Raw genomic sequence first — 288,358 nt, 5'->3', positions numbered from 1 at the left:
TCACAGTTTCTGGGGATGTGAACTGAGATTCTATTTTTTTTTAAGGGTTTATTTATTTATTTATTTATTTATTATTTTTTTGGCAGACAGAGAAAGAGAGATCACAAGTAGGAGGAGAGGCAGGCAGGTAGAGAGGAGGAAGCAGGCTCCCTGCTGAGCAGAGAGCCTGATGGAGGTCTTGATCTCAGGACCCTGAGATCATGACCTGAACTGAAGGCAGAGGCTTAACCCACTGAGCCACCAGGCACCCCGTGAACTGAGTTTCTTAATTTGAGGCATCTGTCCGGGTGATCCGTGTGCACATTACAGTTTGAGATAAATACAGGGGAGGCAAACATTATCTGGTCCAGGCATTTCCTGTGAGATCATTGCATCTTTTCTGATAAAGGGAAGTCTCTATTCTACAGCAAGATGGAGATACCACTTCTGTTGCCTGGAGAAGTCAAACAAATTTGTGGGTTCAGTTTTTTTTTTTTTTTTAATATTTATTTATTTATTTGATAGACAGAGATCACAAGTAGGCAGAGAGGCAGTCAGAGAGAGAGAGGGGAAAACAGGATCCCCGCTGAGCAGAGAGCCCAATGTGGGGCTCGATCCCAGGACCCTGGGATCATGACCTGAGCCGAAGGCAGAGGCTTTAACCTACTGAGCCACCCACGTGCCCCGTGGGTTCAGTTTTCTGAAAAGCTCCCTCCCTGTTGTCTGTGCCTCGTGTCTCAGGGTCTCATCTCTTTCTATCAGAATGAACACTTTCGAGTAAAATATTCCCCAGGGCTAAAAATTGATCAACTTTTATAAGTGGCTAACTTCTAAAAGGGCATTCTCTTAAAAATAGGATATCAGGATTCTCTGACTTGATAGTTGGCCTACATGAGCCTGGTTTTTGTTGTTGTTGTTTTCTGTTAAGGTTTTGATTTTAGTTAGGATCATCCCATTACACCATTACTGTTTATAATTACTTATAATTATCATTTTCCACAATTTCTCAACTTCTAGAGTGTTTATACAGCCAAGTAGAAACACTTCTACCTATACTCCATCCGAATTCCCAATATCGGAAAGCCTTAGTATCTCAGACGCTTATAGGACTGAATTCTTACTCCCTAACTATATTACCACCAATGACCAGAGATGACCCTTTCTAAGAATCACAGAAGAAACTGTTGGCTGGAGATCCACCGCTAGTACCCACTATTTCACTCTTCTTGTTTAGGTTTTTCCAAAATCAACCCTGAGACAGCAATTTGAGTATAATTAGTTTATTGGGAGACAATTTAAGAAATCATAATAGTTGGGGTACCAGGGTGGCTCAGTTGGTTCAGTGTTTCAACTCTTGGTTTCCACTCAGGTCATGATTTCAGAGTCCTGGGATCGACCCAGTGTCAGGCTCCATGCTCAGTGCAGACCCTGCTTGTCCCTCTCCCTCTGTTTCTCCCCACACTCTGTCTACCTCTCTCTTTCTCAATCTCATGAATAAATAAAAAATCTTTTAAAAAATCATAATAGTCATGTGGGAAAATTGGACTACCAACATATTCAAATACCTACATCACAGCAATTGAATTTTGATTATCTATTTATTATTTATTTATTTATTTAAGATTTTATTTATTTATTTGACAGAGAGAGAGAGAGAGAGGGAAGACAAGCTGGGGGAGTGGGAGAGGGAGAAGCAGGATTCCCACAGAGCAGGGAGCCTGATGCGGGGCTCAATCCCAGCATCCTTGGATCATTACCTGAGCCAAAGGCTGATGCTTAATGACTGAGCCATGCAGGCACCCCGGGTTATCTATTTAATTACTTATTTTACTTTATATCAGGAATCAGAAACATTTTCAAAAAAGGGCCAGTGAATAGTTTAGGCTTTGCAAGCCAAATTATCTCTGTCACCAACTCCCGACTTGTCACTACAGGACAAAAGCAGTTATAGATAATGTGTTGAATGAGCACAGATGTGTTCCAAGAATATATTATTTACGAAAACAGATGATGGATTGGAGTTGATGCAGAGACCATACTTTACCAACTTCTATTCTATGTCATGACCTACTTGAGGACAAAGAACATGGCTTTTTATTAATATAGCCTAAGTATCTGGCCAATGCTGTACACATGGGTATTTACAGAGTAAATTAATAAAGTCTTAATGTATTTATAGATAAGGATGATTATCTTGAGTTGATCTTTCCCCTTACCCAGTTCGATGAACCAGAAAATCAGGTTGCTTTTTAAAATTTAAGCTTGAAACTAAAACCCAAGTTTGAATCATGCATAGTTTTCTTTAGAGAGAGTAGCAATACATCACCCAAACATGCTGGGCAGTAACCTAATTTCATCTATCGGTGCTTTTTTTTTCCCCCTTTTTCTTTTTATGGCTTTTTTATGGCTTTCTTTTACTCTGTTGACTTTGATAAAAAAAAAAAATTCCATAGTAGGTCAATTGTAAAGATATTAAAAAAAAAATAGATGAAGTAGAGAGAGAGAGAGATTTGACTGATCAGCACAACTCTATCCAAAGTAGAAGTTGGGGCTTCAAGGATTTAACCTCATTGCCACTGTGACAAGCAGAACACTCTTGCCATTTGATCACATTTATTAGATATTTTATCTAATTCCTCCTTGCTTTTATTGTCCTACCTACTTTTGATTGAAAAAATACACACACACACATATATATATATACACACACACACACATACATATATATAATGTATTATGACCCATTCATAAAGTTCAACTACATGTAAAACTAAGCATTGTACTAATAAAGATACAGCCTGGGACAGTACATTTATAATGAAAAGCAATGGTAAATTCTACATGCAGTGGGTAAGAGAATGGTTGGAAGGAGGCTTCAAGGGACAGCACACTCAATTATTAAACAGGATGCTATGTGCTCAGGTTTTCCTTGCATTGCATTAGACCTGATACTTCTATTACAAATGTTGCTTTGCATACAGTTCCTATATAATGAGAAAATTATTTCCCTGAAGGTTTGTCTATCTTTCTGCTTGGAAGTCTTTTTGAGCAATGTGGAATTCCATTCATAACTCATCAAAACAATGCTGAGAGTCAGGATGAAGCATTTCCATGCATGCACTACCATCAGTCTTAAATGTTGGATATATGAAGAGAATTGAATTTTTTTTTGACTCAAAATATGTAGGATATCAGTTCTAGATCAAGATTTTAGCTCTTTCTTCAACAAGAGTATGATGCATTATTCCCTTTCCTTTCTGATGGAGGTAACAATTTTAATAATATTATCACATGTAAATCCCAAATTGGCACCTGATCCTAGCATCATATATAGGAAAGGAAATGCAGAAAATGCAATTAAAAGCACACACGTTTTAAGTTTACAACATCTTGATTTATTTAATATTACAAATTATTTTTGTTACCCAGTTCATTATATAAGTAATATAAAACATCAGCCTCTTATTGGTGAAATGTTCTTTCCAGCAATTTAAAAAATAACTGCATACAATCCTGTGCTATACGTATTCTCTTTTGCAATAAAAAATGGCATTCAGCATAATTACAAGAATTAATGACCTTGCATTAGTGTAGCCTTAAATCAAACAAAGCCTGTAAATTATTTTAATTGCTGCATCCAGTTAAAATATTTTGGTCAATGAGCCTTTACAAATTGTATTAAAATGTGCAAAAATAATTTTGCTGTGATATATATCATGCTAATACACATTTATGATGACCAGTTTTAAAATACAATCTTCCTTTAATCTTTTCTTCTAGAATTATGCATTTATTTCTCAACTTGAAATTTAAGAAGGCAGCTTCACCTCAGACCCTCTTAGTCCTGAAAAAGTAACAACATTGTAAACTTTTCTTCCTCATAAACTCTTCAGTTACTGCTTCTCTGCCTCTATAAGTTTGCTATTGTTCAGTAAGAGATTGGCACATTTTAACTGCTTTAAAAAGCACACCTTTATTATCTCACAGTTGCCATGGATTAGGAGTCTCCCACAATTTAGGTAATTCTCCATTCAGTGCCTTATAATGTTAAAATCAAGATGTCAACTGGGTCATCTTTATTTCTAAAGCTTGGGGACTTCTTCTAGGCTCATAATGTTGTTGGTAGAATTCAGTTCCCTCAGGGCATCTGGGTGCCTTGGGCTCAGGTCATGATCTCAGGGTCTTGAGATGGAGCCCTGCATCAGGCTCTCTGCTCAGCAGGAAGCCTGCTCCCCCCTGCCCCTGCCCCACCACACAGACACCCGCCTCTCTGCCTAGTGATCTCTCTCTCTCTCTCTCTCTCTCAAATAAATAAAATCTTAAAAAAAAAAAAAAATTCAGTTCCCTCTGGCTATAGGACCAAGGTCCTCATTTATTGGTTCTGTCTTCTGGGGAATGCTCTTAGCTCCTAGAGGCCACCCATAGTCCCTTGCTATATGGCTCAGAACCCATAGTCCCTTGCTATATAGCTCAGAACATGGAAGCTTACTTCTACAAAGCCAGCAGAAAAATCTCTCTGTGTCCGGTCAGCTAAGATGGTATCTTATATAACATACCATAATCAAAGGAGTAACCATCTCCTATTTACCGGTCCATCTCACACTTAAGGGTAGGCCCTGCACTGGGGGCAGGAATCCTGTGGGCTATCTCAGAATTCTGCCTGCTATACCATCCCATTCTCATATTTCAACCACGAGCAGAAAATGCTCTCTCCTGGTTCTGAGAAAATAACCTTTTGTCATAGTCTGTAACCACCAAACTGGAAAATGGTTAGCATTTACTCTTGAATGAAATTAAGATTATCACTGCAAAAAGGGACAAGGGGTTTGAATAATGTGAGAATTTTCTGCTTGTGAAACAGTTTCTGATCTCTCATACTCTTGAATATTAATCATGGAGCATCTCCTGATACCTGATACCATGTTCTCTCACAAAGAGGCATGCATAATATGAAGACCTGTACACAGTCCCCTCTTATGAATTAGTAAACATGTAACCATGGTGCAAAGTAGGTTCTAACAGTTAAAATGATCTTACAGAAACAAAATTATTAACTATGTTTCACTTCATCTCTCAATGCCAAAGTCTCCTTTACACAGTCACCCCAAAGTTGATAAATGTTTGATAATCTTGGAAAATGTAAGAACTATATTAAAAATTTTTACAATGCAAAACTTATCCCCAAAACAAAAGAGATAGTACAGTAGACCCACAAAATGACAACCAGGACAGCTGATAGCCAAGGTCAAAAGCAGAGAAATAACCCCTTCAACCTGTTTTTTTACATTAATATGGAGTTCATTGGATGATGTTACAAATGTAACTAGATCTAGCCAAGGACATTTTTATCAGGTGTGATAAATTGCGTTTGACCTGCTGGTACCACCCACTGAATACCTAACTTCATGTATTTCAATAACTTTTCTGATAATCAACCACCTGGGCAACATTTGCAGTCTTTCAAGCTGTCACTTTGGGACATGAATTAGTGTTAGCATACACATAAATCATTGCAGCAAGTCAAGAGGAACTGAAGCAGAGAGCTGCTGGCTTCAAAATAGTCACATCGCCAAGTAGATTGAGGAGACGCATTAATTTAGTCAAAATAAATAGATTCTACTTCTAACCTATTTATTAATTTTGAATATTTGAAAAAAATTCTATCAAAATTGCTGTTCCTAAAATTAAACCATTGCTGTCAAAAGTAAAAGATTACCATCAGAAGCAAACCAGGCTTGTGATAATGAAACTAAAGAACACTCGATAATGAAGAAGTAGCATCTTGAAATACCAAATTATTGAAAAGTAAGAATGATTATAATTATAGGTTGATGCTGTTATATCATTCTTTATGGGATCCTTTGAACCAACAGTCTCAGAGGTGTAAGAAGCAGTAAGGAAAGGGATGGAAGAGCATCTTATTTATTTCAAGTCATTTCAAAAACTTGTCAAAGTGATTTTGAAACTCTGTGTCCTTTGGGGAGAATTTTTTTGAAATAAGAAATCTGCATAACACCTCTAACTAACAACCTGTACTAGCTTCCTTGGAGAAGATTAGGCATAATACAAACATGATCCTTGGATTATTTATCTTCATAGTCCAATTTTTTTGTAATCTATACCTCCATTCAAAAAAATCGGCTTTCAATTTCAGTTTTCATCTAGTGAAAATCAAAAATATTCACCAGTACGTGAAAAGGAGTGAAATAAATCAGCTTTCACTTAATTTTTAAATTTTGTTTAAAAGTATGTAATTGTATCTAAAATAGTTTTCTGTCTTTTAATAGGGTATATCTAATTTCAGGTGACTTTTTATGAATATTTGTTTTTAAAAATTTTTACTACTGTTTCTGCAAAGCATTATATCTAGTTTAATAAAACTGGATAATCAAGAATGTCTTTAACATGAGTTTTGATGAAGTTGGAAGTGAGGAGCCTCCATAAATAAAAAATATTTTAAAATTTTGTATAGGTAAGATGTTATAAATAAGAAACCAGATATTAACAATGATATCTAGCTTTCAGATATGCTAGACTTCTTAGAGATGAGATAAATAATAGCAAAAACACAATTGTGGTTAGATTAAAGTTAGGTAGGTTGTGCTATATTCCAAGATTTATTTCTTCTCCCACTTGAGACTTCATAAAAGCAAATGTGGGTACAGGTTCATGCAAATAAGAAAAGAGAGGGGAGGTCTGGAGATGAAAAGGCAGAAAACAGAAAAATAACTAACCTAACAGACATCTCTGCTCTACATTTGAAATGTGCAGATATCAAAGCAGAAGAGAAGGAAAAAGAATGGGTCACTTGTACCTGGAAAGGCTGATAATGCTGAGGAACCAGACAGAGTCACAAGCAGGAATGAGATGTATAGCATATAAGCGTTGAACCTGAGTCAAGAACACTAGCTTCATACTCATAGACAAAGACCTGTAAAAAAATGACTGGTGAGATTGATGGTTATCAAGGAACATGTTGGTTGATATCAAAGAACCAATATGATATCTAGAAACAGCCACATCCCAATCCCAGCTTCCGTCATAATACTACTGACATTTGAGGGTCCTCTTCCCCAATTTGTGTTGCACGAAGTCATCAAAGTGATAAGCTCCACCTATATATAAAGTGCTTCCATTGAACAATGTTAGTGCTTCTTCCCAATTTACTCTTTCATTCATTCATTCATTCATTCAATGAATAAATGAGTGCTCATCAAGGTCCAGTGACTATTCTAGGTGATCAAAGTATCTTAGTAAATATGAGTGAAAAAAATCCCTTCTCTTATGTAACTTACATTCTAATTGCTGGAGGTTGACAATAATCATTAGATGTACAAGTGCAAAAGTTACCTAAAAGTAAATGTTATGAACAAAGAAAAAATAGAACAGCTTTAGAAGGGTTGGAGTACTGGGGAAAATAATTTGCTATGATATTAATTAGGATGTCCAAGGAAGGTGTCATTGAGAAGATGAGAATCAAGTGATGGTTTTAATGAGGTAAGGGAATTGCCATGTGGGTATCGCAGGGAAAAGAATCTCAGATAGAGAGAATAGGCAGTATAAAGACACAAGGATGAGTATACTTACTATTTTTAAAAAAGAAGCAAGGAAGCCACCTGTGGCTAGAGGAAAGTTAGGAAGGAAGTAATTGGATATCATAGAGAAAATGGGAGCTATATCTTGTAGAATGCTATCAAGAATTAAGATATGAATAGTACCAAGGAACAGGGTATAGAAGGAAAGCACACCAAATGAAAAAGAAAAAAAATTAAAAACACATGCAAGAGGAAATAAAGATCATGAAAGTAGCAGGAGAAATGTCACAAACCAAATCAATACCAATCAATTTTCAAACTTAGGAAAATAACTTATAGCCCTAAAATAGGAAGAGGATGCCCTTAGAGAATAAGGAGATTAAGATAAAAAGGATTTAAAGTGAAATGTAATGTTAAAAAAAAAGCTTTAGTTGAAAGTTTGGAAGATAACTTTGAGGAAGTTAAACAGAAAGCAAACCTAAAGTCAAAATTCTAAAAAAAAAAAAAAAAAAAAAAAAGGCTTGGAGGAACAAGCCACTGAATCCCACATAAAATATCTATATCAATGCTTATTTTCATGTTTCAACACACTAAGGAAAATCCCAACAGAGTTGAGAGGGTAAAAAGCATTTTTCATGTGGAGGTGTGAAAATGAAATTGGAGCTGAATTTTTCTGCCTCATTGTATTGCTGAATGACAGAAGACTGGACAGAACTTTCACAAGGCTTAGAGAAAATGATGTTTGATAGAGTATCATTCCCAGCCACATTACAAATCTAGATAAAAGACAAAAAATGTAATAGGGAAAGAAAAAAGACTGAAAAGAATTATTTCCATCTGACTCTTTTCTTCCAGAGCCAAAGGAAAGCTTAACAACAACAACAAAGACTCAGAAACAGTGACTCCAACCCAGCATCAGTCCCCAAATACAACTGTATGCATTGGTCCCAGATAACAACCCATCTAGCATGGAGTGAGATAATAGAGGTACAAGGTGAAGGCACAATGGGGGAGGGGGAAATGATACAACAGACCAGGTAATACTGTAATGGAAATATGATAGTATAAGAAACAAATCAATATTTACATAGAAAAAATGTGCAGATGAATAAATAACACAGTTAATAACTCAAAGAACATCTGTAAAACAAGAAAAAAGTATGATCATATTTGACTTTTATAGAGTAATATTTACATTGACATATCAAGTAAATCCTGAATATTTAAGTCACATACACATTTTCCTGTAATTAGGGAATAGGAGAGGGCTAGTAATAAAGTATAAAAGAATTAAATCCATAGGTGTTGTATTAGTTTCCTATTGTGACCATACAGTTGACCCTAGTGACGACAAAACCAAACCAAAGCAAACCAAAATCCCACATAAGATAACAAAAAGACCACTTACTTTTTTTTTTTTTTAATAGTTCTATAGGTCAGAAGTCCTAATGGCCCCAGCTGGCCCTCTATCTATTTTAAATTTTACAAGACTGAAACAATGTGTTGGCAGTCATTCGTAACTTTCTGGAGGCTTTGGGGAAGAACTAGCTTCCACATTTATTCAAGCTGTTGGCCAAATGCAATTCTTTGTGGTTGTAAGACCTAGGGATCTGTTTTCTTGCTGGCTCTTAGCTGGGAGAGGGATGTTCTTAGCTCCCAGTGGACTCTCTCCAGTGGCATGTGGTAGTCCTACCACCATTCCTTTTGCCAGCTTGCAGAGTCTGTTCTTAAACTGCCTACATTTGTATCCTACTCTGGTGGTGACAAAAACTACAAATTTAGTGGCTTGAAACAAACCCTACTAATTTATAATTTGATGTTTCTATAGGTTAGAAGCACGGATGTCACTGTGCTAAAATCAAGATGTCAGCTAGGATGTAGTTCCTTAGAGAAGCTTTAGAATGAAATCTAGGTCCCAAGTCATGTACGTGATAACTCAGTTTTCCAGGCTAATGAAGGTTTATGATATTGTAACCACACATTCTGGAGCACATGGTTTCTCCAGTTAGCAGGAGAAGAGAAAGCAGGAGGATTTCAAGTGTCCATGAAATGCTTCAGCCCAGATCTGACACATGTCACTTGTGCTCACAATCCATTGGCTAGAAGTAAGCAACCCCTGATACTGGTAGCAAGAGTAGAAACTTTTCCTCTTCCCAGATTCATGCAAAAAGAGGAAAACTGGAGAATGGAGAATGTTCCACAGTACTCATCCTCAAAGCCATGTGTGACTTTGCCTTAGGAAACAATCACCACCGATAACTTCTGAGACCTGATTTGGGCTTGAAACATTCATTCTTAAACATTCATCTCTCTTACTAAATCTAGTATTGTTATCAAATTATCTTCTTGTAAGTTATCTCCCACTGACAGAGCAGTCCTAATATCACAGGTGCTAGCTGTGTGTCAGCTTTACCTCTGTAGCCTCATTGTGCTAAACACTGAGGTGACAGAGTGGAGAATTCTCTTATGGTTATGATACAAGTTTTCATTCAGTCCAACATCTATTCGTAGGTTAACCACACACCATTGCACTGTGTAAAAATGCCCTACAAATACTCATTTTGCTGAGTAAGAATGTCCTACATTTCCACGCCCTAATGCAGACCCCAGTTACTACCTATGAAATCTTGAAATGCCTCCATATACATGAAAACAGAAACCTTTATTTTTCCATTTCATTATATATTCAAGCATTTATTTTGAGACCCCATTTTAATATTTCAGGAAGCTGTGTTAGTTATCATTGATTGTGTGAGGCTTATGGCAAGCCCATTCAACCAAAAAAATTCTGAAAATTTGTTTATATATTTTCTCTGAAAACTTCTCTGTCTCTATTTTTATCTTTTTTTTTTTTAGTTTCTCATGTTCCCTCTTTTCTTTAGTAAACTAATATACTCATATATTTTAAATATCTATTATATAATATTTTAATTTCCATTTTTTAAAAATTTTCACCTGGATATTTCTATTTTCTAATATCTTTGCCTTATTTCTGAGATGAAATTCATTTTCCATAACTGTATAATTATTATTTGTAGTTTTTTTTTCTTCCATTAAGAATTTGGTATCTCTCAATAACTTATTTTGCGTTTCTTAGGTTTAATCTCTGACTTTTTTCAGAGGATTTTTTTAAATACTTTGTTTTGCTTGGCAGCAAATTAGTAATACAAGGAGAAACACAAAATAATTGATTCAAAGGTCTATGTTTCAGATGAGCTTATTGAATAGTGGATCTCATCATAAAATGATAACTCTATTACCTGGCTTTCACTAGATCGCCTCCAATTACTTTTAATTTAGTTTTTTAAAAATTTATCTGATTTTACCATCTGCCTCATCTCTCTTGCTCCTACCAAAAACATTCTCTGCTTTTAAGAATTCATAAGATTAGAGTCTGTCCATTCATAATAATCCCCCCAACTCATCTTAACATGCATACATTAATTTAATCTGCATAATTTCTTTTGCATTGTCTGTAACATGTTTGTAAGTTCTAAAGATCCAGGTCAAGGCATCTTAGGAGGGCCACTATTCTACCTATCATTGGATTATTCAGTTTCTCCAGAAAGTTTACTTCTTATCTCCACTCTGTGTTGTATAAGCTTGGCTCCCAATATTGGTGATTTAGTGAGAAAAGAGCTTCAGAATTTTAATTAATCTCCTTACTCTTCAGTTGAACATCTAAGCCACATTCAACTTTGCCTGTATCTCTGAATTTACACAATGTCTTAACGAATTTTTCTGACTTGTAGCTTTCCATGTTTCTGTAAGAGAGGCACAGCTATCTGGCCAGTCAGTCAGTATTGGACTACAGATTCCAATGAGTAGCTGCTTCATAGATAAACTTTCAAAAAAAAGTCACCTGTTGTCAGCCACCTTGGCATCCTTCCTTCACCATATTGGTACCTTTAATCCTTGAGACTTTTCAAGATTTGATGAGCTTTACACACGCACACACACACACACACTCTCTCTCTCTCTCTCTGAACTACCCTTGCTCTGACAAATCATTTAAACTTCTTTATCTTCTACCCAGTTTCTAAAATATCATTGTGATCTTCTCCTACATACCTGTCCTTACCAGTTAATCCAGTTTTATTTTATATACTTTCCTTTGAGGAGAGTTAGGAGAAAATAATTGTAACTAAATGTGTTCAGAGTTTAATTGAACATGCTCATTTGATTTTAAATTTTCTCGATTTATTTCCATCCAGTGGTATAACTGGTCTCACAAATTTGAATTTAGTTATGGCTCTAATTTTTTAGTTCCTTTTTTTTTTTTTTAGATTTTATTTATTTATTTGACAGACAGAGATTACAAGTAGGCAGAGAGACAGACAGAGAGAGAGAGGAGGAAGCAAGCTCCCTGCTGAGCAGAGAGCCCAATGCGGGGCTTGATCCCAGAACCCTGGAATCATGACCCGAGCCAAAGGCAGAGGTTTTAGCCCACTGGGCCACCCAAGTGCCCCCCTTTTTTTAACTAAATGATTGTTTATAAGTATTTTCACTTGTATTCCCCTGAAAATGAAAGGGCTGTGAGTATATTTATGTATGTGTGTGTTTGCTCTGTTTTTTCTAATGTTATTATGTGCAGATGGATGAACAAAGGCTGTAGCTTACTCCTTCCTTGAATTGAATTGAGGTCTCCTTTGTAACTTTGCATTTTTTACTATATGTTTGAAAGTTGTATTATTATTATTATTATTATCATTATTATTATTTCATGTATTGATTTCAAAATATAGACTCCTTAGTTCCTATCACCCCTCTTGTTTTCCTGTGTCAATTTCACCATGATGCATCATGTGTGGTTTAGTTCTGGATTGCCAGGAATATGTTTTCTCACTCGTGTTTTACTCTTTTGCTGTTGGTATTGTTGCTTACACACTCTAACATAACATATTTCATCGCTTTCTCCAAATATCAGTAGATATTATTATAAAACTGCAAATGTAGTTCAACATTAGGAATTCATTAGCACAATTCATCAAACTCATAAAGAGAAAAAGCATATCCTCTCCACAGAAAGACAGTGGATATTCCATTACAGGATAAAATACTATTTCTTTTTTTTTTTTTTTTAAGATTTTATTTATTTATTTGACAGACAGAGATCACAAGTAGACAGAGAGGCAGGCAGAGAGAGAGAGGGAAGCAGGCTCCCTGCTGAGCAGAGAGCCCGATGTGGGACTCGATCCCAGGACCCTGAGATCATGACCTGAGCCGAAGGCAGCGGCTTAACCCACTGAGCCACCCAGGCGCCCTAAAATACTATTTCAACACTAAAATCCTAATTCTACTCAAAGTAGATTTTGATAGATAATTTTCTGAACACCTGCATGTATGCATTTATTCTTAATTCACCCTTGTGGTTAAAAGTAATATTCTATTTATGAAGTTCTCTTGTTCAATAATTTTTAACACTTTAAATGACTTCCTACATCCAACCTTACTGTTATAATGTTGGATATGCAATTAACTTCTGTTCTTTTGTGGATGATCAGTTCTTCTTCTTGGATGCTTTTTAAATTTATTTTGTCAATGATATTTGTAATCTCGGTAATATGCCTAGATTTGTGCATTATTTTTCTATCATATGCAACCAAACTACTTATCATTCATTTTGGCTTATGATAATATATTTCTTAAAGTCTATGAAATGTACAGTTATTATTCTAGTATCTTTATTTTTCTTTCATCTGAGACTTTTTATATGAATATTTCTACCTGTGTCCTTACCATCACTTATTCTTTGTATTAATCTTTTTATCTTTACTCATTTATTGTACTTATTTTTTTACTCATTAGTACTTATTATCATATAATATACTGTGCGTTTTACTCATTTCATGCTTCATTCTTCCAAATAGACTATAGGATTCATGAGGACAGGGTGTTTGTTTTTCACTATTTTATCCCTAGCCCTTAGATCATTGCTCAGCACATAGTAGGCACTCAAGAAAAGTGTGCTGATTCCAATTCTTACATAAATGAGTTTACTAAATATAAGCAAATTAACCACTTAATTTTATAGGATAGCATTATAATGAATTTCAAGAATATTTACTGCATAATGTTTAAGGCAACTCATGGTCAGGACTTCAGCATTCTTATTACGTTGTCTGACATATGTTTCCTTTCCTTAAATGAAAAGGGACGCTTTGACTTAGATCAATAGAAGTAATTTTTACATGCCAAAAGCAATACATGAGAATATGTTTTAAAAAATCATATATTCGCACTAAAAATTTATCTTTCAAATCCCACCCTCCACATTTTTATAATAAATTTCTTTCTTATCATTGCCAGAAACAGTTAAATTAGACAATGAATCCACACTCCTACGTAATTATCCCCATCCCAACCATTCCTTTACATTTCTGGGACTTTTCCCTGGAATCTTCTTTTGTTTGTTTACTTTTTCAACATATGGCAGAAATTTTATCATGGAATTGCGTGAAGCAGAAAAACCCTAAAATGGACATCATGGTAGCTTGATATAAATACTAATAAAACATTAAATAGTTTAAATTTATGGCTTTCATATTTCTCCAGCATATTCTGATATATTTAATTCATCTGAGAAGACATTAAAATGAATAAAAATGACATATGTATGCTCACAATATATTTGAATATTGATGCTGTTTAGGACTTCTTGAACTTATATATATCATTTAGCTTTTTTTATTATAGAGAAATATTTTCAACATACAGAAATATGCATTCTTAAAATAATATCACAAACATCTACTCCAACTATTTAACAAATGTTAAAAATGTATCAGATTTACTTCATTATGTTACTTTTAGAAATGAATCATGATGGATAGTGTCAAAGCTTTTTGTGTCCCTCTACTACTCCTCTCCCTCAGAGAGAGAGAGAGAGCATAGGTGGGATGAGGGGCACAGGGTGAGGGAGAAGCAGGCTCTCTGCTGAGTAGAGAGCCAGATTCCAGGACCTTAGGATCATGACCTGAGCCAAAGGCAGACGCTTAACCGACTGAGCCACCCAGGGACCCCATCCGTTCCCTCAGAGACAAGCAATACTTGGAAGTTAGCACAATTTCTAAATGCCTAATGTTTTAAAATACAACTTATGTAAAGAAGTTTTTTTGTGTTTCAAAAACTGTACTTAGGGCATCATATGCATTGTTGTGGAGAAAAATGATTTTTACCCCTTAACACAGGTTATGAGATGTTAGTAAGTTCTGGAGTAAACCGGGATGTCTTTCTCTATTTGTAGTATGCTTTGTGACGCAACAAGAGGTGCCTGGAGTTAACCCTGGGATTCCCGGTATCAGTGGATATTTTCCCCTAACAGGCAGGAAGTCCCTAAGGTCCAGTTGTTCTTAAGCCTCTAGATAATGGACAGTGGGGATTCATAAGCAATTCATATAAACAGTGTCCCAAATCTGGACTGTCCTGTCCATAAGCAGTTTGTTGCTTCCTTCATAAAAAGATGCCTCTTGTGCTAAAGAGAGTGAAAAGTAGAAGGGGTTTCCTTCCCAGAACAAAGTTCCCCAGCCTCCATAAGTTACCTTGTAGATGAAAGAAAGATGGAGAAACCACAATTTCTCTTCTTTTGTTGACCCTAGACTTGTGTTTATTTCCCCTATAAAGCCTATTCTTTAATTTATGCCATGTGTGATTATATGAAATTCATTCCTCGTGATATTGTAGAACAGCTTATAATTTTTTCAAAAAAGTAATTTTCCCAGCATGATTGCTAGGTGGAGAAAATTCATTTCTAGCATTCTACTTTTGGAAATGGTAGAAGGGATTGATAAGGACACCAGAGGTGGGAGACACTCCCCATGGGAGAAAAGATAACCTCCTAAAAAAAAATTGATGATTAGGGTCAACTGGGGATAAAATGAAAAGAGGCAGCAAGGAATGTGGGCAGATACGTGGGAGAGCTAGCGACTGGGAAGTCGTGATGTTAGTCAGACAGCACAGGCTCCCTGAGAAGGTGATTTGTTCAACTCTAGGAGCAGCTACTACAGCGGTGGCTGTACCACAGGTTTCTCCAAGCAGCACCTTGTTGCTGTTGCTGGCAAATACCAAATTCTTCCCTGCCCATTGGCTACTGAATTCATTCTTCTCCTAGCCTGTTCCATGGTATACTTATTCTCAAAGATTATATTTCATCTCAAATGTCAGAGAAGCTTTCTCTGACCATCTGGTCTACAATGGCCTTTCTCATTGACTGACCAGTTGATCCTATTTGTCTCTTTCAAATAACTCATCAAAATCTATGATTATTTGAATTATCTATGATTAATGAGTTTCATTCATTTCTTCATTCATTTATTTATTCATTCATTCATTTATGTTTTATGTTCCCACTGGACTTTCATTCAATGTTTGTTGTTATTATTATTACAATCAATGACTGCTCAGCGAGCTCTCAATCCTACTCCAGTCTACAATACTTTTTTTTTTTTTGCAGAAAATACTGAGAAATCTCCGTTAATTATCTTAATATAACATAATGGATGACATAATTTATGCACACCTTAAAAAATTCAATGTGATATAAATATTACAAAAAAGAAAAAGGTAAATAATTAACAATAAGTTGTGTATTATAATGTGATAATACATTCCGTTTCTCACAATAAATGACAACAGACGTTAGCGTATTATATAATAAGGAGATTTTTGCATCTAGTGACAAGTCACCAGGATTGTGACAGCCAAAAGCTGATCCAAGTATATTGTATTGAAGGCACAAATATTATGGTAACACTATGGTAAATAATACTTGGTTAGACACTGAACAAATCAGAGAACAATTAGTCCTCAATTTCTTAGGTAAGTACAGTTCTAAGAAAATCTCTACAAAATCAAAGGATGTTTATTATTGTTTCTTTTTTCTAATTTTTAAATTGACATATAAGTAACAAAAGTATAAGGGACATAGCTTACTGTAAATCGATAAGAGTTTTTCCTGTGTGTACTTTCTATAATCTTCCCTCAGGAGAATATATAAATCATTTCAAGTACCCTGGAAGGCTCCTTCATGACTCCCTGAAGTTCATACCACTCCAAATATAATCACTCTTTCAATTCTTAGCACCACAGATTAGTCGTGCCTGTAACCTTTTTTATACAGCCCATTTGTTCAACATAATGTGATTTATTTATGTTGTTTTGAGTAGTTGCGGGTTTTCTTTTTTATTGCTATAGCATATTCCACAGAATGAATTTATCACAATACATTCATTCATTGATGGATGTTTTGAATCGCTTCCAGTTTTTGGCTCTTAAACATATGCTGATATGAATGCTTTTGTATGTCTTTTGGTAGACATTGACACTCATCTATCTTATTTGAATAAAAATTTCTGGTTCCTAGAGCATAAATATTTAACTTTAGAAGATACTGCCAAAATGTTTTCCAAAATGCCTCTGCCAATTTATATTTCCAAGCAAGTAACAAATTCTGTTTGATCAACATTCTGGCTAATATTGGATATTGTTAGATTTTTGAGTGCAGACTCTCTGGTGGAGTGTACTAGCATCTTACTGGATTTTAATTTACTTTGAAATACTGTCTTTCAGCCTGAAGCTTTTTTTTTCACTTAATATTATCACTTGATGAATAAAAGTACTTAATATGAATAAAATCTGATTTATAGATATTTTTAAATTTTAATAGTTTGTTCCTTTTCTTAAAAAATTTTAGAATGATTTGTCCATACTAAAGTCATGAAGATACTTGCATATATTTTCATGTAGGAACATTACTATTTTATATTTTACATTTACATTTCTATTCCTTAATCATTCTATGATTAGAACTTAATAGAACTTAATCATTCTATGCTGTGAGGTATAGGGGCCAAGTTTCACTTTGTATGTGAGTACATCAATATTCATATAAACTATTTGTCCTAAATTTATTTATTAGGGGTACCTGGGTGGCTCAGTGGGTTAAGCCTCTGCCTTTGGCTCAGGTCATGATCTCAGGGTCCTGGAATCGAGCCCTACTTTGGGCTCTCTGCTCAGTGGGGAGCCTACTTCCCCCTCTTTCTCTTCTGGCCTCTCTGCCTACTTGTGATCTCTCTCTTTCTTTGTATAAATAAATGAAGTCTTTTAAAAAATAAATAAATTTATTTATTTTAGAGAGGGAGAGCATGAGTGGGGACAGGGGCAGAAGAAGAGAGAGAGAGAAAGAATTCCTCAAGCAGAATCCCCTCTGAGCATGGAGCCCAACATGGTATTTGATTTCAGGACCCTGAGATCATGCCCTGAGATGAAATCAAGAGCCAGCTGCTTGCTTAACAGAGTAAGACACCCAGTTACCGCTAACTCAAACTCTTTAATGTAAAGGCTTCTTTCCTTAAACAATGGACTATCTATCCTATTGTTGGTCTATCCTTGAGCCAATACTATCCTCTCAACTGGATACCTTTTAAAAATACAGAACAGGGATGCCTGGGTGGCTCAGTCAGTTGAGCAATGGACTCTTGGTTTTAGCTCAAGTCATGATCTCATAGGTCATGGATCAAGCCCTTCCTTGGGGTCCACACTAAGCAGGAAGTCTAGCTTGAAGATTCTCTCCCTCTGCTTCTACTCACCGCCCCCCCAACTCATGCTGTCTTTCCTTCTCTCTAAAATAAATAAATAAATCTTTGAAAAATAGAGGAAAGACATAACTAACATACCAATAATTCAGAAAAGAATTATAAAAATTACATTAATCAAATGAATACAGAAAAAGATGAAAAATGACTGTTACAAATGGCATAAACAGAAAACAAATGCAAGGCAATAGATTTAAATTCAACCACATTAATAATTACAGTAAGTTTAAAGGCAGAGATTTTCAGATTGGATGAAAAGAACAATTCAACTATAGACTGCCTATAAGAAACTCATTTTAAATATTGATGATTTAGGTTAAAAGCTAATGCACTATGCAAATGTCAGTTGAACGCTAGCTGGAATGTTTTAATTTATTTCAGACAAAGTACAGGACTAGGAAGTTATTTCATAATGATAAAGTCATAAATAAGATGGAAATCTGGACCATCAAGAGGACACCAACCAACAAAGCTTCAAAATATCATCAAATGGAGAGTGGCTCAGAAAGACAATTAACAAGAGTTTTCACTTTTACAGCATTCATAAAATGTAGACAGTACATTATTCTATTACAGTTTTAATTTACCCATTATGAACAGTTTAGCTCATGTTTGGAAAATGTTTATATAGATCATGGTACCAACTATAAACTTAAAGCATGGTTATATTCGGAAAATTTGTTTTCAAAATGGACTAATTACGAAGGTGTAGGTGCTTTGTAGAGGAACAAAAAGAAATGCGGCAGGTATATGAGGTAGAAGCTGTTAATGCTCTTGGCTAGAAGAGATGAGGAAGGGAGCACTTTACTGGGAAACAGAGAGTCATGAGCAGGTTTCAGAGAGAGAGCAGCAGCATTTGGTTGATGAGTTTAATAAGCTCAACATGACAACCCAGAAAGGTTGCCAGGGGAACTTCCCTCCTTTCCACGCTTCTTCAGTTTCCTTCCAGGGTCTTCCATTCACCAAAACCTACAGGACACCAGAGCACCCAAGAACCTAGATCAGTGTCCTGGGCAGAGGTCAGGGTGAAGAATGAACATAGCCTTTCTTGGGATAAATGGGAGAGATATAGCCCAGTGGTCATAGAGAAAAAGGAGACTAGGTTTACAGATTGATTCAAAACCTTGTGTTATGGGTTAAATTAGCTCCCCAAATTTAATAGTTGAAGCCCTAACCCCACAAATATCTCAGGATGTGACCTTATTTGTAAAAGGGACCATTGCAGACATAATTAGTTAAGATGTCGTCATAGAGGAGTAAAGTGGGCTAATAACCCATTCAGAGCAATGTCCTTCAGTAAAAGGACATTTGGGTACAGGCACACAAGCAGGGAGAATGCCATGTAAAGATTGGAGTAATGTGGCTAGAAGGCAAGGCACTACCATAGCTAGTGGACTTGGAACTGATTCTTCCCTAGCACAGAAGGAGCACAGCCCTCTGGCACCTCGAACTCGGAGGAGCATTTATAAATTTAACATCTGTCCTTCCACCAATTGTGTATGTGGTATAGCCTAGAAACCTGTGATAACGGGGACACATACTATTGTCCCATTGCATTTTAGAGAATCTATTTACCAAGTCTGAGCTGGAGGGATCTTTAAACACCTGGATGCTGGGAAGTTGTGTGATCAGTTTGTGTGTTGACGTGACTAGACTACAGCACTGTTGTTTAATCAAACACTAAGCGTTGTTGCAAAGATATTTCACAGATGTGGTTAACTGTTACAATCAATTGATTTCAGGTAAAGAATTTTCATTCAGTAATGTGGGGTCAGGGGACTCATGCAATCATCTGAAAGGGTTAGGAGCAAATACTGAGATTTCCTAGTGAGGAAGATTTTATCCAAACTGCACTATCAATCTGCACTGACTTTCAGCTGCTGCTTTGCCCTGCAGAATTTGGACTTGCCACACCCCACCCCATCTCACCCCACTCCCATCAATTGAGCCAATTCCAGCATATAAACAGATAGATACTTAGACAGATGCAGAGACAGATATAGATACATATATATATATATTTTTTTTCCTATTTCTCTGAAAATCATGACTCATATAGATGCTTCTTACTCCTTTTGGGAACACAGACTCATCTCTACACTATTATCTCAAAGTTGATTTATTTTCATTATGAATAAGCTGCTATGACAGATTTCTGATTTCATATTTAATTTCTTATAATATCAGTCTCTTTCTCTTTTTCTTTTATAATCTTAGCAATCTACTTTTTAAATTATTTTTATAACCATAGGAATCTCAATCTCTTCTCTGTCCCTGTCTTTGTCTCTGCCTCTCTCTGTCAAATACACACACACACACACACACACACACACACACACACAGACACAAACACACTCAGCAATTAAAAGAGCTCACAATCATTCTGGTCTTCCTCATTTTCCCCTTACTTCTCTGCACCAGCTTTTAACAGCAGGGGTGTGAGAAGAGGAACTAAATGACTTCTGCTGTGTTCTGTAACACATTCCATTAAAAAGGGTAGGACAAGGACTCAGAAGTTATGAAAAGATAATTTCTAATTTTTAGGAAGAACATAGAATTGGGTCACAGTAGTTCCCTTAGCTTCTCCTAAAAGTAATTTTATATAAAATTCAAGATTATCTTACAAATATGCAGTGCCCAATGGTGGAATCAGAAACTAATTTGGGGATTGTGGGTGGGCAATCATGGAAAGGCACTGTGTGGGGGTGGCATGGTCAGCTAACCACCAGACTCTTGATTTGGTCAAGGTCATGATCTCAAGGTCCAGGGATCAAGCCCCCCATCAGCTCCATGCTCAGGGGAGTCTGCTTGAGATTCTCTCCCTCTGCTTCTTCCCCACTCATGCTTTCTGCTCTCCCACTCTCTCTCTCAAATAAATAAATAAGTGAAATCTTAAAAAAATAAAATAAAAAAGACACTGTGGAGTGATGCCATTTTAACTAAAGTAGGACAGTAGTATGAGAAAGTCTTAATCCTTATAAAAATGGTAAAATTCTTACCATATGAAAGAGGTAATATTGGCAATAAACTTAAGTACTCTGGTCTTTCCTGCTCACCAGAAGCCCGGATCTCTGACAACAAATTTAAAGACATCTGGACATAAACTCTTTCTTGAAACAATCCTTGATTTCTTTCTATGTAATATATAAAATGTTTATTTTCAATAAATATTTTACTATTGATATTTTATTTACTTAATAAATGTTTAACTAAATTGAGTATAAAAATTTTACTACACTCCAAATTCAAGTATAAATATCTCCATATATCTATTTAACTATTGTTTTGAAGTATTCCAGATCCTTAGAAAGTAAAATAATCAAAAAGTAGAAAAATTGATGTAAAAAAAATCCTAATTAAAAGTAGAATTTTATTCTTCAGCTCTAACTCCCTACTTCCTTTTCCAATCCAAGAATTATGAAAAAAAAATGGTTTGACAACTGTGGCTCAAATTTCTTGTAAGCAATTTTATGTATCTCTCAATTTCCATTATCCTTTGTAGTTAAAAAATGGCCCTCAAATTTAAGTGATTCTAACTTGTGGGCAGAAAAAGCCTTCTGAGGTCCATAAATCTCCTAGTGACCCCAATTTCATTTATTTACTGGGTTTCTTATTTCCTTCATATTTCCTTTATGTTAAAATTGTTACATTTGTTGAACATGTCCCGTGAGTTTCTGGTAGGATAAGCATTCATCATGATGGATAATCTTAGCCCACAAACTTTAAGTACAAAGTGACAGAAATTTATGGCTTCTTCCAAAATTAGTTCAACAGCCTACTCACTTCTTCCCCCTAAAAATCTACTCATGGTGTAAGTGTCAGTTACAGGCAGGTGTATATGTCCACCACGCTCTCTCCACATGTTTGCTGTTGTTGTTGTTTTTTAAAGATTTTATTTATTTATTTGACAGAGACACAGCGAGAGAGGAAAACACAAGTGGTGGGAGTGGGAGAGGGAGAAGCAGGCTTCCTCCTGAGCAGGGAGCCCGATGTAGGGCTCAATCCTTGGACCCTGGGATCATGACCTGAGCCGAAGCCAGACGCCTAACAACTGAACCACGCAGACGCCCCATACCATTCACATGTTTTATCACCAATGTCTGTGGCTTTAAAATGTTGGCAAGGATATTTCTACTTTTAATTATATTCCTTTTTTTTTTTTTCTTTCTCAATAAAGTACTTAAAATTATAATTCATGGGGTGCCTGGGTGGATCAGTGGGTTGTCTCTGCTTTCGGCTCAGGTCATGATCTCAGGGGCCTGGGATTGAGCCCACAGGCTCTCTACTCAGCAGGGAGCCTGCTTCCCCCCTCCCTCTGCTTGCCTCTCTGCCTCCCTGTGATCTCTCTCTCTCTGTCAAATAAATAAATAAAATCTTTTAAAAAAATCACAATTCATTATACACACACACACACACACACACATATATATATTTCCATATGTACACACACAAATATACAGTCAAATAGACATATAAATTTATGTATGCATATAGCAACTCACAAGAACCCTACATTTTATGTGTGTCCCTTGATCTTTTTCTCAACTTTGAGGTTACAAGAGACTTGCCCCAATGTTCTCTCAATACATTTTTACTCCTTGGACCCTTTCCCTAGCAACTCTAAAATGTTTCTTCCCTAAATCCACTTTGGACTTCTTGTTTTCTTTCTAGTTTGATCGACAGCATTGCTCATATCACTGATACTTTCTCTTCCTGTGATACTATTGATTTTTCTTCTTTTTACTTTTTTTTTTCCACTTACAATTCCCAACCACCACTTTAAACTTCTAGTCTCACTTTTCCCTTTTTATATTTTGAAAGCTTGCCATTTTTTTCATTCCATATGTATAATTCAAGGGGGAAAAAGAATATAGAGTGAGCTCTCAAGGAATATTTGGAGGGATTCTTAATAAAATGAATATGATAGCAGTGGTACCATCATCTCTAAATTTTATAAAGCTTCATAACTGCCCATTAGATAGAATAGGCAGCACCATTATTTATGTCAAAGCATGATACTTCCTATGGTAGAAAAGCCTTCTCACCGCAGAATTACTGTAATCTGCTCCAGAAAGCAAACTAAATTAAAACATCTAAGTAAACATGTCCTTATGGGGAAAGATTATCCACTTTTCTATAAGATAACAATATGATACTTTTTTTGTGTGATGACACAAAGTCGATAAGCATTCCCATAGATATTTAACAATCTCACGAAAGCCTGTGATGTTTCTAATACCTGTGTACAATGCTACAAATCAATCTGCTTCAACATCATGATGTTTCTTTCTTCCAGAGATAGAAAGGCGGGATCAGGAAGAGCACTATGCGTTTAAGTAATTCAACGAAAACCCAGACCACAGAAAAAGAAATGATGCAATTGAAGATGAGCAGTGCACAAAGTCACTGCAAGATGTGCAAACCAACGAGAAGATTCTACAGCCTTTAGAACATGCTCCTCTCTGGGAATACTCTGGTCTCATCGCACTCCACTTCTTCACAACAGAGGCACCCCCAGGTGTATGCATCTTTGCCCCTAGTACCAGTTCACATCCATCTGATACCTCAACTCCCAGCTAGAGAGAAGCTCTAAGCAGAGTTCAGGCCACTATGGAAGGAACACCTGGGTCATATTCTTCTACTTCTCAGAAAATCCTCCGTCTGATTCCCTGTTCTACTTCAACTCGCCATTTGAAGCTAGAAGAGTCAAGAGTTTATCTATTCCTTGCGTAAAGAAATTGCATGGCCTAATCCCCCTATTCTATAACCAGATAAACTAAGCATCTCTCTCTCACTTGCTTTTTCAAGCCATCTTTCGACTGGTTCTTTACCTTTTGTATAGAAATAGACTCTTGGGCACCAATTATAGAACCACCCACACTATACAAGATATTAGCCTCTCCCTTCCTCCTTTCCTCCTTCTACCCTCTCTATCTTCCTCTTTTCCTTGTTCTACCAAAATTCTTGGTAAAAGTAACTAAATGTTTGTATTCCAGAATGCAGCTCAGAAAATGTGTGCAATCTTGAAGATTGGTGCTGCTGGAAATACATAGCTTGCAGGCTCAGCAGGGCCCTCGGTGAAGCTCCCCAAACTTCCCCCTCCTGGTAAGGTCACCATTGAAACCTAGCTCAGCAGCTCTTCCTAGTCCACAACAGTTCTCTTCCAGCCCTGCTCTCAATACTTCCTAATAGTCCTCTTTACTCTCAGCACAAGGCTCTTGCAGTTTTTGAGCGTGACAGCTTGATCTTCCTATCCCCATATCCATCCCTTTGACCCTCTAGTTTTAATTTCATTTATTTTTGCATCCCCAAACTGTTCTGATTATATGACCCACAAATCAATATCTAGATTATTATTTGCTGTTATATTATATATGTGTTCCTGAAAACTCAGTATTATGGAGATAGAGACTTTGAAATTCAACAGACACTTACTAATTGTGTCATTGGACAAGGTAATTAACCTCTTCAAGCTTCACTTTCTTTAGATGTAAAATATGGTAATGTGTATTTCAGAGTGTTAAATGAGATAAGGTTTGCACAATTATTAGCTCAGAACTTATCAATGACTCCAAAAATGGAAATTATTTTATTTTCATTCATTGAATAATCTATGTCAGGCACAATTCTAAAAAAATATGAAGGAACAAAGTCTTAGACAAATCCAATTCTTTTCCTTCATGGAGCTGACACTGTTGTAAGAAATTGCATGAAACAAATTAAGAAATTAAGGAAGGATGATTTCTATAACACGAACAAAGAGATGGAGAAGAAAGTCATGTGCCATATATAATTTGCCTATTTTTTAGTCATGCATCTTAGTCTGAAAAATTAGTCTTCCTAAACTATACCTCTCCTTGGTAGGTGGCAAAGTTATGCAGAGACTTTATTTTGGAATGAATGTCTTTCAGTATTAGTTCATTCTGCTCATTTCCAGCATGAACATGCTAGTTCTTGCTTCATTTTCCTGAGGGAGATGTTGGCAATGGTCTGCCTAGTGGCTGTTCACACTCACCAGGTTCCCATTCCAGTAAAAACTATAATTTTTTATTAGATTGACATTCCCATAGCTCAGTCCAAATTTTATCACTATACCATATATATATATATGTATATATATATGTAAATATATATGGTAAATGCACATATGATATATATTGTAAGGGCTTATTCAGCCAGAGCAGCCCCACCCCCGTTGAACTGCCATTTTGTTGTAAAACTTAAATTGACCTTGCCCCCCCTCCCAGGGGAACTTACTTAAAAGCAAGTCCGGGAAACCAGTCCCAGGTAACAGCCCAAATGCAAGGGTGGGTCAGGTCAGGTGGAGACATTCAATCAGTGGGGGCGCATACTTTCTCCCAGCTACCAAGGTGATGGGCTAGTTTCCATGGCTACTGTGGGGCGAATTGTAGTTCAGTTGGCCACCTGTGTGTGGCCAGGCCGAACCACATGACCTTTGCTCTATAAAAGTTAGTCTGTAAGGCAGGGAGGGGTCATCCTCTTTGTAAGAGGTGTCCCCGACCGGTTGGTTTGATTCTCAATGCTTGGCGCAAAATAAAGCTTTGCTTGACCTTAGCTTTTATCAGTCTCGCTCCTTTGACCATGGACCCATTATTGGGGGACTCAACATTGGGGACCCAACAATATGTATATGATAAATATATATGTGGTAAAAAAGAAATATATATACATATATATTTAAAGGGCTCCCAATTACCCAATCACTCTCAGCTTAGCTCCCAAGATCCTCTGTATTTTTCTCTTCTTTCCAGTCATACCTCCCAGGTGCTTTGTTGAGGTGTTTTGTTTTGTTTTTTAATTTTTTTTTCTTCTCTGCCTGCAAAATTTTTAAATTATCTTTGATAAGAATCGTGACAAGACCATGTTTTTTACAAGGTATTTTGATGTCCTAGAGGAGGTAGGATCTTGTTTTTGAGCACTTGTTGCTCTTTGAACTGCTGATAAAAAAGGTATTAATCACTCTCCCTTGTGTTTTGTTTACTGGAGGACTCCTTATCTACCTACCAGCTTGTAAGTTACTGGAAAATTGACTACTATAGTTACCGCTGAAAATGCTAAGAACACAAAGAAGATTGCTCCCTCCTTCACTTAATTACTTTTCTATTATTGAGAGTACAAGGTCTGATACAGAGTTGCTCAATAAATATTTGCTGAACTGAGTCAATTAAATCAAGGAACTTCACCTCTAAGAAGTGTTACAACACTTTATAATTTGGACTTTAATTGAGGGTAACTCCATGATCATACATACCATTTGGCCTTTCTGGTCTTCATTTACAAGACACTTTAGCACACATTATTTGTTTTTATTTGTATTCTATGATGTTGAAGGTTGGAACTACAACTACTGCCTGGAATTTAATTCCAACTGGGAACTAGGCACAGTTAAGCATTCCTCTACAATTTACTTTAATGAGTGCAGTAATGTATTATTACAAAGAAAAAGTAACTAAAAGGGTGGTTGACCAAGCACTGTGAAATTGACATAAGTAACCCTCTCCAAGTTAGAAATTAAGACAGACTCCATTTCTAGGGTGTGGCTGAGTGCTGGAAGAGGTCATGGAGAGGACATGACCTCAGTTCAACCCACAAGGTGCACCCTGGCAATGGGAAACCCCTGTCCTTAAAACAGGAGTTCTGCCCCTTATTTCCACAGCAGGAGCTGCTTTCAAGGATGCGGCCTTTGAGAGAGTGATGTGCTCTTGTGAGCAAGTGAATGCTATGCATAACAACTCAGTTAAAGTCTCAATAAACTTTTAAGAGGCTAGTGGGTACGTGTGGAGGTCTGTTTGCCTTGTAGCTGCTGAAGACAAGCTTGGTCTGTAAGTTCCCTTGTTTATTAAACCTGCCACCTGCCAATCTGGAGGGGTCTGCCTCTTTCCTTTCGTCTCTCCTTGCCTTCCGTGTTCAGGGGCCAGTCTGCAAGCCAACACTAAGTTGACTCCAAATGCGCCCCCCACTCCTGCCTTTTTTCCCCTTAGAAGCATGTGGGAAATGAAAAACCAGTCTGCTGCTGCTCCTTGCTTTGTGCTGTTTTATTGTGGCCAGTTACAGCAGTGGAGCAGTGAACATGTCACTTTAAGAAGAAAATCTCCTTAACCTTGAAGGGATGAATCAGGTGTGAAAAGCTCCATTTGATCCATCAAGAGGGATCCTTTTCTAGGTTTATGTTTTGAAACTGAAAAACATACACAAGTCTGACTCACGCTCTAGTTCAAAAAAATATCTACAAATGCCACCCCTCTTATGAGAAACAAAAGTATAGATCATTTTTTTTTCTAGAATAAAATGAATACATTTTAACAGCAAACAACGTCAGGGGGTTTTCTTTAATGCTCCAATCTATACAAGCTAATGAAAGCATTGTTGTTCCTGGGGTGGGGTGAAGGGGGGTCAGTGTATGCAATTTTTCTCCAGAGTTTTTTCTTACATGTTTAAATTAGGAAGATTTTATCAGAATACCTCTCTGTAGTAGTTTGTAAATGCTGATGAACAGAGCTGGGTAATTCTAAATTACTATAAGCAGGATAAAAAGGTGTACATTTAAAAAAATGCTAAAATCTGCAATAACGCTAAACTTGCTTTGAGCCTCTGCCCTCTCAAACCCTATCTCTAAGGGAGATAAAATAATGAAAAATACTTCCTAAACTGCTGGCAAAACTCTTATTGTTTGTACCACTCTTGGAAAAGACTCTTGGGACGAGCCGCGGAATCCTTGCTATTGATTGGCTGGTTAAATAGAGGACTATTAGCTTCAGACAGGCTAGATTGATGACACAGCGGCAGCAGCAGGAGCCGGACTCAGAGCAGAGCGAGCGTCAGGGTGAGAAGGAGCGAGAGGGAGAGAGCGAGGAACACAAGGTGCGGGGGGAGGAGACGGTGCACGTTCCAAAGCGTTACTATGTGGCTGCTGGTGCGGATCAGCTGGCTTCCCCCGCTTTCTCAGTCAACAACTTACTGAGATGCCTTTTCTTTTGCAAGAGGCTGTCAGCTCCGAGCCCCAGCAAGAAATAAAAGACTTCACCTTGGAACAGTTCCTCTCACTCCTGCATCATTAAAAAGGATTTTGAAAAGAAAACAAAAAAATCAAGCCCCCTCCCCAGCCCCTCTTCGTTCCAGAAAGGAACAGAAACAGTTACGTGCTTCAGGTAAGGAAATTAAAATTTTATCTCCGGATTCCTTTTTAGTCATTCACAGTAAAATATGTCCTAGCTTTGCAGGCTTTAAAAACTGAGTTTTCAGGGATGTATTAAAGTCAATGCAATGCATAGGCGTGTGGATTTAAAAATGTGTTGATATATTTTTTATATGAATATATTTGCTATTTTATCTCCAGGTACATATAAGTTTTATTTATAAGATCACTAGATTATAAGTTTTTATAGCAGATATACTCTGTATGGGAAAAAAGAAAAAAAAAAAAGCAAAGTCCACACTCAAAAGAGCATTTTTGGTGACAGCCTTAAAATATGTTTATGTACGTTGTTCTTAGCTGTGAAACAACTTTGGGAAATAATAGCATATCACAAAAAGACGATTACAGTGTTAAACTGTGTAGTATTCAATTTTATGCAGACATAGAAGCTACAAGGTTTTCAGTGATTGTCAGCTGTTATTTTTTTTTCTGTATCTGTCCTTTGCAGCCTTAAATCTTCAACATAAACATGATGTCTCTTAAATGATGTGACATTAGATTGCCATCTTATTATAGCTAAGTTATTGATGGTTAGCATTTGGTCTTAAGAAAGTACTGAGCTAATGCAAAGAAATACGGTTTAGCCATTCCGGAGTCCATAGCTAGAGCTGCAGTCAATCCTATCAATTAATATTTTAAGTATCAGTGATGGTGTATGCTGGTAGAGTATTTATGAACATATAGAAACTTTGCACATATTAAGGTCTCTGCTGGGAACTGGATTTTTTTTTTTTTTTTTTTTTGAGGGAAATGATTGGATGGCATAGGCTGGGGCAATGCAGTCCTGATGTAGTTGACTGACTTTAGGTTTACAGGTCAACTGATGAAGAAGCATTGTTATATCTGATGAGAATGATTAATTTCATCCTTACTGGAACTAATATAGTCTATGGCATTTTTGATGTCAATTTATTTGCTTTTGGGTCAATGAAGAGAGAGATTCTATCCTGAGCTGCTCTGATTGTGTTTTTGAGTGAAGTTCCCTGAGTCACTAATCAAAGATCAAACTGCCAGCTGTGATAGGTCGGCAAAACTTTGTAATATGTTGCTCAGTGTTTCAGATAATAACAAGATTGCCAGTACTCTTGGGAGCCAACATAGCTGAAGTTAGGAATATTACATACGCTGAATGCCTGTATTTGCATCTATGTTTAACCCTTGCTTGTATTTTAAATATAACTACGTATTCGAAGAACACAATTTTTCATGACCTCTATTTTGTCTTTTAAATATGGAGTAATGTTTTAATGCTTCATAATAATATAAATATTATAGCTACTTATATGTTTACATTTATATTACCACATCAGAAAGGAATGATTGTTATACATTTTGTAAAGGACAGGTTGTCTAAGAGCATGGAAGTGTGTATTAGAGAATATTAAATATTTGGTCTTTCAGTTGAGTCATTGGACAAAACAATTATATGCATCTTTCTTGAGTATTGTTTCAAAAATTAATACCAAGCTATCGACTGAGGAAGGTGGCAGTTACCATAGACCATACATTTATATTTATATGTACATGTAGTTTATATATTTATATATATACACACACACATATATATAGCATATACAAATATTATATCAAATCCCTACATAGACTTTGTCATAAACCTATCATAGTCTTGATTATTGATTTGCATATATTATAATATTAACTTTTTATCCAATTTATCCAAAATTGTGTTTCTAATACTTGCATTTTATTGTTTATGCAAACAATCTGACATATCTCCTCAAAGGATATAATCAAGGTTTAACTAACTCATCTGGTCATTTTGAAATTTAAAGCACAGTAATTTTAATTCCATAATTTTTGTTGCAATAATCTTAAGTGTCTAACCTAGTTATACAGTCCAGTTTCCTTATAGCACTTATCTGTGGGTTATAATGAGGTATACTCCATAAAGAAAACTGATTCTTAATTGCATTATGTGTTTTTTTTATAAGACCATTAATATTTTAGCATAGGTGGATGTAAGCATCCATACTTATTTTTCTTCTATGAATAGGCACATTTTTCCTTTAAAAAGACTTCTAAAATCATTCTGAATTACGTGCCTCTTGCACTTAAGCACTCTTCTTAGCTTATCTTAAATGTTACTTTGATTCTTTTTTCTCTTTTTTTTTGGTTATTTTACCAATTCTGTAATTACTCCTGTGAGAGATTTAATTCCCCAGTCTTCTTAATAGGACATTGTCCCATGATTGGAAACAAAAGCAAGTTCTTTTTTAAAAATAACATTTTACACTTGCAACTATGTAATTAATATGTCTCCTGCATTCCAGATCAGTGCTCCTCAGCAAACATGATCAAGGCAGACAGGTGTTCTAGTTGTCATGTTTAGAGGTGTCAGGCTGAGTCTGAAATCTAGCAGCTTCCTTAATCAATTCAGTTTTCAGTTTTCTTTGCATTTTGGGGAAGGCTCCATCTGACCCTTTATGCAAGCTTCCATTTACTTCTGTCAGATATCTTTGTTGATTACTCATTTTAGCCATAGTGAAGCAAAAAGAATGAAGAAAGTACAACCTTTTCTGTTTTTATAGGTATCTGCACCATTAGGGGGCTCTTTCTTCCTATGTTATACTCAGCAAACCACTGAGAGAGATTACATTGCTTTCTTAAAGTATATTTGCTGTGTTTAGAACATGAGTGCTGCTTGAAGTAGCTTTCTCCTACTTTCCACAGACAGAAACATTTCAGATGGATAACAATTTCTTATGTCCATGGGAAAGTGAATTTACCCTATGTTGTCTGAATTCATTCTCTTTCAAATATTCTTGTATATAGAATGTTTTATCTTTGAAAATAACAAGGGTTTGAAATAGTGACGTGACCAGTGTTAGACACATTTAAAGATTATATGTTATGCAGCTAGTATCCTGAGAAATGTTGAAGTATGGAAAAACTGCAGGGAAGAAAGTTCCTTTACACTCATCTGCAAATGTCTGAGAGAGAATGAGTGACTCGGCTCACCAGCACTTTGCTTTCAGCAGAAGAGAGCAGCAGGCAACAAAAAGAATATTACTTGTTTTCTACAAAAATAGACATGGAAAAATGGAAAATAATAGCATGGCTTCACTAGCCATACACATGTAGGACATGTATTTTTAAATTCCATTTTTTTTTTCCTTATTACACTAAATGAAGTTTTCATAAATGTACCCAGAGTGCTGCAAGCAGCTGACTCTGGGGAAAGGGTGTTTCCCGCATCCCTTGGAAAGCCATGCGTATTGAACTGCACTGCAGACTTTGGTCCTAAAGGGGAAGCACATTCCTCCCATACCCACAGCAGCTAATGATGCCCCCGGATGGCAGGACTTCTTTGGGGATAAGTCAACACTTAAATCTCCGTGCAAAAACAATTAAGTGGGTCTGGGATTTTTATCATAGATGCCATCCCCATGGAATGAGTGAGAAGTGTCCCACACTTGTGAGAGGTATTTCTTTTGGGGAGTGAGAAAAGGGGAAGAATTCTGGGATTCTGGTCATTTCTTGAATGCTTCATTGATTTAGCAGGATAGAAGAATAGTTGCTTAAATAAAATGAGACGATGGCAGTGGCACAGATATTTCTTTTACTGGCATTTTGGAAGTAAGCATGTAAGCATTTTATTCTTTGTTTGAAAAGGAGCATACCTTGAAAAGAGTAAATTTTGAATGTGAGTAGTAACATGTACACAGTTGTGTGGGGATCATTCCAAGTCCTTCGGGAACAGGCTGGTGTCTAACTGTGGTTCTTTCTTACAGGGTCAGCTTTCGGAAATATGAATTACTGGGTAGTAAGGCTTGAGTGGGAAATCTAAGGCTACTGATTTTATGTAATAAGTATTAAAGGTATTTTAAGGACTTTAAGTTTCTTCTGAAAAGAGGTCATCTTTTATCTTAAAGTAGGACAGCACCAAAGATGGAGAAGAGGTCTAAAACTGAAAATAAAGAAAAGAAAATGGATTAGCTGTACATTATTCATGTTGCAAAATTTCATTCATGAGATAAATATAACAATGCAAGTTAAATAAATATTTGTGTTTTCTACTTAATGGTAAAGAAATGGAAACGCCACTGAAGTGTAGTGGTTCGATATCTCACACGGGATGAGAGAACACTATAGAAATGTGAAAAGTAGGCAAATCAGTATGAATAACGACTGATACGATGGCCTAATAATCAGATTTCCAAAGGAAACAAGATAGCTCTACCCTGTTGAGTTTAAAGTAATAGATTGAGATAGATGAAGTTGATAATTAGAAAATATAGTCTGGGGCGCCTGGGTGGCTCAGTGGGTTAAAGCCTCTGCCTTCGGCTCAGGTCATGATCCCAGGGTCCTGAGATCAAGCCCCACATTGGGCTCTCTGCTCAGCGGGGAGCCTGCTTCCTCCTCTCTCTCTGCCTGCCTCTCTGCCTACTTGTGATCTCTGTCGGTCAAATTAATAAATAAAATCTTTAAAAAAAAAAAGAAAAGAAAACATAGTCTGTTTATACTTATCAGTGTTGCTATTACCACTCTCCAAACTTCACTCTCCAAACCTCACTCTCCAAAATCACTGGGCTTATTCATCTTTGTGAAATTATGTGTGTGCATGGTTGGGTGAAAATGCCTGTGTGTGTATATATGGATATCATCATTTTTATAGAGTTTGAATTACATGAAAATATAATCATGTTGACTGTGTGACATGTGTTCTCTATTTTCCATTTCCTACCTTAATAAATGACCCTCACTGTGTTCAATCTCTCCCACCACCACTAGTTCATACACCTATACAGAACATATGATTATCTCTAGATACTTTACATTAGAATTTGCTGAGGTATGACCTGAGACTGGTCCATATTATGCCCCTTCTAATTGCCAATATTTTCTGCCCACTATGATTAAATGTTGAGTCATGTGACTGAATTCTCAAACATTGTTGTTAACCAACTTCCAGTCTCCCTAAATTGTAAGTGAGAGGAATTAGGCACAGAATTACTGACACTAAAGGAAAATAATGTATTAGATGAGTACATATGTTTTATTAATAATAGAGTGGATAATGTGTAGGTAGAAATAAGGGTGTTACTACTTGTCTAGAAGATATATAAATGCAACTCATCTCTAGTTATCCATTCACACCCATGCTTGGCAGAAATAAAGGAAGTGGGAGAAGATCCAATAGAAAACCATACTGTAGAATGAACGAGAAGCAAGAACATAGAGTTCCCACATACTCCCTCACCTCCATCTCCTCTACCCTGCTAGTTTCCCCTATTTAATATCTTGCCTTAGTGTAGGACATTCATTACAATGAAGGAGCCATTATTCACAAATCATTATTAGCTAAAGTCCATAGTTTACCTTCGGGTTATTTGTATTAGGCTTTGTATTGTATATTCTTTGGGTTTTGACAAATGTGTAATGACATCTGTTTACCTACATAGTTACATGTACAACAGGTTCATTGCTCTAAATTCCCCTGTGCTGCCCCGACTAGGCTTTTTTCTCCCCTTCCTCCCTTTTTCCCTTCCTCTGAACCTCTGATCTTTCAACTGTCTTCATAGTTTTGCCTTTTCAAGGATGTCATGTTGTTGGAGTCCTATAGAAGGTGGTCATTTCAGGCTGGCTTCTTTCACATTGCAGTGAGTTTCCTGTGGTTTCTCCATGTCTTTTGGGGGCTCGAGAGCTCATTTCTTTATATTGCTGAGAAATGTTCCACTGTATAGATTAACCAGTGTATTTATCCATTCACCTACTGATAGACATCTTAACTGCTTCCAAGTTTTGGCATTTATGGATAAAGCAGCCGCAAATATCCACATGCAGGTTTTTGGTGTAGACATACGTTCTTAATTCATTTAGGTAAATACCAATGAGCACGATTGCTTGTTCCTATGGTAAGAGTATGTTTAGTGTGTCAAACTGTCCTCAGAAGTTGCTCTTATCATTTCGTTTTATCACCAGCAATAAATGAGTTCCCATTGCTCCACATCTTTGCCAGAATTTGGTATTGTCAGTGTTCTAGGTTTTAGTCATTCTACTAGATGTATAGTATATTTTGTTGTTTTCAGTAATACTTTTGATTGGCAATAACTGCTTCTGCTGTGTGGAGAATAATTCTAAGGCACATCGTGGATCTTCAGGAGAGATCTCCATAATTAACTGGCAATCTTTCTTTGCCAGTTTTTTTTTTTTTTCCTTCTTGCAGAACAGGATATGTGTGTGTGTGTGTGTTGGGGGAGGAGGCAAGGTAGTCCATACTTGTAACACATATTTGCTATTCATAATTTAGCGCTCTGGTGGAATGAATGAATAAAATTAGCAATCAAATAATTCAATCCATATTTGTTGATTATCAGATAACAACAATAACTTTATTTTTAAAGCACAATGATTGATTTGATTTCATATTCTACTTTCTAACCATATTTCTCTTGTGGGTAGAAATAGTGGCTTCATATTGCTTATACGAATCCAAAATCCTCAGGCAGATTGAGATTCTTTATAATCTGGCCTTGACCAAGGTTTCTAACATGATTGCTGTTTAATCTGAGCTCAAGCTAAGCTGCATTTTCCCTTTGCCCCAATGTGCTCTCAACTTTTGCCTCTGATAATCTTGCTTTGATTGGTCTTTCTTGACTTCTTTGCTAATTCAAACATTACCGATCATTCTACAAATCCTTAGGTATTCCTCTAAAGTTAATCACCTAAGACCTTGCTTTATTAACTAAACATTTATTATGTCTGTACCACGTCCTTCTATTTGAACTGAATGATTCGGAAATGGAAAGAATATCCTTTATAATTTTTCCAGTCCTTACAGTGCAATGTCCATGCTACTTATTAATGCCTATTAGTTGAAGGAATATTTTTAAATGTTCTTATGAGTACAAAATATGTAAATGATTTTTGAAAATTTTTTGTTGTTGTTGTTGTTGTTGTTTTTTAAGATTTTATTTATTTGACAGACAGAGATCACAGGCAGGCAGAGGAAGGCAGAGAGAGAGAGGGGGAAGCAGGCTCCCCGCTGAGCAGAGAGCCTGATGTGGGGCTCGATCCCAGGACCCTGGGATCATGACCTGAGCCGAAGGCAGTGGCTTTAACCCACTGAGCCACCCAGGCGCCCCTTGAAAATGTTTTTATGTCTCTGGTTTCTTTTCCTTTTCCTGCCCCATTTTCTTTTCATTTAAAAGGAGAGCCATACAATTAGCTAAAGGTCTTATGATCTAATCCTCACACGATGGTTGGTACCTGTAAAACTTGTATCCATGCCACAGAACCATCCTGCACCTGCTTTCCTGACTACTCATTCAAACACCATGCACTTGTATTATGGTACATAAGCTACTGTGTGTACAACTCTTACAGAGAGAAAGCACCATGGATGAATATGTAGGGTTATTGTACAATGTATATAAGAAGAGATGCCTTAGAAAACAAGATCTACAGTGTTACGTAAAAGAAAGCACTTTAAGGCAGAGAGTACAAGGTGGAGATTTGTCTATGCTCCCTTTTGGGGCATAGATTTGAATTTGAAAGGTATTGAAATGAGAGCCAAAGGATTGGACTCTTTTTTGCTAACAAGCTAATTAAATTTTGGAAGGTTTCTTGAAACAATACACAGATAAAAGTGCATAGGAAGCATAAATAAAACCACTAGTTTCTGAAGATGTTTAGAGTTCCTGCAAAAGAACAGATAGGAAAAACATTTACAATGTCATTGTCCTCTATGTCACTAACTCCTTTGTGAGTTACTATGTGTGTTGGCATATTTATTCCTTATAAATTGACATATTCTGTAATGCCCTTTCTTAATATTTGTTTAATAATTTATTGTGCTTTTAATATTCTATTTCATAGTTTGTCGGCTGATAGAGGTACCTAGGGTATCATGTACACCATCAAGTTATCGGATGCTTCTGTCATAAATCAATATAACTTTAACTTCTTGGCCAGAGCTAGAGAGCTTTACGATTCATTGCCAAGAATACTCTTTGATAAACTGTTCCTTAAATCTACTGAGGACAGAACACGGTGACCGATAGCAGCAAAATTATCACTGAGATCACTAGAAGTTTTCCAGAATACATTTCTGAAGCTCAATTCTGAAATTCATTTGATAAAGGGGAAAGGGAATGGTGAGTTGAATTTCAAGTTCAAGTCTTTCTCCCTCTGAAGCACATTAAAAACAAAACAAAACAAAAACACGTTGTATTTTCTCTCTTACTCTAGAACCACAGAGAAATTTTTGTTTGTTTTTAACATCAGTAAGCCTGAGTTTTATCCTCTCCATAACAAGGAAAATAGTGGTATTTATCTTCTAGGGTGATCCAAGTCTTCAATGAGGTCATACGATAGAAAGCTTACAAAAGAGACTGACATAATCATAGGCATAAAAACAACAGCCCAACTGATATTTATATTGAATGCTTCTGAATGCACAGTACCTCAAAAAACATCTAAAATACCTTTTTACTATCATTCATTCAATTACTCAAAAAATGTTGCTGGGCATCTAATAGGTGTGACATTATTCTAACTATCTGAGTGGCTACAATAATGTATGAAGAATAGATTAGGGGTTTCCCATCTGGGAGGCAAGAAATAAAACCATTGTCAGCAATTAAACACTTGGGAGTTTTTTGTTTTTGTTTTTTTTTTAACTTCCAAAATGACCTCTCCATTCTCTAATGTGGGGGCAGAGACTCTTGAAACAGTGTTTCTTCTTTTCCAGCTTGCTTCCTGTTTGATTCCAGCCGAGAATGTGCTAGCAGGAGATGGAAGACAGGAGGATGGCAAAGACCTTTCTCTTTCTTCTGCTTGCTGCTATTGTCAGCATTACCTCACAGTGCTTTTCACCTCACCAGCCCCAGTTGGTTCAACTAACAATTGCTTCTAGTTTCCATCTGCTTCTGGTACCCCCAGAACTTGCCACATCAAGTGTCCTTTTCTGGCCACCAGGGGGCACATTCTCCCTCTTTAAGATTCTTGCAACCTTAAAAAGTAGTAGCTGTCCTTGAGAAAAGAAAACATTTCAAAGTCCTTTGTTTAAGGACAAAAAAAAAAAAAGAAAAAAAAAAGGAAAAAAAAAAAAAAAAGACCGAGGAGGAATATTTCCAAATTAGAGGTTTGCTCTGTCACTTTTTATAAAGGCTTTATTTGAATCTGAAAGAAACCTAAGAATTCTGTTTCCTGCTCCCTGAGGGTAGTGGCTGTTTCCATCATTTACTAGTTCTTTTTTACTTTATTGTTTTCTTCTTGCATTTTCTGTTTTCCAAGAAGCGTATTCAACTTTTTGTTAAAATAGCTGTTGTGATTTCTATTCTCCTGATTCAGTACTGACTTAAAAAACGGTTGATACTTGAAGTTGATGCACAAAGAGTTGGTGACCCAGACAGGATAGAGTAGGATACCATATTGGGTCTGATAATTGGTTTGATCACATCCCTGAGCTTGAGTACAATGCTAAACTGTTAGCTAACAGCCAACGGGATATTAGTTATCCATATAAACTGTGGTGGCTTCCCAATTAGCCAATAACTAATCACGTTTCCCTGTGACAAAGAGTCTTCTGAGGTAAAGCTCCAGAAGTTGTAACTGTCCTTCACGATTTGTTCGTAGTGGTGATTACAAGGCTATTAGATGGAATAATTGTTTTAACTTCTCTTGAGAGCTTATAGATGAACAAAGGAATAAAACACATATACAAGCCTGTGACTTTAAATTGTTAGATCGAATCATTGCAAGAAAATCAGAAAGCTTCAAAGGGTTTCTGAATGGGTTTGGATAAAGCTGAGAAACTTGAAATCCTTTCTCATTAGCCGAAGGAGTCTTCCTTCTTTTGAGAAGATTAGCCTTCTTTTGCTTGACGATCCCATAATAATTCACTGGAGGGATTTTCCCTGCAAAGGTTGCCATTTTCCTCAAGACTCACTGTCCTCCCTTATTATCTCCTGACCCATAATAAGAGTCAGAGCTCTTCTAGAGTTCAGTATACTTGAGAAGAATACATGAAAAATCTGACCTAAGAGGAGGTAACTCATACTTCAAAATAGTTGCGAGATTTGTTGATACCAGTAAAAAGCCAAGGAGTAGGTGAAGTAACATATTCTAAGAGAATTAGATAGAGAATGACAAAATATAATGGATTGGGCTAAATTTATTATTATGGGTGTACCTAACAGGGATCCTAGGTGTAGTAAGTTTGATTCACATCCAGAAGTAGCACGAAGAGTTTAGTTGGTTGGTTGACTAAAATGTATACCCAACAGTGACCTACATCCAAGGAATTTGAAATGCCATAACTTATTTATCATAACCTAGGAGAGAGAATGCAAAGACTTGGAGAGATACGAATGTTGGAGCAAATTTATTATATGCAGATGCTCTCCCTACTCTCTTCTACCTCACTCCCACCTAGAGGACTCAAAGATACTGTCTTCATGAAGACATTGAAATATCAATAGGAGGCGAGGATACCAGACATTTCAAGTACCACCTGAAACATTTTGTGGTGCTGTCCACAGCAGATCAAACATCAGGGTGGGGGGTGTCACCATTGATTCTTCATTTGTCATCCTGGATCTGTATCAGTATATCCGATAGAGAGATTTCAGAGTAATTGAAATCAAGTAGATAAACACAAAGGCTAAGATGCTAAAATTATAATTAATCCATAGGAACAAATTACTAAACGCTATGTTTTAACTTGCAAGGGTCTTTTTTACTACCCAGTTGGTCATGCTGTTACTACTGAAATTTTATTCAATATTCACAACAACAACACATTTTATGTCTGTGATCAGGAACATGACTGGAGTTTGCTCAATGGAGAGTCATGGTTCCTTAGACATGGCCAGTTCACGTATCTGGAACCACTCGATTAATAGCGATCAGCCACGCTTTATAAATTATACGTTGTACATTTTCTTCATGCCTTCTTCAAAGAAATTGAAGGTCACTTACTAGGGTAACCATACATGGAGGAGAAGAAAATATAAATCCATGAAAAATTACACTCTGGCTCTGAAGTGATAATTTCTGTGATCCGAAATATGTGGTGACCTACCAAAGTGGGAGATTATTATTGTCAGGTGATGCAGGAAATTTTGACCTACATGTGAATCAGTGAACTCGGTTGTCACCCAACACTGTAGTTCTTTCTCTAATTCCATAAAGCATACTTAACATCACAATAATGGATAATGGCAACATCCTTGCGTCAGATTGTTGACCCTTAAAGAGAAGATAGGGGCATCTGGGTGACACAGTTGGTTAAACAACCAACTCTTGACTTTGGCTCAGGTCATGATCTCAGGGTCCTGAGTTAGAGCCCTGCACAGGGCTCTGTCCTGAGTGTGGAGCCTGCTTAAAGAGTCTCTCTTTCCCTCCCCCACCCCCACTCATGCTCCCTCTATCATTGGGAGAAGAAGAGTTAAGTGAAAGTTTGGGAGAATTTTTTCCCTTCCAAAATGGCAACCATAATACAACATATAATAATTGCTAAGAAATAAATATATAACTAAATAAGTAAAATAAGATGCTTTGCAAAATAAGAGAGACAGTACAGAAGAAATAAGTTACTTTTTTCTTTGCTCACTCTGAAAAGGATCCCAGAGAGCCTGATGTTTGTGTTGTCTCTAAAATGGTGAGAAGAATGCTTGAAAGAATTGTGGGGAGAGGGAGGATATTCTAAATAATCACAGAGAGTCAGGGAAGTAGACTTAGCCTGCCATGGCTGGGATGTAGGGTTATCATGAGGACACAAGGGCTATTGGCTCTGGGGAATTAGACAGGCAAATAGATTACCAAAGTATATTATGTATTAACCTCATGAATATGGATTTTATGGATAAGTCTACGTGGTTTTTTGTTTTTTTTGTTTTTAGTCTACATGTTTTTAATTGATGGGGTAATATGATCTGTTTATCTAAAAGATACAAATAGCTCTCTTCAGCGTGAATAATAGTAGAGTACGTGTTCTCTGGGTCCTGTCTTTTATTGCAGAATGTGGAAAACATGTACTGGATACAAGTTTCTCTCCCAGCTTTGCTCATTTTAAATTTCAGCCTGAGTTTGATTCGAGTTCCATTTTGCTTTGGCTAATAACAGGAGTCTATGGAGCTCTGTTGGGACTGCTACTGTATTAGGTCTAATATAAATGAATGAGTTGCCTAAAGCAACAGAACTTCTCAACACACCAATTGGTATTTTACGCATGCTACGCACACTTTAGATCCGTCACAACCAGCTGTTCACCTTAGGCTGGTGATGGGGTATCCGAACTACAGCAGCAAAAGGTTTTCAAATTCAATGAACGCTCATTACAAAAAATACTCACGGGGCGCCTGGCTGGCTCAGTGGGTTAAGCTTCTGCCTTCTGCTCAGGCAGGGTCCTGGGATCAAGCCCCACATTAGGCTCTCTGCTTGGGAGGGAGCTTGCATCCCCCCACCCTCTGCCTGCCTCTCTGCCTACTTGTGATCTCTCTCTCTCTGTCAAATGATTATATAAAATCTTGAAAAAAAAAAAAAAGTAAAACCACCTATTAAAAAAATTATTCACTAGTGTTCAAGTAGTTTACTCATTTTATTTCACTTATTTAAAAAAGGTGAACTTCCTGTCAATAATTAAATGGAGGGGCGCCTGGGTGGCTCAGTGGGTTAAGCCTCTGCCTTCGGCTCAGGTCATGATCTCAGGGTCCTGGGATCGAGCCCCCCATCGGGCTCTCTGCTCAGCGGGGAGCCTGCTTCCTCCTCTCTCTCTCTCTGCCTGCCTCTCTGCCTACTTGTGGTCTCTGTCAAATAAATAAATAAAATCTTTAAAAAAATAATAATAATTAAATGGAGGAAAATTAAAGAGACCCTCGAGACCTATATATGTGAAAACAGAAAGTACAAAAGAACATATCTGTTCTATTAATGATTGAAAGGGTATTCCAAAGTGTTCCTCAAACAAACAAAATGTTGTCTGTCTCAGATAGTTGAACTTCTAAACGTTAGACTCTGTTTAGATGACACCTTCATATCTGTGCTCTCACAAACTTAACATGAAAAAACACTTCCTGTTGACACCACTATGCTTTTCCCCACTGTACCCTGCCCACTATTTGTCAGCTCCATAGTAGTGGGAAAATAAGGTTATCACTTGTTGCAAAGTCACATGCATCTTTGCTCTCCTGCTAAAAAGTACTATACTAATAATCAGCGCGGTGTGAAGTCAGACCTTCTTGCTACTCTGGAGTTTGAATTCCCATGCATTGTAGAAAGACTTCTAAGAGTAGAATTGATACTAATTAGGAGCTTATTAGAAATGACAGAAGAAAACCAATGTTAGCCGGATTAGTATCTTCATTTTTCACAAAATCCCCAAGTGACTATTAGGCACATTAAAGATGGAGAAGTATTAAACAAAATTAGTTATTCTGTGATACACACCTAATTTTTATTAGGCACTACTCATGTTTTCTATTTTTACATAAGCATTCTGACTTGAATTAATTTTTGGTAACCATGCCTTTATATATTTCATATTATTAGAAAATCATTATATTAATAAAATTAATTAATAAAATTTATATTCTATTTACATAATATATAATAAAATTTTATTAATAATCCTGTTTCATATTTTGCTTAACAACTGAAGTATATAAGACTGTTCTAAAGTGTTTCCTCAAATATTCGCCACTTTCATTCTAAGGAGATTCCTTAGATAATAGTGAAAAATAATATCTAGTATTCCTTTGTGTATGACAATAAACTCTAGCTCCTTGTCCCCAAGCAATTTTAGAACTTTTGATAGTAATTTTTCTTTCTCCTTTCAGGAGTTTATTACATATATTAACTATTAGGAGGAAAAAATCAATTCTCACCAAATTCCTTTACCCTTTGGATTTGTGAGTTCTCAAAGTAGGTCACCTTTTTTTTTTTTTTTTGCTATTATAGCTCTCTAGTTTTTATAAGACTGTCTTTTGCCTGTAAATTTTATAATTAACATTTTCTAAATTTATCAGAAAATCTTTGAGTATTGTTGTAAACATTGCATCAGTTTGAGACTTGCAATGCAGGTCTTAGCATAATATCATAGGTTTCAGATTTTCAAACAAAAAATATAGGATGTCATTTTGTTTTGAATTTTTGAGAAAAAGATGGGCTTTTTTGATAACAAATAAATTAATAATGAAGATATTACAAGATAAGAATGAATAAATGAGCTATATATATAACTTTCTAAATTACAAACCTAAAATTATTTAGATTAAAGAAATCATCTTTTTCTACTACTTTTTTTTTCTTTTTAAATCTTCGTTGTTCCACCTACTCATTCATCCTTTGCCTCAACCCTTAGCAGCCACTAATCTTTTTGTTGTCTCCATAGTTTTGCCTTTTCAAGAATGTCCTATAGTTGGAATCATACTGTAAGTCCCTTTTCAAATGAGCTTTTTTCAGTTAACAAGATGATTTAGGATTCCTTCATGTCTTTTCATGGCTTGGTAGTTCATTTCTTTTAGAGTTGACTAATATTCCATTTTTTGGGGGATATGCCACTATTTATTCACTTACTGAAGGATATCTTAAGTTGTACTGAAGTTTTGGCAATTATGAATAAAACTGCTATAGCCATCCATGTGGGGTTTATATGCAAACATCCATTTTCAACTTGTTTGCTGTATCATATGGTGAGAGTAATTTAGTTTTGTAAGAAATCTACAAATGGTCTTCAAACTGGCTGTACCATGCTACATTTTACCAGTAATAAATGAGAATTGCTTTTGCTCTACATCCTCACCAGCATTTGGTATTTTCAGTGCCCTGGATTTTGGCCTTTCAATCTCGTTGTTTTAATTTGCACTATTCTAATGACATATGATATGGAACATCTTTCATATGCTTATTTGCCATCTGTATCCCTTATTTGGTGTGATGTCTGCTCAAGTCTTTGGCTCATTTTTAAATCAGGTTGTTTTTTAATTCTTGAGTTTTAAGAGTTCTTTGTATATTTTTAGATGAGTGTTCCCTGATCAAATATTTCTTTTGTAAATATTTTCTCTCAAGCTGTGACTTGTTTTCTCATTCTCTTGATATTGAATATAATTTTAGAATTCTTTAATTAATTAACGTACTTGACAAACATCTGCTGTGTGCCTTTGGCAATAAAACTTAATTTCTAATCAATCCCAAACTTAGTCTAATGAAGAAGACAGATTATTATTATTATTATTATTATTATTTTTAAAATCAGCTCTAAATCCAAGAGTTGTCCTGAAAATCAGGTAGTATCTAACAGGGGGATCTGTTAAGACTCCTTAATGCAAGGAGAGCTGATGTAAGCTCAGTCTTACTCTGGCTTCTCTTTACCATTGGATTACCTTTGACTCTTTTAATGGATATTTGGTTTATTTTTGCAGTGTTTAAAGTCATCAAATGATTCCTAAATTATTTCAAACCTTAAATATTATATGTTATGTTATCAAATTATATTTGGCTTGAGATTTTCCATTGACACTTAATAAACCATTATAAATGTAGAATAAGTATGGCTATGGATCCAGGCGTTTGGAATACAAATTCTGAAACTAGATTGTCTCTCTAACTATCTGAAAGTCATGAACATCTGTAGGAAACTGCATTCTTTTAGGGCAAGTCCCTTTAAAAATCATACCTGTCACACAAGAAATTTAGAAATCTGTGATAACACAGGAGCCTGATGGCAGAGAGAACGCTGATTCAGTCCTCGAATTTTCCATGACGACTTCTCACCTGCACTTAGCAGCTGTTTATGGCTTGGTTCACTGGAGCATATGATGCTGAACCAAGCCACGGGTCAATAAAGTCATTTACAATGATCAACCCTCTGAGTGAAAGAGGTGATGAATCAACCAAAATTCCTTTAGGCAACGGACCCAGCAGGGAAATTTTGCACTTTGGGTAGTAATATATAATCAAATGAATCAGCAGACTGCACATCTCCCTAATTAATTTTACCACCTTTGGAGAAAGCATACAACAGACTTTTAAATGCTTCCTTCCTTTATTAGGGATGTTAGTGGCTAGATATCAAACTATGCAGAAAACCTTTATCCTTTGACCTTGTAAATACTGAGACACTGGTTTCTTGGTATTTAAATTACCAGGTTTGAATTCAATATTACCTTGAATATCCTTCACATTTCTATGTGGTAGTTTCCTACAAGAGTGAACTACGAAAATCTGATGTTTAAAATTACTATAAAATAGACTTATTCATTATTATTGCGATTAGATCATAACAACATCTCTTTTTGGAATACACACTAAATGCCATGAGCCACATGTTTTACACATATTATCTCATTTAACCTACACAAGAAGCTGTGAAGCAGATAATGTATTACCTCACATTAGTGGAAAGCTGAGTTGAAAAAGGTTAAATAATGTTCTCAAAGTTGTAAAGCTTGAAGGTTAGCTAATTAAAAACTTGAATATAGACCTCTTGGGAGTTAAAGTCCATGTTTCGAATGACTGCATTATGAACAATCACAACATGCCATTTATTTAGATTCTAGCTTTCATAAAATTAACACGTATTTTCTGAAATTTTTAGGTTCCGAAGCTTTTTTTAACTGTTAGAGTGATTGTGAGGTTATATTCCATATGAGATTCCAAAGTGATGTATGAATTAAATAAGAACTTGTTATATTTATGTTTTAATCATGAAAATGACACACATTATTGAATAACACGAGTTAACATGTATGGAGTCTGGAGAATATGACACCATGCTAACCGCTTACATGTGTGGTCTAACTTCATCCTCATTTTAATCCTGGGGAGGGTGGTGGTATCGAGCTATGATAAACTGATTTCTACCAGTTCGAATATAGAATATCTATATATAATATAATATATATAATATAGAATATCTAAATTCGAATAGAGAGAATTATCACCAGAATTACATGGTTTTTCTGCATGAAAATTCTACATGTTAATATAATCACAATTCTTTTTAAATTTATGTCTTCAGATAATTGTTTATGTAGGCACAATGGTGAGTAACTTCTGAGAACTAGGAAGGTGGATTGTTGGGGTCTTTCTGTGGGTATTAGGCGAATCTTCCCACAGTGTTTCTAGCTTACAGAGATTTATCAACTCAACCAGTATTTGTTTAGGGCCTCTCTGGACAAGCACGAGGTAGGTGTCGTGAAGATTAAAATGTTTTTTTAAGGCGGATCTTGCCCTTTAGCAGTTCATAAATGTTTTCAGAGGCATGGTCTAAGTACATGTAAATGCAGATAACACTGTCCTAATTAAATGAGTTTCCAAGACAGTGCAGTGCAACCCAAAGTAGTGCATGACACATGCCAAGTGAATTGAGTTCAGAAGGGAAAGAGCTCATTTAGGGCTAATGTGGTCGATAGGGATGTAACAGGCAGAACAGATTGGCTATATATAAATCTGATGTCAGTTGGGGTTTGCGGTTTCCTTTCAAAGTTGGGCTTATTTGAAATCAGTCCATTTTCCACAGTTTCAAGCAGTGAGAGACCCAGAGTCTTCTCTACAAGCTTTGTGAATGCTTGGAAAAGTTCTATGTCCACATATAGTTCCTTCCAGTGTATGAACAATGTCTCTGGCCATCAAGTCTTTATTTCTTTCTGAATTGCATGGTTCTGGACCTCATCTTTATCTCTTCTTGGGAACTACACAGTTCCTTCCCGGATTTCCACAAATAAAATTAAAATGTAACAACACCCTTAAGTCATTTTGTGTGGATGATAGGGTTTAACTTGAGGGAAGATAGAAGGGGGGAGTACATTCTAGGGACACTACAAGCTAAGCAACAAATTATTGTTTTCAATAATAAACCACTAGAGGTTTTACCACGGTGCCTTCATTCCATTTAGTACCTGGTTTCATGGCAGCTCAGAGGTGTTCTTAACTCTTTATAATTTCTCTAGCTCACTCCTTACTTTCTAAATCATTTCTAACAATGCCAAGTTCTTTTCACTTTGCAGTCTGGAGCTATTCTTTACTTTCTCGTTCTTAGTCTCAAGCTCCTGGCCAACCCACAAAGACCTTCAGACGGCCCAAAGCCATCTTTAAAACGAGATACACCCTCCTTAGGAGGCACTTATATTTTACACATTTTTATATCCATATCTATAAATTTTTCCCCTCTTATCCCCAAGTTGAATTGTAAATGTGTCAGAGCTTCCACTTAGTGTTCATTCTTCCTTTTCATTGAAAAGCTCAAGTTTTTGGAATAAAACATATCTGACTGTTAGAGGCACCTGGGTGGCTCAGTCTGTTAAGTGTTTGACTTTTGATTTCAGCTCAGGTCGTGATCTCCAGGTGATGGGTTGAAGCCATGCATCAGGCTCTGCACTGGTCATGGAGAATGCTTGAGATCCTTCCTCTTCCCCTCCTCTGCTCCTCCCTTATCTCTCTTTCTAAAAAATCAAACCAAAAAACACATCTGATTGTTACAATATTATCTGTATCAAGCCAGATTCTATGTCTCTGTAATTTCCCTTACTTGGCCTTAGAGTTTCCCCTTAGACCACACAGCAAATGTTTAATGTTCCCACATGTGATTTCCTCATTTGTTTGAACTGCGTCCATGTAAGCCTTCACCATCCTACTCCCTCCCCTTTAAATATTTTTCTATAAGGTGTCACTAAAATATGGTGGCAGGACTGAATATAGTTGTCCAGATTTATACTTATTAGTGAAGGACAGAGCATCTCCTTGATTTAAAATATAATACTTTTGTTAATGAAGACGTATACTCATCTCTTACGGCTATAAAGCAATGTATTGAATTTATTAACAATGAATTCTGTTTTCCTCACATGTGTTGCTGCTAATGTATATCTCTCCTACAATGTTTTTATATAACTATCATGATGCAAAAATTCTCATTCTTATTTTCTCTACTCTCAGATTTTGTTCTTCATTCTCTTGATCCAATTAATTGTTTTGGATTTCTCCACTTCCAAACTCTGGTTTGTATTATTTTTTAACGTTCTCTATAAGATAGTTCTAATTATATATAAAGCAAAGGAACAGTAAAATATTTCTCATGAAACTGATAATGGCCCGTCTTTATTTTGTGCCTATTACTATCAGGAATATGAACATACATGACAGTAGTTTCCTAAAATAGACTTTTTTTGACATTCTCCCATTTAATTTAAGAGTTCTAATGAGTATTCTTATCCTTTAAAGCTTCAAAGAAATACGCTTTCTTTCCCCCTTTCAATAATTGCTTTTCTTAGCTCTAAGGTATATTGCTAATGATAACCCCTTTTTAAATTATAAGATAATATATCCTCCTGATATTCCCAAATAAGAATATCTAGTTGCCAGAAAATGTCTCCAATTTCCAGAAATCATTCCATTTAAGAGACACATAATCTCCATCTATTTTAAAGGAGATACTTGTTGACAAAATATCTTAAAAATTATGCAAACGTATTAATCCTTCATTGATAGTTATTATTCAAAACTACTTAACTTCTAAATTTTAGGCTCTAAATGAGTCTCCAAAGGACAAAATAGATGAAATGGAACAAAAGATGCACTGATGTGTTGAAGGAGGCCAAAGTCTAGTGGAAGGAAAAGATAACGTATACACGTGATGACTTATGTACTGCGCGTGAATCTTATGTGGGGGCTGTGTAAAAGGTAACGCCAGAGCATATAGGAATGAGCACATGACAGTAGAGCAGTTAGAGAAATGGGCTTGTTTGGGAAAAGTGTTTTGTGTTAGAGTCTTCAACAAAAAGAGAAGTGACCATTTGACAGGGAATAGAGTATCTAGAATTTGAGCTTTTCAAAATGAGTAACCCCTATGACCTTTAGGATCTGGTGCAGACTACAGAGCACAGTCCCTCAACTCTGAACCATCTGTGTTTTCAACAGAGAGTGACTAATTAAATGTAAAGTTTTTTTAGATCTTAACACTTTGATGGGTGGTTATACATTTTAGCCTGCAGTTTGTGACAGCAGGACGAAGTGAGTTTCCTCATTCTTAAAATACTTTTTTTTGCTTTCTCCTGAGACAGTGACAGGATCAGATTTTCCTTTGAGATACAATATTCTGTTAGTGATGTAGAGACTGACTAAAAGTAGGGAAAACATTTAGAAAAACGCAATGAATCAGTGACAGGTTGTAATGAGGAAGTAAAGGAAACAAAAGAGGTAAGATGATTCCTTATTTTCTGGCTTAGAAAATGGATAAATGGTAGGAGGATGCATAAACATTGCATATAAAGAAGGTAGGGACAGGTCAAAAGCAGTGGGATGATAGCTTTGATCTGGAGAATTAGGAGTCTGAGATATGTGGGGAGATGTACATGTGAGTTCAGTAGAACTTGCAAATCTTAACATGAAACCTCAGGAGAGATGTGGGAGTGACCACCATTTATGTATACTGGATGAAACCCTGAGGTTGGCTGGTATTAGCTGAGGGGTAGAATCACAGAGCCGAGCACAATGGAAAATCCGAGTGTTTAAGAAGAATAAAGTTAATATACACTATGAAAGAGTGTTAGAAAAGCAAAAGGAAATTAAAAGTAATCAACGCCTAGAAGTCAAGAAAGACAAGAATTTGAAGGAGGGTCCCAATTATTTATTGCTTTGTAGCAAACCAGTCCCAGTATGAGGACTTAAAACAGCACCTGACATACCACTGTGTTTAGACTTCTGTGTGTCGTGGATTTGGGAAGGGCTAGGCTGGGTGATTCTGGCTGAAGATCTCTGATGTCGTTGGAGTCATATGGTGGATGGAGCACAGCATCAGGGCAGTGTCCTTGTATCTGTCTCTCTCTCCATTTAGTCCCAAAGTTTCTCCATGGGATACATTCACATGAGCAGTTTGGGCTTCATTTCTATAAGACATCTTCAGGACAGTGAGGTTGCTTACATGGTCACATAGAGTTCTAGTTCAAGAGTTCCAGCTAATAAGCTGCATATATTGTCTTTTAAGACCTAACCATAGATATTACCGAGTGTCACTTCCACAGAATTTATTGGTTGCAGGCTCATAGGGATTCAAGTGAAGAGTGAAGTGAAGATTCTACCTCTTGATGGGGAAATGGCAAGATTCTGGAAGAGTGTGTAGAATGGAAGAAACTTGCTATCTTTTGAAAATTCAGTGTGCAACATGAGAAACATCACTCAAAATTTTGCATGTTATGGGCAACTAAAGTATATGGTAATAGCTATAACATACCTATTAGGTTTAGCCATGGCAAGGGGGCATTGTATTGGCAAGAAAAGGCAAAAACAAGATTTCATGGACTATAAAATTGAATAAGGGGTAAGGAACTAGTTAGAGGCAGTCTAATGATTTTATTGATAAATATTGAAGATAAATAATAATAAAGTAAACTAATATAGTAGGTTAAGCTTTACAAAGATTAGATTTATAATAAGGGAAAGGCTTGAGTGTGTTTATATGCTGAAGGGAAGTGTATAGAACATGGATTGGCAAGTTATAGACCTTGAGTAAAATCTGGCCTATGGCCTGTTTTCCTAAATAAAACTTTATTGGAACTCAGCCACATGTTTGGGCTTCAGCAACATAATTGATTAGTTATAACAGAGACAGTTTGACCCACATACTCTAAAATATTTATTATTTAGCACTTCATAGAAACATTTTGTTAAACTCTGATCTAGGAGAGAAAACTGGTAGAAAATATAGGAAAAAATGAGAATTACTTGGTAGGGCAAGATTCTTGAAGAGTTGAAAGTCTGTAGGATCCAAATATCTGGCCATATTTTTATTAGCACAGTAGCTAGTCTGTAGTAGGCACTGAGAAGTATTTGTTGAAATTATGATTGTATGAATGAGAACAACAGCTTTACTGACCACTCAGTCACTCAATCAACAGTAAAAGACTAAAGAATAACTACTGATCCAGATGTCTTTTCCAGTGAAGTGTGGTGTAAGGAAGATAACTGGTATAGAAATGAATGGGTCGCTATGTTCTGATCCCTACTTTCCCTGTTACTTAATATAAGTTACTTACCAGTTTAGCGTGAATAGGAAATAGAGTTCAGTCCTATGAAATACTCAACTTGAGATCCCAATGAAATTAATAAGTTTTCCAAAAAACAGAAGAGTTAACTTTGTTCACCTGGGGAATTACTTCCTGCAGTGAGTAGCTTGCTACTACCTGGGACATTTAATCTGTGGTCCACCTTCCTAAGAACTTGGTCAAAGTGTTTTTGTTTTGTTTGTTTTGTTTTACCATGATTCTTCATCTATAACAGAGGGCATGTTCATCTTCACAGTATGTTCTCAGAATTAAATTACGTAATTCTACATAAAGCTTATGATACACATCAAACAATTGTTAGCCATTGGTCCTGTTTTTGTTGTTGTTGTTGTTGATTAGTTCAGAAGTCATTGATAAGCCAGGTAGTGTGTCATGATGACTGAAGAGATTTGACAAACTAAATGAGAGAGGGCACCTGGCTGGCTCAGTTAGTTAAGCATCTGCCTTTGGCTCAGGTCATGATCCCAGGGTTCTAAGAGCCAGCCTAGTATTAGACCCCTTGCTCCACAGGGAGCCTGCTTCTCCCTCTCCCTCTTCCTGCAACTCCCCCTGCTTCTGTCTCCTCTCTCTCTCTTTCTGTCAAATAAATAAATAAAAACTTAAAAAAAAAAAAAGAAAATGAAAGGAGGAGAAAAAACAAGAAGAAACTAAATGAAAAGGTTGTCAGGATGAATGAAAAGAGACACTGATATATTCCAAATAAATAATAAAAATGGTTTTGAATTGTCCTATGTAGTATAGAAGAGAGGGGGAGAAATGGAGAAAAAGAGAATTCTACGATGGTAAAGATCATGAGAATAACAAGGTTTGGAAACAACAATATGTTGAGGAATACAGATTCAAATATACTCATTAGGACTTGAAACCCTTACACGAGGTATCATTAAGTACTTATTAAAAATGATGATTCTGTTCCAAATAAGGAAATCCCATCATGTTCAAGATCAAAAAGAACTGACACTTGGTAATAAAAGTCATTGGGCAAAAGTGTTCCTTATACTTAATGGAGGTGGGGCAGTTTTACTCTTATAAAATAGTTTTACTTTTACATTTTATTATTATAAACATGAAAAGAAATGCTTCTCTGATTTATTCCCTCATAATAGGACTGTGTCTAGCAATAATGTAGGATATAGTTGCAATGGCTTCCAAACTCAGACTGCATCACCTTATGGGATGAAGGGATTGAAAATGTGTGGGACATCTTCATTGTGTCACGAAGACATAAGAATGCTGATAACATTTAGTGGCAGTACTGTGCAGAGGGCCCACATGGGCTCAGCCTTCATGAGCCACATGTGAGGATGACCGCTGAGAGTGCAAGGTGCCATTGTTCTTCCAAATAGCTCTCTTCTGTGCTCGCTTCAGCAGCACATATACCAAATAGCTCTCTTCCAGGCTTCGCCTGGTAGTTGGCATGGTCTGTGGACATCTGCCAGAAAACCATGAAAAAGTCCCAGGAAATTAGCAAGGGTAAAAGCAAAGAGGATAAGGTAACTACTTCTCAGAGCAGAGGGCCTCTGAGAAAAGACAGCAAAAGCATAAGGCAGCTAATGAAAAGTCTATGGAGACAAGAGAAAAATGATATTTGCGTGGAAAACCTGGGCGCTATTCCCAACTTGGTGTATCATAAGCTTTATGATCAAGATTTTTGGGAGCCAAACTTTCAGCCTGACTTAGTGTGATGATTTAGAACCATTCTTCAAAGAATAAAACACTAATTATGCTTGTGAAAAACAAAAACAACTAAACATCCTGTTGTACCTTGGGTAGTCCTACACAATTAAGAATTACTCAGACAATAGGAATTTTGTTAAGACTATATAGCACCTATAATTATAAACATTAATATGGTATAAAGCTTTCCTTTAAATGAAAAAAGAGCTATGCCTAGATTAACTTTGAGGAATATTTTCAAAACCACCACACAAATTGGAATCTTTCCCTAGAGTAAAGATAGTTGTTTTAAAAATTCCTACAGAGACAGTAACATATTTTTAAAATGACACAATGGATTAACAAATGCAATTTTCCTAGAGAGAAATTTCAAGAGAATCTTAATGGCCAGAAAAATCTTAAAATAATATTAAGATGAAGGTTGTTTTTTGATAAAATCAAATTTCATATTGACTAAATTCTTACATAGAAAGCTAAGATGATTATCTGGCTGAAAGATATTTCCTTAGTAAATTCTTGATCTTTTTAATTGGAATCTATGTTGCCTTTTTGGGAATATTTCAAATCCTGACATTCGAGATTATCAATTTATTACTATTAGTAGTAGTATTTTAGTATTTTTAAGTCCTGAGTATAAAATTACAGTCAGAAAAGAAAAAAAGTAAACAGATTATATTTGGAGGGGAGTTTTTACTTTTTGTCCTTCCTTCCTTCCTCCCTCTCTCCCTTCCTTCCTTCCTTCCATGTGGTTGTGTAGGTGGGTATGGTTGGTATGTGTTTGTAATTGTATCTTTTTCATATTTTCCTAGCAGATCTTTGAAAAAGATACTTAGCCTCATCTGATGTTTTGTGGAAACTCTTCAAAATAGGATATTTTGAAGAAATCCTATTCAATTCCACTTTTTCATAGACTTTACATATGTTTTGCCCCTTTAAAAAAAATAAATGAGTGGGATTATGGACACTGGGGAGGGTGTGTGCTATGGTGAGTGCTGTGAAGTGTGTAAACCTGGTGATTCACAGACCTGTACCCCTGGGGATAAAAATATATTATATGTTTATAAAAAATAAAATTAATAAAAATAAATAAATAAATAAATGAAAACAACTGGAAGTTTGATTTAAGATAACATCTTTGGCTGTCTCTGTGTAGTCACCTGTTTGCAAGGACTAAGATTCTGAAGAAGAAACGCTGTAACCCTGAGATGTCTGTTAACATGATCGGCAAAGCAGGGAAATTCCAAGTTAGAGACAGAACGTTAGAGAAAGCCAGTGAGCCACACAGGGCAAATGTCTCTTTCTGTTTTCATTAACAATGAATGGAAACAAGACAGGGATTTTTGGCAGAAAATATAGACAGCAATTACAACCTGAAGTTGGAGTAATTAGACCAATTTCTTCCCTGGCCGAGCTAGAATATAGAGGCAGGGAGGCAGTTAATGTCTTCCCACTGAAGAAGGAAAAACCTAGTTACCAGGTTTTGACACCTCTCTCAAAATCAGCAGCTGATAAAGCAACTGAGATCATCCCTGAGCAAGCTTTCTTCTAACCAAAATCTCTTAAATGAATGCAAATGAAAGATGTATCTTGGAGGGATAAGAAAAAACAGGATTCCATTAAAAAAAAATACCATTTTAAATAACAGTGTATCTGTTAAAGTGTTCATGTGAGAGATTTAAATTTGTTGCTGGTGTTTCTTTCATTTATTCATTTATTTATTTGTCCAGCATATACTTACTGGGACATGTTTAGCTTCAATTGTAGTTATAATAAATTACTCAAACTTCGAGTCTTAAAACAGCACAAATGTATTATTTTATAATCCTGGGGTGGGCCTCTTGCCAGAATAAAAGCAAAAGGACAGCAGGGTCCATTTCTTTCTGAAGACTCTTAGGGACCCGTTTCATTGCTTTTTCAGGTTTCTAGCAGAATTCAGGTCCCTGTGGTTGTAGAACTTAGACTGCTGGTTGTTTCCAATCTGTCAACTGACAGCAATACCACCTTCTAGAGGTTGCCTACATGCCTTCTCCCACAACACCTTCTTCCCTTCTCAAAAACAGGAATTCCAGGTCTGGGCTTTGCACGCTCTGAGTCTCTCCTCCTCTTCTTTCTGTTATCCCATCTCTCACCTTTCTGTCTTCCTCTTGAACTTCTAAGAGGTCATACATTTAAGTTGAGTCAACCTTGATAATCCGGAATCATGTCCTTCTTTTAATGTGTGTAAACCTTATGCCATCTGCAAATTGCCTTTTGCCACTTGCACTAACACATTCACAGATTCCAGGCATTTGGACATGAGGATCTTTGGGAAACCATTATTCTGCCTACCACGAGTCCCTGATATTTTCAGGTGTTTTGCTAGGGATCAAAAATAACATGCACAGTGAAAATTAAGATTACCTTTGGGGCCCTCCCCTCCAAAAAAAAAAAAAAAGATTGCCTTTGGGATCATCACTAGGTATGGTAGGCATATAATTAATCAGTCACATAAATGTAAAATAACACATGTGATGTGTCCTATAAAATAGGCTATATTATGCTTTTGGTCTACTAAACTATTCACAAATATTAGGGGCCTAAAAAGAGCAAGCCCCTCATGCTACATACTGTGATTTGTCAGGAAGAGGCCGTTTGCTCCAAGACAGTTCTCCCTCTGGAATCCATTCCACAAAAGCAGATACCCTCTGAGCATGTTAGGAAAGGAGAACATTTTGTATTGGATCTTAAAACTCCTGCCTCTCAACCTCTAAACCCACCTCTCACTGGTTAGCCTGGTCACACATACACACCTAACTTCAACTTGACAGGAAAGATACAGGCCTACTATGTGCCTGGGAGAAAGACCAGAAATATTTGGAGGTCACTAAGAATTACCACTAAATAGGTATGAATAGGGGTTGAAGAGGGAAGACCCATGTTGGTAAGAAATGGACGTTTCAGGGGAGCTTACTTGATCAGAAATGTCAGAGGAGCTTCCCTGACAAGTGATTTTTTTTTTTTTTTTTTGAGTTGGTGCCATGGGTTGAGAAGGACTTTTAAGAAGTGAAAGCCTAGGGGTACCTGGGTGGCTCAGTGGGTTAAAGCCTCTGCCTTTAGCTCAGGTCATGATCCCAGGGTCCTGGGGGAGGGATCAGCAGGGAGCCTTCTTCCCCCCACCCCCACCCCCCACCTGCCTCTCTGCCTCCCTGTGATCTCTGTCTGTCAAATAAATAAATAAAATATTAAAAAAATAAAAGAAGTGAAAGCCTAATTACCATGTCCATTAAGTGTTTGTCATGGACTGAATGTTTGAGTCCCCACAAAATTCGTAAATTGAAATCTAATCCAAAGTTAATGGTATTAGAAGATGAAGCAATTGGGAAGTAATTAATGCAGGAGGTGGAACCTTCATGAATGGGATTAGTGACCTTCTTAGGAGAGGCTAGAGAGGAAGCTGGCTCTGTCTCGCCTACACGAGACTGCACAGGAAGTTAGCAGTCTGCAGCATGGAGGACGGCTTTCATGAGAACCACCATATTGGCACCCTCATATCGGATTTTAGCCCCCAGAACTGAGAAATAAATTTCTTCTATTGCTTATAAGCCACTCTATCTATGGCAAGTTGTTGCTGGAACCCTAACTGACTAAGACATAGTGTTTATACTTCTATTCTTCACAGTTCTCGCCATAAGCACTACTTTAAAAAATATATATGTATATTTCTCTATTTTAGAGAGAGAGAGAGAGGGGTGAGTGGGGAGTGGGAGGGAATCTCAAGCAGACTCCATGCTGAGTGTAGAGCCTGATGTGGGGATTGATCTCAAGACTATAAGATCATGACCTAAGCTGAAACCAAGAGTCAGATGCTCAACCAACTGAGCCACTCAGGCATCCCTATAAGCATTACTCTGATTGTCATGGACAGAAAGACTAAGAGTAAAGATCCACCTTGATATATAAAATATGTATTCTTGTAAAGCAAGAGGAAGAAACATAGAAAAAACCCCAGTGAACTGTGAATGACGATTCCCCAATGGCTTGAATAATTTCAAGAGGAAAGAAAATTGAGTTGTTACCTAACTGTGGTTGTATGAACATGATCCCCATAAAAGTCCTTGGTATTTAGATTTGCTTTAGATCTACAAAAAGCAGTTTTGTTTCGGCAAAACTTCACCCTTCAATTACATTAATTTGAATTCTATGTGTTTTATAATGTTGGTAAATCATTTTGTTGTGATTTTATATTGCATTATATGCAATAAACTTAATATTTATGTAGTTTTATATTTGAATATAATTAAGTAATATTTGAATAAATAATTTAAGAGTTCCCACACCTATGAGTTTTTGTATTCTTCTTTCCTTTTTAAAACAGGTCTGTGCATTATAGCACAACACGGTGAAAACCCAGGTCTAGGTTACTATACTACCAGATTTGCCTGGCTAATTCTGTTCCATTCGTAAGATCTCTGACATTTCTTACTGTGAGTTGCTTTCAAGGACCTCACAAGAATGAAATGAAGCACATAAGTAGAATTAGTTACCACTACCGGAGCAAGTTCTTCCGAGCACTGTAATTACTTGCCCTCGAGATTCTGTAGGAACTGAGCATTATCCATTAACTCACTGGGATCTATCTCCATGCTGTCTGCCTTGCTCTCTTCCCTGGCATGCTGATGAGGATGGAGATCATCAATAGATCCCCTTTCCCTCATTTCCCAGTTGGATTAGACCAATATGAAGCTCCAGTACAAGAGCAGAGAGGGGAGAGAGGGTGAATTCAATGTATCTATTTTCTTGTCTTCCTCCCTAAATTATTCCCCTCAGGCTGGAAGAGTCTCTTGACCAAAAGGCACTTCGCTTGTCAAGGCTGCTCATCTCCAAAAGACTCTTACAGGGTTCCAGTAACAGATTCCTTTCCTCATCCCCTCAAGCCCAAGGGAGGCAACGGTCTATAATTACTGGCCTTGCCTGGTTGTTTTTCTACAATTTGTCCATGGCTTTGTGAAAAGAACATTTATTAAACACAACTCCGATTATCCTTATATTGTTTTGTTAGGGCTCTAATATACTTCATGATGACAGATTCTTCTGTTAAAATCTCATTCGATTTCTAGCGTAGTGTGTGAATGCATGTGCTCAATAGATATTTCTTTGATAGATAACATTAACATTAGCTAGAAGTATTGATTAAATCAAACATTAAAATTCAGATCTAGATAAGGATAATTCTTTTTGGCTACACTATTGTTTTAAAGATATCTTTAGCTTTTATTTATTTTAACCCCTATTTCATGGGTATTATTAAACTTCTGTAGGTTAAAATCCAAGCTGCCAAGTTTTGAAGAAATAGCTATTTAAATTACTTTTGCATAGATGGTGGGGCTCTCGTTCTTGAAGTTGTGTTTTCAATAGAAGTGAGGATGAATTAGCAGTTTCTCAAATATGCCCAGTATTTGTCTTATTATTGTTGCAATAACATAGCTATCTATAGTTATCTTTCGATCCCAGAGTATCATTAACCAGACCCTTCTACATAAAGTTAATGATAACTAATGTTAAATCTTTAAACATGACAAGAATAATAAATCTCAAAATTGAACAAACTATTTTATATGAGAGAATCCTTGTCTTCAAAATATTTGGGTTAATCAATAGACTTTAAAGGACCCCTTAAATACAGGGGAATGTTGATCTCAAAGATTTTAGATGCATTAGAAAATTTTTATATCAAAGACGAACTAAAAATGTCATTGATATTTTATATTTAACCTACTGTATGTATGTTGAAAAAATTTGGTTTGCTGCTATTTTTCAATAAGAATTCATCATCTATGACAATTATGCTGGAGTATAATGAATACATAATAAAACATAGAAGGCTCTTGCACACATTTTATGCACCCACAGATCCTATTAGACCTCAACAACTTTCCATTCCCACTGCTATTGCCTTAGATTAAAATGAGTTCTGCTGTCACCTGAATTCTTGTAATAGTCCATTCTACTAGTTTTCAAGTTGCATTGAGTTTTGGCCTGGCACATTTCCTTTTCTGTCTGGTAGCTAAGATAATTTTTCAAAAGAACATATTTAATCTCCTCACATTATTGCTTAAAATTCTGTAATGTAAAATTCTGTAATGAATAAGTTTAGAATAAAGTACAGACTCTTTAATTTTATTTTATTGTTTTTTTTTCAAACTCCTTATTTTTAAATATAAGATTTTCTGATTTTTAACCCATGTTTACTTCTGTAACCTGTAAACTTCAATCTTTCTCAAGAGTCTTTTTGAGTGTTTTATTTTATTGATTAATCATTCTAACAATTAAGTCCATGCTACTCTCCTAAAACTATAGCTGGCTGATGTTTTGCTGTCATTACCTAGAAAGGAAATAAAAGTTAGAAGACACACAGGTACCCAGTCTTACAAATTTTGTGTTTTGCTGGGAAGATAAATGTATGTATTTTTAAAATAATATATATTTTATATATGTATATATGAAACATGTATACACAAAACATGTATGTACCTATATACATGTATATATGTATCCATAGTTTTTAATTATATGAAATAATTACATATATAGCATGCATATATATATATATACACAAATGTGTCTGCGTGTAGACATATTAGGCTGGAATATAATAATATAGACATATAGGCATGCAGTTATATATATTTAAGTATACCATAATTATATGAAAATATATTACAAATTTATTAATCAAATATGGCAATAAACTATTTCTCTTTTTACATGAAGTAACTATATGGCTGTATGTATGTATATCATAATTATTTAATATAATAAAAATTAACTCTAAGAATGTCATGCAAACATTTAAAAAAGCATTTACATATATTTAAATTTGTGAAATATTTTATTATCTTTGTCATATTTTAATGTAAACTTTCACGATCACCTTCATGGGCTTTGAACAGGCTATGGATTTATATTTGAGAATCACTGTAAGTATTCTGTAGGAACTGTTTCCTCTGCCAGATGTTTCTCTTTCCTCCAGTTACCATCACAGTTACATATAGAAGGAGACATCTTTTCCTTCCATTGGACCATTACATCTTCGCTTCAATTTCATTTCTCCACTAAGCTTTTCCTAAACTCTCCAAAGCTGAATGGTTTCTCACTCTGTTCTTACTGTGTTGCATAGCACTCACTCTTATCCCTATTGTGCTTGTGATGTGTTATGTTTTCCCTTATGTTTCTTTTCCCTAGTTCACTTATGATTCTTGAGATCAGAACGTGATTCTTCATTACCAAGAAAGGTTTATTACTGTCTATCATACCCAGGCCCAGGGCAGTTACAAATAAAGACTGGATAGATCATTGACCACATCACAATTTCAGGTGGTAAATCACGTTTAGGAATAGTATGGAAGGCTGATTTACTGAACCTGTTTCACCTTTCTCCAGTTACGAAGAGAGATACCAATATGTTTTTCTCTTCTTTGATTCTAGCCTTACTGGGCAAGTGTCAGTTATGTTTTTCTTGACTTAATTGGGAAAAAAAAAAAATCTAACTGTGAGATAGGCATTGTTATGAAGAACAGATAAATCAACAACTGGTTGACCTTTACTGTCCTAGAACTTGATTCTTACCTCTTTTAAATAATCAAACACAAAATATATATATTTACAACATATTCTGTCTATAATAATTGTTACTGCATATAGAATTTTTTTCTTAAAAAGTACCCTTGAATATACTTCATAAATATACACACATAAATTCAACAAAATATTAGTATTGTAATTGAGTCTCATCTTCAATTTATGGGATTACTTTTGAATGGGAAGTGATGGTTACTTAGATGTCATTTTTATGTACTATCTCTAAAAATCATTTATATCCATATTTACTATCAAATGAAATAATTTTCAAAAGTACAGATATTTTTAATTTTAGGCTGGCAATTTTTACAAATTGTAGGTAATGTAACATTATAGATCATTAGTTTTGGGCCTAATTAAAAAAGAAAAAAATTATTGGCTCCCTATATACTTAAAACTTTTAGATTTTTTTCTCCCTCAGTCATAAAGCATGCATTAAATTGGCACTCTATTTTTAATATATAATTTATAAATCTATTTTATAACATCAACACATTGCATTATACATAAGGCTTTATTGTCTGTGTTCAAAATTATAGCTTTCTTTTTCTTAACTTTATTCATTTCCTTATTTTTTATTTTAGATGTATTAAAACAAAGAATTGGACATAGATATTATTAAAAGTAGTTGGGACACTAAGAAGAAAAATAAATGCTGGCTAACAGAGTAAATATGAGGTCATACACTGAAATTTGAATGAATCTTCTCCAATATTTTGTTTTGCAGCAGTCACCATCATATTTCACCTGGGAAAATTGCAGACACTTCCTTCTCATGCTTTAAATTAAACATGGGAACGAGAATGTTCCAATATTAGATAAAGAATGCTACCAAATTTTATACCAATTTCATAATTAATAGTGAAATCCCTCTTCATACATAGGTTGATTTCTTGACTCTCCTGGGTTTTCAGATTCTAGTCTATGTGAATTGGCTTTTAATCTATCACCATTTTCCCTTTATCAAGCATTTTAAATCTGCTTTCTGTCAGAAAGCCAGTCAGTGAGTATAAGTGCATGATTATTAAATAATGCATTTTGAAGCATGGTATTTTTTTCCCCACCTTGAATAAAGTTGTTTTTTGCTTTTGTTTTTGTTTTTCTTATCTTTCATCAGATTCACCTCTTTTTTATTGAAGGCATTTATGGGAATACCAGAGAACCTGCTCTCTCCGTCAAACACAGGCAAATAACTTCAGAAAACTAGCCACTGAGGCCTAATTCTTTTCTTCCAGTGGTTTATCAATTTCCGCTTCCCAGTACTGGCCAAGCGGGTATTGTACTTGCTGGAGGTGAGGAAGTTTAAAACAAATCAAGTGTTTCCTCAATATTCTTGGTTGAAAAGGCCAATGGCAAATCTCTATGTTGTTTCTTATGATGCCATCTTTTTTTTTTTTTTAACTCACAGCTTATTTTGCACGTGAGTTCTAGCTTCCTTCTATAACCTACTCACACACAATCTTTCCCAACTGTGCTGTGTGCTTGTGAATACTTCTCCAATTTGTAAGTGTCTCTTTGAATTAGCATCTCTCTATTTGTAATATGTTTGGCCAGAATCAAATCTGGCAGGACAAAGAGGGAAATAGGTTCAGCAATAAAACTAATCACCTGTGTACTGAGAAGCCTTGCACATGGCTGATCTTGATCATTGAGAATGAAGTATATTAATGCATATTTATTGAAAAATCTCAAGAACTCATTGCATAGATGCTTGAAAGAAAAGAAAAGAATGTTCTATATTCCAAGAGCATTTACAGAAAAGGCAAAATAAAAACGAGCACTCAATACTCGAAGCATAGTTTTTTCGGAAAAACTTTACTACAGACAGATTCTCCTTTCCATTCTTTGTAGTAACTCAGAATACACATAGCAGGATCATCGCAAATATTTAAAATCTAAAATTCAGTTTGTCTATATCCAGTGAGTTGAATTTGGTTGTTATATTTTGTGTCTGAAGTGATAAACGATAAACTAAACCCCAAAGAGAAGAAATATCAAAGCAATCAGAGCAAATCACTGTACTTTAAAAAATATTTTCCCCTGCTATCTCCCCTGTGATTTTCACAGAGTGTAAATCTACATTTAACTCTCTGCATGCCATTCCAGCATATTCAGACCTTGACTAAGAGTATAATGTGTAACCACATGATGCTCATTCTTCAAAAATATTGTGGAGGAGGAAATCATATTTATCAAAGGAGCAGAATGTTGAAGAGACATGTATTTTTTAAAATTTTCATTCTGATGAGCTCTATAATTCACTTACGATACAACCATTTTAATTTTTTATGACTATGAGTTGCAAGAGCCAAGGTCTACTTCGCACCTGCACTGGCATTTGTGTAACCTCATTTGCTTAATCAATTTTATTTTACATTTTTTCTATAGCCTTTTAATTATTTTAAGACAATTTTTTTTCCATTTTTTTGTAAGCTATCTTACTTTCACTGTGTAAAAGACAAAACTGTAAATAAAGTCATTTAAAGATTGGCATTTGATTGGCAACAAACTTTTTTTTGGTAAAATAAAAGTTATAATTATATAATTAATTTTAATGATATAATTTAATGATATAGTTGAATTAGTTTTAATTTAGTTTTAATGCTATAACTTGATATATCAAGGATTTTATGTGAAGCTAATATAGCCTGTGTCTAAAACTCAGAAAGAGTGTTCTAGGTAGGTTGATACATGCTAAGGGGAAATCGAACAATTTTTCAGTCCCAAATGGAACTTAAGGCTCCAAAAATTTCATGAGGTTCTTTGACAGTACTGTTGAAATCGTCACTGTTATGTTTATGAGTTTCCTACCTTGTTCTGACCTCAAGTAGTCTTCATTTCTGGTTTTGAACTACCTGCAATGGGATAGAGGATGGTATTGAATCCCAAAGAGAGATGAGCATCTGCCAAGTACCAGATAACACATAGTCCCATTCCAAATGGCTAGAGCTTGGAATCAAGAATGTGAGAGCCAAGCTCACTCTACCACCATTGATGTCTTTAATGATTAGAAACATTCATAAGGAACCTCAGATGACCAAGTCAAATGCCATATTTTCCACCATCAGTTGTTTTTATTGGTATGTACTTGATCAAGGTCATCAGCCCTGATACTGAGGTTATGCTCAGACTGAATGATTTCATGGTTTAGTTTCTGTCAGAAGCAAGTCTGGAGCTGAATCATACTGGTGACCCTAACGGTTCATAGTTGACAGCTGATGCTGTGTCATATTTATCAATCTGATCTACCTCTAACAGATCAGGTTGAACAGAATTGCAACCCATTTACAGGTGTTTTGTTTTTTCCTCTTTTTTTTTTTTTTCAGCCATCCTAATATTTTGTATTATTTCAAAATGTGATTGGTATGTTGGGATAAATATATCAAAAACATTGGACTTGCTCAGAATTTCGTAACATCATGTATGACATGATGAATATCACTTAAAACCACACCTGGTGTATAGGACTGTTCAGTAATAAATTGCTATGATGATGATGATGATGATGATGACAATTATACGAACTTTACTCGGTTTGTGTTGACATGTAATTAGGATTCCCAAGTTTTTCAAGATGATTCAAAACAATGTGAGATAATAGTAAAGCTTTAGTGAAATCAAATATGATTTGGGGGTAGAAAGAGATGTTAATATAATTAATTCAGAGATCAAAATTTAGACACTAAACATTTAGGCAGTTTGTTAGTTTTATTAAATAAATATTTTGGGGCACCTCAGTGGCTCAGTGGATTAAGCCTCTGCCTTGGGCTCAGGTCATGATCTCAGGGACCTGGGATTGAGCCCTTGTGGGTCTCCTTGCTCAGCAAGGACCCTGCTTCCCACCACCCCCTCCTGCCTCTCTGCCTACTTTTGATCTCTCAGCCTGTCAGATAAATAAATAAAATCTTTTAAAAAATATTTTGACAGTTTATCCGTAAAGAAATTTAATTCAGTTCTTTTTCTTTTGGGTTAAAGAAACTGAGGCTTGTATAGGTTAAGAAACTTATCTGCACTCGTTCTAATTGGAAGGGACAGAGTCAGGTCCCCAATCAGATTTTCAAGCTACCTCAGTCTTCCTTCTTCTACAACAAATTGCTTTATCCTTTTGTTTATTATTTTCTAGAAAGTGTATGTGTATGGTGATGGTGGTAGGGAGTAATATACATTACATAATTTTTTAAACTATATTACCTAACATAAATCTTTTATTTAACACTGACCAGAGAAAATTCTTTCCTTGGATTTTTGTTTTAAATGTACTTCTACCTCTTTCCTAAATGTTCAAAGAGCCCTAACCATCAGCTTCCATTACCTTCAAATATAAAAAAACAAATTTCTCATTGCTTTATTATGGAAAACATATTGTCACAAGATCTTATGATTCCTAGTTTTGACATATAAAGCTCTTTTTAAGGTTTTGCAAGAAGCATTATCAATGGCATTTTAGAGCTGCAAGCTAACATAAATTCTACATAAGTATATAGTAATCTCATGGCTGAGACAATATAACAAGGCAGCACAGAGGTTCAGAAAAGGAACCCATTTTCTCTTTAGTTTCATGACTACAATTCATTTCAAATGAGGATCGATTAGGAAAATTTAGTTTCCATAAACTTTTTCTCAGATGCCTGAGAACTTTGGTCACAAGATCTTGGCAAAGTCGATTTGTATTCAATGAGTCCCAGAATGAGACCACCACAGTGCAAAGATCAAAAATTCTGCAACAGAAGTGATTATCAATTTCACACGATATACGATTTCAAATTAGCTAACTTCTAATATTCTTTTTTCTTCTCTACTTCCACCAAAAAGCTGAGGGGCCGACGTGAGATTCATTTATATGCAGTAAACAAGATGAAATTTCTTTCTGCCACTACTCCCATCCTCAAAGAATAGACGATTGTGGCAGAGACTAATGGTCATGATTAACTCCCTACAGGTTGTGGCTTCATGCCCCAGTGATTATTCTGTCATTATTCCGCATGAGACGTTATGAGAGCCACATATGCTTTCAGCCACAAAGCCAGACAAGACCAAGAGGTCAAGCTACTTAGTAGCTTGATAGTCCCTCATTCTGGCAAGTGTACTTCTGGAAAAAACCATAGCAATTACATAATTAAAGTGTTATCATGGATATATTAGGTTATGCGGTTGAGTCTATTATGAAGAATAATAGACTGAAATCAAGAGATGAAAGCACTATTTCCCTGTAAAGAACAAAGCATATCTACATGATGAATACGTTGGACAACTAGCTTTGATCAATGTCATTAGTAGTTTTAAACTCAACTTTCACCTACTGTGCCCCCCCCATTCTCCTTTTAGATCGTTCTGCTTTGTAAATTGTGGATTTGGAATTGCTATTTCTTTTTCACATCTTTTTTGTCCTATGTTTTGGAACAATGGGACGTTTAGTTTATCAGTATCTCTACACTTTTCTTTCTGTTGGGAAAGTCATAATTCTTTGTTAGTCAATGAAAAAAAGTGCATTTTCTATTACAAAATAGAATGTTCACCACGTTAAATTTTTCTAAAACACAAAGAGCAGATCAATTTCTATTTTATGTTGGGAAATATTTATAAATTTAAAATAAGCCTGTTCCTAAACTTTTCCATATTCCACAAATAGATTTCTACTAAATATTAGTTCAGTTCCTTAGATATTGTGATATGGTCAGGTAGGATGCCACCATCTCTCAGCTGCATAGGCAAATGTAGTTAGATTTTGTTGCTGCAGAGAACTGTACAAATATTTCCCAAGGTAGGAAATTTGAACAAACTTTCCTTTGTGCTTTCATTCTTCAAAAAAAACTTTTTTTTTCCTCTTTTTTCTCTAAAGCCTTTTATGTACACTGCAAAGAGGACATTGGTTGCATTTTAACTGTTGGCTTTGGTGTCAGTTTAATTCTAGGATATTCAGTATTTGAATTATAAGGCTTTAATTTTTCATGACTTAGCGTGTAAAAGATATTACAGCTATAAGACCTTAACCCTCCATGTTGCACCAGTGAGTTTTCTCTTTCCTCCAATTCTCCTTTATAGTGTGTTTTTATAAAATCATATCTTACAGGTACATCTATTTTGTCATATATTTTTAAATGTGCCAGAGTACAACTAAATCATATGGGACAATATGGTTTAATTATATGTGTAAAATTTAAATAATAGAATTCAATACTTTCCCAATTTAAAAAAGTTATTAAAGGAATATTAACATTGTTTAAGAATTAATAACATAGTTATAGAAATCTATCTCTGTTCTATAACCATTATGTTGTAATCATAAATATTTTGTTGCAATTTAATATAAATGAATATATTTCTGGGAACATAAATATTATTTAACTTTGCTATTTAACTAAGCTTAACTTTGCTTAAAGCTTTGCTTTACCTTATGTTTAAATTTCTTAGTAATAAACTAAAAATAGGAGCCTAGACCCAGGATGATACAATTTTGCATGTGACTCAAAAGGGAGATATTATTCTAAGGGAATGTTACATTCAGAGTTTCAGTGAAAAGTCAATCTGGAATTCACTGAGAAATTTCAGAGTCTGACTATTTGGAGATCATTTAACAGTATAATTCCTAAGCTATTCAAAAATGCCATGATTTGGTTACAAATATAATCTAAAGGATCATTGCATAGGGCTTTGCAATTCAAACCTGGCATAAGGTAAATGGTGAAAAAGACCTTTGCCTACTGCTACTATCCGATCTCAGAAATGAAGCCACTTTGGGACTGATTTTTAAAGTAGAAAGCAGGGGCACCTAGGTGGCTCATTCGGGTGAGCCATCAGCTCTTGATTTTTGGCTCAAGTCCAGGTCCCAGGGTCCTGCGATCAAGCCCTACCTTGAGCTCACTCTGTAGGTAGTCTGCCTGGGATTCTCTTTCTATCCCTTCGCCCCTCGCCCCCTCTTAAATAAATAAATAAATCTTTAAAAAAATCAATAAAAAGAAAAAAAGAAAACAAATGTTGATTGTAAAATGGAACGTTTTTCAGTGTTCACATTTACTACAAGGGTGTGATTCCATTCTTCTCTATGGCTATTATATTATTAAACATTTACTTGTAACTGCCCAGTAGAACAATATGTGCGTATACATCTATGCACATGTAAATACAGATAACTATGCACACATATCCATATACCCTAATACAAATTAGAAGAATACAGTTAAAGAAGGCATTCAAAAGTCTACGAATGTTAAAGAAAACATATCTGATAACTGGGCTAGTTATTAGACGAGGGCTCACCTCTTGCAAATGCTAGTTATCAAGTGAAGTATCTGAAGTATCCTTTAAATTCTGTTTAAACATCTGCCTGTTAAAGAGAGAATGGGGATGAGAGTGGGCATCCTGTTTCTATTAATTTTCCTTATTTTTCTGACCAAGAGTCAGTGTGGTTTAATTTCATGTAATTTCTTCTCTTTTCTCCACCCTACATTTACCTCAACATAAATTTTAATTTATTAGCAATTCAAAAGTTGGCCATATCTGTAGTGTCCACATCCATAAGTAAGGGGGTGCATGGCTGGATCAATTGGGGAAGAAGGAATATGAACATTCCATAAAGAGTGGTTAAGTCCAGGATACAATACAGGCAAGCCAGTGGGTTGGTCCTTAGCTAAATGATCAACAGGAAACCACCTAGACATTCTAATGCACTATGTTAGGTGGTGAGATGGAAAATGAAACATCACATCCTCTTGTTCACCTCTGAGAATTTGCAGCTATGACACAAAAGAAAAAGATAAATTAGACATTTCTGAGCAAAACTGTACTTGTAAGTTTACCACACTGTTATGGGTCACTCTAAGATTGTAAGAGAAAGAGAAATCTACAAGATGAACTAAAACCTGGTGCACAGCAGGTCCTGAAAGAGACCAGTGTTTATCAAAGGACTAGATGGGGGATGACAAGCCCCCCCTCCCATGTAGAGGTGACTTGTGGACTTAGACCCATTTAGACCACCCAAGGCTCCAACTGGCTATTTTTATACAGAAGAAAGCTTTCCTATCTTCATGTCCTTCCCCTGTATCTTCTATAGCCCCCAAATCGAAAAGACCCCATACCCATTTGAAGCCGAATAAAGCTAGAACCCACTAGAGGCCCCCCCTTGAGTTTCCTGAACTGTTAAATTGTAACAATCTAAAATTACCCTCTTCCCACTTTAAGGATCTGCCCTGTCAACTTCCTGTAAGTTGAAAGCCTTCTCTGAAACACGTTACCTACAGTAATAACTTGCAGTGGCACAGGCTAACTCTGTTTTACCAAGATCCTCCTTCAACTCCCATCATACCATTTCCTGCCTACTCAGAAGCAGCACTTTGGAGCCCCAGCCTTAATTCCCAGGTGCCACTCAGAAGTACACAATCAGAAGCATTAGGAAAGTTTAGTCTTGCCAAAACACTTCTCTCACTGTTTTCTTTTAGCTGTTTCCTTGTTATTATTCACTGAATTCCTCACTCCCTGGGGGAACAGTGGGTATGTTCATTCAATATTCAACAAATGGATAGAAGGATCTTTCTGGCAACAGTGAAATATGAAGGAGAGCAGGGAGTTGGTGGCATGGGGTTCTTTCGGGGAATCGTTTGCCTACAGTTTTAGTTCTTTCACAGAGGAAAAGAAAAGGTGGAGATTTGTCAAATAGTTTGTCATTGAAAATATTTAATTGTTGGTGATTTTTTTTATAATTAGATTTATCTGTTCTTTTTCCTCTTTGAAATTAAAACTTGAGAGAAGTTGGTAGCATTTTATCTAGGAATGGTGTAACAGTCTAAAAAACTATTTCAACATTGTTGTATCTTTTAATGAAAAAGAAACCATTTGTATTTCACTGATGTTCATTCAAAGAAATTCAGATATGTATTACTCTACCAATTTATAAAATGATAGAAGAAAATAAATCTAAGTACTATTCATGGTGTCTGAAAAAAAAAAAAGTTTCGTTAACCAAAGTAAAGAGTTTGAGCCATTGGGATGGATAACTGAAACTTACCTAGATATTTAGGTTTTTAAATACTAAGTTACTTGGCTGTTTACTTAACTCTAATTCCCTTCTACTCCAGAAGTGGTTTATATAATACTGGACATTTTTAGTATCATGCAGGAAGTTTTTATGTATTTGTTTACTTACATTGTTTATTCTGATTAGATTGGGTATCAGTAATTCTTTGAGATTTGCAGGTGGTTTTTTTGCCCTGTTTAAACATTTAAAAATTAAAAAATTAAACATTTAAAAATTTAAAAAAATTATATTAGAGGTAAGGCAGTCTCTTTGTGAATGATAGACACAAAAACCCCATCCCTACAATAAATTGATGGTTAGCTTTATTCCTCCAGTTATGAATATCTGTGACAATCCCTCCATGTTTCAGTGCTTAGGGAAAATGTGCAAATGAATGAATTATATCTTCCATCAAGAATATTAATATTTGGGGCACCTGGGTGGCTCAGTGGGTTAAGCCACTGCCTTCAGCTCAGGTCATGATCCCAGGATCCTGGGATGGAGTCCCGCATCGGGCTCTCTGCTCAGCGGGGAGCCTGCTCCCCCACCCCTGCCCCCACCTGCCTCTCTGCCTACTTGTGATCTCTGTCAAATAAATAAATAAAATCTTAAAAAAAAAAGAATATTACTATTTGGCAATCCAAAGTCTATCCTGAACATGAATCTGAAGTCTACCCAATCAACATCTATCCATTTTGATAGAGGTGAAGTTCTCTTTAAAGTACAGCTTTTTGGGACGCCTAGTTGGCTCAGTTTGTTAAGCAGCTGCCTTTGGCTCAGGTCATGATCCCAGGATCCTGGGATCAAGTTCCACATCTGGCTCCTGGCTCAGCAGATAGCCTGCTTCTCCCTTCCACTCTGTCTGTTGCTCTCCCTGCTTGTACTTTCTCTCTCTGTTAAATGAATAAATAAAATCTTTAAAAAAAAATACAGCTTATTAATCTATAAAAGGATAGTGGTTCTCCTGAAAAAGCATGTGTTATTAAAAAATCCTCCTATTAATGAAAATGTTTCACTACTAGGGAAAAACGTGTGTGCCTAGGGATTAGATACTAGATAACTTCAAATTCATACATATTTTTGTCCTGAAAGAGTTTCAATTAAAAAGGATTTTCCAAGCTACAAATACATAGTTTAAAACCTAAACATCACTCTGAAAATCCAATATTTGAGGAAATATTGCCTTTATTCAGAACTGTGATGGGTTTTTATTTTTTCTTACCAGTATTGCAGGTCCTTGACATATCCAGTATTGACATCCTCACCACCTATTTTTATGGAAACAGCAGAATGCCATTCAAACTCGGAGCTGTTTTTGCCCAAGCATCATTTTTGTCCCTCTAAATTGAAACTTTCCCGATCCTTTAGATTTTATAATCAATACAAAATTGGGCGAATATCAATCACTTTCTCCAACTAACCAATTGGTTATTACACTATAGAAAATGTAGTATGGAAATGGCTTTAGGAAAAATTTCTTTAGTCAGCATGTACTGAAAGACTTCCAGTTTTGTTCATAAAGGATAACTGCTACAAAAATCATCTTCATACGTTAAAACATACTAGAAAAATTGACAAAATGTATGAAACAGTGGTTTTAAACATTGCACAATAAACAGCACAATACTGAGAAAAGGGAACCAAATGAAGTGAGGTATTTTCCCGGATGAGGTGCAGGAAATGGAGGACAGAACATAGTTCATTCTTCTGGCTGACTTTACAGAGACAAAAGTTAGAATTTGGGGAGAGAGGGGCGCCTGGGTGGCTCAGTGGGTTAAGCCGCTGCCTTCGGCTCAGGTCATGATCTCAGGGTCCTGGGATCGAGTCCCACATCGGGCTCTCTGCTCAGCAAGAAGCCTGCTTCCCTCTCTCTCTCTCTCTCTCTCTCTGCCTTCCTCTCCGTCTACTTGTGTTCTCTCTCTGTCAAATAAATAAATAAAATCTTTAAAAAAAAAAAAAAAGAATTTGGGGAGAGAGAAGGCCAAAATTGATGGGACAGATTTCTGGAGGAAGATGCTGCACAAAGACCTCCAAAAAGATTCACTTTCAACTGAGAGGAAATGCCTGAAGGGTAAAGAAACCACTAGAAATGAGTAGGCAAGTTATTCACCAGAGCCAGGAAACGTTTATGATGCCAGCAGTTGGAGGGAGAGAACTTCGTTACAGGGAACACTGCAGAAACTCTTCTCCTACAGGTAGACTAATGCCCTCCTTCCTGCAAAAAATCTAATGTTCACACAACCCTAAACCCTGATGTGTTATATAACAAAAGGATTTAGAAATAAGATTTCAGACTTTAGGAGAGGAAGGGTAAGATGGCGGAGAAGTAGGAGACCCTGTTCCAACTGGTCCCCTAAAGTGAGCTAATTATCTACCAGAACACTCTGAACAACCATGAAATCAGCATGAGATGTAGGATTATACACTTCTGGATCTCTATGGGGCAGAAGATGCCAGTGAAGAGGTAAATCGGAGTGGGAATGTGGGACTGATATTGGAGGATAAACAGAAGGGGGAGGGAACCACTAGAAGTGACCCATTAGAAAGTAATACCCCAATACGAAACTGCTCTGTGATTGCAGACCAGCATTAACTTGGAGTCTGGTTAAAAGCACTCAAAAAGAGTAAAAGATCTTAAGGGGCAACTGGTGGAGTCGGGTGGTCACGGGCATGGGCCTAAGCCCACAGACCCAGGACGGCCACCGCAGGCAACCTGCCCTGCCAGAGACAATGGGGCGCTTCGCCAGGCCACGGACGGTCCCTGAGCCCCTGGCTTTCCATTGCTTGCACCAGCACTGGGCTAGATGCACTCCCACTGGCGTGCATGAGGGAGTCTGGTGTGGACGCCAGCCAGGGCTCTCTAGAACCACAGCCTTTTGCACTCTGCACATGCACTGTGTGATTGGGGTCTGAACCGCGCTCCCCACCTGTGACTGAGAGAGGTCCATGTGGGCGCTAGCCAGTGGTCTCTAGGACCGGCCCAGAGTCTGAACACTCCCAGCCCAGGCTTGAAAAACTCAGCACAGTATCTCTGGTTGCAATCTCTCCACAGGGAGCTAAACCTCGAAACCTCAAGGTCTGGACCCCAGACAGCAGTCCCAGCAAAGGCAGCCACTGGAAGTGGGCTACTGGACCAATACTGCTTGTGGTTTTAGTGGCACAGGGGTGCAGAGACAAGGGGGTGCTTTGGGTGACCCCTGTGAAGGCGGTTGGGGATGTGCACTGCCTGTGGGATGTTTCATAGCTCAGCAGAGTTTGCAGAGTTTGCAGAGTCTGTTTTTTCTGGACCACCCAGAGGGGAGCAGACTGAGGCTTCTCTCTGAGATGGAGGTCTAGGTGCAGTTTTCTTTCACTAAATGTCCCAAAAGCTGCAAAAAGCCACCAAAGAACGAAACCTCCAGAGAACAAAATCTTGAAAAACCAGTTTCCACAAAGCCCAGCACCTTGGTCGGGGGCAGGAGGACTCAACCCAAGCAAGACTGACTGAGAAACAACTCGGCAGCCTCCTCCCCCAGAAAGCCAGCCAAAAGAAGGAGAGGACAGCCACCACAGGGTCCCCATAAAACTGTAAAACCCCAATATCAGGGGAAAACAAGATATTAGGTATTGCCCTGGTATTGCCCCAAAACCTGTATATTTCATAGATACAACTTTTATTTTAAATTCATTCAATTTTTTTTTCTTTTTTCTTTTTTTTAGATTTTATTTATTCAACAGAGACCACAAACAGGCAGAGAGGCAGGCAGAGAGAGATAGGGGGAAGCAGGCTCCCTGCTGAGCAGAGAGCCCAACGTGGGGTTTGATCCCAGGACCCTGAGATCATGACCCAAGCCAAAGGCAGAGGCTCAACCCATTGAGCCACCCAGGTGCCCCTCTTTTCTATTTTTTAATATACATATAGATATAAGCTTCAAGGTAATCCTTTTTCCCTATTCAATACTACCTCTCTATATAAACCAGTTTTAATCTCCATTTATCTCTGGAAAGTTGAGTCTTTCAACAAAGATATCAAGATACAATTAAGAAGAATCAAAATAATCCTCCTTGCCCATACTGAGGATTTATAATCCCCCTCCCATCTTTTTCTTCTGTCAGTGTTTCTGTGTATTTGTTTTTGATTTGGTATTTTGTTCTGTTCTTATACTTGGGGTTCATTTTGGGTGGGTTCATTTTTTTTTTTTCTTGTCAATTTTGTTGGTCTTTTTGTCCATTTTCGTTTGAATATGTTATAAATCTTACCTATAATCTTACCTGTTCTGTATATAAACAACAGAATACTCATTCTTCTTGAGCACACATGGAACTTTCTCCAAAATGGACCACATACTGGGTCACAAATCAGGGCTCAACCGATACCAAAAGATTGAGATTATTCCTTGCATATTCAGACCACCGATAGTTTGAAACTGGAACTCAACCACAAGAAAAAAGTTTGGAAGGAATTCAAATACTTGGAAGATAAAGACCACCCTGCTTAAGAATATTTGGATCAACCAAGAAATCAAAGAAGAACTTAAACACTTCATGGAAACCAATGAGAATGAAGACACTTTGGTCCAAAACCTATGGGATACAGCAAAAGCGGTCCTAAGGGGGAAATACATAGCCATCCAAGCCTCCCTCAAGAAAATTGAAAAGTTGAGAATACATAATAAATAATCAAGATTAGAGCATAGATGAATCAGAGAAGCTAGACATATGGTAGAACACATCAACAAAACTAGAAGCTGGTTTTTTGAAAGAATCAATAAGATTGACAAACCATTGGCCAAACTAATCCAAAAGAAAAGAGAGAGGAACCAAATTAATAAAATTATGAATGAAAAGGGAGAGATCATGCCTAACACCAAGGAAATAGAAACAATCATCAGAAATTATTATCAACAGTTGTATAACAATAAGTTAAGCAACCTAGATGAAATGGATGCATTCCTGGAAACCTATAAACTTCCAAAACTGAATCAGGAAGAAATTGACAACCTGAACAGATGACTATCTAGTATCAAGATTGAAGCAGTGATCAAAACCTCCCCAAAAACAAGAGCCCAGGACCTGATGGATTCCCTGGAGAATTCTACCAAATATTCAAAGAACAAATAATAACTATTCTCCTGAAGCTGTTTCAAAAAATAGAAACAGAAGAAAACTTCCTGACTCTCTCTATGAAGCCAGCATTATCCTGTTCCTCAAACCAGGCAAAGACCCCACCAAAAAGGAGAATTTCAGACCAATATCCCTGATGAATATGGATGCCATGATTCTCAACAAGATCCTAGCTAATAGGATCCAACAGTACATTAAAAATATTATCCACCATGAACAGGTGGGATTTATCCATGGGATGCAAAGGTAGTTCAACATTTGCAAATCAATCAATGTGATAGAACAAATCAATAAGAGAGAAGAACCACACGGTCCTCTCAATTGATGCAGAAAAAGCATTTGACAAGATACAGCATCCATTCCTGATTAAAATGATTCAAAGTATAGGGAAAGAGGAAACATTCCTCAATTTCATAAAATCTATCTATGAAAAACCAACAGCAAATATCCTCAATGGGGAAAAGCTGACAGCCTTTCCTTTGAGATAAGGAACACAACAAGGATGCCCACTCTCACCACTCTTGTTCAACATGGTACTAGAAGTCCTAGCAACAGCAATTAGACAACAAAAAGAAATAAAAGGTGTTCAAATTGGCAAAGAAGAAATCAAACTCTCTTTTGCAGATGACATGATACTTTATATGGAAAACCCAAAAGACTCCATCCCCAAACTACCGGAACTCATACAGCAATTCAGTAATGGGGCAGGATACAAAATCAATGTATAGAAATCAGTTGCTTTCTTATACACTAACAATGAAAACATAGAAAGGGAAACGAGAGAGTCAATTCCATTTACTATAGCACCAAGAACCATAAGATAGATACCTGGAATAAACCTAACCAAAGAGGTAAAGGATCTGTACTCGAGGGACTACAGAACACTCATGAAAGAAATTGCAGAAGACACAAAAAGATGGAAGAGTATTCCATGCTCATGGATCAGAAGAATAAACATTGTTAAAATGTCTATACTGTCTAAAGCAATCTATACTTTCAATGCCATTCCAATCAAAATTCCACGGGCATTTTTCAAAGAGCTGGAGCAAACAGTCCTAAAATGTGTATGGAACCAGAAGAGACCCCAAATTGCTAAGGAAATGTTGAAAAAGAAAACTGGGGGCATCACATTGCCTGATTTCAAGCCTTATTACAAAGCTGTGATCACCAAGACAGCATGGTACTGGCACAAAAACAGAGACATAGACCAGTGGAACAGAGTAGAGAGCCCAGATATGGACCCTCAACTCTATGGTCAAATAATCATCGACAAAGCACGAAAAAATATACAGTGGAAAAAAAGTCTCTTCAATAAGTGGTGCTGGGAAAATTGGACAGCTATGTATAGAAGATAAAACTCGACCATTTTACACGGTACACAAAGATAAACTTGAAATGGATAAAAGACCTCAACACGAGGCAGGAATTTATGAAAATCCTAGAGGAGAACATATGCAGTAACCTCTCTGACATTGGCCACAGCAACTTCTTTAAATATATGTCTCCAAAGGGTATGGAAACAAAAGCTAAAATGAACTTTTGGGACTGCATCAAGATCCAAAGCTTCTGTACAGCAAAGGAAACAGTTAACAAAATAAAGAGGCAACCCAGGGAATGGGAGAAGATATTTGCAAATGATACTACCGACAAAGGGCTAATATCCAAGATCTATAAAGAACTCCTCAAACTCCACACACACAAAACAGATAATCACATCAAAAAATGGGCAGAAGACATGAACAGACACTTCTCCAAAGAAGACATACAAATGGCTAACAGACATATGAAAAGATGTTCATCATCATTAGCCATCAGGGAGATTCAAATCAAAACCACATTGAGATACCGCCTTATACCAGTTAGAATGGCCAAAATTAACAAGACAGTGAACAACAAGTGCTGGAGAAGATGTGATCAAAGGGCAACCCTCTTACACTGTTGGTGGGAATGCAAGTTGGTGCAACCAATTTGGAAAACAGTGTGGAGATTCCTCAGAAAATTAAAAATAGAGCTACCCTGTGACCCTGCAATTCTACAGCTGGGTATTTCCCCCAAAGATACAGATGTAGTGAAAAGAAGGGCCATCTGCATCCTAATGTTCATTGCAGCAATGGCCACATTCACCAAATTGTGGAAAGTACCAAGATGCCCTTCCACAGATGAATGGATAAAGAAGATCTGGTCCATATATACTATGGAATATTATGCCTCCATCAGAAAGGATGAATACCCAACTTTTGTATCAACATGGATGGGACTGGAAGAGATTATGCTGAGTGAAATAAGTCAAGCAAAGAGAGTCAATTATCATATGGTTTCACTTACTTGTGGAGCATAAGGAATAACACAGAGGACATTGGGAGATGGAGAGGAGAAATGATTTGGGGGAAATCGGAGCGGGAGACAAACCATGAGTACTGTGGACTCTGAGAAACAAATTGAGGGTTTTGGAGGGGAGAATAGAGGGTTGGGTGAGCCTGGTGATGGGTATTGTAGAGAGCATATATTGCATGGAGCATTGGGTATGCTGCATAAACAATGAATTTTGGAACACTGGAAAGATTAAAATAAAATAAAATAAAATAAAATAAAATAAAATAAAATAAAATGATTACAGATTTTAAAATAGAGAGATCAGCCTGGATTATCCAAGTGAACTACATGTAATAACATGAGTCTCTAAAAGTAGAATAGGAAGGCAGATTGGCCAGGAGAAATGTGGCAAAAGAGGAAAAAAAATGGAGATTCTAAGCATGAGAGGCTTTGACCTGCTTGTTGGCTTTGAAAATGAAGCAAAGGGGTCGAAGTGTAAGTCAAGAAATAAAGTTGGCTCCTTAAAAGCTAGAAACAATCTGTAGTCAGCCGTCAGTAAGTGACCACAAACTCAGCTCTACACCCTCAAAGAATTGAGTTCTTCCAACCAAAAGAATGAAAAAGAAAATGGTTTCTCTCTGGTCTATTTGTTGAGATATAGTCCTATATCCTAGTGTTTGTTATTGAAGTTCATTTTCTTAGTCCAGTTATTTTTGGACGGTATATTTTTAATAGTTTTGCACCTCCCAGTACAAAAGATAGAGTGAGACAATGAAATTTTATCATGGAGTTCTGATCATAAAAGACAGGCTATAGTTAAATAAAGTGCAAAGCTCAAGAACAAAATAATCAGGGTGCCTGGGTGGCTCAGTCAGTTAAACGACTGCTTTTGGTTCAGGTCATGATCCCAGACTCTTGGGATCGAGTCCCGAGTCAGGCTCCCAGCTTCATGGGGAGTCTGCTTCTTCCTCTAATCTTCTCCCCTCTCATGCTCTCTCTCACTCTCTCTCTTTCAAATAAAAAAAGAAAATACTAAAAATAAATATTAAATATTTATTTATATATATATTTTATTTATTTTTATTTATTTATGTATATATATTTATTAAGTATTAAAGAAGAACAAAATAATCAAAGTGTTCATGTGTATTTACAACAAACTAACATGATATATGTTAATTAAACTAATATAAATAGCTAAGGATATTAATGATATGCTAAATTTGCTGTTTGGGTTTTATTAATGTATTTTTAGAAGAAAAAGGAAAAGAAGCATAACAAGTAATCCTTATGGCCTGTAAGATATGGCATAAGGTTAAAGAAATGTCTGGGCTACTTTGTTCCATAAAGAAAGATTAATAGCTAATTTTAATAAAACTCTTAAAGGTTAGACTACTTCTCTCTATTCCTTCTTTCATTCTTCCTCCCCTCCCTTCTTCCCTTTGGAATGAAAATTTATTCTAATCCTCTACAGCAGGTGAAGAATTACTGACAGTAATGGTGCTGGAGGTGAGGGGGTGGAGCACAAAAGGAATAAAATTTTAATTAAGGGCAGATCTGTTTAGATCAAAGTCATCCTGGCTGTTCGAACAATTTAGTTTTCAGTTATGAAAAAACTCTGGGTTTTTGAAAAGAGATAGTAAAAAAAATCACATTTATCTACTCACAATGAGTAGATATTAAATATTGCCCTCATGATTGACAGTGATGTTTGTACACAGATAATGCATTTTGTACTTCTTTATTTTTTAAAATTTTAAAAATTATTTATTTATTGTTTGACAGACAGAGATCTCAAGTAGGCAGAGAGGCAGGCAGAGGGAGAGAGAGAGGGGGAAGCAGGCTCCCAGCTGAGCAGTCTGATTCTGGGCTGGATCCCAGGACCCTGAGATCATGACTTGAGCCGAAGACAGAGGCTTAACTCACTGAGCCACCCAGGTGCCCCTGTACTTCTACTTTAGATTATAGATAAATATATATACTCTCCATTTCAAAAATATGTATTATTTGATTATAATTTAATGATCCTCCTTATATAATATCAGAGTACTAACTTTAGTAACCCTAGTTATCAAGCTATATTTGACTAAATAATATTTTTAAACTAAAGAAACCCTCTCATATTGCAATTTGATTTATATACTAAAGGATAACCATAGCATGCATAAGCTAATATCAACTCAAAAGTAGTTCAGATTACACAGTTTTTAAAATGATTTTTTCACTTTATTTACTTTTAGAAGGTTATGTGCTGTAATTTTGGCAACCAATGGGGAATGAATTGATATAAAATCTTAATATCTAAAGTATTTCACATATTCAAGATGCTTTTCTTTATAAAAGTGTTGAAAAATTAATAAGGAGTTAAATTGTATGTATGTGTGTCATGTGGATAATACCATTATAAATGTTAAACTATGTTTAGGACCTCAAAACTTTTTTATTATATATGGAGATCTGTGATATCTTAAGGTAAAATATGGGCTCTTTAAATCTTTCTACAGATATTGGCAACATCAGCAACATAAACTTCTGATTAATATAAAATTATGATGAGGCACTATTTATTGTGTCAGTTCTTATAGGAATGGTGCTTTGGAAAATTTTATGGAATAAAAATGAAAATCAGATGAGGTCATTATATAAAACAAAATGGCATACATATTTAGATGAAGAAAATAAGATACTTATACCAACTTTTGTAAAGTTAAAAGGAAAATAAATAAAATATCCCAGTAAAAATGATTCATTTACTTTCTGAATATCATGAAAATGCCAATAAGGTTGATGATGCATTTATAAAGTATAATTTACTTAGAGTCTGTTTCAGTGTAGCAAATATTTTACTTCCTCTACTCATTTGATTTACAAATCTAAAATCAGAAAATTTTATGCTATATATTTATTTAAATAAAACTAATGCTCAGCTGACTTGACTACTTAAATGAGGGAAAGACAAAACATTTTTGGGTGTGCCCACTGCTTGCTCTGGAAAAGCAGCACAGTTTTCAGATGTATTAAGAGAGGTTTTTTTCCCTCCTCTGAAGAGGTTATTAGTTTGTTAGAGCTATTGTAGTCCATACATTGGGTTGCTTAAACAATAGAAGTGTAGTGGTTCACAGTTCTGGAGAATAGAATTCTGAGGTTAAGATATTGGCAGGGTGGTTCCTTGGAAAGACCCAATTTAACTCACCAGAGGGAGTTTCAAGTCTCTGATTAAAAGATATTATTTGTAGGCACCTGGGTGGTTCAGGCTCAGGTCATGATCCCAGGGTTATAGGATCAAGTCTGAAATCAGGCTCCTTGCTCAGCAGAGTCTGCTTCTCCCTCTGCCTGTCACTTCTGCTTCTTTTTTTTTTCTCTCTCTGACAAATAAAATCTTAAAAAAACATTATTTGTAAAACCATTAAAGTACCACAAAATTGTGTAAGACTCGACACAGTATAGAACAGATTGAATAATACAAGATAATGCATTGCTAACTAAGCAGAGAATTACCGTAAAAATTATTAAAAGACTTTCTAGAACTCTTGAGATTTTTAATTGTTGAAGGATTTAATGGCAAGGAATCATCAAAAAAGGTCCTGGTGGAAAAAATACTTAAAAATATCATGGGCATGGGGCACCTGTGTGGCTCAGTTGGTTAAGTTCTGATCTTGATTTAGACTCAGGGTCCTGACATTGAGCATTGTGTTGGCCTCCAAGCTGGCTGTAGAGACTGCATAAGAATATCTCTTGCCCTCATGCCCTCCCCCCGCAAAAGCTCGTGCACACTCACTCTCTCTCTTTCTCTCTCTGTCCCTAAGTATATATTTATATATTTATATTATGGGCATATAGAAACAATCTTAGGTAAGAAACAACAAGAAGTGAGTTTTTTTTGTTTTGTTTTGTTTTTTGTTTGTTTTAAGTAAGATTAAAAAATGCCAATTATGGGGTACCTGGGTGACTCAGTGGGTTAAGCCGCTGCCTTCAGCTCAGGTCATGATCCCAGGGTCCTGGGGTCGAGTCCCGCATCGGGCTCTCTGCTCAGCGGGAAGCCTGCTTCCTCCTCTCTCTCTGCCTGCCTCTCTGCCTACTTGTGATCTCTGTCTGTCAAATAAATAAATAAAATCTTAAAAAAAAATGCCAATTATCTTGGATGGGCCTCTGACCAACTTGTCTTTGAAAATAATGTTACAGGTTATAGAATGGAAGATTGGTTAATGGAAGCCATGAACTTGGGAGTATTGATTTTAAATACTGTAATGTAAGAAGGATCTTGAGTTGAAGAGCAATATGATAAAAATGTTTGTGGAAAATTATTGTAGCATTAGGTATAGAAAAAAAAAGAAACTTAGAATAGTTAGGCAACTGTATCAATGGAAACAGGGGTTAGGGACTCTTTAGAGTGCCTAAGGACAGAGTAGCTCTAGATACAATGTCAGTAATTTAGAATAAGAAGGACTTAAAATCTGAAATCTGAAGAGGGGATGGAGTAGGGTGGGTATTTATAAGTGTATGTTAACACACACACACACACACACACACCCCAAATACACAAGTGTTGAATACTGTACAGAAATCATGTTAGTATAGGTAGAACATTTACTCTCTTTTTCTTTTCTAAGTTCATTATTGGTGAGTAGGTGAGAGGTAATACCCAAATCCTTTGCCCCTTTTTCCCATTAAACATCCAACAGAATTTTACAAATACAAAGATACATTTGAACAAGAGTTTTATAAGTTGGACCTAGAAAATAGCTGAATTACAACATTCTAAACTGACAAATGTTGCCTTTTCTGATTCTATCTAACAAGAGACTTCCTGGCTTTACTTTAAATTCAGAGAATGATAAAGTTTAAGTTTGAAAACTTCCAAGTTATGAAATATTGCCTATAGGTGAGAGGGTAAATGGACACACAAGATCTTACCCAGTATGTACCTGTGTGTGTGTGTGTGTGTGTGTGTGTGTGTGTAGTGGGGGTGTATATATATAATAATTGAGGTATAGATTTACCTCATACTTTACCTTAGATGATAAATAAAATTATTCTGCCTTTTGCTGATCTAGTTTTCTTCATAAAATCCACTTGTTAATTAGATGGAGAAATAATTTAATTAAAATGACCAATCCAGTTTAAGTTTGTAAGATTAATTTAAACATTCCTCTCTGGTTACAATATAGATAAGAAACTCTATCTCCTAAGGTTGCAGGCTGTCCAGCCTCCACCAGCAACTTCCCTCTTTCCATTGTTCTTTCTGTGAAATGCCGGAGGGTAGAGGCAGAGGTACACTTATGGGTGGTCATTGAAAACAGTGCGGGTCCTGGAGCATGATGTCATCTACCCCCTACAGTCTCCAGGGTATCCCTTTTCTGCCTACAGATCTTTGTGGCCAAATACTGTGGCTAGTGTCAGGCCCCTCTGGACAGATCCATGGGATTCTAACCTGAATTGAACTTCTCTCAGCAGTTGCTGACATTGTAGACCCCTAGAGGTTTGGCTCTGGTGACCATCAGACATGTAACATCGTGGGAAATCACTTAGCAGTATTCCATAAAAATAATATCTCACTCCTATGGTGAATCTGTCTGGCAAGTTCTCCAGCCATAGATAATTTTAGGTATTTCTTTCTGGGATTCGTCCCGGAATAGAGTGTCTTTATGACATTAAATCTCAGAGTTAAAATCAGAAAGTTTCAGTCTGACCATCTATGTCATTAGTTGTGTTACTTCTCACTTTGCTGCCTTTAAATTTTCAAGTGGAGAACAGGTTCATGAGACACTATCAACCCTCAGGATCTCTTCAGTCATCTAATGAACATGGCCTTCTCTCCAGGCAAGAGCATAAAGAAGAAAAATACATTCTTATTTCTGGCAATTTTATTGACTTCTCTTCCTCTTTTTTCCTTCTTCCCACCATTCTCAGGGCCTCCTTTTGACTTGCAACAGCAGGCCATTTCTGATTAACAAGGAGCTCTATGTTCCACATGAAGAAAACATACAGGCTTTAGACCTTCAAATCTGGTTGTTTGAAAGCTCAGGAATGACAATGGGATCCTCTCTTCCAACAGTACTTGTTTCTCATATCTTGCTATTAAATCCTACTTTTCATGTATTAAAGCTGAGTTTTATCAGGTTTTTACTCTAGGCTTTTCCCTAAAACTCCACGTCACCACGAATCCCAGCCATCTAAGGTATAGAGGGATAGTTCCATCCTTTGGAAGAATGAAAGCAATTTCATTTAAAAATGTTTATAAGGGAACCTGTGTGGCTTAGTCAGTTAAGCATCTGCCTTTTGCTCAGGTCATGATCACAGGGTTCTGGGATGGAGCCCCACATGGCTGGTGGCGGGGGGGTGTCCCTGTTCAGCAGGGAGTCTGCTTCTCCCTCTCCCTCTGCCTCTCACCCCACTCATGCTCATTCTATCAAGTAAATAAATGCTAAAAAAAAAATTGTTTTTACATATCTACATATAGTACTATATACACAGAGTTAAAACTCAGCAAAACATGTGGTAGGCAAAAATAACACTGTGTAAAATTCTGGATCGCTAGATAGATTAATGAAACCCATATTTTTCATGGTAGTCTAAGTAGTCACAAAACATACAGATGTCAAGTTAGCATAAATTATGCCCAACTGATCATACATTTAACTAATGGAGTTTCAAATAACTACCACACAGTTGTTGTCTTCTGCTCCTACTCCAAGAAAAATAGATTTTTAGCTGGTCTTTTTTTTTTTCTTCCCTTTTGAGAAATGAGTAATACAGACAAAGGAGCCAATGGAAAGTTCTAGATTGATCAATATACAGGCAAAATCACAAAACATACATGATATATAGACATTGTTATAGATATGGTTATAAATATTTAGTTTTTATTAAAATAATCTTCCCTTTCTTTATAATATCTTTTTTGGAATTTCTAGGCTTACAAATGAAGCTTCTGCTCTTCATCTGCACAAATCAATTTTGCCTGCACTCAGAACCTGTGCTCAATTGCTTGATACCAGTTTATTTTTAAAGGTCTAATGCTCTGAAAAATTATTTAATATTCAGGTAATGTAGAATGATGACAGTGTATAAGAAGGTGATAAAAAGAGGAATGACTGATTTGGGCAATCCTGGGCTTGGTTACTTAAAAAATATCTTACTGAATGTTATATTTAACTTACTGAACCTTTTGTTCATTTTCTCATCTATTAAATGGGTATATATGTATTTGTCCTAAGAGACTATTTTAATATTAACTGTAACACATGTAAGATTCTTAGCACAATGTCTCCCTCAGCATAGTTATTAACATGTGAGAGCAATATTACTATTAATGAAGCCATTCTACTTTCTCAAGAATAAATATATACAAATGATTTGTCAAAGTTCAAAGACAGAAAGACATTCAGATATTCTAGCTATGAAAATTGATAGCCACTCATAAGTAATTTTAAATTATTATTTCAAATGTTTTTTTTTAAGTTAGGGAAAATATTTCTGAAATGCAATTTAATTTTTATAAAACATAGAAAGCTATTTTTAATAAATAAGAGACTATTAATCAAAATTTCAAAGTGAATTATAAGATGTGCTGATAGACACCAAGTTCTTAAAAGCTGACCATTCTCTCCATCTCCCTGTGGTACTCATCTCCTCCCCAAATCTGTCCACCCAATTTAACAGTGACTTCCTGAAGCAAGCACTCTTTAAAATGCTATTTTATTACTTACCTCATGCAGCTTCATATTTTGCTTTTAATTTAAAAAGAAGTAGGCCAGTGAAATGGCTTATTTTGATCTGTTTTAAAAGAAAAACAAAATTTCTTGGTTCACCACTTTCCCAAGATAAATCAAAGAAAAAAGAAATAAAAGATAATCTTTGATGTTATCTCTATCAGTTGAATTAAATGAATCTGTGGTGGTAAAGGAAGAAATTAATACTTCTATTTTTATTTTTATCTTACAAAAATAGAGAAATAAGTGCTTGATTTGTCTAGGTTACCATTCATGCCTTCCTGGCTCCTGTATTTCCTATGGTCACACTTTCTGAATGGTACCCCAGGATTCCAAAAGGAGGGGGGACTCCACATAGGGTGTTTGGCAGAGGCCTCTCTCATTCATTCTTCAGCAACATAGTGAAAAAGTAGAATTTCTGTATCGTATGGTATGTGGATTTATGATGATTTCTCCAAATGGAGTTAGCTTATGTAAATGTTATAAGATTAATAGCAAGTTCAAGGTTCTTGCAAAAGAACTTTAGAATAAAGATAATAATGCTAATAAAAAATAAAGATAATTGTCCTTCTGTTATAAGCTTTTCATCAGTTACACCATAATGTTTTTAAAAATCTAATAAGAACTCAGCTACTTTAAATAAACAAACATGCCCATCTATAAATTATATATGTATATAAATATATACCCTATATGCATATATATATAAATATAAATTTGAAATGGGAATTTATATCCATTATCAACAACTTTAAGTATATACTATTTTTTGAAATATTAATAATATATACATGTTTTATAGATAAAGAAGTAGCTGTAACTACAGCAGAGATAAATATGAAGGAAATATATTCTTTAAGATTAGAAACCACTGGCTTCCATGATTCCCAAATCAAATGATAAAATAATCATTGATTTTAATAAAAAATATGAGTTAGGGTCACCTGGCTGATTCCAACAGTTAAGCATCATACCCTTAGTTTCAGCTCAGGTCATGATCTCTGGGTCCTGGGGTCAAGCCCTGCACTGAGCTCTGTGCTCACCCAGCAGTCTGAGTCTGCTTGGGTTTCTCTCTCTCCTTCTTCCTCTACCTCTCCCCACTCTCAAATAAATAATCTCTTAAAAAAATATATATATATATATGTGTGTGTGTGTGTGTGTGTGTGTGTGTGTGTGTGTGTGTATATGTGTGTGTGTGTGTATAATTTAAAAGGTGCATATATGGGGACAGTTCAAGATGGTGTCATAAGAAGATTTGGAACTAGTCATATCCCCTAGACACAACAAATCCATAGCCACACATAGAACAAGTCCCTCTGAAAAAATGTGAATGCTAGCTGAACAATTCCTTTACAACAAAGGACAAAAAAAGCCCATCAACTAGTTAAGAGAGGTAAAAATGCAGTATTACCCAAAACCCCACCCTTGCACAGCAACTCACAAGCAGAAGGGATTTCACAAATATGGAGCATATCCCTGAGGAGTGAAGATACCCTAAACCTTAGGACCTATACCAAAGAGATGGGTTCAACATCAGACTAGACAAAGCAGAAGAAAAGATCATATATCCTCAAGTATAAGGCATTAGAACTCACCCAAACAGAGCAGCAAAAAGAAAAAAAATAACTTAAAGAGGTGAATCTGAGACCTATAGGACAACATCAAGCGGAAGAATATTTGCATAAAAGGGTCCCAGAAAACAAAAAAAGAGGAAGAAAGGAATAGCAAATATATTTGAAGAAAAAATGTCTGAAAACTTCCCTAACCTGGGGAAGGAAAAAGACATCTGAGTCCAGAAAGCTCAGTGTTTCAAAACAAAATGAAACAAACCCCAAAAAACTAAAAAGACTCACCCCAAGATATAATTAAAATGTTAAAATTTAAATGTAAACAGAGAACATAAAAGCAGCAAGAGAAAACCAATTTGTTATGTGTGTTAGAGTCCACATAAGACTATTCAGACTTACCCAGCAGAAACTTTGCAGACCAGAGAGAGTGGCATGATATGTTGAAGGTGCTGAAAGCATAAACTTCCAACTGAGAATACTGTACTGGGCAAAGTTATCATTCAGAACTGAAAGAGAAATAGTTTCTCAGGCAAGCAAAAACTAAAGGTGTTCATCACCACTAAACAGGCTTTATAAGAAATGTTAAAGAGATTTCTTTAAGTCCCCCCAAAAGGGCATTAATTAGTAGCAAGAAAATGTATAAAAATTAAAGTCTCACTGGTAAAATAAATCTATAGTAAAGATAATGAAGTAATCACTTACAGAGCTAGCATGAAGGTTAAAATACCAAAGTAGTAAACTTAAATGAAACTACAACAATTAGTTAAGTGATACAATTAAGAAATAAAAAGATATAAAATGTGACGTAGAAAATGTGAATTGCAGAGTGGAGGAGTAAAATGGTGTTTTAGAAAGTGTTCAAAGTTAACTGGTTATCAACTGAAAATAAATAGACCAGTATATATAGAAAGAGACTTATATGTAAGTCTGAGGGTAACCACAAAGCAAAGACTTACAGATAACTAGAGATAATGAGAATGGAATCTAAACAAAGAAAGACATCAGACTGCAAGGGAAGAGAGCAAGAGGAGAAGAAAGGAACAGGGAGGAAATATAAAACAATTAGAAAACAATACAAGGGCAGTAAGTACATACCTATTTGTAATTACTTTAAATGTAATAGACTATACTCTCTAAACAAAAGATATAGTGTGGCTGAATTATTGGAAAAAAGAAAAAAAGAAAAAAAAATAGAGCCACTGATAACGCTGCCTAGAATAGACTCACCTGAGATATAAAGACATACCCAGAAGGAGGGTGAAGGGATAGAGAAGATTGTGTCCATACTGGAACACAACATCAAAAACTAATGATGTACTGTATGGTGACTAACATAATAAGAAAGAAAGAAAGAAAGTGCCCTGTATATGGAAAAAAGAAAGAAAGCTGGAGTAGCTATATTTATATCAGACAAAGTAGACTTTAAAACAAATACTATGATAAAACAAAAAGCTGGGCATACATAATGATAAAGGAGTAAATTCTATAGGAAGATATTTGTAAATATATATGCACCAAAATATATAAAACAACTATTAACAGACATGAGTATAATAATATTAGGGGATTTAATATCCCACTTACAACAATGGATAGATCACCCAGAAAATCAATAAGGAAACATAGGCTTTAAACAACACATTAATCCATATGAAGTTAGTAGATAGATAGAGAACATTCCTCCAAAAGCAGCAAAGTACACATTGTTCTCAGTGCACATGAAACATTCTCTAGGATAGATCATATATTAGGCCACAAAACAAGTCTCCACAAATTTAAAATACTGAAATCATATCAAGCATCTTTTAAGACCACAATGGTACAAAACAGAGAATCAATCACAAAAAGAACTAGAAAATTCACAAATATGTAAAGATTAAACAATAAACTATGAGAAACCAATGAGTTCATGAAGAAATCAAATGGGAAATTTCCACCAATATGCATTGCTAGAACAATTAAATAAGAAAAGGCAATAAAAGGCATCAAATTGGAAAGGAAGAACAAAACTGTCACTATTTGTAGATGACATGATATTATATATATAAAACCCTAAATACTTCACCAAAAACAAACAAAACGAAAACCCTGTTAGAAATAATAAAATTAGGGACAACTGGGTGGCTCAGTCGGTTAAGTGTCTGCCTGCAGCTCAGGTGATGATCCCAGGGTCCTGGGATTGAGTCCCACATCAGGATCCTTGCTTGGCAGGGAGCCTGCTTCTCCCTCTGTCTGCTGTTTCCCCCACTTGTGCTCTCTCTCTCTGACAAATCTTTAAAAAAAAATAAAATAAAATTAGCAAAGTTGCAGGATTTAAAATCAATTACAGAAATCTGTTGCACTAATAACAATGTAGCAGAAACAGAAAATAAGAAAACAATTGTATCAAAAAGAACAAAATACAGGGCGCCTGGGTGGCTCAGTAGGTTAAGCCTCTGCCTTCGGCTCAGGTCATGATCTCAGGGTCCTGGGATCGAGCCCTGCATCGGGCTCTCTGCTCAGTGGAGAACCTGCTTCCCCCTCTTTCTCTGCCTGCCTCTCTGCCTACTTGTGATCTCTCTCTGTCAAATAAATAAATAAAATCTTAAAGAAAAAAAAAAGAACAAAATACATAGGCATAAATTTGACCAAAGAGGTGAAGGACCTGAATATTAAAAACTATAAGATACTTATGAAAGATACTGAAGATGAAACAAATAAATGGAAAGCTATTCCATGCTCATGTTTTAAATAATTGATATTGCTAAAAGGTCCATATTATTCAATGCAGTCTTAGTCAAAATTTCAATGGTGTTCATCACAGATATAAATACTCCTAAAATTTGTATGGAACCACAAAAGATCCTGAAGAGCCAAATCAATATTGGGAAGGAAAACAAAGCTGAGGGCATCACACTTCCTTTCTGATTTCAATGATGTTATACAACTATAGCATTCAAAGGAGCATCAGGTTGGCACAAAAAGACACATAGATTAATGGACAAGAATAGAGAGCCCAGAGTTAAACTCACATACGATGATGAAGGCAAAAATATTCACCGAGGAAAGGACATTTTTCAGTAGATGACATTGGGAAAACTGGACACTTACATGCAAAAAAGTGAATCTGGACTGCTATCTTATACCATATATAAAATTTTACTCAGAATGGATCAAAGACTTGAATATGAGACCAGAGACCATAAAATTCCCAGAAGAAAACATAGGTTGTAGTATCATTGACATTGCTCTGGGTGATATTTTTTTGAATCAGACTCCATAGGCAATGACAACGGAAGCAAAAATAACAAATGGAACTACTACAAACTAAAAAGCTTCTGCACAATGAAGGAAATCATCAACAAAATAAAATGGCAGCTTATTGAATGGGAGAAGATATTTGCAGATCATATAACCAATAAGGGATTAACATCTGAAATAGGTTAAAAAAATAAGTCACTCAACTCGATAACAACAACCAACCATCCAATTTTTAAAAAACGGGCAGAGAATCTAAATAGATATTTTACAAAGAAAGCATACAGATGGCCAACAGGTACATGAAAAGATTCTCAACATCCCTAATCATATGGGAAGTGCAAATCAAAACCACAATGAGGTGTCCTCTCATACCTGTCAGAATGGCTGTTATCAAAAAGGCAAGAAATACTAAATGTTAGTGAGAATGTGGAGGAAAGGGAACCCTCTTGTACCTTCAGTGGGAATGTGAGTGGGTGAAGCCACTATGAAAAACAGTATAGATATCCCTTAAAAAACTAACAGTAGAACTACCACGTGATCCAGAAATTCCACTTCCAAGTATTTATGCAAAGCAATGAAAACACTGCATTGTAAAGTTATTTGCTCCTCTATATTCATTGTAATATTATTAATAGTCAAGGTAAGGAAACAACTGAAATGTCTATTGATAGATGAAGGGATAAAGAAGACATAGTATATATTTACAGTGGAATACTACTCAACCATAAAATAGAATTAAATCTTGCCATTGGTGACAACATGGGTGGATCTAGAAGGCATTATTGTAAGTGAAGTAAAATAAGTGAAATAAAAGAAGACAATAAGGCATGATTTAACTTGTGTGGAATAAAAAAAAAAACAACAACAAATGAACAAACAGCAAAACTAAACTTATTTGTAGAGAAAACAGATGGGAGAGGGGACAAAGAGTGGGCAAGACAGGAGCAGAGAGACATCATGGGGATGTAATGTACAGCATGGTGCCTAGAGTCAACAATATTGTATTCCATATTATATAACAATGCACAGAAATGGGGACATAGGACGTATTGTGGGGAACATTTCACAATATATATGAACATTGAATCATTACATTGTACACCTGAAACTAATAGGTTCTGTCAACTATACCTTAGTTTTAAAAGAATGGCATTTATTAAATAGTACTTTTAGTAAAAAGTGGTAATTGTTCAGCCTATGAACATGCACCTGGATCTGGGAAAACTGTCTGTAACCTGTTTACTATGTAGGGAACAGAATTTGGAATGAGCTCTATCTTTTCCTAACCAAGGTTTTTAAAACTATACCAAAGAATCAAATTTGCAAACCATTACTTCTGCACTATAGTGAGAAGTAGCACTTTAGTGAAGTTAAAAATAATTTTCTATGAGCCTAAGTAATATTGTTTATAATCAGAATTTTTTCAAATGCATTAGGTAGATAAGAAAAGCTCATTTTTTTATGTAGGTGGAATACAGTAATAATTCATAAAATTTCAATACAAAGAAGGTGAATTCCTAAATAAAACTATATAAATTTTCCACAACTTAGCCTGTCCATACATACCAATGTTCATTCTTTCTCTCCCTTTTTGTTTTTCTCCCCCTTTCCCTGTCTCTTTCATGTGCAGGGCAAATGCTTTTTTTTTTTTTTTTAAAGAACAGAAATATTCAGCATTTAAGGGTTATAATACCTGCCAGTATTTTCATTGTAGTATTCTAAGATAAAATAAATTATTTGATATAAATTAATTTCCCTGTTTAGATGACATTGAATGGTAAGCTGTGGTTCAGTTTATCGCTATAATAGTTATGATGTGAGGGATCGAATGTGGGTAGATCTAAACTCAGAACTGCAGACGGTCAGCATACAGCCAGTTACCAGAGGGAAAGAAATGCCGGGGAGAACATGCTTATTTCTCAGACAGCATGCTTCACGATTTATAGACCGATTAAAATGTCAGTTCAGCTAATGACAAAGAATAAGAAGACATTTGCGAAGGGAATGCATGAGCAAACCTGCTTTCAGCAAACATTTTTTTCTTAACCTTAATAAAATTTAAAGTTTTTAGCAGCATACCACTTGAAAAGTGATTGAAATGAGATTGCAAAGACAGTGACTGTGTCTTGCACCAAGATGTACCACATTAAATAACTGTGCAGAGAAATGAACTTCCGTATATTAAAATGAGGAATTTTGAAAATGTTCTTAGTTAAATTCTTACATCTTGTGGTTTCATGCCTAGCATGAAAACAAGGCAAATTACTACTTCAAAGAAGGTAAAACATAAGAAATTAGATTCGTCGGTTGCATATTAATCACTATTGAGTTAGAAGTCCTACTCCACAGAATTATTGATATGACTGTGAGTGCTTTCATTTTTATTCCTCAACATGCTTTACACAAGAGTTACAAGTATGCGCACATAAATTAGAAATAAGATTCTTTTAAATCATGAATCATGTCTGTAATGAAAAACACTCCATGAAAGGTTTGAGTCTTGTCCTAGAACATCTGTTCAGAAAGGGATTTTTTTTTTTTTTTTTAGCATTCATTTATTAGTCCTGAAAGGTTCTGGAAATGGAGAATAAGGTATTCTCTTGCCTTTAGGGAAGGATATAACATTTCAGATTCATCTTATGTTGCCTCACATTGATATTACTTAACTTTCAAGTGAAAAGAAACTCCATCTGGATTTCTTTGGATAATACATATATTATCTTCACTATTATAAATATGTAAGGGCATCATTGCTTAAGAAATATATTCATAATCAGTGAACTCTAATTACAGACAATGCATATAACCCCCAGTTTAACCAGTCCTTCTTATCTTTTTCACTTACATATCATTTCAACATACATTTATTGAGAATTTTTAGTAGTAATTGCTGGGCAGATTAAAAAGGAGCTCAAGGCCAGATTATTAAACAAATGGATTACATGCTTTATTGGTTTGCTAAGGCTACCGTAACAAACTACCATAGACTGGCTAGCTTAAGCAACAGAAATTTATTTGCTCAGAGTTCTGGAGGGTGAAGTCCAAGCTCAAGTTGTTGGCTGCTTTGGTTCCTCCTAAGGCCTCTCTCTTTGGCTTTCAGATGGCTGCTTTCTCCTTGTTTCCTCCCATTCTTCTCTCTCAGTCTGTGCATGTTTCTGGTGTCTCATGCTGTATCCAAAGTTCTCCTCCTGTAAGAGAACGTGAGTCATATAGGATTAGGGCCCACTCTAGGACTTCATTTAACTTAATCACCTCCTTAAAGATCTTATCTCCAAATATGGTTACATTTGCTGAGGTACTGGGGAGTTAGAACTACAACATGTGAATTTTGAGGGGCTATGGTTCATCCTATAACACACCTTAATTGTTCTTCACTGAGTATAGTTGTTTATTCAGAGAGGTTTCTTTCCAGGTTTTATTAATTAGTTTCATTGTCAAAAATTAAATTCTATTAAAATTAAAATAAGCGAGCATGGCGTTTCTGTAACTTATGCAAATTCGTGTCTACCCTTGCCAACCCAAGGACCTTGCTCCAGAAATCATCTCCCCTCTCAGGTTTCAATCCAACCAGATTGTTAACCTCTTAGTTCCTACTTTTAGAGAATTGGGATATTTATATTTTGTGTATATAATACCTTTCTAAAGACTGAGAATCTTACAAGAATCTCACAGGCATGGGTTAAACTTTAAATATCTTCACAGCCTCAGCATGCATACAAAGTTAGTAAAATAAAGGAGACCATTATTTGCTGGATATTTACTGATATCCAAACTCCCAGGTTTAAATCTTTTGCCTGCTTTGAACTTCAAATTACTTGCTAATAATTATTGGTCAAGGGAATCAAGTGATGTTTTAACTGAAAATCATGTTATTTTATCTGGAATATTAATATGCTCACTAAAATGGTCATTAAGTAAATTTATTCCAAGGATACTAACATCTGCTTTTAGGAACAAAATTAATTGGTAGCTGCTGTTTGATTATTCACATAAGATTATATCTTATGTCATCATGACCTATTACAGAAAGGAAATTAGATATAAGCAAATAATTTTTAAAGTTTTATGCTTTCTATGTTCATGACTTAAATTAGTTGCATAATAAACTATTATTACTAAAGAGAAACATATAATAAAATATAATGCTAGTTAATTCAGTTGGTTGTGTTCTAATCTCCAATCATGCAGCAATCATCAAAGAGTAAATATTAATCATAATCAAGACTGTTTAGACATCATTCCTAGAATTACCAAAATATATATACAATTTTCCTTTCTCACAATCAAAGAATACAAAATCTGCTTTAAAGTCCATATATTTCTGTTAAATTCCTACTCTTTGCAAGATTCTCTGCTAAGCATTGTACTACGGTAGTTGGTGAACTTTGTAGAGACAGGATAATTAATCACGCTTGAATTGTTTTCATTATTCGAAAATAAATTCCTCAGCACCTTTTGGAATAAATGCAAATTATGTTTCCCGTCTCTACAGAGTTAAGAAATCTTTATGGAAAACTGAAAAGAAAACAAAATAATGCATCAGTATATGTGAATTATTATAAATATTCATACAAACCATAGTCCTATACATTCCATATCAGTTTCTGATTTCATAACAAGCTAATGTGAAACCAAAAAAATTATGATGTAGAAAAAGGAATATAACATTTACTTCGTTCTTAATTTTAAGTTTCTCCACTTCGGTTTATCTCTCCACATACTCCCTCCTGACACGTTTGCCCAGGTACCACCAACAAATCCCTGGTGTCTCATCATTTTCTCCTCCCCAATGAATGACAGCTGCCAGTATGAAAAGTGGTCCCATGTTACTTTTATGAACATAATTTTCCTTAGTACCTCTCTTCTGCCCTGTTTATGATTTTATGATCCTTCAGAACCCTGTGCATTGTTCAAAATAAATTCTCACTGTATTTTCCATTTCATTCTTTTTTGGGGGGGAAGATTTTAGTTATTTATTTGACAGAGATCACAAGTATACAAAGAGGTAGTCAGAGAGAGAGAGGGAAGTAGGCTCCCTGCTAAGCAGAGAGCCCGATGCAGGGCTCGATCCCAGGACTCTGAAATCATGACCTGAGCTGAAGGCAGAGGCTTAACCCACTGAGCCCCCCAGGCACCCCTGTATTTTACATTTCATTCTTAGCCACATTCTATATTTGTGTTTTATAAGATTATAAGATCTTCCCCATCTACATTTTCAGCACCCGCATGGTTTCTCCAACCCTGTTGTACTCCTGTGCATATAGAAAGTCATTAAAGACAGGAATTAATCTGTTAATGAAAAGTTGCCAACAGTGAATTTCTCCAGTTATTCCTATTTTTCATCAATGTTCTACAAAATGAATTCCAAGTTATAGTAGAGCCACCATTATGAGTATTGCAAACCTCTGAAAATTATCACTCACTGTTAAGTATGTAATTTTATGGTTATATTAATACTGATATCCCATATGTTGAAAATTTTGCGAAATAAAACTTTGAGTTCTGTCAAGCCCATTACGTTAAAGGCTTCAATGACAAATTAACTAAAATGAACATGCTAGTCGTTAAAGTCACTCAGTGGCTATCAATCTGGATCTTAATATGTTTAATTATATTAACGCCAGTCAATTAGTCAAGAGGCTTAGCTTCATCTCTTTCCTGGCTCTGCTGATGTTGGAGTCATAAATGTTTATATATGAGAAAGTGAGAAGTCTGCCAACAACCATCAAAGGAAAACATGGAACTATCATTGGTTTGTAAGGAAGAATTTTCCCGTGCTTTGTGGAAACTGCTAACCTCAGCACTGAGGAAGTAAATTAGTAGTCATTCTCTAGACTATACATGAAGGAAATGCAAAAGTAGACATTGTTTAATACACTGCTGGCCAACATTAGCTAAAAACCTTCGTGTGAAAGGTTAGATTTATTTAGAATTAAAAAAAAAAACTGTTAAATGGGAGTTGCTGGGCCTTATTCAACAGAATAAAACATCAGTAGCAGATAATCACAAGTGTCTGGGTGGTATTTATATTTTATGTTTCTACAGAAAAGAAGAATGCAAATGGAATCTTGGAAAACAAACTTCCTTGTGGGCAGATGACCCAGGGAAGTGTTAAGCAAGCTCGCTTGGCCTCCTTGAATATTTCTTCTCAGTAGCAAATGAGAATATGTAGTCATGACTCTGGTTTTCTTTTTCTTTACTTTCTCTTTATTTATTTATTTTTTTCAGTTGGTTTCTTTTTCCTTTCCCTCTTCTCCCCTGTCAAACACTGCCACTGGGAAGGTTTAGATTCTACATCAGAATGAATATGATTGTACAGGTGACTGACTCATTCATTCATTCACATTTTTCGAAAAGCATCTATTCACTTCATCTTTGGCTCATGTTAATGCTCATTCAACAAGTACTTACTGGGCATATATCTATGCTACTAATATGTTAGATCCAAAGATTTCCCACCTTTCCCTTGCTGTTTCTTTTCCCTATCTATGTTGGTATTTTCTTAGTTGTTGTTGTTTCTCTGTCCCCACCATGAATATTATTGTTTAATTATCACATAGTCATCTCTAAGAGAATTGTTCAGGAGAAAATATACATGAAGTAGGAGTGAGTGCGGAACAGAAATGTCCAGCTAATCCCAAATCACCAGTGAAAAACCTTATACTGTATGGAATAGTGAGAGATTTTTAGTAAATCAGACACCTGAAAACACAACTGGAACAATAACAATCTTTTATTCTTTTCACTTGTCACTTTGAAGTTCCCTGGTGTTTGCTAATTCTATGTTTTATTGAACAATGTGTCATCTTACTGGTTGAGTACTAAAGATGTTATATAGTGGAGCCTAAGAGATTGCACAATACACTTGTGCTAATCATGTAACACACACATTGGATTTACGTTCCTGGAGTCAGCACTTAGATATATCACTTACATCCAAAAGAATCCTTGTCAACCATTAACAAAACAAAGGCCTAAAGACCCTGCTGTCTTAACTCCACACTGAACACAAGGGATAAGATTTTAACTTTAAAAAAAATTATGACTGTGCATGATATTGGTGTTATAACAATAAAAGAAAAAAAAAAACTAGCAAACCGATCCAAGATACTGATAGCTTCTCCATGCTGATTCATTATCATAACAGTTCTGTTACTCTACATGTGATTCTGATTCTGGGCATGTCATTGACCTATGATGTTGGGTTCAGTTTGCTTATGTCAGTCACCCTGTTAAGAAATATTTGGGAAAACACTGGTCAGCATTATGGAAAATTTTGAGAATAGACAGGTTAAACATTTTAGAAATGAAAAGGATAAGATATATTGAAAAGTAGCTAGAAAATACATTGGGACGAGAGAAGAATTTTAAGAGTGAAGAGGCTTGGACAGGTCTATAAACATATGAAAACAATGAAGGGGAATAATTTAAATTGCACAATTTCCCATTCTACCCACCTTTTAATATTGGAAAAAGTTTTACTTTACCATAGTGAAAATGCATCCTAGAGCGTTAAAAAATATCTGAAATACTATATAAATACCATGATAAATTTTTATCATTATTATCATCATGATGAATGTCTCCAATATATATTGGTGTATTAAATGGTTAAGTTTAAAGTATCCTCTTTTTTTATCCCCCCTAAAAATCTTATTTATTTGAGAGAGACAGTGGGAGAAAACACAGGCAGGAAGAGCAGCAGAGGGAGAAGGAGAAGCAAACTCCCCACTGAGCAAGAAGCCCAGACCCTGAGATCATGACCCCAGTCAAAAGCAGACACTTGTTGAACCACTCAGACATCCCTTAATGTATTCTCTGACTGAATTTTAGATAATCTCTTGTATTCCTTTTGTTGTTGTTGTTGTTGGCTACAGAAATATTTATTAGGAATTGAAAATTGCTCAATTTGTTGCACAAATTTTTATTTTTATTTATTTTTATTATTTAAATTCATTTTTTAAAAGGTTTTATTTATTTATTTGACAGAGAGAGAGATCACAAGTAGGCAGAGAGGCAGACAGAGAGAAAGAGGGAAACAGGCTCCCTGCTGAACAGAGAGTCCGGTGCGGGACTTGATCCCAGGACCCTGAGATCAAGACCTGAGCTGAAGGCAGAGGCTTTAACCCACTGAGCCACCCAGGCACCCATGTTGCACAAATTTTTAAAAGAGTTATAGAGCATTGCTACACATCTAAAAGAGGGGAAAATGATTTGTGTGCTCTCTAATGGATGTTTATTGTGACAGTCATGAATTTTAGGCCAAGGAAACTTATAAAAATATTTAATTGTCTATGCATGCATAAACAGAACTTTTGAGGCCTTTATTTGATCAATGTGGACATTTCTGTATACTTGCAGCATACAGTTTTATTGTAATAGTAATACAGTCTCTTGAATACTTTTGCATATGGCCACTGTTTATCATTACTATAGTTGATCTGATGTAGAATTTAGCCATTGGTCAAAACTTTGTTCTCCAGCTGTCCCCATGCAAAAATATAAATAGGTTTATGAGATAATTTACTGAGATGATTTCTAGAATGGCATTTCCACAGAAAGTATAACTTCCTTATAATCATAATTAAGAAACTGAGTGTCTTTTTTTTAATTTATTTTCTTGGGATTTCCTATGTATTCCTTTGTTATGATTTAAGCTTCCCATGCTTCCTTAGACCACATATGAAATAAAACAGAAGATCTTTGCAGCCCTCAGACTCCTCATATTTAACAAGCACTATGGAATATTTAGTGGTTTTTTTTTTCCATTTTACTGGCATTTTTTGAGTCTTCTTCTTCATATCTAAGATATTTTTTGTGACCTATGGCATTCAGTTTTATTAAGTCTATAAAACATTTAAGGAAATCTACATGGAATTATTGTACATAATTCAAGAAAAAGAATGAAGAAATCAGTGGAGAGGTTCAGCACATCATGGGATTTGGGAACAAAGATCCTTTAGGAGTAGGAGAACAGATAAAGAAACAGTCCAGGCAAAGGCTCCTTAGAAGCATCTAAGCTGTGTCACTTTTTAAGCTTTTTTAAACACCATTTTTGCAAGTTACAGGAAGCTGGAAGAAGAGAATATAAAGATAAATGAAAATAGAAAAGGAGTTTTACTTTCAAGTACTTGCAGCCATATGGAATATGTCACATTAATGCATGGTTATAAAATCAGTTATATGTTTTTTAACAGGTCAAATTTTGTTGTGAATGTAGATATAAAAATCCTAAATAAAATGTGGATAATAAGGCAAGAACAAATTGAGGCTATTCTGAGCATGAAAGACTTCATTATTTTAAGAAATCTAAGTCATCAGAGTAATTAAAAATAGGTTCAACAAATATATAAAAACTCCAACACTATAGAAAGATGATGATTGGTATCCAATAAGAAAAATAAACAAACTTGACAACAAGCAAAAAGTCTAAAGAAAGAAAACCTATAGGAATGAGCACATTTAATAGTTAAATGATAAATGTATCCCTTCTAAGTCAAGAATGAGACATGGAGGGGTGCCTGGGTGGCTCAGTGTGTTAAGTATCTGCCTTCAGCTCAGGTCATGATCCCAGGGTCCTGGATTCCAGCCATGCTCGGCAGGGAGCTTGCTTCTCCCTCTCCCTCTGCTAGCTGTTACCCTGCTTGTGCTTGCCCTCTCTCTCTCTGTCAAATAAATAATAAAATCTTCAAAAGAAAAAGAAAGAGATGTGGGCTCCACAATCATCACTTCAATGTTATATTAAAAACTAGTTGGAGCAGACAAACTGAGTAGGTTTATGAAGAATGAGTATAAGAAAATTAAATACACACACACACATATACTTAATAAACTTTTTTAGCGGGACGCCTGGGTGGCTCAGTTGGTTAAGCAGCTGCCTTCGGCTCAGGTCATGATCCCAACGTCATGGGATCGAGTCCCACATCGGGCTCCTTGCTCGGCGGGGAGCCTGCTTCTCCCTCTGCCTCTGCCTGCCATTCTGTCTGCCTGTGCTCACTCACTCTCTCTCCCTCTCTGACAAATAAATAAAATCTAAAAAAAATTAAAAAAAAATTAAAAAAAATAAACTTTTTTAGCAAGCTTGGAAATACTAAGATGAATACAATTCTAGTCACCATGTATGAGAGTGACACCATTTGTAAACTCCATCAAAAGGTATGCTTTTGTCTTTCTTCCCATAGTTTAGGTAACAGAATATTTTGTCAAACATTTTCTCTATCCCCAGCATTTTAGGTTTAAAAAGATTGTCTTTTCTACAAGTATTTATTAACATTCCCTTTATTATGAGAAATCTTGACCCTTTTCCCTATTTGTTTATTTTTAAGTGGGCGCCACATCTTGTGTGGGGCTCTTTACAGGGCTTGAACTCACAACTCTGAGATCGACAGTAGGACGCTTAACTGACTGAGGCACTTGGCTGCTTATATTTTTACATTTTCTACTATGTTTAACTGAATTATCTGTCTATACTCACAATATCCTACACTTTGTTAATATCTTCCATGGCTAGTCATCGCCTTCCCATGACTCCTGTTTTTCTAATTTTCTGGCTATTTTTGCTTATCTAACTTTGCAGAGAAGAGAAAATTTATAGTCAACTTCCATAGTTCAGGTAATAAACTTAATAGTGTTTTTATTGAAAAGTACTCAATTTATAAGTTAACTTAGGGAGAATTGCTACTGTTATGATTTTGAGTCTTCTTATATAAGAACATGGCATGATCTGCAGCTGTTTAAGAAAAACCTTTTGTACAAAGGTTGAAATTAATAAAGTGAAGATTATTGGAATCAGACTTCCCATCACTGTGAATTAGAGATTTCAAACAATTAGGACCACTTAGTGGGAATATGTGACTTTTTTTTGGCATTTAACTTATGACTCAGCAGAGATAGAATAATGGAATAACTGAGTTAATAGTTCATATATTACATTTTAGCTTATATATAATTTATTCAGAATGACCTTCTGTAACTGTCACAGTAATTTTGGTTTTACTGACAAAGGAACTGGGACTTAGAGAAAATAACTATTTTCCCTAGGATCATAGTTGGAGTAGTTATATAAAATCACCTTTTTATACCTATAAATGTCCTGCTCTTGCCAGGAATCATGCTAATCAATTAATTTTGAATTTTAAATTCCCTCTCACCTAAGTATTATTTCCCAAAATGTGTACATGAGTATTATTTAAAGGTTCATAACTGTCCTTCAGATAAAGTCAACCATAACCAACATATTTGAGACATGCTAGTTTCATTACTATAGAACTTCCCAAAACATGTAATACATGAATATAAATTAATAGAAAAATTTCCCCAGAAAAAATAAATGCAGGCTTATTCATAAAAATACCTAAGGTTTAGATATCAAATTTAGAGAAATATCCCATATACCAGACTTATTAGCACATGTTGAATTTCTGAGCCTTACATTCTAAAATGGTAGGGTGTTCTAGGAAAAGTTTTATCATCCTCACAGAGATAGATATATGTGTAAATAGACTACATAAAAATAAATAAATGCAATTTGTTAAAGAATTTTACCGAATGTTGTGATCTCCTCCGTCCCTCTCCTATCTCTCCACTATTTTTAATGATATTCATTATAGTGACACTATTTTAATACAATTTTCTTTGATACACTGAAAGTATTTAAACTTTAAGATAAGTATTTAAACATTAGCCAGAGAAATTTTCCTAGTAAATAATAAGGTACCACACTATGGTCAAATGTGGTAACAGAAATTCCTACATGTCTAGCTATTATCTAAAAGTATATACAGGATGTCTAAGTCGACTAATAATTTAAAATTATATAGTTGACTAAAATTATCTAAATGAGTATGTTCAAAAAAATACCTTCATGAAAAAATAAACTGCAGTAAACATTAAATATGGGGTGAATGATCTACTTTTCCTTTTCAAGTAATAATATATTTCTCAATTGGAGTTTGAAAGTACAGTAATAAAAATATATGTTCTTTAAAAATGAACATAAATCTAGAACATGGAATTCTCATACTTTTTTATCAAAACCATCCATTTTTTTCAGTTTCCATTTTTGCCATTATCTTTTTTCACTATGGTGGTATCTTCTAAGCTTTCTACAACTTAGTCTTTCCTCTTTATCAAGGTAATCTATTTTCTCCAAATCCAAATACTGTCTCATAAAAATCTATATCTTAAACTACATCTTGATTCAAAAGTTATTTTTTTAATGAAGTTCCCAGATCATAATATTAAATTATTTCTTGTAAATCTCCATTAAAAGAAGAGAGTTAAGGGGTACCCGGATGGCTCGGATGGTTAAGCATCTGCCTTCAGCTCAGGTCATGATCTCCAGGTCTCGGAATCAAGCTGGGCTCCTGGCTCAGCAGGGAGTCTGCTTCTCCCTCTCCCACATCCCCCAGCTTGGGCTATCTGTCTCTCAAACGGATAAAATCTTTTTATTTTTTTAAAGAAGAGAATTAAAATGGCTTAATCCATTCAATAAATAGAGATAGAGCTTCTATGTGTCAATTACACTTTTAAGCCCTGAGGATATATACATTATTCTTGATGTTTTGATTGTCTGTTGTATAACCAACTTCCACAATATGTAGAGGCTTCACTTAACAAAGGCTTTGTTTGTTTATGACTTTGCAATTTGGTTTAACTTTTTTAGAAGGTTGCTTGGCTGGCTCAGTCAGGATGGCCCTTGACTTGTAGCCTCAGGTGGTTAATTCAAGCCCCATGTTGGGCATGGAGCCTACTTAAAAATAAAAATAAAAATAAAATAAATACATAGATACATAACGGTTTAGATGGCTTACAACTCACCTCTGCTCTTTGTGTTGTCATCTGTGGCTGGCTCAGCACTGGGTTGGAGGATCTATTCCCAAGATGTTTCTTCCATATGGCTGGCAGAGCTGTTGCTGACTAATGGCTGGAGCTCAGCTAGAGCTGTGGTGGGGCTCAGTTTTTCTCTGTCTGTGAGACTTTCCACAAAGCTCTCTGGGCTTCCCTTGAGTGGGGCATGGTGCTGTGTCACTTCAGTCATACTCTGTTAGTTAAAGCAGTCACAAGTACAGCCAGATTCAAGGCAGTGGGAATACAAAACAAAACAAAGCAACCAACCAACCAACCAACCAAACAAACAAACAAAACTACAGAACTCCTGATGAAAGAAGTAGTAACAATGATGTGATATCTTTATTTGATGGTGTGAAGGAGAAGATAGGGACCTGGAAAATAATTATAAGAAGATTCAAGTAAATAATTATAGAAAATGATAAATAAATGATAAATAAATCCCCACCTATTTCCAGATTTCTATAAATGAGGAACATTAGTATTTTTAGGAGATAAAATAGAATCACCTAATTTTTTTTTTTAAGATTTTATTTATTTATTTGACAGACAGGGATCACAAGTAGGCAGAGAAGCAGGCAGAGAGAGAGGAGGAAACAGGTTCCCTGCTGAGCAGAGAGCCCGATGCGGGGCTTGATCCCAGGACCCTGGGATCATGACTTGAGCTGAAGGCAGAGGCTTAACCCACTAAGCCACCCAGGTGCCCCTAACCTAATATTTTTTAAACATATGAAAAGTTACCTTTGAGTAAATGTGTTTTAATACAAGAAATAAAAATTAGAATGCATTAGATATCCATTGCTGTGTGACAATATTACCAGAAACTTAGCAGCTTGCAACAATAAACATTTGGTAGCTCACAGTTTCCCTAGGTCAGCAGTCTGGGCATGGTCTCCCTGAGTCCTCTACCTCATGGTCTCGCAAGGCAGCCATCAAGGTGTCAGCCATGCCTGAGTTCTCATCTGGAGGTTCAACAAAATAGGGTTGGGTCTGCATCCCCACTCACATGATTGTTGGCAAAATTCAGTTTCTTTTGGTTGTAAGGACTAAAGGCTTCCTTTTCTTGTGGTTATCAACTGGAGGCTGCCTTCAACTCCTAGAGGCCATCTGTTGGTCCCTGCAGGTGTGAGGTTCCCCAGCGGGGCCCTTTGCATCCTCAGCTCAAGAAGTTAGCAAAACACTCCCAACAAGATGGACACTAAGATGTTGTGTAACTTAGTCACATATTTATGGATACACAATCCCCCCCCCCATTTTTTTGTATTCTTTATGTTAGAATCAAGACACAGTTCCCACACACACTCAGCATGAGGGCTTCCATAAGGGAATCCATATCACCTAGCAGGGATCATGGGGGTCACCATAAGGGTATGTCCATAACATGTAGGATTTAGCTGAGAACCCAGGACCTCTACAAGCTCTTAAACTTGGTGACTCTATTTTGCTTGAGCCAAAATAAAATAAAACCATAGCTTCATTTTTGTCTCCTTTCTCTCCCTTTTCACTTTTCTTTTCTTGTCAATTGCCACATCCTCTTGATTATTCTTATAAATCATAGGTTTCATTTTAAAGGCCAACAGAAGTCAGGCAAGGGACATATGTATGTGTGGTGGCTTACGTGTTAGGTATTAGACTACAGGGAATGGCAGGGTCTTTGTAATGGGAGAGTGAACTCCTACTGTGGAGTTACAGTATATATGCAGATACAATCTTTATCTGCAGATCCAGTGACTATGTCCATCTGAAGTAGGGGCTTGGTTTTGCCAGACAACCTGTTTTTCAAAAGAGAAGCAGGATTTCTTTATTTTCATGGGAAATTTTGAAATGTTTGTGAAGCAATGTGCAGAAAATATATCTCCAAGCCAGATTTGTGCTAAGGTCGTTAGCATAGTTTGTTTGTGACCTTAGATTTAAAATATCACTCAAAGCTACACCTCATTATTTTTTATATGTTGTCTTCATGAAGTATGCATATGTATGAAAAAAATTACCAGTTTTAAAGATTTTTATTTATATGAGAAAAAGAGCATGTGTGAGAAAGAACAAGTTATGGGGGGAGCAGAGTGAGAGGGAGAAGCAGACTCCCTCCTGAAAGGGAGCCCTATGTGGGGGTTGATCCTAGGAACCTGGGATCATGACTTGAGGCACTGTGTGGACTGAGCCACCCAGGTGTCCCCCCCAAATTACCAATTTTAAATCAGTTGTGATATAATATATAAAAAGGTAGACACTACTATAAATGGGTGAAAATGTATTAGTAATATTATATGTGGAAATTTAAAATTATGTAATATTTGAAATTATGAAATATTTGTCGTTAACTATGACGCTGTGTTGGAAAAATATTGCCACAAAAGGAGATTGACCATTGACGAAGCGTGCATCATCTCAATCTGATACATAGAAAATGTTAAATTGGAAAATACAGTGATCTCTAGTTTTCATGAAGTTCCCTCACACAAATCTCTCTAGTATTTCTTCAACCTCTCCTAATAACACTTCCAAAAACAAGTCTAATTATATCACTTTTATGTTTAGAATCTTTATATTACCTGCCCTAAGAAATATTTTCTCCTTATTATACTATTGTTACTTCAGATAACTTGTCTTCTAGGCAATCTGATATTTATTTCCCTCATGTTTTAGATTTACATTTTTGTTGGTGCCTTTGCTTAAAATCTCCTTACCTTGGGGCGCCTGGGTGGCTCAGTGGGTTGAAGCCTCTGCCTTCGGCTCAGGTCATGATCCCAGGGTCCTGGGATCGAGCCCCGCATCGGGCTCTCTGCTCCGCAGGGAGCCTGCTTCCTCCTCTCTCTCTCTCTGCCTGCCTCTCTGCCTGCTTGTGATCTCTGTCAAGTAAATAAATAAAATCTTTAAAAAAAAAAATCTCCTTACCTTCCCATTTTTTCTGTTAAAGTCTCCATTTTTTTAAGCAAATGATTACAAAGAAATTATTTCACAGTAAGTGCACTTTTAATCACTTTTATGTATTTCACCCATCCTACCTCACCTCTGGCAACTACAAGTTTGTTCTTTATATTTGAGTCTGTTTTTCAATTGTCTCTTTTTCTTTCTTTGTTTTATTTCCTAAGTTCCACATTTGAGTGAAATCAGATGACATTTGTCTTTCTCTGATTTATTTCACTCAGTATTATACGCTCTAGATCCATCCATGTTGTTGACAAATAGCAAGATCTCATTTCTTTTCCATGGCTGTGTAATATTCCATTTTATTTATATATCACATCTTCTCTATCCATTCATCTCTTGAAGGACAGTTGGGCTTCTTCCATATCTTGGCTATTGTAAATAGTGCTGCAATAAACATGGGGTGCATATATCTTCTTGAATTAATGTTTTTGTTTTCTTTGGGTAAATAACCATAATGGAATAACTGGATCATATTCTCCCTCAGTTTTGATTTTTTGAGTAAACATCATCCTGCTTTCCACAGTGCCTGTACCAATCTGCCTTCTCATTAACAGTGTATGAGTATTCATTTTTCCCCCCACAATCTCACCAACATTTGTTATTTCTTCTCTTTTTGATTTTAGCCATTCTGACAGGATTAAGGTGATATCTCATTGTGTTATTAATTTTCACTTCTCTGATGATTAGTGATTGTAAGCTTTTTATGTGTCTGTTGCCTCTTTTTATGTCTTTTTTTGGAAAATTGTCTATTCAGGTTCTCTGCCCATTTTTTAATTGGATTATTTGATGTTTTTGATCTTGAGTTGTATACATTCTTTATATATGTTTGATAGTAACCCCTTATCAGTTATGTCATTTGCAAATATCTTCTTCCATCCATTAGGTTGCCTTTTTTTTTTTTTTTTGATGGTTTCCATCACTTTGCCAAAGCTTTTTATTTTGATTTAGTCCTAATAGTTTAATTTTGCTTTTGCTTTTCTTGCTTAAGGGGAAATATGTAGAAAAATGTTTCTATAGCTAATGTCAAGAAATTATTGCCTATTTTCATGTAGGAGTTTTATGGTTTTAGATCTCACACCTAAGTCTTTAATACATTTTGAGTTTACTTTTGTGTATGGTGCAGGAAAATGGTCTGGTTTCATTATTTTGCCTGTAACTGTCCAGTTTTCACAACATTTGTTGGAGACACTGTCTTTTACTCATTGTAAATTTTTGCTTCCTGTGGCATAGATTAATTGACCATAAAATCATGGGTTTATTTATGACCTTTCTATCCTGTTCTCTTGGTGCATTTGTCTATTTTTGTGCCAGTATTATACTGTTTTTATTACTACATCATTTTACTATATCTTGAAATATAGTACATATGTTGAAATATAGTACAATTTGTGATACCTCGAGCTTTGTTCTTTCTCAAGTTTGATTTTGCTATGGGGGAGGGTCATTGTGGTTCCACAATAATTTTGTTATTATTTGCACTAGTTCTGTGGAAAATGTTCTTGGTATTTTGATAGTGATTTCATTAAATTTGTAGATTGGTTTGGGTAGTAAGGAAATTTTAGCAATATCGATTCTTCAAATCCCTTAGCATAGAATATCTTTCCATTCGTTTGTGTCATCAAAGTCTCCAACTTTCAAATTAAATTTAGCCATTCATCTTTTCCATTAAGTTTCTTGCTTCCCCCAAAATTATTTTGATTTTTATTTCTACTAAAGCTTAGCTGCACTTTAAGCAATTGGTTTCATAATGATTATTCTCATATTATGCTGTGCGTTAGTGATGTTTCTGTAGTTTTGGATTGTAAGCTATATGTGAGAAAAACATTTTTTTTTTTATCTCATGGAGCCTTTTTCAAAACTATTATTCTAGGTAAGTACTCAAAATACCTGTATAATTTCATTTATTTATCACAAAGTCACTTTTAGCTATGTTATTCAATAAATTTTATATAGCTGATTTTGAACTGATTAAAAAAACAAATAAATAAGAAATCAAAAGGTAAAACTTTTTATGGCACTTCCAGGAAATAAATAGCATCCAGTATTTTCTTCTTGCTACCTGAGTGAACCAGTATTTTGAGATAGGATGTCTCTTGCATGTAAAATGAAATAATTATATTATACATTCAAGAGTGTTACTGTTGTATCACATATTTGGAGTTCAATAAATGTGATATTTTATTATTAATTTGAAGGTCAATTAATAATGAAACTAACATTGAAATAGATATATAAAACTCTTAACCATTTAGTTTTGGACATGATTTTCACTTATATATAATATGAAGGTTTTTAAATGTCATTGTGTCATTGGTGAAAAAAAATGAAAACATGACTTGAAGATCTAGGTTATTACATGTTTAGAATCCTGAAGTTCCTTTGAGTTCATGTGTCTTTTTAATGAGATTATAGATATTATTAAACTGTACTTTCTCATAATTCAAATTTATATTAATATGAAAGTAATGGCTGAGAAAGTTGATAAAAACCTCTCTTTTTACAGAACTACATTAACTTTAGTTCTCTAATTGGCTTTCATTGTGTGTGTCTGAATTCCTTTTTTTTTTTTTCTAAGATCAGGCTAGCATTGACCTTTTTCTCATAAAAGGAGAATTTATTCTCATTAAGTTTAATTGTGTAGTTAATGTTTTCATTGAGGTGCCTATTAAGCTCCTTTCTGACATTTCTAGAATCACTTAAGGTTCTGAACTTGTCATGGAGAAATGTCAACCCATCAAAATGCCCAATTCCAGCTTATATATGTACTAGCCCTGACTGAATCTCCTATTTCTTTCAGGTAGTTAGTGAAACCTGTTCCACAGACCTGCTTTGGTCATTTCTCAAGATTTTTTAAAGGATCTCTTTGCCTTAGCATATACCTTGTTTGTCCCACAAAGTCATGAACATATTTATCATTGAAATTCAAACATATCACAATTTATCCTAGGTTAGTACTTGAAAGAATACACAAAAAAAACATGTTCATCCATGCTTCAGAAAAAAAAGAGAGAGAGAGAGAGAGACCCATAGGAAGCAAGAATTTATACTAATTTTCCCAAGCTCATTATTTCTTGTCTCATTTCATTAATCTGCCCATTCAAACTAACTCATTGAAGAAACACGGACAATGACTCTAAATCTGTCACCCCTGACAGCACTTGGTTAGGCATACTATGGGTAAACAAAAGTAAAACTTGGAGGTAGTTTTTGGTTGCTGCTAATAAACCTTGACCTCCGCTAATGTGTTATACTTCTCCTGTCACGGGGGCAATATGCTATTCATATTCACCTGAAGCATCTATCTTTTTGATTTAGGAAAAAAATCCACTGAACAGTGAAACTAGTCATCCTAGGCCTAATTAGTAGAAGGATTATGTGAAATACAGAAAGCAAATCTTCATTCTTTAAACATTCTCTCTTTTTCCAGATAAGCAGTCTAACCTAAAGGTAAATTTAATAACATATGGGGTAACTTGATAGGGATATTTCTGAGCAACCATGCCGGAAAGTTTTTTCCTAAATGATATACCCTCTGTTTTCTTTTTCTCTGTCAAGTTTATTTGGTTTTCTAATTAATGGCAAGTGTTATTTGTTATAAATGCTACAATTTAATCCACTTTTTATTGTCATTCCTTGAAATAATAAGACATGTATATGTGTCTTTAGAGATACATTTTTCTTTTTCTTTTTTTTTTTTTTTTAAAGATTTTATTTATTTATTTATCAGAGAGAGAGATCACAAGTAGGCAGAGAGGCAGGCAGAGACAGAGGGAGAAGCAGGTTCCCTGCCGAGCAAGGAACCCGATATGGGACTCGATCCCAGGACGCTGGGACTATGACCTGAGCCGAAGGCAGCTGCTTAACCAACTGAGCCACCCAGGCGTCCCTAGAGATACATTTTTCTAAAAAAAGCTCATCATTGTGATGGATTGACTAATTCAAGAAATGTTCAAATTGAGTATTCTTTAATCCTTCAAAAATTAGGGTCAGGTCCTATTAGGCTACTCTTATTCAATCTTTAGAGGATTATATATCCATATAAATCTTTACAGCTTTAGGTTTTGGTTACTCTTGAGTACAAATTATAGAAATAGTTGATTATTTAGCTATATACAGTAAAAGTAGTATCTGTACAATGTCATCATTTTTCATTAATATTGAGGCAATATGAATACACATGAATATTTGCTTTTAAAAATCTTACATGTTAATGCAGGAGAATATTTTGAAGACATATTTAATTCCATAGCTAAATTATAAAGAGACTGATTAGAGAAATAACCCAAGATTTCTTAACTAGTTATTTTGCTTTTTTCTATAATATCATACTCACATTTGAGAAAGAGTGAAGAGAATTGCCCAAAGCCTTTGCAATTTTTGTGTCCTTATGTTTCGATTATTACTCAAGTAAACTTTGAGTCTAGTGATATTAAACTCAGATCAGAGCATTGTGTTTAAATTAATACATTAAAAATATAAACTTTTTCTTTTTTTTAAGTTTTTAGTTAAATTTGAGTTAGTTAACATACCATGTAATATTAGTTTCAGGTGGGCAGTAGTGATTCTACTTCCATTCATTCTACTTCCATTCAACACCCAGTGCTCGTCACGAGAGCGCTCCTTCATCCCCATCACCTATTTCCCCCATCCCATCTTAGCCTAAATCTAGCTGATTAAATATCAGAAATTACTTTGTAATATCAACATTAATATTTAAATTATACATAATTTAACTCCATAATGATAATTTGGGTTTATGTTTTAGTCATTGATCCCATGGATGCTATTGGAATTACGTGTCCAGATTTCCTCTTATAACCCTCCCTGTACCAGTATTTTGACATATCTGCACAGCAGTTGGGTCTTCCACTTCATAGCACTTATTTCTGTATGGTCAATTTTCCTAACTGTGATAAAATATTTGCCTAATGAAGCCTTAAGTGCATTCACAGCATGCCTTCTGAAGGAGTGGAACATGTTCAAAACTTATCAAAGCTTCAGAGTTGATAATGAATCACAAGTTTATGCTCTAGACCAGATGCAGGCCATTGTATTTTTCCCAGGTTAAAGGTAATTTAGAGGACAGACGATTTGCTCATTTCCCCAAGTATCCCTTGTGCATTCACTTTTATAATTACTGATATAGTCAAGGATATTTGGTATATTAGAGATTAGAATGTGTTTCCTTGAAACACAGTATTTGTTTGTTTTTAAAGATTTTATTTATTTATTTTACAGACAGAGATCACAAGTAGGCATAGAGGCAGGCAGAGAGAGGGCAGGGAGCTGAACAGAGGGCAGGCTCCCCACTGAGCAGAGAGTCTAGTGCAGGGCTCCATCTCAGGACCCTGGGATCATGACCTGAGCCGAAGGCAGAGGCTTTAACCCACTAAGCCACCCAGGTGCCCCGAAACACAGTATTTGTTAAGAGAAAATGCAAGTGAGATAGTTGAGCTATTGTTAGTCAAACATTTGCACACGGGCATCAGAAAAGTTCTGCTTTTCTAAAACTCCTATTGTAATCTACTTAATAGATTCTACCACATTCTTAAAAAGCCAAAGCAGTTCAATGGGGATAATGATATACAAACTCTAAGTGAACAAACAGAAATAAGTTATTTAAATGTGATTTTCTGGAAAATATCATCAGCTTTATAATCAAGTGAAGATAGCACTGTACAAAAGAATACTTACAGGCATCTTCCAGGCTTTGATATTAAAATGTTCATTTTCTGTATAACAAAGTCATAGGGATTATTTTTCAAAATTTCTGATAAAAAGTGCACTATGTCATGTGGGTGTAAGGTCGGCATAAGTCTAGAAAATACATATCGACTCTAGCTGGATTTGAGAATGAAAACTACATATCCTTAAAGGGGACATGAGGGGCATCTCTCCTCAAATTTCTCCCATACATCTAGATATTTATTTATTCACTATATGCATAAGATACCATTCATGCACTCATTTAACAAATTGTCATTGCATTTGTTGACTATTGGGTTTTAGAAGTCTCCTGCTATTCCGCTGTTGATCAGGCAGAGGTAAGTATGCTAAATCAGTTGCAGTGAGGAAGAATGTCCCTGTGACAGTCTGAGTAGTGTTTCAATCAGGCCTTAAGGCAGGATAGGGGTTTTTTGTTTTTTGTTTTAAGATTTTATTTATTTATTTGACAGACAGAGATCACAAGTAGGCAGAGAGACAGGCAGAGAGAGAGAGAGAGGAAGGAAGCAGGCTTCCCACTGAGCAGAGAGCCCGATGCAGGGCTCGATCCCAGGATCCTGAGATCATGACCTGAGCCGAAGGCAGAGGCTTTAACCCACTGAGCCACCCGGGTGCCCCAAGGCAGGGTAGAGTTTTAAGTTCTGCAGAACTCTAATATGAATCCTTCAAGTCAGGAGCAGACTGGGATGGAGTAGATGACATAACACAATAACTGATTAGTGGGAAGTGTGAGGTAGGGCCTCAGAACAAGTCCTAATGAACAACTGTTCAGTTTGGGTAAATATATTGTTTAGTTTGTTCACAAATTTATCTTTGAGGAGCTGTTGTTTCTTGAAGCAAGCAGACAGAAAGATTATGAACAGTTTGAAATACACTTCTTAATCAGAGATCTATAGTACCTAATTAAACCCAGAAACCGAACTCCTGTTCAAGTCAAAAGCCCTGGAGATCACACATTTAAAAACGTCTATAGCTCCTGTTAAGCTAAAAATAAGAAAGGAGAATTTAATTTAAAACTATATTTAAGGACCATTGATACTATCATTTTTTTTTATTTTGAAAGTGTCCAGGTATCCAAATTTTATACCCACTTGATTTAATATTGGTCCAAAGTTGTAAAGTTGACTAAAGATCTAGAAATTCAATTTCAGCATAGCACTTATAATAGTCACACTATTAAACATTTTAGAAGATATCCATTATTACAATTTTAGTCCATTATACCTAATTTGGTATTTTTGTAATAACTTGCAGAAATAATTTTAACTTACCAGAGAACTGACATAATTTAAAAATATTAATCACAAGAAGTTAAATAAGAATTTTCTATTAGCTAAAATATTGTGATAACATTTACATGATGAAAAAATTAGTAAAAAATCAGAGTTAATTTAAGGCTAACATCACTCTAATCTTTCCAGAGTCATTAATTTATCAAAGTTAAAACATGAATTTTTAAAAAATAACTAAGCATCTCTAGTCTTATATTAGAAATTATGGTCAAATCATCCTCCAAATTTCCCAAGATTAGAGAAATGAAGGAGGTGTATGGCAGTAGATGTAAAAAGGGATGTCAAACAGATAGGAAATTTTCACTACATACAGTTAATTATCTTCCCTATGTAAGTAGAAGAGGTAACTTAGACGCTGGAAAACACATTTTGTCATGAGCATATACCAGAGAGGGAGTCACTAAACTGGCATAAAAATAGTTTATGCTCTTGACAATTCCATCAAGTCATAGTAGTATAAAGCTAGTATTAATCTACACAGTATGGAAATAAACAAGAAAATTTCCCTACGTTTAAATAATATTTTTAGACAGACAAGATAGAGTATTCCTCAAAGGAGCTTTTTCTTTCACTTTGTAAACATTATTTCTTAAAACATTCACCTTCAGTAGGGACCTAGTGGTGTGTGAAAAATCAAAATCAAAAACAGTCTTTCTAGTTTTCTACTCTTTTAAATTTACTCAGTATTAACTGTCAAGAAAGACGAGATAAAGTCAAAGCTCTCACAACAGCGTGCTTATGAGGGTCAAAATACTGTAGGTCATTGGTTCCTGAGGTCCCTGAGCCCTCCTTTACCAATTCCTTCTTGCTTACTCCTCATCAGGCTTGCTGGCCTTTATGCCTTTAATTCAACCGTGAGCAGGTGCTTTTGCTTCAGCTGTTCCTTTTGGCATTTACTTTTTCTCCAAATTTCCAAACGGTTTATGTTCTTCATTCTCATTAATGTCTTTGTTCAACCATGAACTTCTCCTGAGGTCACTCAGAAAAATCTCTTAGCCGCCGCTCATTCGCCACCACCTCCTGGAGTCCACTTCTGCATTTTCTTTTTTATTTTCTTCTGTAGAATTTATTACTTCTAACATACCAGAATATTTGCTATGTTCATTGTTTTTATCAGCCCTCCCATCTCCAACCTACCCACAAAAGAGTGAAAGCTGCATAAAGCCAGTGATGCCAGTTTTACTCCCTGGAGAATAGTGTCTTCATTGTAATAGGTAGTAATTAATCTTTATTAAATTAATGAATTGAAGTGCACACACATACAGTGATATGTCAGGAGCATGTTTATAATTCATGCCCTATTACTGTAAAATTTTGCTTTGAAATAATACCACAGATTTTCTTCATTTATATACTTGAGAAGATTGATTATTGACCACAATTTTCATCAATTGTATACTTTAAAAGATTTTATACACACACACACACACACACACACACACACACATATATTAAAAGTAATTAAGTATTCTGGATTATGGAGTTCTTTGTTTTTCTCCTAAAAAAAAAATGCCATGCATATTTTCTCCACTCATTTTTTTCTGTTTTAGAAAGACAATATGGTTATTCCAGAAACAAAACAAAAACCAATTAATCCTAAAAATGGGCAGAAGCCAGGAACAGACATTTCTCCAAAGAAGACATACAGATAGTCACAGACACATCAATACTTGCTCAACACCCGCTAATCATCAAAGAAATGCAAGTCAAAACAACAATTAGATATCAGCTCACACCTGTCAGAATGGCTGAATCACAAACACAACAAAAAAGGAGTGTTGGTGAGGATGTGGAGGAAAAAGAACCCTAATGCATTGTTGGTGGGAATGCCAGTTGGTACAGCCACTGTAGAAAATTGTGTTGTGGTTTCTCAAAAGATTAGAATAGAATTACCATGTGATCCAGTAGTTCCACTACTAGGTATTTAGCTGAAGAAAATGAAACACTATTTTGAAAAGATATATGCACCCCTATGTTTATTGCAGCATTATTTACAATAGCCAGTTTATGGAAGCAAACTAAATGTCCATCAATTGATGAATAGATAAAGAAGATGAGTGTACACACACACACACACACACACACACACACACAGAGTGAATATTACTCAGTCACTTCAAGGGTGAAATCTTGCCTTTTTCAACAAAATAGATGGATTTTCTAGAAGGTATAATGCTAAGTAAAATAAGTCAGAGAGAAAGACAAATACTACATGATTTCACTCATATGTGGAATTTAAAAAGGAAAAAACAAAAGAAATGGACAGAGACCAAAAGGAGGCAAAAAATCCCGGACTCTTCACTATAGCAAACACACTGATGATTATCAGAGGGAGGAGGTTGGCGGAATGGGTGAAATAGATGGAGGGGATTAAGAGAACACTTACTTTGATCGGTACTTAGTAAGGTCTAGAGTAGTTGAATCACTAGATTTTAAATCTGAAACTAATATATCATGGTATGTTACCTACACTAGACTATTAAAAAAGGGACGTCTGGTTGGCACAGTCAGTCAAGCATTGGACCCTTGGTTTCAGCTCAGATCATGACCTTAGGGTCCTGGGATCCAGTCCTGTGTTGGCTCCATGATCAACATGGAAGATTATGAGACAGATTAAAAAAAAAAATGAGCTTGCTAGAAAATAATATAATTATGGGAAATAAAACATATAAGTAAAGCATATTAGAAACAGTAGTCACCACGTAATTACTAATGCTGCTGAAACATTTAGGGAGTGTAGAATACTTGAACAAGTTTTTAGAATACTTGAACAAGTTTTGTATTTTGTAACTTAAACAAGTTACAAAATACAAATTTATAAAATGGAAAGGACAAAGAAATAAAATCAATATTAGAGAAAACGAATATGACAAAGAAGATCCAAATGTGCATAGATATTTTTGAGATGAGAGAAACCTAAATGAGACCAAAAACACAAGGTTAAATAATGAAAGGAAATTATTCTAAAATAGAACTGTATCACTATTTGAAGACTGAAAGAGCACACATTGTACTAAAAAAAAAAAATAAATAAATAATGTAGAATAATTAACACCAAGAATTTTCAAGGGAGGAAAAGGAAAAAGTATAGTGTTGCCTTGAAACTGGATTTCTGAAAAATGATATAAAACTTTCTCCTCAACTCTTATGTTTTAGGATGACCGTTTTTTAACTTAAAATTTATTAACACTTGGAGTACTCCCTGTGGTGATCATTGCTTCTGTGACTTCTCTTACTCCTTTTCTGCCTTCATCTTCTCTTATACTTCTAATGTCTGCACTCAATTTGCATTAAAGTTTTGTGTCGTGATTTTGTTTTGTCTTCATTGTATGAGATCTTTCCTTCTCTTCAAGTTCGGAATTAATTAGAATCTTTTTTAATTTTTTTAAAAATTTTTTAAGAAGCAATTATGTTTGGGCACAATAAGGGTATAACTAGTTTCCCATCAGTTGTAATATGAGAAAGTGAATGCACAAATGGATAATCATTAGACAAAGTATGATAGTAGGATTTTGGCCTATGGCTTCGGCAGCCACCCACCTGGAAAGCCAAACCATAGTCTGCAGCAGCTGCCCTCGGAACAGTCAGGACCTGGTCAGTGACGGCCCCATTCCCCAGTTATTTCTCGAGCTTCTAAGGCAGGGCCAACCGCAGAGGGCCAGATCTGTTCCCGAACTGATCCTGTCAGATATCCGACTTCTAATTATCCCCACTTCAGCTTCCCATTTCAAAACTTTCCGTTCAGAGCAACCCTGAATCCTTCTCCTTTTCATTTATTCATTCTTTTTATTTTAAGTCTCTCCTGCCTGCCTTTGAGTCTCTTCCCAAAGTAGGTGATGGTAGTTGACTTGCTTGCTCTAGCAAACTCTAAACAAACACTCTCTGTTCTCTTTTGGGTGGCATTTGTTTATTTTTATGATAGAAAAATCCAATGAAAAACAAAACAAAATACAACTCATAAATTTCATATAGTTTGTTGACATTGAGGAATTATCATGAGTACAGGACAGAGAAGTTGCATTTTTAACTCTTCATTGTCTACTGAAGGGTACTTCAACTTTCTTTGATCGAATATTGTCTTTTTAGGAGCTATCATTGCACATCAATCCTTTCTAAAGTTTAGTCTTCTAAATAACTAAATAATGCTCAGCAGGGAGTACAAGACTCACCATGTGTGGTATGAGCTATGAGATGTAATTGAAAATATTATTAATGATACTGGTAAGAACAAAATGAAGAATTGAAATATTTAATGTATTTTTAAATGCAGTTTCGTATTCTTTTTAATATCCCAATATTATTAATGCTATTATTTGTATACAATACATGAAACATCTTATATAAATATAGCTTATAAATTTTTGTCTGATTATACCATTTATTTACACAGAACTTTGCCAAGAACAACCTTTCCTATCAAGTTTAAAGACAAAATGTGACTTATTTTATTTTTCCAAAATAAACCTAAAATGGAACTTTACAAATGATATTCCATGTATATATCATTTAAGATGTCAGGATGTAAAAAGTATATTTTTTCGTATACATTCCTGGTTTTTGTACTCCTTATAACCTTTCCACAATTTTTCTCAGAGAGATTCAAGAAATATAAAATAACTTAATGGCAAAACATGTTACTTTAGATGACAGTAGTTACCTTAATGGCAAAACATGTTACTTTAGATGACAGTAGTTAGACAACTGCTAATTCACTGCTAATTTTGTATGCTAAAGTTGTCTATATTCAGTCAATTTTCAATTATCTTTCCTAGAGAAAGTCAAGGTGACATCGAAAGCCAGAGTGCCCTGTAATCAATTACTTATAATGAATGCACTTTAGAAGAGTATATTATTGTGTAATATCTATAACTAACTTTTATTACAGTTTTATTTATGCAAAAATCAAAGTTACTGTTTAATACGACTTATCAGACTATACCCCAAAGGGAGGCGCTGTATGGCTCACAGAATATACAAACGATTTGTTTATCAACAATACTACGTAAACATTCAGGTTTTTCTGAGAAGAAAGAAATTCAATCTGGAATAAGATAAAAAAATGTCATGAATACTCTATTACATAAAATTAAATAGATACATGATTATCTTAGCAGAATTTACGTTAGAAAGAATAGTGAGATTGGGGAGTATTGTGACAACTGAAGTCCAGTATTTAAGTAGAGACTTGTACTTTATTACCAAGTCCCTTTGCCTGAAATTTTCTTGTGTAAAAGTTAAGAATTGCTAAACTTATCATACCATTATATCATTTTCCTGGTTCCTTAGCAGAAAAATCAACTGAGAACTCAAGAAACTGATATATGAATAATGGTGAAAATTTTAGGTAACAGAGTTTACTAAACCTTTTTAGACTGACAGTAAACCACAGAATATACCTAAACATCACAGAAGAAAACAATTAGTTCTTAGAACGTTAATTTTCTGTAGAATCCTAATTTGCAGATAGTTTTGAAAAAATAAAACATATACCTTCAGTTTACATGATAACTCCATATATGTAGTTGTGTCATGTAAACAAAGTAAATATTACTTTGAAGTCATTTAATAATTTTGTAAGAGGATCTACTTGTTTTCCATTAAAATACCTCAGAATGTTAAGACTAGCTCATCACTGAACATTTTGTGGACCCCAAATTATTCCTAGTAGAGAGGTAATTAGGAGTACTCGTTCTGTACAAGGTATTGAGCTGTGTCTTCGACAACTCTCATTTTTTACCTCCATGAATGTATGTAGGTACATACAATTACCTCCATCTATGTACTGACCTTCTTCTTGAAATAATATTTAGATCCTATACAGCTTGTCCATGATAGCCTTACACTCTCCATGTAGAGTTTAAGGTATTTTCATGATCATATCACCATTTTCCCTTTGTCTTTATTATTTGATTATTTACCTGAAGTTTTCCCAACATTTTATACTAAAGCTGAATGATGGAATTGAAACAAGTCTATGCTGTAGTTAGGTGAACTAGAAACCACAGCATTTTTCTGGGTCTCTCACTCTGGAGGGTCATATAGTCTTGCTGGCCATGACTTACAAGAAAAAGGAAATAGCTTAAATTTATTACCATTGGGGTCCATGAATATGTTATGATTTCTAGAAGTGATGTACCCTAATGATAGCCATTGATACATATCTCTTTAGATTATTTTAAAAAATGGTTGGGCAGAGTGTATGCGTATGAGGAGTTCAACTATTATCTATCAGAAGTTTTGATCTATCAGTCTTTAGCAAGCACCAATTATTATATCACTAACTATTTAAAACTCTCTTAGACAGGTTGGAACATGTAGAAAAAGATCTTTTTAGTTTACCTATGAAAACAGTATTTCACTGTTCTTCCTAAATATTTTAGTAAAGTTGAATCTCTTTGTTCAGAAGATAGCATGATTGTTAGAGTACAAACAAGGCCCATATAAGCGTGAAAGAAAGTCTAAATAAAAGTTAATATTTTCAATTTCCAAGTAACCATGGTTTATTTTGCCTTTTGTGCTTTTTTGTTAGTTACATAATTTCATATTGTTTCAAAAACAAATTGCCATGAAATTTCAACCCACAGCTTTAGAACTTCAGTTAATTTTGAGAAATAAAAATGTGCTTTCTTTTTTTCTAATCTAAGGGAAAACTACTAGTAAAAATATAAGAATGATAGCCAAGAGAATCTGGAAAAGATATATATATATATATGTACATATATATATATATCTTGAATTAAGATATAATTCATATTATGAATGTAATATGAACTATGTGAATTATATAAACTACTTATTTAATAAATAGGTCATAGGATATCAGCAATCCAATCTTTTGAGCCCTTACAAAGGATTATTTTTACAGAGAAAGCATTCTGAATGATTAAATTATCCAGATAAAAGATTTAAGTAGAAATAACTTCTTTAGTAATATTTGGAAGTTTTGCTAGTTTCCTTATCAAAATTTTCAATACCCACTAGTAGGCATATGATCATGGTCAATTTACTAAAATCTGCCATCATATCATCTTTAAAAATAGATATAACATATTTTAGAATTATTTGCTTTTCTTCCAAAGTGGGAACACAATCCTGTTAGCTAAAAAGGGGAGGGAACTTGTTAACTACATCAGGGAGATATTGAGCCACTATTCAGTAACTTGAATTTACCATTGAAGAGGTTATGTTGAAATATAAATGTATAAACACAACTTGCCACTAAAATTAATATATAAAAATTAAAACCACATTTTCTTAGTTATGTTATTTTGGCACAGATTTGCCATTTAATAAGTATTTTCTATGCTAAGGCATGTTTTCAGGCATCTTCCCCTTTTTCCAACATCTTAAATTTCCATAAATTTGAGTTTTATTTAGAAATTAAGAATGTCTAATTTTATTTTCTATTCAATCAATAATTTAAATTTGTTCACAGAGCATATCAAAATATATGTATATATAAAAAAATATACATATATATGTGTGTGTGTATATATTTTTTTCTATACAAATACATGCTTATGGATTAGTGTCCCATATGCCAAAGAGCAACAACAAACTTATTTAAGTTTTAAGCCCAGAATAGATGTGATTTGTTTTGAGTAGTTTTGGAAAGACATACTTTAAGAAAGATGGAAAGCCATCATAAAGCCACCTTATTTATAATAGAGTTTTTTAAACCATCATTTGCTCTAAATGTTGAAAGCTCCCGTTATGAATTAAGATTCAAAGGATCCAGATTCCCTACATGTCACACCATGTTGAACATAGTGAAAGACTGGCTCACCTAGTCTGTGAGAAGAAATGTCTTAAAAGGATACATGAATTGGGGTACCCGGGTGGCTCAGTGGGTTAAGCCTCTGCCTTTGGCTCGGGTCATGATCTCGGGGTCCTGGGATCAAGCCCCGCATTGGGTTCTCTGTTCAGTGGGGAGTCTGCTTCCCCTCTCTCTCGGCCTGCCTCTCTGCCTACTTGTGATCTCTCTGTCAAATTAAAAAAAAAGAAAAAAGAAAGGATACATAAAATGTCTTCAAGTACTCCTTCTTGAACCAAAGCATTCTTAACATGAATGTACTATTTTATATGTGCTATTAAATTTGTACTATTATATTTGTACACACCAAATTGAAATAATATGATAGACCCCAAAATTATAAGTGATACATAAGTATTTAAAGATACAGATGAAAGTATTTTCGATGACTCTCATTGAGAATTCCACTATTATATTTTATAACTCCAGGATAGATCTTTTGAAATTACACTAACATGTTAAAATTTGAAAAGGATAAAAATATCCCTTTACTCTGAAACAAAATATATGACATTTTCAGAAGTGCAAGGTATAAAAAAGAAATGGCATCCATGGAAATGACAGGTAGGACAGCCAATCAGCCTGCAAGAGATATGCCATCGCTAAAGGCAACTCCAAATTCACTGAACAGCTTGAGTATGCTGCTACAGTATCTCTTGTTCAGTTTTAACATTAGAATCTTGAATTGAGCTTGAAGAAATCTTAAGAAAACTAAACATGTTTTATAATCTTCACACCAGCAAAAGCCAGAATATTGTTGTGTTGTCTGGAACATTGTCATATGATTTAAAATGCTCTGTAATATTTAATGAAATAGGGCATATGTGGATATACAATTCATAATTTTATGTTCATAAATACCTAACATAATTGAGACAGTTAAATAATGAATATATTGTGAAATTTTCCTTAGGGTATATATTTCCACACTTGGAAATAAAATTAGTCTTTGATACACTACAGCTATGTAATGATATTAGGATGTAATGAAGTTACAAATGCTGAAATCTGATATTATATGAACATGTAGTTAGTTGTCCTTAAAATTTTTTTTTAAAGATTGTATTTATTTATTTGACAGACAGAGATCTCAAGTAGGCACAGAGGGAGGCCCAGAGAGAGAGAGGGAAGCTGGCTCCCTGCTGAGCAGAGAGTCCGATTTGGGGCTCGATCCCAGGACCCTGAGATTATGACCTGAGCCAATGGCACAGGCTTACCCCACTGAGCCACACAGGCGCCCCTGTCCTTAAAATTTCATACCAAGTTAAAATGATTACTTGAAGGGGAAATAATAAAATTAGCTGTTTTTAATTTCTAAGTAAAAGCCATGTTTATGTAAATCTAAGACATTAGGGAAAGAGGAAGTTGCCTGAACACGTACCTTCTCATAGAAAAGATTAAGTGGCAACTATGTTTATATGTACTACTGTATATTCAGATTAAAAAAAAACAAGTACATTTATTATCACTTATAAATATTATTAAAATAAATAAATCTTAATCGGTCTAGTCCCAGATGCCAGTATTTTTCCATATTGCTATATGGTTAAAAATATTTTTTTGAAACAGGTTATGGTGTAGGAAGGAGAAAACTCTGGGTTTTGTTTTAAGAATGGATAACAAGAAATTTAGGTTCATCAACATCCCTGAAGGGTCAGAGGGAAGAACTCAAGCCTGCCATAAGTAAGACATTTTGTTTCAAGGCCCTGGTACCACAGGAATGATTCAGAGGCTGGGAAAATTGCAGTCAAGGATGGCAGTGGCACCGCTGTCCCAGCTGCCTGCCTCTTGTAGCCTGGCCCTCAGCCACGACCTCTCCAGGAAGAGCTTCCTCTATCTCCCTGCCACCATTTGCAATTTTCCTGTCAATTCATTCAATAGAAAAAACCATATCTAGAGTAACCCCATCTAGGTAATACGGATTTTAGCTTTCTAGCTTTTGAGCTTCTGAAGTTAACAGAGAAGGGATTCAACATTTTGCCAAACCTGGCAGACAGTATAATCCTCCTCTTTACTATTGAATGTTAATCCACACCACTTTTATGTATATTTAAATGTGAAAACAGCAATAGGAAAAGCAACATGGTCCCATCTAATGCAATGAAGTCTTCTTCATGTTAATGAAAATGTGCCAATTCTTATCAAAAAAAGGAGATCCAAAGCCCATCAGTTCTGCTTCTCTTTCTCTAATATCCCTTCTCATTTTAATTTGATAACATTGTCATTTTTATATCTAGAAACGTGAACATTAAGTATAAAGATGAACTCATCAATTAAATGTTTATAAAATAAGGGAAAATTAGGGTAAAATTTAATATAAATGCAAATTTATGGACAGAATAAATAATATTTATTATGTCATGTTTGCATAATAAGTGAAGCATATACTATTCAATTATCTTTAACTTAGTCATGGTTTACAAGACTGGAGTTGGTCTTTATAACTGAATTCTTCATCTTTCCAAACCATATTAACTTTGCTATTTGACATTGCTTAAACTTTTTGGGATTTTTGAATTCGAGAAATGGCCTAAAACTTCTGTTTTGAAGGTCCGAGTTCCTTTTAGTATTGTCTATTGTAGGTTTATCTAGTCTTCCATTCACATGCACAGTAGGACCTGAGATTCGAAGAAGACATCAGAATATCCCATGGGTTCTAGACATGTTCTTTTCTACACTCAAAATGGTATAGCAACATACTTTTTCCCCTTGATAATCAGGATCAGTCAATCAAAAGGACAAACCCTTTCCTGGTAGGTTCAGTGGCAAGAGGATTCCCAAATAACCCAGTGGAGCCCACAGCATCACTTCTTTTGTTTAAACTCTCCTATACATGTTTCCAAAAAAACTTTAAATGCCGTAAATATCATACTTCTACACATTCTATGTGTGCTATGAAATTACTACCTCATTTCTGATATTAACAATGACCTCTCTTCCCTACAAGATATACCATTGTGCTTCCACAACTTATCTTCAAATTAACCCTGAACAAAGAGATGTATTTAAAAAGGAAGCAAAGCAAAATTTTCCACCAACAGTCCTGAAAAGTGGGATAAATTCAGTATGGCATCACATTATTTCTGTAGATGGATATAGATGGAAGAAGTGAGAAAGAGATATATATGAAGAAAAAAATGAGAAGTTGAATTCATTTGAAATAAAAAGCAATGAATTGGGGGAATGTTTTGTTTATAATGACATATGCTTATGAATGCATATATTTGTAATGCACACATAATACATACTTATACACACAATTAATATATATTGTTTTTCATAATCCTTTAAAAGATTTTGGATTCTCACATATTATATTTTATAAACATGGTAAGTAATATTATTTATGTCATCTTACTTTGCATTACATTATGAAAAATAATTTATCATACTTGTATTTATCACTAAGGTAAACTTTAAAATGCATTATTAAAAATTTAACTTAAATATATAATATAGGTAGATGCTTGTTTCTTGGTATTTAACATACTAGCCAACACTTAACATAGAAATCATGATTTGCAATATATGAATATCCATTCCCACAAATTGCCAGTATTTGTGGTTGTAGTAATAAATTTCAGGTCACATGTGAGTGGTGTTTGTGATTATATAAGGGAGTTTGAAAGAAGATTTAATGGTTTCCTCCTTTTAAGTATGACTACAATAAAATGTGAAAATATAAGCCTTAGGTACTAACAAAAAGTGAGAAAAATGTTTGAAGTCTTAAAGATGTTTAACCTTTTTAAAGAATTTATATTATCTCAGATTGACCAATATAGAAGAAATTAGACTAACATGAAAAATTGTTGTCCTTTGAAAATATTACCCATGTGTGCCCAAAGTCATAATGTGCATTTATGATGTAATACATTTCATGAGATAATTTAGAGAATGTTAAAAGGAAGAAATGAGCAAGTACATTAGGAAGAACATCTTTTTAAATGATACAATTATTCTCTCAAAATCCTCAAGAACAGATTTTGAAACTACTTATGCTGAGCATATACTAGGAATGTGCTTTTGTGTTAGGATGATGTAAAGAAAATAAAACCATGGGCATTATAGTGAAAAAATATATACAGTCTTCATTTTTGAATTTCCTATACTTTTAAAGATTTTCCAATAATAAACAGGTTCTTATTTTCATTTTTAAAATTTCTTTTAAATCTAAAAGTGCTAATAATCCATTATAATAATTTGGAAGCCAAAATGCCAGACAGCTCTTGGCATTTCCTAATAACTTATGTAAAGTTAATTGTCTCTGAGATATAACAAAAACTTGATGTAGAATTTCAAAACCCGGGGCGCCTGGGTGGCTCAGTGGGTTAAGGCCTCTGCCTTCAGCTCATGTCATGATCCCAGGTCCTGGGATCGAGCCCTGCATCGGGCTCTCTGCTCAGCAGGGAGCCTGCTTCCTCCCCTCTCTCTCTCTGCCTGCCTCTCTGCCTGCTTGTGATCTCTCTCTCTCTCTCTCTGTCAAATAAATAAAATCTTTAAAAAAAAAAAAAAAGAATTTCAAAACCCATAATTATTTTCTATATGTTGGGAATACTAAAATTAGAAACTGGGTTGTATGGTACATAAGATAAGTGATATATACATTTTATCAATTAGCTAGGATGTTCTTAGTCATTATTTGATTTGGTTAATTTTATTATTGAAATTGTGAACTTCTATATTTCATTTCAGAAGAAGCTACAATTTATTAGTGAAAAGTGAAAAATTAGAAAGTTATGTGGGACATAATTGGGACAATTATACATATCCAGCTATTTAAAGCCATGTCAATAATTGAGCCTATCAGCGAGGTTTGTAATTGAAATTCCTTTCTGTAGGGAAGATGGAATAAATCCTCAAAGAGATAAAGACCAAGAACCAGTATATTTTTAATTAAATAGAAATAATAAAAATGTAATTAGCTGTTAATTTAAATGTATTTGAATATGAAACTATGCAAATTTTAATGTTTAATGAATGTCTACTACGACAGTACTCTTTGACACCCAATCTCTTTGATCTTGGCTTTATGTCTATATGATGTTCTGTTGGCCTTTATTCTTGGTTCCATGCAGTGTCAAGTCTCTATGTCTGTCCGTATTGGGGTGAGCCACATCCAGTATCATATTCTGGAATGATAACTGGCCTCCTTTTCATTAGAAATGTGTTAATTCTTTGGATGACTAGAAACCATTACATGCATGTCATCTTGAATGGAAAGCCCACAGAATAAAAAGTTTCACTAACTCAAGCCACTAGTCAACCTTAAAACACTGGTATATTAGTAGTGACAGAATGAGAAGAGAAGTGTCAGGAGAGAGAAAATAATAGAGAGAGAAATTAACAGCTAGAGTCACAAAGTGCCTGAGGCTTGAAATAAAGGAGAGAATGAGACAGACTAGATACTGCTAACAAGGGAGGGAAAACACACATTAGCTTCTACCTCCCCCATTAGCTTCCAGTGTATTGTTGTCATGTGTCAGAATCACACCTTAGCTACAGTCTCCCGTGTGACACCCATCCATCATGTGATCATTTCCAAGATTTAACTTTTGCCATTTTTTCCTAATAAGGGAAATAGCTAAATAAGAAAGAGTAAATGCATTTTCTTTACCATTCTCACTGAATATTGTTCCCTAGGGGTTCTAACTACATCCTCTCTCCTTCTATAAAACAATCTACTAGACAATATGGGGGGAAAGTTATTATAACATCCTTAAAATCTATAACCCAGCCAAAATTAAATTAAATAAAATTAAAAACACAGCCAAAACAAAGAATGTTCAATCATTAGTTAGTAAGTTAAATATTTGAAAACCTCTGTGAATAGAATTTCAAAAGCAAATTCTGTAAGAAATAGAAAATATGAACAAAATGATAACCTTGCAACATAACTTAAAATGCTGAAGAATTACCTTGCAAACAATTATCTGGTAATAAGATTAAATTAAAGTTATTTTAATTTGAGAAATGGCAACCTATAGAAACTTTTAGAACAAAGAAAAGTTAGAGAACTTTATAATTTATATAATGTTATCATTTTAACATCATATGAAACCTTAAAAGAGAGTAAAGAATATTCTAAATGTGTAACATAAATGCAGAAATCCTAATTAAAAATAAAAGAATGTCAAGCATTTTTAAAAAATAATATAAAAGTATGTTTAATAGGTTTAATAGTTGGGATTCTTTCAGTGGAAATCAAGAAATCCTGTTCAATTGGCTTAAGCAAAGCTTGATAATGTAATTGAGAAATTCAGTTCTAAAATTAGCTCCATTACTGAAATCCAATTGTTCAAAAACAACTTTAAAATCTGCCTCTGGCCAACTTTATATTCTGTTTTCCTTTATGTTGGTTTTCTATTCAGGTAGTTTTTCCATGTGGTGACAATGATGGCTGGCATCAGGCTAAGAATTATTTTCTGTTAAGTGAATAACTTCAGTGAATGTAATTCACCAACAATATCTATAGGAGGGGGACTAATTGGCCTGACCTAATGATTTGTGGAAATCTCAAACGATCATTGTAGCCAGCAGACTGTATAACATTTTAAGGCTAGTCATAAATACCAAGATCCTTACTTCTAGAAACAAGACTTGAGGTTTGGAATATACTTAAATCACGTGGATTTAAAAGTAGGTCAAGAATTTCTCCTCAAAGCAGATTTAGAATTCTATAACCAGAAGGTAGCTGAGATCAATTTTTGGTACTTCTCATGGTGTTCTTCTAAGGAGTTCTGAGAAACATGTCATTTAGTTTTGCAGATAGCTGGAATCACTATGACAACTTATATGACTACAGGCACATCTAAATTTCCTCTTAATGGACAATTTTCAACAGTTCCAATGGTTATACAGGCCTCTAATACTTTTTATTAGATATATTTCTCCTTGAAACACCCAGTCGTGTGTTATTTTTTCCTGACTGAACCTTGACTAATGTAATAGGCAAAAATAAGAAATATTGTTGGATATATACACAAGATATTATTATTACATACAGTTATATTTATATATTATTATTTATATTTATATTATTATCCACCTAGACTATTCAATTGAAAAACTTTTAGAAGTTGTGATTACTACAAATAAATGACACACCTATCCTTCAAAATCAATAGCTTTCCTATATGTCAAGACTAACTGCTTGAAATTATAATACAAAAAAACCCAAAACAAAACAAAAAAAAACAAACTACCAAATAATAAGTGTCCTAAGAATATATCTTATACAAAGTTGATCTTATCACTTCAGGGCTTAAAGCCTCTCAATGACTGATTAATCTTGTCATTAACACTGATACCCTTAACTTGACTATGATGGCTGGAATAATGTAGTTTCTATCTTCTCCAAGGTCTTCTCATTCATTGACTATCAAATATATTCCCTCCCCCTCAGACCTGGGTCTAGAAGTGTGTCTGTTGTGATCACAATTCTATCTACTACTGTGGCCAAGGCCTGGAATATCACAGGAACTCAGCAAATGTTTGTTGAATCATTGATGAAACATGCATACATTCTTACACAATGAAAAACAAAAATCTAATACAGAAAACTTATTCTTTTGTATTAAAAATTAAATATTATAGAACATGTGATATTACTGAATAATTTTATGCATTTGATTCAAATATAATCAGAATTTTAGTAGATTTTGTTAGATTTGGCCACAAGATAGATTAATATTCAAGTTCTTCCTATTAGACAAACATAAGAGATGTCCGCTAGAACAAAGGAAGACTAAAAACATATATTATATGTATGAACCTATATTCATATAAGAGGAAAAATATGATCTTACCCTGCTTATTATTCAAATGTACGAGAAAGTTTTGCTACTTAAACTAATGAAGTTCTGCTATAAGAACAAACAAGAGTTCATAAATGAGAAGAAAATTTCAAGAAATATCCAAGTGTATAAATGATAGAGTTTTAATTAGAGCTTATTTGTTGCAAAGAAAGGAATCTATAATGTTAACTGAAAAAGCAGAAGTTATAGGAATGACAAAAGGATACCTCTATCCTAAACATCCAACAGGGGTGACAACAGTTGCTTCCCAGATTTACTTTCTCTCCTTAAAACATAAATCCATCACTACTTCTTTTTAAGCATTTATTTTATAATGTGATTTCTCAGTCGGAGGGTCAACTTCAAGTGGAAAATGGTGCTTCAGTCCAATGGCTTTGACCTGGTTTTCCTTTGGTGGTCAAAGTTGACTACAGTCTCTAAGAGCCAATTCCAAAGTTCTAAGAATGAGAACTGATTGACATAGCCAGGTGCAGGGTCCCAGGTGCTCTTCCCTTTCATCAAGCAAAGACAACTAAATCTCTGAGAATTAAGTAATTAAGAGAGAGTGTCATCTTAGGAGAACTGATTGGAATTCTTAGTGAATTAAAATCTATAATTATGAACAAAAATTATTAATGATTGGAGCTGAAAGAATTACATAAGTGCACTTAGAAATAAAATATTAAACTGGTCTAACACTTCAAAGGTAAATAAATTCCAGTTGGATTAAAGAAGTAAATGCAAAACATAAGAAGGCTAAGAGAAAATATAATTATTTTGATCTTTTTTAGAAATTTAGAATTTAGAGTTAAGATCTTTCTAAGCACCAAAATAAGATGCCACAAAGACCTGGGTACATAAATGTAACATTCTCTATTTCACAAAACAACATAGTTGATAATGAAAGCACAGTGAGGCTTTCACAAACTTGGCAAGCAAAAATATGATGTTATTACTATTAAACAGTATTGACAAATCAACAAGGCAAGTTTGAGGCAGATAAGAGAAAAAAAATAATAACTCACTAAAAAGGAACTAAAGAACACAGATGGCTTGTATTCCTATAAACAATGTCTCTTTTCACTGTTAATCTGAAGTAAGTTAGTTTATCTGATATTCAGATGCTATTATCAAAATTATGAAGCACAAACAAAACAACTGCAACAGAAATAAATAATAATACTTAGTTTTGGAAACATTATAGACACTAAGAAATGTGCTATTGTTGAAATTGATAATTGATATATTTTAGGAGACATAGGAATTTATTTAGAAAGCTGTAGAAACGGGTATGGACTGATGAAACAGTGTTAATACTATAAATTTATTCTAAGCACATGATAAACATGAGTGAAGTAAACAAAGTTACTAGTACAAAAAAAATTATTAATCACAACATTAGGGGAAAAATGTCAAAATGGGATTAGTGAAATTGTCACACATCCATAACATAGAATGAGATTAAGAAATATCCGAAAGGCAAAATTTAATCAGTTTTAAAAGGTGAGAATACCTAAACAAGTATAAAAGTTCTAACATAAAATATTAAGTATATCATAATATTACAGATTATACAGTCAAACATAAATCTGGAAACACATATATTGAAGTATCAACACTTTGACTTATTGACCATGAGTGACTTTTATTTTCTGTTATTTTCTTTCTTTTTTTTTTTTCAAGAAATATCTTCAATACAGTTGTATTAAGAAGTATCAAAGGGGGCACCTGGGTGGCTCAGTGGGGTCATGATCTCAGGGTCCTGGGAATCAAGTCCCAGTGGGTAGCCTGCTTCCCCTTCCCTTTCTGCCTGCCTCTCTGCCTACTTGTGATTTCTCTCTCTCTGTGTCAAATAAATAAATCTTAAAAAAAAAAAGGGATCACAAAAAATTAGGAGTATGAAGATCCTATGGCATTAGATAGTCATACATTTGAATTTCATTTTTCTAACTCACCCTAAACATAATGTTGTGTTACTTTATGCCTAATCCTTTTTTTTAACTATAAAATTATAATACTTATGCCTACTCCTAACTTTTGTATAGATTATTCTGTGGATTAAATGAGCTAATATGCTGATTACAATGCCTATAATACAGCAAGTGTTAAATACATATTACTAATTTAAAAACAATATATGCATTGATTAAAATTGCTTCAAAAGATGGTGCAAATAATAAAAAGCAAAGAGCAGGTTTTAAAAACCTGGTTATGTATAATGCATACACATTTATGTACCAAAAAGATCCCACTTTATGTGGCAAAATAGTTCTGAAAATTGATATGCTTCAGTAACAGTGAAATAACTCAGGCATCATAAGGAAGTAAAGCATAGTACAGTGGTTGAAGTCCAGGTGTAACTTTTCTAAGGGCATATACCCACCCTGTCTTTGTTCCTGGTGATTCTCAGTTTGTACAACTGACAAACATAATCATTTGCAAATTGAATCTACAATCATATTTACTTACATCCCTCCTTTTTAAATTAATACATTTCATTTTTAGAGCAGTTTTAGGTTCACAGAAGAGCAGTACGGACGGTCCAGAGGATTCCCATAAGCGTCCTATCCCCACATACATAGAACCTTTCTCACTGTGGACATCCCACCATCCAGACTGGTGCATTTGTCACAACTGATGAACCTACACTGGAACATCATTACTAATGATAGCCCATAATTAGATATAATCTAATAGTTTAATCTTCTTTATTTTTTTAATCAAGAAACTTAATTCAAAGGCAACATCTCATTAGAAAATGTAGGGACTATACATGGGATAGAAATAATGTTAAAATTATGCCTAAACATTAATCATCCACTGTTAGGAAACTTTATATATTCAGACTTATAAAGTGCACCTCATTAAAATGTAACATTCATGATTGTTGCATTGATCACTGACATTATTACTTAGGTACAGTATGATCACAAATACACAAATCAAGTTTTGTTTTAAAGATAAAAAATCTTGCATAAACTAGAATACATTAGAAAACAATTGAATAATAAAGATGAGTTTTTCTCCTTATAGTTGCAGTGGCTAGGATAGTACCTAATACATAGACTCCAATTAATTTAATGATTTTTTATTGTGCCTTTCACTATTCTAGGAATTCAAGAAAGTATAGGAATTAACAGGAAAAAAAAAACTACCTCCTCCTTACTTTTAATGAAATTATGCTCAGAAGGAGGAGTCAATAAGGATAATATGTAAAAAAGTAGTAAGTGGTGAGGACAAAAATAAAGCAGGGCAGGTGGTTGGGAGTCCTGGGAAAGAGATGGAATTCTCCATAGTTTGGGCAAGAGGTCTCCCTGTGAAGGTGAGATTTGAGTAATGACTTGAGGGAGGTGAGGGATTTAATTTCGGAAACATCCTGAGGAAGAGAAACCAAGATAGAGAAAAGAGTCAGTATTACTGACCTGTGATAGGAAATCAGAGTTAGCAAGTTTGAAAGGAAATTAGATCTGAGAGATGATAGAGCTACCAGTTCTCTGTGGTGGATGTAAGTACACTTTATTTTTCCTCTGAGTGAAATGGGAAACCAGTGAAGGTTTTGAATAGAAAGGTAACCTCAGGGTGCCTGTGTGGCTCAGCCAGTTAAGCGTTAAGTGTCTGCCTTTGGCTCAATTCATGATGCCAGAGTCCTGGGATCGAGTCCCACATTGGGCTCCTTGCTCCATGGGGAGCCTGCTTCTTACTCCCCTCTGCCAACCACCCCCTCTCCCACTGCTTGTGCTCTCTCTTTCTGTCAAAAAAATAAATAAAATATTTTTAAAAGGTAACCTCATCCATGTGTGTGTGTATATATATACATATATATATAATATATATCTCACACACCGTGATTTGCAGTGAGTATCCTTGAAGTGTGGCATGGATGGAAAGAAGGAGCACAGATAAGCAGCTACTACCATAATTCAAGTAACGTTTGTTGGTGGCTTGGACCACCGTGGTATGATGGCAGTGAAAAGAGGAGGGATTGGATCAAACAGAGTGTTGTTTTTATGAAGTGAGTTTACAGGAAGAGATCAACAGTATCAAAGATATATTAAGTTCCGAGAACTGCCCTTGCCTTTTTCAGTAGAGAACACTGATGACTCACCCATAATAGTTTAGTGGAGTGGAAGAAGAAAGTGACCACTTAGAGTGCATTTAAGAGAGACAGGGGGAAGATACAAAGATGCAAAGGTAAAAAGAACTCATAATGATTTTAGCTGTAATCGGGAAGCATGGAACAATGAGGGAGCTGGAAGAAGGAAGTGGGACAAAAGAGATGATATTTTTAGGCAAGAATAAATAACAGCATGACAGGAATAATGAGTAGAGCCAGGAAACTGATGGCATTGGAGATGAAAAGAGAATTGCCAGCGTGGTGTTCTTGAGTAGGAAAGAGACGGGTTCCCTGCTTGGAGTTCTGTAGGGCATACTGAGTCCAGAGAGCCAGTGGGAGTGGTAATCTAGCTCATGCTTACCAGCACTTGTACCCCAGCAAAAGGCTGAGTCCATCAAAAAAAGAACCTTTTCTTTGGCAAGAATATTATATCGAGATCAAGACCCTGGTGAGAGGGCTTTGTATCCAATACAGGAGTGGAGGGGTTGGTCTTTGAGAGTCTAATAGGAGTGAAGACAGAGTATGCAGGTGTATATGTTAACAGACACATAGATGTAAGGGCAGGTTGATGGGACCTCATCTCTCAGTCAATTCAGAGGCAAGTTCATCAGCCAACTGTGACTATTACGGAAGAGATGGATGTTTGAAGACTATAGAGACGGTGCAGCATAGTCATTTGAGAGAGTGGGAGAAAAAGGAATAGAAAAATAAATTCCCTTAGTGTTTGTAGAGTAGGGAAAGAAAAAGTAAAATGAGATCAAGGCAGCATGGTTTTCTGTTTCTCGCCAGTAATGTCAGGGCTCAGATTCAGGACTGGATTAGTAAAGAATTATTTAATTAGAGTTAAGGTAGAGGAAAGTTGTATGACAGAATTAAAGATTGGTATAGTTGAGAGTATATGCAAGGGAATCATTAAAACACCTGATCATGGAATTTCCACTTGGTTCTGATGTAGGAGAAAAATAGAAGTTTGACTAGGGAAAGTGAAAATATTGAAGGATCAATAAATATACATCCCAGTGGCATGATGCCTTAACAGAGTGGGGTTGCTGGAGGCAGTGAGTCCAAGCGAGAAGTCAGGAAGTGGAGCTGATGGAGTGTGATGATTGAAATTGAGATTATGGAGGAGGTAATGATCATTATAGGTAATTACAAGGTCTGGGTCATGACTAGAACTGAGTGGCTCAGGAGGGGCCAAGATAAGTTCATAGTAGTTTGAGAAACTGAAAAGACAATGTCTGGTTAGGATTTTTGCTCACTTTGAGAACTCATCAAGAATTCTGACAGGCAAAGTGATAGTAAAGTGGGAGTTAAAACCAACAAGAATTGACAGGAGGGTGGCAGGGGGAGACCAGAGTATCAGAATAATATCTTATAACATGGGATCAAACTCTCTGTGTAAGATGGAAAACAGACTAGGAAAAACAATGAGAACAAGGAGGATACAAATCCTACCCTACTTTCAGGCTCAGTGATGAGAAAAATACACAGGAAACAGGCAAACAAAAGAACAAAAATCTTTTACCCCTTGGGAAACCTGCAGGGAGAGATCCAACCATCCATTAGAGCAACATTGTAAAAGGCACATTCAGTGGAAAAGTTGAAAAAGGGGTTTTGTGGATAGACTTGACTTCTGTTAATGTATTATCTAATTGGAGCAACCTCTAGGGAATTGGGAAAAGAAGGAGGTAAATGTAAGAGTCTGTTAATCTTTAATTAAATGCTTTATTTTTGAAATAATCCTTTACTTTTAGTTTTTTTTAATTTAATGTATTTTAAATGTCAATACACACGAAAATGAATAGAATAAATGAGTTTTCTCGGAAACATACAGCACAGTAGCAATGCCTATGATCTGTGATAACGTGGATTATTCACAATATACAATTCACACTTGGTATCACGCAAGGTGCCTTGAATCTCTTTGATCACTCTACATTCCTTTCACCATCGTTTTCTTTTCTTTTGGTGGAAAAAATCATTACTGTCTGCTTCCTGCGGCCATACTGTTGTCACTAGTACTGTTACATACTGTGTTGTAAAGAGGATGGAAAATGGTGGTACTGAGCTCCCTTGTGCAAAGAAATCAGTAGTATTGGGGAATAATAATGCCTTCTTTGGATTGATTTCTAACATTTGCAGATTCTTTGCCTAGTATTTCAGTGCAAGTTTTAATACATCTTCATTAACATATTTTAGATGTAGCCCCCTTTGATTTTATCATCCTGACATGTATCTTTTTACCATTTGAGTGTATATTTATCACTATTGAGCATCTTCTCACATAACCAATGGCCATTTGGATGTCTTCCTGGGAAAATGTCTATTTAGTTCCTCTGTCCATGTTTTAATCGGATTATTGTTTTTTTGTTGTTCTTGTTATTGAGTTATCTGAGGGCTTTAAATATTTTGGATATTGATACCTTATCCCATATATGATTTGCAAAAATAGTCTCCCATTCTGTAGCTTGTCTTTTTTTTTCTTTTTTTTTTTTTTAAAGATTTTATTTATTTATTTGACAGAGAGAAATCACAAGCAGGCAGAGAGGCAGGCAGAGAGAGAGGAGGAAGCAGGCTCCCTGCTGAGCAGAGAGCCCGATGCGGGGCTCGAACCCAGGACCTGGGATCATGACCTGAGCCGAAGGCAGCGGCTTAACCTACTGAGCCACCTAGGCGCCCTGTAGCTTGTCTTTTTAAAAAAATATTTCTTTTGCTGTGAAGAAGCTTTTAAATTTAAAGTATTTACCTCTTTATATGTCAATAAGAGCAAGGTACTTTGATCTTATTTGTAGTGAGGAATATTCTAAAACTAAAAAGGGAATATTATCACCACAGGATGGAAAATAAAATAAGGAAGAGTAGTACTAGAGCATTTAGTTATCACCCCTACCCTCATGACAAGCGTCTAACGTTCTCTATTTTAGTAAGTCATACTAACTATGGGCAGTTACTCAAGCCAGAAATCATTCAACATTCTTTCTTTTCCCCTGTCATTTCCATCCATTCTACCACCTTATTATGTAATCATTGATTTATTTTTGCATTCACTAAGTAAGTAAGTCAATATGTTATTCAGTGTTCTTCCTATAGTGGTGAAAAAGAACTTACATGCTACTGAATGCCAATTTATTCTCCTAAATATTTCTAAAGAGTTTCCATTTCTTTCTATCCTGATGCCATAGCCAAGCCATGGATTTTTCTCACCTGAACAACTGCCATAATCTCTTAGCAACAGATTTTCCTACAGCAGCTGTTCCTGCTATCCGTCTTATAGCCAAATCCTAAAAGTTTAATTCTTAAATCCTTAATTTAGCTTCTCAGAACTTCTAAAATCAAGGTGGAGGGATTGCATTTGGGTATGAAGAGGAGTTTTCTCCAACTTGTATGGAAAAGTACTATTTTTATCATGCCCAGACCTAATTTTTTATGATTACCATTTTATTTTTTAAGTAGAGGAAGCCATTTTTCCTATTTTTTTATCTTTAAGAATAATAGTAGTTGATAAAAATACTGGTATGTTGACAAAAGGTTTGGCTCTGGAAGAGGAGGTAGACAATGTTGGCAACCACCACTATATAATGCACAAAAGACAGATTAACTTATACAGTCACTGGATCAAATAATTGTTGGTTAAACCAATTTCATTTATATGTATTTTGATGAACCAGATCCATTTTCAAAAATATTTTTGAGTCCTAGAACACCTAGGCAATTCACTCGATTAAGAGTACTACTCTTATTTTAAGCTTAGGTCATGATCTTGGGGTCATGAATTCGACCCCTGGTTGGGCTGTACATTCAACATGGAGTCTGCCTGGGATTCTCTCTCTCCCTCTGTGTCTGCCCCCCCCCACTCATGCTCTCTCTTTTCCTCTCTGAATAAATAAATAAATCTTTTAAAAATATATTTTTGAGTCCATAGAACACTGCCAGATTATCTTTAATTCTGATATTATCCATTTCCTAGCGTCCTTCTCTCTCTCTCTCTCTCTTTTGGGAACAAGGCAAAGTTACCTTTATTCACCAACATAATTTCAGAACATTTATTAAGATATTTACTGATCATTTTATGAGCATTAGGAAAGTAGAACATATTCATCTTCCCAATTTACCATTAAGATTTTAGATTTGCTACAAAACTAAGCCTGTTCTTGTTATCTGTCTATGAGGACAGGCATGATGAAAGAGCTGAGCAAAGATGTGCATTTCCCTAAAAAACTAAAACTCCATGCCCACATAAGGAAAATAATTCTATTAAGATTAAAATCACTGATGATGCATTGCTCCTTGTAGTGAAAAGACAATTTGTAACAAGCAGATTGCCTGTGCATCGCTGGGACCAGAAAAAAGTAAAATGTGACTGTTAGTCTTTCTCCACTAAGAGCTCAATACAAAAATAATTTCAGTGATTGGAGGAACAATGAAATTCTGAAATGCACTGTAATTATTAATCCTTACTCTGTATGTATTTATTTAAAACTATGTAAAATTATTTGTTGCCTATAAACATGATCTCAATATAATTTTATGATATCTAATACATAATTTATATAACAACAGAGAACTCATATTCAAATAGCACTGCTAGTCTACAAGGTTTTATTGATTTTCTGATAAAGAACTTCCCAATTTCATATAACAAGATCATGCAGTGCACATTGTATTCTTGTATTATAAGTCATAGCCTAATAAATCAGTTTACTTTCTGTAATTACTTGGAAATGATCTCCCTATTCTTGACATTCATTAGTCACTGGAAATGAAAATGGCAGGGAAACCAATAATGCCTAGTTTAGAAGATTTGTAAATGTTTATAGATTTCTAAGCATGATTAGAAATCGGGAGAGTTGCCTCCCCTTCAGGATGATCAATGCAGGCACATACTAGAAACCAGAAAATCAGACTCCTCAAGAGCATTGATATAACACCCTGCAAATGTGACCAGAACCACTGCTCTCTTATATCTTTATTAGCAGGTGTGGAACCACAATTACAGATTTAAAATTAGAAGTGCATAATAACATCATAAATCTATGGGTCTGCATGGTTTGTCACCTTAATTAACAATTGATATTTAAAATTATTCTTCCAAGCTTTAATGCCCTGAGAGTATTGTATTCTGCATTTTATTGTATTTTTTTTTTCTTTTTAAGATTGATTTATTAGAGAGAGAGCTCAGGTGTGGGGGAAGGAGCAGAGGGAGAAGAAAATCCCAAGCAGACTCCATGCTGAGCCAGGAGCCTGTTGCAGGGCTTGATGTGGCGTTCATTCCCTTGACTCTGAGATCACAATGTGGCCAAAACCAAGAGTTGGACCCCCAACTGACTGTGGCACTCAGGAACCCCTGCATTTGATTGTGTTGTAGGGAGTAGTAAAGTCAGTATTTAAAATTATAGTAATTCAAAATTCAAATTAAAATATGATTCAAAACATTCAAACACTTCTAATTGTCCCTCAGAAAAATAATTATGATCAAAATATCAACATGTGTTTATTCGGATTGCATAAACATAACAATATCCACAATTTGGCATGTTGGTCAGAAGGACAATATTAACATTTTATCAAAGGAAGTTTAAAGATGTTGCCTTTCACAACATCACATTTAATTATAAGTATCTTTAAAACAATTTCTAAAAGTCACACTTATCAGTAATCTGATTTATTTATTGTTTTACATACTTAAGACAGGTATAAACAGCTTTAAAAATGTAACTTGGGAAGGTCATTTGCTTTTTAAAATTTCAGTTCAATTTCTTTAAGAACTGAGGTCGGTGATTACACAATATTGTGGAATAAAATATTTTTGTATTATCTGTATTTGCAGTCTTCTATAAGGAAAAGAAAGAGGAACGTAAGACTGAATTTTTGGAGGTGGTGGTGGTGATGGTTTGCAAATGTCTTTCTTGATGTTGGTGATACTGTAATGATCGACCACTGTTGCTACTTCCTACTGAATTCTTATTGCAATCGTGTCCTGTCTCTAGAAGGTATGAATCTTCCCTTTGTTTTATCTTTAGTCTTCTCTTTATTGATTCCTCCCTTTGTACCTAAAAGCATCATCGTCAACTTATTCCTGTAAAATATGATATCACATTTACACTAGCTGGTTCGCTCATGCCATCATATCATTTACACACTTTGGAAAACATAGTTGCACTCAATCTCTCTCCTCCTTTTGGTTTATTCTTTCATTGCCCTGTGCACAACTAGGATTGCACTACTCTGTGACCACTCTACTGGCCCTGTTCTCAGATGTTCACCAATACCTAACTAACTGACAAACCTATCAGTGTCTTCTCTCTCATCCTCGCCTTACTGAAGTTCTTTACAGTATTTGACACCTGACTTTTTGTGTCTCTGAGTTTTCCTAACTTTAATTCTTGATTTTTCTGTCTTTTGTTCTAATTCTCCTTACAGGGTTTTGCTTGTCTACCCTACAGTGCAAGATAGTCATTTTCCAAGATTTTCTTTTTAGTACTCCCCTTGTCTCCATCTTCTCACTCTCCGCTGGCATCCTCAATCAATCACCTCTTTTCAGCAATGACGCCAATGTTGATGTTCTTCAAATATCTCTCCTTTGGCCTGGGAAAGAGCTCATTGCTGTCTATCAGAATTTGATAGACATGGATGCGTCACAAACCCTTCCATTCCAAGATATTCTTATTGTCATCATCTTTATACATGTTTATTCTCTCTCTGAATGACTGAGTTTCTATTAGGTCTTTTTCATCTCTTTCACTTTTCCATTCTATTCTCAATTTACATTTTGAGCTGTTTACAGTTCCATTTATTTACATTTCCATTTATATATGTTTAGCTCCTTTGCATCCTTGATGATGTCTTAAAAAAAAAAATGACAGAGATGACAGAGAAGATGGTTTGGTACAAATCCTTAATGTACAGAGCCTTACTATTTCAAAGGAACATGACTATCTAGTTATCTTTCCTGGCTGATCTGTGTTGCACTAACACACATTCTATCCATTCACATACACTTCCTTATTTGCACAAAATTGTCACGCATTTGCAAAGATAGTTAATGTGTACTTCTGTGATGGAATCACAGAGAAGTCACTAGCCAATTCATTTATGGTCACATGCAAATGTGGCACTGTTTCTTTTCTTTTCTTTTCTTCTCTATTTTATTTGTTTGTTTATTTGACAGAGAGAGAGAGAGAGAGAGAGTGACATTACAAGCAGGGAGAGTGGCAGAAGCAGGATCCTGGCTGAACAGGGAGCCCAATGTAAGGGCTCAATCCTAGGACTCTGGGATTATGACCTGAGCCAAAGGTAGACATTTAACAGACTGAGTGACCTGGGCACCCCTTGTGGCACTTTTCTTTTCCCTTGGTTAGACAGTATTTTTGTGGTCTACTCTATAGTATTTTTCCTTATAAACTTGAGGTTTTTCTGTTCCAAGCTCATTAGTTAGGATGTCTCTTTATGGTAAATTAAGGGAAAACATATATTGTACTAGATTAAATAAGACAAAGAAATCACTGATTTTCCTGTATCAAAAATGTTCAGAAAAAAGGATATGGTCTTTGTTCCAGAGGCTTATGATGTTACCAGAATTTTGCTTTATTTCTGTAATTTCACTCATATTCTCTTCCTACCAGTGTGCCTTCTGCATGGACCTCATTATGTAACAGAATGACAGTGACAGTCTTGGGGCTCTATGTCTGTTCTCATTATCTAAAGGAGAGAGAACTTCCATCAGAGGAACCAATGAAATCTGATGTCTGACTAGTACAAATAGATAACATACCTCATTATTACACTTCTAACTAACTTTCAAAGTTCAAATCCCATGTCTTTGGGTATTTCTTCTGGGCCTTGTCAGTTTGACTCTTTATATTCTTATTATTTTACTAATCCCAGCCTGATCTCCACAAAGTCTACATTCGTATAGTATCACATAACAAAAACAAAGAAAGAAAAGTAAATTTATATTATATATATATATAATTATATATATATATATATATATATATATATATATATATATATATATATATATATATATATTTCTAGTAACAGAGAAAACAGTGTCCCAAATGTGAATGAACCTTCTCTAATCATTAAATTCTGGGAGAGTTAATACAGTTTGTTCTTGTATAATTTGAAAAATCTCAAATAACTAAAATTTGCTTTGTTTGCTATACAAGTTTTTCTATGGTATAATTTCATGACCTGGAAAGGAGCCATTTCTTTGTCTGTTGTGTCCACAAAAGCACGAGACAAGTTCAGGGTGCAATTCAATCATGAACATATTTTCTGGAAAAAGCCAATACTACAGCAAATAAAACCAAGGGTGTTTTTAACTGTGTGCTCACCCCAGTCGTTTTGCTTTGGACATTGTGACTCTGTAGTAAGATGATATTTTAGAAATTCAAATTAGAATATCCTTAGGTTTGCAAATGAAACAATGACGTAGTAGTCTTAAACGCAGTTTGTATTGAATCAGAATATGTGGTTCAGATCTTGACTACATCCTTTTGTTTGGACAGTTGACTTCCGCCTATCTCAGTCTCCACATCCATATGACACAATATTATAAGAGTATATACTGCACTGGATTGTTTTGATGAGTAATTAATGCAGAGAAAACCCTTGGACAATGATAGACAGGTAATAAACATTCATAAATGCTATGCCTATCATTACACTTATTATTATTATGTCTACTCTTGAGGAATACTCAAAAAGCCAGAATTAATTGGCTTATAAATGCTGAATTTTGTTGAGTGAGAAAAGACTTTTCTTTGAATTGAAAAAGCCAGAATTTAAAAATGAAATTTAAAAATTTTAAAATTCTTAAAATTCTTAAAAATGAAATTTAGAGGACTGGGCAAAAAGGTATACACAGAATAATAATTATACATTGTGGTTAATAGGTCTTTCTCTTGCTAGCAAATAAATAAATGTTTATCCAGCAAGCAGAAAGAAGAGGTTTACAAACCATAGGAAAGGTAAGGATAAGAGAAGTATGAAAATCAGTCTTCACCTTGCTTCTATACAAAGACAAACCAGAGGAGTGATAGCTCTAAATATATTTGGGAAATCCTAGATCATACTTGTACTTTCCTCCCAGGGCATAGCCTCAGAAGACTCGATCTTTCTAGAGATCCTCTTCATCCAATATGGTCTGGAACATTCCTGGAAATTAGATTTTAGCATTGCTGTAGCAGAAGAAGGTATCTGGGATAGACACAGATAAATTTGAAGATACAAGCGAATCTCAGCATGATGACAAAAAGAAACAAAGGATTTCAAGATCACCAAGATAATTTCCAGAAGGCTGACTGGGCCACAAACTGGGCAGTATGAATATGGCATTCCTTGAAAGTATAGATGGCTCCAGGCACCATGGACATTTTAACAATGGTTATTCTTCCAACATGAGCATGGAATGTTTTTCTATCTTATTGTGTCTTCTTCAGTTTCTTTCATAAATGGTCTGTAGTTCTAGAGTCTAGATCCTTCACGTCTTTGGTTAGGTTTATTCCAAGGTATTTTATGGATTTTGGTGCTATTGTAAATGGAATTGATTCTCTAATTTCTCTTTCTACAGTTACATTGTCACTGTATGAAAAAGCAACTGATTTCTCTGCATTGATTTTGTATCCTGCCACATTACTGAATTGCTGTATGAATCCTACTGATGGGGTTGGAGTCTTTTGGGTTTTCCACATAAAGTACCATGTCATCTGCGAAGAGAGAGAGTTTGATGTCTTTGCCAGTTTGAATACATTTTATTTCTTTTTGTTGTCTGATTGCTGTTTCTAGTACTATGTTGAACAATAGTGGCAAGAGTGGGCATTCTTTATGTGTTCCTGATCTTAAAGGAAAGGCTCACAGCTCTTCCTCATTGAGAATGATATTCTCTATGGGTTTCTCATGGATGGTTTTGATGCAAGAAACAACAAATGTTAGAGAGGCTGTGGAGAAAGGGGAACCCTTTTATGCTGTTGGTAGGGAGGCAAGATGGTACAGCCACTTTGGAAAAGTGTGGAAGTTCCTCAAAAAGTTAAAAATAGAGCTACCTTATGACCCAGCAATTGCACTACTGGGAATTTACCCAAAAGATATAGATGTAGTGAAAACAAAGGCCACATATACCCCAATGTCCATAACAGCAATGGCCACAATAGCCAAATGGTGGAAAGAGCCAAGATGCCCTTCAACAGACAAATGGATAAAGAAGATGTAGTCCATATATACAAAGTAATATTACTCAGCCATCAGAAAGGATGAATATCCAACTTTTGCATCAATATGTCTGGAACTGGACGAAATTATGCTAAGTGAAATAAGTAAAGCAGAGAAAGTCAGTTACCATATGGTTTCACTTATTTGTGGAACATAAGGAATAACATTGAGGACATTAGGAGAAGGAAGGGAAAAATGAAGGAGGGGAAATCAGAGGGGGAGATGAACCACGAGAGACTTTGGACTCTTGGAGACTTTGGAAGCAAACTGAGGGACTTAAAGGGTGAGGGTCAGGGGGGGTCGGGAGGGATGGGTTGACCCAGTGATGTGTATTAAGGAGGCTATGTATTGTAGGGAGCACTGGGTGTTATATGCAAACAACGAATCATGGGGTGTTACATCAAACGCTAATGATGTTCTGTATGGTGACTAACATAACATAAAACAAACAAACAAACAAACAAAGAATATGGCACTCATGAATCCCACTACAGGATTCTGTGATGAAATGTGTTGCACTTTAGGAGCACATCAATGACAAGGGCAAGGCTGTCAGGCATCCAAAAGCAAGCCTGACAGCAAGGCTTAGCAGGGTCCTGGGAGAGCAGATAGGGGTCATGCCGAGCCCCTAGTGCCCTTTAGGAATACTTAAACTCCCAAGGCATTCATTTCCATCCAGAGAAAATGGGCATGTGGACTGCTAAATATTTCTGTTTTAAACTGGCCATGATTAACACCTTAAAGAAATACATTTTACACTGTCAATGGCAGTACGGAACTTATGTACTCCGTTGAGTTCTTTAATGGAAAGCAAAGGAAAGTGAAACAACCAAATTTTATAAACCTGGTTGGGATTTAATGTGTGTTTCTATTATTATTATTATTATATTAAAACATTTAAAAAAAATCTACCACCATGGCAATATGGCAATACATACGCACTAATATTTTGCCGTATTCCCAGCAGATACTCTGAGGTAAGAAATAAAGTTACAAATAGAGTACATTAGAGTTTTGTGTGGGGTTATTTTGATGATTAATTAATGCAAACAAACTCTTAGACACATAGTAAGATATATGATAGACACATAATAAGCGCTCACGAAAACTGTAACTATTTTACGATTATTATTATTATTGTATCTACTCTTAGGAAATACTCTAAAAGTCAGGATTAATTGTTTGCAAATGGTGAATTTTGTTGAGAGGAACTGACACAATGGTTCATTTTTAAAGGACCAGGGGCCTGCATAATGAAAGAATATTGATGATGTGTCTTCCTCCCTTCTGAGATGAAAGTGAAGAGAGAATACAATCAAAAGATACTTAACTAAAAGTCTCAAAATATGTAACTGTTCAAAAGTATCCAACAATCCTGCTGTCCACATTTCTCAGTGAGAGCTCAATTCAATAGCATCTCTTGGAACTGGTGCCAAAGTAATTCTCTTATTCCTACACATTCCCCATCAATCACCCTGAATGGAATATAGCAGGTGTCTATTTCAGAGCTGTCATGTCAACCTCCTCAGTCACCGAACTCTTGATGCCAAGAGTAAATGAGAATGTCCATTCCTGTCTGTAGATGCTTGCTCAGAACCCATCCATACATGTATGATCAATTAATAAAGGCAGAATGCTTAAGACAGGGCATTGGGACATTTCTCACATGAAATAAAGGAAAGAAGATGAGGCCATGTCATGGTAGGAGAATCGATAACTCTGTCCACTGAGAAATAGAAGGCCATTGAATTCCAGACTTTCACAAGTCAGATTTTTTTGTTCTTCCTCCTGCCAGAGAGCAGAGAAGGTTACCTCCTCCAGAGAAAAAAGAGAGGAGACATTTAGGTCACTGAGTAATATGACTTTGGATATAGTTAGCCCAGAAATGTATTACAGGTACTTATTACTTTCAGGAAACTGCTTCATGGTGCTGTGGAAGGTAATAATGAAAATGAGAAGAAAGGTATATATACTGAAGAACAGGAAGTACAGAACAACTGCTCACAAGAGGGGAAATGGAAACTTATCCCATGGATCAACTAGACTCCCCCCCCCCCCCCGCTTTGTTTTCCCCCAAGAAGTATTTGTCGATCACTTTCCAGTGAGTGTGGCTAACTTTGAAAAACATATCCATGAATGTGATATGGTCCCTGTTACCAAGTTCTTTGTTTATTTGTTTGAATATCGTTGCAAGTGTGTGCTCAAATGCACACACTTATTTTGGGGGAATTGAATTTTCTGTAATAAATCAACAGTAAGGAATAGTGTGGAATCCTTCAAGTATTGAGTGCGCGTGCACGCGCACACACGCACACCATATTTATCTGAATATAGGCATCATTCTGAAAGTAAAATATCACAATGGTTCACCTCTTTTTAAACGTTATACGTAATAGAGAACAATATTTGTATTGGGGAGAAGTGCATTATAATGTTTATTAACAATCATGAGAGCAAGCTATTAGTATTTAATTTTTTACTCCCAAATATTGAAGAGGGATTTCTTGTATAAGTCAAAATTAAATATTTCCAAAAACATAATCTCTTTGAAATAGAATCTTAGCTGAGTGGAAAGTTATAATCATGTCACTCATTCAAATTTCGAATATTCATATTCAACTTCGGAAAGGAATTTATAACCTTTTATAAAATAATAATAGAAACCACAATTCATTAAGCACATACTACACATACTATTTAATTAAAAAACTTAAAAACTATTATAGGATATGCTAGCATATAAAATATTAATATGTTTTTCCTTATAACCTCAATTTCAAGATACTTACTTTTCATTTCTAACAATTTTAACGTAATTTTCTCAGTTAACCAGGATAAGATGAGTATTTATTTTTTCTCTCATTCATTGTTCTTTCCTATCAGAAGCTATATACTCTTTTTGCAATGTTTCCTCTCTATGTTCCCTGCTCATTTCCCACTGTCACTGTGTTAAGCAAGGTCTACATTTCCTAAGAATTCTTTATGTTCTGGCTCAGTCTTTTGCTCCCTCTTGTATTTACACTGCCTCTGAATTAATCATCTCAAGGCACTTCTTAGAGTACTCTGGTGATGTACTGGCTTGCTCACCACACTCTTAGACTTGGATACCCCCTGAATAAAAGGGCGAGGACAGCATGTCAAAGAACACACCACAGCCCCTGTGATGTTTTTTTTTTTTTTTTAAAGATTTTTTATTTATTTATTTGACAGAGAGAGTGAGCAGAGGCAGATAGAGTGGCAGGCAGAGGCAGAGGGAGAGGGAGAAGCAGGCTCCCTGCCGAGCAAGGAGCCCGATGTGGGACTCGATCCCAGGAGGCTGGGATCACGACCTGAGCCGAAGGCAGCTGCTTAACCAGCTGAGCCACCCAGGCGTCCCAGCCCCTGTGATGTTTAAACAAGAACACACTCAGCCCGTCCTCCATCAGTTGAAACAAAGTGGCATAGTAATTAAAAACAGCTGTGTAGGGGCGCCTGGGTGGCTCAGTGGGTTAAAGCCTCTGCTTTCGGCTCAGGTCATGATTCCAGGGTCATGGGATGGAGCCCCGAATCGGGCTCTCTGCTCAGCGGGGAGCCTGCTTCCTCCTCTCTCTCTGCCTGCTTCTCTGCCTACTTGTGATCTCTGTCTGTCAAATAAATAAATAAAATCTTTAAAAAAAAAAAACAAAACAGCTGTGTATCCACACTGGCTAACTCTCAGGTACAACCTTTGTTATTATCTACAGGTGTAGCCTTGGGTGAGTTGTTTAGTTTCTTTGTGTCTTTTGGAAACATTCAATGAGTGGAAACCTGTAAACTTCTGAATAGTGCTTGGCACATAGAAAACACTCCATAAATATCATCTATCGACTTATATCACTTGAAATTGTCTCCTTTGCGAGTCAAAATTGTTGAATATCATCAATTTTATGTAGCTTAAGCAGACATTTTTCTATCTTCTATTTGACATGATACATTGCTTTCCTTCTACCTTGTGAGTCAAAACTTTAAAGTATTCTTTTCTTAAATAAGAACATGTAACGTTATTTCAATAGCTTGACTTTTTTATCTGTTTTGCTTTCAGATCTAACTTTAGAACCAGATGTCATTGTTTCATTTTCTAAGACTGAAATCTGGTTGTACTGAAAACTAGACGTGCTCTCAGTCTCTTATAATTGTAATATTATTTTAAATGCTTTAAACATTACAAATGTATTTCAGTTTGCCTAATGTTAGAACATGTACACATAATTCTGCAGAACTCTTCTAAATGTCAAGACATATCAGTTTTGCAAATGTCAACCAGACATTCATGAAAACTTAGTTCTCTCATGAGGGCTCCTCCTGTAATTCATAATAAAATGTACAGCCTTTCCCCTTACTGTCTTCTCTACTAGAGAAAATCTTAACAGCTGCATTCCTCATTAGACATTCAATTTGGTATTACAGAGGCACTATCTGCAAATATATATATTATAATGGTAATATAATATGATATTTATGTCATTTTGTATGTGCATAAAATATCTCCTTAAATATGTTTCCAGTCTCTTAAATAATTCCAGAAATGGTAGATATATGATTATTAAACTTCTACATATACCATTTTTCCTCTTGAAGAATCACTGAATTTCAATTTTTTTTTCCTGCTAATTTTATTGCTCTGGGGCTTTATGTTTGTGCTCACACAAACCGTGATAGTTTACAATAAAATATTATAGTCAAGCTATAGGAGCCCACTCTATTTTTGTAGAGGAGGATTTGTTGCCATTTGCCAAGGAGTGTTTATTCTTGAAAGTTGCAATTTGGCACTTACATTAAGATATTCTTTTTGGTTGCTTGCTGGCTTATTTTTTGGCCCATGATGTCCTAATGTGATTGGGATTTCTGCCCTAAGTCACATAAAGTCCTCACTATTCCTTAAATTCAGCTTCTCTGAGGGTAGCTATTTTTATGGTGATCTGCGGTTTCCCTGACATGAATTTTACATAAGTCTTATATCTAGTATTTTACATTAGGGCATTTCTTCTATTCCTCCAAAATTTTCTGACACATTAGTCTAAACTTATCCAAATATCAGGTTCTGGTGTCAGAAAGAGGAAAACCTAATCATGTTTACATGGATGAAGTAGTACAGTAAATAAATAAATAAATAAAATAATAGGTTTGAGTGGCTGCTTTTCCTTGGTGACTTATGGTCTATACGTTTTACAGTTGCTCCTCCCTTAGAGCCTGTTCTTTATTGATGACATCAATGGGAACTCTTGTCCTTTTGTTTCAATTTGGGTTTGGCCGTACAGGAGGTCTGAAAGGTCAGAAGGAGGGAGACAGGGAGACTGACATATTTGTGACCTGGGTTCTCACTCAGCCAGGTCACTGCAACTAGCTGTGTCCCATCACAAAGGGCCATTGTTCCTCTCACAGCGGACATCTCTCTATCCAAATCTCTTCTCTGGGCTCCAGTAACTATTTCCCTGCATTCTTTCAAGTAACAAGGTGAAAACTCACCTATTATTAGTTTCAGGCTACTCCACTATCCCTTCCCATCCATTCGTAAATTGTTCTTGTATTAAACTTTTCTCAAATGATCCTAATTTGAGTATGCTATCTGAGTTTTCCTGCCAAGACTCTTAATAATGCACTTCGATGAATGAGTTAGTTACTTCTCCTAAGCTATGGCCAAGATTTTAATAGTCCAGTAGAACTACCATTTATACCAATTAACCAAAATATGAGGACTATTGTTGGATTTTTATAATTGGAAATTCATATATTCTTGAGATTGTATTTCAGGCCCTAATAAATGCTGAGGAATATTACTCACTGGAAAAACATTCTGAATATTGGACACTTGTAAGCCTTTGCTATAACATTTTGGGCTAGAATAGAAATGCTCATTTACAAATATCATAGTACTGCTGGGTTTTTTGGAAGATCTAAAGACATGTAAAATCTTCCCGTATTTTTTAATGGTGTATCAAATTACAGTCTCTTACCTCTTTGAAACTTACCATTTTGAAGGATTTCTAAAAGCATAGCCACCTGGAAATAGGAGAAAATGTTGCATATATATATATATATATATATATATATATATATATATATGATTCTACTACATTTTTCTTATACATATATATATATATATGTATAATTTCTGTGTTGCATAACAATAATTATATGTAGGTATCTTCCAAAAAAATTAGAATTTATCAGGCCATCAAGAGGGGACCTAGTGTTCTTTTCTGGCATTTAATGAGAGCAACTTGTAGTACAATTGCAGATTGATATGCCTGTGGTATTGATGGGGTATCATCATGTGCAATGGTCAAGAAAGAATTCTTGAGATGTTTTATACGGCAAAAACGTGGGTTTTTTTAATTAATTTAAAAAAAAATTTTTTAATAAACATATAATGTATTTTTATCCCCAGGGGTACAGGTCTGTGAATCGCCAGGTTTACACACTTCACAGCACTCACCATAGCACATACCCTCCCCAATGTCCATAACCCCACCCTCCTCTCCTGGCCCCCCTCACCCCAGCAACCCTCAGTTTGTTTTGTGAGATTAAGAGTCACTTATGGTTTGTCTCCCTCCTGATCCCATCTTGTTTCATTTATTCTTTTCCTACCCCCCAAACACCCCACATTGCATCTCCACTTCCTCATATCAGGGAGATCATATGATAGTTATCTTTCTCTGATTGAATTATTTCGCTAAGCATGATACCCTCTAGTTCTATCCACGTCATTGCAAATGGCAATATTTCATTTCTTTTGATGGCTGCATAGTATTCCATTGTGTATATATACCACATCTTCTTTACCCGTTCATCTGTTGATGGACATCTAGGTTCTTTCTATAGTTTGGCTATTGTGGACATTGCTGCTATAAACATTCGGGTACATGTGCCCCTTCGGATCACTACGTTTGTATCTTTAGGGTAAATACCCAGTAGTGCAATTGCTGGGTCATAGGTGCTATTTTCAACATTTTGAGGAACCTCCATGCTGTTTTCCAGAGTGGTTGAACCAGCTTGCATTCCCACCAACAGTGTAGGAGGGTCCCCCTTTCTCCAAATCCTCACCAGCATCTGTCATTTCCTGACTTGTTAATTTTAGCCATTCTGACTGGTGTGAGGTGGTATTTCCTTGTGGTTTTGATTTGTATTTCTCTGATGCCGAGTGATGTGGAGCACTTTTTCATGTGTCTGTTGGCCATCTGGATGTCTTCTTTGCAGAAATATCTGTTCATGTCCTCTGCCCATTTCTTGATTGGATTATTTGTTCTTTGGGTGTTGAGTTTGCTAAGCTCTTTGTAGATTTTGGATACTAGCCCTTTATCTGATATGTCGTTTGCAAATATCTTCTCCCATTCTCTCAGTTGTCTTTTGGTTTCGTTAACTGTTTCCTTTGCTGTGCAAGAGCTTTTGATCTTAATGAAATCCCAGTAGTTCATTTTTGCCCTTGCTTCCCTTGTCTTTGGCGATGTTCCTACGAAGAAGTTGCTGTGGCTGAGGTCAAAGAGGTTGCTGCCTGTGTTCTCCTTAAGGATTTTGATGGATTCCTTTCTCACATTGAGGTCCTTCATCCATTTTGAGTCTATTTTCGTGTGTGGTGTAAGGAAATGGTCCAATTTCATTTTTCTGCATGTGGCTGTCCAATTTTCCCAATACCAAGGTGTTTTTATTATAGCACAGGGACAAGACCCATGGGCAGAAAGAGCTGATTGTGATTTTGAGGAGTGACTAATGATATAGGATTTTCTCTCCCATGTTGATGAAGGTTACGTTAGGGTTCTAGGAAATTAAGTCTATAGGTTCCTGGATGTCTGACTATTATTAAGCTTGTGTTATTTTGTGAATCATTAAGACAGTTACAGACTATAGTGGAGCTTCATGTCCTATGTGACCGCAATCTTTATCATTTGACTATTGGTTTTTCACCTGCCTTGGTTCTTAGGTAGTTACTAGTGCCTAAGGAGTGATTTTATATATATATATATATATATATAATCTCCCACCTTAAGGAAGGGGGTTGGTTTGTGGGATGTCAGGTTGCATTTTGCCCTCAGCTTGCCTTTTGCTCTCTCATCAGTATACCATTAATATATACTCTTTGCAGACATTAAAAAAAAATCAGGACTGTGTTTTCTTTATCTTGCATCTGAAGGCCTTGAGCAGTATGTGAAAAACAGTAGGACTGAATGCACAATAACTAACTGAAAATATGAATCTAACTGATTGTGATTCTCACTGACTTAGTTTGGCAGTTTCGATGATGACATATCTCTTATAAATTTAACCAGTATACTGCATTTAATTATATAAGATACATAATATTTAAAATGAATTAGAAACAGAGGTGCCTGGCTGTGTCAGTTGGTTAAGCATTTGACTCTTGATTTTGGCTCAGGTCATGATCTCAGCATGGTGACACGAAACACTTTGGGTTGTGGGGGGATGTCTCTGTACTGGGCATGGTACCTGTTTAAGATACTTTCTCTCCCTCTCCCTATGCCCCTTCCCCATATAAAAATGCATTAGAAACAACTATCTATTTAACTTAAGTGTTCAAAAGATATACATTTGTGAATTAAAATTCAATGAAAATATTAAAGCATAGCTCTAACTTTGGCCATTTAATAACTCAAATTTATATCATAGCATAGGAGAAAGATAAACTCGGGTTTTGTAAGGACTGCAGCTAACATAATTTGGTGGTGGTGTGGGGTATTGTAGGAAGCCAGATAAAATAAAGGAAGCCCAGTTACAATGAATTTCAGATAACAACTTTTTTTCAGGAACTATGTCCCCGAATAATGGTTACCAGGGGGCCAGAAAGAGTAGAAACCAGGAAGGTGTTGGTCAAAAAGTACAAAGTTTCAGTTGTACAAGATGAATAAGTCATAGACGTCTACTGTACAACATAGTTCCTATAGTTAACAGTGATGCATTGTACACAAAAATTTGCTAAGAGGATATATCTTACGTTAAGTGTTCTTATCACCAAATAATTAATAAAGAAATAACAAAGAAGGTGGGAAGAAATCTTTGGGGGTAGTAGATGTATTTATGGCATTGATTTTAATGATGCTTTTGATGCAGGTAGGCTGGGTCCAAGGACCCAGAGGGGCATTTCATGGGACCAGCCAGGAGGGTCTTTGGCTTCCTGCAGGAGAGAAATCAAATGTGAGTCAGGAGGAAGTGAAAGCAGAGTTTACTGAATAGCTTAAGTGACAGGGTATAGCAGACGGTGTGTCCAAGAGACTTGGAAAGGGAAGGAACATCATTGTTGCCTGGCGTTAGGAATTTTTATTGGAAAGAAGCCCAAGATGCATGATCCTTCAGAAATCCAGGGGAAGGTCCAATCAGAGGCAATGGCAAGTGATTGGAAGATGCTATTGCACAAATTACTGGAGGTAAGTGGTGTGGATGCCAGCATCAGCCAAGGTTTGTTTGCAGCTAATCGTCCTGAAACGTGCTTGGGATCTGGCTTTCCTAGATGTTTTCAGGAAAGGGAGAAACTCTTTGGGGGCCTGGGAGAAACTGAGAGAAAGATGAACTTTCTTGCTTCTCCCTTGCAGTGGTAACATAGCTTCTCTGGTTTATACAGAGGCAAAATATAGAACATGAGTATAGGTAGCCCAGTGGAAAAACAGAAGAGAAGGAGTCTTTCTAAAACTGGAGTCCCGTCAGCTTCCTTAGCTCAGTTTTGGGATTGTTAGTTGTATACATTAAATATTTACAGCTTTTTTTGTATGTCAACCACAGTTCATTAAAGTAGGTAAAAAAACAAAAAAGAAAAATGAACATTTGTAATGATCTCAAACATTTTTTTTTAAATGCAAAGAGGCAAGTTACAGTATAGTTTAGATGAGTGGTTCCCGAATTTCACTAAATTTATCTTAAGAGCTTCGAAAATCCCAATATCCTAGTTACTCCCAAGATCAGTTACACTGGAATCTATGAGAATGGAATCAGGGCATCAATATATATATATTCTGAATCTGGGGTGACTGGGTGATGGGTATTAAGGAGGGCGTGTGTTGTGATGAGTGTGATACACAACTAATGAATTGTTGAACACTATATCAAAGACTAATGATATACTATATCCTGGCTAACTGAACATAAGAAAAAAATAGATTCGGAGAATCAGAATGATGATTGTGACATACAGACAAGTTTGGTTTTGTATGTGTTGATTCTCTCTAAAAGAACAGGGATTCCTAACATGCCTCCAGCAGAAAGTACTGCCATTTCCCACCCTCCCATCCACACTCAGAAAAAATGCTTTGGGATTCTGTACTCTGTAAGTAACTGTATATACACATAGTATGGATTTGTGATGCATGCATATTTTTCTATTTTCTTTTCTTTTTCTTTGTTTTTTAAATTTTTTTTGAGGAAGTGAGTATATAACCGAAGGAAAAATAGGATTAAGTTGTTTCTGGAAGTTCTAAGCAGAAAAAAATAGAAATTTTCTCTTACTAAATATTTTTATGTACATAATGTAGGAAGTTAAACAAAAGGTTTTTGGCAATTGCATATGACTTACTAGGTGGTTTTATGCTTTTCTTAAAGTTATTGTGTATTCTTCAGCTACCTTACAGCTAATATATATGTCTATACAAAGAAAACTAAATCTCTTTTTTATTTTTTTATTTTTTTTCCTAAATCACTTTTTTAAAGAGAAAAGAAACAGCATTATTAACAAACGTCTTATTTTTAAAGTCCTGGACAAGAATGACCAGGCCTAGTAAGGTCACGTTGAAAGGTAAATTCTTGCTAATGTGTGCAGGAAGCACTGTGGACTGAAGGTGGTTTCCATGTCTTCATAGTGATGACCAGTGGGGATATTTGGTTTTTAGGTTTTATTTTATTTTATTTTTTTAAGATTTTATTTATTTATTTGGCAGACAGAGATCACAAGTAGGCAGAGAGGCAGGCAGAGAGAGAGAGAGGAGGAAGCAGGCTCCCTGCTGAGGTGAGAACCCGATGTGGGGCTTGATCCCAGGACCCTGGGATCATGACCTGAGCCGAAGGCAGAGGCTTTAACCCACTGAGCCACCCAGGCGCCCCTGGTTTTTAGGTTTTAAACCACAAAAGAGAAGCTATTATCTAAAGCCTTTAAGTAGTGAGTCTAAGTGGTTCTGTTTGTATTGAGAATAAGAATTTGGGTTTCTGTGAATACCCTGGATTTGTCTTTATGCATAAAGCAGTTCAATTGACTTATATGACTTCAGTCTATACTGTCAGGTCAAACGATATCAGATTACATGTTTACACAGAGCCAAGGAACATTATTAAATCAGGGGTTATAATTTTGAGGTTCTGTTTATCCAATATTCTTCACCTAATAAAATTCATTACATTTTAAGTATAGTTAAAATTCACTTTTCTTAACTCAGAATTTCTCAGTTGAAATTTATTTCAGAACAAAGATTTACTCAGGATATATATATATTGACATATTTAATTCTGTATTTTAAAATATGTAATTTCAAGGGACGCCTGGGTGGCTCAGTTGGTTAAGCAGCTGCCTTCGGCTCAGGTCATGATCCCAGCGTCCTGGGATCGAGTCCCACATCGGGCTCCTTGTTTGGCGGGGAGCCTGCTTCTCCCTCTGCCTGCCATTCTGTCTGCCTGTGCTCGCTCGCTCTCCTCTTTCTCTGACAAATAAATAAAATCTTAAAAAAAAAAAATATGTAATTTCAAGAGATTATTTGCTTATAGTTGGTAGTCTAAGGGCAGACATCTCTTTGGTCTGAATCTTAGGACTTGATTCAGTTTAACCCCAAATGGTTAAGTGCATTAGCAAAATAGCCCCGAGCCTAAAATGAGAACCATGATCTTTTCCTTTCAAAGTTATGAGGAATATTAGGGTAATTAAATGGAAGCCAAGACCTGAATTCCCTAACCAAACCCTCCTCAACTCTTCCATTTTGCCAAAAACAATATGGAAAATCATTTTTTCTATAATAAAATAAAGTTTTAGATTAACAAATCAGCATCATTTCCCCTAAACCATTGAAAATATGGGAAAGGTTAATTCCATTAAATATATTTACCTGGAACACTGGAGTACTACAGGAATAAAGCAAAGTACATTAAAAAAAGGGATATATTCATTTATTAAATAATATATGGAATATGCATTTAGTAAATGTTCAATATTATGCAAACAATTACATATTTTCACATCTATTCATAGGTTCTTTGCATTTCAATGCTATCTTTTCACCATAAAATGTTAACAAATTTTGGTGAAGGAGGCTACTAGTTTCCTAGTTCAAATTGATGGCATGTTATTTATAGCTATCATTAAAATTCACTTTGTCTTTGTAGCCAAATAGAAGAAAGCTGCTGGCTTTAGAAATACAATCCAAAAAGTAATTTATCAAAACCAAGGTTACCAGTCATATAATCACCAAAGAATAAATTGCTTAGCTTTTAAAGGGTAAATCACATAGCTGACCAGTTTTCTTACATATATGATTGCAGAAATCCATTTAGGGAGTAAAGCAGAGAAGAAAAGGAAGAATCTGTTTAGAATAGAGAATTAATTTATAACTGTATTTTGATGGCTTAAGAAAGAAAACTGTTGCTATACAGAAAGGCTTTTATAATGATAACACTTAAATGTTTAATTTTTATATTTTCAGGTGTGAAAACAACCACACATGTATGAAATCTATTGGAAATGAAAATAGAATTTGTTTTCATTTCAATGGCCCTAATTCACAAAAGTCCCACTACTCCTTCTGAATTCCTGATTCATGCTTAAGGCATGTCTCCAGTGAGACTGCTATGTTCCTTATTAATCTCTATCCATCTCTTCTCATTCCATTCTGCATTGTCTTGCCAATTGCTCTCTAAATACTGCATATAGTCCTCTCCATGTTGTCCTGCATAATGTTTAAACCCTTATTCATCATCTCTTCCTTCTGTTGCAATAGTTTCTTAATATGTCTCCCTGTCTTTGTCTTGCTCCCCTTAAATCTATTGAGGTCAAAGTGATTATTCCAACATATAAATCTGACAATGCCTCTTCCTTACTTAGAATCTTCCGTGATTTTTCGACTAAGTCCAAACTCTCTAACAGCGTGTAGGTCGCCATAGATAACCCCCTTGTGTTACTATAAGTGCTAAGTCCACTAGATTTGCCTCAATTATTGAATTATTGTAATCAGTATTTATTTGGCCTCCTATGTGCCAGTCATTGTTCTTAATGCTGGAAGTAGAAGATAATGGGGATTTTCCTTTTTTTTTTTTTTTTTTTGGCTTACTGTTTTATTTAAGTTCTAAACTCTGGCTAATATCAGGAGAGGCAGTCTACAAAGGGCCATCAGTGTCCCTGCTTGTTCTTCCTGCTTATAATATAACAAGCATGCCTAGGTCTGACCACTCTTTACCCAAGACAGTTATCCAGCTGTGTTTGCAACAGGCGAACTTCAGGGGTGATATAACTTCTTCCCCCGGACAAAAATAAGTCTTGCTTCTGCTTGCTATAAAAACACTGAACAGTAGCACAATCCAATGGATGTGCAATTATTATGGACTGAATGATTGTGTCCCACCACAATTTACACAGGCGTATGTTGGAGATAACGTGAATTCAGTTTTAGACTTCATAATGAATAGAATATTGCAATAAAGAGAGTCAAATGATTTTTTTCATTTTTAGTACATAAAAAGTTATGTTTATAGTTATCTGTAGTCTCTTAAGTGTACAATAGCAGTATATCTAAAAAATGCAGATGCCTTCATCAAAAAAATACTTGATTGCTAAAAAATACTCACCATCATCTGAGCTTTCAGCAAGTTGTGATCTTTTTGCTGGTGGAGAGTCTTTCCTCGGTGTGGATGGCTGCCAATGGATGAGGATGGTGCTTGATGAACACTGGGGTGGCTGGGGCTATTTCTTAAAGTAAGACAACAATAATACTTGCCTCATCAGCCTACTCTTACTTTCACTTGAACACTTACAGACCATCGTAAGGTTATTCATTTGTTTAATTTTAATATTGCTCTGTTTCAAGGAGTAGGGATGCCTGAGGACAGGGAGAGAGATGAAGGAAGAGCCAGTGGGTAGAACAGTCAGAACACACAAAGCATTTATTGAGTTCACCATCATATGTGAGTGCGGTGTGCAGCATCCCAAAACAGTTGCAACAGCTGCATCACAGGTCACTGATCGTAGATCACCATAACGGATATAATAATAAAGGAAAAGTTTGAAATATTTTGAGAATTACCAGAAGGTGGCACAGACACACGAAGTGAGAAAATTCTGTTGGAAAAAGGCTCTGAGACAATTGCTTTGCACAAGGTTGCCACACATTTTCAATTTGTAAAAAATGCACTGTCTGCAAAGCATGATAAACGGAAGCCCTGCTGCAGTTTATACCCTCAGGGATGGTATTTGGAGGTGGAGTCTTTGGGAGATAATTAGGTTAAGTAAGGTCCTGAAAGTAAAGCTCCCATGATGGGATTAGTCCCTTTATAAGAAGAGGAGGAGATACCAAGGCTTTCTCTCTGGCACCAAGGAAAGGCATGTGGGTATAGTTCAAGATGGTAGCTGTGTACAAGTAAGGAAGAGAGGCTTTGCAGAGAAATAAGTCTGCTGGCTCTTTGGTATCAAACTTCTCAGTCTGCAGAACTCAGAAAGGGGAAAAAAAGAAAAGAAAAGAAAAGAAAAATCTTGCTTAAGCTATGAGGGTAATGGCATTTTGTTAACAGCAGCCCAAACTAACACAAGAGTCCTCTGTCCTAGGTCCCGCATTACTCCCTAGGGAAATAGCATAGGAACATAAAGCTTTGGCTATTGGTTTTTTCCATGTGTAATAAAATAAAATGTTGCTGACCTAGAAGTGTACATCTTCTGTCAACATCTATGAAACTAATAAGCTAGTTTATGAGCTACTTAGTGGGGTAAAGTCCCAGGCCCTGCATAGTCCTTGAGGTTAGTTTCTCTCTTTTCTTATGTCCTTTCTATGCTTGCGAAGCAGCATATAACTTGATCTTATTTCTGAAATATATTTGATGACATAAGTCACTTTTGATATCTGCTTCTGAACTATTTTATCTAAAACAATCTGTAACAATATGAATATTACAGATCACCTATAAGATACTATATTACTTTTGCAATCTTTAATCTATATACATTTCTTTCTTGTTACTTCTAAAAAAGTAAACATAAAGCAAATGGAACCTTACTCTACCTCTGTAAGAATGATAATAAATAAATAGATAAAATGTAAACTGCTAATTTAAAACAAAATCAAACCTATTGATAAGGAAGAGAGTAAAGGAAATTAGACTTCTTGTGAGCCACCAAGAAGACAGATCAAAGATAGAAGTTCTATTTACCTTACTGAAGACAGATCAAAATAGAAGTTCTACTGTGAAGTTAAATCACCCTTGGCCTGAGCACATACAAAAGCTGAAGTTTTAGAATACGATGGACAGATTCATTTTATTCAGGCCCAGCCAAATGCCTGAAAAAATCTATCATTTTTATTATATATCATATTTATTTCATATCTAAAAAGCATGACCTTGTTTATATTAGTAGTTTGAACTATTTGCATATTTTAAAAATATTCATTTTTTCCCCAGGTTAAGCAGTAACTGTTATTGGATACTTTGATGTATCAGGCTCTTTTCCAATCATTTTACAAACATTTTTTCATTAAACTTTTACAGTTTATAGTAACAGGATATAATAGTAGGATAAGATATTACCTCTAATATTTAAATGAGGAAATTGAGATTTGAAGACATGATTAATTTATCCAAGGAGACAGAATCCAGTAACAACAGAGCCGGGACTTGAACACAAGCAAGCAGAGCCAGATCAGAAGTACTAACTGCTCAACTTAAAATGTCTTTCCTCCTTACATTGAAAAAGCAAACAAACAACAATAACAGAACAAGAAACAGAACCAAAAACAAGCAAAAAAAGGTATTCTCTCATTGAAAAACCAATTACAAGTCAGACAAGTATTACTTCTTTTTCTTCTGCTCTAAATGGATTATAGAATAATCTTCTTACAGCTTATATTTAATATGAAAATTTTGTAACATTTCTTAAGTGCTAAATGAAGATGAAAAAGTAAAGCAGATCTTCAATTACTTTGATGGACTTATAACCTCCAAGTAAATCACCAGCTACCAGTAAATCATCTCAAAAGTCACAGAACAGAAAGGGTGATGGATCAAATTACAATGCTCAAGCCACATCAATTTCAGACAGAAAGAAGAGTAGGGTAGGTTAGGTTACTTAGGACAGAGTCTGAGCAGAAAGGCAACACTGCCTTGGTTCTTGACTATATGATGCTAATGCAGCCTGTTTCTCTCTTAACAACGTCAGCCTTCCATCGTGATGCTATGCTGATGAGTAAGGAGCCCTCAACTAGCCCCTAACTAACAACTAACTAACTAAACAACACACACTTGCCTTAATGGTAAGACACAGGTAAAAGTACACTTGACCATCACTGGTTTCACCAAATGGGGCTGGCATAGGGTCACAAAACTATCAGCCCAGCTGTGGCATGATTATAATTTGATTTTTCCTATTCTTTGGAAAGTGATTTCCAATTTATTTATGACTGTATTTCTCTTTATCTTTTGTGTATTTTATAGATCACTATACTACTACTATACTAATTATATGTATTAGATAAATTAAATAATACTGCCTCTGTTTCACAAGGTGCTTGCTTAGATATTTTACTAAATTAACACCCAGGGTGGAGCCTACTTGGGATTGTCTCTCTCCCTCTGCCCCTCCCCCCTGCTCTTAAGCTCTTTGTTCTTTGTTTCGCTCTTTGTCTCACTTAAAAAAAGAAGATCTAGACCAGTTATAGAACTATTAATCCACACTGAAAAAGGTATTATTTTATTGAACCACAATTTAAATTTTACTTTATTTTTTTTTTAAGATTTTATTTATTTATTTGCGAGAGAGAGCATAAGTGGAGGGGAGGGGCAGAAGGAGAAGGAAAAGCAGACCCTCAATGAGCAGGGATCCATAACCAGGGCTGGAGCCAAGACCCTGAGATGACGCGAACCAAAATCAGACCCTTAGCTGACTGAGCCAACCAGGTGCCCCCACATTTTAAATTTTAAATTTTAAATTTTTAAATTTTAAATTTTTACTATTTTTCTTAAATTTCTACATAAACTATTTCAGTCCTAGGTATATACATTTAGTCATATTTTTATAAATATATAAGTATTATTATATTTATATATTATATACTTAATATAAATATATAAAAAGAATATAAATGTGACATAAATAAGATACTAAACATATGATTAATATTAACCTTTTTATTATTCAGGATTAACAAAATATTCTTTTTAAAAAAAATTTATTTACTTGTTTGTCAGAGAGAGAGAGTAAGAGAGAGAGAGAGCACAGGCAGGGGCAATGGCAAGCAGAGGGAGAAGTAGGCTCCCTGATGAGCAGGGAGCTGGATGTGGGACTCGATCCTAGGTCCCTGGGATCATGACCTGGCAAATGCTTAACTGAGTAAGCCACTCAGGCATCCCCCAAATACTCTTAAAACTCTGCACCTATACTAACTTTTCCAAGGAAAAAAAATATTATCTAATATTCCACAATTTGCTTCTTAACAAAAAAGGCAGATACTTCAGAGAATGAGAAAATTCTATGTATAATAGAAATTAATTTTTTATTGTGAGGAGATGTAAGCTGGGCACAAGACTTGTAGGGCATGTACGGTATAAGTTAACAGCCAAATTGATATATCAGGTTAACAAGGAAAGACGTGTTTTATCAAGATTTTAATATATGTGCAAAATAATTCATGGTATCATAAATTTACTCCAATCTACTCATCATGCACATGAAAGAGTAACGTGAAAATCATTCATGATTTGTCTCTTTAAAGGTTAGATATTCTTCCAGCTCCAGGTAATAGGACACTCTATGTGGCCTTTCCCCCACACTTATTGTTAATATTTTCAAGACAGCTTCTGCACTTCCACGTATCTAAGTTTAAGGCAGTAAATAGGGACTAGAAGGAAGGGTTTTGCCAGTTGTACCTGCCCCATTTTCATTGTTATAATTGTTGTTTTGATTAATCAGAAAAGCAAAAGCCTTTTATAAGATCTCCCCGGCCCCGTAACTTTCTCCCTGCTCCCTGCTGCCCTGGCTAACTTCTGCTTATACCCTGTAGAAATGGGTCACATGCTATTTCTAGTTATAAAGAGGTCTATGAAAATAAGACCTGTGATTGTCTTCCCAGCATCAACTGAAGGAGATCATGAGAACATGTTGGGTATTTACTATGTCTGATAAGTCTCAGGCAGGGTCCCGATAGGGATACATTTTTATTTTTCCCCAAATGATCCAAGATTCATAATTCTCTAGGTAAAGCCAGATTTTAAAAAAAATATATTTTATTTATTTATTTGACAGAGATCACAAGTAGGCAAAGAGGCAGGCAGAGAGAGAGGAGGAAGCAGGCTCCCTGGGGAGCAGAGAGCCCTATGCGGGGCTCGATTCCAGAACCCTGGGATCATGACCTGAGCCGAAGGCAGAGGCTTTAACCCACTGAGCCACCCAGGTGCCCTAGGTATAGCCAGATTTTAATCATAAGGCATTTTTCTTAAAAATGGTAATGATTTCCTTGACTAATAAAATTAAAGAAAATTAGTGTTTCAAGTTTAGCCTACATCAAAAAAAGAGTATTTGTTATGCCTGAAGCCGGTTAGAGATCATTTCAAGGATGGTAAAATTGTATGTGCAAATTTATGTTTGGTACATTTCTCTTGGAATATAATTGAGTTAGTTTTTCTTGTTTGTTTTTGTTTTAGTTTAGTTTCTGTTTTAAAAGTAAGATATTTCAAAGACAAAGCTTAAAGTAGATTTAAAAACTCCTGAAAACATCCATATTTACTTTCAAAATAAGTCACATGTAAATGAGTAGAAAGAAAACATTTTCAAACGGTATAATACTTTTTGCTCTTCGGATAAATGATTCATACAACTAAAGTCCTGTTTCTTCAGAGAAATGAACTTGATAAAATAAAATAAAGCAAATGGAACGAGAGCACTAAATTGATGGGGAAGAGTGGTGTTGATAATTTCACTGAGTAAAGAAAAAGGAAAAAAAAAAAAAAAAAGGACATTGATGGACAATGAATACCAGGACCTATTCCTCTGGAGCAGTGAGTCAATGCCAGTGAGGAGCATTAATGAATAAAAGAAAACGAAATAAGAACTATAAACAAGGACATAAGCTACAGTAACTCAACCACATCCCCCACTTTTTAATAGCCTATCAGCGTCTTTCACAAATTTTCCCACTTACCGTCTCAGGTCAAGTGAAATGGGCATATTGATTGTTTGATTCCTAGAGTTGTTCGGAAATTCTCTTTTCTTATTTGACCAGCTGTCCCTCCACAAACAATGTCCCCTGAGTCTTCCACCATCTCTATGCTGATACTCCAAGATAACATTATTTTTCTAGAAAGTTCAGTGAGATTATTATGTTGGACACTTCTGCTTACTCTAAAAATTTGGGACCAACAGATCTAGAATATGAAAAACAAAGAAATAATATGAACTTTAGACATACCATAATACATCTCTCTTTCTTCAAGCCTGGGTTGTCAAGCTCTGGGAGTCTCTGAATTGACTTAGTTTTTAACTCACAAAACTGAATTTGATTTTCAGTGAAATAAATTCCTTTAAGAACATATAGACAATCTCTTGTTCTTTATTGTCAATGGAGCCAAAAGTTGAAAGTCTTGAACTTGTCATGTGTTTTCTTCATCCTCTCCAGTACAGTAGGAAGAAGATACCCTCGCTCATATGCATCTAGATTAGACAACGGTTCACAATCAACCACAGGTGACAATTTAATCATTATACACAGTGTGCCAAGAATTATTGATTTCTCATTTCCCATGTTGAGAAGCTCAGCATATGGTTCAAGGCCAAGGATAAAACTAAACCAACCCATGGATCTCCTTAATGGGGTTTTGTCTCCTGGGATTATGTTTGATAACAAGATTGTATCAGATGAGAAAGTCCAGGTAAAAATAGATAAATCATACAAAATATGTAAACAGAAAGAATTTAAGATACATTAGATAAAGAGGTGTTAGAAAAATGGAAAGATCAAGAGAGAGAGCACTAAGGTAAATCAGAATTACACCCTCTAAGACTTGGGACACAAAGGGTAGGTTTTGGAGCTTTCAGAATCTGGAAACTTAGAGAAGGTACCCCAGAGGATTGAGACACAGATCCTGAGAAAGTGGTATCATGCCACTGTGGTTAATAACACAGGAGCTTAGTGAATGGGCTTTGCAGAGCTAGGCTCCAGATTCTGGAAAAGAGTCATCGCTTGGCTACTCTTGATACCTTAGGAGATCATAAGCTGCATACCACATAATTTGGGTCCAGACCTCAGAATAGACCATCTCCTAGAGTACTAGTACATCTGAAGGGACACTGTGATATTTGTTCTTGAAGGACCCACGTCACTGGAGACTGGGGTTAACTGCCAGCGGTGGTGAAGAGCCATTGCTGAAACGAAGCTGGAGGGAGCCTGAGGGGCAGAGCAGCAAACTTTTTTTTGCTTTCCCTGTCTTCTAGTTTCAAGCTGGTTACCCAGATTGGTGGAACCTAACAGGACACCTTCTGAAAGAAGGGAAATAAGGTTTTCAGAATTTCAACCCCATAATTATAAAATGGAGTATAGATATAGAGTATAGATGTAGAGATGAATGAGATAGCTAAAAATCAATTTAATGTAGCTTTCAAATAAAATTTTTGCATAAAAATGAAATGAGTCCATCCATTCAAGATCAGGGAAAGGCATAAGGAGTAAGGTTGGGATGCAAGAAAGAGAGCATGACCACTGAAATACTGATATGTAAGATGGAAGAAAAAAAACTTTTAGACAAAGAGACAAGGGAAGAAGAGAGGGAGGAGGAAGAAATTAAAGAAGAAAAGAAAAATATATAAATTAATAGAAATAAAATGAAAAGAAGAAATTTCAAGAAAGAAAAGTATGTCAGGATAACATAAGAGAAGCTTAGAAGGAACATCCACATTTTATTCTATCAACCTATTTCAACTAAGAGATTAAGCCATTTCCATTAAACAAGATGAACAACTTGAAAAAATGTTCAACTACAAGCAGGAAATTTCTTATATTTAATTTTTTATTTTTTCAGCATAACAGTATTCATTATTTTTGCACCACACCCAGTGCTCCATGCAATCCGTGCCCTCTACAATACCCACCACCTGGTGCCCCCAACCTCCCACCCCCCACCCCTTCAAAATTCTCAGATCGTTTTTCAGAGTCCATAGTCTCTCATGGTTCACCTCACCTTCCAATTTCCCTCAACTCCCTTCTCCTCTCCATCTCCCCTTGTCCTCCATGCTATTTGTTATGCTCCACAAATAAGTGAAACCATATGATAATTGACTCTGCTTGACTTATTTCACTCAGCATAATCTCTTCCAGTCCCGTCCATGTTGCTACAAAACTTGGGTATTCATCCTTTCTTTTTTCTTTTTTCTTTTCTTTTTTTTTTTTTTTTTTTACAGCTTTATAAACATATATTTTTATCCCCAGGGGTACAGGTCTGCGAATCGCCAGGTTTACACACTTCACAGCATACTACTACTACTACTACTACTACACTACTCACCATAGTACATACCCTCCCCAATATCCATAACCCCACCCCCCTCTCCCAACCCCCTCCCCCCATCAACCCTCAGTTTGTTTTGTGAGATTAAGAGTCACTTATGGTTTGTCTCCCTCCCAATCCCATCTTGTTTCATTTACTCTTCTCCTACCCCTTCAACCCCCCATGTTGCATCTCCTCTCCCTCATATCAGGGAGATCATATGATAGTTGTCTTTCTCTGATTGACTTATTTCGCTAAGCATGATACCCTCTAATTCCATCCACGTCATCGCAAATGGCAAGATTTCACTTCTTTTGATGGCTGCATAGTATTCCATTGTGTATATATACCACATCTTCTTTATCCATTCATCTGTAGATGGACATCTAGGTTCTTTTCATAGTTTGGCTATTGTAGACATTGCTGCTATAAACATTCGGGTATATGTGCCCCTTCGGATCACTACGTTTGTATCTTTAGGGTAAATACCCAGCAGTGCAATTGCAGGGTCATAGGGTAGTTCTATTTTCAACATTTTGAGGAACCTCCATGCTGTTTTCCAGAGTGGTTGCACCAGCTTGCATTCCCACCAACAGTGTAGGAGGGTTCCCCTTTCTCCGCATCCTCGCCAGCATCTGTCATTTCCTGACTTGTTCATTTTAGCCATTCTGACTGGTGTGAGGTGATATCTCATGGTGGTTTTGATTTGTATTTCCCTGATGCCGAGTGATACGGAGCACTTTTTCATGTGTCTGTTGGCCATCTGGATGTCTTCTTTGCAGAAATGTCTGTTCATGTCGTCTGCCCATTTCTTGATTGGATTATTTGTTCTTTGGGTGTTGAGTTTGCTAAGTTCTTTATAGATTTTGGACACTAGCCCTTTATCTGATATGTCATTTGCAAATATCTTCTCCCATTCTGTCAGTTGTCTTTTGGTTTTGTTCACTGTATCCTTTGCTGTGCAAAAGCTTTGATCTTGATAAAATCCCAAAAGTTCATTTTTGCCCTTGCTTCCCTTGCCTTTGGTGATGTTCCTAGGAAGATGTTGCTGCGGCTGAGGTCGAAGAGGTTGCTGCCTGTGTTCTCCTCAAGGATTTTGATGGATTCCTTTCTCACGTTGAGATCCTTCATCCATTTTGAGTCTATTTTCGTGTGTGGTGTAAGGAAATGATCCAATTTCATTTTTCTGCATGTGGCTGTCCAATTTTCCCAACACCATTTATTGAAGAGGCTGTCTTTGTTCCATTGGACATTCTTTCCTGCTTTGTCGAAGATGAGTTGACCATAGACTTGAGGGTCCATTTCTGGGCTCTCTATTCTGTTCCATTGATCTATGTGTCTGTTTTTGTGCCAGTACCATGCTGTCTTGATGATGACAGCTTTGTAATAGAGCTTGAAGTCCGGAATTGTGATGCCACCAACTTTGGCTTTCTTTTTCAATATTCCTTTGGCTATTCGAGGTCTTTTCTGGTTCCATATAAATTTTAGGATTATTTGTTCCATTTCTTTGAAAAAAATGGATGGTACTTTGATAGGAATTGCATTAAATGTGTAGATTGCTTTAGGTAGCATAGACATTTTCACAATATTTATTCTTCCAATCCAGGAGCATGGAACATTTTTCCATTTCTTTGTGTCTTCCTCAATTTCTTTCATGAGTACTTTAGAGTTTTCTGAGTATAGATTCTTAGTCTCTTTGGTTAGGTTTATTCCTAGGTATCTTATAGTTTTGGGTACAATTGTAAATGGGATGGACTCCTTAATTTCTCTTTCTTCTGTCTTGTTGTTGGTGTAGAGAAATGCAACTGATTTCTGTGCATTGATTTTATATCCTGACACTTTACTGAATCCCTGTACAAGTTCTAGCAGTTTTGGAGTGGAGTCTTTTGGGTTTTCCACATAGAGTATCATATCATCTGCGAAGAGTGATAGTTTGACTTCTTCTTTCCCTATTTGGATGCCTTTAATTTCCTTTTGTTGTCTGATTGCTGAGGCTAGGACTTCTAGTACTATGTTGAATAGCAGTGGTGATAACGGACATCCCTGCGGTGTTCCTGACCTTAGCGGAAAAGCTTTCAGTTTTTCTCCATTGAGAATGATATTTGCGGTGGGTTTTTCATAGATGGCTTTGATAATATTGAGGTATGTGCCGTCTATCCCTACACTTTGAAGAGTTTTGATCAGGAAGGGATGCTGTACTTTGTCAAATGCTTTTTCAGCATCTATGGAGAGTATCATATGGTTCTTGTTCTTTCTTTTATTAATGTGTTGTATCACATTGATTGATTTGCGGATGTTGAACCAGCCTTGCAGCCCTGGAATAAATCCCACTTGGTCGTGGTGAATAATCCTTTTAATGTACTGTTGAATCCTATTGGCTAGTATTTTGGCGAGAATTTTTGCATCTGTGTTCATCAAGGATATTGGTCTGTAGTTCTCTTTTTTGTTGGGATCCTTGTCTGGTTTTGGGATCAAGGTGATGCTGGCCTCATAAAATGAGTTTGGAAGTTTTCCTTCTATTTCTATTTTTTGGAACAGTTTCAGGAGAATAGGAATTAGTTCTTCTTTAAATGTTTGGTAGAATTCCCCCGGGAAGCCGTCTGGCCCTGGGCTTTTGTTAGTTTGGAGATTTTTGATGACTGTTTCAATCTCCTTACTGGTTATGGGTCGGTTGAGGCTTTCTATTTCTTCCTGGTTCAGTTGTGGTAGTTTATATGTCTCTAGGAATGCATCCATTTCTTCCAGATTGTCAAATTTGTTGGCGTAGAGTTGCTCATAGTATGTTCTTATAATTGTCTGTATTTCTTTGGTGTTCGTTGTGATCTCTCCTCTTTCATTCATGATTTTATTTATTTGGGTCCTTTCTCTTTTCTTTTTGATAAGTCTGGCCAGGAGTTTATCAATCTTATTAATTCTTTCAAAGAACCAGCTCCTAGTTTTGTTGATTTGTTCTATTGTTTTTTTGGTTTCTATTTCATTGATTTCTGCTCTGATCTTTATGATTTCTCTTCTCCTGCTGGGTTTAGGGTTTCTTTCTTGTTCTTTCTCCAGCTCCTTGAGGTGTAGGTTTAGGTTGTGTACCTGAGCCCTTTCTTGTTTCTTGAGAAAGGCTTGTACCGCTATATATTTTCCTCTCAGGACTGCCTTTGTTGTGTCCCACAGATTCTGAACCGTTGTGTTTTCATTATCATTTGTTTCCATAAATTTTTTCAATTCTTCTTTAATTTCCTGGTTGACCCATTCATTCTTTAGAAGGATGCTGTTTAGTCTCCATGTATTTGGGTTCTTTCCAAATTTCCTCTTGTTATTGAGTTCTAGCTTTAGAGCATTGTGGTCTGAAAAAATGCAGGGAATGATCCCAATCTTTTGATACCAGTTGAGACTTGATTTAGGACCAAGAATGTGATCTATTCTGGAGAATGTTCCATGTGCACTAGAGAAGAATGTGTATTCTGTTGCTCTGGGATGAAATGTTTTGAATAGATCTGTGATGTCCATCTGGTCCAGTGTGTCATTTAAGGCCTTGATTTCCTTGTTGATCTTTTGCTTGGATGATCTGTCCATTTCAGTGAGGGGAGTGTTAAAATCCCCTATTATGATTGTATGATTGTTGATGTGTTTCTTTGATTTTGTTATTAATTGGTTTATATAGTTGGCTGCTCCCACGTTAGGGGCATAGATATTTAAAATTGTTAGATCTTCTTGTTGGACAGTTCCTTTGAGTATGATATAGTGTCCTTCCTCATCTCTTATTATAGTCTTTGGCTTAAAATCTAATTGATCTGATATAAGGATTGCCACTCCTGCTTTCTTCTGATGTCCATTAGCATGGTAAATTCTTTTCCACCCCCTCACTTTAAACCTGGAGGTGTCTTCGGGTTTAAGATGAGTTTCTTGTAGGCAACATATAGATGGGTTTTGTTTTTTTATCCATTCTGATACCCTGTGTCTTTTGATTGGGGCATTTAGCCCATTAACATTCAGGGTAACTATTGAGAGATATGAATTTAGTGCCATTGTATTGCCTGTAAGGTGACTGTTATTGTATATTGTCTCTGTTTCTTTCTGATCTACTACTTTTAGGGTCTCTCTTTGCTTAGAGGACCCCTTTCAATATTTCCTGTAGAGCTCGTTTGGTGTTTGCAAATTCTTTCAGTTTTTGTTTGTCCTGGAAGCTTTTAATCTCTCCTTCTATTTTCAATGATAGCCTAGCTGGATATAGTATTCTTGGCTGCATTTTTTTCTCGTTTAGTGCTCTGAATATATCATGCCAGCTCTTTCTGGCCTGCCAGGTCTCTGTGGATAAGTCTGCTGCCAATCTAATATTTTTACCATTGTATGTTACAGACTTCTTTTCCCGGGCTGCCTTCAGGATCTTTTCCTTGTCACTAAGACTTGTAAATTTGACTATTAGGTGATGGGGTGTGAACCTATTCTTATTGATTTTGAGGGGGGTTCTCTGAACCTCCTGAATTTTGATGCTTGTTCCCTTTGCCATATTGGGGAAATTCTCTCCAATAATTCTCTCCAATATACCTTCTGCTCCCCTCTCTGTTTCCTCTTCTTCTGGAATCCCAATGATTCTAATGTTGTTTCGTCTTATGGTGTCACTTATCTCTCGAATTCTCCCCTCGTGGTCCAGTAGCTGTTTGTCCCTCTTTTACTCAGCTTCTTTATTCTCTGTCGTTTGGTCTTCTATATCGCTAATTCTTTCTTCTGCCTCATTTATCCTAGCAGCGAGAGCCTCCATTTTTGATTGCACCTCATTAATAGCTTTTTTGATTTCAACTTGGTTAGATTTTAGTTCTTTTATTTCTCCAGAAAGGGCTTTTATATCTCCCGAGAGGGTTGCTTTAATATCTTCCATGCCTTTTTCAAGCCAGGCTAGAACCTTGAGAATCGTCATTCTGAACTCTAGATCTGACATATTACCAATGTCTGTATTGATTAGGTCCCTAGCCTTTGGTACTGCCTCTTGTTCTTTTTTTTTGTTGTGAATTTTTCCGCCTTGTCATTTTGTCCAGATAAGAGTTTATGAAGGAGCAAGTAAAATACTAAAAGGGTGACAACAACCCCAGGAAAATATGCTTTAGCCAAATCAGAAGAGATCCCTAATTGTGATGGGGGAGAAAGGGGATAAAAAGGGGTTCAAAAAGAAAAAAAAAAAACTATTTAAAAAAAGAAAGCCAATAAAGAAAATTATAAAAAGAGGAAAAAAAATATATATATTAGATAAACTATTTAAAAAACGTTAAAAAAGGAAACGGTAAAAGTTAAAAAATTTTAGCAGAAGAAGAGAAAAAGAAAAAAAAATTGAAGAAGAAAAAAAAATTAAATTAACTGCAAGGCTAAAAAATCATGGGGAGAAAGCCATGAGTTCCGTGCTTTGCTTTCTTCTCCTCTGGAATTCCGCCGCTCTCCTTGGTATTGAAACTGTACTCCTGGGTAGGTGAACTTGGTCCTGGCTGGGTTTCCCGTTGATCTTCTGGGGGAGGGGCCCGTTGTAGTGATTCTCAAGCGTCTTTGCCCCAGGCGGAGTTGCACCGCCCTTACCCGGGGCCGCGCTGAGTAATCCGCTCCTGTTTGCTTTCCGGAGCTTTTGTTCCCTGAGCGCTTTCCGTAGAGTCCAGAGGACGGGAATGAAGATGGCGGCCTCCCGGTCTCCGGCCCGGAGGAGCCGAGAGCCCGGGGCCCCACTCCTCAGTGCGCCCTCAGAGAACAGCGCCCAATGACTCCCGTCAGTCTGGCCTCTGGCCGCGCTCCGAGCTGACCGAGCCTGCGACCGGTTCAAGGCGACCCCGAGCTGAGAGTCACTCCTCGGCTCTGTCTCTGCAGCCTGCTTCCCCGTTCTAATACCGGTAAGCTCTGCGACACTCAGACACCCCCGATCCTTCTGCGACCCTGCGGGACCTGAGGCCGCGCTGACCCCGCCTGGGCTTCACCCCAGTTAAGCCTCTGGAGCGATGTCCCTCAGCGGAACAGACTTTTAAAAGTCCTGATTTTGCTCCATTGCTCCGCCGGGAGCCGGGAGCCGGCCCCTCCCCCCGCGGTCTATCTTCCCGTGGCTTTCGATTCACTTCTCCGCCAGTCCTACCTTGCAGAAAGTGGTTGATTTTCTGTTTCTGGAATTGCTGTTCTTCTTCTCTTCAATCTCCCGTTGGATTTGTAGGTGTTTGCAATCTTTAGATAAGCTATTTAGCTGATCTCCCGCTACCCGAAGTAGTCTCAGCCTGCTACTTCTCCGCCATCTTGACTCCTCCCTCAGGAAATTTCTTATAAACAGTTTCCTTCTGTGTTTGTAAGGTGATCTATGCAAGACTGCATTCAATGCAAGTGTTAATTTACCTCCTTCCTGTTTGTTTATTACAGACCCAGTTTAAATCATCATGAACTATCTGTGACCTTGTTCATAAAGGACAGATAATGACCATTATACAGTTTGTTCAGAAATGTTGATGCTTCTTTGATGTACTTTTTGTATTTGGAAAAAGTTAAAGACAGTTATTTTATTTGACAATGATTCTATTTGACGTGTTGAATTACCATGAGCATAATTAGGAAGTAAAGTGGTCTGGAATAGTCCATTTTCTGCATAGTGGGAGACTGCCATTGAATTGACATAACTGGGGGAAATAAGCATTTTTAATATACATTTTTCTCAAATGTTGCATGTGATTCTCTAACTCTTTTTAAAGTACAAAACCTAAATGGACCTGTTCTTGAATGTACAGAAACTGTCTCCTTCACTCAACTCTTGTTAGGCTTCTCTGAGACTTTTTTTCTACTAAACCCCATTCTTGCCCCATTTCTTTTGAACCCCTGACTTTGTCCATATTTGGCAAAGAAACCTGTTAAACAAACTTGTTGATAATCCTCCCGTCCCCCCTGTCTAGTCAAACTCCTTTTCCCCATCCCCCATATCTAACCAACTTGCAGTTAGTAATTACTCATCTATAGTCTTTCAATGACCATTGACTACAAATCCCCACTTGTCCTTGTTATATTTATGTTTGAGTTCAGTCTTTCTCCCTAAGTCAGTGTTCTTTACTTCTATTGAAATAGTCTTGACCAAAGTCTTTCTTGCAATTTTTAACAAATGGAAGAATAATTTGTCTTTTACACTTCATATCATTTTGAAGACGTGTGATACCTACATTCTGATGTCAATTTGTATCTGTCACATACGCTGTTGCTCAGCAGAACTCGTTCTCAGAAACAGGCTCTGCATGTTTCTTGTTCTTCCTTTTAATTTTCTTTTTCTGATCGGCAGCGTTTGAGAAACCAGATAATCAAAGTTGTTAGAATTGTGTATAAAGTAAGGAGATAAACTCTAAATTACGTTCTAATCTTTAGTCTTTATAACGGCTGTTTCTATAACTCAGAAGTCCTTTTCTCCATTACTTTTAATTTGAGACTATTTAAAAGGCCAGAGTGTCTGAAAGCACTGAGTGAAGAAAATGTTAACTATATTAAAAGCAGAGTATAAAAGCACTAAGATTATACATACTTGACTAACCTAGAAGAGAAGCCTTAAATGGTCAGCAAAGCTTTATAATACTTGTGACTCTGTCTGTAAATGACCATTATATGAAAATTAAGAATACATCGCTTAGAACCAAATCTTGCTTTCCCCTGATGTATTTGTCAACAGATAAATGGAATAGTTTAGGTTTGGATTGGCTGCCAGAAAGGCTGCATTTCTACCTTGAGATTCTTTTCTTTGTGTTACATGAATTCATACTGCACAGTCATGGCCTCAAAGAAGGCTTGAAACACTGTCTCTAGTTCAGATGAGCTAATCACAGACTTTCGCTGTTTTTGATGAGGAAGGAAATTCTTGTGGATTCTGTATCTTCCTCACTGCCCACCACAGATGGTCATTGAATGTCACAGTTTATCTCGGGGGTTAGATCATCATGTATAACTAAGAGGGAATATTGTTAGAACGTATGAACGTGTGCACAAGTAATAATTGGTATTTCATGTCCGCTCTAATGTTTCACAAACACTCTGATCAGAGAATGAACTTCTGGGGTGCCTCGATGGCTCAGTCGGTTGAGCTTCTGGCTGTGGTTTCAGCCCAGGTCGGGATCTCATGAGTCGTGATATTGAGCCCTTGTCGTCGGGCTCGGTGCTCAGAGAGGAGTCTGCTTGAAGATTCTTTCCCTTTCCTTCTCCCTCTAACCCTCCTCCCACTTATTCTCTCTCTAAAATAAATAAATGAATCTTTAAAAAATTTTTAAAAATAAGGAATAAACTTCCATCCCTTTATTCGTTGGCTCAGAAACATTTATAAATGCTGGTAAGTGCTAGCTGCTAGGCAGGAATGAACAAGAGCTATAGAAGGAGCTCTACCAGAAAAGAGCTCAGCTTACTTAGGAATTACCCAATCTTAGTAAATGAAGTGTAGATAAGCGTGGTTTAGCCAATAATAATCCTCCTTTATTCTTAAAGTATTAAAATCCTTCTAAAATGGCTACTTCCATTTTGAAAATATGAACTTAAATAAAATACAAGGCACTACTTCATTTGTAGTTAACTAGATTAATACTCTCACCTGTATTAAGTTCAGTACCTGAAGCACAATTCTACTGCTGCTTCAGTCATTAATCTGTACTCAAGCCTGTCAGCATAGTACTTGAAATGAATTTACTGTTATTTGCAAATTTCTGACAATTGTCATTACGTTGAAGCATTTGAGGAGTAGGGGAAATTTTCTTATCTATTCTCTCCTGTGATCATTTAAAGATACATTTAATGCTATAAGATTCTTTTCTCATGGCATTTGTATTTTGGTCTTGCTTTTTCGTCCAAAGGATCTGATTCTTGCATCCAAAAGTTTTATCTTCTCTTAAACTACGAGTCATTTGTACCTTTTCCTTTTTAGTAAAATTAGTCATCTGATTGCTCCCAGGTGCAGAGTTTGCTTAAATTTCCAACTCAGAGTGGATCCTGGGAAATCTTTTCCTGCATTTTATACCACCTTGAAGGCTTCATTCTTATACAAAGCACTTTACATAAAAGCTGTGACAACATAGATCAATATTTTCCCAGTCTTTTTAATTAAATGATAAAAATTTTCAAATCTACTCAATGTAGGCTCCTTGCAAAGCATAGTATTATTTAATGTGTGACTTAAGATATAGTTAATTCTAAAACTCTTAATCCATTTCTCTTTTTTGCTTTGTCTCTTCACCATCATAGATAAGGATAGGAGTCTTTGAAATTTGTGTTTCATTTCTAGTCAAGAAGATAAAAACAGAACCTGTCAAATGATTGTAAAAACCTCGGAAAATTCATGAAGAATTTTGTTGGGTGTGGTTTAAGCACACTTTAAGGTTTTTTATTGAAGAGTCCACATAAGAAAAGCCATGCCACTTATTTACTTCAACAAACACTACCTGATTTTTTTTTTTTTAACATACATGATTTTCTGATGGAAATTCTTCTCACCGTTCAAAGTTTGGTCTCTAAGCAAAGAGATGGTTTATATTAAGCAGGTAAAGTAATTTTTGCAGATTCTGAGAATGCATTTGACATTATAACAGGAATTTTTTTCAGATATCCAAATGTTTAGGTTATTTCCTATATCACCAATGGCCATGGTAAAATGTAATATTGAATAGGAACTCCTCATTTGTCTGCAATATAATTAGATACTCCTATTTTGGTTTAGAAGGCATAGTGATAAAGGAAGAATCCTAGACTACTCAAACTTGAGAAAGTTTTACATAAATTACAATCCAGGGGTCCTTGGGTGGCTCAGTCAGTTGAGTGTCCAAGTCTTGATTTCTGCTCAAGTCATGATCTTACGGTCGTGAGATTGAGCCCCGTGTTGGGCTCCACATTCAACATGGAGTCTGTCTGAGATTCTCTCTCTCCCTCTGCCCACTCCCACCCCTCATTCACATGCCCTCTTCCTCTCTCTCCAAAATAAAGTGTTTTAAAAAATTGTAGGGGCGCGTTCTGGATAGAGCTCTACATCAGGCTCTCTGCTCAGCAGGAAGCCTGTTTCCCCCTCTCTCTCTCTGACTGCCTCTCTGCTACTTGTGATCTGTCTCTCTGTCAAAAAAAAAAAATAAATTAAAAAAAATTTGTAATCCAAATATCTCCTGTTGCAAATGTGAAAATTGATGTCTAGTGAGATTAAATGGAAGAAGTGACATGATTAGAATAAAATTATTTTAATTCCTCAATATATTTCTCACTTTATAGAAAGTTAGTAAGCTCATTTAGTGCTTGATAGATGGAGACAAAAATTTTATCTTTCCACTTAGATATATATTTCAATATTTACATTTATGGAGGAGTGAGGGGAGAGAACGTGAGAGAGAGAGAGAGAGAGAGAGAGAGAAACTCTATTCAGCCTTGCTGAGAACCACTCAAGACCACAAGATCAACAATATAAATCCTTGATTTCAAAAAGTTTACTAACCAGAGATAGAGAAATGAATACACAATTAACCAAAATATGAGGAAAACAGACAAACACTACAAAGCATAGGATGATATGGAGGAGATAATATTTAAGAACTAAACTAAAAAGAGACATAATTATAAATGAATTCTTCTGAATTTCTGCTATTAATGGCTGTGAAAAAGTAGACTAATGCATGGGTATATAAAGATTGATGCCAATCATCCTGTCAAGGAAAAGACTCAATGGATGCTTTGTCATCATTATCAATTAAATACCCCAGGAACCATTTCAAAAGTAATGCTGAGGTGGCCCTAGGCCATGTTACAGTGCAGTCAGTTAGAGACTTTATGCATTCTGTGACCATGGAATATGTCTTGATAAATCATCGTTGATATTTTAAACTGTCATTGTACACTATTAAATGTAATTTAGGCATACCAAAAATATAGTTCTATCATTTATGATCATTGTTGTTCTTAAAGCAACGTCCCATAATATATTTTTTTTGGTCCCATAATATTTTTAACCAACTCCATTTCCCTTAGTTTCTTAGACAATCTTATTTGCAAAAGATATATATTTGTATTAGCACCCATTTTGATGGTAATTTTGTGAAAGGATTCCTGAGTTAACTTTTTGGCAGTGTCTGTCTATTTGATCCATTAAATCTGAATATTTGTCCACATTCATCAACCAGTTCATCAACTGCTAGTGCTTTTATTTGGTATAATTATTATTTTTTCCTATGACTTGCATGGTAAGAGGTACAAGAACTTTTCCTATGAGACTTCTTTCCAGCAATATTCAATAACTGCAAGACCAATTAAATCTTGGTAAGCAGCAAGTGCTTTTTGCTTAGTTTTGTTTGTTTTGTTTCCCCCCATTCAATATTTTATGAGCAGTGACACTTTCAGAGGAGGTAACTGTTATTTTTATGACATAACATGCCTTTCTATATAATTGAGCCTCCTAGGACCATCTGCCATTGGACTATGCCATATAATATAGCATTGGATACAAAATTAACTCATGCTCACAAATAATTCTTTAGTTGAAATGCAGATTTCCAGCATCTTCCATCTAAGAGAATATAATTGCCATGATGCTTGTATTATACAAGGTATTAGAAGGATATGTCTTATCAGTGCCTAATGCTTACACTTTGTATTATTAAAAGTCAAGATGCATATCTCTTCTGATTCTATGTTTAAAAGTTTTAATTCTGTAGCACACAATGGTTGGTAGTAACAGTTGAGCAATTTATGGCAAAGCTCTTCTCCTTGTATCCTTGGTGTTGATTTCCAGGATGCCAGTAACAATGTTTTGCAGTAATGAACCAGCCATGTTACCAGGGCAACTGCATTCATTCTTTCAGTCAACAAGGACCACAGAGGCATGTAATGAGCACCATGTAATGAGTCACTGTTCCAGGTATTGGCGACATAACAATTAACAAGATAGAGAAAATTTCTGCATTTATGGATCTTGTTTGTGGCTCTGCTAAGGATTTACCTTGGTTGTTTCTATTCCTCTGAATGTGGGAACTTTATTTATTGCACCTAAGATATTCATTGTAATCATTACTTTTACTGATGTTATGTACATAGTAACCATCAAAAAAATAATGACACGAATGAATAGTACTGATAGTAATTTTAGCTTGGCCATCCATCTACTTGCAATTCTGGTTTTGTTATTCCTCTAAATGATCCTTTCATCTTTGGTTTCTTAAGGTAATTTGTGACTTCCTAAACCAAAATAGCAAGGATGAAAACGAATCCTTAACATTTTGAAACCGAAGTGAAGAGAATTCAGTACTCTTAGAGAATTATCTGGACTCCACTACACACAGGTTATGAGTTTGGAATCAAACTTTCAGCTCTAACAGTTTAGCCTCTTTTCATATGAAAAGTGTAGTGTGTTCTTTCAAATCAAGGTGAGATGATTTATTTTAAGTAATGGATCGCTCTGCATAATTTTAATGTCTTCTTTGGAATTAAACTCACAAATATATGCATGGATACATACACATTCTATCGCTGTACCATTTTACACATGGATATAAACATGTAGCACCCAGATAAAATGATAGATACTTCAATAAAAATAACTATTCTGATGCTACTTAAGGCAATGGAAATGTAAAATTACTTTACTGTAATTTTGTCTTCATTCTGATATTTATTTTACCTACTATTTGCCACACAAATAACTGGACCTTCTTTTTATTTTTATTTTTTTTTAAAGATTTTATTTATTTATTTGACAGAGAGATCACAAGCAGGCAGAGAGGCAGGCAGAGAGAGAGGAGGAAGCAGGCTCCCTGCTGAGCAGAGAGCCCGATGCGGGGCTCGATCCCAGGACTCTGAGATCATGACCTGAGCCGAAGGCAGCGGCTTAACCCACTGAGCCACCCAGGCGCCCCTGGACCTTCTTTTTAAATGACCAAAAGTATCCTTTGGTTTTATAAATTGAGATAGTGGTACATTTTGGTCTGTATATATTTATTTGATCTTTAAACTCATTATTTTTATTAATAGAGCAGAGGATCTATTAAGAAAATCTGGTCTCCTGAGGTCCCTATTGGGGGGGGGGGTGTCCCAGTGTTCAGAATCAGTAGCTTGGCATTTGTGATATTTTGTGATAAACTATTGCCTAACTTTCAAATCTTCCCTCTTGATTCCACGCATAATGAAACTCTGAAAATCTCTCAGATTTACACATTCTCTCAGAGCTCTGTTTCCTTGCATATTTGTACTCACCGCCTAGACTATATTTCTCTGGGCTTAATTTCATTTTACCTGCCAACTTCTGCATGATTTCCCCAAACCCCGTGACCCCAGAATTAAATTTGTCTGAATGCACATTGAAGGAGGCTTAGCCATAGTTTTAGCCAAAGCTAAATTAGCCAAAGCTCAATGAAGTTTTACTTACCAAGTCCCCATATGATCAGTAAAAAGGAACTATCTAACTTTGGGAAAACAATATGTCTACTTCTCCCAAATTTTTAAAGTCAATAGAATGGAAAACATCAGGGAAAGCAGTAGTTCTCAACTGTAAGTTTGGAAAGTTTGAGCTTTGCTTTGTAATGACTCCACCCTGAAAATTCCTTCCTCAGCTCTCTGATTATGTTTCTCATTATATTCACCTTTACTTTTTCTCCTTATGTCTCATCAAAGGAAGGAAATACTGCATACATTTTGGGCAGAACCTTAGAAATGTATCCTGTCCTTAAAGTTAAATGTTCTAACTCTTTCTCTCAAGGCATAACCTCAAATGTCTTGATTACTTAATGTATACCACTTAGATTTTATTATAGTTATAGTCATTATCTTACGTGTTATACATTGTACATGCTCTAAATGGACTCTTCGTTATATTAGATTATAAAAATTTATTTCTCTGTCTTTCCCTAAATTGAAAACTCTCAATGTTAGATTATGTCACATCAGTCTTATCCTAGGGATTGCCCTAGGATCTAACATTGTGTTTTGACTCTGTATTGCATTCTCTAAAGACATTTGTTGAATTGTTATCCTACAGTCCATTTAATGAATTGATAATTGAATTCTGGACCTTGAGTGTGGATAATTTACTCATTTTCATGTTACATATTTATAAATTTATTATTTTTACCAACAATTAATGAGGAATATGAAATAGAGAAACAAAGGCTATATGTATTTCTAGCAATATAATAGCAATACTGAAGACATAAATATTTATTCATATTTGAAAATATTGACAGAATCTTTGAAAGTATTGACAGAATCTTTTCTTCTTCCATTCAATAGACGATGTCCTATTTTTGGAAATAATTCAGAAGGCATATACTACTTTTCATGTATAATTTTACTAGTTTTTTTAAATTATATATAAGACTGGAGGTATTGTCTTGAATCTTGGACACTTTCCAAAATTCAGAGTAGAAATGTAGACGGATTAGGTTAGGAGTCACATTACTAAAAGAGTATGCATTTCACCTCAGATGGTGTTTTAGCAACGCCATCTTAATAACATCCCAATTGTGCCATGCAGAGTTAAATCAAGCATAAAATGGAGTTGGATCTATTATGGTTAGTTTCAGCTCTTGGTTGCAGTTGATTAAGATTATGAAATCAACTTAATGACTTTGTCTCTAAAGTACTTTTAATAAACTAAAAAGAGACAAAAGGTAAACTGAAAATAACAGCACATTGCATGTTGCATTATGGGGTTTTGTTCTGAGTGTGTACGTCTTAATGTATTTACATAATACTATATATTTTTTCTGATCAAATAAGTCTGAAGACTCAATTCAGAGTGTTCCCAAAATTCCATTTATTTATTTATTTAAAGATTTTATTTATTTATTTGACAGAGATCACAAGTAGGCAGAGAGGCAGGCAGAGAGAGAGGGGGGAAGCAGGCTCCCCACTGAGAAGAGAGCCCAATGCGGGGCTTGATCCCAGGACCCTGAGATCATGACCTGAGCTGAAGGCAGAGGCTTAACCCACTGAGCCACCCAGGCACCCCCCCCCCCCCCAAAATTCCATTTAAAACAGGAGTCTGCAATTCATAAAAATCACATTGTCATTAAATGGTTTGCAAAATATGAGTCAACACCCACTTTCCCACAGCTTGCCTTTGCTTTCTTACTTACCATCCAGGTGCGATTTGCTACCCTGAAGTTGTTAGCATCCCAACAAATTTTGCAAGTATTAATTCAGTTTGATGTGATAGTGCTGAGAGATTATATTGATCCAGCAATATATCTCCTAAGTCCTGTTTGTGATCAAGTATGTATAGATTGTTAAAATTAAAAGACAATACTGTAGAGTGTGGTTCATTAACTGGAAAAAACACTTAAAAATATAAGCAGCTGAAAGTTTTGATGATTTGTCAACATTAGTTGAAAACAACTGATATTCAAAATAGTGAATATTTTGAAATAAATGAAATAGAAATGTTTTTCACCGTTTTCATTTTACAAATGATTTTTCACATCTTGTTTTTCAGAACTTTGAAACATTAGCTTTAAACACAGTGGGTATTTAGTAAATCTGATGAAAGAAATGCAGATTGCTCTAGGAAAATTGTGTTAGTGACAGGAACAGAAATAGTCTGGGATAAAACAATGAAGAGAGTCAATCTAAAGAAATAGAGATAGGTGTAATAGCCTTGTCTTCATATCTGTGTCTCTAGCCAAAATTCAGGATGATTATTAAAATAATGATATTTGAGCTATCCCCTTCTAATCTTTTGTACCGATCATGTATTGACCCCACCTGGCTTCAACTCTATGACTCTCTTCTGATTTATTAGTTTCCAGAACCCCTATTCTTGTTAGTTTACAATACACTTACATAAGTATGAATTTATTCATCATTATCTCGCCCAGATCTAAAAGAAGGTTTAAGGTGAAGCCTTGTTGACTTCATGAATGAACTCTGTAATTTTTGCCAGTTTGACAACTAAAGAAGCAGTCTTGTTTTAGACGAATATTGGTAGTAATCTCCAAGGTTTCTCATGGATGTATAGGCACCTGACCAATCACTTCCTATCTATGTCTGTACGCATTTCTTCCATTTCCAGAGACTGGTTCATGTTCCAAAAATAAAAGAATCCAAGCATGTTTTTTTCAGCCCATAAAAATCTGTTATTAAGCAAAATGTATTTCTCAACCCATGTGAAAAATGAAAGTACTGAATTCAGGTAGAAAGATTACGTAATAAAACATGCTTTTTGCTATTTGACTTAATATGTCAATACAATAACAGAAGAATTAGCAGCGATTTTAAATATATCACCACAAATAAGTGTTTGCATTTGTTTTATAATGTCAAGAAATACCTTTTAAGTCTACTCATATTTCAAGTGAGATCTATATTTGCCTTCCACCCAAGCATCTTTTAAATTTTTTTATATTATAACATCTTTAAACAAACTGACACAGACAGAATGAGAACATTTCATTGTATGAATTTATTTATTATGTACACAGGAATTTTTCAAATGTATGTCATTTTTGTCTTCAAGTAATTGATATGTTTTTCTGTAACACTATCATTAGCTCTATTCTATTTTTTATGGAGCATGAATAAAACTCATCTCTATTCCAAAAAAAACAAATTAGTAAAGTTCTTTTTATGTACATGAAAAACATCCAAACTAGCTTTGAGTTGCATTGCTTTCAGCAAAACGTTCATTTATTTTAAGCTGATTCACATACAGAACATTGGATTCAAATGACTACATTTTAAAGTTAGCTTAATCTTGATGAAATTGAAAATATCAGTTTCCATTGTAACCAAGGGACCACTCATAAAGAATACAAGGAAGAAACTCTGTTATTCCATCTACTCTGAAGTACAAAGTCACGCTACCCATATATAAAAACATTAATTACTCTAGTTATGAATTATTTATTCAGAAACTTTCTCTCTTAGAACAAAAGGAATTTTATTATTAATTTTTTTCTAAATTATGTGACACTTTTTTAAAGAAAAAATATTTTACTGTATTAAGTCACACATGGCAATAAAGAATTAATTCTTTTCAGGCTGTAATTAGGAGACTGTGGAAATTACACAATGTATCTAATGCAGAACAATATAGTCTTTATCATAAATAAAAATATCTTCATTGCCGTCATCTTTAGCTCAGCTATTTAATCTTGTATCTTTTATTTTTCCTAAGTGATTTACTACTAGAATGTCTAGATGTAGCACACATATAAACAGGTAACCCTTCTTGATGTTCTAGCAATCTGTAAGCAATGGACTAAAGATAGATTTTGAATCATCTGGAAATATTATTTCTCTTTGTGTATTTTTGATGTTTTGTATTTGAGCTTATTTTCTATTTAAATCATCACCATTGTGTTATAATTCCATAAAATTATTTTTGATTCAAAATTAAGTATGTCTTACAGAATAATAATTTATTACAAATTACTGTGGGGAGTAAAACCACCTCCTTTATTGATATATTTTTGAAGATTTTTGGTCCTTCAGTCCTTTGACATCAAACCCTTACAAGTGAACCAAAGGATAAATGTATTTTGCCACTTTGATTTTACAATTTTTTTTAAAGACCATAAAAAAAAATCCAAGCAAATTTGTATCAAAAAATAAGCATGATTGTATGCGTATGTGTGTATGTGTGTGTATACACATACACGTCTACATGTATGTATATATGTATATTTTCACAGACATCTACATATATATTTTTAAATGAATACCTGTACTAAGTATTGGTTTCTTTTATTTTAGCCATTTGTTTTCAGAATCAATGGGAATACAATGAAAGATCTGAGTGTGTTGTGTCACTTTTACTGACTGACAATGTCAAAAGATAATGGTCTTATTTATTTGTGTTGGAACAGTGAAGGGAAGTTAAAGTCAGGCTAAGAGGAGGTAAGCTGTTGGGTATACACAAGGGCATATAAGTGGGAAGTTTGGTTCCAGTTTCAATTTAAGAATTCATGAATCAAATAATACCTCATTTACAGAGCAGAGGAGATGGAGTCCCACAACAGAATGGGATAATCAATGGAAGCAATTAACAACAAGTGTTTCTGGCAATTTGAAATGTTGCTTCATTTTCTGGAAGTGGATGAAATAGATCTTTCTACTTCTTTTTCTCCCTCTGGCCTGCAGTTATTTACGTTTATTAAATAGTATATGATAGCACATCAAAGAGAATGGCGAGTGATTTAAGCACCATAAATATATATAATAAAATATTTATGTTATGAGAATAAAATTCAGTTTGGTTGATTGTAGATCTACATAGAATAGTTAATTTTAAATCTTTGAAAGCATAAGGCTATTTAGGTTAAACCTAACTAAACAACAGTATTCACAATGAGGATGATAATAATTATAACAATTAATAAGGGTGATAAAAATTGTTGACAAATTATCATTGGGTGGATTTCCCAAAAAATACACTATTTGATTTGATCTTTGATTAATCTTTCACCACTTTTAAAACTTGTATTTTAGATATTTGTGACACTTGGGTACCATAGAAAATATCCTTATTTTTCTTCTCTGGACTTCTACTCTTGTTATCTACGTCATTTGGGAGTGGAGTGGCTAGCTGAACGTGTCTTCTTCTAATAACTCTGCATCAGGGGACTCTGTGGAGAGTGGTGATTATACTAAGTGTGATGTTGAGATTCTCTGAGCTGGAATATCCATGTGGTTGGCCTAGTTGGGGGAGTGGTTCTAACTTGTCTGTTTTTGTAACAATATCAGATATAGGACCCACCTTCACCACATTTGAGTTTGCTAGTTTTTGCTGGGTAACTCAGGGTTTGCAGGCCTGCAGTTGAGGGTATAGGTACTAGTCACACACCATTACTAAGCTGTATCTGCCAGAATGTCCCAAATCTGGGGAGTATTCATTTATTAACGCCTTCATTCAGGCAGCGTTATTTACTAACCGCTTTTTATGTATCACACACACACTGTTTTTAGCTCCCGGATGCAAAGGAAAATAAAACAGAGTTGTCCTTGATCTCCCAGAGTAATTAAATGAAGTGGGTCCTGACTTATCAATGAGTGATCACCTTTAGCCACTTGGAATGTCAATATTAGAGACAAAAATATGTTTATTTGAATTGCTGATATACTCCTACTTGCAGACAGAGTTCATTCTAGCTGGTTTAAACAACAACAACAACAACAAAACAATTAGGGCAAGCCAAGAGGGTTGGCTTGCTTGAAGAATTCCCAGGAGGGCCAGAGAACTCATACAGGGGCTCTTGAGCAAGAACAGTGGGCTGCCTCCTGTACGATCTAGTGGCTTCTAGAAGCACGCACACCAGCCGTTTTCTGTAGAGAGGGGGTGCAGAGATGTTCTACACAGACTTGTACTCCTGCTTCCCCTAATTGCTTGAGCCTGCTCTGGCATGCTGGCTCCCTTCCCAAGGTATTTATTTCATGAAAATTGTCTTTATTCACTCTGAATAAAGTCTCAAGTCAGTGGGGTTGATTAGGAGGAACTAAGTAATTTGTTTATCTCAAATAATCAGAGAAGACTTGAGATATTGATGATAAAACCTATTCCATTTGTATTGACCATCCATTGATTAACTTATGATACTAAACTAGGAATCATTTACTAAATCTTTTCTAAGGTTCACATTATCTACTAGCTGCTGGCTTTATCACCAAGTGTGCCATCTACATCACAAGATTCTCATAAGATATATCATAGGAGATTTTATTCAATTTGCTATTGAAGTCCATCTGGTCATCATTTCACTTAGTACTTGCTAAGGGCTCTTATGAGAAGTGCGGGATTTTTTTTTTTTTAAGATTTTATTTATTTATTTGAAACAGAGAGAGAGAGATCACAAGTAGGCAGAGAGGCAGGCATAGAGAGAGAGGAGAAAGCAGGCTCCCCGCTGAGCAGAGAGCCTGATGCGGGCCTCGATCCCAGGACCCTGAGATCATGAGCTGAGCCGAAGGCAGAGGCTTAACCCACTGAGCCACCCAGGCGCCCAAGGAGTGCGTTTTTCAAGATATTCTCCACTTTTTTCAAAACTTCATTCCTCAGGCACCGAAACTCCCACCTCACAAACCCACTTGAGTTGTTTGATCTGCATTTTTCCTTCGAAGGTCCTGTAATCTAATGTCTGTTTTCAGTATTTCAATGAAATTGTCCTCTCCAAAGTTTCAATCACTGACTTAACCTTATTTATTTACCATTTTTTATGTGTCAGGCACTATCCTAGCTATTGGGGATATGAGAGCTTAAAAAGCAAATATTCCTGCTTTCAGAGAGCTTACATTCTCACACTAATGATTGTGCAACATAATGGTTTTAATCATCCATGATTTATAGCTTTTCCAACTTTTCTCATGTTAGACTCCTCCTTTCTAAATTTTCTTTTTATTCTTTCCACTTTAATATTTTGATGCTATCTTAGAACTTCTTCATTGGTCTTTCTAATGTTCAAAATTCTTCATATCCTATTCTCAGCCATATTCCTCTTTTCTCCACATTTCTCCCTCATATGTTTCATTGTCTCATACAGATTGCCAATAATTTTTTTAGTGGATCAATCATAAATATATATTTAGTTCCACTCTCTTTCCATTTATAAGTAGTAGGTATGTTTAATTATATATCTGTATGAAACCTAGCAGATCCAAGCTTGAAGTTATCAGCTCTTTCTTTCTTTTTTTTTAAAGATTTTATTTATTTATTTGACAGAGAGAGAGATCACAAGTAGGCAGAGAGACAGGCAGAAGCAGGCTCCCTGCTGAGCAAAAAGCCCGATGTGGGGCTCAATCCCAGGACCCTGGGATCATGACCTGAGCCAAAAGCAGAGGCTTTAACCCACTGAGCCACCCAGGTGCTCCTCAGCTCTTTCTTTTCCTTTCCTTCACCCTTCACTCTTCATCCTCTCAGACCATCTAATTTATCCTTAAATCCTGATGATTTGCTTAGTGCCTTCTATTCCTGCTCCTTTCTAAATGTAAAGGGTGTGTGTTCCAGAAGGGGAAAACATGGGGGGAAATTTATATGGATAATGATATTTGAGCTACTTTTTTTTTTTTTTTTAAATACAAATAAGAATTCAGTACTTGGATATATTGCCTGGGTTGGCTAGAATGAACTAACATATAGACTTGAATACACGTAATATCACAAACACTATGGAAGTATTTTTCTCACTCATGTTATAGTTGTCATGAGTTATTCCGGTTCAACAGCTGACACTTCTCCCTGGATACTTCAGAGACCCACGCTCATCCCTCAGGTCGATGCTGCATCTGGTAGAAGAGGACAGACCATTCCCCCAAAATGCTTGACTCGAAAATGTTCCATATCAATTTTATTTCCAGTTCTTTGATTAAGATCAGCAATTGTCCACATGTAATTACAAGAAAATCTGAGAAATAGGATCCTCAGAAAAAGAGCTGCTGTTGTGGAGGCCAGCTAGCAGCCTAGACTGCCCCACAATGGAAATGGAAGAAGGAATTTCAAGGTAGAGAAAATGATGTGCAAATGAAAGCAGAAAGGATAGCACAGGGAGGAGATAAGAACATAGTCAGTGTTGTTAAAGTATGAGTGGGTAGCTCTTGACTGAGAGTTTCCGGGACTGAGAACTTACCATGGCAGATAATTCAACTACACGGAGAGAGGGTAGGATTAGTGAGACAGCGACTTAATTATTATGCTGGGAGTTTGCATTTAGCCTCTGATAGGAGCACGCTAGCAATATAAAATATGAAGGAGCATCAATACTTGTGTTACACAAAGAAAATTCTGTAGCATTATAGCATTAACTGGTTTGGAAGTAAGAGCCCTATTTGAGACAATAATTCCCCTACTATACTGGAAACTTGCCTGAAGGCAATCATCTCTGTATTCAATATGGAATTAAGCATAGTGTTGGTTATGAGGTGAGTTGAGTCCCCCTGAGCTTGCTATGTTGAAGCCCTACCCACAATATTGCAGAATATAACTGAATTTGAAGATCAGCCTTTAAAGAGATAATTAAGTAAAAATAGAATGTTGACAGTGAGCCTTAATCTAATAGGACTAATATCCTTATAAAAAAGAATAGATAAGGGTCAGGCAACACATACAGAGGAAAGACCACACGAAGACAAAGGGAGAGGGTGGCCAACTGCATGTCAAGGAAAAAGGCATCAGAGTGAAACTTCCCGACACGTTGGCAGCTGGGTTCCATCCTCCAGAAGTGTGAGAAAATACATTTCTGTTATTTAAGCCACCTCGTCTGTGGTGTTGGTGATGGCAACCCTAGTAAACTAAAACAGTGACATTTATTTAATATGAATTCCACAAATATTTATTACCACTGTTTGATTTAACCTAAATCCAGTCTTTACTAACAAGCCTTTCTTCTGCTCCGACCCATGCCCATCACCAGCTACCCTAACTTGCTATCTGATTACCAAATTCTCTGTCCCAACGTCAAGTGGTATTAGGCTCTGAATGAGATCGAACACTGGGGAAGAACAATTAGTAGTTTAGGAAAATTGAGTGTTAGTAATTAAGGGAGTAACACCTTAACTAATTACTTCTATGAGGTTCCATCTGTTTCTTTTTTTCAGCATGGTTCAGTAAACACCCCAACAATCATGCACGCACAATGAAATCAGAATGTATTCCAAAACAGTGTGGTGTCACAGAGACTTTTGAGCTGGTGCATCTAGTTTATAGTTAGCCTGCCATTTAATGATTTTAAGTGTGTGAGCAATTTAACCTTTGAAAGCATCCATTTATTAAAAAAAAAAAAAAAGGGACAGGGGCACCTGGGTGGCTCAGTGGGTTAAAGCCTCTGCCTTTGGCTCAGGTCATGATCCCAGGGTCGTGGGATAGAGCCCCATATCGGGCTCTCTGCTCAGCAGGGAGCCTGCTTCCCCCCCTCTCTCTGCCTGTCTCTCTGCCTACTTGTGATCTCTGTCTGTCAAATAAATAAAATATTTTTAAAAATTTTTAAAAAGGGACATATATTAATTCATAGAGCTGTTATTATAATTAAATAAGTTATTGGAATTTTCTAGCACAGTGCCTGCTATATGTGATGTCTTTCTGCAGATAACCTTTTCTTACTAAATTGTACTAAACTGGTTTTAAACATTATTCAATAAGAATTGCTAGAAAGTAGGTTTTCCTGTAAAATGGAGGGGAAGAAGTACCTAGCAAATATAGAAATTATCAAATGATATGTTATTTCTTCAAACTGGTTTCATTCATTACTACAAACATATCAAGAGAAATAGAAATAGAAGTTTATTGTCACTTTAAAAAATTTGTAACATTTATCATTTCTCCATATAGTATTTACGGAGACTTCCCTATTTTGAAATGAAAACATTCTGTTATTATAAAATAGAAAATAAAAAATATCAAAATAGAAATCAAGAGAGGGAAAAATATATAATTACTGAACATGACTTCCTTGGTGAAGTTTAATCCCTTGTGGGTCTCCATTTACATTTTGGGTATTGATTCTTTTTGTCGGTTTTATATGTACTTCTAGCTTTCTATTTATTTAGCTCTGTTTTTTTTTAATACCTTGAATGATAAAAAACAAAGATTATTTATTCCAGTTCTATTAACAACTAAATACTGTCTAGGTTCTTCACAGGTATGTGATATGAATTAAATCTGGGCTTAGGGAGTTATTTTTAAACCCGAGGAGCCAAAAGCATATGGGTAGTAGCCAACCGCACAAGGTTCTAGGATGAGTCAATGGGGGAACTTGTGAAGATACATGGGTAATCTCTCCACAGCCTCACAGTCTGAGTATGATGGTTTCCTGGTTGAAAAACAGTGTTTGGAGGTGGCTGCCCTGGGTGAGAATCTAGAATCAAAGACCCCAGAGCTGCATGACCAGTTTAGTCTTTTGAACTTCAGTTTAACCGTCTATAATGGCAACTCATGCTATGAAAACTGCATGAGTCAATGTGTGTAAAGTGTTACTTTTACCACATAAGTACCCAGTAGACTGGGTCATCTAGGACATGGTGGGGATTAAGTACTACTTTTCTTCACAGAACACAATACTTGTTCAATTTTTGGTCAAGTTATAAAATTAACAAAATACCTGACCTTCTGATTTACAACCAATGTATTACATGCGTTCTGTGCATCCTTTGTTTACTAAAACAACAAAAAAATCTGTAAAAAGTCTTGCAGCATTTTGTCTCCCTACTTAGACCACACATGTAGGATTATATGCATTTGAAGTAACAATTTCTTCAATAAAATTAGCAATAAAGAAATGACACAAATATTGAGTGTTTTTATGAGAAAACATTTGGGATGTTTTATGAGAAAACACTGGGATGAGTCGGTGGCTCAGCTGGTCAAGCGCCCGGCTCTTAGTTTTGGCTTTAGTGATGATCTCTGGGTCCTGAAATCGAGCCCTGCATTGGGCTCTGTGGTCAGCATGGAGTCTGCTTGCCCCTCTTCCCTCCTCCTCCCCCAACTCACTCTATCTCTTGCTCTCTCTCACTCACAAATAAATAAATAATAAAATCTAAAAAAAAAAAAAAAACACATTTGTATCAAACAGTATTTATAAAATAGGGATTGATTTAGAATGAGCTTTAAGTATTACCAAATAACTTCGCTGAATAAATACATAGTACTATTGTAATAATCATTTCAAATATTGGCCTTTATTTAAAATTATAGTACGATAGTTGTTATACAATGACACACTTAAGGTTATCTAACATGCCATTCTCTTTTACTTTAATTTTTGGACAAATAGTGAAAAAATATTATGTTAAAGTTTATGCAAAATGTAGTTTCTATTTGCCCAGGTGTATCTCTGTCTTCCTCTCTTCAGGACATCACAGTGGTGGAAAACATAAGAGCTGTATCTTTGGGCGCCTGGGTGGCTCAGTGGGTTAAGCCTCTGCTTTCGGCTCAGGTCATGATCTCAGGGTCCTGGGATGGAGCCCCGCATTGGGCTATCTGCTCAGCAGGGAGCCTGCTTCCCCCTCTCTCTCTGCCTGCCTCTCTGGTGCTTGTGAGAGTTGTATCTTCCTTTTGTCTCTCATTCATATTTATCATTTTTAAAAACAGTTTCAAAAACAATGAAGAAAGAGGGCAGCCTAACAGAACAACGAGGGTCATTCAACTTAGACCTGGTTATGGGTAATTATTAGTTTATCATTTATATTAATGGTTTCCTTTGTTGGATTATATAATTATTTGGCCAAAAGGCACAGTGGGTTCATACCTCTAAAATGAGGAAATGCTGTTATCATTTCCCTTCTCTCCTCACCTCTTTTCTCAAATAATAATTTGAAGAGCACAGTAACTTTGTTGGTCCACCATCTCTCTCTACTCTTTAAGCCGAATCCCCCTGGGTAGGAGAAGTGCTGGGAAGCAGCACAGAGGCAGGCTCTACAGGAATGTTGAAGGAACAGGAGGGTGAAGAAGAATATTAAGGTCTCCCCTGAGGAGAGAGATTGCATGAGAGAACTGGCTCAGGAAAAGGAAACAGAGCCCTTGTGAAGGAATAGAAGAACATTTGTGTTATTTTACACTCCCCTCCAGAACATCAATATTTTACAGGCTTCTCCCTTGGTAAATGATAGAAGATTCTTTCTCCACTAAGTAAAAACGCATATAGTTCCCTTTGAGGAATTGCCTGTTACCATCTAGATAGGTGGGAAATTTACTAATGCTTGCATTTTTCAAGGAAAGATTTTCTTATTAATCTTCCTTGCCTTATTTTCTTCTATATCTGAGGAAGAAATGCACAGGCAATGTGGAAAAAAAAAAGTATGAAAAAATACATATTTGCAGTCCATTATGGTTATTTATGTTCCCTATTACAACACATTGGGTAAAAAAAAAAAAAAATCAGTTTTCTGATTAGAAAAGTGGGAACTTTCAACTATTGAGTTTCCAACTCCAAACTAATACTAAATATTACATTACTACATACAGACTTTTTTATTCCTGAAACATTTGGATTGGTTAGATAGTGTTAATAAATTTGAGTTATAACTAGTTATAGCCAATACCATTTCTTAAAAATTAACCAAAAGTATGTATATACTTCCCAAAAATAATGGGACAGTAACAGTAGGTATAAGAGGAGTCACAATAAAAGAAATAAAAGGAGAGAAATAGAGCTAATTGGCAAGTGACCAGGTCTTAGAACTGCTAATTAAAACCCTATTGAAATATATCATCATTTGGCAATCTAATGATGTAATCTGACAGGATGAATTATTTATTTCAGAATCCTCATAAGGTTATTTAATGAACTCAAAAAATCTCAGCTTCACGTCATTCTCCAATTTTGGCATCCCTTCACTTCACTTACCTGTTTAAAGTACAAGTACCTCACGAAAAGGATATTTCACTTAAGGTAAACATGAGAGGGAAGGGAGATAGCATGATACGTTCCGATTTACAAGAAATGCTATGTATTGGTTATTTTCCTAAAACAGTGACCGCCAAAATCAAACATATAGGGATTTTATGATATAAAATATATACAAAATAAGCTTTGGTACTTGTATTGTCTGCCTTTTGTGGTGGAATAGGACCTGCAGAATAAGACTTTAAAGTTAGATGAGGCCGCCTGGAGACATTTTACAAATAGAAGAAAATATAAAGAATTATATAACAAATATCTTGTTTAAAATTAGTACAAGTATTTAAAACTTTTTTTTTTAATTAAAATTACCCTTTCAAAATTTTGCTTGTCTTTTATTATGTCGAGGTTCAATGATAAGGATTAAATTGTGTAGAACAAAATTGAAGAATTTTTTGAAGCTTTGATTCTAGTACATTTTTCTTTTAACTTATACAACTTGAGAATGTCAAAAGGAAATGAGGGTGAACGATATATGGAGCTGAGGGGTAGTTTTTGCGAGTGATATGCCATGATGTTATTTTTAAAGACGATTTCTTGCTGAATTTCTGTATGAAAATTAAAGAGAAATTCAAAAGAAAACATCGTGGCTCCCTATTGCTATGTTTTTGTGATACTTTTCTATGTCCCTCCGTATTTTTTTCTATCCATGAAAGGAAATCATTGGGAAATGTCAGTCAGTAAATTTCTAGGATTATTTGATCTGCTACCTATGGTGAATGAACATGGTCATTTTACTAAAATGTAATCCTCAAGGTAGATTTTTTTCTGTTACAATTAAAATGTGGAATTGTAAGTTCTATTACAAAAAACTAATGTTATTCACTGAAGACTCTCCATATTTCACAGTAAATATTTAATTTCTGTTTCCATAGCCACTTTTCAATGTAGTATGTATGTTAGATGAGAAGTGTATATACTCAGAAGGATAGGACTATTTACACTTTCTGGCATTCTTCTTATTTACATTCTTCTGGCATTCTTACACTTCCCTGGCATTTATCTAATTACTACACCTTTATTTTTGTGATGTCTTCCCCTATCTTAATTCCATATGGAAACATATGAATACATTAAGTATTATGTTAATTCTATTTCTTCTCTGGATAACGCTCCCACGAAAGTAGTCAGAACTCATCTTTAGTTCCTTAATTCCTTTGTGCATTAGTTATACTTAATTTTAGACAATTATCACAATATGCCTTGTATTATATTATTAGTTTTATACTTACTTCAAAAAACCCAGGATGATACTACACATCAGAATGTAAGTGTATAATAAAATTTATTATGATAATTTTTCTTCATTTAATTTACTTAAAGATGTCATTGAGAATTTTCTGTCAGAGACATTTGAACCACACTCTGAGCCTATATGGTGATCTTACATGTTGGCCTCTTTACCCAATGCCAACTTCATGGTTCCCTAGTTGGTAACATAGGTTAATTTTAATGATTTACTTTTTAAAATCAATTCTTGAGCTCAGTTCCATTTCTAATATCATTTACATTTACAGTAGCAACCCAGAAGGAATATTTTCAAATCTAGTCCTCTTTTTAGATGTACCTTACTCGAGTAATGGACTTAAATGATTCTCATTTATTCATAGGAACTCAAGAGAAAGAATGAAGTGGAAATGTTCCTTTGGAGAAAGTTGTCAGAATTGGAATTTAGAACAATGTCCATTCTATTTCTATTGTGTAACCAATTTTACTAACTACGCATATCAGTTCTTCTCAAAAAAAGAATCACCAAGTATTAGTAATCACAGAATGAATACATGTTAACACAGCTGAAAGGAGAAAGTTTTAGAATTCTTGCTCATATTTGAACATTTTCTTTTTTTTTTTTTAAAGATTTTATTTATTATTTATTTTGACAGAGAGAGATCACAAGTAGACAGAGAGGCAGGCAGGCGGGGAGAGAGAGAGAGAGAGAGAGAAAGAAGCAGGCTCCCTGTCGAGCAGAGAGCCCGATGCGGGACTCGATCCCAGGACCCTGAGATCATGACCTGAGCCGAAGGCAGCGGCTTAACCCACTGAGCCACCCAGGCGCCCCATGAACATTTTCTTGAATTACAAGTTTAATATAATGTATCAAATGTGTTCCAATAAAAAATACATTTCCTCTCCATTTCCCAAATATTTCTTGAAGTAAAATAGACTTTGCAAAATGATATGCTAAGTTTATTCTATTTGATTTGACTGTCTTCAGAGACTTTTTTCCTTTGTAAAATGCAGAAATTAAATACTTTCTAAAGCACTTTTTTTCTCTACCGTGTAATTATTCTAAGCCCTTGGGTAAATCTGTTGAACTCAGTATAAATAGAGCAAATTCAGGATCATTTTAGTGATTGTACCAAAACATTTGAAATGACTTATAAGTTCCTTCCTTGACTGGATATAAACTTGAATATCAAGTGAAAATAGTGAAAAGCTTATCCAGAATTTTCGCCCATGTGGTTTTCTGGTTCCTCTCCCAATTAATAAGTACTTATTATTGCCTGAGCAGTATGTTAAGCATGTCAAACACTATTTCGTGCAATCACTTCTCCAATATGATGAGATCCAGTCTATGATAATCTCACTTGTCCAGATCAGGAAGATGAGGCTTAAGTGAGTGGAATAAGGTGATGAGATCACTGGCTAGGAGATTTTCCTTAAGACCTCTTACCCTTGGGGCACCTGGGTGGCTCAGCTGGTTAAGCGACTGCCTCCAGCTCAGGTCATGATCCCCGGATCCTGGGATCAAGCTCCCATTGGGCTGTCTGCTCAGCGGAGTGCTTGCTTCTCCTTTTCCCCTCTACCTGCTACTCTGCCTACCTGTGCTCTCTCTCTCTGTGTCAAATAAATAAATAAAAATTAAAAAAAAAAAAAAAAAAGAACCCACACCCTTAAAAGTGATGCAAAATGTAAATATTCTCAACTTATCTTTCCATAAGAGGTGGAGAATCCATAACAGTAGAAGTCATATATTTTTTAGTTTTTATTTTTATATTTAATTTTATTTATAGTAAAAATCCTATATATCACTTTAAAGCATATGTGATGGAGATCCTACCAAGGGTTAAGGGCATAAAAAAAGACCACAGTTGTATTTTCTGGGCATATGCTCAGGACTCATCTGATTGGCTAACTAATTCTTTTTTTTTTTTTTTAAGATTTTATTTATTTATTTGACAGAGAGAGATCACAGGTAGATGGAGAGGCAGGCAGAGAGAGAGAGAGAGAGGGAAGCAGGCTCCCCGCTGAGCAGAGAGCCCGATGTGGGACTCGATCCCAGGACCCTGAGATCATGACCTGAACCGAAGGCAGCGGCTTAACCCACTGAGCCACCCAGGCGCCCCATTGGCTAACTAATTCTTTAGAATGATGTGCAATTGGAATGGTTTTGACTTTTATGATTTTCAGTTACTACAAATCTTATTCCGAATATATATGTCAATGTGTATGTGTACATATAATTAATATACTGTGATACAGTTGACTGAGAGATTGAAGTCTGAAGAAAACTGTTTATTTTTTAAAACAGTTTTATTTTGTTAACAAAAGTATAAATACATATTTATAAATGAATTGAAGGATGAAGTAAAACTGTAATAGCATAATACAGAAAGTAAGTGAAAAGGATAAAAAATGGAATAACTTCTCAAATTTTTTCAAGTTGCTCTTCATCTGACTCATAAAACATTTTGTCCTGAGAGTGATGATAACATGGCTTATAATTACAAAGCTCTTACTACTGCTAACTGTAGTGCTAAATTACTACTGTGAATTATCTAATTTAATTCCCAAAAAACTGTGATTCTGGTTTATTAATTTTATGTTATTAAATATGAGAGAAACAGGGCACAAAGGAGTCATGTAACTTGGCCAAGGTGACAGAGAAAGTGAGAGAGCTGGGATCTGAACCAGTGCAGTCTGAATTTAGAGCAAAGCTCATTGCCACTATCGTATATTGTCTAACTTTTAATTAAAATTATTTTGTAGCACATTAGTATGTTTTCCAAAGATGAAGACAAAAAAGAGAATTGAGAATTGTGATAATTGTTATTGTGTCCAATTTTGATTTTCATCTATTTGGCATAAAGTCTATGTACAACAAAATGTGTTATTTGGAGGACAATCTGGTAAATAGCAGCCTAAAACCATCTAATTTTATCTAGCTATTTAAAAATAAAAACAAATATAAAAATAAACCAGTTATTTCTTTACAGTATAGTAGACCACAATTCAAAATACTAGTGATGCAGCTAGATTTCAAGCAAAACTTGAGAGATTACATCACTTTTTTAGATCAAAGTAACATAGGAATAAATCGTGTAAAATGCAGCAGCTGAGTTAAGAATTATAACAAGACTAGCAAAAATCGGTTTTCTGTCCCATCTGCAGAATGCGGAACACCAATAGCTTTATTTTTAAATACTTTTAACCATTTTATCTATTGATGTGCCAATTTTACTTATTAACTTCTTGTGGTAAATGTAGAGAGATTCTAGCTATCTTAGCCCATGTATCTCCAGCTCCCATATCCTCCTCATACATTTTCAGTTAAATCTATATTCAAGTTTTTAATTTACATGAATATACATAATGTTTTTCGCTTTGAGACTTACAGCATGCTTCATCATTTTCTCCTATAGATCTTTTTTTTTTTTCAATTTCTCTTTTTCTGGAGTTAATTTTTGCTTCATACTTTTTGTTTTTGTTCTTTTACTTTGTTTTTGTTTGTTTGTTTTAGCCTAAGGCTAAATCTTTCATACCCTCCAGTTCCTAAGAAAAATGTCAGTGGGATTTACTAGGTAGTGAATTTGTCGGACGACCGGTTTTATCCAGTTCTCAAAGTTGCATGTTATGGGACACCCTTTCTAATGGCACTCTGCCTCCTGCTCCATCCAGAACATTGCATGGTAGTTTGCTAAGAATTCCCTCTGCTTTCTTTCTTTTTTTTTTTTTTTTACCCTCTTAGTCTGGATCTCATGTTTTCCTCCATCCTGATTTATTTCCTCATTTTGATGTAGTAGAACTTTTAATATTTTTCTTAGAAATGGAATAAAGAGGTCGTTTCGAACTCTAGCTCTGAAATGTCCTTGTTCTTCCTTTCACATTTACATCATAGTGAGTGATGGAAAAGCACATGGCCTTGCATTTCCAGATCCTTTGGATGAGAGCTAATGTTTTTCTCAGAATTGCTCTCAGAATCTTCTTTTTTAACTATAAAGTTCTGAAATTTCTGAGTAATAAGGCTGGCAGGGGATGTTTATCTGAAAAACTATATCATTTTTCAAAAACAATATTTCATCTTTTTTTCTCTTTCTACGACTCTAACTAATAGTTCTTTTTATATAATCCTCCTGGATTGTTCTTCCAAACTCTTGCCTATTATAATCTTCATGTTTTGTTTTCTAATTTCTGTGACCTTAATATTATCTTCTAATCCATTTACTGATGTTTGAATTTCTGTTATTATTCTTTAATTCTAGAACAATTTTTGGTCCTATATTTTCATAGCTTATTATTTTTTATTTTATGGTTGTGATGTCTTTGCACATTTCTTTGAGTATAGTGCTTATATTTCCTTTGATTCTCCTATTCTCAGTATTGTTGCTATTTTTTTTTTTTTTTTGGCATTGCATTTTGTGTTTATTTTGGTTCTTTCATGATGGAAATTTCCCACAAATATTGGTCATATTTGGCTGTCTATCTCAATTTAATAAAGACTTCATAAATCCTATATAAAGCTCTAATGTATGTATGTGTGAGTATGTACATGGATGTAAATGGATATTGTTGCAAATAAAGGATAGTAAACTGTGGAATATCCTATAGGATGACCATCTGGCAAGGTAGGCTTTTTTGTTAGACAACTCTAATTATCAGCATCTGTGGTCTTTCCTCTCAGATGTTTTAGCTTCTCTGTGAAAGGATCGTTCAGCCTCTCAACTAGTGGGTAGAATCCTGAATGTAGGATTTCTAGAGCCAAATTGGAGAAAGGGACTAGGAGTTCCATTATCACTGTATAAACTTCCATTCAAGTTCTGTTTTTTATCTGGAATATCACTGCTCCCTTTATGTGTGCTCAGTACTTTCAAGTCCAGAGTTTCAGTCACTTAACTCCTACATCCTTTAGAGGATATAATATAATGTGTCCTTCTTCCAAAGATAGGAAAACTGGAGAGTAGTGATGCTGGTGAGATTTTGAGGTCTACTGTTCCATAAAATAACTTTTAAACCAACACCCTGTTTTAGGCTTACCATTCTCACCAACCTCCTGACTTTCATTGTGAATGGTATCTGATTCTTAAGTTTAATTAATGGGCTGTTTTTTCAATCAATTTGAATATATGGATAAATACATTTGGAACAAAAAATTGTTTTTTGCCCAACAAAACAGTAAATTCTATACTTTTTCTTGAATTTTAATACCACACACATTTAGAAATTAAAATATCTTCTACAGGAAAGTTATTAGGGTGACATGTCATTACTATGGGAATATCTCTATGAGGAACTTGTGTATAAAAGTGGGGGTATGGGGCGCCTGGGTGGCTCAGTGGGTTAAGCCTCTGCCTTCGGCTCAGGTCATGGTCTCAGGTCCTGGGATGGAGCCCCGCATCGGGCTCTCTGCTCAGCAGGGAGCCTGCTTCCCTTCCTCTCTCTCTCTGCCTGCCTCTCTGCCTAATGTGATCTCTGTCTATCAAATAAATAAATAAAATCTTTAAAAAAAATTTAAAAAAAAAGTGGGGGTATGATCAAAAGAAATGAAATCTTGCCATTTGTGGCGATGTGGATGGAACTAGAGGGTATTATGCTTAGCGAAATAAGTCAATCGGAGAAAAACAACTATCATATGATCTCCCTGATATGAGGAAGTGGAGATGCAATGTGGGGGGTTTGGGGGGCAGGAAGAATAAATGAAACAAGATGGGATGGGGAGGGAGACAAACCACAAGAGACTCTTAATCTCAGAAAACAAACTGAGGGTTGCCAGAGGGAGGGGGGAGGGAGAGGGTGGTGGGGTGATGGACATTGGGGAGGGTATGTGCTATGGTGAGTGCTGTGAAGTGTGTAAACCTGGCGATTCACAGACCTGTACCCCTGGGGCTAATAATACATTATATGTTTATGAAAAAATAAAATTATAAAAAAGGGGGGCTATATCATTTTCAATAATAGAAACTGTACATAATAAGTGTTTAAATATGTGGTTATGGGTATAATGCAGATAGACTCAAATACTATCATTATAGTTCTTTTGTTGTGTTTGGTGAATATGTGTGTGTGTGTGTATTATATTCAAATATGTAAATATACAATATATATTTAAATGTATATGTATATTCATTTATAATCTGTTTTGTTGTATTTGTTCTATTTCATTATTTTAGTTTATTTTAGTGTTTGAACTTCAGTTTTATTTAATGAAATACATATATATTTCGCTTTGATTTTGCACCAAATGTGAGACCCCTTGTGGTAGCATCTGATTCTGCAGATTTTTCCATTAGAATATCCCAAAATCTTTCAATCCCTTTTAAAATATTGAATCATCAAAAAAATAATAAGTTTTAACATTTTTATTTTTGATTTTAATAAAATATATAAATATTAGGGTAGCCTTTTGCAGAAGTTCACCTAAAATCTAGGAATACTCTCCATTTTGTGTTTGTTTCAGTACTTAGTTTCAAATAAAGTAATTTTTATGTAAATGATCTTCCTTTAGCTGACAGTGCTGTCATCCAAAGTCATATCCCAACAGCTTTCCCCATGCTTCCTCCACCGGAAGAGTGGAAAATACAAAACCGAGTGATTGCTCCCTCCACCTCCACTGCAGTTAAAGTGTAAATGTGTTCCCATTCAGATCAATGAGGACTCTGTTGGAGACTTCTGGAAAAGCAGTTCCTTCTCTGATAGTGGAAATGAGATAAGGTTTTGGCAGTTTCTCCTTGTTGCTCTTGAATATGGTTGTGGTATAAGAAACTACAACAGTAGGCTGTGCTTGTCAGATAGTAGTGGGTGGGTCAAATTGAAGACCCAAGGTTGCTTCAGCACACCACTGAAAAGGGTCTGAGTCCCTGATAACAATATTAAACAGTGTAAGCTCTCCTTATGTTCCTTGTTATGTAGAGGGGAAAAATCAGTTTTTTAGAAGACAGTATTGATGGATTTTCTGTCACTTGCTAGAAAACGCATCTCAGGAGAAAGAACAATCATCCTTCATAAAATCACACAAAAAAGAAACATGAATTGTTAGGCAAGTACTTATAGGATAAATGTTAGGGGTTAAAATTTCTGTTTTCATGAAAAGCAGTTAGTAATAACACAGAATGATTGATGTATTATGTAGAGAAAGAAAAGGAACATTCTTCCTTTAGGTTTTTTTGTTTGTTTGTTTGTTTGTTTGTTCATTTGTTTCTGACTTACTACTGCTAGATAAAATGCCAGATAAGTTATCCTGGTTCTGAATTAATGTACACTGAATTAGGGAGAGAAAATAAAATAGTCTGAGATTTTTATAAGGTATGAAGATTCAAGAGTCTCTTGTGGACTGTTTAAATGGAGTAGAAATTTCAAATAATTTTTATTTTAGTTTATGACAAAAACTAGAAGAAAATACAAAAGATTCTATTTATGTTTTGTGAATTTATATTTCTATGAGTAATGTATTTTATTGAGGAACTGTAACCCAGAGTAGTTTTCCAAGTATTTATCAGCACATGTACATTTCTTTTTTTTAGATTAAAAGGTCCTAAGGAAATAAACCAAAGTTTAATTGACTTCTTTTTTAGTACTTTAACATCTAACTATCAAATATATAAGAGGACATGAAGTACATTGATTTTTCCAATGGTTGGATTATTGCTTATTTTTTAATAACCATAGATATTTTATAAGGAATAAGTCCCAAGTGCTTGTCGGTACTAGTAGTCAGATTTAGCTTTTACAAAAGCAAGTTCTAACAGTGTGTAAAAAAAGATAGTGAGATGCTACTGACTCTAGCTGGCTTTCAGGGAGGCACAGGGTCAGCAAGTTTGATGTATTGACAACCAAGGCTGTCTGAAAACATCTTCAGGAGTCACGCAATAGCCACTGATTTCAGCACCACTACCATTGTTCTGGGGTTAAACAAATTGTAGCCCTTGGAGGTAGGAATCTGCAGGCTGATACAATCTGTGGTCTTGCTTAATATTCAGAATTACTCTCGGTATCCAAAAATCCCAAGAAAATGACTGAACAGAGAAAGTAATTGGTGTTTTTGTTAAAAGAAAGTTATATGTTACCCAAAAAAGTTCTTACTTAATGTCTCTTTCCAGAAAGAAAGTGAATCCATACTGTTTTGGGTTTTTTTTTGAAAAGCACTATATAAATGAAAAACAATAGAAAGGGTTAGAATTGTGAATTTAAAATATAAGTCATGGAAGTGGATAGACCATGATAACACATATATAATATCTGCATGTGGGCACATACACACACATATATACATAAATGTATATATGCACATATACACACAGGTAAGCTGAAGTCATTTTTATAATTAGCTATTATTAATTATATAGTATATTACTGAAATCTTCATTTGTTCTGTATATATTTCTTGTGTTTTTATAGGCTAATTGAGAAGAATAAAGTTACAAAAAAAAACCCCCGCAAAAATTAAAAAAAAAAAAAAAGACTTCAAACCAGGGTATTTACAGGAAAATGTAGCTGTCCACATTTGTGTGCACAAACATACATGTATGTTTAACAGAATCTCCACAGGAGGAAATATACAGGAAGAGATAATATAACCCAGAGGCTAAGTCCAAGTTCCTGGGTTAATATTAAACACTAGCTGCATCATCTGAGGAAAATTCTCAACATCCTTGTGCCTATCTCTTTGTCAATAGGCTTCTAAGATCACCTTCTTCCTAAGGTTGTTGTGGAGAGGAAATGGTTTCATACATGAGAAGGGCTTAGAGGAGAGCCTGACATGTCATCAGAACTACCTAAAAGTTAACTATGATTACTACTTTTATATAGTTATTAGGATCTGCGAGAAGTAGAGCTCTGGTATCTGTCTCTAAGCTGGATTTCCCTAGCGTGTCCTTTGATGAATATATGTTTGATTATTGAAATTCAGCATTGGCCCTTTTTTCCCATCTTCAGGAAATATTATGACTGGTGACACAACAATGCTCCCGAAGTTCATGTGACTTGGGGAAGTAGAGGAAGCGATGCTTACTGCTGTCGCCCCTCATTATCTTCAACTTTTTCGGCCACAGAGTTGTTGTTTTTTTTTTTTTTAAACAAAATAAGCTGCACATTTTAGAGTGTTTATTAAAGCATTTCCTTCTTCTTGCTTGTCAGACCCAAAGACAAAATGTGGACTCACCTCATTATTTACTTCTGGAAAACGTTCTAACTAATTCAGGTTTCATAATGATGGAGATGGACGGTTGGAAACCATATACTTGTATTAACAGCACAAGTATGCATTAGTTTTATGGGCCATATATCCAATATTTGCTGAACTAAGTTTATTTTAAAGACTTGTTATCAATATGAGTAAGGAGAATTGCTAAATAGTTTCCAGAAAATAAATATCTAGGAAACAGTATGACCACTTTTGCCAAGAAAATTTAAGTCTATAGCCCTCCTAACACATTTATAATATAATCCATAGATCAACAAAATAGCTAAATTAATAAGTGTACACCATGGTTTATAAACAGTCAGCTAATTATACCATGAAAGCAAAATCTCTAACAAAAGTAATTATTCAATATCTGTTTCAATTTTTAGTCTAGCTTTTTTAAAAAAAATTATTTATTTATTTATTTGAGAGAGAGGCAGTGAGAGAGAGCATGAGCGAGAAGGTCAGAGGGAGAAGCAGACTCCCCATGGAGCTGGGAGCCCGATGCGGGACTCGATTCCAAGACTCCAGGATCATGACCTGAGCCGAAAGCAGTCGTCCAACCAACTGAGTCACCCAGGTGTCCCTAGTCTAGCTTTTTAAGTGTAAACATAGGCTTTTCAGTGTTGCAAATCAACCGGTTTGTTATCCACACCCTTCGGAGTAACTCATTTAAGGTATGAACTAGAAGCTTTTATCCAAATAGAGTATTATTCTTCTTTCCTGTAGTGTTTTTCCCAGATATATCATTGAAAAAATGCAAGTGCATTTTCTGTCTTTCCCTCTGAATTACCCGAATCCCTTCAGCTGACCCTAGAATCATTTACTCATGTTTTAGGGCATACCTCCAAATTATCTCTAAGTTTTCTCATGCTATGAACATTGTGTTTGTATGACTTTCTAACAAAACTCAAGTGAGTGCAGTCTTTTTCACCCTAGTTTTTGATGCACAAATGTTAGCACCTTGTGATCTGCTATTATCTGTGCCTTTGGTGGGGGAGGAGGTGTATTTCCATTGAGACAGTCTTTTTCTTTGTATATAGTTTATTGACTAAAGATACTACCAAAGTCTGTGACTGTTTAACTTTATTCTATTTATTTGTATAATTTAAATGAAATCCTAATCTCAGTTTCATTCCCTCAGACTGATTTTTGCATGTGATATGATCTTTCTGAATATAGGAACTCTGTACTAATTACACATGCCTTCCCTTCAGTTTGCTCTTTCCCTCCCTACCTCATTATTATGCCATGTGTTTGCATTAGATTTTTGAAATTTCAGGATCTTAAGATTTCCTAAGAGAAAGGCAAAATTATGTAATGTTTTCATCATCTGAAAAACCAATCTCTCTAAAGATTAATCAGACTGAGTTGTTTTTCACAAAATCTGGTGACAAGCTTGGAATCATTTGTAAGTTCACTTTTTATGATGCCAGTATGATTTATTTTCTCATAGAACTTACTATTCACTTCAATAAGACCAAGTCCATCTTTCTATTCCACAGATGTTGGCAAATATTCAAGGATTATTTCTTCATAAGACACCTCCACACATGTGTATGAACTTTAGAGAGGATAGGGCTCCTTTTCAAACTTCATCTAATTTTTGATAGTTCCTTTTATTTTTTAATAACCAGTTGCATTATCTGTTTCTACTTGGATTTTTGACTTCTCAAATTATTTTTCTCTGCTGATTTTTGTGCTAGTTTTGAGGAAGATACTCGATGGGATATTCATTTTAAAAAGTAATTCCAAATCTCTGTTGTAACATATTTCATTTATGACAAGTTCAATAAAGGGAAGGGCGGGGGCGCCTGGGTGGCTCAGTGGGTTAAGCTGCTGCCTTCGGCTCAGGTCATGATCTCAGGGTCCTGGGATCGAGTCCCGCATCGGGCTCTCTGCTCGGTGGGAAGCCTGCTTCCCTCTCTCTCTCTCTCTGCCTGCCTCTCCATCTACTTGTGATCTCTCTCTGTCAAATAAATAAATAAAATCTTAAAAAAAAATAAAATAAAGGGAAGGGCGATCTTCTTGATTTTTATTCCAGAATATATAAAGATTAATTTCATTAGACTCTTTGAGTCCATTTTATTTTGTTGGTTGATTGTTTCTTCATAGAAATTATTGTTTAATTATTCTTTGGTAACATAACTTTTCTTTTTAAAATGATGTTATTTACAAAACAACTCTCTCTGAATCTTCTTGTTTATCTCTTTTATATACCTTTAATTAACATCAAGCTACCTTATAACCATAAATGGGTCAGAGTAGTCATGTAACTAACAGTGTTTTCTTGTAGAAGTTGTAAAAAATTATCTGTGTGGAATGTGAATTTAAGAAGCAGGACCATAATAGCAATTATGCTAAAAAAAAGATCTGTAAATGCCAATGAAATGACATATGAATTTCAGGTTACTCTACCAGGGGTGTGCATTTGTGTGTGTATGTGTGTAAATTTAGAAAGTTTTGAAATTGTTTTATCTCAAGTCAGTATTTTTGACAAAATAACAGTATTTTCAGTAGTAAATATTATTTTAGAAAGTGAGAACTGTGATAAAATGCAAAAACACATAGAATGAGAGGCGGTTTTATAACACGGTTTCTGGATAAGATTATGACTTTCAACATCATTTCTTGTTCTAATTATTTTTACTAAATTTTTGGAACTTCACCTTTTTGAAAGAATTACTTATTTTTGATTCAGTTCCTTTTTTGTTTATACTGTTATTGTGTAGCATTTTTAAGAATGCATATGATAAACCACTAATTTGTGAAATCCCCCAGAAATCATTTTAAGATATTGAGTGAGGTTTTGAAAATCAAAATAAATGATCCTTTCTCTTAGGAGTAGATTTAAAAGGTATATAACCTTGGAATTACTGCAGTGTGAGTCAGATAGCAGAAAACTCTTTCTGAATGTTAAATAATGGAAGAAAATTCTCGTGATCGCCCTTGTCTCAACTTTGCATGTATAAGTTACTTGCTTTGCTAATGAATGGATATCAATTTCAAATATAAAATTAAATGTGAAGTTTTACATCAAGAACTAAATAAGCCATTAATATAAATTTTATGAATATAGTAATCTATTTGAAAATATCAACTAGAAATTAATAACAGAACTGAGTGTTGTAATTGAAATATATACTTCCATTTGTAGTAGTACTCCTATATGGTTTTATGAGTATATATGTGTGTGTAAATATGTGTTTTCCTTACAGGAAAAGAAAAAAGTTTTTGCTCTGACTTAATTTATACTTCATTCACAAATTCAGCAAGTATTTAATAGCCCACTATGAGTCAGACCCTGCTCCAAGGACCAAGGTTAAAGTGAACCTAGGGTTTATATTCAATCCAGTAGGGAAATCAGACAATGAACAAATACACAGGTCATCTCACATTGAGATAATATTGTAAGAAGGAAGCAGGTAAAACTTTGGAATGGTTAGTAAGGTCAGGCTGGCAAATAATTTCTGAGTACATAGCACCCAGGGGAGAGCCGAACATTAAGGAAGGTCTTGAATACACAGAGAGTTAGGGAAGTAATTTTCCAGGCATATGAAAAGTAAATGCAAGTCATGAGGTAAGACAGAGGTTGCCAAGTTCTAAGAACAGAAATCCTGTGAAAATAGAACATTTGAAGTGATAAAAAGAGTAGTGCAAGGGGAAGATGGGATAAATATGCAGATCCAGATGAGAAAGCTTAGATCAAAGGATGATGTGAGCACTCCTTACAGTACAATGAGGGGACACAGGATTTTAAGAAAAGGAATAATATGATATAATTTATAAATTAAAATATCACTTTGGCCAATATAAGCATGTGAATTTTGTGGCTCAATTCCTGGAAGCTTGTAAACCAGTTTGAAGGGCAATGAATTAGTCCACTTGATAAATGATGGGAGTTTGGCTTCCTGTCTTAGTAGTGAGAAAAAATTAGGAGCATGGAGATTTGTAGATAGATAGATCAAAACTTGCTGAAAGACTGAGTATGTGTGTAAAGAAGAACAGAAAACAAGGTTTCCTCGTATAATTTGATCAGCTGGCTACCTGTTTGTGTAAATTCCTTCCAGGAGAAAGATTGAAAGAGGAACGTGTTTTGCAGACATGGGAATTGAGAGTTTTCACTTCGCACATAAACATTTAGAAATGCTGGTGAGACACAGCCAGCAATAAAGACCCACTGAACCACACTGACGTTTATGCTATTGTAGGTAGAAAGCACAGACATTGATGTAAGGAAACACTAACGTGGAATCTTATCAGTTATATAATCTTGGGAAATGTATTCAAATTCTATAAGATTAATATTCCTTGACTGCAATAAATATGCCTATCTTAAAAATTTGTTTAGTGAATAAATGAGAAATTATATATTGTACACATGGTATGCATCCAATTAATTGTAGTTTAGTTATTCAGCCGTTAAAAAGTAAGTGTAAATATATTCTAAACAGACGTTCAACAAAATAATTAGCATAAGATGTGGTCTTTTATGAATCTTTTCAAAAATGTTGTTTTAAATCAATAGTTGTATCTTGAATATGTGGCAATTCATAAACACGGAGGAATTTTGAAGTACATCTTAGATAATTTCTCCCACTTCTTTTTGTGTTCCTCAGAATTCTATCCTGACTTTTGTTGGGAAATTTAAATAAATTTAAGAGTTACATAGCTGAAAAACTGGTATGAATAGAGAATAAGGAAGAAGTACTGTTTGGAGAGATACGGTGATTGAAAAGTGAAAAGAACCAGAATTTCAGTCTAAGTGATTGAAGCGGTTGGTTGGTTTTTGTTTGTTTACTTGCTTTGCCAGAAATGGAGGTTTGTAGGGAAGCTGCTTTTGGGAAGTAAAAAAGATAAAAGGCTTAGTTTTGCACATGTTGACTATAAGGCATCTATGTGGGAATGTTCTACCGCCAGTTTGAGATGTCAGACAGGAGACCTCGTTGAGTAGTTAGGTTCAGATTGAGATTAAGTTCCCAGTACCGAGTGTTGAGTAACTAAATTGAAGTTTCAATACTTGAAATTCAGGTGCTCCTTCCACCCCACGCCCCAAATCTAATCTTGGAATCTCAAAACAAACATTTTTAAAATATTGATTTTAAAAATTTGATGATAGTTTATTTCATACATAATTTACTCTTGGATTCTTCAGTCAATACAAATGAAAGAAATAATCACTTCCCTGAATATTTATTTGTTGCCAAATGATCCTCCCAGGCTTTTCTAATACAAAGTGTGTTCCATTTTTAATTACTCTCTTCCTTTAGTCTCCAACAGTGTTATCATTCCCTCTATGGAATGGACTGTGTTTGTTCCCCTATATCCCATGATCTCTTAGAACCAGAAATGCAGTCTTTTCCCAGACAATGACCTTATCTGTTTTGTGCAATACAGTAAAACTACCACAGTGCCTAACAAGGAGAAGTTGTTTGATAAATATTTGCTGAGTAAGTTGAATGAGTAAATGAATGAATTTTCAATGTCCATGCAAAATGGCCCACCAGTCACAATGTCCATTCTTTGGCTTTCTAAACTTCAATAATTTTTATACCTACTCAATTTTAGCCCCTCTACTCTTCCCATACTTTTGTAACTTGTTAAAATACAAAATTTGTATGGCATTACAGGCACTACTTCTGAAAGACTGGAAACTTATAGAATGTTATAGAAGACAAATTGAGCAACTGTACTTTCACATTAATTTCTGTCTTTACAACCTGATAAACAAAAATAGCTTCATTGACTGCTCTCAATAAGCCTTCTATTTTTAGAAACCAGGGTTTTCCAGAATGAGTCACTACAATTTAAAAGTTCTGTTATGAATAGAAGTAATTTGATTATGAATATTCTGTAAGGAAAAAAATCTGGTGCTTAAACAAAAAACGTATGTAAATGTAATGGATTTCTTTACCAAAACTGTTGTTAATATAGAATTTATTTGGTAAATATCACTTGTCCTTATAATCCTACATTATACTGATCTAAATGAAAATAGAAATGAATAGATAATTATTACAATATCCAAAAGAGTGACCACCCCTATCCTGCTTTAAGGGAGTACTACAGAGAAATTGTTCTGTGATATATTCATTGTACACTATGGTTAGGAAGATTCAATTATTAAATTTTTAAATTAAGCATTTCTCCTGATATATGAGTATGAGTTTGCACTAAATTACATCATGACGTTCATTTCAGAGTAGATTCCTGGAGTACCTGTATTTGAACCTTTGCTCTACAACCTACTAGTTATATAATTTTGTTTGATGCTCAGTATCACTGAAGGTAGATTTTCATGTCTTAAATGTGGACAAAATTTCATTTTCATGAGCTCTATGAAAGGATATAAGGAGACACAGTAAGCATACAAAGATATGTAATCAGAGCTCAATCACTGGTACTTAGTTACTATTAACAAGAGCTACTTTTTATTGAATGGCTCTGAATGATTGGCCTTACATTGTTTCTGTACCTAATATCGTAACCTTCAATTAATGCCATTTTGAGGTTAAGAGAGATGGAATAGCTTTTCAGTAGTTATATGAAGTGGTATTCAAATCAAAGTTTTTGATCTGAACTACATAACTGTTCTTTCTTCCATGTAATTTAATTTACTGACAGTAGTATATCTGCCTGTATTCCTTCACATTTGTATTGATTCTAACTTGGGCTTGAGAAATCCATTCCCATTATTTCCTGTAGGAACTTACTAATTTTTTCTCTCGTATTGCTGTTTTCAACTTCTCTTTCTTTAGTGTTTCTTTTTAATGTGGACTTAAATTAATTTCATATTTATCATCAATTTTGTGTCTTTTGACAAGAAGTTATATTGAATTCAGAAAAACAACAATTAATAATAGAGGGCAAACAGAAAAAATTAATCTTCATTTATTATTAATTTTTTGTTTCCTTGATCTTTGAATTCATTGTTCCTTTAAGTGCAGAGTTTATATGAGATGGCTGTATTGAGTGGGTGAATCAGGGATGCTGTGATCAGTGAGTTTTGTGTGTTTTTTTAATTGCTTGTTATGCTAGCTGCCATGCTTTTTCCCTTCTGAGAATCTACTAATCTTTTTGTTAAACAAAGCAAGGCTCTTGGTTATGTTCTCTGCTTCTGTCACATAGCAGTACTGAAATTATGCTGTTTTGTTCATTGAATGTGACCATTTTATACATTGAATCTCTAAAACATAGAGATTTTCATTAAAATTATTCATTTCAAAAATAGTAATTATGTATCTGTTTATATTTTAAGAAAGATTAAAATTTTTATGTGATTATCACAGGATTATCAGTATGGTTTATGGTGAATATTAATAACACTTTTAAAAACTAACATTATAGAAAGCTTCTATACTTCACAAACTTAAAAACATTATAATTATGGATATATTTTATTAAAAATGATAAATTATTCAAGAAATAGGATCCAGGTGCCTGGGTGACTCAGTTGGTTAAGCATCTAACTCTTGATTTTGGCTCAGGTCATGATCCCAGGGTCATGAGACTCAGCCCCAAGCTGGACTCCCTGCTGAGCTGGGAATTTGCTCCAGAGCCTCTCTCTCCCTCTGCCCCTCCCCCCACTTACACACAAGGTTGTGTGCACATGCATGTTCTCGCTCTCTGTCTCTCTCAAGTAAATAAATAAATCTTAAAAGAAAAAGAAATAAGGCCCTGGTTTTCTCATTTGTTACCTGGTTGAGAACTATACTGTCCAATATGACAGCATATAATCTAATAGGTATATGTGTCTATTGAATATGTGAAATGTGACTAATGCAACTAAGAAATAGCATTGTTAATTTTAGGTCATTTACATTAATTTAAATATTAATATATAAGCTGAAGTCATGTAATATTTTTTCCATTCCGGACAATTGTATTGTATTGCTAGGCCTGTATTTCACTGTTAAGAATTTAATGTTCAAACTGAAATGTGTGTAAATTTAAAACATAACATGGATTTTTAATTCCAAGTATGAAAAATTGAATGAAAACTCTCATTAGCAATTTTTTTATTGACTGTATGTTGAAATGATAATGTTTTGTATATAATTGTTAAGCTGTGGTATCATGATTAATTTTGCCTGTCATATTTTTATAATGTGGCTGCTAGAAAATTTAAAATTGCAAATATGATTTGCATTATCTTTCTATGTGGCAGATACCATTGGCATCAAGAGAACGTCGATAAGTCATTCTCCAACTTTCCTTAGTTAGACTCTTTAGGACTATACATTTATATTAAAAAAAAGTAATATCTGAAAGTTATCTTTTGGCCACTTCCTCTGTTAGTAATTCAGTAAAAAAACCAAAAACCTATAGTCAAATAAAAAAATATACATCAGGGGCGCCTGGGTGGCTCAGTGGGTTAAGCCACTGCCTTCGGCTCGGGTCATGATCTCAGAGTCCTGGGATTGAGCCCCGAATCGGCTCTCTGCTCAGCAGGGAGCCTGCTTCCTCCTCTCTCTCTGCCTGCCTCTCTGCCTGCTTGTGATCTCTCTGTCAAATAAATAAATAAAATCTTTAAAAAAAAAAGTATACATTAATAAATATTTCCTTTGTCATGTGGGTTGAGGCTTTCCTTCGCTTGAACAATATGGTAAACAGGAGCTAAGTGTCATCATGTTCATTATTACCAGCGGGTGTCCCTCTTTAGAAACACAGTCACCCCAGGGGTATCAAGGTTGGATAACTTTTTAATTTGTGTAATGAACAAACTTTTTAAAATTAGTAAAGAAAAATAATTGGATGCATATATTCACTGAAGTGTCAGAAACAAACACGCCTAAGTATTTCAAAACATATCTTTATCCAAATTAAGTATAAAATTACAATATGGTATTGCTGTAAATGGAAAGAAGTTATACTCAAATTCGAAATTATTTTTAAATAGATTATGATTGCTTTATATCCATTTTTAAGAAACTTCAGTGCATCTCAATGATGTTTAATGAATACATAAGGTAAAGCAATTCATTAATCTTATCCTCTTTAATATGTGGAATATATTAATATGTGGAATATGCCTGATTTCATTGCTTTTCTACAAATTGTTAGTGGAACAATAGCATTTATAGATTGATATCTTTACCTTAATCACAATTTATTGTGATTTGCTTTTTTAAGTAGTAACTTCATTAAATAATTATCATTGTGGCAATCAGGAAGCAATTTCTTTGGCCTTATGAGCATGACTGTCCATATCATTTCACCTAAAAACAGGGAAAACTTAGTAGTTTAATAAATATCCTTCAAACCTGAATTTCGAATTGACAGATTATAACTTTAATATAACAAATGATATTTAATTTTTACATGGAATGAGATGAGTAAAACGGACAGCTCTACTAGATTTTCAGGTTTGACAACTCAGTTACGTACTGTGACAATAAATCAACTTAGTGCATCGGGAAGGTAGTGAATTGCAATGAGCTAAGAGGGAAGACACAAGGGCTCAGCTAGACCTGTTTGTAGCTAGAAACCCTTCGGTCGTAAAGACCCTTCATTAGCATATGACACGCCACCGTGCAACTCATTTTAATATATGTACATTGTTCTAGAATGTATTGCTTAGTTTTATAAATGAAGTACTGAATAGGTCAAAGATGAGGGCTTTTCAATTTTACCCGCTGAAAAAGCATTCAATTTTAGAAGTTTATATGAGTCGTCAAACAACTATCTTGTCCATCTATCTTTATTCCATGTTACTCATAAATTATGTCTATTCAGTTTCTTGATTATGTTAGCAGAAGATGGTGAGGCAACTGTAGAGGTACTTCCTAGATCAAATATGTGTGAATGTATGTTTGGGTGTATGTATGTGTGTCAAAATTTTCAGTGTCATGACTTCATGAATATCATTCTTGATGGTTATTATGACTGAAACAGTAAACATCTTACCTCAGTAGGAAAACTGGTTGGAGAAGAACACATCAAATCCTGGGTATATGTTGTTGCCATATGTAATCTCTTCCATAACATTATAGTAAATTTTGTTTTGAAATTGAACGTGAAATAAAAAATTGTCAGAAATCAGAAAAGTCCTGAAACAAAATTGAGTAAATTCATAGGCTTACAATTATGGTGATTTGTTTTTACTCATAAGTAAATATGTTATCATTGTGAATTTTTTTCCTTTGAAATGATATAAGCTATCTCTATTTTTCTCTAGAGTAAATTCAATATAATACTTGAAAGCCAGTGCATTAGAATCAAACATCTGTTTCAGATCCTGCCTTTGTCACCTAGAAGATGCATGTTCTTCTTGAGCTTGTTAAATAATTTTTCTAGATTTTAGCATCTTCACCTATAAGAAACAAAAATAACCTTCCCTATCTCTTCATTTATATGCAGAAAATACTGAGATCCGAGGAAATTCTACATATAGAATATAAATCTGCAAGAAATGAGTTTCCAAGCATATAAAATAAAATAGAAAATAAAAGTTCTTGGCATGTAATGGATAGACAAACTATATTGTGAAATCATAGATAATTATTTCAATGTGAAAAATAAATATTATTTTTCTTATGAAATTCTGCCTGTATAACACTGTTAAAGTGTTATAGTCGGCTATCCTAAAAAGTCATGATCACATTTTCTGTATTTTTTCTTTAACTTTTATTTCAACTTTTCTAATTAATCAAAAAATCAACAGGTTTTTATCGGATACCACCTTACCATCTCTGGGTTGTATTGAATGAAGTATGCAAAAGGAGACAATGAATATAAAACACATTTCTGTATAGTATGTTGTTATTTTCTACTCTCAGGAGAATACTTTTTGGGTAAGAATGTTTTGGCAAATGCAAGTATCACATTTCTCTATAGTAAGTTTTGTCACAATACTTCTGAAAAAATGAATAGATTAGGAGTTGATTTAGATTTTAAATAATAGTGGCACTTTTATTTGAAACCAAATATATTGGACATTTGACTGTTCATTACTATGGTAATAATTAATAGTTTTTGTTACTCTCTGTCCCTGGAAATTGATGCAGTTCTGCATCATTGCAGAGCTTTAAAAAGATAGTCATTACACGGCCGCCAGGGAGGCTCAGTGGGTTAGGCAACTGCCTGCAGCTCAGGTCATGATCCCAGGGTCCTGGGATCCAGCTCACATCAGGCTCCCTGCTCAGTGGAGAGCCTGCTTCTCCGTTTCCCTCTGCCTGCTGTTCTGCCTACTTGTGCTCTCTGTCTCTCTGTCAAGTAAATAAATAAATAAATAAATAAATAAATAAAATCTTTAAAACACAGCCATTATAAATGAAACCACTTCACACTTAAGGGAGATTGGCTATAAAAAAATGGCTCAGTGATGGAAAATTTATAAATTCAAGTTTATTCCTACTGTGAATAAGGAGAGGAAAGCTAACAGAAAAACACTGGGCTTTTCTCATCAATGTAACAGAGCAAACTGTGCAATTATTATCCATGATGGATTTGAATGTGCTTTTCCTCCTACAATGTAAACCAAATTTAAATTATGCAAAGCGGGGTGCCTGGGTGTTTTAGTCAGTTAAGTGTCTGCCTTTGGCTCAGGTCGTGATCCCAGGATCCTGGGACTGAGCACCCTATCAGGGCTCTCCGTTCAGCCAGGAACCTGCCTCTCCTTCAGCCCCTCCCCTCACTTGTGCTCTCACTCTCTTAAATAAAAATCTTAAAATAAAATAAAATAAATGCTTAAATAAATAATGCAAATCTCTATGAATTGATATAAGGTGATTAAAACTATGAAATTTGATAGTGGAAATTCAACATCTCATTATGCTTGATATTAACAGAATATTAAGCATGAAATATAAACGTAAATAATAATTGATTACAATATATTTATAGCTGCATGCACTCACATACTCATTCATGTGTTTAAACTAATATAATTGTTTCATATGTACTGGTTCATTTTTATCCTCACAACAATTTTACAATGTAGAAACTATCAGTATTTTCATTTTTTAGATAAACCCGGGAGATAGAGGCAGACACTCGGTCTCCAAAGTCTATATACCTAACTACCTCAGCATGACTTAGAATATGCCTGCAGTGTGAGTCTCTTGATCATATGTGAGCTGGGATCATTGCAGAATTATGGCAGGGGTGGAAAATTGTGCCCAGTGTGCCAAATTCTCATATGTCCATTCATTTATGGCTGTGGCTGCCTATGATGGTTACCACAGAAACTGTGCCCCACAAAGTCGAAAATATTTACCATCTAGACCTTTACAGAAAAAAGTTCGTTGATTCCTGAACTGGAGGGTTCAAAGTAAGAACAATTAAGCATCTAACTGATGCAAAAGAGAAGTAAAACCTCTGACATACCAAAGCATGTAATGCATAAGTAAGGTTCATATACTTTTTTTTTTCTGAAAAAATGGAAGAAGAATAATAAGTAAGTGTGCCCTCAAAAATACACAATTTAGAATTTTTGTTTTCTCTGTAAGTAAGAAAACCTGTTGGGACAACGATAGTTTTCAGCAATGCGTAAAATGTCAAAGTATAAGTCAGGAAGATTTAAATAACTATCTTCAGCTAGCATGTTATATATTATCATTCATATTATCAGATTATAGAAAAAATTGAATATCATAAAAGAAAGTGATTGGTTATATAATGTAGGTTATATCCATCCAAATTGAATCCAGTTTCTTTTGCTTATCACCGATATGTCCTTGGACATACTTAAGCTCCCTGTGCCTCATTCTCTCATCTGGGAAGAGGGGTGGGTGGATATAAAAGTAAGTTCATCATAAGGCTTTCGTGGTACAAAAATAATACTTCTCATTCCACATCCGAATGTAAACTACTTGCCACATGTAGGGCATACATGTAGGGCAAAATTGAGCCCAAAATATCCTGTTCATTTCCACTAACAGTGACATTGAAGAAATGAGGCTTATTTTTCTGTAATCAAATTAAATTGATAACATTGAGTTTCTCATGGAGAGAGACCTACCAATTATGTGGTAAATATCAACACTTTCCCAACTCGAAGCAGCTCGGTCACCCCTACACTAACAGCCTGACTGCTGAGAATAAAAATGTACCGTTGAGCAGCTAGCTCCAAGAAGAAAGAGGGAGGTACAGACCAACCTCCCTTGCATTTCTTTTTTTTTTTTTTTAATTCCAGCCCACCAATCATTACATTCTTTTCACTTGGGAATGGATGGATGAGGAGCAAACAAAGTCCAGGAATATTATACAAATGGAGCTCTCTTCTTATGAAGGGCACATGATAGATTCAGAAACACACAAACATATATGTAAAATGTTTTTTTAATTACACATAAAAACAACAATTATGGAGGTGAGACTTTTATTTTCCCTTCAATATTTTTATGTATTTTTAAATGATAAGATGTGTTATTTTTTTATACTTAAAAGCAGAAACACAACTTCTACTCTGGAAAAAGTGGATTGTACAGATCGGGTGTATGAGATAGGAATATAGTTACACTGTTATAATTACATTGCTTTATATATATATAGTTATATTTTTGTTATATAGTTACGCTGTTATATAGTTACATTTTTATATATATAATTAGTTATATTTTTGCAAATTTTATATAATGTCTTCACTTGATTCTAGGGGAAATAACACACACACACACACACACACACACACACATACACACATACACCAGACAGAAAGTGAGAGAGAAAATTAAAAGGAGTTGTCTCTACATTTATCCAAAATAGCCCACTCTTGATCTTTCATTTATCACTAGTTTGATCAGGTGATTATTGGCAAGTCAAAGTTTGCAAAACCTGGTGAGCCATAGAATTTTCCCATCTGCATTAGCAGAGAGAGTGAAAACACAAATCATTTTCTTGATCATTCTGCAAAGCCCAAGATCCTAGTTAGCATCAGGATCTCAAAAGCCCGCCAGCTTAGCCTAAGAGGCTCCAAGATCCTCATGCTGACACAGCGCTTGTTATGAAGATTTTGGAAATTATTCAACCTCGGTCTTTGGGGGGAGAGAGGTGGATACCGGAGCTCAGAACTCTTAGACCGGAATTACTCAGAACAATCAAGGATAGTCTCTTAAATTTTTCACAAGGGTCCATGCATATTTCCTTCTATCAGGTTCTCCCATAACACACTGATCTAGGGAAATGCTCTAGTTTGTAAATGTCAGTAGCATATAATAGACACGACTTCTGGTGTTTTCTGTATTATCTGATTACATGCGTTCAATAAAGACCTTAGTCAAGCATAACACCATTTAACAGGGTCATATAAGCAATATAAAAATATATGCAGGACATCTGGTTGGCTCAGTTGGCTAAGCATCTGCTTCTGCTCAGGTCATGAGCCCTGAGTTGGGCTCCCTGCTCCATGGGGATCCTGTTTCTCCCTCTCCCTCTGCTGCTCTTCCTGCTTGTGCTCTCCTGTACTCTCTCTGTCTCCCCATCAAATAAATAAATAAAATATTTAAATCAAAGAATACATATGCAAAGTTTATCAATTCTCTTCATAATAGTGGGTTTAAAAAACTTTAAAACTTTTAAAACAAAAAAAAAGATTGTGAAACATTTTATTTTATTTTTAAAGATTTTATTTATTTATTTGACAGAGGGAGATCACAAGTATGCACAGAGGCAGGCAGAGAGGTGGGGGAGGGGAAGACGGCTCCATGCTGAGCAGAGAGCCCGATGTGGGTCTCCGTCCCAGGACCCTGAGATCATGACCAGAGCCAAAGACAAAGGGTTAACACACTGAACGACCCAGGCACCCATGATCATGAAACATTTTAAATCAGTTTTCTCTCCATATAATTGTTATTTAAATTTTCAATTAAGTTTCTTCTTTTAAAACAATGTGTGTGTGTGTGTGTTTGTGTGTTCCAAAATTCATTGTTTATGTGCCAAACCCAGTGCTCCATGCAATACGTGCCCTCCTTAATACTCACCACCAGGCTCACCCAACCCCCAGCCCTCCTCCCCTCCAAAACCCTCAGTTTCTCAGTCCACAGTCTCTCATGGTTTGTCTCCCCGTCCGATTTCCCTTAACTCACGTCTCTCCATCAATTAACTTTCATTTAAATTTTAGGTCTATTATTTCATAGGCCACTCTTGCCAGATTGTGATTATGTCACTTAGTTTGATTTCAGTAACATAATCCTGTTAATGACATTATTATTATTCTTACTGTATCTAATCATGAAAAGTCATTACCATTTCTACATAGTAGTTAAAATTTTCATATTATTTACTCTGCTTGAAAAAGTATTTCTTATTACAAATTACATTCTGTAATTATGTGGCTTACCAACCTATTTTCAATAACTTGTCACTTTCCATTGGTCTCCAGGAAAAAACAGATCCAAAAGAGCATTGCAATACAACAACAAATTAAAAATATATCCAAAATAGCATTGCAATACAATAACAAATTAAGCAAAGCATTTTATGTCAGTCGATCAGCTAGAACTATTCTCCATTCATGCAGATTCTGAAGGCATCTGGAAAGTTGAGACCAAACCAAACAAAACAAAACAAACCCACACAAAACACCAATGCCATATAACCCACATTTCAATAGTTCCAAAGGATCTTTTCAGCAATTTCCGAGTGAAACAGAGATTTTGTCAGCCTTTGAAATCTCTGAAAAACATTGCTGGAAAAACTCTTTTTTTGATGTGTGCTCAGGATGTTTCTACAACGTATGGGTAGTTACAAATAATGGTTAAATTTTAATCATTAAAGTATCTCGATGGCTGATGTTTAGATACAATTTTGGTTTGAACAATTTATCCTCTAAATAGACCCAGCAGTGCTAACGCAGAATATCCAGACATATAAATATCACAGGTATAAAATATTTTCTGATAAAACAACATTTAAAACCCAAGTTCACTTGAGAATATTTGTTGTAAGGTAGGGGAGGATTAATGCAACCAGATAGAGAAGAGGAAGTATCATTAATTTAACCATATTTGTGTGTTTAACTAGGGTTTTACAGTGGCAAGTGGCAGCTTCTTCCAGGGGGAGAGGTAGGACACATACACCTCCTACTTTGGATAGGATAACCCAATTTACAGCTGCTGGCTCCATATAATTATTAATAAAAATGTTCTGTTTAGATGGCAAATCAAATGGTCACTGTTGCTTTGAGGGGGGCAGAACGGAACGACTTGTAGAAGAAAAAGGCTAGCGTGTTGACAGTAGTGGAGAAAAGAACAGTTCAGACTGTAGTTGTAATACAGCCCACAGGACATGTACACATGACTGACATGTGATTTGATTTGATATTTATTTCTTAATGATTTTATTTGTTTCGCAAAGAGAGAGAGCGCACAAGACGGGGAGTGACGGACTCAATCCCAGGACCGTGGGAACATGACCAGAGCTGAAGGCAGAGGCTTAAGAGACTGAGCCACTCAGGAGTCCCCTGGCATATGATTTTAAAAAGAGAGCAGAAGCAGTGCTGTTTGAAGTGGCTTGTTTTTATCGCTTGATCTTGATAATACTCAAAGACATTGCTGTTATTGTTTTCTCACTAGGTGTTCCTGATCTTATCTACTAAGATCTGTTCCTCCCATTCACTCCCTCATAAGTGAGGATGATTTATGTTCTTATCTATTTCCTCTATACTATCTCTTCCTGTTGGTCATACAATAATGATATTGATCTTCCTATAATGAATTATCATGAATGGCATCCTTTAAATAAGAGTCTACGTGATTCCTACTCGTCCTTGACTTGGGCAGTTACTATCCAACATTTCATACCACTATTCTCCAATAAAAAACCCTTCAATCAGTTTGCTACATAAACTCCAAAATTCCAAGTCTATTCTCTCCTATATGGTTTTGTCCCAGGATTTCTTCCTCCTTGCTAGTGTAAAGAAAAATTTTCAGTCTCACTTCTCTGATGATACATAAGATGTTGTCTCCTTTCTTTGATGAGACACTGTGAAATTTTATGTTGCCTGCAAACAGTTTTTACACTCACTATCTAATAATTAGCTAATTACTTGGATTACTTGGTCAGACTCTAGTAAATTCATGTTTGCTTTTTTTTTTTTTTTTTTTTTTTGGACTGCTTACCTGGAATGCATTATTTAGAAAATGAGTGAGCATGCAAAATAATGTGTTTCATCCTAGCATAGTTTAGGTTCTCAATATTAAAATGTAGACTTGCAAAATATTAAAGTAATAATGTTTCAATTGATACTTCTAAATTTTATTTTTTATTTTTATCTCTTTTTATTACTTTAATACAAACTCTCATATAAATCCCTAACATCATAAAGAGTAAGAGTAAAATTTCTTTCTGTTAGCAAATCAGTAAAATAATGTGCCAAATAATTGTTTACTTCAGGACAAGGCACTGTGCTATAGTTATATGTTGATTCTATCTTGGAATGGGAAGGGTTTCTTCCAACCAAACAGCATAATCAAATTATTTCTGCCTTTCAGGACCACCCATGAAGTTGTCTTTTTTTTTCTGGACCTACTCACTTATTCATTACATTTTGGATCTTCTGTTAAGTGCCAGGTACTCCTCTGGGGGCTGAGCATAAATCATGGAAAAGAGAATCAGAAAAGCAAAATAACTCCAGACGCTCCCTGTTACTGGGGTTGGGAAAACAATAAAAATGAAAATGAATTAATTGTAAGTTGGAAGGGACCAATGATGCGGAAAAGCGGTAACAGACAAAGGAGGATTGGGAGCATCACGCAGACAGAGAGTACAATTTAAATCTGTTTCTCAGTGACCCTTCCGGCTTTAGAGCCTTTTCTCCCACCTCCTGCTGAGAAATACATTCCTGTTCTCCCCAACATAGGCAGCTTCTGTCCCAGCAGGTCCCATCTCTTTATTCTTCTGATCCACTGTCATTATTGGGATGGGTTGTGTATTAGTTTTCTCCAGTTTCTAGAAGGAAATACCATGGGCTGGGTGGCTTCAACAACAGAAATGTATTTTCTCATGTTTTTGGAGGCTGGACATCCGAGATAAAGGTGTTGTCAGCAGGTTCAGCTTCCTCTAAGGCCTCTTTCCTTGGCTTGTAAATGGTCACCCTCTCACTGTCCTCACATGGTTTTTCCTGTGTGTGTGCATATCCCTTGTGTCCCTTTGTGTGCTCGAATTTTCTCTTCTTATAGAATGGTTTAGGAACTGTCTAAATGCCCACATTTTAATGTCATCATCTCTTTAAAGGCCCTATCTCCAAATATAGTCACTATTTGAGGTCCTGGTTTTTAGGGCTTTAACATACAAATTTTGAAAGAATACAATTTAGGTCTCTTTGGCATATAGCCATAGAAATTTATCTTTGCTAATGTATAATAATTGCCCAGAATTGATTATTGACATGAAAATCAGCATAATCCCTCTGCCTTTCTAAGCTAAACTTTTAAGTTTTTTTATCCCATTTTGAGTTTTGTTAAAAAAATAATTTATTTTTGTTAAAAATTTTTGTTAAAAAATAAATTATTAGAAAGGGGATGAATTTGTTCCAAGCACCAGAAATTGGGTGGAAGCCTAGAAATGATGCCATCCAGATAAAAGAAAAACAGTATGATTAAAAAAAAAAAATACCTTGACCTCTCAACTAATAGTGATTTTTATTGAGTGATTATAACTCACTCACCAGTTTCTGTCTTGAAGGTTGCCTTCATGCTTAGGGTAAAAATGAGACTACTACAATATTAGATAAAATTAAGTGCTAAACACTGTAATTAAGAACACGAATAGACATGTATTAAGGTTTTACTGTGTACCAGATAGTGAGCTAAAAATATACATATAAATAGTTTTCATCTTCACAATAACTGTAAGAATTATTTTTAAATGAATGTGTTTTTTTTTTTTTTTTTTTCCTATCAAATAGCCCACTGAGATCTGTATTATTATTCCAGTTTAAAGAGGGAAGTGAAGTTTAGGATGTCTAAATACCTCCCCAAAGTATTTTAACTTCAGATTCTTGGAAATGAATCTGAACCTAGATTTGCCTTCCTCCAGCGCCTCAACACTTAGACAAGGTGCAAAAATGAGTTCAAAGATTAATTTATAACACAATTTGGATTCATCCATCAAAATGCTATTAAATTGACAAATATATTTTTAAGAAATGCTACATTTCAGATCCAGCCATTCTCTTTGTGTTCAGTCTTCCCTCATTTTGCAACATCCATTTTGTGCCTCTGGCCATTGATCATTAGAAACCACAGTCCATCTTTCACAGAAAGAAAACAATAAAACTCTTGAGATACTTCATGGAATTCAGATGTTGGAACATTTTGCAGTTGCACCATCATATCACCTTGTTTTCGAAACTCAGTATCCATTCAGGAGGCCAATTTTGCTTCAGTGATTGGGGTCACCAGCCAGGGCTGGCGGGTTCCCTCCCTCCTTTTCTCTCCTCTTTTTCATACTGATTTTTCAATAGTCAGGGATAATTTAGTGCTGATTTCCCCATATTTGCCATTTATACATGCCATTAATAATCCAACTTTAACATTCCTATTCACTAAGTTTTAACAGCTATATGCTGACTCTAGTCTTTAAGATAAAATCCTATATGTAGGCATGAAAGTAATTTTTACGATGCATTAAAACACTCTCTTCCAATACATATTTATGCCTACAATTAATCATGTTTTAGTTCCAATTAATATTAATGAACATAGCTACTCATGTTTTTGCTGAGTATATATTAGGTTTGTATGGCTGTTGTATTATGAAAGTGCTAGCTGTATATAGCATTACTTGAAATAAGGTGGAAAGGTTTTATTGCTTTTTGGTATGTTCATAATATTCTGTTGTGGAGATGGACAGATGGAGAGATAAATATGTAGATATTAACAATATAGTAGCTGCTCAGGAGAAACTGGGGTTGATATTTGTCACTATTAGAAATGACTCCATTTAAAATTACCACAGTATAGCTTTGTAACATTTCACATATGTTTGTAACATGTAAGTTATCACAGAATAAATCAGGGACATCTATAATCATGACATCTAATAATAAAAGAAATCCATACATGATAATTATTTTTTTAAAAAAACCATTAAGTATAAGTAAACTAACACAGTAGTCACTATCACCCCATATTTGAGAGGTGATTTATATTTTATAGTTCTTTAGTTTTTATTCAAGAAATCAACACTGATTTTTTTTTTTAAGGATTTTTAAAAGTCATCTCTATACACAATGTGGGGCTTGAACATACAACCCTGAGATCAAGACTCGTATGCTCTACTGACTGAGACAGCCCGCCGTCTCAACACTGAAAGTTTTTTTAACAAAATTACTATGCACAGCCCCAGAGTTACTAGCATTTAATACTAGCCAGTTTATGTAGAAAGTCCCGAAATTGTGGACTGTGTTGTGTAACCGCGTATCATTTTCCTAAATAAACATGACTGACACTCAGCCACTTGTCTAAGAAGTTCTTTGTAGTTTAATATTTTTGGACACTGTAAGGGAATTAAGCTGTGATAAAATTTCTATTGTTTTATGTGTATTACAAGGTTATCTCAACCCCTTATTTATTGAATTTTGCCTAGGACAGCCTTAGGCTAAATAAGACCCCCTGGTACTGAGAGTGGTATCCATTTGTAGATCTGCCGCTGTGCTGAAGGTCGAGTTAACTCCCTGTGATTGTTAGGATTTCAGCTCAGTTCAACTGCAATGAAGACCTTAGTATCAGACACTACAGCGTATGGGTTTTGGTGTTACTAATGTCAGAAAGTTTTTAGAATTACACACTTGGATTTAATTCCCAGTATTTTTGTCTTTGCAAACATTAATTGGACATTGTACACCATTGCTTTCCTGTCTATAAAATTGACATAAGGATGCAGACCTCATAAGATTGCTATAAAAAGGCAAAAGAAGATCATATATGTTAAATAGCATCAGGTCTGCCTAAGTCAGGGCTTGTACCTTACAAGGCTGCTTATAATAGGCATGTGTGTCTATTGAATACTTCAAATGTGGCTGGTGCAATTAAGCAACAGAATTTTAAACTTTAGCTCATTTAAATTAATTTAAATATTAATCTATAAGAACAATTGCCTGTTAATGAAGTTGTCCTAGGAGTACCTAAAGTTTCTGCAAAAGGATGAAAAAAGTTTGTGATCTCAGGTACAATGTTTCTTATATTTCCACTTAAAAAAAAATTATTTGTCAGAGAGAGAGAAAGAGAGAGAGCACAAGCAGGGGGAACAGCAGAGAAGGTAGAAGCTGGCTCCCTACTGAGTAAGGAACCCCATGCAGGATTCCATCCCAGGAAGCTGGAATCATGACCTGAGCCAAAGGCAAATGCTTAACTGACTGAACCACCCAGGTGTCTCACCTTTTCACTGTTTTGAGGTGTAAGGAATAATAGGTATTTAAACAAAAGCTTTTGAACCGAACATTGAACAGAACATTACATCTCAATAGGAAGAAAAAATGGTAAGAAAGGAAATCAAGAAAAAACCTAAAATGATAGCAAAAAAAAACAAAGAAGGGGGCAGGGAGAGGGCAAAATGTTTCCAAGATAATTTTTCTGTGTAATTAAAAAAAAAATTGTCTACTATATGATTCATTACATTAGATGGTAAGTTCTTGCCTGTTTTAATCACAATTTTATCCATAGTGCCTACCGCACAGCTGAATCACAATGAATATTTTTTAAAATTTTAATTATTTTTTTCAGTGTCCAAAATTCATTGTTTATGGACCACACCCAGTGCTCCAGGCACAATGTGCCCTCTATAATGCCCACTACCAGGCTTACACAACCCCCAAACACCCCTCCCCACCAAAACCCTCAGTTTGTTTCTCAGAGTCTACAGTCTCTCATGGTTTGTCTCCCCCTCCGATTTCCTCCAACTCACTTCTCTCCATCTCCCAGTGTCCTCTCTGTTATTCCTTATACTCCATAACTAAGTGAAACCATATGATAATTGACTCTGCTTGACTTATTTCACTCAGCATAATCTTTCCCAGGCCCGTCCATGTTGATACAAAAGTTGGGTATTCATCCTTTCTGATGGAGGCATAATACTCCATTGCATATTCGGACCATATCTTCTTTATCCATTTGTCTGTTGAAGGGCATCTTGGGGGGCACCTGGGTGGCTCAGTGGGTTAAAGCCTCTGCCTTCGGCTCAGGTCATGATCTCAGGGTCCTGGGATCGAGCCCCGCATCGGGCTCTCTGCTCAGTGGAGAGCCTGCTTCCTCCTCTCTCTCTCTCTCTCTCTGCCTGCCTCTCTGCCTACATGTGATCTCTGTCTGTCAAATAAATAAATAAAATTAAAAAAAAAAAATACCTGAAGGGCATCTTGGTTCTTTCCACAGTTTGCCAAATGTGGCCATTGCTGCTATGAACATTGGGGTACAGATGGCCCTTCTTTTCACTACATCAGTATCTGTGGGGTAAATACCCAGTAGTGCAATTGCAGGGTCGCAGGATAGCTCTATTTTTAATTTTCTGAGGAATCTCCAAACTGTTTTCCAAATTGGTTGCACCAACTTGCATTCCCACCAACAGTGTAAGAGGGTTCCCCTTTCTCCACATCCTCTCCAACACTTGTTGTCTACTGTCATGTTAATTTTGGCCAAACTAACTGCTGTAAGGTGGTATCTCAATAAGTTTTTTTGTTGTTGTTGTTGTTTTGTTTTGTTTTAAAGATTTTATTTATTTATTTATTTGACAGAGATTGATCACTAGGAGGCAGAGAGGCAGGCAGAGAGAGAGGGGAAGCAGGCTCCCTGCCAAGCAGGGAGCCCGATGTGGGGCTCGATCCCAGGACCCTGAGATCATGACCTGAGCCGAAGGCAGAGGCTTAACCCACTGAGCCACCCAGGCGCCCCCTCAATGTGGTTTTCATTTGAATGTCCCTGATGGCTAATGATGATGAAGAATTTTTCATGTGTCTGTTATATGCCTTCTTTGGAGAAGTGTCTGTTCATGTCTTCTGCCCATTTTTTGATGTGATTATCTGTTTTGTGTGTGTTGAGTTTGAGGAGTTCTTTATAGATCTTGGATATCAGCCCTTTGTGTGTATTGTCATTTGTAAATATCGTCTCCCATTCCCTGGGTTGCCTCTATGTTTTGTTGACTGTTTCCTTTGCTGTGCAGAAGCTTTTGATCTTCATGAAGTCCCAAAACCTCATTTTTGCTTTTGTTTCCTTTGTCTTGGAGACACATCTTGAAACAAGCTGCTGTGGCCGATGTCAAAGAGGTCACTGCCTATGTTCTCCTCTATGATTTTGATAGATTCCTGCCTCACATTGAGGTCTTTTATCCATTTCAAGTTTATCTTTGTGTATGGTGTAAGAGAATGGTCAAGTTTCGTTTTTCCATACATAGCTGTCCAATTTTCCCAGCACCATTTATTGAAGAGACTGTCTTTTTTTCCACTGTATATTTTTTTCCTGCTTTGTCAAAGGTTATTTGATCATAGAGTTGAGGGTCCATATCTGGGCTCTCTACTCTGTTCCACTAATCTATGTGTCTGTTTTTGAGTCAGTACCATGCTGTTTTGGTGATCACAGCTTTGTAGTAAAGCTTGAAATCAGGTAATGTGATGCCCCCAGTTTTGTTTTTCTTTTTCAACATTTCCTTAGCAATTTGGGGTCTCTTCTGGTTCCATACAAATTTTAGGATTGTTTGATCCAGCTCTTTGAAAAATGCCCGTGGAATTTTGATTGGGATGGCATTGAAAGTATAAAATGCTTTAGGCAGTATAGACATTTTAACAATGTTTATTCTTCCAATCCATGGGCATGGAATGCTCTTCCATCTTTTTGTGTCTTCTGCAATTTCTTACATGAGTGTTCTGTAGTCCCTCAAGTACAGATCCTTTACCTCTTTGATTAGGTTTATTCCAGGTATCTATGGTTGCTATAGTAAATGGAATCAATTCTCTCATTTCCCTTTCTATATTTTCATTATTAGTGTTTATGAAAGCAACTGATTTCTGTACATTGATTTTGTATCCTGCTCCATTACTGAATTGCTGTATGAGTTCTAGTAGTTTGGGGATGGAGTCTTTTGGGTTTTCCATATAAAGTATCATGTCATCTGCAAAAGAGAGTTTGATTTCTTCTTTGCCAATTTGAATACCTTTTATTTCTTTTTGTTGTCTAATTGCTTTTGCTAGGACTTCTAGTACTATGTTGAACAAGAGTGGTGAGAGTGGGCATCCTTGTTGTGTTCCTTATCTCAAAGAGAAGGCTTTCAGCTTTTTCCCATTGAGGATTATATTCACTATGGGTTTTTCATAGATAGATTTTATGAAGCTGAGGTGTGTTCCTTTTATCCCTATACTTTGAATCATTTTAATCAGGAATGGATGCTGTACCTTGTCAAATGCTTTTTCTGCATCAGTTGAGAAGACCATATGGTTCTTCTCTCTTCTCTTATTGATTTGTTCTATCCTATTGATTGATTTGTGAATGTTGAACCACCCTTGCATCCCATGGATAAATCCCACCTGGTCAATGGTGGATGATTTTTAATGTACTATTGGATCCTATTAACTAGGATCTTGTTGAGAATCTTGGCATCCATATTCATCAGGGATATTTATCTGAAGTTCTCCATTTTGGTAGGGTCTTTATCTGCTTTAGGGATCAGGGTAATGCTGGCTTCATAGAAAGAGTCTGGAAGTTTTCCTTCTGTTTCTATTTTTTGAAACAGCTTCAGGAAAATAGTTATTATGTTCTTTGAATGTTTGGTAGAATTCTTCAGGGAATCCATCAGATCCTGGGCTCTTGTTTTTTGGGAGGTTTTTGATCACTGCTTCAATCTCATTACTAGATATTGGTCTGTTAAGGTTGTCAGTTTCTTCCTGATTTAGTTTTGGAAGTTTATAGGTTTCCAGAAATGAATCCATTTCATCTAGGTTGTTTAAGTTTTTGGCATATATCTGTTGATGATAATTTATGATGTTTGTTTCTATTTCCTTGGTGTTAGTCATGATCTCTCCCTTTTCATTCAAAATTTTATTAATTTGGGTCCTCTCTCTTCTCTTTTGGAGTAGTTTGGCCAATGGTTTATCAATCATATTGATTAAAAAAAAACAGCTTCTAGTTTCGTTGATGTGTTCTGCTGTATCTCTAGTTTCTATGTCATTGATCTATGCTCTAATCTTCATTATTTCCCTTCTTGTGTGTGGGGTTGGCTTAATTTCTTGTTGATTCTCCAGTTCTTTAAGGTGTAAAGAGAGCTGGTGTATTCTGGATTTTTCAGGGTTTTTTGAGGGAGGCTTGGATGGCTATATTTCCCCCTTAGGACCACCTTTGCTGTATCCCATAAGTTTTGGACCAAAGTGTCTTCTTCTTATTGTTTCCCATGAAGTGTTTAAGTTCTTCTTTGATTTCCTTGTTTATCCAAGCATTCTTAAGTAGGGTGGTCTTCAGTTTCTAAGTATTTGAATTCCTTCCAAGCTTTTTCTTGTGGTTGAGCTCCAGTTTCAAAGCATTTTTATCTGAAAATATGCAGGGAATAATTTCAATCTTTTGGTATCTGTTGAGCCCTGATTTGTGACCCAGTATGGGGTCTGTTCTGGACAAAGTTCCATGTGCGCTTGAGAAGAATGAGTATTCTGTTGTTTTAGGGTGGAATGTTCTGTATATATCTATGAGATCCATCTGGTCCAACGTGTCACTCAATGCTCTTGTTTCTTTATTGATTTTCTGCTTCGATGATCTATTACTGAGAGTGACATGTTAAGATCCCCTACTATTAATGTATTCATATCAATATGACTCTTTATCTTGATTAACAGTTGTCTTATGTAGTTGGTTGCTCCTGTATTAGGGGCATAAATATTTACAATTGTTAGATCTTCTTGGTGGATGGACCCTTTAAGAATGATGTGGTGTCCTTCTTTATCTCTGACTACAGTCTTTAGTTTAAAATCTAATTTATCTGATCTGAGAATAGCTACCCCAGCTTTCTTTTGAGGCCTATTGGCGTGAAAGACGCTTCTCCATCCCTTCAATTTCAGTCTGGTTGTATCCTTCGGTTCCAAATAGGTCTCTTATAGACAACATGTGGACGGGTCCTGTCATTTTATCCAATCTGCAACCCTATGCTGTTTTACGGGAGCATATAGACCTTTACATTGGGAGTGATTATTGAAAGATATGTTTTTATGGACATGATGTTGTCTGTGAAGTCCTTGTTTCTATAGATTGTCTCTATAAATTTCTGTTCTATGACATTCTTGGATTCTTTCTTCTTTTACAAACCCCCCCTTAATATTTCTTGTAGTGCTGTCTTGGTGGTCACATACTCTGTTAAACCTTGCTGGTCTTGGAAGCTCTTCACTCTCCATCCATTTTGAATGTCAGCATGGCTGGATAAAGTCTTCTTGGCTGCATGTTCTTCTCATTTAGTGCCCCGAATATGTCTTGTTGGCCCTTTCTGGCTTGCCAGGTTTCTGTGGACAGGTCTGACATTATTCTGATGGACATTCCTCTGTACTTAAGGAATCTCTTCCCCCTAGCTGTTCTCAAAAGCTCTTGTCTAAAATTATCATCAGTCTCATAATCAAGTACTTCTAGGTCTTTCTAGATTCCTTGATCTTGGGGGAGGGAGGAGTTCTTTCTACCACTAGGACACAAAAGCTGGTTCTATTCCCCAGATTGGGAAAATTTTCATGGAGAATTTGTTCAACTATATCTTCTAGTCTTCTCTCTTTCTCCACTCCCTCAGGGATCCCAATAATTCTGACACTGGAATGTTTCGTGGTGTCATTTATTTCCCTTATTCTCTTTTCATGGCTTCTAAGCTCTTGTTTCCATACATCCTCCTCTTCCTTTTTCTCTATCAGTTTGTCCTCTAGATCACTAATTCTATCTTCTGTGTCTGGTTACCCTAGCTGTTAGAGTATTTAGATTAGATTGGATCTCATTGATAGCATTTTAAACTTTTTCCCAGGCAGCTTTCACTTCTGCCCTTAGAGATTCTATATTGTCACTAATGGTTTTCTCCAACCTAGTCATTGCCTGGATAACTGTTACCCTGAATTCCCTTTTTGACATACTGTTTATGTCCATATCCAATAGCTCTGATGGAGAGGGCACAGTCTCTGAATTTTTCCTCTGTTGGGTGTTCCTCCTCCTAGTCATATTGGTGAGAAGTGGTTGACAGGATGCATAGCTGACTATCTCAACTACTATCCAGGAAAGGTGCACCCTGGAAAGTTTCAGAGCAATTGGATGTCACCACCAAAAAGAAAGAAAAAAGGAGAGAGAGAAAGAGAAGAAGAGAATACCCAGCCAAAATGAGCACCCAATGTAAGACTTACAAAGTACATAAACAAAAACGAACAAACAAAAAGACCAACAAAAGTAAAAGGCAAGAAAATAAAAAAAAGAAAAACCCAGCTATAATGAACCCCAAGAATAAGACTTATATAGTACCAGAACAAAAACAAATACACAGAAACACTGACAGAAGAATAAGATGGGAAGGTGGTTACAAACCTTGATGTTGTTGAGGAAGATTATTTCAGTTTTTCCTGGGTATATCTTATCTTAGTTAAAGGATTCAACTTTCCAGAGATACAGGGAAATTAAAACTGGTTTAAATATAGGAGTAGTATTGAATAGGGAAAAACGATTACCTTGAAGCTTATGTCTATATGATTTATATGTATATTAAAATGAAAAAGAAAAAGAAACACAAGTATATATGAGAAAGGTTCCAATTGAAAAGTTATTGTGGAATATGTTGTATTAAACCTCCAGTTTTAATGGTAACTTTTAAAAAATTAAAAGAACAAGAAACACGAGAATGAATTAAAGAATAAAGAAAGAAGGAAAATTTGTATCTATGAAATATACAGGTTTTGGGGCAATACTGGGAGCTTAATATACTGTTTTCCTCTGATGTTGGAGTTTTACAGTTTTATGGGGACCCTGTGGTGGTTGTCCTCTTGTTCTTTTGGCTTGTCCTCTCGGGGAGAGGCCTGTTGTTTGTCAGTCAATCTTGCTTGGGCTGAGCCATCCTGTCCCCTATCAAGAGGCTGGGCTCAAGGGTTTTTCAGGCTTTTGTTCTCTGGAACTTTTTTTCTTTGGTGGCTTTTTGCAGCTTTTCAGGGGTTTAGTGGAAAGTAAACTGTCTGCTTCCAGACCTCTGCCTCAGAGAGAAGCCTCCAGTCTGCTCCCCTCTGGGTGGTCCAAGGGACACAGACTCCACCTCTGCAAACTCTGCTAAACACCACAACCTCTTACAGGTGGTGCACACCCCCAGCCACTGTCCCAGTGGTCACCTGAAGCCCTCTGCACCCCCATGCCACTAAAACCACGAGTAATATTGGTTTGGGGAGCCCAATTCCTGTGGCTGCCATTGCCAGCATTGCTGTCTGGAGTCCAGGTCCATGCCAGGTGCACTCACCCTTGGCGGCCTCACAGGTCATGGAAGGCTGTGGACCAAGGGACCCCAACGGGAGTTGGCACGGGGTTCTCTCAGGCATGGCCTGGGTATGCTCAGACCCAGGTGTTGCACAGGTTGTGGAAGTCTACAGGCCTAGAGACCACAAATAGGAACTCACATTGGGCTCTCTCAGGGGAGGGTGGGAGTTTGCCCAGCCTGAGCAATGGAAAGCCACAGGCTAAGGGACCTGGGACTGGAGGCCCCGCTGGACTCTTTCTGGCATGGGTGGTCATCCACGGTGATTGTCCTAGGACCATGGGGTTAGGCTCATGTTCGTAACCACCTGAGTCTACCAGTTGCCCCTTAAGATCTTTTGCTTCTTTTGAGTGCTTTTAACAAGACTCTGAGTTAATGCTGGTCCACAGTCACAGGGCACTTTCGTATTAGGGTATTACTTTCCAGTGGGTCACTTCTGGTGGCTCCCTTCCCCCTCTGTTTATCCTCTGTTACCAGTCCAAGCATTCCCACTCCACTTCACCTTTCCATGGTGTCTTCTGCCTCTGTAGAGATCCAGAAGTGTATAATCCTACATCTCAGGCTCATTTCAATGGTGTTCAGAGTGTTTTGGTAGATAATTAGCTCATTTTAGGGGACCAGTTGAAACAGGGTTTCCTATTTCTCTGCCATCTTGCCTGGAGTCCTGGATGGTTTTTGTTGTTGTTGTTGTTTTTAAGATTTTATTTATTTATTTGATTGAGAGAGAGAGAGAGAACACACACAAGCAGGGAGAGCAGCAGGCAGAGGGAGAGTGAGAAGCAAAAAGCCCAATGTGGGACTTGATCCTAGGATCCCGGGATCATGACCTGAGCCAAAGGCAGATGTTTGACTGAGCCACCCAGGCATCCCCACAGTGGATATTTAAATAATACTATTGAGTGAATTTAAAAAGTATTAATTTTACAAGCCATTTATGAATGCAATTATAGATGTTGATGTTGATACCTATTTTCACATTGTACTAAAACGAGCATAGCAATTCCTCTTCTTTCCACAAGGTGGGTGACTTCCAGCTCAGTGTAGAACGCTTTCTCATGGGGTGTGTTTCCATGGAAATTTAAAAATATCTAGACTGGCTCAAAGGAGAAAAAAAAAAGAAGGAAGGAAGGAAAAAAGGAAGGGAGAAAAAAAAGGAAGGAATGAGGGAGGGAGGGAGGAAGAAAGGAAGGGAGGGAGGAAAAAAGGGAAGGGTAAGGGTAATTATCTTAATTTATATCCAGTAAGGAGGAAATTATGGTCTATGGATCAAAAAAACTAACAAATTCTTTGCCTCAGGAAATTGATGTGAAGGACACAGTCTCTAGTGGAAGCCAGGGTGATTCTGTTTGTAAAGAATGTTCACGTACGTACATAAATCAAAGCACTGGGGACCCCTTTGATAAATCAGTGCTATTTTTTTTTTTTTTTGGTAGTCTCTAACGTGTTGCAGAAAGTTTTATTTCATTTTCTAAGTAATGCTGATCTAGAAAAGTAATGACAGTATGGAATCCTTAAGCTTACTATGATCAGTTGTCAGTTTTATTGCACGTCTCACCTCAACTCTGTTTGCCAAACAACGATAAGATTAATCTGAATGTTTCCCCATGAGGTAAACGAGCGCAGATCTGACAATAAGCATGGTTGTCCCCAGTGCCTGGGTTCAGGAACTGCAAAAGGGAAAGTTTAAATGAGTTTCATAAAGCAGATATAAAGAGAGTTGTGTTTGGTGATAAAGCCAGAGTAAGTGAGACAAATGAAACCCAGGAAAGCTAAGAAAGAGGGTCAGGATATGAATACCTATCTATGTAATTGATGATATTACAAAGCTCAACACTGACCTGCACTGGTCCAATATGGTAGCCACAAGTCTTACATAGTCGCTGAAATTAAGGTTAATTTAATTAAGCAAAATTTAAAATTAAGTTCCTCAGTCACACTAGCCATATTGTACCCATTTGATGCTAATACCAAGAAAAGCAATTCTAACTTCTAATCAGTCCAAGAAGTTTACCTCAAAGCTGATGCTACTAACTAAATTTACCTTATTTTAGGTTATTTACCCTCTTTAGGATAATACATAAGAGTAATTTGAGTCTTATCTCAGATTAACACATTGCCATCAGTTTTGCATTGGATAGATTTTTATATTAATATCCACTTTTATTGCTGCTGTGATTACTATGACTTATGAAGGAGCATTCAGAAGTTAATTTTTTATGTAGTCTCTTCTTCTTTCCGTGGAGGTTTGTTCAGTTTAACATCATCTGCTTTGATGATTCTTAGTTCTGAAAAGGCTGGTTTATACCAAAGTAGTCTAAAGACTCTTGTAAAGAGCTTGAAAACTCAGGAGTGTCTTCAGTGATTCCTCTGTAAAATAAGTGAGAAGTTTCAGTCATGTGCTACTTTGTAAAATACAGGGAACTCCTTAGATTGAATTCAAGCCCCAGGGTTTCCTCAGATCTTTTCAGAACTCTACCTGCAGAGACCTAATTACCTCAGATAGTGAGGGACCCCGATCAATATCTTTCAGCCTTACTGAATTCTGTAAGAGATATTTACTCCATAGATATGTATTTACCTCCTTCCAAATCTACCTCTGAATCATGTCATTCAACATTGGCTTGGCTTTGTTTCTTCTGCAGATGTCTGAAGAAATTGAGCCTGAGTTGAAGCAATGTAGGTGTGATAATGGGGTCACAGTGAACTGAATCAGACATCTTGTTTTTTGATGCAGAGTATTTAGAAGGGGGTTTCAAATTTTTGGTTCAGTGGAAGTATGATACCTGGAATCAAACTAAAAGCCCTTCTCATAGTTTTATCACTAAAGCTTCAAAAATATGCTCATTCAAACCCCTTTCCCCATTGTTCTTCTCTTACCCTGGAGGTGAATTTTTTCTGCTAAATGCCTTCTGTGAACTCAGTCCTGGGAACCCATTACCTTGCTGGTTCCCAAAGGCTGCACTTCATTAGGAATCTTCTGTTGTCTGAACTCCCTCTTGCTTTATTTACTAAATCTTCTTTTCATTAGCAGGTATGCATGCTTTTTGTCTTCCGTCTTTACACATATAAGACATAATCTTGACATTCTCTATTTTCCTTCTTATTTTTTTGTTCCCTATTACAGACACATTTCCAGAAAGAAATGTATCTGTTAGTAGAGTATTCCTCATGTCCTTGAATCCCAGTTACAAACTGTGGTGGTGCTCCAATCAAGCATCTTCATCCACCATGCATCAAAACATATGACAAATTTCCCATTTTGCCAAATTCAACAATTGCCTTCCACCGTTCCATAGTTTTTTGAAGACTATCAAATAGGAGTGTATGCTTTGCCATTTGTCTGGTGTTCATACTCACTTAAAAGCTATTTAATTGACATCTGTACTTGGAAAGATGTCTCAAAATGCCAACCTTCTGAATACAGAACTGTTGATCCATAATCTACCTTCATTGTTAACTTGTAAATTGCTCTACCCACTGCACAGTTGTTCAAGCAACATCTCATTCATTTTCTTCATCCTATTTTCTTCACCATGCCCCGCCTCCCATCCCACCACCTCTACATCTCTCAGAAAGTTTCCTTCTCTCTGTCTATTCCCCAGGGCACAAACCTCATCTGATCACTATTTCCATCTTCTTCTAGATCAGCATCCTCTGCTGCATGGACTTATGATTATAGCCTTCTCATTTGTAACACCCATTAATCTCATCAACTTCCCAAAATATTCTCCACAAAGTTGCAAGAGTAATCTTAAAATATACATTTGAGAATATCATTCTCTTATATCTACCAAACAATAATTTACATAATCTTCATGTGTGACTTTTCAACATTTTATACTCATCACTCAGTATAGCATTTAGTACAAGTAGATAATTTATGAGCAAGTGAATGAATAATTTCAATTATTTTACCATCACTATTAGAAGTAAGACTGTGTGTGCTAGCCCCAGAATGCTAGTTATAAATCCCAGCTCTTCTAACTACTGAATGGTTCATTTCTCTGGGCTTCAGTTTCTAATTTCTAGAAGTAACTATGGCATAGGAATGATAAAAATTAAATATATTACTAGACAAATCCATTAGACCCATGCTTGTTACATATGACAGTGATGATATTGATGATGATGATCAACTAATTTTATCTAAATATACAACATTTATCCATTTTGTCTCAAAAGGAGACAGCATTAATTATATATTGGGGGGAATTTTTGAAGCTTATACATCTCCAGAAATAAAAGGCATTAATAAAAATTGACATTTCAACATTAAGAGAATATTTCATTTTTCATATATCCTTCTAATGCATTTACTGTTTTCTTGCTTCTAACACCTAATGATTTCCAAATCAGTGATGACCGCATTGTTCATTAACCACCAGACAAGCAGTCAGTACAAGACACTCTCTCGGGAACTCACAGGTGGCAGAGAGTGGCAAAGTGGGATACTGGGTAGGATATTCTCAAAACAAAAATGAGCAGGTTTTTTTGTTTATCCATCTCCCCCAATAATTCCTCTGCACTGCATTCCTTTTCACAGTGGAATAGGTGCATGTGTGTGGTGACATTAACCATCAGAAAAGACAAAGAATTTCATAGTAAGTAAAACAAATGAAGAAAGAAGCTGATGTCTGACTTGGAAAGCTAGCATTTTCTGAAAACAGAACAATTTACCTTTGTAAAGTTGTCAAGTGAATTGTCCTTTTTTTTTTTTTTACTGAGATAATATCTTTTTCTAAATTTCTTTCTTTCTTTTTGTTGGTTGCAATTAGTGTAGGATATTTATACTGACATTTGAGAGACAAATGTTACCAGCTTCTCTCTCTCTTTTTTTCCCTCTGTGGGATAACAGCCAAAATAATTTGGATCAAATTCAATAGAGGTTACTTTTCTTTCTTTCTTTCTTTCTTTCTAGCCATTTAAGCCTATGTTAGGGTTTTAAAGACCTTCAGTAACTCCCCTACCTCCTTCGAAGGGGAAAAAAAAAATCAATTTTCTGGGATTTCTATAGCTCTTTTTTGGTTTCCATAGCAGTCAAGGGCAAGTTAAGAAGAAGGAGAAAAAAAAAAAAAAGATTTATTTCCAACTCTAGTGAAAGCCGAGTCCCAAGATAAAAGAAGAAGCCAAGCATAATGAGAAAAAGGGAAAGTAAAAGAAAGCAAACTCCTATAGGTCCATACTGAATATGACCTTTGTTCTGCAAATCTAAAGAGTAATAAATTATAAGAGAACATAGGACATCATCTGTGTCATTGACGCTCACTCTATCGCTTGACTAGGGAGCTGAGTGACAATACACAGATGGAGGGCAATGAATTTATGGAATTATGTGCCAGCTCCCAGGATAGGGCTTGAAATGTGCACTTGCTGTTGGCATTAGAATTGGGGTTTTGTTTGCTCTAATGCCAGTACTGAATGCTCACATTCTGCTTTTGGTGCCAAAGCTAGATGCTCAGATTTGAAAGCTAAAATTTATCAAGTTTTAGCACTGCCTCTCCAAAGCCAAATGATAATGGTATAAAAAGGTACATTTTTTAACTTCAATTTAAAAGTAGAACTGTTGCATTAAAATAAGTTCACTCTCCTCAAATAATTCAGATATGAAATATTTCCTTCTCAATGAGCTCATCTAAAAGATGCTAGAAAGCTTTTTTTCTCTACTTCTGTTTTCCATGGGATAGTATGGCCTTGTGCCAATTTCTTCTGGCTTTCAGATTTAGATTATATTTCTTTTCTCTGTGCTAGACACTAGTCATATTTCTTGACCTTAAGGACTGCTTAAACACAAATAATAATTATCTCAAAGAAATTAAAATGACCATATTTAATGAAATATCCCCAGCCAATTTAAAAAAAAAAATGTGGTTCCATTGTAAGTCATGACTCACTATTCCATTTCATCGTACAGGCACAAAAATCTTCCTATTTTATAATACTGAACCTCTTACACCTTCTTTTCTGGATACTCTCTGTGTAAGAAGTGTTTATTAAGTGTTTCATATTGTGCTCCCGAAGCCCTAATCTCTATGTCAGCAGTTCTCATTCCTTTTTCCACCATAGAATTAATCTAAGGAACAATATAAGAAGTCCCTTTGCCCTGGTCCCACCCCAGACCAATTAAATCAGAATCTCTACAAGTAGGCCTTAGACGTCAATGCTTTTCAAAGCTCCCCAGTTCTCGATCCCAGGACCCTGAGATCATGACCTGAGCCGAAGGCAGCGGCTTAACCCACTGAGCCACCCAGGCGCCCTCCCCAGTTGATTCTAATGTACAGTTAGAGTTGGGAACATTTTTATCTTAAGGAATATTCTGTGTCTTTATGGATGCAAAGCAAGGATGTATGAAGGAAGTAGAACCAAGTTAAGAGTAATCCTAAATCAGTGATCCTGCACTTGATCTTAGCCAAAAGACTGAGAAGTGGTCTACATTAGCGATCCTGAAAGAAAGGAATATACATCCTCTGTCTTGCCAATATTTAGCAAGATGAGAACTAAGAATGCTATAAAGAATCACCAGATTTTGTTTTTACTTTACTTTGTGTTTCCTTTATGCATATTTTTTCTTAGGAACATCATTATATAAAGAATATAAGAGTGTAGGAGTTACTAGTATGTGGAAAGGGAATGTGCAAATGTGAATATTGTCCATTAAGCTCTATTCACAGTGACTTTGCTATTCAAAATGTACTGTAAAATACCTTCTCTCCCTGTCAATGCAAACAAAGGCCAATGGGAAACAGCACTTACATGAGGTCTGCTAGAGGAACATTCATAGGGAAACTTAAAGCATTAGCAGGTGTGTGCGTCTCCATGGCCCTTTCTAGGACAGCACACAGAGATCACATAGTCATTTCTGACTCTGCAAGAGCGTTCTCTTGAGCTGTAGGACTATTAAACTGCACAAATAAGGAGTTAGGCTTCTTCTCTGGTATGATCAGGGCCATGGAACAAAGAAATATGACATAGGAGAAGCTTGACTCTAACCGTATCCTGACAGCCCAGCATTGGAAGCTGGGCATGATATTAACTCTTCCTTTGGTATGATCAAGAACTAGGATCTAATCCTTGTGATCACAGTTATGTGATCTGGCAAGCTAAATGGCAGTGTTGGCTATTGTCAGCATTCATGATGAGGAGATGCCCAAGCCCCTTTTCTGGTGTTATAAGGCCTGGGATTTCTGAGCCTTGACCACAATTGATTGCGTTTAAATGAGAGGTGTTGCCTATTTGTCCCAGGGCTTTACTAGAAGCCAGATATTTTCCTGGGAGGCTAATCAGTAGGAGATCAATCTTTAACAATCAAAGACTATCACTCAGTCCACTCTTCTCATTTTTGGACAGCATCATACCCATTGTGTTGGTAACCCATACTATGGAGCTCATGAGAACTATCAGGCTAATCATCAGCATCCTAAAAGACAACAGAAACTGGAAATGCCTGAGCATCACATCGTTGCTGCAAACCATACATACCTGAGAAAGAGAAAGAAGGGTAATTGTTAAGAAAAGCTTATGGACATGGACCATCTAGTTTCTAAAGTATAACAAGAGTGGTCTTCTAGGCAAATCAGTACCTACAGCCATACTCCAAGAGTCCTACCAATTCCAGGGATCCCAAATCATCTAGAGGAAGGAGGAACCATTTACACCATTTGCTAAGCCATAGGTGCTGGTCCAATACCTTCTACATGGCAGGCATTAATTTAAAATACATGGACTCTATTGAACACTTAATATGAGTTGGAAACTACTCCAAGTGTTATTTTCTGTTCATCATAACAACCCTGTCAAAGTTACTATGATTTTCCTATTTTTAGAGGAAGGGATTGAAGCGTGGAGGTTAAGTCACTAGCCAAAGATTATGAGACAAGTATGTGTTTGAGCTCGACTTCACATTATGCAGTTTGGATCCAGACTCTCCACCATGACTTGTCACAGTCATAATTGAACTACATTTCTGTGGACAATGAATTGTCAAGGATCATTAATACCAGTGGGGAAACTAGTTAGGAAGTTATTATAATAGTTGCTATGACTTAGATGAGGCTATGTCATTGGAATAAGGAAAAAAAAGGGGGACAGATTCAAGGGATATTTAGGTAGTTGAGTCAACTAGAGGTGGTGATTGAATGATTATAGTGGGTAAGTAAGAAAGATCTATCAATCACTGTTCTTGGTTTTTTATCCTGTGGAATGAGATAAGGAACACTAGAGATAAGGAGGGTGTCTGGAAGATCCCAAATTTAATTTTGGACATGATAAATTTGACAAGGACTACAGTATTTCCTTTGGAGTAATCAAATACATTGCTGTATACATTAATTACAAGTCCTTTGATGATCACAATAAAAGAAGTTGCTTTGGCTAGAGTTTTGAACTGGGTATTCAGCAAATCTATGTGAGCCAAATAATTTACAGTAGAAGGAAAATAGAGAAAATGTGTTCAGAGAGCATCCTACGTAGCTTGTCATTTAGAAATCAGGCAATGGAAGGGCAACCCACACCTCATATTGAGAAGATGGTCTACCGAAGTAGCAAAATAATACCTAGAAATTAGGGAATCTCTAATTATCTAATTCTCAGTGCAATTGAGATGGAAGAAATATAGACTATATTTTCAATAGTACAGAGAAATGAAAAAATTAAATGAAACAAAAAGCTTGATCATTGCCAGGATTGTGGCTAGACCTTAATACAGAATTCAAAGATATCAAAATGATTTATAGTCTGGATATTTTAGGAAACAGTACAGAAGTGATTGGGAATATTGAAAGCCAGGCATTGGGAAAGATTAATTTTTACTTCAATTACTAAGAACCATTTATTTTTACTTATTTTATCAAAAAGAATCAATTACTATTGATGATTAAATAACTATGACAAGAAACATGAGAAAACAAATTTTGGCAGCCTAACATATATCTGTGATCTGATAATTTTAATATATCTAAAAGTAGGGTTAGAAAAAGAAACAATGTATCTAAATATTTGGAAGTAGTGTTGTGCTATATAGGCCTTTCTACAAGAGATCAGGCATCAACTTATCTTAGCTACCAACAAAAGTAATAGGGTCACTGCAGATTTCTTAAGTAAATTTTATAAACCTTGTTCTGTTTTAGAAAGACTGTTATCTAAATATCTGCATAGTCTGTCCTCAGAAAACAGTCCCACCAACCTTGTATCATTAAAGAGCTACCAATATATTTTTTCTCGAATATTTAACATTTAGGTTTCATGTAACAGTAGGTCTACCCAAATAAATGTTCTACTTGTCCATTCATATTGTTACAACTATTATAAAATTCTTACCAAAAAAATAGTTACAAGGATGCCTGGGTGGCTCAGTCAGTTAAATGTCTGCCTTCAGCTCAGGTCATGATCCCAGGGTCTAGGGATTAAGCCCCAAATTGGGAGGTCTCTGCTCTCAGCAGGGAGCCTGCTTCTCCCTCTCTCTCTCTCTCTCCCCGCCACTTCCCCTGTTTATGCTCTCCCTCTCTCTGCCAAATAAATACATTAAATCTTAAAAAAAAAAAAAAAAAGAAAGAAAGTTACATAGTACGTGTTAATCACTACAGGAATAAAATCTAGATAAACGGATATGGTTGTGGTATAGCTACAGTTACAGGATGGCTATAATCATTGTCTAGTATTTGTTATTTAAAAGACACTGAATTGGGGCAGCTGGGTGGCTCAGTCTTAAGCATCTGACGGGGTCCTGGGATCAAGGCCTGCACTGGGTTCCTTGCTCAGAGGGAAGCCTGCTTCTCCCTCTGCCATTCCCCCTGTGTGTGTTCCCTCTCTGCCTCTGTCTCTCTCTGTCAAACAGTAAATAAAATCTTAAAATAAATAAATAAGTAAATAAATAGATAAATGAATAAATACATAAATAAGACATTGAATTGAGTATGTGAAAACACATGTTCTTTTTTTATTTTCTTTTTTTAAGATTTTACTTATTTATTTGATAGATCACAAGTAGGCAGAGTGGCAGGCAGGCAGAGAGAGAGGAAGGGAAGCAGGCTCTATCCCAGGACCCTGGGATCATGATCTGAGCCAAAGGCAGAGGCTTTAACCCACTGAGCCACCCAGGCGCCCCGAAAACACATGTTCTAATGTCCAAATTAACTCTATGTCCCTTAGGAAAAACCACTCTCTCTTCTTTATTTTCCATTCCTTCACAAATCCATAAGGTTCTCAACCATTATTTAAAATATGTATTCCTGGGGCGCCTGGGTGGCTCAGTGGGTTAAGCCTCAGCCTTCAGCTCAGGTCATGATTTCAGGGTCCTGGGATGGAGCCCCGCATCGGGCTCACTGCTCAGCAGGGAGTCTGCTTCCCCACTCCCCTGACCTGCCTTTCTGCCTACCTATAACCTCTGTCAAATAAATAAATAAATATTTTTTAAAAAATATGTATTCCTATATATAAATTATATAATCTTATGCAGTGTCTTTATTCTATTTTTAATTATCTTCAAAGGTAGATAGTTGAACCAGATGGTCTATAGAAATCTTTCTAGGTCTAATTATTATTTCTTATTTCATTGGGTGGGGGATATTAGATTAGCTGGTTAGATCAATTCAGCTATTATTCACTGAGGCCCTAAAATAGATGATGTTGTTTGTTAAAAGAAGTACTAAAAAGGGGAACCTCGTTGGCTCAGACTCTTGATTTCAGCTGAAGTCATAATCTCAGGGTCCTGAGACTGAGCCCAGTGGGCTCTGCGCTCAGCAGGGAGTCTGCTTCTCTCCCTTTCCCTCTCCCCTTCCTCACACTCTCTCTCTCTCTCTTTAAAAAGAAATAAATAAACATTTCCAAAAAATACCAAAAAAATGACAAAAATGTCTCCTGACTTTAATGGACTCTATTTCGTTATTCTGGGAGAGTAGGAGGAGAGAATAAATCTTGAAAAACTTTGGCAAAGCTGGGTTCAGCCCCCAGTCTTGTCAAATAGGAGTTGTATCACCTTTGTAAAGTCACTTACTATTTTTGGTATCTTAGTGATCTAATTTGCAAAATGGAAATGGTAGTGCCCAACTCAAGATTATTTTTCAAGTGTCTGGCCCAGTAATTGGTACAAAGCAGTGGCTGCATTACAAATGGTGGCCCCACAGAATGATGGATGCGACGACGTAGGTACTCAACCCAGTGATTCAGAAACTGAAAAAAAAGGGAAACATTTAATATATCTGACTAGGAAAAAAGAAGCATCTGTCTTAAATTATTCAGAGTTCAAACAAAGGGCAGAGGGCCCTTTAGGCACCACTGTATACAGAAGTATGAAAGGAAGCAGAGGAACTGTTGTGAGCGGGTGGGGAGGACACCAGGAAAGGTGTGTTTTTGGCATTTATCTGTTAGGTAAGAGACACAGTGCGAATTTGTAAGCAGGACAGTGACATAATCTAAATACATTTGAATTTATTTTCACAGTGGTGCTGAGATCAATGGAAGTGTTGGAATAGAACACAACTGAAATAAGAAGCTAGACTAGAAGATAAGGGCCTTAACCATGGGGATAGAATTCAGAATAAGTAAAAGGTGACAATGGCACAGAGAATAGGAACACAAAATAACATTTTTCCTTGATCACGTTTCCACGTTAAAACCACATAGTCTAGTACTATAATTACCCTCTCATAGTACTCCAAGCTCCCTTCACACTCTCTTCTTGTTTGCCTTATACATCTTTCTAAAGTCTAATCTAAATTTAACCCAGTAATATTTTTTCCCAATCCTATATGGATAATGTAGAATAAAAAGGAACATGTGGGTTCAAGGGACCATTTTGGGCCAAAGCTAAAAATTTACAATACTGCATGTAGAGTTGGTAGTTGCTTAGAGGAGGAAAAAAAAAATACTTTTTTAGATCTGTATTTCTTCCACAGATCTATATTTCTAATTTCTTGCCAGGAATCACTATTGACTGTCCCACAGACATGTCCAACTCAATGTGACTTAAAATGAATTAATTATCTTTTCTCCCATTACATAATTTCCCTTGTTTATCCCTTGCTAATGATATATCTATCCACCTAACCTGAGTTGAAAGCAATGGAGTCACCTTCAATGTATAGCTTTCACATGCAACTTGATCCCACTTACTGATACAGAGCCACAGGAAAGGAAATGACCAAGGTCTACTTTTTGGGAAAGCTTGAGCAAGAGAGAAAGAGGAGAATAATTCTGCCCTGAGTATTTGGCTCAAGTCCTTCCCTAGCACTGTATCAATAGTATCTTTGATTAGTCTTTCTTCCTAGCAATTTCTCACCTAAAATTTCCTTTCTATTGTCCTTAGTCCCATTTAACACTAGAAATTGTATACATTGCACTACATATTCTGGTTTGTTTACTTATGTTACTGTTTTGTACGATAATACTATGACTTATATGTATATTCCTCTAAAGGGAATCATATCCCATAGATGAAACAAAAAAATTGAAGTTAATGTAAATGTTTATGATTTTTGTCTAACTAACTTACATTACTTGATATGTATTTGCTAATTTACCTTTAGGGAAGAATACATTGGTATATTTCCCTCAGTTTTACATGATCAAATATGCATGACTGGCTTTGGCATGAATGCAAATAGTAATTTATTTTCCTCATATTATTGATTTACAGTCAATTGAAATTGTCTTTGAGCCATATTTGCACTGGGTAAATGTTTTGCTAGTATTTTTTCTTGTTCTGATTAATTAATTATAGTAATGTTCATTCAGCATATGCTGTATGCCATATTTAAAATTTTTCTCATTTAAGCTAGTCTGATCACAGACTAAAATAATGCACTTTAAAATAATTTGAAAAGGCTTTGCTGGTTGAAAACAACAGCAGCAACAACAGCAGCTATATACCTAAAAGGTTAATAATGAACTAGGCAATATAGATTCAGTATGAAAAGCCAAAATATACCAGTTTTGGTCTTTATTTTTAATGTATTTACTTTCCCAATTTGTCAGTTTTGTGGAGCTTATATAAAATCAAGTTAATTTAGTTGTCTTTTCTCAGTACATGAATGACAAAATATTTCCAAATTAAATCACATTCTTAGCAAGGATAGGCACCCTTAATATATTCATTTATGGTTTCATGGTTCTAGTAAGAAGGCATATGTGATCTATAATTAGTTTAATATTTTATAAAGCAGTTATAACAGTAGTCTAGTTGAGGACATTGAATTTGACCATATCATACTTAATGCAAGATGGCACTCATTGGCATTTTTTAAAAATTTAAAATGACTTCTTTCTGATAAGTTGATCTTTAGTAATTAATGATTTGGTTTTCAGTTCTAAGTTCAACGTATAAATTTATGTCATTTATGTCATACTAGCACAAAACATTTCTGGAGTTTTTCATTGAACTAAACATTCAATTTTGTGCTAATTTTTTTCTTTTGACTCAATAGCATTGATAACTCAGACATACTTGTTTTAAGAAAGAAAATAATGAAGAAATAACCAATACACTAATGAAGAGAATTGCAGACCTAAAATTTGAAGCAATTTCTTTATTTTTTCCTATTACTACTTACTTTTAATTCCTCTTTAAATGTATATTCTACTAGAGGTGCTCTTTGAAGTCTTGTAGTATTTCATTGTATGCTCATATATTCAGTAACTTCATTTATGATTAAATACTTTATTGCAATTTAAAGCATTCTGTTTTTAAATATGTATCTTAGGTTTAAAATTCTTGGGTGTGAAATCTTTGTAGTTCTTGTGTATTTCCTAATTAAAAAAATAAATAACACAACAAAGGGCCATAAAGAAATTCTAGTTATATAAAATGTAAAATCATAACAATGGGAATAATGATATTGTAACTTTTAAAACAATCATCTCTAAAAAAGCAAACTTTATTGAGAGATAGAAATATGATGTTAGCATATTTAATCTGCTAATTGTGTCATCCTGAACACATGCCCAACTGTTGTGATAAAAGATTGCACCAGGCTTTATGCTATTGCTTGGATCCAGTTGTAAGGGATATTCCTCCCAGAGCAGGGAGGCATTATATGCACTGTCTTATTTAAAATCTTGCCATTTGGCTCCTAAGCTCTGATGCAGAATTCCAACCAAATTGTAAGCAGGAATGATTCCAACCTAACAGATGAGCAGAAAGTACCAAAGCCAAGAGTCCATGTTCACATATCAAATGTGTTTACTTAGGGCAGGGTTCCCAGTTATAAATCTTCAAACATGTTCAGAAAATTGTGCCAACATGAGGATGTTGCCCTGCCTTTAATCCATCTAGAGCAAGGATTAACCTTGAATTTATTTTTAGAGATGCACCTTAGCCACCTTAGGTTTGTTATCTTTTTAAGCTGGAGAAAGAATTGGTAATTCTGGATTTAAACATTTAATTGCCCAATCCTTACTCCGTTGTTCATCCAGTGGTTTATTGTAGTACAATAATTTAAATACCATTAATTCAAAAATTGATATCGATTACATTCATTCATGCTAAATTCTTGTATTTTTTAAACTATTGTTTATTAATGATAAATTAGTAGAATATAGAGGGTGGATTTTTAAAGGAGATGATTGCTGGTTTCCTTAATATTCCAATAATATTTACCAAAAGATGTAAGTAAGGCTACTAATAATAGCATACATTTGAACTTTGCAAGAGAGTAAAAATGAATATTTTATTGGGTCATGCCAACGACAGATGACTTTGATGAAAAAGTGTACAAAAATAAATTGCAGATATTTTGTTAGAGAATCAGTATTATGGTTCTTGAAAGATGTGAGGTTACTTTTTGAAAAATAATGTAACTAGGAAATGTTTCACAGAAAACTATTGGAAAGCTATTACTGTGTTTACTAAATTGGACTAACATGTATCCCTAGTTGAAGTTTAATGGATGGATAATAAAACCTGCTGAGACCCAGTTGGACTCACACAAGTAGTTAAAACAGACACTAGTATTCTTGTCACATAACTTAGCAAATGACAGGGGCACAAACCTCAGAGAATGTTAAGCATCTAAAGGCCATGGTTTACAAAGAAAATGTGTACTAAGGAGTACTAAGAGGAAGATCACTCTTTTAGCTATTTCTAATGTGAGAACATGAACTTTCAAAATGTACAAATGCTATAAAATAAAGCTTCCAAACACTTGATATTCCATATGAAAGCCAAATTTTAATCTCTAGTTTGTATTACAAGTGTGTCTCAATGTAAGATATAGTTCTTAAGAAAACCTTTCTGATTGTATTAAATAAGTCAAGCATGCTAATTATAGAAATACTAGTATAAATGTACACTAAAAAATGGCTAGTAAATCACTCCAGGTTACATCAGGCTTAAAAATACAAGTAGTTTATAATTATTTGTATATGTGTTTATGCATTAAAGTGAGATCACACTAAATGGTATTGAGATCTGTTTTTTTTTTTTTTCCACTTAAAAATATATTGTGATCATCTTGTGATTTAAAACAAAAATATGCATCCACTGTATCGATTTCAAATTAACACTATATTTTAGGACTTTAAGTAGTTTGCAACTTTGTAAAAACAAATCAAAACAAAACAAAACAAAAAAAGAGCATACTATGTAAATTCCTTGACATATAGCTTGGGGCACAGCTGGATGTTTTCTCAGGTTCTGACCTTGTAAGTGGTATTTCCTGGCTAAAGATTACACATTTTTCTAGGCATTTTCTAATGCCTTCCAGAAAGTAACTCTAGTAAAAACTCCTTCCAACAATGCAGGAGGATGAGTTCCCCTACTAAACAAAAATGCTAGCTATAATTAGAATTTTTATCACTTGCCACTTGATAAGAAATAACTCAAATGCCATTTTAAATACTTTTTCCTCTGGTTCTAAATGACTTTGAATTATTTGGACTGTATTTCTTTGAACAAACTTATATTATGTGAATTCCCTGTTTGAATGCAAGCTCCGATGGTATAAGTTTATTGTTTTGTTCGATTTTTAGCCCAGGACCTAGAACATTTTTTGTGATGTAGGAGGAACTTATTTTCAACTGTTTTAGTAAATTAACAATTTTGAAGATCATTATTTCTTGTTCTTTGTACATTTTTCTTTCTGGGTATTTGACTTACGCCTATGTTGATTCGTGTTCTTGGTTTCCTTTTCTTTTCTTTTTTTTTTAACTTTAAAGTTGTTAACCCTTTATCTGCCATAAAAATGCGACCATATTTTTTCTCAATTAGCTAAAATGTGTACATAGAATTTCTTCTGCTCCTTCCTTTTCTTACTCTCTAATTTTTATTTTTTAAATATTCACTGTTAAATAATTTAATCACTTTATTTCTACTTTTGGAGTCATGCTTAAAAACCTATCATTTTCCTTAAGCTTATCACCTGTCCTTAAGCGCATCAATCTAACACCTTTTCATATGTATATACATATTCAATTCCTCCTGGAATTTTTTTCTCAGAGTTTAGGTAAATGGTTGCATTTTCTCTTTTTCTGACCTTTCGTCTTAACACCAATAATTAGCTCATTTTTTTCCTGAAGTTGAGTTATATACTTATTTTATAATGTATATCTTGAGGGTGCCTAGATGGCTCAGTCCTTAAGCATCAATATTCAGCTCAGGTCATGATCCCGGGGTCCTGGGATCGAGCCCCACATCAGGCTTCCTGCTAAGTGGGAAGCCTGCTTCTCCCTCTCTCACTCACCCTGCTTGTGTTCCCTCTCTCACTGTCTCTCTCTCTCTGTCAAATAAATAAATAAAATCTTTATATATATATATACACACACACACAGAGATATATATCTTGATATATATATCAATATATATATTTTGATATTTTTGGATCCATTTCTCTAGCTTTTTCTCTCTTCTATTGACATACCATTTTACCCCAATACAGTGTGGTTTTAACTCCATTGATAATGTGTGTCAACATCTGATAAAGAAATATTCCACACACTATCTTGATTTTATCCACACACTATCTAAATTATTAAAATGTATAATATTCAGTATAAATGAATTATCCACCTTATTTATCATTAAATACATTATCCTACCCACATTTTCTTCTATATGCATTTCAGATTTATTTTGGAGGGAGTGTTTTTAATCCCTTAACTCACTTTTTTTTTTAAGATATTATTTATTTGAGGACACACAGAGACAAAATGAGCAGTGGGGAGGGGCAGAGGGAGAGAAAGAGAGAAAACCAGACTCCCTACTGAGCAGGAAGCCCAATGCCAGGCTCAATCCCAGGACCTGAAATCAAGACCTGAGCCTAAGGCAGACGCTTAACTGACTGAGCCACCTAGACACCCCCTCTTAACTCATATTTTAAACATATTTTAATGCTTTGGTTAGAAACTGAATGTGTTGATGTTTCTATTTCAAACCAATATAGGACACATTTTACAAATAAAGACTAAGGGATCTCATAAAATGATTTCATGTCAAACCAAACACCTATAAGATTTGTATGGCCAATGCATATTTGGGTTTATGATTTGTATGACAAATTTGGGTGTACAGTCTGTATGACCAACCCATATTTTTCAACAAGGGTATTATAAGTGAAAGAGGAAATAACCTTCCATTCATACAGGCTGTGTTGAATTCACATGTGAAATGCTGCTTGCAAATGTGTATGACATTTCAAAGAAGATAAGTAAGGTTTGGAAAAGCCCAGAGAACAAAAATTAAATGATCAAAGGCATATGGTTGCTTTCACAGTGAATCCCAGTGGAGTTGCCAGAGTGTTATGGGGGGAGACAGACTGCACTCCCTCATTTTTGACAGAGGGTGGTTTCGTTTGTATTAGCCTGGATCGTATAAGATGTACTTAATAAGATCATATAAGATCGTTTGTGTTAGCCTGGATCGTATAAGATGTACTTAATAAGGAAGTACATGAGAAGGACATTTATTCAGAGAAAGAGGAAAAGAGTTGTGGAAATCTGGAAGAACCTTTAGATCATGATGGAGGTCTGACCCCTTACAGAAGAGAGGAAAGGAAGGAAATGCCACATGGTTTTAAGAAAATTCTACCAAAACTATCAGGCAGTCCTTGAGTCATTGTTGCCACTTACAGTAGTTTTTCCCAGGAATGGCCCATCTTAGTACACCTGTCATGCTCAGTCATTGCCTAGGAGCAGCTGTGGGAACCTTAACTTCCATGGAAATGGATTCTACATCTCATAGGATGTTAACTGAGGCCACTGGTCAATTTTGTCAAAAGTGTGATGTGTTTTGTCATGGCAAACAAATCATCTGACTTCCTATGTTTGTCCTTCCAACCAAATGCCATCATTAGGTCTCTTCTATACAAAATTTCTGATTTTTTAAAGATTTTATTTATTTATTTGAGAGAGGGAGAGTGAGAAAGTGCATGATAGGGGAGACGATCAAAGGGAGAAGCAGACTCCCCATGGAGCTGGGAGCCCAATGCAGGACTTGATCCCGGGACTCCAGGATCATGACCCAAGCCGAAGGCAGTTGCTTAACCAACTGAGCTACCCAGGTGCCCCTCTGATTCTTTATTAAAGGATATATTAAAAAGTTCAGGAGTCAAATGAGAGAATGAATATATGATCTTACATGATTAAAGTTCATCCACAGGGTGAATAGCCTAAAATATAGTTTGGATAAATTTGACATACATAGATGTGTAAAAAAAAAATTCCAACTAGGGAGAATCCCCTCAATTTACATCAGTTAATGTGCAATTTTAAAAGTAAAATCTCTTTATATAATTGGATAACAAAGTACCACTAGCCACTTATATGCTATGTTTTAAAATGTTTCTTTTTAATGTATTATTTATAATTTTTGTTCTTTATTGAGGATTTAAAACTATCTTAAAAACACTTCTGGAAATTCTATATCCAAAGTAGATGAGCTGTTTTATATTCTGATAAAAATAATATAGTTACACTTAAAAAAAAAATAAGAACTCAACTTTATAGCTGATGGAAGCAGAAAGCTAAAAGTGCTTTTGAAAAAGAATGATTTTTTTTAAAAAGCAAATTGACGGAGAATCCTTAAAGAACTGGAGAGTTCTAATCATGGTGGGCAGGGGACTCTTTAAACTTCCAGGGTATGGAAGCCTGTTTAGTTCTGTTCCCATTCTTCAGTCCTGTGGGAGAAAGGATGAAAGGATACAGAACTCTTGGGACACAGCTGATCCAGAGTGCCAGAAAAGACAAATTATAGCTTTGAAGAACTGGGAAATAGTCACAGAAATGAATCACCCTTGCTCAGGTGGTAATGGCTGATTGCTGCATGATAAGTAATTCCAGAGAGACTTTGTTGCCGAGAGCCTGAAGGGTAGGACAAAGCTTCAGGACGAATGTCTGACTGAAAGCCTGGATTTCAGGTGAGTCAGAAGAGAACATTCTAATAAAAGACTGTGCACAATTAGGATGATAAGTTAAATAGGATTTAAAATTAATACGATGTGTCTGTATTGTTATTTTTTTATTAAGCTTGTTCTAGGGGGAGTTATGGTTGTTCTTTATTAATTTTGAGTTCACTCAATTCATTAATACATTTTAATTAACACAAAATAAATGAATAGTGTAATACCCTATTAATAACTTAAAACATGATGAAGTCAGATATCTGTCTTACCAAAATGTAATCTCTGAAAAACTAACAAACACATGTTTGCAAACTAGGATCTTGAACATGTACATATCACTGGGCACTTAGAAGGGAACTGCCAAAAGAAAAAGAGGGAAATCAAACCTAAATTGTTGAACAGAGAAATAATGCAGAAACTCTCACGAGCTAATGTAAATGAATGTATTGCACTGGAGATATACAAGACCAAGAAAAATCACTTTATTTTTATTTATGTGTATATGACCTTCTTTCAATGATTGGGGGAGATTGGAAGAATCAAAGTGAAAAATAACCTCATTATGGTTTGTGGTATATTTAAAGAGGAAAAAAAAAAGCCATAAATGCTTACATAAGAAGATTCCTTCCTATTAGTGTTCATAAACGGAGTGATTTTCTTAGTGTTATCCAACTTTTAATTCCAGCTAATGTTACCAGAAGAAGCATTGCAAGAAAGATGTCTGAACTATACAAAAATAATGAATTGCATCGATATAAGGAACAATAGGTTCCTATTTGTATATAAAAATGTACTACTAAATCAAGATAAATATATGCATCTACCCACGTGAATGAACGATTACTATAGAGTTTTATTTGTCTTTTTGGTCGCTGAGTGCGTTGGGACGCGATAGAAAGAGCACGGGTGTTGAAATAACACTGATGTGGAATGAAGTCCTCTATACCATATATTTAATCTGGAGCTTTTCAAAAGTCTCTATTGTTCTGAGTTTCTACTTGCCATCTGTGCTTTGGGGATAATGATACCAATATTACAAAAATTGGGGGAAAATTCAGGCCAATTTTTGAATATATGGACACTCATGTAGTAAGTACCCACCTACCAACTGGTAGGGTTGGTAGTGAGTACCCAACCCTCTCTATGGCTGAGTAAGTTTACATGCAGCTCCGTAAGCTTATTTTAGAGTTACTCTACTTAAGCTGCGGAGTGTCAGCTTTATGAAAGCAATGAGGGATTCTGGTTTCTAACTCTCTCACTGCCGGTTTAGCTTTACGGAAGTTTGCTTTAGTGGTCTTGCTGTATTCCATACTTTCAAGCGCTGCAAAATCAATTGAAATGCCATAGCAAAATCACACCAAAAAGCAAAGATTGTATCTCACTAATAGCCACCTCGTGGCAGCACACCTGGACGGCAGGCCATGGTCACCGAGTCCTGCATTCTCAATGGACTTTGATATCATGACCACAATATGTTGACATTATTAAATCTTATCTTTCCTTTGCCAAAGTTGTATTTTTATGTATCAGTTGTATACTGATACATACATACTGATATATTGTATGGTCAAAAATCATTGAGCTATTTCGTAGTGATATTATCCAGACAACATAGATCTCATAACGTTTGCAATATTGAAAGTAAAAAAAGATACAAAGTAATAATTAGGTGTACTGAAAAAGCCAAATATTTTGGTCTGTGCTTCCATCTCTTCACACACTTCAAACAGAAATTATATTTCCCGAAAGCCAGATGTTGTATTAGTTATACAGACAGTTGTAAGCAGAGCTCAGAAACACTATAGAGGAAGGATCAGTCTTTGTAACATCACTTTAACCCTTAAATGAACAATGCTGTTGATGTTATTAATACTGAAAATAATTTTTTGCTAGGAAAGCATTTTACATTTTTACTAATTCACTTAGTAAGTGTTTATTGGATATGGCTTCTGTGCTAGGCACAGGTCTAAGTAGTAGGAACATCAGTGAACATAACAGATGAGATCTCTGCCCTCATGAAGCTCACATTCTAGTAGAGGGAGAGAAAATAACACAAATACAGTCACAAACACACAATAATATAAAGAAGTCACATGATATGCTAGAGGGCATACACATCAGAAAATAGAGGTAGTCAGCGTAGTCTTTGTGTTCAGAGTTGCAATCTTTAAATACAATGGTTAGAGTGAGTCTCATTAAGTTGACATTTGAGCAAAGATAGAATGATCTAGATAGAAATGATGGTGAAAACTCTCCTTTTTTACTTTTCCTAAATGAAAAGATTTAGAAGTCCTTTGACATAGTCTAATTTTTCTTCCTGTTCTTTTATCTTTTTTCATTATAAAGATGCTAAAATTTTGCAAAGAAGGAGTACCTCTGAGCCTAATCATATTCAGAATGGTTCAGGTAGATAGTTTAGTTTTAAAAACTATTCATTCTTCTTCTTCTTCTTCTTCTTTTTTTTTTTTTTTGCTAAATTCTAAGCTATGCCCTTATATATTATTCTTCTGTCAGAGTTTTGAAATGTCTGTCTCCAGAGAGCTCATGAATAATCATATAGATTCTTAGTCTCCTTATACAGGTAAACCCATGGAAGTCATGAAATTTGACAATGCCAAATCATCAATATACAAAGAATGCCTATAACATGAAAGCAGCATAAAATACTTAATCAATTTTAGTCTGTATACATTGGCAAGCTGGGGATGATTTTTTTTTTTTTTTTCAGATTTATTTATTTGAGAGAGAGAGTGTGTGTGTGAGTACGGGTGTGTGCCCATGAATGCAGTGGGAAGGGGCAGAGGGAGAGAGAGAGAGAGAATTTTTCAAGCAGACTCCAATCCTACACAGATCTCAGTGTGAGGACCCTGGGATAATGACTTGAGCAAAAATCAAGTCACATGCTTAACTCACTGCGCCGGATGCCCCAAGCTGGGGACGATATTTTAACCTTTACAAAGGTACTTCACAAATACCTTTACAAAGTGATATAGGTAATGATTTTATTGGCCTTGAAGACCAGAAAATAAAATACATTTTACATAAGAAAACTGATTTTTTTTTTCTGTCTGTATAATTCACTGTCAATAGTGTTATTGGGAATAAAAATCTCTAGGACAGCAATTTCTCTGGGTTAAATTAAATGAAACATAAAAAAATGTATGTACTAAAGATCACTGATTCTTATCTTTCTTTGTTTTGTTGTTTGTTTGTTTTCCCTTGTGTATACCAAAGAGAAAAGTCTGGTTCTGCCTTTAAGTAGTAAGAAGTAATAGTAGTAGACAGATGTTTCAACTGAAAAAGGAAACTGTTTTCTAATAGAAGACTCAACATTAGAAGGCATCAGTAAGCAAAGAGATCCTTAGTGGGTCCTTATCTTGCCCTTTGAAAATTACTTATCTAAATATAAAAACTTATCTAAATATAAAAACTTTACATAAGAACTCAATTTTCCTTTGGAGCCAGACCATTTCTTCTCTCCAGCTGCGTGATCTATATTAGAAGGATATATCAGGCTTGCTTGCTTGACCTTGGCCAACTGTAGCACTTTCTTTAAAACTATGAAAACTGTTGTGCCTGATGTTATACCTAGAAATGTGAGAATGTATTTTTACGTACCACAATTTCAAGGCTTATTATATTGGCTCTAGCTCATTTCTTCTTAACAGATCAGAAATTGAGTTGAAAATATGCCCTACTCTTTGTTCTATGCTAATAGTTATCTAAAATGATTTCTTCCTAGCTTTGAGAAAATGTATTCTGACATATCTTTTGAAAATTGGACATCTGCAATGGAGTGTTACATATGAAAGAATAACATCCATTAAATTTATAGATGAGCAGCAAAAACATTGTATCTTGTAATCTTTATGTATTCTCGATGCTTGATATACTGATATTACATCCTTTTCATGTCTTTACTTATTATGAATACGTAGCCCAAGAACTTCTCTTCAGTAATCTGCTGTTTTATCTTTTATCTGTGCATTTGAACTCCAATGCCTGCCGGATCAAACACTTTCTTTCATCAAGAAGATGAAAAGATTTTCCATGTATTATTCTCAATTTAAAAAAACAAACCAGTATATTCTGAAGATTAAAGGCAAGAAAAGGCAGAGATTCCAGTGTATTCAATGAGTTCTGCATATTTATCAGGGACATATATTGTATATGAACTTGGATCACATTACACTTTTTTCTGGGAAAGACAGAATAGGATTAAAAAACAAAACAAAAAACAACTTATCCCCAAAGTAGTGCTGATTGGTGTAGACATCTAAAAGTTCAGTGGTAGTATGGGAGTAAAAGAAATTCAATATGATTTTTAGAATTTACTTTTGCTCTTTATGACACTACCAAAACCTTACTTCTATCCTGTTATGTATGAACAAACTATGAAATCATAGTCTATGAAAATAGAACTTCTAAGTACTCTTCATTTCTGATAATAATGAAAGAGGACTTCCGTTGTCTCCATTTTGACCTCAAACCTTCTAGATGAGTTTCTTTCCATCTTGTTTCTTGGCTCAGGTGGAAGACCCCGAGGGCAAAGCATCTCCTGAAGGAAAACTAGACTACCCCCTCAGATAATAAGGATGGCTCTAAGCTGGCTAGACCCTCCTGCACATGGTTGACTCCAAGACCAGGAATGATTTGACTTTCACTGCCCACCTGCCTGTACTCACCTACCTTTGCTCCTCCCACAGTTTCCCTATATAAACCTGGAAGTATCTTCAGCACTTTGGAGACAATCTTCGAGATCCTCATCTGCTATCTTCCAGTGCTGACCTCACCGAAATAAATAGTTCCTTCTTTCACCACGACTCATTTCTCTTTTTGGGTTTTGTCAAAAGTGAGAGACCGCAGCTGATTGTTTTGGGATCCTGAAGTTCAGTGCTCTTCTGCCCTCGCATGCGTACTGGCTATAATTACATGATAGCTAACTTCAGCGAATATTATTTTCCTTTAAAATGTTAATGCAAGTCTCCAAAACAGAATCTGACATTTGATTAGAGATCAAATATCTTCTGAAAAATAATTCAACTAATTTAAAGAAAAATAGAGATAGTTTGTGGACCTTATATCAGAAGAAGGAAAAGCTTCAGGTGTGTATAAGTAGTGAGTTGTTGTTTTGTTTTGTATTTCTTTTTTTTTTTTTGAGGTTGAGGTTGAGGGGTCAGGAAGAATGATTTTCATTCTTTCTTGCAGAGAAGAGAGGGCCTGAGAAAGTATGTCAGATTTCATTTCCCCTAAAAAAGAGTTTAAGTCTTGTTAAAAAAGAAAACCACAGACCAAAAATGGCATTACTTAGGCCAAGTTCCCAGACCGGGGGGTTAATACCTAATCTAATTGCAGCTTCAGCCTCCTCTGGAAATGTTCTAATTGGTCAGTCAGGAATTTTCTGGTCAGTGCCAATGAAATGATCTGTCACAAGGGCCCTCTTTAGCCCTAAAAGGAAGGTGAGGTAAACTGCCTCCGACCGCAGGCTCTTCCCCCTAAGGGAAGGTGTTCTTGCCTACACCATCCTTTTCTTTTGTTAATAACTTTCTTGACCCACACTACTTCCTATAAAAATCTCCCATTTTATACAATGTAGAGCTTCCCTCTATTTGCTAAATATGTACTGTCTGATTTGTGAATCCTTTAATAAAGACAATGAGTCATCTTTAAATTTTTTTCAGTTAAATGTTGTTTTTCAATAGTCTGGAGGCTGGCAATGTCTTATCTTTTCCACTCGTGTTACAGTGTCTTATCTTCCATTGTGAAATTCTTACTTTCTTAAAGCAGTTTTGTCAGTATGGTACAAATTCCCTCGCTCTACTTGGGTCACCTGTTCAAAGTTTCTCTCTGTTGGGCTCCTTTGAAGTCAGGGTTTTTCCTTTCTTCTAGCAGCAACAAATGATCTCCCCCCACACACAGGGCGAGCAGTGCCCCTCCTAACAGCCAGCCTAAACTGATGAGGAAAGAGAAAATGCCTTGCTTTATAGCTCATAGGCCCTAAGCTCTCACTCAGCTTTCGTTAATTAGTTTGATGATTTCATTCTGATGTCTTCCTGCCGACCTACATTTCGCATTATACTTTGTCTTACATTGTAATTGTCTACAAGGCAAAGAGTGCCTACATGTTTGTCTTTGAACATTGCAATTAAGCAATTAATAGATTGTCTGTCATCGTTAATGAGTTTGTGGCTCCTTACTATATGATCTCATTTCATATCTAAACATGCATGAGAGACAGGTTAGATGAAGGAAAGGATTATATAATCTCATAATCACACATTTTATTAGAAGATCTATACTAAATAGGGAGAGGGTCCTTTTTTTTGCCATTTACCAGCAATATGTTTTGTTCAAGGAAACAGTTGGTAATGCCTAAGTTTATTCATTATGCTTCCCATGATTTTGGTATTATGTCTAATTTTTCTTCTCTAAAAAGCATCCTCATCTAATACAGGTCTTATAAAGCAATGTGCCTTAACTTTCTCATTTCTAAGATGGTAGTTTATTAAAAGGAAATGTAGCCACTTTTTAAAATAGTCTTTCATAATGTAAAGTAATACATGAATGAAATGGCTCTTAATTTTTTTTTGTAAGTCTGCTTTAATGTTTTTCCTACATATTTTAAATGCTTGGATATGTACTTTAATTCTTATAAGTTTGCTGAACAAATATTTACTGACATTCTACAATGTTCCAGAAACTCTTCTAGGTGCTGGGAATATAGTGATGAACAATACATTGAAAAAATCCTGTTTATTTTAGTGGTAAGCCTCAGAAAATAATTAAAGAAGTAAGTTGAAGCATGTATACATCAAATAATGATAAGAGAAAGACAGGGGCTCCGAGGCATAGGGAATGATAAGATGCAGTTTTCAATTTTTAGTAAGAAGGTCATAAAAGTTCTTCTCATTGGAAATGTATTTATTTGAGAGAGAGAGAGAGAGGAAGGGAGAGCACAAGCATGTGTGCCTCACAGCACAAGCAGGGTGCCTGGTATGGGGCAGGGAGAAGCACGCTTCCCACTGAGCAGCATGCCTGGTATGGGGCTCAATCCCAGGACTCTGGGATCATGACCTGAGCCTAAGGCAGACACTTAACCAACTGAGCCACCCAGGCACCCCTGGTAGAGTTTCTTTTAATAATAAACTTATTGGGGTGCCTGAGCCTGGATGGCTCAGTCTGTTAAGCATAATCTGACTCTTGATTTTGGCTCAGGTTATGATACCATGGTGGTGAAATCTAGTCCTGCTTGGGGCTATGCACTGAGTGTGGAGTTTGCCTAAGATTCTCTCTCTCCCTCTCCTTCTTCCCCTCCCCACTGTGTGCTTGCACACTCTCTCTCTCCCTCAAAAAAAAAAAAAAAATGGTAAGTTTTTTAATTATTAAATCAAGTTCTGTAACTTAGACTACTACCTTCTAGATTGTTAGGTACCAGCTATGGAGCTTGCTTACAATTCTCTCTCCCCCACTCCCTTTGCTCCTCTCTATTCCATGCCCACTCACACTCTTTCTTTCTAAAAAAAAAAAAAAAAAGAAAAGGAAAGAAAGAAAGAAAAGAAAAGGAAAAAAAGAGATGCATTTATTGTGATTATTAGATCAAGTTCTATAATCTAGGCTAATCCCATCAACCCATAAATACTTATTTATCAGCTTTTTGTGATCCTGCATTTGTCATCTCTCTAGAACTTTAGAATACATGTCTCCTTCCTAGTCTCATTAAGTGACATTATTCTTTAGTCCTTGGCTAAGTTATTAAAACAGTCTCTGAATCATTTCTCTGCTGCTCATCATTACTCTAATTAATCTAATTAATCTAATGCCTTTCAAGCACTGGACTCAGATTAATACTTTTGAAATGATGATTATGTTGCTGTCCATCCCCAGAATGTTAAAAACTACCCTTTTATATCTCTACCCATTTCCTATTCTGGTATTTAAGATATTCCAAAATCTGACCCTGAACTTTCATCTTTTAAATTCATTTGATATCCTTGCTCATAACAAATTACAATTCTATAAATTGTTCCTTATGACAGGAATGACTGACTTCCTCCCACTCTTCAACCTACATTCATTTGCCCAAACCCCTTTTCATCAAGATATGATTCTAGTTCTCTCTCATTAAAGATACTCTCACTGCCCAGCACCAATGAGGAATAATTGATCTGTACTCAAACTCTAATTTTTTTATGTTTTTTTAATTTTTTTTTTATAAACATATAATATATTTTTATCCCCAGGAGTACAGGTCTGTGAATCGCCAGGTTTACACACTTCACAGCACTCACCATAGCACATACCCTCCCCAATGTCCATAACCCCACCCCCCTTCTTGCAACCCCCCTCCCCCCAGCAACCCTCAGCTTGTTTTGTGAGATTAAGAGTCACTTATGGTTTGTCTCCCTCCCAATCCCATCTTGTTTCATTTATTCTTCTCCTACCCCCTTAACCCCCCAGGTTGCATCTCCATTTCCTCATATCAGGGAGATCATATGATAGTTGTCTTTCTCTGATAGACTTATTTCACTAAGCATGATACCCTCTAGTTCCATCCACGTCATCGCAAATGGCAAGATTTCATTTCTTTTGATGGCTGCATAGTATTCCATTGTGTATATATACCACATCTTCTTTATCCATTCATCTGTTGATTGACATCTAGGTTCTTTCCATACTTTGGCTATTGTAGACATTGCTGCTATAAACATTCGGGTGCACGTGCCCCTCAAACTCTAATTCTTGAAAGCTTTTTTTTTTTTTTGGAGTAACTTTGTCTAATTATAAGTTTTAAATTGTGTCCTTCCTTACAAAGTGTTTCTTTCTTTCTTCTTTTTTTTTTTAAGATTTTATTTATTTATTATTTGAAAGAGAGAGAGAGCACAAGCAGAGGGGAGGAGCAGAGGCAGAGGGACAGGCAGAAGCAGACTCTCCGCTGAGCAGGGAGCCAGATGGGGGCTCAATCCCAGGACCCTGGAATCATGACTTAAGCTGAAGGCAGATGCTTAACTGACTGAGCCACCAAGGTACACCTACAAAGTGATTCTTCTAGAGAAGATCTTGCTTGTGTAGAAAAGATAATTCTTCCAGGTAGAGATGGACCCTTGTGGGGTGAAGGTATACAAATTGGTGCATAACACTGTAATAGATAATGGGCCTTAAGGCCAGTAAAATCATACCAGTGCAACTGAAGAGTTACATTCTTAAAAGATTGAGGGGCGTCTGGGTGGCTCAGTGGTTAAAGCCTCTGCCTTCAACTGGGGTCATGATCCCAGGGTCCTGGGATCGAGCCCTGCATCAGGCTCTCAGCTCCACTGGGAATCTGCTTCCCCCCCCCCAGCCCCCCCATCTGCCTCTCTGCCCACTTGTGATCTCTCTCTGTCAAATAAATAAAATTAAAAAAAAAAAGAAGTTTGAGTGCTTTTGTCTTTAAATCTCACTTGTCTACTTTGAATTGAAGAAATGAAGTTGCTTTAATCAACAAGAAAAGAATTACCTTTAAATACAGGAAAGATACAGTCTCCTGAGCAGCTCAGTCAGCAAAGCTTCTGCCTTTGGCTCAGATTCCTGGGATCAAAAGCAGCACTGGGCTCCCTGCTGATGGGGAGCCTGCTTCTCCCTCCCCACAACTTGTGCTCTCTATTACCCCCTCTCTTTCTCTCTCTCAAATAAATAAATAAGATCTCAAACAAAGAAACAAACAAAAAACAGGAAAGATACCAGGTGCCTGGGGGGCTCAGCTGGTTAAGAATCTGACTTGTGATTTTGGCTCAGGTCCTGATCTCCGGGTCGTAAGATAAAGCAGCTAAGGCTCTGAACTCAGTGGAGAGTCTGCTTGCGATTGTCTCCTCTGCCGGTCCTCCGACTCATTCACGCTCTCTCAAATAAATACATAAATCTTAAAATAAAACAAAACAAAAGAAACAGGAAATATAATTTAATCCCATGCATTTGGATTTGTATCCATACAGCAATAAATTTCCTATCAGTGTTGTTATGGTTCTATGTCTGGAGACAAATTTTCATACTTAATTTATAAAGCTAATTTTGTTGGTGGCTTATTTTCTTTAGGTAATAGGCTCCATGGTCAAAGGGAAGCATATACTTAAGTGTTTCCCAGGAATGACCTTTTATTGCAAGAATTATTTTAAGTGCCTATTCTTATCACTAAAGAGTCTAAAAGGAGTAAAAATCAATAAGCCTATTTAAGCACGGTGAGCAAAGTAGATGGTGCACTTGGTGCACTTGGAGAAGATGGAAACGGGCTGCGTTAATTCTGAGAGTGGAAAAATATGAAATGTCCTGCAGTTTTAAATGTGACCGGCACCAACTTTGAAGAAGTATGTAACCTTTGGATAAGAATCTAAGCTAAACATTCTGACCTAAACATGGGATAGTTCTGGAAATGACTGAGATCAAATCTGTTGGGTACAAGTCAAATAATCATGTTTGGAAATAAACTCCAATAATAAGAATGCCTTGGGAAGAGCTTGATGAAACAAAAGCCATCTTCATCCGTTGCAGACCAGAACTCCCGGGAAGAAGGGCTTGCAGAAGCCTGAGGGATCCCCATTCTCTAGAGTCCCTGTGGAGGGGCTTGCTTGATCTGAAACTCATAACTGGGAACGAGGAAGGGCTGGACACTGTGGGCTTCTCTAAGTCTTTAGATGTGTTACTAAAAATATACAAAGCATAGGCTCTTAAGACTGGGGGAAGGTGGGCTCCGCTATAGCTCCTCCAGCAGGAAGGCGGGCCGTCCGGGGGAGTTACTGTTTCTTCTGGGTTTAACATATATACAGGTATTATTAAACTTCTGTTCATCTTTCTCTTATTAATCTATCTTTTATTACAAGGAACAAGGTCACAGCCAAAAACCTAGAGGGTAGAGGAAAATTGTTTTCCTCTCATACACTCGCTGTGTACCCCATTTTATTATACATAAAAGGATAAATAAATAGGAAGATTATTCACATTAGAGAGATCCAGATCTTCTTTCTGCTATACCTGAATTTCCCAAAGAGTAGACAAATGTAAAAAAAGAAAATACTTTCTATCTTTAATCTTTACCTTATTTCTACTCCTAATTTTTAGCCTTCGCATAAGCCTTGTAACACTGGGCCAGAATTTCCAAAGTGTACTTTGTAGACTGTGAGCTTTATGATATGCCAATATTAATAATACCTTTTCACAAAGCATCCTGTGGAAAATTCTGTAGAAAATTAATATTTTGCTTATGAATTGATTGCCCATTTCTACTTCAATAATGTATTGATAATCCTCAAAATGTGTACCATTTGATTATTTAATTTCACTACCCAAGACAGTTACTTCAGCAACAGGTATCCATTGGAAAAGTCTGATAATTAATGTAAACAACTGTTAAGAACCATCATTTCGCTTATGTGGAGGTAATACAATTATGATATAGTGTCACAATGACATAAATTTCTTTTATGACAAAAAATCTATTTGCTACTTTAAATTCTTTTTGACTTGGGGTTTCTAAGACAAAACTATTTTTAAACATTTTTTTAACTCAATTTTAGTTGTAATTTTCCTATTTATGAGAAACTATGTTGATCTTAGCAAATATTACTACTCTAAAATACCTAGAATCTACTGTAACTTCAAAGGCACATGGCATCCGAAACATGTAAATATTAGGTTTATGAAGTATTATTAACTACTTCTCTGTAATATTGCAGTATATAAGCAGAGTGAAATTCAAGGCTAACTCTTTATCAGCATTTTTTTCCTATAGATTATTTTGCAGAATTTTTAGGACAGTATCTGTTTGATTCAGGAATAATCTGTTCCTTTTAATGTTCTCTGTATGTTACAGCCACATATACATAGTTTGATCAAACAGAAACTTTCATAAGTAGGAAGTTTTAAAATGCAGATATCGGAACTACCCAAAATTCAATATGACTTCAAAAGAAATAGCTCAATAATTATCTGTTATTTGTGTGCCTTTGTTCATATGCTGTGTTCCTGCCTTCAGTGTCTCTCCAATAAGTGTTAGTCAAGGCCCAGTGTATTTGCAAATCTTCACTATAGGCCTAGGGAATGTTTTTTGGCTACTAGCTCCTTTTTTGGAGTGGAGTCCTGGTTATTAAAGCAGTTTATGTTCATATGTGCATACATAGTTTAGTGGTTAGAAGAAATTGCTAATATTCTTAATTTTTCATAACTCTAAAATTTGCTTAATATGACCTATTTTTACCAAAAGTATAAGCACAGCATGCATATTCATAGCTCTCTGTATTTTAATTTTAAAAAGTAACTATCACTACACATCTGCAAATACAATATCATCCATATATGTAAATTATTTATAAGTGATTGTAATCCATTAATCATCCAATGTAATTAATTGTCCAATCCCCATGATATAATATGTCCATATGGGTCAGAATATATTACCTCATCCATTGTCCCAGATATACAGGGAGTAATAGTTAATTTGATCATACAACTTTTTTTCTTAAAACAACATCATACTTTTATGTTCAGTTTCAAAACCAAATTAATGCAAATGTGTTTTTTGCTGCTTAATTTTTGTTTTCATCATAAAATGATTTGACTCATTCAGATTTTCTTTCTCTAATCCTATCTCTTGTGCTACCACATTGGTTTGTGGCTTAAGTTAAATTTTGATTTGGGGACTCGAGTGTGGTGTCCAACAGTAAATTGAAAGGCTTTGGAGATAGTTTAATTTAGAAATGATAAGTAGGACCTTTAATATATGAATGGGAACTCAACCCTTCAGAGCAGTTGATCACTTAGACTAGGGATCCTCAAATCTGTATGCATATTAGAATCATTTGGGTGTACTTTGTAAAAATAGAGATACACTAGGGTGCCTGTGTGGCTCAGTTTGTTGGGCTTCTGTCTCTTGATTTCTACTGGGTCTGTGATCTCAGGGTTGTGAGATCAAGCCCTGTATCTGGTCCCCTGCTCAGCGGGAGTCTGCTTGAAATTCTATCCCCCTGCCTCTCCCCCTGCTTGTGCACGTATGTGCTCTCTCTTTCTCTCTCTCAAATAAATAAAATAAATCTTAAAAAAAAAAAAAAGATATCCTGTGAAGTAGATTCATGATGTAATTGGCCTTGAAGGGATCCATGTATAAGTATGCTATAAAATCATTCCAAATAATTCTAATATGTAGATAAAATTGAGGACCAGTGACATGGATGAGATTTTGCACGGTAATTGAAGCTATAACTCAGAGTGAGATCCCTTAAGAAGAGCATCTAGAGTAGAAAGTGAAGTTCTTAGGAATGTGCCGAGTACTTCAAGATGGCTGGAGGGAATGAGCAGTTCTGAAGACTAAGAAGAGATTGTTAATGGGGTAGGAGGAAATCCTTGAGCAAGTAGCATTCAGAAACCAAGAGAGGAAAGTGTTTCACAATTACAGCAGTGTTAAATGCTGCTGTGAACTCCACTAAAATAAGGGCTAACATGGATAGATGGTCCGGGATAGGTGTATTGGTGGGAGGAAAAACCAGATTGCAAAGGATATAAATAGTGATGAACAGCAAACAATGGACAATGGAAAAGGTTGGTTGTGAAGAGAAGGAAGGAGACAAAACCTGAGTCTTAAGAAAGGAGATTTTTGGGGTGGTCCTGGGTGACTCAGTTGATTAAGCATCTGCCTTTGGCGCAGGTCATGATCCCAGGGCCCTGGGATTGTGCCCCACATGGGGCTCCCACTCAGAGGGGAGCCTGCTTCTCCCTCTTCTCCTCCTTCTTCCTCTCCTCCCTGCTCCTACCCAACTCATGCTGGTTCATCTTCCTTGTGCTGTGTGTCAATATTTTCAGCGCGCTCTCTCTCTCGCTGTCAAATAAATAAATAAATAAATAAATAAAATCTAAAGAAAAGAAAGGAGATTTTTGTTTTTAAGATGGAAAAGAGAAGGGGTGATTGGGTGGCACTGTCAGTTAAAGGTCTGACTCTTGGTTTCAGCTCAGGTCCTGATCTCTGGGTCATGAGACAAAGCGTCACTTTGGGCTCTGCACTCAGGGCATTATCTCTTGAGTTTCTCTTTCGCTTTCCCTCTGCTCCTTCCCCCAGTGCTTTCTATCCTTCTCTCTGAAGTAAATAAAAAAATAGAACAAGGACATTCATCAGAGAGAACACATACATTACTAACAAGTTTTTAATGTATGGTCCCTACTGACAGGGAACTAGAAACTTTATAAAACTCAGAAACACTCAGTTCTTTGAATACCAGGAGGTGTGGATATTATTACTCCCAAGTTATAGATAAAGGAGGCTTGGGCTCAGAGAAAATAATTATTAAAGGACATAGTTTTTAAGGGTAAATGCTGATCTCACACCAATATTAAATAATTGGCAAGCGGAGATCTACTGTGCTCTTTATTTTTTTTTTAAGATTTTATTGATTTATTTGACAGAGAAAGATCACAAGTAGGCAGAGAGGCAGGAAGAGAGAGAGAGAGAGAGAAAGGAGGAAGCAGGTTCCCTACTGAGCAGAGTCCGATGCGGGGCTCTCGGGGCTCAATCCTAGGACCCTGGGATCATGACCTGAGCAGAAGGCTCAGCTTTAATCCACTGAGCCACCCAGGTGCCCCCTACTGTGGTCTTTAATGAGGGATCTGGTAAGATGTTACAACTGGTTCAAAAAGAATTCAAAGTTTAATCCGTACATACATAGATATAGAATACTGAAATGTCTTCATGGATGCTAAATTGCCTTAGTTTGTTTTGTTGGTATTTGCAAAATTGTTTTTTTGTTGGAAAACAAAAAAACAAAACAAACAAAACAAAACAAAAAATTGACGGTCCCTCCACTAGATAGAATTTGTACAGCTTTGAACTTTGAGTGGCATAGACTGCCTTCCCCGTGCCAGGCAGAATCAGATCATTGACAGACAGTGCTAGGCAATGATTAGCTCTGTATTGGAGACCTCCAGTGATATTTTCCTTTATGTAGAAACTCACAGTTTTTTTCCCCATACACGAATTGCTTAGGCATCAGAGAGGATTTGAATGTGTCTCCTAAAATTTTAAAATCTATAGATTAGTCATACTTGGATTTGAACTGATCCATTCTCTTATACATCGCAGGGTGTTGGGCTGGATTTCTTTTTGTAATTGAATGATATGTATTTGGAGAGTAATTAGTTGCTTTGAAATGTGCAGTCTTTTCCTGGAGAATTTTGGCAGTGCAATAATAATAGGCCTAAATTAGGAGAGATACTGCCACATGATTTTATTAGCACGTTACTCTAATGGCACTAATTGACTTACTTTCTATAAATTTAGGTACACAAGCATTTTCATAAATATTTCTATTACAAATATTCAACTGAATTAAGATATTGAGCACCAGGATTGCAGATACTGTGAAAGAAAAATTAATTCTTATAGCTGTGCTATATGTTTTCCTTATAAAGTCCTCAATGCTTGCGACTAATTACAACAGAAAGTATTTAGAATAGCAGTTGCAAACTATAGGCCTTAGGGAAAAAAAAAATCCCAAATACATAAATGCAAAAAGAACTAAGTTAGTTTATTGCCACAATATCTATTGGATTTAAAAAAAAAAAAAAGATTTCTCTTTGGATGCAATGCATACCAAAAGACCAAAGGCTGAGAATTTGGTCAGTTAGAATTTTTTTTTTTTTTTTAATTTAAACTGAGAACGAAAACATATCTTACTATCTGTGTACCATACTGAATTTCAAGCATATAAAACAAACAAAACACTATTCCTGAAAAAGTAGCCCATGCACTGTTTAATGCCAAGTGCATTCTTGTGAAACAGAATGGAATCTCTGGCTTTTAAAAATGCATAATATCGTTTCTTAAAGGCAAATACTGTGTTATTCATGTGAATTATAAATGAAGGACCAAAGTTAAGGAGTAAAGAAAAATAAGTCTTGTAATTGCGCTCCCAGATAGCATTTTTTCACATAATCCTTAGGTCTACAGTCCAGGGGCCTATCTAATATTAATATAATGCACTATGGTCTCTATAGCATAGTTAGATTCTAGTGAACAAACACAGGATTTAAGATATGACATCTTAGTGATGGTGGCTTGCCTTAAAATATGTTAATTTTTCCCACGCTTGGCTAATTTCAAGTGCTTGATCCTTTTCATTCACCACATGAATTACTTTTAAGTACTTATTCACATCTGAGACTAAACACAGACCATATGACAAAGATCATCTGTGTTGTATCATTTCAGCCTGCTTTTCTTTTTGACCTATTCTATTTAATAACATACTCTTTGTTGTAGTGAAGGCTGTTCTTTCTCGATTTTTATGTTAATTAAAATAAAAGCTTATTTTAATGTTTTGACACACAATGTGACAAAAGGTATCAAAGTCATGGACAATTGTCTTGCAAATTGTCTTGATTATTCTATTTACTTCAGATAGTTGGCAAAACGCATTTCTTTATGAAGATTATAATTTCAAAGGGTCACTATAAAAACCAAAACAGAACAGTTAGAATTACTCTGTCAAGCTACTTTTTGTCATTTCATCCTGTTCTTTGAAGAGTTATTTTTGCCTCGGTCTCAGTTTGGAATCTCTAATTAATAGCTTAGCTGTAATTTTACAAGGGAGTCTTGTTTGAAATAGTTGAAATTTATTGAGCATATTTGTACAGGGTATGGCTTAGGACTTTATATAAGCAATTCCATTTAATCTTGACCATGATACTATGACATAGTGTTAACATGTGTTCTGAGGAGAAAGAAAATGAAGTTTCAAGACTTCAGGGCACTCCCCAAAGTAATACGATTTTGAAGTCACAGTACCGAGGCTCTTCTCCTACCTGCTTGAACAACAAAGCATGGATTTTTATATATTAAGTTATGTACAACAGTATATGAGCAAGAGATCAAAGGGACTTTGAGTCTGGAGAAGAAGGAAGTTTTGGGAATTGTGTTTGAGAAGGCTATTGATAATCCCAGGCAAAATGCCATCTTTCTCCAGTTCCAGGATGGCGAAAGCTCTGGTAAAATCTTGCTTTTACACTAGAGAGGGGTAGGCAGGTTCCCTGCTGAGCAGAGAGCCTGATGCAGGGCTCTATTCCAGGACCCTGAGATCAGGAGCTGAGCCAAAGGCAGAGGCTTAACCCACTGAGCCACCCAGGCGTCCCTAAACATAAGTAATTAACACCCCTTTGTGAACTATGCTAAGCTATAGAACCTGGAGAATATGTTTAACATTTCCAGGCCAAAAAGACAAAGCCCAGGATGGGGCATAGAAAAGAAAAAAACAAAACAAAACAAAACAAACAAACAAAAAAAAACAGCCTGGGCTTTTATGAAATATATACTAAGCATCAGTGAGTTTCCATGGGTACGTGAAAGCCAGTGTGGAATCCCAAACAGCTCCAAGAGGCTTGTCAGGGGACAAATAACTTCCCCTCCATGGTGGCTTTGTGGAGCGCAGGCCGATAGTGTTGTCTGCAGTAGAGACTGGGGAAGGGAGACAGGAAAGCCAGCCTCATTAGGAGGAGAAGTGAGAGGTGTCTGCTATCCAGACGCAGCCGGAACCCTGGAGACCGGACTGGGGACTAGGCACAGCTTCCCCTTTGCTGGCGGGCACCCAGGTTAGGTAGAGAGGGATCCTGGGGAGGAGGAATCTCAAAGAGAAATCTTGGAGAATAAGTGAGATACAAATACTTGAAATTGGGGGCGCCTGGGTGGCTCAGTGGGTTAAGCCTCTGCCTTCGGCTCCTCATGATCTCAGGGTCCTGGGATCCAGGCCCGCATGGGGCTTTCTGCTCAGCAGGGAGCCTGCTTCCTCCTCTCTCTCTGCCTGCCTCTCTGCCTATTTGTGATGTCTCTCTCTGTCAAATAAATAAATTAAATCTTAAAAAAAAAAAAAAGTTACTTGAAATTGGATGACTATTTACCTGACTAAAACTGTTTCAAAATGAGAGTGCCTGGAAAATCGTAAAAGAGCAACAAGAAGTTTTCCTCTCCCAGACAGAAGCGGGGGTTTCAGAAAGATTAGATCCCATTAAGGAAACCGAGGTCCGGGTTTCATGCTTTAGGTTTCTGACTGTGCACAACAGCTCTCGGTCTGTTACATTTGTATGTGATCACTTCTTTTTGGTTCACCTTGGCTATGCACTGCGTAGTGCTTTCTCCGTGAGAATACAGAAATGATCGTATTTTTTGAGTTCCACTTAGAGGAAACCAAGGTCTGTGTAAAAGCACCTGTAGGTAAAAGCAGACTAAAGAATTTTAAATTTTGCGTGGTTCTTGGTCTTATTTTATGATTCCTATATATATCTTTCTCCAACTATACTCATTACCAACAACCACATTCAATTTTTTTTTTTAAGATTTTATTCATTCAAAAAAAAAAAAGATTTTATTCATTCATGAGAGGCAGAGCAAGAGAGGCAGAGGGAGAAGCAGACTCCCCATGGAGCAGGGAGCCTGATGCGGGGCCTGATCCCAGGAGTCTGGGATCATGACCTGAGCTGCAGGTAGACCCTTAACTCACTGAGCCACCCAGGTGCCCACATTCAGATCTTTCTCTGAGAGCAAACGAACACAAACATGCCATGGAATAACAACAACAAAAAGTGGCAATATTACTGTGACACAAATTCACAATAACACTCTGGTACTGTGCCCACGGTTTCTTCGTATATTTAATGCAAAGAACTACTAGTAAGTAGCTTGGAGATTAGAATATAAGAGTCATACATTCATGTATCAAGAGTTCAGGTTTGTCATGTCTTCATCAAGGTTAATTAAAATGTATAATTAAGATGTAAAATGAGATGATTAGAACATCAAATCAGGAGCAAGAGGGAGAACTATACACATTGTGTCCACATTAATTCGTTTACTGACTCTGTTCCTATGTGATGTTGTGTTTTGTTCTGTTCCCAGCACTATATACAGTTTCTATATTATGAAGGTGGATGTATAATTTTACAGACCATTTTGAGAAAGTCCTGTGTATAACCAAATTTGGGTGGACAATCTAAAAGGTGAGAAGTCATCACACAGACCTCAAATTTTAACCCCTTCTTCTTTGGTGACCATTCACCCAAAGTTCACCAAAGTTCACCATTAAGATTAAGGTACTTTAACTTTAGATTAGTCAAGTCCCTAAAAATACAATGATGTGTAAAGCAAGCAATGTACTGACTTTAATTTATTCATGGGTAAATACAAAAACAGAAGAAAATAGAACACAGTTCCAGAAAGAAGTAGTGAACACAGGGGAGCTTGCAGAAAAACCAACACCCATACTGAGTCCCGGAATGTGGGTACTTCGGTTTTAACTTGATTATAGATCTCCAAAAATCAAATAGTAGAACATTTGTAAAACATCGAGAGCTTCAGTTTCCAGGTTTACATATGTGCACATCTTCTGATTAAAAACAAAAACGAAAACAAAACCAAAATCAATTGGAGCATCTCTAGCAGAGGAATGACAAAACAACTACAATGTACCTTAATAAAGGAAGAAGTAAACAAGACAGCTAGAAATCAGAAAAACAGAGCAGGATCGTGAGGAAGTGACAAAACTGACCAGGTGGGTTTTCATGAGATGAACAAGTACAGAGGGATTTAGAATGTGAGGCACTATTCCAAACAAAGCTGCTTAAAGAGCTATAGTTTCCCAAGGATCCCTAAGTGGTGCGTAGAGGGAAACCGAGGACATCAACAAAAACTCTGATTGTGGAAAGGCACTGTAGATGCTTTTTCTTGCTTTATACTCTTGCCTGAGACGCTTGCAGGATGGTCTTTTTCAGTCAGGCTTGTATAAAGAAGTGTTGGTCATTTTTGTGGGGAATCTGTAAATAAACTTCCATTTTGGTCGAATAAAAAAGAAAGGATAAAAAAAAATAATAAAAATAAAGACCCTGCAACTTCTCTTTCTTATCTTGCCTTCCATTGTGCTTGGTAAGCTTGAATTTTCCATTTTCTCACTTAAAGTTAGACCAGCATTTCCCAAGGGTCTACTGCTATTCCACCAGGCGCTAATAGGTGTTACAAAATAAAATAAGTCAAACAAAACAATAACTACAACAATGATAGCAGCTTCTTGGTCAATAATGTAATGGTAATTGTGGGTTAAAAACTAAAAAGTTTTGGGGCTCCTGGGTGGCTCAGTGGGTTAAGCCTCTGCCTTCAGCTCAGGTCATGATCTCAGGGTCCTGGGATTGAGCCCCGTATCGGGCTCTCTGCTTGGCAGGGAGTCTGCTTCCTCCTCTCTCTCTGCCTGCCTCTCTGCCTATTTGTGATCTCTCTCTCTTTGTCAAATAAGTAAATAAAATTAAAAAAAAAAAGCTTTATAAAAACTGAAAAGTTTCCATTAACTACTTTGCATTTTAAGGTCCAAGCAGAGAAATACCATGTAGCATTTGCCAAAATTATTTGGACATAAATTTAATTTTGTTTACATTTTGTGGGGCTACAAATTCTCAGAACATTTTTTTGAAATTTTACATTGGAAACTTGCTGACACTCCTATCATTCTTATACAAAAAGATATTTATGTTTGTGAGTAGTTATATAATTATTAATTGCAAAATTCAGAATGTCAACATGATCATTCCAACTATATAATATTTTATTGTAAATAAAATATGTTGTCATCCAAAAGTATCATTTTGATGTTTGCATAAAAAATGAACTTAATTTAAGCTCAGTCAGGCTTGTCATCTGAAGCACATACCTACTTCAGTCAATTACAGTCCCTTGAGAATTATTTATATAAAACAATGAAGATCATTTTATACTCATAGATATTTGTACTAACAAAAGTGTATTTTTAAATTATTGAATGTATCATCTTAAATCGTTCTTTTGCAAAAGACAAAACATAGAAATAATGCCTTTTTAAGATGGAGAAAAAATAAAAAGATTTATCCTATAATATAAAATTTTAAGCAGAGGTGTCTTCATTCTATATAATTTATGTATAATCTCAATTGTACTTCCAAGTCAGGGAATATGAAATTACATTTAAATAAATGCTTCTTTACACAGCTGTCAGCAATGACTTACGCTTCACTTGGAATTTATTCTGCTCTGACATTTGCTGAAGTTTAAAGATGTTCCTGGACATTTATTGTATGATTACATGCTTCTCAGAAAAAGATAATGAAATTCTAAGTGTAAAAACAAAAGTTTAATTGATTTAGGATGGTATATCTCAGACAAAAAAATAGTCGGTTAATAATTTATTGTTTTCTACCATTAATAGAAAATTAATTTTGCTGTCTAAACATCACTTTCATTTTTTGTTATTTAATGTGTGGCTACATGCGATGTCTACCATAAGGTATTTTTAGTCTTTATAAAAATCTCTACTGTTCATAAGGAAAGTGTTTACCAAATCTTTTAATAGGAAAATAAATTAATGCAGAAAATATCTAACAGTGGAAACATAGAACAGTGTAAACCTTGTTTAAATGTTCTCTTCAGGAAAAGCACAACTGCACAATCAAAATAAGATTTTAATTTTAATGTGGTTGCTCTTTCTATCTTTCTCTCTCCATTTCTTTTCTCTTCCTCTCTCTCTCTCTCTCTCTTTTTTTTCCTTCCTGTCTCTGCCTTTACTTGCTATCATATTGCTTTTCTGTCATCAACTTTCTCTTCTCTCTTATCCAAGGTCAAAATAGATGTACATTTCCAAGTTAAGTGTAGGGCTCTAATTAGTGTGTTATCTCATTACAAAGCCAAGGAATGTCCAATTAATTCAAATTTAATAAATTTGACAGCTTCAAATTAGCACCATGTTTTCTATTAAGTAGTTATGTGTATCCCACAGAATAATTTTTTTTTTCTTTTTTTGATGAAATAACACTAGCCGGCATTGGAATAATCTGAGTACTGTGATTTTGTGATATTTATCTACAACCATAATGTCATAGTCACTTGACTATCGTGTGATAAGAGAACTCAAATTGCTGTTTTTGGCTGTCTCTTAACATCATCATTTTTTTAGTTTTTTTAGATCATTTGCATGAAATCACCTCTTTGATATCGTTTGCATAAATTCACAAATTCCCAATCAAATAAAAATTGAATAATATTGAAGCTAAAGGAATAATTTTTATCAAGGTAAAAGGCCATCTTAATATATTGAAAATGTCTTAAAAATGGAAAATGTCTAACTCACCCACCCTGTTTTATTAAAAACAAAACTGAATTCCTTGAGGGTTTATGCGTCTTCTCAAGTTTCACACTGCTAGTTAGAAGAAGAGTCAGTATTGATTGACTTCCATTCTAAAGATGGTTTTCTTTTTTTTTTTTAAGATTTTATTTTTATTTATTTGACAGAGAGATCACAAGTAGGCAGAGAGTCAGGCAGAGAGAGAGGGGGAAGCAGGCTCTCTGCCCAGCAGAGATGCTGAGGCAGATGTGGGGCTTGATCCCAGGACCCTGGGATCATGACCTGAACCGAAGGCAGCGGCTTAATCCACTGAGCCACCCGGGGGGCTCCCATTCTAAAGATGGTTTTAATCTGCCGTGCTTATCTATGTGTTATTTATATATTCAGTAAATATTTATTAAGACGCTAATATGTGTCAGTCAATACTCTTAGTTCTGGGAATAGTCATTACTAAAAAACAAACATACAAAATCCCCCAAATCTCTACATTTAAGATTACATTCTTGTTAGGGCCAGAGACTGTAAACAGCCTGAAAAATAAGCTAATGTTTAGAGTGGTAGGACCCCAGCATTGACCTACACACATAGGCTCACAAGATGGGGCTCTGACGGTATTGGAATCTCTGTGAGGAAATGATAGTTGCTCTAAGATTTATTTATTTATTGGAGAGAGAGGGGAGAGAGCAAACACATGAGCAGAGTGGTGAGGGGTGGCAGAAAGAGGGAGAGGGAGAAGAAAAGCAGACTTCCCCCTGAGCCCTGGCCTGGGGCTCAGTGTGACAACCCTGAGATCACGACCCTGAGCTCTTGACTCAAGCAGAAACCAAGAGTCTGATGCTTCACCAGCTGAGCTATCCAGGTGCCCCTCAGAGTTGCTTTGGAAGTAAAGTATGAAAAGATGTCAGATCTGGGGTATGAGGGTTTCAAGCACAGGGAACCTCAGGTGCAGAATCTACAAGTTGGGAATGAGATTGGTATGCTGTTTTGGAGAAATAAAATGTGGTCAGGTGGGGTATGGTATGTTAGAAGGAGAGACGGTTTGGGAGAGAAGCCAGTAGAAACTGGCACAGTGACGGCAAAGGAGATGAACTCCTCCTAGGTGTTTGGCTTGAGACACTGGGTACCACCTGGTGATGTGTTTAATAGAGTTGGGTGAGGTGAGGTATACAAGTAAAACTAAAGACATAAAGTAAAGCAGAAATCAAGACTTTTAAGCTTTAGTTGTTAGTTTTTGTTTTTTCCTGAACATATTAAAGTCATTGTGTATATGCATAGTGATATGTTTTGTTTTGCTTTGTTTTGTTTATCAGATAAGTACACATTGCTTGCATTAACAAACTGGCTGTTGTCTTCATACATATTATTCCCCTTCATGTTACTTTGAGAAGGGAATAGACATTACTCATGAAGAATACCCTTGTGAAATAGTTTTTCTACATTTTTTCAGTAAATTTCTCAACATTTTTCTGCAAGCCATGTAGGAATTATTAGATTTTAGAGTTATGAGATTTCAACAATAATTTACTATTATTATTCTTACTGACTGTTGTGTGTTACTATATATTAGTTTGTAGAATTCAACTTAATAGATTCAGAAAAATGTGTATTAATAAAAATATTGATTTAGAGAAAAGTATCATTATGTGGTTTTCTAAATTCATAGAAACAGCATTGGGATATTATTTCCTAATATTACCATTAATATTAAACATTTAAGCCCTGAGTTGTTGTTTTTTTACCCCCTCAAATAAAGCAGAGGAATAACATCTGGATTACGAACTAGTTATAATGGTCAACAAGGCATGGAATCAACAAGGACAGCACGTGCCTGAAGAGTTTTAGCATGAAAGGACACAGATTTTACATTATTGAATAAACTACATGGTGATGAAAGGTTGAGGTTTTGTTTTTTGTTTTTATTTATTTATTTATTTATTTATTTATTTATTTGATAGATAGTAGGCAGAGAGGCAGAAGAGGAGGAGGAAGCAGGCTCCCCACCGAGCAGAGAGCCCGACATGGGGCTCCATCCCAGAACCCTGGGATCAGGACACGAGTGGAAGGCAGAGGCTTTAATCTACTGAGCCACCCAGGCATCCCAGGGTTTTTGACCTGGTTTGTTTTTAGAAGAGAAGGCGCCTAAACACGAATAGTGGAGAGAAAGGAAGGAAAGTGAGTGAAACCTTGTAGCACTTCCACTATTTATACTGTATTTCATGAAGCATTTAATGTATTTCCTCATTCAGTTCATTAAAAAGTGAAACAATTTCCTCATTTTGCACAGTGTTAAGAGACAGCATCACAATTCACATCCAGATTCCTTTGGCTTCGGTGTCCCATGTTTCTTTACTATGTTATATAAGAGGACGCAGATTTAAAAACAAAACAAACAGAACAAAACAATGAGAGAGAGTGAACACAGTTATGTGGATAAAGAGGGATAAAAGAGCAAGTAGAGAGAAATGCTAGAATTCAAGGCAATAGAAGAAACATTTTCAGTTCTTACTGAAACTGAAAGAAAAGATAGCAAGGCTACGGGACTAATGGTTATAGAAGGATGCAAGCTCAATTAGCAACACAGAGTAAACAGATACTGAATACATAGTTCATGCCTGTTGTTACCTCACTATGGTTTCTCCAAGTGTGTGAGCACTCTGTAGTGGAATTTGAGTAAAATTGCTCTCAAGAAGTGACAGAAAGCATTTCCGCTGTTCTTCAGTTGGCCACGTGTCACACAGGTAGTGATAAGTTAATTTCTTATATATATTTTTTCTACAATTTGGGCAGCAGTATTGTTGTTTTCAATAATTGTCCAATAGAAAACAAAACAAAACAAAAAACCTTTCCAGGAATTATATGCCCCATTAAATCATCAAATCAGACACGCATTTTGATTTTTTTTTAAGATTTTTATTTATTTATTTGACAGACAGAGATCACAAGTAGGCAGAGAGGCAGGCAGAGAAAGAGGGGGAAACAGACTCCCCGCTGAGCAGGGAGCCTGATGCGGGGCTCCATCCCAGGACCCTGAGATCATGACCTGAGCCGAAGGCAGAGGCTTAACCCAATGAGCCACCCAGGTGCCCCTAACTTCGTATTTTAGATTAGAGCCAACCCTCTATCCAATGTCATAAGCTGAATGGGTGCCCTAAGTATTGCTCCTATGTGTGGTTGTTAAAACTTCATGAGGTTTATGGGGTATCTGTGATCACTGGAATTATTGACTTTCACGTACAACAAAATGATGCATCGTAGAGAGAAAGGCATGTAGTTATCTATTTTTGGCTACCTTCGCCTGTGGATTTTTATGGCTGAGGTACAACAGTTCTCTTGCTGGTCAAGAGATAGTGATTTAGTACACCATGTTCTTGGACCTTTGTGATTTAGAAAAACAGTGGAAAATATGACTTCCTTGACAACTTCATTGCTGCTTTCTAACACTTGCTTATTTAAGTATTTGCTTTCATCATTTTTTCGTTATTCTTGGTGTTTTCAAAGCTTATTAAATATGTGCAACCACTTTTCCTCCCTGTTTTCCTTTGCATGCATGAAAAAATGCTTCAAAATAGAAAAGAAAACCTCTTTTTGTCTTTCCAACCATACAAACTAAACAGATTTAAACTCTAAACAGTTTGCTGCGAAACGTTTGAAAATCAGTCCACAAAAGCAGCAGTCTTCAAAGACACAAATAAACAACTCCAGGCATCTGTGATGTATGCTGCTTTAAGAGGGTGGGGGGAGGCTTTTCATCTTAATATGCATTTTTCAACTAAAAACACTCAATTTAGCTAAAGGCCATAAAATGAGTGTTTTTACTTCCAAATTAAATATATCTGACTTTTACCGATGTTTATAAAAATGTGAATGTTTTAAGTTAATGTCAAACTGAATTGTGAAAAAATAAAGACCAGTTAGTGTTAGATTGTGTCCATGGAGACTGTTACCGGGAGGAGTGTTTTGAGAGTATTAGGAAGAGTTCTTGAGTAAGGTTCACACAGTATCCTATCTCTTGGTTATGGCTTGGGATAGCTATTGCTTAATGAGAAATAAGTAAATATCAAGAGAAAGGAAATATCCCTTAGCTCCTTTTTGGCTTCCATTTCACAAATAAATGCATGTGAAATACAATGCAAACAGTTCACTTGAATCTCTTAAGACATTACTGCTTTTTTATCCTTAACATGTGTGAATGAGATAATGTCCTCTCTAGTGTGGTTCTGAGTTTAATCTGCATTGCTGTTTAGGGCTTTGTTTTCTTTGATGTGAGAGAAAATTTGCAAAAATTGTACTGTGTGTTGGATGTCTCTCATTGATAAATTCACTGAGACAAGCTGTTATCATACCTTCCTCGAACTACCCAATAAGCTACTAACAGTTCTCCTCACACCTTCTCTGTCCCCTGAGATCTATTCACAACATGAAAGCCCAAAAGATCATTTTAAAACATAAAATTCATTCATGTGACTCTCCTGCCCAGATCTCTTCCGTGGATTTTCCATTGCTCTTAGGATAAAAGCCTCCACATCATTCCACACTGTCCTTGACCTTGCCCATCAACCATACTGGATTCCTTCTTTTGGATTCTTTTAAGTGGTCATGCATCTCCTGCTTTAGGATTTATTCTATTATATAATTTCAAGTCATTTTTCAGGAAATTTGTCCCTCATCCCCAGATGAGAATTGAGCTCTGTGTTACATGTTCTCAACACATTTTGTATTTTCCTCCTAACCACCAGAGTTGGAAAATAATAATAATAATTTGAGTAACTTGAGTCATTTGCTAATAATTTGATAATTTGAGTTATTCTTTTGCTACAACTAGACTGTAAGTTCAATGAGGGCAATGACCTTGTTTTGTTGGTCATCCTTCAATTCCCAATGCCAAGCAAATTTATGGACAAACAATAAGGAATCTTTCTTAAATTAATGAATCTTACATATGTGCACAGCATTAAGTTTTGTGTTCCATGTTCCTATATGAATTTATAGATAATGTATCTCTTGGGGCTTGAACTTACATTTTTTATTTTTAAAAACTACATCGTCTATGAATTTTGCTCTTCTATATTACTACTATTTTGTAGGGACTTTTCAAAAAGCTAAGTGATTCCCAAAGAAATGGAGAAAGTTAGAAGATGCTTTGATTTTCAGGAAGGGTTTATTAGATAATATTATAAAAATTATGACATGTTGGGAAGAGAAAGCCTCAACTGAATGTTTGTGGAGGCCATTAGAAGCATAGGTAATAATATTAAACAGTCATACATAAGCTAGATAATTCATCATGGTTAGCCATAAATTATATTTGCCATGTGTTTAATACTTACATTTAAAAAATCTGTGATAAGTATATTTTAGACACATGGTAATATGACAACCCCAGAGTTCATTACTAAAATGTAATTGCACTGTGACATTGCATTTCTTTGAAATAATTGTCTTCTCTGCCTTGGCTGCACTTGGACCCTTTACCCAGGTGAACATTGTTGATATCACATAGAAAAATGGAGCTATCATTGTTAGCCTGTGCAGCAGACTTCTGAGAAGTCTGAGAAGAGAAGACTCCTTCTGGAACAGGTTATCTGAAAGTTTGGTGCCTGTATCCATGCCTGATGCTTTAAGACCTTCAGGAGACTCAAGTGAGGCAGTAGAAGTTGGAGGTACCTGTCATAAAAATGTTTTTTCTTACATTGCACACTAAGGACTTTTACAGCCTCTCCTTGGCTAACACATTCAAAGAGTAGCAGGCTCGCAATTCAAGACTTCTTTAGACACCTGAGCCGCTCAGACCTTAGAATACCGATGCACCTTCACGTCCTTTTGTTAAGAACAAAGGGAGAAGCCAAGGATCCTCTCCACTTCTTCACTGACTTGCATATCAATGTTGCACTGTTCTTTGTGTAGAAAAGCATATGTAAATAAGTCTGAATTATGAATCATGCTGATCCTCAAATAATTCTCATTTTGGAGTTATTTAAACAATTCAATTATATCATATCTCTGTAGTGTTTTGAAATACAAACAGTAACACATCACACACTAGCTTTATGCTCTACATAGAGGGAAAAATAAACACTTTAAGCAGAGGAGGTTTAAGATACTGTTTATCTCGAGTGTCAAAAAACACCTCTGTGGTTCACCCTCAGTCCTCTTAGGCATGGCAATAGGAAGTCCTCCATACCAGAGAATTTGAGGGATCCATGCTTTTGCTGTCTCCCCAGTTAGAATTCTCTTAATACAGGGAGTGTATTTGATTTACTGGAATGTACAGCTTCTTGATATTTCAAATCATTCAAGTATCAAACTAATTTAGTGTTGAGTTAAAGTGCATGGTCTTTAATGTATGTGGCAATTAGATGAGGCAAATCACAGCAGCAGAGAACCAAAAGCCAGTAGAGTGGGGAAGGATGGCACATTAGGAAGATAGAACTAAAAAAAGATACCCAGGTGCCAGAGGCTCCTTGTTTTGGGGATTTTATTGGTCAAGTCATTTCTAAGGAACACCAATGATTTTGTATAGGAAGAATTAAAAATTTGAAAAAAATTGCCATAAAATATGACCATGATCTCATAAATACAAATACTTAATACTCGAGAGATAAAGTCAAAATCTTAGGTTAAAAGACAGTTCTTTACATTGAAGCATGTTTTACATGTTTTTCTTTACTTCTTGATTCCCACAGACCACATAAAAGTGCAACCAGAAATAGCATTTGCCTGGATAGACTTTTAAGAACCGAGGTTCTAAGTAATGGTCTCCAAAATTTCTCGATTGTATTTGATCTCACTTAATCAGCAAGAAATTTAATGTGCTCCCCAATACATATATATTTGCAATGATAAATTATACATACATACTGCTATACTAACATACAGATTATATAGCATAAACCAAAGTAGAAATGTTAAAAGGATGAACTGATAGGAACATAAGTTGAAGTTCTAATATATTTTTCCTGCACGCCAGTGGAAAATTTTAGCATCCTCTGTTGTGCTCAACCCAGTTCAGAAACTTGTCTGTCTGCTGACTCTGCTCTTACCTTTGTGAAAAGGTAAGTATCATGCTTCTCAAAGATGTTCATGGAAGGAGACACAGTAGAGCTGGAAGTCTCCAATCAAGCTATAAGAACAATATCAGCCTATATCTAATAAGTCACTTCTGTGTTTTCCACTTCTTTGGGTCATGCTCCTTAAAAATTAAATAAATAAATAAATAAATAAATAAATAAATAAATAAATATCTTTGTTTTCTTTATTAAGGTGAATGATGGGTGTTCAGATTAATATTGTAGAGGTTTTAACTTTCTTTTTTTTTAAATTTTTAAAAATATTTTATTTATTTATTTGAGAGAGAGAGAGCACAAGCAGGGGGAGCAGTAGAGGGAGAAGGAGAAGCAGGCTCCCCGCCTAACAGGGAGCCCGTTGCGGGACATGATCCTAGGACCCTGGGATCATGACCTGAGCTAAAGGCAGACGCTTAACCATCTGAGCCACCCCGGCACCCGAGGTTTTAACTTTCATTTGTTCTGCATATTCCATATTCCATGGAAACATTAATTCTTTTTGTGGCTATACATCTGAGTTGGGGATAATAATGTGTTTTAAATAAATTCACTTGTTTAAAATAGTTTATTTTAAGAAATAAGAGTCTTGTTAAATGGTAGAATATGACATAAATCTAGGATGAGTAAAATGTTAGGACCTAATATAGTTCAAAAGCACAACCATCTCATTGTATTTTTTTTTTTGATCTATTGTTCCATTAGTTAGGGATGCCAGCCTGTTGTGAAAATGAAGATGGTCTGTGGAGATTTTATATTATTTTGATGACTGACCCATTTATCCCTGAGGATATGCGAAATCTCAGCATCTAAGGGCTACATGAAAATGTTCTTTCTCTCACTGCTTGTCAACAGTAGTACCTTAAAACCAATCCTAGTCCTAACCTGCCTTAAAGATGTGTTAAAAATTGTCTTCCCAAAGCCTAGTGTGACAGAAGCTTCTGGCTGGAAAAAATATATGCTGCTCTTCTTAATGTGGAGATAAATAACAGGGAAAGATGGGAAAAAATGATGTTCAAATATTCGATTCCCTATGGAGAAATATATGTACATATAATTTAATTTGTGTGGAAATGTCTAAATGGCTCAGATACTCTTATATACCCGGATTTCTAAGGAAAAGTTGGTATGACTGACTGAACGAGTTTGGGGAAATCAGAGTTCTCTTGACAATGAGGGAGTTTATGCTTCCCTGCTCTAGAATCAAAGATTCACTTATCCTAACAGGAAAGATCCAGAATAGTTTTAGCATTGTGTTGCAGAGTTGATCCAAACAAAACAAAACAAAACAAACACACACACACACAAAAAACAGAAACAAAAGCAAAACCACAATGTAAATATTCCAAAAAAGTTTTCACCATATTGAATGATGAACTTCAAATCCTGACAATTGTCTGATTTTATGAATTCACATGGAATAGTCCAGTCTGGCTAAATCCAGAATTTATTGCAGAATAACACGTTTTAATTTATTCCTCCTAAATTAAGAGACTTTAATATGTAAGATATTTCATCTAAAATGTATCCCTCCTTGACTATTTGCAAACCTAAGGTTTTCAAGTTGTTTTATGAAAGTATATAGGAGTAAGTGTTGAGCCGTGAACACAGGTATTCTGCTGGGAATATTTTTATGTTTTATACCTTTTTCAGGAGAAATCTGCTAGAAATAACGTACGCGTTTGTTTGTTATTATTTTGGGATATATAGCTTATTTTGACATTTTTGGGCCTTTTAACTTTAGGAAATCTTGTCCTCTCCTCCCGCTGCTTTGGCCAAATGGCTTGGAATCATCCCAGTTACCTCTGTTTTGATGCTGAACTACATTCCTCTTTTCCAGAATCTGACAACATCTCTACATCAGCAATTCTATTTACAGTGGAGTCATCGTTACCGCTCACTTCAGTACGGCCCCACCTTCTTAATGGACCTCCGTGCTTTCTCTATTACTCTTCTAGAATGTTCTTAGGAGTCATGATATTTCATTTAAACTTACCTCAGAACTTACTGTTGCCCTTAAAACCAGCCCATATTTTCCCATTTCTGAATAAAACTCAGAACGTGTTACATGTTTTATAATTCTCTACCTTGTCTTCCCCAAATCTGTTTCTGTGTTTCTCCACCTTACTCGCTCTACTCCATCCACACAATTCTCATTTTTGCCTCCTGGAACTCTGAAGTATCTCTGCCTAGATTTCTTTGGGCATATTATCTCCTTTCCAGGGAAATGTTTTTCCCTTATCTAAAGCATTTTCTTCTTCAGTTCCTTCAGAATCCATCATCTCTAACATTGTGTCTTCACTGACATTTTCTATTCCTATTTCATGCTTTATTAATAATTTACTTCATAATTTACTCATTTACTTTTATCATTGTCTTTCTCACCAGAATCACCAGATTCTCACCAGCATCTGCCCACAGAAAAACTCTGGCTCCCAAAGGGGACTGGATGCCATCTGACTGTTGTAACCTTGGTGGGGGGGGGGGGTCCTAGAGTGTCCCCTGGGATATACCAGAGGTGAGGTTTCTCCTCTGATTTGAGGGTTACACCAAGCTATGGCTGAGCTGAGGAGGTGGGAGGTCTTGGCTACTGCATTCAAGAACCAGTGAGTCTGAGGTCCTCAGTTTTCTGGGTGCACAACCCAGAAGCCCCAGTGAAGATGGGGCAGCGGATGGGGTGACTGGGGGCAGGTGCAGGGAGATTGGGTGTAAGGAGACCATTGTGCTTCTTATTCACCAAACTCATGGATGGTCAAAGGTGAAAGGTCATGGTCTGTTTAGATTATTGCTGTATCTTTCAAACAGTACACAGCACAGAGTATCCACTCAATAATATATGCTGAATGAATAATCCTGCTTATTACATTTTTGAATACTATTTTTGAGAGTCAAGTGTGTGAGTTCTGTCTTTTAAATTAAAAATCTAATGCCTTTATGTTATTCTTGATGAGTTCATTATGTAGAATGAGACCCGTTATTGCATTGGGTAGACAACCTACCCAAAGGAAGGATTATCCATCAGCTCTTTTAGAACCTCAGTCTTCTAGACTCCCCTAGAATCTTCCATTTTTATAGCAGTTACTAACAATTATGTTGTGTTTTCTTTTATCATTCTCCGTAATGTATCAGTTATGTAAGTTAATATAGTTATTGGATAGGGTATGAAAAAAACAATAGCATATTTTCTGGATTAAATCTTCCATAGTTTCGGTTTGCTTGGTGAGTTTAGTTAGCAGAGGTTTTACAAGAGAGAGACTGCTTTTTCTCACCATGGAACTGAATTATGGCTCTTTAGAGCATACCTATTTATCTGGTAACTTGAAATCTTCTTAAAGGAGGGTCTCAGCCTGGCTCACTGTACCCCTCACTGCAGAGGTCAGCTCATTTTCTAACCAGGCAAGTTCTTTTACATCCCACTTTACTGTGGGAAAATAAAACAAAACCAAAACCTACTATAACTGATTGGCTCACATGCCAAAAAATAATGGGGGTTACAGTAATTTGTCGAGATAGATGCCTTCTGGTTACTTACCAGGATAAGATAGATATTGTCAAAGAGAATCATCTCAAACTCTACACAATTTTCTCCAATGGCTGTTTCAGAGGGCAATCTGTCAGGAACCTTTTTATTCTGTATATTGTTCCGTAAAATTAACCAGGACCTCAACAAGAGCTCCAGGAAGGTATTTATTTGCATCACACGAATTCATATCTATCACCTAACTCAAACTCCTCCCAATTTTTCCTGTCTTAGAACTGTGATTTGTCCTTGCTTACACTGAAAGGTGTTTATATGGAAAAGGGTAGGATACCAGTTATATTCACTGTGACAACGCTTCTGAGAATCTTTACCTTACATTATGCAGTGTCCACTTTAGGGAGATTCATGACCCATGCAGTTGGCCTGCCTTTATATTATGGACCCTATGGCTCATTAAACGGAGTCTGTTTCTTTGAGATAAAAACTAAAGCCAAAATCACAGCCATCATCTATGAAAAAGTTTGAAGCCTTCTGTAATGGTCGAGATCATGCTTTGTGGTTAGACTTCTGAATGTAACAGCATGACCTTAGCTAGTGGCTCAACCTCTCTCTGTCAGCTTCCTCAGGCTACGTGAACATAGATAGCCCTTCTCTCAGAGGGGACTTGTCATGATTATACATGGCAATTCTTGAAAATGTTTAGAATCGTAATCCATAAAATAGAAGTGAGGGGGGAAAGGCTATAGAGTCATTATCGTGAATTCCAAACGCTAACATGTTTAATTTCTATAAATGTTGTTGCTCTGTTTTCACTTGGCCCAAGACTGCATTCAGGTCATTCTGGTAAGATGAGAGACAGATAAACGGACATAATGGAATAAATACAAGTGGATCTACCTGTCTATTCGTCGTCTATTTATCTCAATATAAATAATAGAATACATATAGATACTTAATCTAATGTAGTTAAATTAAGAACAGTTTTAAGGTAAGGACAGTTAGAGGTTTATGTAAGTAATGCAATCTGGATTTGCATACATTTGCCTTTGTACTAATACTCTTTGTACTTTGAAGAGTTTATTCATTTATCTACTTTAAGCAGGATGATGAGTGTCTAAATACCATAGTAAGAAGATTATTTTGTCAAATCAGAAGACATTGACTATGTTTTCTGTAATCATATCCTGCCTTCAAGATGTTAAAAATGTGTACAAAGTCTAAGTGAATTTATGATCCCACGGTACCATTAAATAATATGTTACATATATTATAAATTAAAAATTAGTTTCCTGTTATACTGAAATACTTTAGTGTCATAGAAACTTCTTTGATTTTGATGTAATTTAGTAACATTATAATTTATTATAAAAATTTAGTGGGAGTACTGTGTATTTAGTGACAATCTATTCTAGAAATTTGTCAGCAGATTGATCTACTCCTGTCAAGTATGATTATAAATATAGAGAATATAATTCACTGTGAATTTCAATGAATATATATATCTAAGGTGTTTAGAGATTTTCTAAAACTTAATCTACTCTATCATCTTTAATAATTGGCAATCCTCTGAAAAGTGTTAGAAAATTATTCTTTCTATTATTTGTTAAGCATCTACTGCCTTCCTTTCAAACAAAAACTTTTCTTGTTAGCCTCATCATGAATATGTAAGTTGATATTATGACTCCATCTCAGAGGTCTGAAGGTCCATGATACTAGAATTCAATATACAAAGTGATACAAAACAATATAAAACTATGAAACACCTTATTCTTCCATTGATGTTAAACATTATCGTTCTAAGATAATTATATACAATTCCCAAGGGACATTTCCAAGTATGTATCATTTTTTTTTTATCCTAACAGTGGAGACAATGTGCCCTGTGACAACTTTAATTAGTAGACATCTAAAATATTATATTTTTCCTAACAATATAATTTATCAAGTAAAATTACATACACACAGTTCAAAATTGATGTTGCATATTTTGCACATTACTATCTATAGTAGCCAACCTGAAATTACAGCCTTTAAGTTAGTATGCTTACTTGATCTTTCCTATAAATTTGGGGGGAGATGTGTAGATATAGACAGATGACAAATAGATGATAGATTGGTAGATGGATAGATAGATAGATGGATAGAATCAACTAGGCAATCTATCTGGATTATATATTTAAGCTAAAACATTCTGACACTTTAATTTCTAAACCATTCTTTTCAAAAGGATGTAATTCAGTCTACAAATACATATAGTGGAGAAATTTAAAACAAGATTAAGAGACATGGGAAACAAAAAGAAATAGAAACATAAATGGGAAACATAATTTGAATATTGTTACTACCTTAAATTAATTAAAATAATATAAATTTTGTTGTGATTGCTAATCTATTTTCCTTGTTACTGAGATATTGTCATCACGTATAAATAAATATTTTCCATTGAAGCTAGCTGTAAGGTATGGAGACTATTCCTTGATATTCTATCTTAATGTCTCTCATTTAAGGGGAAGCCAAATCAAAACTTAGGGACCATGTCAAAAACACGTAGTATGTACTAGTGGTACATGGTACTTGGTTGATGTGCATTATTGCTTTTCTGTCATGGGCTAACAGGATACATTAATTCACCTTTAAGTCTTGAATCTTCTACAAGGAAAATGAAAACCATATTTGATATTAACTTTTATGATCTGTTAGTTGTAAAGTTGCTTTTATTTATTAGACAGAATAGCTATTTGAGGTATTTAAGAGGATCAACAGTGAGAGTCAAGTGCTTCATTACCTAATACCATTTAACCAAAAACTTACAAATGTAAAAGATTAAATGTGGTAAACATTTGATGCCAAAGCAATAGGTATTGTTGTGATGCAAAGTATATATAAGCTGCCTATGCTATTATTTAACAATTGCGTTGATTAACAATATTTACTGAGCTTACTTTATTACATGCCACTTAATTAGGAGTAAGTCTACAGAAAAGATTCAAAAGTAGGTATGTACATTTTTGAAGTTGAGTCTACCCGAAAGACACTGGAAACCAATCAATAGTAATTTCCATCCATTTATAATTATTTTAGGTTTTGATATTTCCTGTGGCTTTTACACACTGGGCTTCAGATGTTATGATATAATATTTGGATAACATATAATCCATCAAATAAGTGGCTTATATAAATTACTCAATTTTTTTATCATGCTAAAAAGCAGTATTAGATTACCATTTCATTCATTTACTTAAATATTTCAAATTCATATCTAAAATTGGTTATGCATAAATTTATGTTTTAAAATGTATTTATTAATTTTATGTTTCTTATTGAATAGAAAGACGAAAATTCTTTTGCCACAGGAATTTAAATTTCAAATATATCATGAGAAACATAATTATCCTGCTTTTTAATCAAACATCTTATTTTCTAAATTGGGCAATTTTTTTGTATCTTAATCTAGTAACACTCTATTAGTTTCCTTTCTTCTTTTTTCAGCACATATCTCTTCCTCATCAGCCCATTGATATGTTCCTTTGGATAATTTTTGGCCATTGTCTATCTTTTTTCTATACTTTTTTCTGCACTCATCCTGCTGCTACCCTGCAGCACTCCAGCTCAATTATTACATGTACTGGAGGTTTAGTGGTTTTCTTTGAAAAGATGTGTTGAAGTTCAACGCCCCCCCCCCAGGACCTGTGATGGTGACCTTATTTGGAAATGGGGGTCTTTGCAGATTGTAATCAATTTAAATTGAGTCATAGATTGGGTGCTAATCCAGTATGGCTGGTATCCTTATAAGAAGAGAAGAAGAGACATGAGACAGATACACACAGAGAGATATTTCACAGATAATGTGAAGACATACCGGAAGAATGTCATGTCGTGATGGACGATGAGTATAGAGAGACACTTCTGCAAAACAGGGAATTCCAGCAATTGCCAACAACACCAAGGTTAAAAGAAAGGCAGGGATAGCATGGAAGACATTAGGAGAAGGGGAAAACCAAGGGGAAGAAATTGGAGTGGGAGATGAACATGAGAGACTATGGACTCCTGGAAACAAATGAAGAGTTTTAGAAGGGAGGAGGGTGAGGGGATAGGTAGTTTGATGATGGGTATTAAGGAGGACACAGATTGCATGGAGCGTGGGGTGTTATACCCAAATAATGAATTATGGAACACCACATCAAAAACTAATGTACTGTATGGTGACTAACATAACACAATTTTAAAAAAATTTTTTAAAAAAAGGCAGAGGACAGATTTCCCCCCTACATACTTCAGAGAGAGCATGGTCCTCTGACTTTTGATCTCAGACTTCTATCCTCCAGAACTGTGGGCCAGTAGATGGTTATTGTTATAAGATGCCTAGTTGTTGGTTCATCATCATGACAGCCTTGGGAAATTAACATCATCATCGTTGGACTCTTCAAAATCTATAACCATAATAATACAGAGCCTTTCAATAAACAATTGCAAATGAAACTGGAGATAATCCCACCACACTTTAGTACAGTAATCTGGACTCTTGGTGATAATTCTCTTGATGACCAGAGCCATTTCTCTTATATATTTGTTTGTTTGTTTGTTTGTTTGTTTACTTCAGCAAATGTCTTTCCTCGATTCCAGTTGCCTTTAGCATCAATAATGTTTCCAATCTCAGAAATTCAGCCATCAAGTGAGGACTTACTTCATCTCAGACTTACTCAGATTCTTACTTTTCATTCTCCCAACTAAATTGAAAGGAAAAACAAACAAACAAACAGAAGCTCTTTCATTTTCTCTCAAAAGCTAATGCCTCCCTCCATGTCCCAAATATGATTTTTACATCAGTATCCCTATCCAAATTCTAACCTTTGTGGAAGGGTCAGCACTGGCCTCGGTGTGCTTTAGCGGAGGGCCTTTTAGGTCTTCAGAAAGTTACTGAATCGAAAAGTTCTCAAAATTGGATATGATGGCATGACTGAGAAGAAGCCATGAAAGAAATTACTGGAGAGTGGAGGTTAACTCACTGAGGTGAATCGGAGTAAGCAATAAGACTAGAGAAGCAAGTAGGGCTAGAGGAGATTGTTCTGAACTTAAAAATTTGCCCTGTGGTAAAATAAATAAAATAAAGGCTGCTTGGGATCACTGGATGCCTTGACAAATTGCTTTGGACTGTTTTGCTTTGGGGACCTACCATATGGAAAATCAAAGCTTGATGCTTCGTAGTTTGCCTTATATTTTTAATTATATCCTCTTTTTGGAAACTAAACATTTTTCTGTTCTGCTAGGTCCTATTGACATGAAGTAAACCTACTTGAACTCCCCCCATCTTTTACAAAACAGATTTTAAAAAGTATTCCCTCACAAGAAATAAAAGTAAAATGTGACAGTTCCATGTCCTTTCTAAATTGTACCTTCTTATATAGCCATGTGTTTTGCTCAACATTTTAAAATATTTGTCTAGCTTCCTCTATTCTGCTGAACTGATTTTCACCTGATTGTTCCATGGTCTCTAAATTGTCAAATTCAATGTAATTTTGGTTCTTATTCTTTTTAAACTTTTCATAGTCTTTCAATGCTTACCTACCCATTACCACCCTCAAGGCCAACCCCCATTTACTTTAATACTCTCCTTCTTTTCTCACTCCCCAGGCTGACTCTCTTAGTCTTCTTTTCTAATTGTCAGTCACTCTGAGAGTTTGCATCGTTCCTCCAAGATCAGCTATCACCTGCAGGCTAATAGCTCTGAAGTTAATATTTCTAACCCAGAATTTTCTTCTATTAAGACCTCTTTGATTCGCTGTTTCCCCAGAAATTTCAAATTGGCATGCTCCAAACCGAATGTATCTCCTCCCAAGAATATATCTTTTCTTGCGGCACCTGGGTGGCTCACTGAGTTCAGCATCTGCCCTCAACTTGTGTCATGATCCCAGGGTCTTGAGGTAGAGCCCTGCGTTGGGCTCCCTGCTCAGTGGGAAGGCTGCTTCTCTCTCTCCCCCTGCTATTCTCCCTGCTTGCATGCTTTCTCTCTCAACTTCTCTCTCTCTCTCTCTGTGTCAAATAGATAAATAAAGTCTTAAAAATATAACTTTTCTTTTATTACAAATTTTATTCATAACCTGTGCAAACACCCCTGGAAATCATACCTTCTTTTCCATCCTTGCTGTCATTCTCGTAATTTTGTATGCATTTTTATTTCTCTTATCAACTCCAATATCTTCTTTTTTTTTTTTTTAAGATTTTATTTATTTATTTGTCAGGGACAGAGGGAAAGAGAGCGAGTGAGCACAGGCAGACAGAGAGGCAGGCAGAGGCAGAGGGAGAAGCAGGCTCCCTGCCGAGCAAGGAGCCCAATGTGGGACTCGATCTCAGGACGCTGGGATCATAACCTGAGCCGAAGGCAGCCGCTTAACCAACTGAGCCACCCAGGCGTCCCCAACTCCAATATCTTCTTAATTGGACACTTTGCATCCATTCTTGTCCTCTAAAACACCCTACATTCTTCTCCTAAAACTAGAATCTTAACATGTCATCGCCCTTCTTGAAATTTCTCAGTGAGTCTCATAAGCAACATAGAATCAAGTCCAGTTTCATTTCCTAAGATGACATACACTGCAACATTGTTTTGAATTGAATCTGTATCTCTAATTCCTATCTCACAACTTTTGCTTGCCCGCCCTTCCTTCTTCCTTCCTTTCTTTCCTTCTTCCTTCCTCCTATCACCCAACCTTCCTTCTTTCCTTCCTTCCTTTCTCTCTCTTCCTTCCTTTCTTTCTCTTTCTTTGTTTCTTCTCTCTCACTCTTTTCTGTCTGTCTGTCTCTTTCTCTCTCTCTTATTTTTTTTCTTCCAACTTTTGCATCTGCTTTTTAGTTGTTGGCTATGGAGCTGCTATTGTCAGTTTTCCAAATTAGCCAAAGTTCCTCATGTTGTCATGGCTTTGAACATGTTATCTCTGGCTTTCTAATTAAGCATTGTTCACCAGATTATTTCCTAAAACTGACATGCTTGTCAAGACACTGCTAAAATATCACCCTCTTGGTAATTATTTTAATCCCTCTAGATTTGATTTGGAAATTTCCATTAATTATTACAGTTAATTAGTTGAGTTATGCAAAGGCAGGAGCTATGTTTTATTCACTTTTTGACCTCAGCATTCAGCCCAGGTCCAAGTCTAGAACAGGTATTTGAATGTTCATTGAATAAATATGTCCATCTCTCTTCTTCCCTGCTTGGATATTTGCACACATATCTGGCTGGAGAGTTACATAAGCACTATTGACGTATTTCTTATTCTGTTGTACAATGGATATGTTTTCTTTGATGTTAGGTCTGTGTGTCAAGTTGTGATTCTCAAAATAAGTGTGAATAAGAATTACCTAGAGAGCTTGTTAATGGAGTTAATTGGGCCTCATCCTTAAAGATTTTGATTCAGTAGGTCAAGGTGGGGCCCATGAAGTCCTAACATGTTCACAGATGCTTCTGTGTCTGGGGATCAGGATAATTCTGAGGACAGTGGTGTGGAATACAGTTGAGAGGGAAGGAAAATGTTATTTCTCCCTGCTTTTGGTGAATAGTCAAGCAGGACACCTGAAGTCCCTTTGAGCAGTTATATTACTTTTTACCATCTTTAAATTTGAGAATTAGATTTCCTTATTCATAGTCTTATGACTATAGTAGTAATATTAGCAATAGGGTTAGGTGATGAAGATATGAAAATAGAAAGAGCTACCTACTTATTCTTTTCTGCAGCTTTCCCTTTGCCTATTTTAAATGCATTGCAATTGTTTTTTTTTTTCATTTGCTGTCCTTGCTTATTGTTAGATTTTTATTGAATCTATATTTTAATATTTATCTGGTCTATAGTGTCTTCTTTGGTTGTACTACTACTATGACTACAATTTTAAATTTTCAAGTGTGTGTTTAAAAATATTTTTTCTTCTAGATCTCATTTGATGTCACTATAAGCTACCATTTAATGATTTACATAGATTTATGCTCATTTTACAATAAGAAAATGGGAAACCATAGGGACAAAGATATTGATCGTGTTCATATAATTAGAAAGTCCTAAAGTTGGTAGTAAATTAATAGTGTCACCGTGTATAGTGGGCTTTGGAATGCCCTCATCAGACATAATGGCTGCTCATTAACATTTATGCAGATCAAAGTGGCCTTAGGACTGCTGATACTGTCACCTTTAGTGACAATGTCTGTAGTTGTGAAGAAGAGAGGTTTTGTAGCTAGACTTCTCTAATACAGGTTTTAGTTAAAATATTTACTACTCACTGTGTGTCATTTGGAAAGTGAGTTAACTT

This window comes from Lutra lutra, chromosome 5 (genome assembly GCF_902655055.1).
Source record: "Lutra lutra chromosome 5, mLutLut1.2, whole genome shotgun sequence".
Taxonomy (NCBI): domain Eukaryota; kingdom Metazoa; phylum Chordata; class Mammalia; order Carnivora; family Mustelidae; genus Lutra; species Lutra lutra.
This window is presented reverse-complemented; position numbering follows the sequence as displayed.